The sequence below is a fragment of the Schistocerca nitens genome, chromosome 8, assembly GCF_023898315.1.
Source record: "Schistocerca nitens isolate TAMUIC-IGC-003100 chromosome 8, iqSchNite1.1, whole genome shotgun sequence".
Lineage (NCBI taxonomy): Eukaryota > Metazoa > Arthropoda > Insecta > Orthoptera > Acrididae > Schistocerca > Schistocerca nitens.
In genome coordinates this window covers 28,706,429-28,919,412 of record NC_064621.1, presented here as the reverse complement: position 1 = coordinate 28,919,412, position 212,984 = coordinate 28,706,429, and the positions used below count along the sequence as shown (strand labels likewise).

The 212,984-nt window shown below is 44.4% G+C and overlaps 1 protein-coding gene and 1 non-coding gene across 2 annotated transcripts; both read left to right on the top strand.

Moving 5' to 3' along the window:
• The first annotated feature begins 43,453 nt into the window (after positions 1-43,453).
• Positions 43,454-196,156, top strand: LOC126199030 (uncharacterized). The gene is made up of 5 exons (XM_049935731.1): positions 43,454-43,595; positions 74,960-75,117; positions 94,160-94,340; positions 174,385-174,532; positions 195,971-196,156. Exons 1-5 carry the CDS (start codon positions 43,474-43,476, stop codon positions 196,061-196,063), a joined length of 702 nt encoding a protein of 233 aa, XP_049791688.1. The 5' UTR covers positions 43,454-43,473; the 3' UTR covers positions 196,064-196,156.
• On the top strand, positions 161,958-162,032 carry Trnas-uga (transfer RNA serine (anticodon UGA)). The gene has a single exon. It is a non-coding gene; the product is annotated as a tRNA-Ser (tRNA).
• Positions 196,157-212,984: the final 16,828 nt, after the last annotated feature.

Sequence of the window (212,984 nt, the reverse complement as noted above, 5' to 3'; positions counted from 1 at the left end):
GATGTTCCATCTCTGTAGCGGGAACATCCTTCACAATAGATGTTGCTATACTTCGTTGTGGTTGTCCACATTTCTTTTATTTTATAAAGGTTGAGGAGGAGAGGAGAAAGACAACATTCCTGCCTTTACTCCCAGAAGTCCTCTCTTAGTCTTCCATTCTAATTGTTTCTTCATGTTTCCCATATATTGGTCATGATCTGTCTACCTCTACAGCGTATATCTATTTCTCTGAGAATGTCAAACATATATCCCTCCCACCTTGTTTCTTCGCATATATTCCAAACTCCTGGTCAACTAAGACTCTAAAACTTGATACCGTCTGCCCTCCAAATCGACACTCATTTCTTCTGATATCACATCAGGTGACAGATTTTTTACCTTCCAAAAGGCCCCCAATGTTCTCTTGCAGCCTGCCATCTCTCTCCTCTGCGTTTAACAACGGAATTCCGCTTGCACTATTCTTGGCGCATTTGTTTTTGCTTTTGCTGAAAGTTCTTTTGACTGTAGTATGCCATGAATCACTCCTTCCGACGATCATTTCTCATTACACTTGTTCCCATTTTTCCTGCAGCCGCTTCGCTTCTAGTACCTTCCACTTTCTACAGATTGCCTTGCTCAGTTGTGTATATTGCCGTACTCTTCTTTTCCTGGACCTTTTATATTTCCTTCATTTTTCGCGGTTATCTTTCTTATACTAATATTTTATATCCAACTTCCGTAATAACTCATTTTAGGATTATCCATTCCTCCTCCAGTAAACTACCAACTGTAATATTCGATATGCAGCTTCAGAGAACTTCAAATGCAAAACACCATTTCTCAGTATTTCAGTGTTCCATTTTCCTTCTCCTTGACTCTTCTGTGTGAGTGTTACTGTCCAATACCTGCTTTTGAAATCTCTGCCTCACCATTACGCAATCCAGTTGGTATCTCCCCGTGTCTCCAGACCTTTCCGAAGTATACCTCCTCCCTTTACAATGTTTGTATTTGCTATTATCAGCTGAAAATCCTTGCAGAATTCAAAAGACTTTTTCTTCCCTCATTCCTATTGTGGTGTCCGTATTCTCCAGCACTCTGCCGTTCATTCGCTCCCCTTCTATAGCATTTCAATCCTCCGAGGTTATTAGATTTTTACCTACCTTAAGATACTGAATTCCGTTTCAATTCCCTCATATAATCTCTCAATTTCTTTATTGTCTGCATGTGGCGTCGACATGTATATCTCTAATATCTTTTTTAGGAAGTGTATCGCCAGTTGTATTTAGCTGGATGAGATTGATACGTAAAGGAATTTTAGTTTGCGAGTCGTTATTCATTGTACTCCTGTTTCCAAAATCGTTAAAGACTTTTCTAGGATAATACTGAAGAATTACGAAGAATATACTCACTCTTGTTTTAATATCACCAAATTCAGACATTTCGCCTAAGAAACAAATTTTTGATTTCTGTTATTCATATATACATATATGTAAAAGATTGCAATGAAAAACATATTTATAGAGAACTTTAAGATCAGAAAAAACAATAGGAACTGACAAACGCCATGAGGCCTCTACTGGTCGCACAGAACTTCCTGAACTTTCAAAATGTTAGTAACCGCTAAAAGGAATACATAAAAGAGATACCATTCCAAAAAAAAAAAAATGAGACATTCACAAATGAAGATGGAATGAGCTGAGCTCTAAAGGCTCACAGGCTGCGATAACTTGAGTAATGAATAACGTTGAAGAGAAAACAATAAAGAAGGAAATTTTTTAAGGCAGCAGAATAAATTACAACCTCAATACACATCAAGAGTATGCAGTTAAGAGCAAATGAAAAAATTCTCCACCAAACGAAAATTTAAGAGTGTGTTATTCGCGGCTATAAACCTGCAGTACATATTATTGCAGTATATTTGTTCTAGAAACCTACGCTCTTGGAACTTTAACAATCAACCACATCGTGATGCAAAACGTCTCTCTTGCAGCGACTGCCACTGGAATTAGTCGATCATCTCTGTGACACTGTCGTGCTTACTAGATATACCCGTAACGAGACGCGTCTCTCTTCTATAGATCTTCCCTGTTTCATATGTCAGTCGCATCTGGTACAGATACCATACTGACGAATAGTATTCAGGTATTGGTCGTACGAGTGTTTACTTCCTTTGTTGATGGACGACATTTCCTGAGGATTCTTCCAATGAATACCAGGCTGGCATCTGCCTTACTCGCGATCAATTTTATACGATCGCTCCATTCCAAATCGCTCTGTATATATTGTCACACTCCGGGTCGTTGTTACCTTCAAAGTGACCATGTCACCTCTTCACATCTCGTCAAATATACAGGGTGTTCGGAAATATCCGTTACAAACTTCTAGGTCTTGTGGAGGGTTTGTTGTTGTTGTGGTCTTCAGACCTGAGACTGGTTTGATGCAGCTCTCCATCCTACTCTATCCTGCGCAAGCTTCTTCATCTCCCAGTACCTACTGCAGCCTACATCCTTCTGAATCTTTTTAGTGTATTCATCTCTTCGTCTCCCTCTACGATTTTTACCCTCCACGCTGCCCTCCAATGCTAAATTGGTGATCCCTTGATGCCTCAGAACATGTCCTACCAACCGATCCCTTCTTCTGGTCAAGTTGTACCACAAACTCGTCTTCTCCCCAATCCTATTCAATACTTCCTCATTAGTTACGTGATCTACCCATCTAATCTTCAGCATTCTTCTGTAGCACCAAATTTCAAAGGCTTATATTCTCTTCTTGTCCAAACTATTTGTCATCTATGTTTCACTTCCATACATGGCTACACTCCATACAAATACTTTCAGAAACGACTTCCTGACATTTAAATCTATACTCGATGTTAACAAATTTCTCTTCTTCAGAAACGCTTTCCTTGCTATTGCCAGTCTACATTTTATATCCTCTCTACTTCGACCGTCATCATTTACTTTGCTCCCCAAATAGCAAAACACCTTTACTACTTTAAGTGTCTCATTTCCTAATCTAATTCCCTCAGCATCGTCCGACTTAATTCGACTACAATGGGTAGTGAGTACATAATACTTTGAATAGGAACCTATGATCGGAAACGGGGATGTTTTCCTTTGAGATATTTAACTCGTCCACTTCTCCTTGAGGAACTGAAGTAGTGCCACGGTAAAGTACAGTTATTAGGTAACAATTGGTAAGGAAATATAACGAAACATCCATTTGCTTGTATTAAAACTTAAACATTACTGGTCTACATTACTCTGCAATGAAGAGCCAAAGAAACTGGTACACCTACCTAATTCCTATAGGGCCCCCGCGAGCGAGCAGAAGTGCCGCAGCATGACGTGGCATGGGCTCGACTAATATCTAACGTTGTGCTGGAGGGAACTGACGCCATGAATCCTGCAGGACTGTCCATAAATCCGTAAGAGTACGAGAGGGTAGAGATCTCTTCTGAACAGCACGTTGCAAAGCACCTCAAATATGCTCAATACTGTTCATGTCTGGGGAGTTTTGTGGCCAGCGGAAGTGCTTCAGCTCATAAGAGTGTTTCTGGAGCCAATCTGTAGCAATTCTGGATGTTTGGGGTGTCGCATTGGCCTGCAGGAATTGTCCAAGTCCGTCGGAATGCGCAAGGGACATGAATGGATGCAGATGATCAGACAGGATGCTTACGTGTTACCTGTCAGAGTCGTATCTAGACGTATCAGGGGTCCCATACCACTTCAACTGCACACGCCCCACACCATTACAGAGCCTCCACCAACTTGAACATTCCCCTGTTGACATGCAGGGTCCATTGCTTCATTAGGTTGTCTCGAAGCCGTGCACGTCCATCCGCTCGATGCAATTTGAAACGACACTCGTGCGACCAGGCAACATTTATCCAGTCATCAACAGTTCAAGGTCGGTGTTGTCGAGCCCAGGCGAGGCGTAAAGCTTTGTGTCGTGCAGTCATCAAGTATACGCGAGTGGGCTTTCGGCTCCGAAAGCCCATATCGAGGATGTTTCGTTGAATGGTTCACCTGCTGACACTTTTTGATGGCCCAGCATTGAAATCTGCAGCAATTTGCGACAGGGTTGCAGTTCCGTCCGTTGAACGGTTCTCTTCAGTCATCGTTGGTCCCATTCTTGCAGGATCTTTTTCCGGCCGCAGCGATGGCGGAGATTTGATGTTTTACCGGATTCCTGATATTCACGGTACACTCGTCAAATTGTCGTATGGGAAAATGCCCACTTCATCACTACCTGGACACTCTGTGTCCCATCGGTCGTTCGCCGACTGTAACACCACGTTGAAACTCGCTTAAATCTTGGTAACCTGCCAGTGTAGCAGCAGTAACCGGTCTAACAACTGCGCCAGACACACGTTGTCTTATATAGGCGTTGCCGACAGCAGTGTCGCATTCTGCCTACGTATCTCTGTATTTCAATATGCATGACTATGCCAGTTTCTTTGGCGCTTCAGCGTAAAATCAAAAAGAACCCATATTACCGTATGTACAGAACAGCAGTGATGCTTTACAATGCACCTCAGACATCGTACGTACGAAGCGTGTTCTGGTACACACTATCCATCCCACTTGGTGTCTCTTCAGTTTCTAGTGCAGCGACCAGAAATCGTGCCATCAGGTCTTCCTCTGTCTCTACAGGAGTCTCGTAAATTAAACTTTGCGTACGACCTCACAAGTAGTAGTCCACAGGAGTTAAATCCGGCGATCGGTGCGGCCAAGCGGTTGCACCGCCTCCGCGTGTCCATCTTTCGCTGTATCATCTGTTGAGCTGTCTTCAAACCAGTGAGGTGGTACACCGGCATCCTGAAACCACATTTCCTGACGGACATTCAGTGGCATAGCTTCCAACAATGGGTCCAATACACGCTATCCCGAGACTTTTACCGTCAGCAGTCGTGGACGGTGGACGCGTTACACATCGGAAATGAAACCATTGTAGAACTGAAATGTTATGTTTCCGAACATTGGTACTATTCTGAATGTTATGTACTCACTCCCTCTACAAGTCCTAGAAGTTTGTAACGGGAATTTCCGAAAACGCCGTATTCGGAAGATAGTACAGTGTGGAAGTGAAACAATATCAGTGGGAAAGTTGGAGAAGTACAAAGTACGAGAAATATAGCGGTGCTGAGGGACAGTTAAAATTAACATACAATAGATTATGAAGGAAGACAGGGGACGTAAGGAGTCGGCTGAACGCTTGTAATAGGAAGCAAAATGTAGTGGAGTGAATTGCTTTTGCTAAAGGCGCTTCGATTAAATCTGAAGAACTACGTAATTAAAAAAAGAAGTTGCGGGATTCGTTTTGAATTACACAGTTAAATCTGGCGATGTAGTTGACCCATGCTCACTCTGAACTATGCGTTTCCTTGAACTTGGCTGTCTATCTGTGTTTGGTTTCCCGCCGTTGTTGTGGTTATGCCGTGGTTCTTTCTCTGTGTTTATTGTTGTTGCGTTGCCTTTTCATTTAGTGTTATTTCGGCCAACATAAAGGTTTAAGCTATTTTTTGAATTTTTGGAAAATCAACTGTGGGCCTTCAGCCACTTAAAGCCTAATTCTTAAAATGTCCGCTTAAGCGAAAGCATTGCGGCCTTCTGCCTTAAAAGATTATGGTAATATATTTTAAAATTTTGAAATTTAATTGTGGCTGTCAGTCATTGGTATTGCACCTTGCTTATGTTTGTTCTATCCACTTTTACCTTGAGGCTTTCAGCCTAGCTGTGATGTATACATACATATTTCAATTGTTTTATTTTCAATTTTAACTGCGTGTCTTCAGTCACTTGAAATGTATCTTGTTGGTTTTTAAGATTTCATGTTTGGAGGCCTTCAGCTGTGAAAGAATTGGATTTTGAAACTCGTAGTTGTAAAGGTTCGGCTATGTGCCGTTTGGCTTTAACTGTGTTATTAAATTACAATAAATTATAATTTTGAAGTGAAACTGACCGCCACCTTATTTGGCCCTTTCCACAATCCTAAGCACCTGTTCTACCCTGCGGGTTTAGTATCAGTAGTAAGCATTAGACGATGAACCCTGTGTATGCATTTGCTACACTGGTGAACTCCACATTACTAACAGAGTTGGCTGCTATAAGAACTTGAAGATGAGAGATTAGTACAGGATAATAACAAAAGGAATACCGCATTAAATTAATTTAATGACACTAGAGAAGGAAATGCACCACTTTGTGTCTTTTACCGGTTTTTACACGCCATTCATTTAGTAATTTTTAGTAATTTAACTGGGAAAAACCAATAATTTACCTGACGGTATTTGATAATGAGGAGGTCTCTGTATTCCTCCTGCTTAGCCTGGTTGATGTGATGTCTTGTTGCAGAAGCTACGTTATGTGCCTCCCGTAACTGTCGGTTTCATCTCTTTTTTCGAGAACTTTCTTGTCACTTTGTGGTGTGCCACACATTCCTCTGGTGTGTGCAGAGCTGTCCAATATGAAATCCAATGTATGCTACTAATTGCTACATCATTCCCCGCAAATCACTATTCAAGCCTGTTATGAGACCGTGTTTCGTAATGGACACAACATAAGCAAATTCACAAGATTGAAATTAGACGTCCACCTAATTGATCTTAAAGGTATGCGTGATCATTACTTGCAGTAGTGTAGAAACGCACTCGCATGTTATTGGGGAGTAAGGAAATGTTTTAGAAGCAAACTGGACGACGCGGCCGGTGAACCGAACGCTGGGTTGGCCAGGCGCCCCGTTGTGCTTCTTCTGAGGAGGGACCACGAGGCGTGGCAGACATGCAGTGGACGAGGGCTTCTTCCGACGCTCTGTGGCGGCGCAGTGTCAATTCCGCAGCAGGGACAGCTTCCTGTAGCGTCCACTTGCGAGCGAGTTGTATAAGGTGAACTGCGGAGGAAGCTTAGCAGTGCAGATCCATATCGGGCATGTGAACTAAAAGCGCTAAGTCATTGAAAACGGTAGAACGCCGCTAAATGTGAGGCTCTTACACAAAAAACTTCGTTTAGGAACAGAAGAAAGACGGATGTAGGTTCATCTGGTGCTTCTCCCAGAGTGACGGAGCACAGCGGTGCTGAAAGGAAGTCCCTTCTTGGCTGAAGGGACACGAAGAAAGACATTGTACCTACGAAGCATGTTGTGGTACACTCTCCCCATCCCACCTGGTGTCTCCTCAGTTTCCAGTGCAGCGGCCAGAAGTCGTGCCAGCAGATATTCCTCTGTTAGGAAGAATTTCACTGGTTAATCAGGTTAAACATAGCTCAGGGAAGGGGATCTACTCTCTCAGAGGCCAAACTCAGCGGTCGGAGCTCGCAAAAAGCAGAATCCGATCAATCAGGTCCAACTTGTAACGAAGAACACAGTAAAGTGAGGCTTCCTTCACGGACACCACCACACAGTAAATGTACAAATCATCCTACTCTTCTCTCCTCTGGTCTCCTCTCAAGCTTCCCTGCAGGACTTAGTTCTCCACCACAGATCTCTAACCTATGAAGGCAACTTAGAAGGTAGAAAGCTACTACTTACGGAGATTTACGTAGCAGTATTTCTTTACACAACAGCTACAGTATGATGACCCCTAACCGCTTCTGGTGAGAGAAAATCGAATCAGTACACAATTTTTAAAATGTTAGAGCTTCGCTCTAACGATTTATCTTGCAAGTCATGAAATGTTTCGTGGCGAAGCACTCCTGTCTGATCACCTGCATCGATTCATGTCCATTGTGCACTCCGACGGCCTTGGGCAATTCCAGCAGGACAATGCGACACCCCACACATCCAGAATTGCTATAGAGTGGCTCCAGGAACAATCTTCTAAGTTGAAACAGTTCCGCTGGCCACCAGACTCCCCAGACATGAACATCACTGAGCATATCTTTGATGCCTTGCAACGTGATGCTCAGAACAGATCTCCACCCGCTCGTACTCTTACTGATTTATGGACGGCCCTGCAGGATTCGTGGTGTCAGTTCCCTCCAGCACCACTTCAGACATTAGTCGAGTGCCATGTCGTGATGCGACACTTCTGCGTGCTCGCGGGGGCCCTACACAATATTAGGCGGGGGTACCAGTTTCCTTGGCTCTTCATTGTAACTGTGAACTGTCTATTTTGAAAATTTGCGGTAAGATACTATGGGACAAAACTGCTGAGGTCATTGTCTCCTAAGCTTACACACTACTTAATCTAACTTAAACTAACTTATGCTAAAGACAACACACACACACATCCATGCCCGAGAGGACTCGAACCTCCGAGGGGGGGGGGGGGGGAGCCGCGCGAACCGTGACAAGGCGCCTTCAGACCACGTGCCTACCTCGCGCGGCTGAACTGTCTCGATGATAAATAAAGCTAATGAGTAATATATCCAGTTTTATTCAGTTTCACATTCCCCATAAGTAAACCATCCACAGCTTCCCCAACACACTAGTGAACACAAACATAACACGATGCCAGGTCAGATCTGTGGATCCCTTTGATAAAACTATTTGTTTATTTATTGCTTTTTTATTGTTTATCTTTGGTTAACGTCATGTTCAAAACCACTAATATTCACCAGCCAGAATGTTGAACGTAAATAATTAGTTTGTAACGAACTTATTGTCACTTGATAAAAAATAACTGAATGCTGAAGATGGACGTCACTTCACAATTTCGAGTGTTAGGAGAACTCGCAAACTGCACGTCACGTTTCGGGAAATATACTCACGTTTATGTTCTTCAGCATCTGCACGTCCTCCTTGTACTTGTGGTACGAGTCACAGGCGACATCCCCCGTCATCCCCAGTGTGTATTCCGGGTAGTTGTGGAACAAGTAGTCCTGGATGCTTTCACCCTTACCTAGAGAGACATACAAATCACACTTCTGAAACCTGCAGAAGGCAGCCAGGTCGTTATCACAAATAATGGACTAAACAGTGATGGTGGTGTAAACATTGTGTCTTAGGTGACCGAGTACAGGGCTTGTTCGTGTTGGTTTGCTGCTGCTGCTGCAAGACACATCTCACTCACCATCTTCGTCCCAGCCTCCTTCTATCTGATAGGCAGCCGTGGCAGCGCCCAACAAGAACCCGTCAGGGAATCTGTTAGTGGCGCTCTGTGCTGAACCAGTGGTCAACACCGCCGAGACTGCGATTACCAGAGCCAACATTTTCCTTGCCAGTGACCGTATGCGACTTGCTAACAAATATATATTCCTTGTTTGTAATTTATTTTTGTGGGCATTTTACACAAAAACACTCCAGAAACTGTTATCTGTTGTTGTCGAGTACTCGCCAGAGTAGAGAGACTGATTAGACGGTTTACAAGGGCCTATGGACAGCCGCACTTATGAGAGAGAAGAAGATGTTATCAATACAGACGGTGTTTATCTGCTGGAAGTTGTTCATGTGGAGTAACCATTTCCTGCTTGTTTTCTCTAAGTCATTTTGATAAGCTGACCAACAGTGTTCATCTAAGGTTACCTTCCTTCTTATAAGTGCTTCAATACGACACTACATCACAGATAGCAAGAACTGTTTGCGATTTAATTTATTTCGCACATGTAAATGTTCATGCTCGATATGAGGTGTTCTTGTATCACGATAACTTAGTATCTCCGCCAGCCATCTTAAAAGAGATGACCACCGATCGATTTTATCTTGATCTGAAGGACCTGTAGAAGATGGACAACTCTATCGTAGGAATAACTTGTTTCTGTTGCTAAGCTCTTATGTCACCACTAAAACTCTCTCGGCACCCTGCAGAACCAAATTTTGGAACCACTTAACCAGCCTGTGATCTTCAAATGCGTAACTATGCCTTCATGTCCAAATAACGAGCACAACTTGTAGACCCTTGTTTGATGCCTTCACGACGGAAATATGCCCTGTCACACGACGAAAGAGGAATTGAAAGATACGTACTGTATCCTTCCATCTGTGGAGCACAGAAAGGTTTGAGCAAGCGCATCGTGGTTCTAATTAGATGTTGATGTGACATTGGAAGGTCAGATGTTTGGTAAGGTCTCTCCAACCATTTTAGGTGACCATTTTCTGTGTACATTTTTATTTACTTGTTGCCTTCAGAGATGAGCCACTGATCCAGCTTCATACTACAAATTGTAGTGAGTAACACTTATTTTAACAAATAAAAGACGTATTCAGGTTCTCTCTCTCTCTCTCTCTCTCTCTCTCTCTCTCTCTCTCTCTCTCTCTCTCACACACACACACACACACACACATATGAGAGAATATTTACATTGCTTGCAAACTTATTAATTAAATTATAAGGTGTCTAGCCGCTACATATAGTGACACATCATTCGTTGTAAGTAGTGATTTATTCTGGAGGGAAGTCGTTGTCCACGAAGCACTAAGCACGGTAGTAAAATGGTTGTCGCGTGGTTGCAGAGAGAGCAGCCGAAACTGATGTGATCGATGTCCCCATCCGGGCCATAGTCACGTAGGGGTCAGCCAGTCAGTTGTAGCCGGTAGGGGTGCAGTCGGAGCCTTCCGTAGTTGAGGCCCACAGAAGAGACAGAGCAGAGACACAGCAGGGGCTCTGATTGTCACCGCATACTGTGACGTGTCAGTGGTTGAGGTGGCCAAGAAAGACAGACAGGCATCTACAAAAAGGTAACACATTAATAAGTTTATTTACAACACGTATATTTAAAAACTGAAATTGACACTACTTTGACTGGTCTTCTGTGGCGCTGAGTCAAATACAATTGAGGATAATGTTCTTGTACAAACAGCCTGTCTTGAATGGTGATACAGTCAGGCAAGTCACTGAGAAGTACGTGCTACATTGACGAATTTCCCCAGTGCAGTTTTCCATACTAAGGTTAACGCAAGTCTTAAGATCCACCGAGTCTTATTTCGCTTTTACTTATTTGTGGGATATTTTCTGTACAGCCTTCTGAAGAAGAGCATAAGGTGCCTGATGCCGGTTAAACGAATAATTTTTTGTGCAATTGGTCGCTGATTATTTAAACAAATTAAAATACATTTGCTGATGATGGGCAAAATACCAAGCTTCCAAGATGACGGAGAAGATGTTGAAGGTGACTCACGTCCAGGACGACCTTCAACATCAAAAACGGGTGAAATTATTGAGAAGGTAGATAATCTGATTCAGTCTGGGTGCGACTGCTACGGTCGCAGGTTCGAATCCTGCCTCGGGCATGGATGTGTGTCATGTCCTCAGGTTAGTTAGGTTTAAGTAGTTCTAAGTTCTAGGGGACTGATGACCACAGATGTTAAGTCCCATAGTGCTCAGAGCCATTTGAACCAATTTTTTGATTCAGTCTGGCCGTCGGTTTAGTATGCGATAAATCGGTGTATCTGTAGGAGCTGACAAAGAATGTGCAAAGCAATTTTTACGTTGTCAATTTTACATGAGAAAAGTGTATTCAAAACTGGTGCCGAAAATTCTTACGATGGAACAAAAAGAAGCTCGTGAAAGTGTTTGTAGTGACCCTTTGAATGTCACTGAAAATGATGGTAGTGTCTTGGAGAGAGTGATAACGTGTCACTGTCTTGGTCTTTCACTTGTGATCCAGAAACTAAGCCCCAGACCATGTATGAGAAGGTCTCAGATTCACCGAGAGCGAAAAAAATCTCGGATTAGCAAATCAAGATTCAAAACAAAGACGATTGTTTTCTACTTAGATATTCATGGAACTGTGTGTCCTCACTCGGTCCCTGCAGGTCAAACTATTAATCAACATTACGACTTTGATTTTCTTGCTCAACTCCGTGAGAAAATAAAAGACGACGACCCGAGTTGTGGAAGAGCAAGTCATGGCTTGTGCATTAAGAGAACGCAGCGGCTGATGTGCAGTGTCTGTTAAGAGGTTTACAGCCAAGTGCATCGTCCCATTGTTAGTCCACCCGCCTTACTCGCCTGACCTAGCACCATGTGACTTTTATCTATTCCCCAAGGCCAAATCTGCATTAAAAGGAATAAAATTTCAGTCCGCTGAAGCAGTGTAGGAAAAAGCAGCATGCTTCATCAAGGAGCTCGGAGAGAAAGACTCACAGCACTGTTTCCGTCAGTGGAAATTTCGCATGGAGCGCTGTAGGGATAGAGGATTGAGTGTAACAATAATTGACTTGTTTGTTGGAGCCCGCCACGAATTTGTCTCCTACGTTTTTCAGATAAAATGTTTATCATAGCAGTAGCCCCGTTATTTTGTAGCCACCCGTCGTACGCATCGCGCCACCTGTCGGAGACAGCGGTGATGAGGAGGGGTGATCTCGTTGGCTGTGCGCTGGAAAGAGGTTAAATGTGCCAGCTGTCTCCTGCTGTCTCCTGCGCTCCGGGTGCGGCCGACGAAGGCGCTGTCGATGCTCCGATGCTACTCGCCAAAACTGCGCAGCGTCGTCGCATAGTGATGGCAGATGACGCCAACTATCCCGCGTTCCGACTTTCGTTTTGCGGATCAACGAGAACACCTGCCGCAAAACTGGAGGTACGATGTCTGTCCAAACACGTACCTGGGAGCAGAAATGGTGCTGCTGAGGACACAACTGCACGACTGATGCAGGCTCGATGTCCGCGACTGCCGTCGCTGCGAATGGGGACGGGTGCAGCGTCTGTGGCAGTGGCTACGGAGGCAGCAGCAGCTGGGATAGGTCTCCATGGCAGAGTTGGAATATCCACGCACCCAGAAGTTAGGCATTGGCAAGGGATGTTCGGGGCCAGCAGGCTGGGTTGCACGCAGTGGGACTGAAAATCTATGGCAGGATCACTGTGATCAAGGAAACGAAGTTTATTTTGGTGCCATCGATGTGTACCCAACGTGTCGTTCATGGTATAATGAGCAGAGTTGTAAAACTACCATAGGCTTCTGTATACTAACGTAAGTAAGCGTAGACCATGGTAGTTCTCCTAGTACCTCTGGTCAGTTGAGGTCGTACCCGCATCACGTATACACTGGGTGTGTTGCATACCTATTGGGCATTACCTCATAACTATCGCTTTCTCTCCATTAGTGGTTCGGCTAGCTGGTTTCTGTTGCAGTTTGCGTTGTCGCCAGATTTATGCAAAATGGCGGATCCAAGATGCCGGCCATAGATGTGCGTATGTTGCACTGTCATCAAGGTGGGAAGTTAAAATTTTGGCGGGAAATAGGACAACTGGCGTACCTCCGCAAACCTAACTCCCCTCACCGCTCCTCTCCTATGATGTCTCCCAATCCCCCAACATAAGCTGGCCCATGAAGATGGCGGTCTGTCTGTGCTAAGCCACAGGAGAGGAAGGACGTAAAGTATTTATTTATTTTGGCAGGAAATGTGTTCTCGATGGTGTTATCCTGCTGGTGGATTGTCCTCCACACTACACTGCCCCCACTCTCACTATCCACCACTCTCCGCCACCCAATTTTTCCGATCGCGGGTGTGTATGTTCGCCCCGTTGTTTGAAGACGGACTGCTCTAGTCCATAATACCGCCGCCAGAGGTTGCTCGAAACAGTCCTACAACCACTCCCACTTTCTGCAACACTCCCCCTACCCCCCGCACTTTTCAGACTGTCCGTCACTTCCTACAGTCGTACAAATTACGAGAATTTCAGAAGAAAACTATTTTTGTACGGATAAGAAAAACATGCATCAGTCATATTGCTCTGACAAACATCGAAAACAGTGGTCTACAGGCCTCGAAATACAAAAACTATTGACAAAGACACTCAGTCAATTACAGTGCTCTGTAATTTCGAGTAAAACTTGAATTTTTCGACTGAACCCGGTCTCCAACCAGGATATATCACCACAAACGATTGTACTATCATGCCATATCGCTATGTCACTGTGCTATACACAATACACATCCTACACCATAAAAAATCACCACTTTCACATCTCGCATATAGCTATCAACTTCCAGGCACTCCTACATATACATCAAAGACACGCCGATCCCAAAAACAGAAGTACATGCGCTGTATATAGTCGCAGTGATAGATATCCCCCGCAAGGTCGGTCGGTCGATGATCCACCATGGCCAACGGTCATGAGGCAACCGTTCCCCTCAGCGCTGGCCTGATGCGTGATTGAGGTGCCTTCCGTGCACAACGGCCACTGGTGTACAAAGGTTGGGCTGGTTCCTCTGCCATAAATGCGTCCGCTAAAGGCATTGTTTTCGGCTTGGACTGTCTGCTGCCGTGGTTTCTGCAACGAGTTGCGACCACCTCCAGACTCTGCGATTACATGATTATATACTTTCTGAGCTCTGTCAGCGAGAAATGTTTCTTCAATTGCGAATTGATTTACTGATCCTTAAACACATATCAGCTGCAATATCTGACTATATTCGTGACATGTTTTTTTACTGAAATCGTCGTGTTGCATATGAGCATACTTTCTGACTCGCTATGAACGGCTTTGTGTGGTGGAGTTTGCCAATACTCAGAGCGAAAGTCGTGACAGAATTCAGTATGCAGTTGATGTTGTGTGTATGTGTGTGTGTGTGTGTGTGTGTGTGTGTGTGTGTGTGTGTGTGTGTGTATTTACGCCATAAATTTCGTGTACATGAACACTATACTTTTTCGTGAGACTTCGTAACTGTATCCCCTTTTCCATCTAGAATGTTAAAGCTTTGGCGGCATTCCCAACTTTTTACCCTGCTGGATGATACGAAATAACACAAGTTTTCCAACCACATTTTCATTTAGAATAGTGCGCTGTTATAAGCAAAGGAGGAACATGTCGTTATGTTCGGAAAAGAATGTCTTTTCATCATTTATTGATAACTGTGCTAATTACCGATGTATATTTCGGAACGTTTGGAGAGGTGTAAGAATTGAGGAGCAGTGTTTCACTGCACATCATAACTAACTTCCAGTATTGTTAAAAGCCGGCCGGTGTGGCCAACACATGGAATTTCTCATGAGAGTCCAATGGCTTTTACCTGATGCACAGTGTGGCCGAGCGGTTCTAGGCGATTCAGTCAGGAACCGCGCGACCACTACGATCGCAGGTTCGAATGCTGCCTCGGGCATGGATGTGTGTGATGTCCTTAGGTTGGTTAGGTTTAAATAGTTCTAAGTTCTAGGGGACTGATGACCTCAGATTTTAAGTCCCATAGTGCTCAGAGCCATTTGAACCATTTTTTATTGTTAAAAATCTCGCGCCATGCAAACATAGTTTTGATCTTCTACCTACACAGGGAGGAATAGGCAGCGTAATTAAATCACCTATTTACCAAATTGATAGATAGTATTAAAATTGATATTTATAGCTCTTCTGGGCTGCTATTTGAATACCTTAAGAGACTTCATATGTCACTGTCATGAGCAAAAAATGAGTTTAATATTCTAGTCCTGTGATGCAAGCTCATAATAACACATTCCTATTTTTTTTTCACTGGATGAGACAATACTTAGAGGAAATACTCTGAAGAGCCAAATAAACTGGTATAGGCAAACGTATTCAAGTACAGAGGTATGTAAACAGGCAGAATACGGCACTGCGGTCGGCAACGCCTATATAACACAACAAGTGCCTGGCGCAGTTGTTAGATCAGTTACTGCTGCTACACTGGCAGGTTACCAAAATTTATGTGAGTTTGAACGTGGTGTTATAGTGGACGCACGAGCGATGGGACACAGCATCTCCGAGGTAGCGATGAAATGGGGATTTTCCCGTACGTCCATTTCACGAGTGTACCGTGAATATCAGAAATACGGCAAAACCTGACATCTTCTATATCGCTACGGCCGGAAAAAGATCCTCCAAGAATGCGACCAACAACGACAGAAGTGCGACTCTTTCGCAAACGTATCATCGATATGGGCCTTCGGAGCCGAAGGCCCATTCGTGTACCCTTGATGACTGCACGACACAAAGCTTTACATCTTTCCTGGACCTGTCAACACCGACAATGGACTGTTGATGACTGTAAACATGTTGCCTGGTCGGACGAGTCTGGTTTTAAATTATATCGAGCGGATGGGCGTGTACGGGTATAGAGAAAACCTCATGAATCCATGGACCCTGCATGTCAACAGGGGACTGTTCAAGCTGATGGAGGCTTTGTAATGATGTGGGGCGTGTGCAGTTGGAGTGATATGGGGCCCCTGAATAGATACGACTCTGACAGGTGACAGCCGGCCGAAGTGGCCGTGCGGTTAAAGGCGCTGCAGTCTGGAACCGCAAGACCGCTACGGTCGCAGGTTCGAATCCTGCCTCGGGCATGGACGTTTGTGATGTCCTTAGGTTAGTTAGGTTTAACTAGTTCTAAGTTCTAGGGGACTAATGACCTCAGCAGTTGAGTCCCATAGTGCTCAGAGCCATTTTGAGAGGTGACACGTACGTAAGCATTCTGCCTGATCTCCTGCATCCATTCATGTCCGTTCTGCACTCCGACCACCTTGGGCAATTCCAGCAGGACAATGCGATACCCCACACCCCCAGAAATGATACCGAACACTCTTCGGACTTTAAACACTTCCGATGGCCACCAAACTCCCCTGACATGAACATTATTGAGCATATCTGGGATGCCTTGTAAGGTGCTGTTCAGAAGAGATCTCCACCTTTCGTACTCTTACGAGTTTATGGACAGCCCTGCAGAAGTCATGGTGTCAGTACCCTCCAGCACTACTTCAGACATTAGTCGAGTCCTCGCCACGTCGTGTTGCGGCACTTCCGCGTGTTCGCTGGGGCACTACGCGGTGTTAGGCAGGTGTACCAGTTTCTTTCGCTCTTCAGTGTGTATAGTCTATCACATACTGTCGTACGTGATTTTCACGATTTTTTCGTGATGTTAAAAAGTGTGTTTGCTCAGTCGCTTCGAACATGAGGTGGGGATATACATTTCAGAACGGGTGGTCAGTAGACAGGTATTTTGCTATTGCTCACATGGCAGACATGATTCGGTTTGCAGAAAGCATTTCCCTTCAGTGCCCAGGAATGTCTCTGAAGTCTGAATGCTTAAAGTTTCGCAGGATATTATAGGTAGGATTTTTGTTTACGAACAACTGTTTGGTTCCAATGGCCGCACACCACACACACAGCTAGAAATACGCTATTGTTATACAGCAGTGCCAGCTTCTGTTTGCTTTTATCCATCTATATACGTGAGATTAAGTGCTTATTTCTGTTCATACCCTGCAGAATGGGCCATGTCACCGGAGAAAAGAGCACAGTGGTTAGGGGAGGGGAGGGGAGGGAGAGAGCAGGACGAGAGGTTCCCTCTCTTAGGACCCTCTACCGGTCGAGTTATGAACTTACTTAATTAGTCTTCTGACGCCTAGGTAAACACATGCAGCTGCCTCCACTGTTTTAGCTGAAGGCTTTTTTTTATTACAGTGATTTTTCATGATTTTTTTTAAGTTATGGTCGATTTCAGGTATTAGCAGTGTATATAATGATCTGGATAGTTTCTAACGACAGTTTAGAGTGATCGTTGTTTTAGAAGATCTTTGTGGTGTATTTTCCGTCAGTTGTGGCACAGTGATCTGTGTGTTTCGAGCAGCAAGGTTGTTTGCCTTCTCGGTTATAAGATCCGTAATTTTAGAGCTTCTCGAAGGCTATATTGTAAAGTAACTCTCCGCGAGTCTTCTAGGACAGCGGAATAGGACGAAGTCGTCAGAGAGGTTACAGAACCAGGACTGCAGAGTGTTTGGTGGAATAGGTGGGCGGTGTTTTCGAAGTTTTTCATCGCTAGCATTGCGGTACAGAGGTGAAGTTTTTGATGGCTGGTAATGGGGACTAACTAACTGTGAGCTCACGCTCTGTACGTGTCTGTGCAGTTAGCCAGCTGTGGGCGTCACTCACACAGCGGTTCAGGCCACACTCGTCAGCGGGCCTGGCAGCTCCATACACGTTCGCTACGCAACCTTTGCGCAAGATCTGAAAGCACTTTTACGAAGGATTTTTGAGTGAACTCCATCGTCAAACTCATGTGGATTAGGTCATTCAGCAATGCAGTGTTCCCGTCAATCTTTTTGAAAGTGACATTGTGAACATGTCTCACGTGATACTAAATCCACTGAGTGACGTACCACAAAGGTTTCCGGTGGGTATAGATTTGAAGGTATCTGCATTGAGAAGCGTCAAAAAGAAGCCTTGAGCAGTCTAACACAGTGGCTGAAGGACTGTGTAGGATGGGATAGCCTGTGAGAATCATCAAAGAGATACTTCAGCCAGTCTAACACACTAGCTTAAGGTATGTAGAAAATTCTTCTGGAAAACCTTAACACAAAATAACACTTGTTTAACGTGTAATACAAAATCTGACGAACGGGAATATACACAGGAGACTATATTTCAGTGCTAAAAGTTTCCCACAAGTATGAGTATGAGGAAGGACTACAGATATCAGCAGTGAGAGGCCCTAAAGATTACTTTTGATTAGCCTAATGTATTTTTTTTTTTCCACACGAGCCTGATTTAACTTAGCTGAGAACCACTTTCAGACAGTGCCGGTACATCCAGAATGTTTGAAAGCATATCATTGCTACTGTTCATTTCTTCATCTGTTATCAATGGCCAGATATTTCGGTTTTGTTCCGGTGGGGGGAGGCGGTTCCGGGGGAGGGGTCATTCTTTCCAACAAATACGTGTAACGGCTTGCAGGAAGTTCAAGTTCTTGAGTCTTTTGTCCATTTGTGACTGATTACTGCAGACTATAAACAGAAGCCTCTTCTTCGACTGCGAGGTGGCATGATCCGTGACATCAAACTTCTCTGACAAGACTGTAGTGAGACAAGTCATTACAAGTGTTTGTGTGTCATTGATCCAGCAAGTCTGAAATTCCAGAAGCCCTTTTTTCGACTGTGACGTATACTGGTATTCTACACACTCTATTTGCCTGAAAGACCGTGGACTGCGATGTGCTGTTAGCATCGAGATGGTGAAACACAGATGGAAGAGACGTTTGCTGGTCCTGTAGGCATGAGGAACACATATTATTACCAGTATTAAAACCTTAGTTGACTTTGTAAAGTATGATCTGGAATCTGTTATATCGTTGACATCGGTATACGAGTGAAACTACCAGTTTCCTCTATTGTCGAGTTTCCAAGTAAAAGTCTTTGCAGACAAGATAAGTTTCTAGTTAGTGGTTTGTAGCACATCTCATATAATAACTTCTTTGAATTTTGGCTCGCTAAAGAAACAATTTCCGGGGAGGGTGATACAAAAACAGTTTAAAAAAAAACAATAAAACCATATGTATTTAATCTATTGTAATGATTTCACATATGAATTCAACATTGCTCTGCTTCTCAGTGGGCGCTAAACACAACTTTGGTAACTCGTCCGATTGTTGTGTTTGCAAGGGCGATTCTGGGCCGTGAACTACTGGATCTGCAAAATAATAATATGAGATTAGCTGTATGGATCACACACACACACACACACACATAAGCTGCATATTCCGCTACGAATTTTGCTCTGAGTATTAGCAAACTGCACCACAGATAGCCGTTTATAGCAAGTCAGGCAGTATCACATTTACCACTAATCTCATGTGCAGTGGTCAGTTGCTTGTTACTAGCCAATACTGCATGTACGGCGTAAAACAGAGAGCACACAGAATCAGGAAAGATCGCTTGAGTGAAACACAGCACACATGTTAACAAGTAAAGCAACTTCATATGTCTCTAACAACAGTAACACAGTGGGTAAGGTTATCGATATCTATAAAATATTCATCAAATAGATCAACAGCAATGTAATTTTTTGTCGTTGATGTTGTTATTCTCAACTCTTTGTCTCTAACAAATGAACTAACATAACCACTTGATACCTTTAGGAATCAAGCACTGTCGACATAAATGTAAACGGTACTATTGTATAACTTAATTGAAATTTCTTGACTGAAAGCTGTGTAGTCAATCGATACAGGCATTATCATATAGGAAAAATAACGTATCAATGTAACTATACAAGCATAATTAACAGATCGAGTCAAAGCTTAATAACCCGTTAGATAGCTCTTCCTGTTACCCGTAATACGTGAAATCTGTAGTTCCATCTTCGAAATTTCTTTGGACTTTCCATCACTGTCAGCTGTGAATCAGCTCAGTAGAGAGATGACAACAGCGGAGCTAACTAGAAACATTTTGCGGTGTGTTTGGTGATAACGCCGTAGGACATAGCGAGGTAAGAAAGTGGTTTTCTCGTTTTTGCATTACTGACTCGCCAGATTTTGATTAAGATCGTTTAACGCATTAACCTACATCCATACACGTCAGGGTACTCGAGAGCTAAGACGTGTAATAAACTATGATCATTGAACTATCCTGCCACATTTGAATGCGATGGGGGATTCAAAAATCGGGTTTATAGTTATACTGCTCTAAGTCAAAATAACTAAGTGAGCAGCTAGTTATATATGCATTACTGATTTACTGATTGTGAGTATTCAAACCTTAGTGACCTTTGTAAAGTATGATCTGGAATCAGTTACAGCATTGACATTGTTATTCATTAAAAAATACGAGTAGAACTACCAGTTTCCTCTATTTTCGAGTGTCCACATAAAAATCTTTACAGACGAGATAAGTCTCATTATTTTGCGGCACGTCCCACGTAATAATCTCCTTAAACCTCCTCATTTTCAGAATTTTGCTGTGAAGGTGATTGTTAGCATACTGCTATGCAGTCGGTATCGAGAACAGTTGTGTAAATGGTATGATATTCCGGCAAACCATGTGAAAACACATGAACTTTTGAAAATTTTCATATTCTATATGATGATTTCAGTAAAAAAAAATGTCACGAATATAGTCTGTTTGACTTCTATAGTCGGAATTGCAGCTGGTATCTGTTTAGGGGTCAGGAAATTAATTCGCAATTGATAAAACATTTCTCACTGATGTAGCTCATAAAGTAAATGGTTCAAATGGCTCTGAGCACTATGGGACTCAACTGCTGAGGTCATTAGTCGCCTATAACTTAGAACTAGTTAAACCTAACTAACCTAAGGACATCACAAACATCCATGCCCGAGGCAGGATTCGAACCTGCGACCGTAGCGGTCTTGCGGTTCCAGACTGCAGCGCCTTTAACCGCACGGCCACTTCGGCCGGCCATAAAGTAAATATTCATGTAATCACAGAGTCTGAAGGTAGTCGCAACTCGTTGCAGAAACACGGCATCAAACAGTCCAAGCCGAAAACAATGCCGCTAGCGGACGCATTTGTGCCGGAGCAACCAGCCCAATCTTTGTACACCAGTTCGGAGAGTGGGTCTCTGCCCACAGAAGGCACCCCCATCACATGGAACCTCTCCTGGGAGTCCAGTGGCGTCTATCTGAAGGACCACTGCCCATCTCCTGTAACCCTCGCACCCTCACATGGACGATTCGACACAGAAACAGCGTCGCTATTGAACTCTACAGGTTCTATGCAAACTTCTCACCGCGCGGATCATCTCCTGTTATTCCAGCAGCTTGTATCAGATCGACCACTACCCGTTTACTATAACCTTTCCACTCTCACACTGATGACGCGAAATAGAAATTGCGTCGCAATTGAAAACCACAAGCTCAGTGCCGACTTCTCTTCAAGACACTACCGCGGCTACGGTCACCAAATGGAGCCTCTCCTGGCAGTGCAGTACATCATACCCGATGCGCCACTGCCACTTCTACTGTAACCCTCGCACCATCACATCGTAGTTGCGACACAGATATTGTGACGCGATTCAATTCTACAGGCTCTTTTCTGACTCCTCTCCAAGAGACTAACGCGGCTACAGTCATTGCATGGACCCTCTCCTGGGAGTCCAGTAGCTTATACCCGATGCAACACTCCCCGTTTACTATAACCCTCGCACCCTCACTTTGATGATGCGACACAGAAATTGCGTCGCGATTGTATGCTAGAGGCGCCATACCGACTTCTCTCCAAGAGACTAATGCGGCTATGGTCACCACATGGAATCTTTCCTGGGAGCCCAGTACCTTGTATATGGATCACTTCCAGTTTACTGTAACTCTCACTCCCTCCCACTGACGATGCGACACAGAAATTGCGTTACAATTGAAAGCTACAGGCTCCATACAGAATTCTCGCCACGGAGCTACGGTCACCATTTGGAACCTTCCCTGGGAGTCCAACACCTTGTATATGGACCACTTCCCGTTCACTGTAAACCTCGCAACCTCACAGTGACGACGCCACACAGAAATTGCATCGCGACTGAATGCTACAGGCGCCATTCCGACTTCTCCCAAGAGAATATCGCAGCCACGGCGATGGAACCTATCTGGGATTCCAGTAGCTTGTATCCGATGGACCACTGCCAAGATACTGTAATGCTTGCACCCTCGCATTGAGGATGCGACACAGAAATTGCATTGCGATTGAAAACTGCAGCTCCATGGCAACTTATCTCCAGTAGACTAACACGGCAATGGTCACTGCATGGAACCTCTCCTTGTACCCGATCCTCTACTTCCCCTATGCTTTAACCCTCGCACCTTCACACTGACGATGGAACAAAGAAATTGCATCGCACTTGAAAACTACAGGCTGCATTCCGACATCTCTCCAAGAGACTATTGCGAATACAATCAACACATGGAACTTCTCATGAGAGTCCAATGGCTTTTACCTGATGCACAGTGTGGCCGAGCGGTTCTAGGCGCTTCAGTCTGGAACCGCGCGACCGCTACGGTCTCAGGTTCTAATCCTGCCTCGGGCATGGATGTGTGTGATGTCCTTAGGTTAGTTAGGTTTAAGTAGTTCTAAGTTCTAGGGGACTGATGACCTCAGAAGTTAAGTCCCATAATGCTCAGAGCAATTTGAACCATTTACCTGATGCACCACTTCCCATTTACTGTAACCCACGCGCCCTCACATTGACGATGCGACAGTGAAATTATATCGTGATAGAAAACTACTGGGTCCCCTCCGCCTCCTCTCCAAGAGACTAATGCAGCTGTCGTCACCACATGGAACCTCTTCTGGTAGTATCTTATACCCTATACACCACTTCCCATTGACTGTAACCCTCGAACCCTCACATCGAGGATGCAACTTAGAAATTGCGTCATGATTCAATACTACAGGGTCCATGCTAAATACTCTCAGGGACATTAATGCGGCAACAGTCACCAAATGAAACCTTTCCTGCGAGTCCAATAGATTGTACCAGATGCACGATGCCCATTTACTGTAACCCCACAGGCTCCGTGCCGATTTCTCACCAAAACATTAACGCGCCTATGGTCACCACATGGGACCTTTCCTGGGAGTGCATTAGCTTAGTCACCACATGAGACCTCTCGTGGGAGTTCATTAGCTTATAAAGGATGCACCACTGTCCATTTACTGTAGCCCCCACACACTCACATATATGATACAACACAGATTTTGCATCTCGATTTAAAACTACAAGATCCATTCAGACTTATCTCCAACAGGCTAATGTGGGTACAGTCACCTCTAGGAACCTCTCCTGGACGTCCAGTAACTTGTATCCGATGCGCCACTGACCCTTGCACCCTCATATTGACATAGTGATACAGAAATTGTGTCACGACTGAATACTACAGGCTCCATGCCGACTTCTCTCCACGGCTCTATCATGCACAGTCATCGCATGGAACCCCTCATGGGAGTCCAGTAGCCTCATTCCAATGGACCACTGCACGATTACTGTAACCCTCGCACCCTCACATTGATGATGCGACACAGAAATTGGGTCGCAATTGAGTACTACAGGGTCAACGCCGTCTTCTCGCCAAGAGACCAACGCAGCTTCCGTCACCACATGGAACTACTCCTGGGAGTCCAGTATCCTATTTCCTATGCACCACTGCACATTTCTGTAACCCTTGCTCCCTCACATTGAGGATGTGACTTGGAAATTGCGTCACAATTCAGTACTACAGATTCCATGCCGAATTCTCTCCAAGACACTAATGCGGTAATGGTCGCCGTATATAACCTCTCTTGGGAGTCCAATACCTTGTATCCAATGCACCACTATCTGTTTACTTTAACCCTCGCGTCTTCACATTGATGATGCTACACAGAAATTGCTTTGCAACTGAAAACTACAGGCTTCATGCAGACTTCTCTCCAAGAGACTAACTGCATGGAATCTGTCCTGCAAATTCAGCAGTTAAAACCTGATGCACCTCCTGCCCTTTTACTAAAACCCTCGCATCCTCACATTGACGATATGACACAACAATTGTCACCATTGAATACCATATGGTCCATGCAAACTCCTCTCCATGAAACTAACGTGGCTACAGTCACCCCATGGTAATTATCCTTGGTGTCGAGCACCTTGTATCCAATGCAGCACTGCAGTTTACTGTATTCCCCTCACCCTCACACTGGGGATGCGACACAGAAATTGCATGGCAATTGAATAGTACAGGCTCCATGCCGACTTATCACCAAGAGGCTAATGCAACTACAGTCACCGCATGGAGGGTCTCCTGGGAGTCCAGTAGCTTATACCCGACACATTACTTACCTTTACTGTAACCCTCGCACCCTCACATTGACGATGCGGCACAGAAATTGCGTCGCAACTGAATACTTTTTTTGGTCATCAGTCTACTGACTGGTTTGATGCGGCCCGCCACGAATTCCTTTCCTGTGCTAACCTCTTCATCTCAGAGTAGCACTTGCAACCTACGTCCTCAATTATTTGCTTGAAGTATTCAATCTCTGTCTTCCTCTTTTTGCCCTCTACAGCTCCCTCTAGTACCATGGAAGTCATTCCGTCATCTCTTAGCAGATGTCCTATCATCCTGTCCCTTCTCCTTATCAGTGTTATCCACATATTCCTTCCCTCTCCGATTCTGCGTAGAACCTCCTCATTCCTTACCTTATCAGTCCACCTAATTTTCAAAATTCGTCTATAGCACCACATCTCAAATGCTTCGATTCTCTTCTATTCCGGTTTTCCCACAGTCCATGTTTCACTACCATACAAGGCTGTACTCCAGACGTACATCCTCAGACATTTCTTCCTCAAATTAAGGCCGGTATTTGATATTAGTAGACTTCTCCTAGCCAGAAATACCTTTTTTGCCATAGCGAGTCTGCTTTTGATGTCCTCCTTGCTCCGTCCGTCATTGGTTATTTTACTGCCTAGGTAGCAGAATTCCTTAACTTCATTGACTTCGTGACCATCAATCCTGATGTTAAGTTTCTCGCTGTTCGCATTTCTACTACTTCTCATTATCTTCGTCTTTCTCAGATTTACTCTCAAACCATACTGTGTACTCATTAGACTGTTCATTCCGTTCAGCAGATCATTTAATTCTTCTTCACTTTCACTCAGGATAGCAATGTCATCAGCGAATCGTATCGTTGATATCCTTTCACCTTGTATTTTAATTCCACTCCTGAACCTTTCTTTTATTTCCATCATTGCTTCCTCGATGTACAGATTGAAAGTAGGGGCGAGAGGCTACAGCCTTGTCATACACCCTTCTTAATACGAGCACTTCGTTCTTGATCGTCCACTCTTATTACTCCCTCTTGGTTGTTGTTCATATTGTATACGACCCGTCTCTCCCTATAGCTTACCCCTACTTTTTTCAGAATCTTGAACAGCTTGCACCATTTTATATTGTCGAACGCTTTTTCCAGGTCGACAAATTCTATGAAAGTGTCTTGATTTTTCTTTAGCCTTCCATTATTAGCCGTAACGTCAGAATTGCCTCTCTCGTCCCTTTACTTTTCCTAAAGTCAAACTGATCGTCAGCTAGCGCATTCTCAATTTTCTTTTCCATTTTTCTGTATATTATTCTTGTAAACAGCTTCGATGCATGAGCTGTTAAGCTGATTGTGCGATAATTCTCGCACTTGTCAGCTCTTGCCGTCTTTGGAATTGTGTGGATGATGCTTTTCCGAAAGTCAGATGGTATGTCGCCAGACTCATATATTCTACACACCAACGTGAATAGTCGTTTTGTTGCCACTTCCCCAAATGATTTTAGAAATTCTGATGGAATGTTATCTATCCCTTCTGCCTTATTTGACCGTAAGTCCTCCAAATCTCTTTTAAATTCCGATTCTAATACTGGATCCCCTATCTCTTCTAAATCGACTCCTGTTTCTTCTTCTATCACATCAGACAAATCTTCCCCCTCATAGAGGCTTTCAGTGTATTCTTTCCACCTATCTGCTCTCTCCTCTGCATTTAACAGTGGAATTCCCGTTGCACTCTTAAAGTTACCACCGTTGCTTTTAATGTCACCAAAGGTTGTTTTGACTTTCCTGTATGCTGAGTCTGTCCTTCCGACAATCATATCTTTTTCGATGTCTTCACATTTTTCCTGCAGCCATTTCGTCTTAGCTTCCATGCACTTCCTATTTATTTCATTCCTCAGCGACTTGTATTTTTGTATTCCTGATTTTCCAGGAACATGTTTGTACTTCCTCCTTTCATCAATCAACTGAAGTATTTCTTCTGTTACCCATAGTTTCTTCGCAGCTACCTTCTTTGTACCTATGTTTTCCTTCCCAACTTCTGTGATGGCCCTTTTTAGAGATGTCCATTCCTCTTCAGCTGTACTGCCTACTGCGCTATTCCTTATTGCTGTATCTATAGCGTTACAGAACTTCAAACGTATCTCGTCATTCCTTAGTACTTCCGTATCCCACTTCTTTGGGTATTGATTCTTCCTGACTAATGTCTTGAACTTCAGCCTACTCTTCATCACTACTATATTGTGATCTGAGTCTATATCTGCTCCTGGGTACGCCTTACAGTCCAGTATCTGATTTCGGAATCTCTGTCTGACCATGATGTAATCTAATTGAAATCTTCCCGTATCTCCCGGCCTTTTCCAAGTATACCTCCTCCTCTTGTGATTCTTCAAAAGGGTATTCGCTATTACTTGCTGAAACTTGTTACAGAACTCAATTAGTCTTTCTCCTCTTTCATTCCTTGTCCCAAGCCCATATTCTCCTGTAACCTTTTCTTCTACTCCTTCCCCTACAACTGCATTCCAGTCGCCCATGACTATTAGATTTTTGTCCCCCTTTACATACTGTATTACCCTTTCAATATCCTCATACACTTTCTCTATCTGTTCATCTTCAGCTTGCGACGTCGGCATGTATGCCTGAATTATCGTTGTCGGTGTTGGTCTGCTGTCGATTCTGATTAGAACAACCCGGTCACTGAACTGTTCACAGTAACACACCCTCTGCCCTACCTTCCTATTCATAACGAACTTTCTGCTGCTGTTGATATTACCCGATACTCATCTGACCAGAAATCCTTGTCTTCTTTCCACTTCGCTTCACTGACCCCTACTATATCTAGATTGAGCCTTTGCATTTCCCTTTTCAGAATTTCCAGTTTCCCTACCACGTTCAAGCTTCTGACATTCCACGCCCCGATTCGTAGATCGTTTTCCTTTCGTTGATTATTCAATCTTCTTCAGTCTTGACTGAATACTACAAACTTCTCTCCAAGAGAATAACGCGGCTATGGTCACAACATGTAACATGTCCTGGGAGTCCAGTACCTTACACCCGATGCACCACTGCTCGTTTACTATAACCCTCGAACCCTCACATTGACAATGCGATGCAGAAGTTGCGATTGGATACTTCAGCCTCCATGCAGACTTCTCTCCAAGAGATTAACGTGGCCATGTTTACCTCATAGAATCTCTCCTGGAACTCGTGTAGCTTATACCCAACGCAGCACTAGCCGTTTACTGTATCCCTCGCACCCTTATTTTGACGATGTGACACAGAAATTGCGTAGCGATTGAATACCACATACTCCTTGCTGTCTTCTCTCCAAGAGACTAACGTGGCTGCGCACACCAAATGTATTTTGTCCTGGGAGTGTAGTAGCTTGTATCCAAAGGACCACTGCCCATTTACTGTAACCCTCGCACCCTTACATTGCGATACGACACAGAAATTTCGTCGCGATTGAAAACTAAAGGCTCCATGCCGACTTCTATCCATGTGATGGATAGCCTGTAGTATTCAATCGAGATGCAATTTCTGTATCACATGTTCAATGCGAGGGGGCGAGGGCTCCCGTAAACAGGCAGTGGGGCATCAGGTATGAGCTGCTAAACTCCCAGGAGAGGTTCCATGTTGTGGCATTGCCCATCTACATCTACATCCATACTCCACAAGCCACGTGACGGTGTGTGGCGGAGGGTACTTTGAGTAACTCTAAGCTCAGATTGGAATGTATACCGCAGAGACAGGCTGGACTGTGAAGGGGGAGGCATGTTTATAGCGATAAAAAGTGCAATAGTATCAAAGGAAATTGACGGAGATCCAAATGTGAAATAATTTGGGTGAAGGTCACGGTTAAAGCAGGCTCAAACATGGTAATTGGATGTCTCTATAGGCCTCCTAGCTCAGCAGCTGTTGTGGCAGAGCACCTGAAGGAAAATTTGGAAAATATTTTGAGTAGATTTCCCGACCATGTTATAGTTCTGGGCGGAGATTTTAATTTGCCGGATATAGACTGGGAGACTCAAACGTTTATAACGGGTGGCAGGTACAAAGAATCCAGTGACATTTTTTTTAAGTGCATTATCTGAAAACTACCTTGAGCAGTTAAACAGAGAACCGACTCGGATGATAACATATTAGACCTTCTGGTGACAAATAGACCCGAACTATTTGAAACAGTTAACGCAGAGCAGGGAATCAGCGATCATAAAGCGGTTACTGCATCGATGATTTCAGCCGTAAATAAAAATATTAAAAATTTAGGAAGACTTTTCTGTTTAGCAAAAGTGACAAAAAGCAGATCTCCGAGTACTTGACGGCTCAACACAAAAGTTTTGTCTCAAGTACAGATAGTGTTGAGGATCAGTGGACAAAGCTCGAAACCATCGTACAATATGCATTAGATGAGTATGTGCCAAGAAAGATCGTAAGAGATGGAAATGAGCCACCGTGGTACAACAACCGAGTTAGAAAACTGCTGCGGAAGCAAAGGGAACTTCACAGCAAACATAAACATAGCCAAAGCCTTGCAGACAAACAAAAATAACGCGAAGCGAAATGTAGTGTGAGGAGGGCTATGCGAGAGGCGTTCAATGAATTCGAAAGTAAAGTTCTATGTTCTGACTTGGCAGAAAATCCTAAGAAATTTTGGTCTTATGTCAAAGCGGTAGGTGGATCAACATAAAATGTCCAGACACTCTGTGACCAAAATAGTACTGAAACAGAGGATGACAGACTAAAGGCCGAATTACTAAATGTCTTTTTCCAAAGCTGTTTCACAGAGGAAGACTGCACTGTAGTTCCTTCTCTAGATTGTCGCACAGATGACATAATGGTAGATGTCGAAATAGACGACAGAGGTATAGAGAAACAATTAAAATCGCTCAAAAGAGGAAAGGCCGCTGGACCTGACGGGATACCAGTTCGATTTTACACAGAGTACGCGAAGGAGCCTGCCCCCTTCTTGCAGCGGTGTACCGTAGGTATCTAGAAGAGCGTAGCGTTCCAAAGGATTGGATAAGGGCACAGGTCATCCCCGTTTTCAAGAAGGAACGTCGAACAGATGTGCAGAACTATAGACCTATATCTCTAACGTTGATCAGTTGTATAATTTTGGAACACGTATTATGTTCGAGTATAATGACTTTTCTGGAGACTAGAAATCTACTGTGTAGGAATCAGCATGGGTTTCGAAAAAGACGATCGTGTGAAACCCAGCTCGCGCTATTCGTCCACGAGACTCAGAGGGCCATAGACACGGGTTCCCAGGTAGATGCCGTGTTTCTTGACTTCCGCAAGGCGTTCGATACAGTTCCCCACAGTCGTTTAATGAACAAAGTAAGAGCATATGGACTATCAGACCAATTGTGTGATTGGACTGAAGAGTTCCTAGATAACAGAACGCAGCATGTCATTCTCAATGGAGAGAAGTCTTCCGAAATAAGAGTGATTTCAGGTGTGCCGCAGGGGAGTGTCGTAGGACCGTTGTTATTCGCAATATACATAAATGACCTTGTGGATATCATCGGAAGTTCACTGAGGCTTTTTGCGGATGATGCTGTGGTATATCGAGAGGTTGTAACAATGGAAAATTGTACGAAAATGCAGGAGGATCTGCAACGAATTGACGCATGGTGCAGGGAATGGCAATTGAATCTCAATGTAGACAAGTGTAATGTGCTGCGAATACAAAGAAAGATAGTTCCCTTATCATTTAGCTGCAATATAGCAGGTCAGCTACTGGAAGCAGTTAATTCCGTGAATTATCTGGGAGTAGGTATTAGGAGTGATTTAAAATGGAATGATCATATAAAATTGATCGTCGGTAAAGCGGATGCCAGATTGAGATTCATTGGAAGAATCCTAAGGAAATGCAATCCGAAAACAAAGGAAGGAGGTTACAGTACGCTTGTTCGTCCACTGCTTGAATACTGCTCAACGATGCGGGATCCGTACCAGATAGGGTTGGTAGAAGAGATAGAGAAGATCCAATGGAGAGCAGCGCGCTTCGTTACAGGATCATTTAGTAATAGCGAAAGCTTTACGGAGATGATAGATAAACTCCAGTGGAAGTCTCTGCAGGAGAGACGCTCAGTAGCTCAGTACGGGCTTTTGTTGAAGTATCGAGAACATACCTTCACCGAGGAGTCAAGCAGTATATTGCTCCCCCCCCCCCCCCAACGTATACCTCGCGAAGAGACCATGACAGTAAAATCAGAGGCATACTTTCTTTCCCCGAACAATACGAGACTGGAATAGAGGAGAGAACCGATAGTGGTACTCAAAGTACCCTCCGCCACACACCGTCAGGTGGCTTGAGGAGTATGGATGTAGATGTAGATGGGTAATGTCACAACATGGAACCTCTCCTGGGAGTTTAGCAGCTCATACCTGATGCTCCACTGCCTATTTACGGTAGCATCCTCACATTGACGATGCGACACAGAGATTGCGTCGTGATTGTGAACTACAGGCTCCACGCTGACATCTCTCCAAGAGACTAACGCGACTGTTGTCACTGCATGGAACCTCTCCTGAAACAGTGCCCATTTGCTGTAACACTCACATCCTCACATTCACGATGTGACACAGAAATTGCGTTGCGATTGAATACTACAGGCTCCATGACCACTTTTCTCCAGGTGACTGACACAGCTACGGTCACTGCATGGACCCTTTCTTGTGTGTCCAGTAGCTTGTATTCGATGCACTAATTCCCATTTGCTGTAACCCTCTTACCCCCATATTGACTATGGGAGACAGAAATTGCTTTGCGATTGAATACTAAGGACTCCATGCCGACTTCTCTCCAAGAGACAAAAGTGGCTACAGTCACCGCATGGTACCCCCACTGGAATTCGACTAGCTTTTATCCGATGCATCACTTCCCATTTACTGTAGCCCTCGCACCCTCACACTGATGATGCGACAGAGAATTTGTATCGCGATTGAAAACTACAGGCTTCACCCTGACTTCTCTCCAAGGTCAATGGTCACCACATGGACCTCTCCTGGGAGTCCAGTAGCTTATTCCAGATGCATCACTGCCCGTTTACTGTAAGCCTCGCACCCTCACATTGACGATGCAACACATAAATTGTGCCGTGATTGAATACAACAGAGTCGATACCGACATCTCTCCAAGAGACTGACACGGCTACGGTCACCGCATGGAACCTCTCGTGGGACTCCAGTGGCTTATACCCGATGTACCACTGCTCATTTACTGTAACGCTTGCACCCTCACATTCACGATGTGACACAGAAATCGCATTGCGATTTATTACTACAGGCTCCATGAAGACTTCTCTCCAAGTGACTGACGTGGCTACCGTCACCACATGGAAGCTTTCCTGGAGTCCAATAGCTTGTATCTGATGCACCACTGTCCGTTTACTGCAACCCTCGCACTCTCACATGTCCAGGTTGGTGCCACCCAAATTTCTCCCCATATCAAGGAGAATGGAGTCCCACGGACTCTGTATTAAGTGTATTTCTATTTTTAGTGGCCATTAACGTCAGATCGCTCTACGCTGCTACAGCTCTAAAGAGCCCTTCCTCAATCCCGCCTCGATTATGGGTGTCTGGTTTGTGGTTCGGTGGCACCCTCAGCGTTGCGTTTACTCGTCCCGGTGCACCACTGTGTCGTTCGGAGCTTTTAAAACGAGTCCGGTAACCAGCGTCCTGGTGGAGGCCTGAGTTCCTCCTTTGCAGATCTGACGTGCACAACTGCTTGCGAGTTATGTTATAACATTCGTATTTCTCCTGAGCATCCGAATTACCGTCTGCTTTGCCCACTCACGACAGTTCATCTCCCGCATTGGCCGCCCAGGTCAGGGCTAACGATTGAGGTTCGCATCTGATCCCTTCGGTCTGAATTGGAGTCCTTCCCTTTTCTGCCTCCACTTGAGGTCCGTTCACGTACACCTCCATGGTGTAAACCTAGGCCGAAGCTTCGCCTGGACCTTTCGCATGCCCCTAAGGACTCCGTTAGTCCCGCCGCTCTCCGCTGTCACTTCCTCTCGATTCTTGACCTGTCCCGGGGCTCTGAAGTGGTTTATACCGATGGCTCGATGGCTGATGGTACTGTTGGCTTCGCCTATATCTACAGAGGGCATATTGAACAGCAATCCTTGACCTATGGCTGCAGTGTATTCACTGCAGAGCTTGTGGCCATATCTCGTTCACTGCAGTACATCCATTCATGTTTTGGTGAGTCGTTTCTTCTGACTCCCTGAGTGCTTACAAGCTATCGACCAGTGCTACCTTCCTTATCCTTTGGTAGCGACCATCCAGGAGTCCATCTATGCCCTGGAGAGGTCCAGTCGTTGTGTTTGTCTGGACCCCTGGTCACGTCAGAATCCAAGGAAATGCACTTGCCGACGGGCTGCCCAAACAGGCTACAGGGGAACCGCTTGTGGAGTTCGGCGTCCCCGTAACTGACCTGCGTCCGTTATTACGCCGCAACGTTTTTCAGCTTTGGGAGGCGGAATGGCATAATCTCAGTCCCCACAACAGCCTGCCAGCCATTAAGAGGACTACGAACTTGCGGAAGTCCTCGATGAGGGCCTCTCGCAGGGACTCCGTGGTTCTCTGCTAGTTCCGCACTGCCCATGCCTGGGCGACCCACGGCTACCTCCTGCGCCGTGAAGACCCACTTCATTGTCGGTGCGGCGCCCGGTTGACAGTGGCCCATATTCTTCTGCTCTGTCCTTCTTTAGCTGCCCTGCGGCTTCATCTTCGGTTGCCGGACTCGTTATCATTGATTTTAGCAGACAACGCCTCATCGGCTGATTTGGTTTTACGTTTTATCATTCGATGTAAGTTTTAGCGCATGTCCTTTGTCCCTCTGTGTCCCCTACCCTAGAGTTTTCAGGGTGGAGGTTTAATGTGTTGCAGACTCCTTTCCATTCTCATGGTCAGCCAGCCATGGTAATCTGCTTTCTTGTTTTTAATCTCTTCTACCTGTTTCTTGCGTCTCTCTGTGGTTTTCTTGTCCTATTTTGTCCATTATAGTTTTTATTGTCCTTATGTCGTTCTTCTTCTTTTTCCTTTCTCCTATTATTGTGCAGTATGTCTCCTTTGCTTTCTTCTTTCTCTTGTGTAATTGTTTTACTGGGAACAAGGGACCGATAACCTAGCAGTTTGGTCCCTCCCCCGCCCCCCTCCCCCGCTTTTAAAACAACCAACCAACCAACCGCGAGCCACCGGTGAAGCTATATTTCAACCTCCCACCAAAAAAATGGCGGCACTGTGCCAGTGGGTTGCTGTCCTACTATTACTAGCCATCCTTATGTCCCTCCCAGCAGCTATTCACTTGCAGATAGGAGCCTTCTCCTCTGTACTTCAGTGATGGCTTGCTGCTCTATTGTTATCAGCCATCCTTTGCTGTACTAATGTTACTATCCTAATGTTAGTACCCTCCTCACAGCTATTCACATGTATATTAACAGGAGGCTACTACGCTTCACTTCAGTGATTGTTTGCTGTCTTATTATTAGCCATCCTTCCCACATAGTGCTATTGGCTAGACTGGCTGGAGCAACTCTAGTTGATTGGCTCTGAGCACTATGGGACTTAACATCTAAGGTCATCAGTCCGCTAGAACTTAGAACTACTTAAACCTAACTAACCTAAGGACATCACACACATCCATTCCCGAGGCAGGATTCGAACCTGCGACGGTAGCGGTCACGCGATTCCAGACTGTAGCGCCTAGAACCGCTCGGCCACTCCGGCCGGCTCTAGTTGATTAATAGCGAAAATATTCCCTCTACACCCAGCACTTATTGACGAGAGTGGCTAGAGCTGACGCCTGTTGCACAGTGGTAGAGGCAGGTTGACTACTAATTTCAAAGGATAGCTGATCTGGTAGGGCAGCAAGGGTGAGACCAACAATAGAACAATCTCGCACACAAGATCTTACCATTCCATAGTCAGAGAATCGAGTGCGACCGATATGAACGTCATAGAACTCACTAACGAAGTGCTCTAAGCTAAAGGGGGTGGATTATTTATGTCGTTGAGGATAGGCTCCGTTCTGTGACGTCATTTGTAACTATCGAATGGGCTCTACTCTTCCACAGGCTCAGAGGTCTTCAGTGCGCTACCTTTGCGTAATGAATTTTTACAGTGTGTTTACTGCGTAGTCAAACATCTGCTGGGTGATGTTGCGACCTATCTAGAGTCTCTTACATAATGTTATGAAGGTAACAAAGGTAGTTCTGTCTGTCTGCTGTTCCAACCATATTTTGCTGAAATCGCTCACAGTCTCGGTCACAAGTATCGAGGTTGATGTCTTCCTCACCAAGTATCGTCCTTGAAATGTTTACATTCCCCGGCTACTGATACTTCTGAGGAATTGAGTAATGCTGTGTGTTGTGACAGAAAATCTTACTTTCCCGTTACCTTAACAATTTCTTACATAACAGTACCCTCCACTTTAACAAAATTCGTCCCAAATCTTATCCTTTCGTTTCTTTACGCGCAAAAATAATTTTATCCTAGTTCATCATAATTATTCTAACTTGTTGGTTTTAACATTATTCTCTAAAATCTCTGACTCGCTAGTACGAATCCATTCTTAAGGAATTTCGTGGACGGTTGTTCACTTTTCACGATTTATTCTCTTTCTTAGGCAAAAGTTGTTGCTGTTGTGGTCTTCAGTCCTGAGACTGGTTTGAAGCAGCTCTCCATGCTACTCTATCCTGTGCAAGCTTCTTCATCTTCCAGTACCTAATGCAACCGACATCCTTCTGAATCTGCTTGGTGTATTCATCTCTTGGTCTCGCTCTACGATTTTTACCCTCCACGCTGCCCTCCAATACTAAATTGGTGATCCCTTGATGCCTCAGAACATGTCCTACCAACCGATCCCGTCTTCTTGTCAAGTTGTCCCACTAACTTCTCTTCTCCCCAATCCTATTCAACACCTCCTCATTAGTTATGTAATCCACCCATCTTATCTTCAGCATTCTTCTGTAGCACCACATTTCGAAAGCTTCTATTCTCTTCTTGTCTAAACTGTTTATCGTGCATGTTTCACTTCCTTACATGGCTACACTCCATACAAACACTTTCAGAAACGACTTCCTAACACTCAAATCAATAATTTAATAAATTTCTCTTCTTCAGAAACGCTTTCCTTCCCATTGCCAGTCTACATTTTATATCCTCTCTACTTCGACCATCATCAGTTATTTTGCTCCCCAAATAGCAAAACTCCTTTACTACTTTAAGTGTCTCATTTCCTAATCTAATTCCCTGAACATCACCCGACTTAATACGACTCCATTCAATTATTCTCGTTTTGCTTTTGTTGATGTTCATCTTATATCCTCCCTTCAAGACACCATCCATTCCGTTCAACTGCTCTTCCAAGTCCTTTGCTGTCTCTGACAGATTTACAATGTCATCGGCGAACCTCAAAGTTTTTACTTCTTCTCCATGGATTTTAATACCTACTCCTAATTTTTCTTTTGTTTCCTTTACTGCCTGCTCAATATACAGATTGAATAACATTGGGGAGAGGCTACAACCCTGTCTCACTCCCTTCCCAACCACTGCTTCCCTTTCATGTCCCTCGACTCTTATAACTGCCATTTGGTTTCTGTACAAATTGTAAATAGCCTTTCGCTCCCTGTATTTTACCCCTGCCACCTTCAGAATCTGAAAGAGAGTATTCCAGTCAACATTGTCAAAAGCTTTCTCTAAGTCTACGAATGCTAGAAACGTAGGTTTGCCTTTCCTTAATCTAGCTTCTAAGATAAGCCGTAGGGTCAGTATTGCCTCACGTGTTCCAATATTTCTACGGAATCCAAACCGATCTTCCCCAAGGTCGGCTTCTACTAGTTTTTCCATTCGTCTGTAATGAATCCGCGTTAGTATTTTGCAGCCGTGACTTATTAAACTGATAGTTCGGTAATTTTCACATCTGTCAACACCTGCTATCTTTGGGATTGGTATTATTATATTGTTCTTGAAGTCTGAGGGTATTTCGCCTGTCTCATACATCTTGCTCACCAGATGGTAGAGTTTTGTCAGGACTGGCTCTCCCAAGGCCGTCACTAGTTCTAATGGAATGTTGTCTACTCCCGGGGCCTTGTTTCGACTCAGGTCTTTCAGTGCTCTGTCGAACTCTTCACGCAGTATCATATCTCCCATTTCATCTTCATCTACATCCTATTCCTTTTCCATAATATTGTCCTCAAGTACATCGCCCTTGTATAGACCCTCTATATACTCCTTCCACCTTTCTCCTTTCCCTTCTTTGCTTAGAACTGGGTTTCCATCTGAGCTCTTGATATTCATGCAAGTGGTTCTCTTTTCTCCAAAGGTCTCTTTAATTTTCCTGTAGGCAGTATCTATCTTACCCCTAGTGAGATAAGCCTCTACATCCTTACATTTATCCTCTAGCCATCCCTGCTTAGCCATTTTGAACTTCCTGTCCATATCATTTTTAGACGATTGTATTCCTTTTTGCCTGCTTCATTTACTGCATTTTTATATTTTCTCCTTTCATCTATTAAATTCAATATTTCTTCTGTTACCCAAGGATTTCTACTAGCCCTCGTCTTTTTACCTACTTGATCGTCTGCTGCCTTCACTACTTCATCCCTCAAAGCTACCCATTCTTCTTCTACTGTATTTCTTGCCCCCATTCCTGCCATTTGTTCCCCTACGCTCTCTCTGAAACTCTGTACAACCTCGTTTAGTCAGTTTATCAAGGTCCCATCTCCTTAAATTCCCACATTTTTGCGGTTTCTTCAGTTTTAATCTACAGTTCATAGCCAATAGATTGTGGTCAGAGTCCACATCTGCCCCTGGAAATGTCTTAGAATTTAAAACCTGGTTCCTAAATCTCTGTCTTACCATTATATAATCTATCTGATACCTTTTAGTATCGCCAGGGTTCTTCCATGTATACAACCTTCTTTCATGATTCTTGAACCAAGTGTTAGCTATGATTAAGTTATGCTCTGCACAAAATTCTACCAGGCGGCTTCCTCTTTCATTTCTTACCCCCAATCCATATTCACCTACTACGTTTCCTTCTCTCCCTTTTCCTACTACCGAATTCCAGTCACCCATGACTATTAAATTTTCGGCTCCCTTCACTATCTGAATAATTTATTTTATTTCATCATACATTTCTTCACTTTCTTCGTCTTCTGCGGATCTAGTTGGCATATAAACTTGTACTACTGTAGTAGGCGTGGGCTTTGTGTCTATCTTGGCCACAATAATGCGTTCACTATGCTGTTTGTAGTAGCTTACCCGCATTCCTATTTTTTTATTCATTATTAAACCTACTCCTGCTTTACCCCTATTTGACTTTGTATTTATAACCCTGTAGTCACCTGACCAAAAGTCTTGTTCCTCCTTCCACCGAACTTCACTAATTCCCACTATATCTAACTTTAACCTATCCATTTCCCTTTTCAAATTTTCTAACCTACCTGCCCGATTAAGGGATCTGACATTCCACGCTCCGATCCGTAGAACGCCAGTTTTCTTTCTCCTGATAACGACATCCTCTTGAGTAGTCCCCGCCCGGAGATCCGAATGGGGGACTATTTTACCTCCGGAATATTTTACCCAAGAGGACGCCATCATCATTAACCCTACAGTAAAGCTGCATGCCCTCGGGAAAAATTACGGCTGTAGTTTCCCCTTGCTTTCAATCGTTCGCAGTACCAGCACAGCAAGGCCGTTTTGGTTAGTGTTACAAGGCCAGATCAGTCAATCATCCAGACTGTTGCCCCTGCAACTACTGAAAAGGCTGCTGCCCCCTTCAGGAACCACGCGTTTGTCTGACCTCTCAACAGATACCCCTCCGTTGTGGTTGCACCTACGGTACGGCTATCTGTATCGCTGAGGCACGCAAACCTACCCACCAACGGCAAGGTCCATGGTTCATGGGGGGGGGGGGGGGAGACAAAAGTAGACTGCACAAATAAAAGCTAGTACCATCGTAACACTAGTGGTTGATACACTGATTGTAATGATATTTTGTTCACGCTTCTCTTGATATTCCCGCACATGCTGTGACATTTTTATCGACCGAAATTTGTCCTTTTTCTGCAGTGACTAATTCATCCATTTCCCACAGTAAAATGGGATCCAAGTCATTAGCCACGAAAGTTAGGTTTTGCATGGGTAACACGCTAAAACTTTTCTCTGGCCGGTACAACATTGGTAGAGTTCCCGTACTTACAGTATCTGTAATCGAAGCAGAAAAGTGAAACTTTGATCCGTTTACTACTAACTCGCTTTGTTTCAACACTAATTATGTCGTTCCCGTAAATGTCTTATTCTTGTGACAATTCACTATTACTGGTTGTGGCGCAGACATTTGTTTGCACTCGTACCCATTTGGCGATAATTTTCCTTCTAATCGGATACCGATGATCGTGAAACATTGGTAAAGATAATGTGCTGTTTTTGTGTTCCTTGGCATTTCTTGTACTATCCCTATTGTACTATGAAAAATCTGCGTTCGTTATTTGCCGTCCCTAATATCATTTTTAATAAGTTTCCACCAGCATCTTACCAACCACTTTTCTTTCATACTAGCGTTTCTGGAATTATGTCTGTCATCTGTTGTAACTGGGCCCTAAGTTTTTCATTGGAAAACTCCAATTCTTTGTATTCGTTCTGTACAACCAGTTAGCATTCCCCTTTTCTCCGCTTCCGTAGAACCATTTATGAACACATGTTTTTGTAAATGTCAGATTTCATTTTTTACCTGAGTAAGTTTTTGTGACCACTCGTGGGTCAGGAGAAGTACATCTGTTTGTAGTGAGAATAAGATTCTGTTTTCTAACAGCTGGATTTTAATCACCTCTGCTGAACCAGAGCATCATACCAGTGGTAATATATTGCGAAGTCATCTTCGACATCACTTAGGAAAAAAGAATAACCATCGATCCCCTACCTTGCAGGAAAAAAAGCGTATCTCACACAAAACTACAATAGTAAACTAAAAAAAAATCAAATTTAATGTAACAATTAAACACAATACACTACTATTTTATCACCTATCGCTAGACCTAAGCTCGTAAGGTACGTTCATAACTTTAGATAACAGTATTGGGAACAGCAGTCAGCAAAGGAAAATTAGAAATAACAGTCTTGATCGCACAGTCGTTTATTAGAAATATTAACCGTTTCGGCCTCTAGTAGCAGGACATCGTCAGGTAATGCACCATCCGGATGACGACGATGACGCTTGGAGCAGCTGTGCTGACCCTCGTCGCAAAAAAAGTGTTAAAATGTCTGTACAGTTTAGTCGAACCGCTGCTAGATGATGTGGCGTCAGACCTAATGTCTCTTACATAAGAGAGTGACAAAAGCGAGTTGCATCTGTGCTGCTCTCGCCATTTTCTGCTGAGTTCGCTCGAAGTCGCTCACGTAAGTGTCGAAGTTGCTGTCTTCTGACCGAGTAACGGTGTTGGAATGTTTACGATTCCCGACAGTTGATGCTTCCGCATGACTGAGTAACGCCGACAGCGCGGACTTTGAAAGTTTTACTTTCCCGTTTCCTCACCAATTTGTTGCGTAACAGTTTGATGTTGACTGCTCAGATAATTTGCACTTGCTAAGGAGAAAGACTGTCCTCCATTTGTAACCTTCCTTCTAACATTAGAACTGACATCCCGTTACTGTTTTCAGTTTCATCACTGAATCCCTCTTCTGCGTTAACTGAATTGAAAAGTTTGAATAAAGTTCGTCGTTCATGGGACAGGACTACCCTATCCAAGTCAAGGTCAAGGTAAAGGTTCTTTGTGGTTCACGTGCGCATCACGACCCTTGCAGCGTCACACACTGGAGCTTGATGAGTACCTCGACAGAGGCCTTACACTCGCTAAACGAACCAGTGACACAGAAAATTTTCTGTCTCTCTTATTAATCCTTTCTGATGAGTAGTGTTGCCACATCCAAACAGCAGAAAATAGGGACTTAGTGGCTGGGACTTTAATAAAACGACGAGACAGAGACCTAAAAGTTGGGACTAAAAAAAGATACACTTAAATTGTCAAATGTTACGTAAGTATATCCTCAGAAACTGCTACACCTGCCTAATATTGTGTAGGGCCCCCGCGAACACGCATAATTGTCACAGCACGACGCGGCGTGGACTCGATTAATGTCTGAAGTAGTGCTGGAGGGAACTAACACAGTGATTCCTGCAGGGCTGTCCACAAATCCGTAAGAGTACGAGGGGATGGAGATCTCTTGTGGACATCACGTTATAAGGCATCCCTGATATGCTCAATAATGATAATGTTTGGGACTTTTGTGGCCAGCGGAAGCGTTTAAACTCAGAAGAATGTTCCCTAAGCGACTCTGTAGCAATTCTGGACGTGTGGATTGTAGCATTGCCCTGCTGGAATTGCCCAAGTCCGTCGGAATGCACAATGGACATGAATGGATGCAGGTGATCAGACAGGATGCTTACGTACCTTTCACCTGTCAGAGTCGTAACTAGACGTACCAGGGGCCCCATATCACTCCAACTACACACACCCCACCCCATTACAGAGCCTCCACCGTTTTGGACAGTCCCCTGCTGAGACGCAGGGTCCATGATGGATTAATGAGGCTGTCTCCCTACCCGTACACGTCCATCAACTCGATTCAATTTGAAACGAGAGTCGTCCGACCAGGCAACATATTTCCAGGCATCAACAGTCCAATGTCAGAGTTGGCGGGCCCAACCGAGGTGCAAAGCCTTGTGTCGCACAGTCATCAAGGGTACACGAGTGGGCCTTCGGTTCCGATAGCCCATATCGAGGATGTTCCGTTGAGTGGTTCGCACGCTGACACTTGTTGATGGCCCAGCATTGAATCTGCAGCAATTTGCGGAAAGGTTGGACTTCTGTTACGTTGAACGATTCTCTTCTGTCGTCGTTGGTCCCGTTCATGCTGGACCTTTTTCTGATGTTTTAGCGGATTCCTGATATTAATGGTACGCCCGTGAAATGGTCGTACGGGAAAATCCCCACTTCATCGCTACCTCGGAGATGCTGTGTCCCATGGTTTGTGCGCTGGCTGTAACACCACGTTCGAACTCGCCTAAATCTTGATAACTTGCCATTGTAGCAGCAGTAACCGATCTGAAACCTGCGCCAGACACTTATGGTCTTATATAGGCGTTGCCGACAGCAGCGTCGTATTCTGCCTGGTTACATTGTATTTCAATACGCATGCCTATACCAATTTCTTTGGCGCTTCAGTGTATATGATGTCCACTAGTAGGTGTTGGGATACTTCTAAAGCTTAAAACTCTGTGTAGGAACTCTGCGCAGTAATTACGGTGGCAGCTTGAAGTGACAAACTATAAACAACAGACGTGCATTCGATCAGTCAGTAGTGAGCAGGCACTGAAAAGTAGTGGTCGTGATTGAAATCATGTGTTAAAGACACTCTCCAGAATATTTTGAGGAATACAGAAGTCTGTGTAAGATTTTCCCCGCCCACCTTGACTCGGGAACAAAAATAAAGATACGTGTTCGCAAGCTGAAATGCAAAATGACACAACTCTTTTATGTAAGAAATCATCACGGCTGGAGAGACTGTGTTATCAATACGAAACAGCCACAAAACGACACAGTGCAGTAATTCAGATGAAAGATCAGCGCATTTTGAAGACATAGCTGGCAGTGAGAAGTGCGATTTAAGCAAGATCACAAATGAGGACATCCTGACAGCATCACGGGGCTGTATGGACATTCTGTGCGCTGTGCTCAAGTGGGAGGAGACTACGTTGAACACCTGAAGCAGTAAAACCGCCATCTTAATTTCTCTATTTTTTTATTATCCGCTCTCGAAACTTTCTCGGATGATGGGGTATGTCAAAAAAATAGTGGTGCGTGTTATGTCATTTTGAAGCGTTATGCAGCATTCAGTAAAAGTTACTTGGTCTGCCGTAATAATGTGTGCGACGGGCGTTCATAAAGTAATTCAACGCATTTTTTCATCCTCCTATCTCGATAGAGCTGCGGAATTTGTTGTGGAGTATCACGGAACATTCCCGCTTCAGCCCCTACAGTTTCATGAATTTCCGGTGGCGGCGCTATGTGTAGCGTTCAAAATGGCATGTGAAACGGTGTTGCGTTCCAAGCAGAGAGCTGTCATTGAGTTTATTTTCGTGGAAAACCAGGGCATGGCACATATTCATAGGCCCTTGTAGAATGTCTACAGAGCTGTGGTAATGAACAAAATCACGGTGAGCCTTTCGGCGAGGCGTCTGTCATCGTCGCAACAACGTCACGCTGATCTGTCCATCTCCCGCGTGCCCGCCGCCTGCACACAGATGTGATTCCTGCAATGTCGGAATACGCGAACACTCTCGTTCGAGATGATCGACGGTTCACAGTCAAAAACCTCGCTGCTCAATTGGACGTCTCCGTTGCTAGCGCTAACACACTCGTCCACCAACTGGTGTACTCAAAGGTGTGTTCTACCCTCAGGAAACTGAAGAAATACTTCAGCGTGTTCGTCGCGACAAAAATGCAAACTTCTCCTTCGTGACAAAACAACTCCTCACAGAAGCATTCGCATACGAGAGGAGCTCACAAAACTTCACTGGGTTGTTCTTCCTCATCCGTCCCACAGCCCAGATCTCGCAGCTTCTAGCTTGTATCTGTTTCGCCCAATGAAGAAGCAGTACGTGGACGACGCAGGAAGACGTTGGCTCCGAAGTCGACCGGTAGAATGCTACCCCGTCGGCATACAAACCCTCCCAGTGGGTGGTGTAAGGTCGTTGCAGTGAGTGGAGATTATGTGGAAAAATATGGTTATATATAGCCAAAAGAGCAGGGAATAATATGGTGAATAAGAATCCTGAATAAAACCAACCTGCTTTCAGAAAAAATGTCTGGCATTGTTTATTCAACAAGCCTCGTAAATTATGCTTTGGAGTTCCGTCGCACGTGGACAAAACAGACGACCCTGGCTGAGTGTGTCGACGAGTCGAAGGTGTGAGCGGATTACTCGAGGCAGCCTGCGGCCGCAGACGCGCAGCTGCTGCCCGCCAGTGGGTAATCCTCTGGTCTCCGGACGCTGGCGGCGTGGGGCGCGCCACTGCGATGGCGGCGACGCGAGGACCAGCATCTCTGGTGGCGGCTGTGGCGCTGCTGCAGGCGGCGGCGGTCTGCGCGCACGGCCGGGGCCTCTGGCAGCAGGCGTTCGCACCGGTCGATGCCCTGTGGTGAGTCCCTGCCAGGTGTCTCCAGATGTCCCGATTTGTACGTGTGATGTGGCGCGTTCTGCGAAAGCCTTATGCGGTACCCCTACTCTCGGGGACTCGTAACAGTTCTAAACACACTTGTATGCAACACTTCACAACTAAACCAACTCTCGTGTTTCTGGCCGTCCGAGGGTGGCCGAGCGGTTCAAGGCGCTTCAGTCTGGAACCGCGCGACCGCTACGGTTGCAGGTTCGGACCCTGCCGGGCATGCATTTGTGTGATGTCCTTAGGTTAGTTAGGTTTAAGTAGTTCTAAGTTCTAGGGGTCTGACTCAGATGTTAAGTCCCACAGTGCTCAGAGCCATTTGAATAATTTTTTATGTGTTTCTGCCAAGTAACAATGAAACTTGGACCATAAATATCAAGAGCCGCTACAGTATAACTCGGAAGGCAACTGAAAGAAATACGCAATGCAACGAACAGAAATGACTCTTTTGTTCAAAGACAACAATTTCACTCAATTCAATGCATTTTACGATCGTCTGCTGAGCATTACAAAAGGTTGCACACGGTGCTTATAAGGGTTTGTGATCACCACGGACGACAATGCAAGCTCTGAACGTGCTCCCCTGCTGCTGACAAAGATTAGTAAGCAGTTCTTGTGGTAGGGCGCTCCGTTCCTTCACCAGCTATTGCATGGTCGTTGGAGCACGTGGACGCGATGTACACTATAGGCCATTAAAATTGCTACACCACGAAGACGACGTGCTAGAGACGCGAAATTCAACCGACAGGAAGAAGATGCTGTGATATGCAAATGATCAGCTTTTCAGAGCATTCACACAAGGTTGCCGCCGGTGGCGACACCTACAACGTGCTGACATGAGGAAAGTTTACAACTGATTTCTCATACACAAAGAGCAGTTGACCGGCGTTGCCTGGTGAATCGTTGTCGTGATGCCTCGTGGAAGGAGAAGAAATGCGTACCATCACGTTTCCGACTTTGATAAAGGTCGGATTGCAGCCTATCGCGATTGCGGTTTATCGTATCGCGACATTGCTGCTCGCGTTGGTCGAGATCCAATGACTGTTAGCAGAATATGGAATCGGTGGGTTCAGGAGGGTAATACGGAACGCCGTGCTGGATCCCAACGGCCTCGTATCACTAGCAGTCGAGATGAAAGGCATCTTATCCGCATGGCTGTAACGGATCGTGCAGCCACGTCTCGATCCCTGAGTCAGCAGATGGGGACGTTACAAGACAACAACCAACAGCAGGAACAGTTCGACGACGACGTTTGCAGCAGCACGGACGGACAATCAGCTCGGAGACCATGGCTGCGGTTACCCTTGTTGCTGCATCACATACAGGAGCGCCAGCGATAGTGTACTCAACGACGAACCTGGGTGCACGAATGGCTAAACGTCATTTTTTCGGATGAATCCAGGTTCTCTTTACAGCATCATTATGGTAGCATCCGTGTTTGGCGACATCGCGGTGAACGCACTTTGGAAGCGTGTATTCGTCATCGCCATATTAGCGTATCACCCGACGTGATGGTATGGGATGACATTGGTTACATTTCAGATGTGTTACGATCCGTGGCTCTACCCTTCATTCGATCCCTGCGAAACACTACATTTTGCAGTATAATGCACGACCGAACATTGCAGGTCCTGTACGGGCGTTTCTGGATACAGAAAATGTTCGCTTGCTGCCCTGGCCAGCACATTCCCCAGATCTGCCACCAATTGAAAACGTCTGGTCAATGGTGGCCGAGCAACTGGCCCGTCACAATACGCCAGTCACTACTCTTGGTGAACTGTGGTATCGTGTTGAAGCTGCATGGGCAGCTGTACCTGTACACGCCATCCAAGCTCTGTTTGACTCAATCCCCAGGCGTATCAAGGCCGTTATTACGGCCAGAGATTGTTGTTCTGGGTACTGATTTCTCAGGATCTATGCACCCAAATTGCGTGAAAATGTAGTCATATGTCAGTTCTAGTATAATATATATGTCCAATGAATACCCGTTTATCATCTGCATTTCTTCTTGGTGTAGCAATTTTAATGACCAGTAGCGTAGTACGTCCGCTCAACGCATCCCACACGTGTTCGATTGAGTTTAAGTCGGATAATCGGCAGGCCAGTCCATTCGTCGACAATTCTCTCCGTGCAAGAACTCCTCCGCCTGCGTTCTTCGACTCGGTCGCGCATTGCTGGGTCGCATGCATCCCTGGAAACACGGTCAGTGCGAAGGAGTACAGCGTGACAGTGACGTCGATAGGTGAGTGTAGGTGTTCAAGAATTTGGGCGTCAGTACGCCCAGGCAACAATATGCGTCAGCACACCGTAACATCTGGACCACCACAACGATCCTGTCGGCAATGTTCCTGGCTTCGTCACGTGTTCCCATCTCTCTCCATATGATGGTACGTCCAGCATTGTCGAACATCGTCGTTTCGGTGGTCCAGGTGTAATAGTGTGAGTAGACGTAATGCTGCACGGGTGTATTGACCTCCAAATCTTACAGCACGCTGCACTCATCGGCCAACGTTGTTGTGACGCAGTACTCTTTCTCCACGTGCGTCTTTTCACATGTGGTTTCGTCCCTGTTTTATGGGCGAAATTCTTGACCCCATCGAACAGTGCTGGTGGAGGAACTGCCGGAACGCGAGGATTTTCGTCAAATGGACAGCCCGTTTCCTCGAGGTAAATGCCATGGAGCACGTGAGGGGTGCGTTGAGTAGACGAACTACATCGCAAACACATGCGTCAACGACCAGGCAACAGCTGTCTGCCGTGTTGGTGGAGGACTGTAGCGTCCTGCCCCAAGAACTTCTTACCAACGTTGTGGCCAGGATGGGACCACACTGTAGAGCGTGGATTGTCGTCCGTGCTTATCGCACACCCTATTAAGAACCATATCCTGCCTTCTGTAATGTCCAGGAGACCATTACGACTAGCAGTGAGTTGAGTGCAGTTACTGTCTTTGAATAAAAGGGCCATTCTTGTTCGTCTCTTTGCGTATTTCTCTCGATTAACTTCTGCACTACATTGTAGCAGTTCTTCCTGTGTATGGCCCAAGTTTCACCGAGCTGTGTTACATGACAGTGATACAGCACGCAAACATACATGAAAGTTCCTAGATGACTTCTTTGAACGCGTCAGTGGCGGTAACCAGTGAAGCGCGTTCATTGAAACATCGGACAGGAGTGCGAATGTAGCATGCGATTGAATTCAGTCACGTAAGTCAAAATCAATTTTATTACACAAGCCATCAAAGACAACATATGACTCTTCTCGTATATGAAATCAGGACGAGGCATTTCCTTAATAATCAGTAACATTTACTTCAGTACCCGCAAAATATTGATTGGAGCTCCATCGGCCGTCTTATCAATAATTACCCCCAAAAAACTATACAAGTAAGAATATCAGGCCACACACCACAGAATATATATAACATATAAAGAAACTATTAACCACTATACTTCTTCGTGTCCAGTACAGCGATATACAGGGTGTCCCATTTATCTTGACCACCTTAAATAACTGTTTGTCCAGGTGCAAATCACAAAATGTTTCAAGCAAATGTTCCTTAACCGTCAGGGGGACATCAATCAGCATGATTCCCTTCGTTGTAGCTTTGCTTTTTACAAAAATATTAACATCGGTATGACTTTTTTAAATGCCACCCTGTATCTTTTATTCGGTAATTCATTTCCTCTCCTAAAGACCTATTCAAAAATGTAACACAACGCTATTAATTACATAACACAACATTGACGCTGACGCTCCCATGGCTTAGTGCACGTTTTCGGGGTAATGGAACACATCCACGAGCTGACGTTGACAGAGGAGAAATGTAAACATAAGTAGAATGCACACCCGTCATTCCGTCAACCATCGTCAGTTGAAAAGTTGTGTGAATAGAAAGTACACCAACGAAGAGAAGGTGGAAATGATACTCTATCTATGGGGAATGTAAGGTAGCAGAACAGTAATTGCAATACTGTTTTCCTATGTACACGTACATTTAGTACAGTAGTTTAGTCCTTTTAAATACTGTTGTGTAGAGTAGGCATACAATAAAGGCTGTTCTTCCTACAAACTGCATCGACATACCGTTTCTTTTATTATTGTTGTTGTTGAAGGTAGGGAAATGCTACGCAGGCAGCGGAACTGTACGGAGAGCGATATCCTAGCAAGAAGAACCACCTTCCCGACGGATGTTTTCCCGTCTTGTTGCGAGGCTTCAAGAAACGGGAAGTTTCAACTCACGTCAACGCAATCGTCGTACCACTCGCACAGACGAAGCTGTCGAAGTTATTGTTCTCGCTTCTGTTGCTATGAATCCACATGTGAGCACACGACAGCTTGAACACGAGATTGGCATTCCTAGAACCAGTGTACATCGTATTCTTACACGTCACCGGTTCCATCCTTAGAATGTACATCTACATCAAGAATTGCATGGGAATGACTTCCAGAATCGTGTACAGTTCTGTCAGTGGGCACAGCAGCAAATCCTCGCCAACCTGAACTTCTACTCCAATGTTCTGTTTACCGATGAATGTTCCTTCTCGAACAAAGGAGAGGTAAATACAAGGAACATGCGTTATTGGTCCAGCGACAACCCACGATGGCTTAGACAGGTGGCACATCAGCGTCAATGGAGAGTTAACGTCCGGTGTGAGTTGCGTGGTACTACAATTATTGGCCCTTATTTCATCAATGGTAGTCTAAACGGAACACCGTATGCCAACTTCCTCAGACGAATTCTTCCTCCTCTTTTGGAAGAAGTGCCGCTAAGAACCAGAATGCTTATGTTGTATCAACACGATGGATGTCCAGCACATAATGCCTCGCGTGCACGTCGTGTTCTGAACCGAAGGTATCCTGGCAGATGGAAGATGGATTGGTAGAGGAGGAACAGTTAGGTGGCCTGCTAGGTCGCCTCATTTAAATCCACTGGACTTTTTTCTTTGGGGATGCATTAAAAACGTTCTCTGTCGCGATATTCCAACTCCAGAGGACATGTAGGAACGTATCGCGCTTGCTTGTAATTCTCTTCAGCAGGCAACACTGGAAGCAGTAAATAATTCTTTCATTCAACGAGTGCACCAGTGGATCGGTGTCCAGTGTCCCCACTTTGAGAACCTTTAAATGTTCTACTCCTGGGAAATGGTACAGGAGGGTCAAAGTCAGTTTTTTGTTATGTTTTTACTTGGTTTTCATTTGTTTTCTGACAACTCCAGCAAATGGACGAGTTTGTGATCCCGGGCTCAAAGTCAATGTTGTGTTATGTAATTAATAACGTTGTGTTTCAGTGCATGGTACACTGTGATACATTTCTGAATAGGTCTTCAGAAGAAGAAATGAAATACCGAATAAAAAATACATGGTGCCGTTTAAAAAAGTCATACCGTTGTTCATATCTATGTAAAAAACAAAGCTACAACGAAGGGAATCATGCTGACTGATTGAAACATTTTGTAATTTGCGTCTGGACAAACAGTTATTTAGGGTGGTCAAGATAAATGGGACACCCTTTACAAAAACAGATAAGACATGATACGTATCTGGAAGCTACAAGAGGCATATTTTGACTTTAAACTGAACCAACACAGTACGTAAGGAACAAATACCTTACAGGCATATTATGTTAACATACTCCAAACAGTCAGGAACAGGATTCCACAGAGACGTAACAATCCACACCTTAGTATATGCTAGTACACAAAAACAAATATGAGTAACGGTTCCTTCCCCTTCCTTTTTGTAGGTTTGGATCACAAAGGGCAGTATTAGACACCGTGACGCACAACGCATGAACGCAGGCGTTACTATAAACAGTGACAGGGCACGAAGCTAGTTTGTGAATGCTAGTTAGTATCAACATCCACACGCGACAGGGTCTTACAATAAGGCAAACAGAACTTTATTCTTGTTCGTTAATAATAGCCCTCTCAAAACCACTCTGCCGTGGCAGACGTAATTCAACGTCCACAAGAAATAAATCGGTCATCCGTAAGCGGCGCGTTGCAGACGAATGAACAGAATACGGGCCGAACACAGTACCTCAGCTACACTGCATCATCCAGAAGCAATCTTCACGTCCACGGCGATACACGGCATACCAGTAAATCCTCTATATGACGAGCCATGGAGTCGTGGTCATCAGATGCATTAAAGCGGCAGATCAACGCACGCTGATACTGTACGCTTCGGAAACGCTCAGCTATGTGGCTTCCATTGTGATATTATTTCTCGGTGCTATTTTCTAAAAAGTGTTTCAAATCGACTCACACCTTAGGCCTTTGACTGCGTACCACTTCTCTTGGCGTGCCGATTACTACTTCCACCAGTAACACTCCGCCCCCGATGCCTTAAATAATACGACTCCAATGAATGAAAAGTCGCATCCTCGGAACTATGTGTCATACTGTGATATAATTTTGCAGGCTCGTTCAGTGCAATATGTTGATAGTATCTGCAAACTGTGTTGCGAATAGAGTCGGTAGTAAAGAAGTAATAAATTAAAACTTTATGACTCATGCTGCAGATTTACTGCGTGAACAATGGAAATAGGGTAAGCGGAAAAAATTTCTTCCGTCATTTTGTGCGAGCTGTTTGCGAGGAAAAGTTTCGTGTAGGTTTGCAATAATGTGTTAGGGCGTTTGTTGCAAATCGCTAAACGATCTCATTCTTAAACACAGGTTGTATTCACTCTCAGCTATCGGTTCGTCGTAAACTACAAAACTCACAGCATATAAACAGTTTCTCTCAGTAATAACTGTCTTCTTGTCCTAAACCTTTAACATAAAATAAAACATCTTCCCGAGTATATCACGACAGCATTTTAAATTCGGTCAATAAATATATGAAATACTAAGAACAAAATTTTAGCTGTCCCTGGCCGCTGGACAGGCAACCTGCTACTGGGTGCGTAAATCATGAACCATGAACTGGGACAGTGGTTTAGTAGTGTGCATTCCATGCCCGGGTCTGCCCCTTACACCTCCAACTTATTCGTTTCGAGCTTTCGTTTGTGGTGACAAACGGAACGCGGAAGCCAGCCGATTTTCAGATGTCGCACGACGCAAGTCTACGTTCTCAATTCATTCAGTCAGTGCAGATACGAGTGGTAAATAATTTACATAATATAAATCTCTTTTTAAACACAGTAAATACAAGCAATTTGAATGACGCTACATGCCAGCTTTACGTAATTACGCTAAGACGACTAACCATCGGGATCTTTTACGTTTCAAAGTTCCATTATCGTTCTTAAGATACAAAAAGCATAGATTTCTGTATTGTACCAGTGTTACTTTGTAATTACCTCTTTAATGTGCGTTTCTTTCTGTTAAGATTCTCTTGTAGACGACGTAATGTCTAATACATATCAGGAACACTAATACAAAATACGGTTTCACTTTTTTTTTGAAAAACATTGCAGGCTTTGTTCATACTGCACATGTAGGAAGATGCATGTAAGAATGAATACCCTGGTCTGTGAAGAATTAGAACGATAAAAGGCATCAACTTTCGATGTATTATCGTTTCGGCGATCTATTATGTTTCCACAAATTTGGAAACAGGCACGAATTCTGCTAACTACGCACTGTGTAGCCGTGACAGTGTCTGCTACGAGAACGGAAATGCAGCTAAGGACGATGACACGCGTGAATTCCGACTGCGCAATCAGTAATAAAAATACTCCTATGTAATTCGGAATTGATGATTACATGTTACGAGAGGCGGGCCGCCATCTTAAAAGGAGGCGCGCAGTGTTGTGTTGTCAGTAGAGAGGCAATGACAGCACAGTGGGTCGATCAGGAAAACTCAGTGACTCCGAACGTGGACTAGTCACTGGACCGCACCTGAGCAACAAATCCCTCAGAGACGTTACAACACTTACCCAAATGGACTGTTGACTATGTGGTTCCGAAGCGAAAATGCGACAGAACAGCCTCAGACAAATGAAGACCGGACAGGCAGTGTCCGTCGAGCGACGCGAAGGGTGGTTGTAAAACATCACATGCAGTCAGTTCCAAACTGCCACCAACATTGCATCCATCATAGTGACTGCTCTTATGGAGTGAAGAAGAACGGGCTACAGTGGTCGAGCACCTCTTCATAAGCCACACATTACTGAAGACAGTATTAAGTGACGCATGAGATGGAGTAAGGAGCGACGCCTCTGGCCAGAGGGTGACTGGACTTGAGTGATATGGAGTGAGGAATCGCGCTAGACCCTGTGGCAGTCTGATGGAAGGGTTCCAGTTCGGCGAATACCAGGAGAAGTATATGTTTTAGTCTACGGTCGCTATTTACGAGGGTTGGAACTTAAATAGTGGCAACTATTTATTCACAACCGATACTAAAGAGTTACATGTTTGCACCTGTTACTGTCCTTCAACGTAGTCACCAGCGTTGTGTAGAACCCGTTGTCAGCGATGTGGAAAACGTAGCACACGGTTAGCAGAGCCTGTTCTGTTGATGGTGCGAATGGAGCGGTCTACTGCCTGTCGAGTCTCTGTAACAGTTCTGAAGCGAATGCCACGAAGTGGTTCCTTCATCTTCCGAATCAAATCAAAGTAACAAGGACTTAAGTCCTGGGGTATGGTGGATGGTACAGTACTTCCCAGTCCCATCGACCGAACAGAGCAGCCACAGTTTGCGCTATATGCGCCCGCACATTGTCGTGCAAAATGATGGGTGGGTCGCGTAGAACGTGTCGGCGCTTCTTTCGCAAAGCTGGCCACAGGTAATGCTCCAAAAACGAACAGTAATACTGTGCATTGATGGTCTGCCGTGGAGGAACGTAACCCGCCCTCCTCTTTTAGCCATTTTTTCCTAGCCTGCTCTGTTTCTCTTCGCAGTTCATTATTTAACCTTCGGTACATCTTTCTTGCACCTTCAGTGTTCTTGTTTGTAAATTTTCTTCTAAACTCCATCTTGGAAATCATTTCTTGTTTGACCCTTGGTTTTTTTGCTCTTTTCCGTTTTACATATCCTATATTTTGCTGTCCTGCTTTAATGATTCCTTCTTTCAGCATATTCCAGTACTCGATGAAATTATCAGGTTGTTCTTTGTCTCGTAGTGTGTTTAGAAACTCAAGTGACAGCATTTCTTTGTTGGATCTTATCTTCTCTAGATCCCACTTCTTCACCATGGTCCCCTTCTTCAGTTTTTCATTCTTATTTCTATTTCTGCCATAAGTAAGATGTGGTCGCTATTAATATCTGCACCTGGTAATGTGTGCACCTTCTTGATTTCATTCCTGTATCTTTCTTCTGCCAGTATAAAATCGATTTGGCTTCTGTATTTATCCCCTGGTGATTTCCATGTGTAGAGCCTCCTTGAACCATGTCTTTGCCGCTATCAGCTGCCTTTCCCTGCAGAAGTCAATTTAGCCATCCACCTCCATCACTTCTCTTTCCAAGACTATGACTGCCTACTATGTTTCCATCTTTCCCTTTTTCCACAATGGCGTTCCAGTCTCCCATTACTATTTTGCAACATTTTTTATTTTAGTCCATTATTCTCTCTGTTACATTGTACGTTTCCTCTACAATTTGGTCATCATGTTCTGAAGTTGGCATATACAACTGGACAATCAGTAAATCTTTTTGTGCTCCTTTCAGCCTTACACCAATAACCCGGTCATTTGCATAGTCCACATATTGCACACATTTAGTCAATTCCTTTGTCATACTCATTCCTGGCCCATTCATTCCTTTTACTTTTCCTCCTAAGTAGTACAATACATATTCATCTGACTATAACACTCCACATCCATTCCATCTTACCTGAGCAAATCCTACGATGTACATATGATCCTTTTCCATCTCTCTTTTAAGGTTTTCTAGTTTTCCTGCTAGTAGCATAGTTCTAACATTCCAGGTACCAATTCTCGTTTTGATTTTTTGCCTCCTTTCAAGTTGTCCCCGCCGGAGATCAGAATGGGGGCTATTTTACCTACGGATACTGATTAAACGTGAGAGGAACCCATTTTTGTGCATAATATGGAGACTGCATTATGCAGGGAAGATAATCTGCGGTGGTATTCTGTTGCCATCCGTAGTTCTGGAGGCCACCCCTAACATTGGATAGAGACGCTTTTCGCAGCCGCCTGCTCCGGGACAGACGCTGCTTGAGAAGTACAGGTTGGAAAATGAAAGAACCCTAGCCCTCGAAACCTAATAGAGTCCGGGTCGGAAAAGAACAAGAGCTGGCGGAGTGTCGCCCGAAAGCAAAGATAAAAGTGAGAAGCCTGGCATACGTAAATGGAAGCAATGCTAGGACTCGGCTCGGGCCCCGTGGTTGCCAGCTACGTGCTCACTAGGTGTGAGTCCCTGGGCAGAAAAAAAGAAACTGGTACACCTGCCTAATAACGTGTAGGGACCCTGTGAGCACGCAGAAGTGTCGCAACACGACGGGGCATGCACTCGGCTAATGTCGTAGTGCTGGATGGAACTGACTGCATGGATCCTCTAGGGCTCACCATAAATCCGTAAGACTGATATGCTCAATAATGTTCATGTCTGGGAAGTTTGGTGGCCAGCGGACGTGTTTAAACTCAGAATTCTGGACGTCTGGGGTGTCGCATTGTGCTGCTGGAATTGCCCAAGTCTATCGCAATGCACAACGGACATGAATGGGTGCAGGTGATCAGACAGGATGCTTACGTACGTGTCATCTGTGTATCTATACGTATCATGGGTCCACATCACTCCAACTGCGCACCCCCCACACTATTTCGGAGCCTCCACCGGCTTAAACAGTCCCCTGCTGATATGCAGGGTCCATGTATTCATGAGGTTGTCTGCATACACATACATGTCCATCCGCTCGATACAATTTGAAATGAGATTCGTCCGACCAGGCAACATGTTTGCAGTCATCAACAGTCCAACGTCGGTGTGACGGTCCCAGACGAGGCGTAAAGCTTTGTGTCGTGCAGTCATTAAGGGTACACGAGTGGCCCTTGAGCTGAGAAAGCCCATATCGACGATTTTTCTTTTAATGGTTTGCAACCTGACATTGTTTTATGTCCCAGCATTGAAATCTGCAGCAATTTTCGGAAAGGTTGCATTTCTGACACGTTGAACGATTCTCTTCAGTCCTCGTTCATTTCGTTCTTGCAGGATCTTTTTCCGGCCGCAGCGGTGTCGGAGATTTGATGTTTTATCGGATTCCTGATATGCTTCACTTTTGAAATGGTCGTACAGGAAAATCCCCACTTCATCGGTACCTCGGACATGCTGTGTCCGATCGCTCGTGCGCTGACTGCTTATACCAGTTTCTTTGGCGCTTCAGTGCATGTAATTGAATTTTTTGACCATAGCATGGCCTGAAGATGGTACTGTGTACCGAAACCGGTAGTCGGCAAAATAAATAAATTGCGACTATAGACTAAAACATATACTTTTGTACTTTCAACATTGCAGCACAGTCAGCACTCGTGATAATCTAATATATAAGAAACTATCAGCCTCGACTGCGGTAATGAAACCAACCTTTTCCTAGGTTTCAGCCCAAATAATTGAGCCTTCTTCAGAAGATATACCTGAATTTATAATTTGTCTAAGAGGGCATGTCTTAGTTTTATTTCTAAACCATGCCCTCTTAGACAAATTGTAGATTCAGGTATATCTTCTGAAGAAGGCTCAATCATTTGGGCTGAAACCTAGGAAATGGTTGGTTTCATTACCGCAATCGAGGCTGATAGTTTCTTGTATATTAAAACACACACGTTTCCAGTATTGCATTGGCCCCTGTTCCACCGACAGTATGTCGGGAATAAGGGATATCTGGAGAATGCTACCAGCCATCACGTGTAGTGCTAACAGTGAAGTACGAAACAGATGGTGTTAACTATGGGGGGCGTTCCCTTTTGTTGCCCTCAACAGTAAATGCCCAATGGTATGACAACATTTTACAGAGTTGTGTACTGCGTACTGTAAGGGATCGATCGGTTTGGAGAGTATGATTGTATCAGCGTGACGATGCACCGTGTCGTAAGGCAGTGCCTGAGAGTCAATGGTATGTGGACAACAGCGTTCCTGAAATAGACTGGCCTGCCCAGAGTCCCGACCTGAACCCTATGAAACACCTCTGGGTTGAGTTAGAACTACCACGTCGCTTCAGTCCCCGGCTTCCAATATGACTACATTCTTTGGTTTCGGCTCTTGAGGGAGAATGGGCTGCCATTCCTCCAGAGAAACTCAGACACGTCACTGGAAGTGTTACCAGCAAAGTTCAGGCCGTCTCATGAACGCGCTATATTAATGGACCCGTAATATGTGTCCCGGTACCTTGGTCAGGTAGTAATTACACCACTGTATCAGCTTTTTTCATAACTTATTACAAGGAAATACTTACCGAATGATTTCTTAAACCTCCAGCCCCTAAGTCCCGATTTTCTAGAATTGATAAGTTCCTGTGGGACCAAACAGCTGAGGTCATCGGTCCCTAGATTTACACACTACATAAACTAACTTTCACTAATTTAAGCCAAGGACAACATACACACCTATGCCCGAGGGAGGACCCGAATCTCAGACGGGGGGAGCAGCGCGCCAGAGACCGCACTGAGCGATTTTCTATAAGTTAGATACGGAACTACTAGTCCCTTGTCACAGTGTTGCATTTTCAGCAACGAAATTCCGCCAACTTTCATGTTTGCCATAAATTTTGACACAAAGTCTACGATTTCCACCGTAAGTCTACTTTGTGCTGTGGCCTCTGTGTTGACTTCTGGCACGTTACCTCTAGGCAACGGATCCGGTAGCGAGACATTGGCCCGTCCGGTTTCATTGTTCTAAAAGCATTTTTATGTGCCATATCTGTTACTGTAGTTAGTTGTTTAATAAATGCTTTCTTTCTCATATGAAGAAGCTCACCGTTATTCATTGCGCGCCATTTTTCACGTTGCAAGATTTTGAAAGAAATTTTCGCTAAAAATATCTGATTTTTTAAAACATGTGATACGGTAACAGCTTCGTAACGAACACCTTACCTTATATTTTGCCATGGTCATTCTGAAATTTCAAGATAAGCCTTCAGTCAGGCACACGCACTTAACTGGCGAATGTGGTACTGAAAAAATGTGATTGTGTGTAACTTAATCATTTGTTACGTTTTGTGTCGTACATTCCAGCGTTGGAATTGTAGCTGAAGTTTCGAAAAAGTTTTTAAACAGTATTCATGAGTAAGTGGATCTGATGTAAAAGCGCTTGTGTTGTACGACACGCTATCGCAGCGTCACCGGCAGAACAGCTGTTTCTCTCGGCTCTCCATAGCCATTTGGGTGTAGCGACAGCCGCAGCTCGGCACTCCACGAAGGTGGATCACAAGTATTTACGTGACTGGAGTACTTTTTATCGACTACATCAGGGTCAGAGAATGCATTACGTCCATACGATTAATCAAAAAGGACAAACGTTGGAAAAATGGTTATATAATCACTGGAATGTATACAGAAACGTGTATGTTTCGAAGGACATATTGCGAGAAACAAGTAGAACGATTTCTTCAAAAAATGTTTTTGGAAAATCTTAATAGAGGGCCCCCGGATCTAGACCCAATTCCTTAATGTTATTCATCACAAATTAATTTTTTTCACAGCTAAGAATTGTTGAGAACCTTGCAACAACCTAATAAAAGCGCTCAGTGACATGCTGTATGATGCATTTATTATGGAGGTGCACTGCCGTTTCAGACTTATCACAAACCATACACTTCTCCTTTGAACCTTCTCAGAGTTATTCTAGAACCAAGCGTATTGTACGTCAGTTCTTCTGCTAACAAGCTGCTCTTCCTAAGAATCTTTCTAGTTAGTCGCAGCGTCTAACAGGGCTTGTCCACAAAGAATTTCAGACTGCTACGATGATAAGAGGCACCTCTGGATAGGAGCAAAGTAATACGATAACAATAAATTGCAGGTAACTGATCTGGTAGACGTGTGTATAAAACGAGATCGGCACCATTCCGACGCCAGAGAAATCCTACCTCTTCCAGAAATTTCGACTGTACCTTGTGCTTGGGTTGTGTGTACTACTGCTCCAGACACTTATGGCTTAGTAGTTATCGAAAGCTAATCAGAATACAAGTTATTAAGTGTCATTTGCATACTTAGACACATCCGGATTGTCGGTCCAGCCACAGCTGCGTGCCAGTTCAGAGAGATTACTGCGGACCGAGTGCCGTGTTACGGCTAGACAACTCTAGCTGTATAGTCTGCGTTCTCAGGACAGAAGTGAGTGCGCTACGTATTAGACTGGCGCATAATTTCGTAGCGGTTTTGTTTAGCATGTTGCTATTCCAGTTGCTATGGGTTTATTTATAGGCTGCCACTTTTTATTTGCAGTTCACTGTTGCTGTGTGGCAGCACATATTGTCATTTGTTATCTGGAGATAGTGAGTGTAGCTGTGGACGTTAGAAAATGGAGTACCAAGTGGAGAAATCCCAACGTTTCCGACATAATGAAAGCAGTGGGGATAGCAACAAACATTTGCGTCTCGTATGAGGATGGTGCAATTGGACAGAGCGTGGCAACAATATCGTTTTGTCATTTTAAGCAGGATCGTTTTGACATTAGTGACTCACCACATTCACAAAGACCTTCGCGGTTTGATGAAGATCATTTAAACGCATTAATCTACAATGATCCACGTGAGTATTCCAGGCGTGGCAAATGTGGTGAACTGTAAAGATTCCATCATGCGACACTTGCATGCATTGGGGAGGTTTAAAAATTCGGGTGTATACGTAACGCATGCTCTAAGCCAAACTCACAGAAATCAGCAGGTGGCCAAATGTGGACCTCTGCTTGCTTGTCATCAGTTGCCTCGTCAACAACGCCGACCCTTTCCGTTCTGCATCGTTACTGGCTGCGGGAAATGCTGTCTTCATGCTAACATAAGGAAAAGAAAGGAATGGTTGAATCCAAACAAAGCAGCAACTCCCCGTACAAAGACCTGTGCGCAACCACAAAAGATAACGTTATGCATCTGGTGGAACAACGACGGCGTGCTGCACTACGAATAACTTCCCCCGAGTTGTAACCATCGTTGCTGACATTTACTGTCAACCAATGAGAGATCTTGCAGACGCAGTGCAAGAACAACGATCAGGGAGGCTGTGTGAAGTGATGCTACTGCACAATAACACCCGCCCACATTCTGCTAGACTGACAAAAAACACTATACGGGAGCTGGGTTGGGAAATAATCCCGCAGCCATCATATTCACCTGATCTTGTGCCCTCAGATTTGCCCCTTTTGCGCTCGAAGAGTCCTCAAGGGACTTCCTCTACTGATGAAAACTACGTGGAATCGAGTGGTTACCGGAGCTTTGGCAAACTGTTGTAAATAGTGAAGGAGAATACATTATTCATGACCAAATTCTCCGATATGTGAGTCTGTGGTATTTATTATGGAAAAACGCTACGAACATATGCACCAGCTCAACACGATCAGCTTTCTTGAGATTACGGACGCAGAGCTGTTCAAAAAATGGTTCAAATGGCTCTGAGCGCTAAGGGACTTAACATGTGAGGTCATCAGTCCCCTAGAACTTAGAACTACTTAAACCTAACTAAAATAAGGACATCTCACAGATCCATGCCCGAGGCAGGATTCGAACCTGCGACCGTAGCAGTCGCGCAGTTCCAGACTGTAGCGCCTAGAACCGCTCGGCCACTCCGGCCGGCTAGAGCTCTTACCAGGTGAAAATAAATATTCAGCATGAAACTTCCTGGCAGATTAAAACTGTGTGCCGGACCGAGACTCAAACTCGGAACCTTTGCCTTTCGCGGGCAAGTGCTCTCTACTGAGCTACCCAAGCACGACTCACGCCCCGTCCTCACAGCTTTACTTCTGCCAGTATCTCCAAACTTTACAGAAGCTCTCCTGTGAACCATGCAGAACTAAGCACTCCCGAAAGAAAGGACATTGCGGAGACATGGCTTAGCCACAGCCTTAGGGATGTTTCCAGAATGAGATTTTCACTCTACAGCAAAGTATGCACTGATAGGAAACTTCCTGGCAGATTAAAACTGTGTGCCGGACCGAGACTCGAACTCGGGATCTTTGCCTTTCGCGGGCAAGTGCTCTACCAACTAAGCTACCCAAGCACTACTCACGCCCCGTCCTCACAGCTTTACTTCTGCCAGTATCTCGTCTCCTACCTTGAGAGCACTTGCCCGCGAAAGGCAAAGGTTCCGAGTTCGAGTCTCGGTCCAGCACACAGTTTTAATCTGCCAGGAAGTGTGGTGTCACAGCCAGACACCACACGTCCTAGGTGGTAGCTTAAATCGGCCGCGGTCCTGTAGTACATGTCGGACCCGCGTGTCGCCACTGTGTGATCGCAAACCTAGCGCCACCACAAGGCAGGTCTCGAGAGACTGACTCGAACTCACCCCAGTTGTACGGACGAACTAGCAAGGCGCCATTAGCCTTACAGTGATTGTAATTAGAGTCTCACTTGTGTTCACCATAGAGATGTACAAGAAGACATTAAAGATAAGTATATGAGAATCTCCGTTCTTTTCTTCATAGCATTAATTACGTATCCTGTTCTAGTACTTCACGCCCGTCTGCGTTAGTCTCGCGTGCTTTTAAGCCGCCTCTATTTACAAGGTGTTGGCCCAGCTGCCGACACATCAGGAAGTTTCATATCAGCGCACACTCCGCTGCAGAGTGAAAATCTCATTCTGGAGATATTCAGCATGTTGGCTGCATTTCATATGCAACAATAAATGACCCAATATGCACCAAATGGAAACTTATAGTAAACTATTTTGCACTGCAAACTATTCAAATATTGTGAGCTGTCATTTAATTTCGGAAAATCATAGTAACTATGGCCATTAACGAAAAGATGGGTATTTCTCCATGAAGCTGATAGATAAGGGTATAAGACGTGAAGGAGTATTTTATTTTTTCACTGAATAGTTTGTTTAACATCGTTTGGGCAGGACTGCAGAGCAACCGGCGCGCGTGCTCTGCCACTGCCACTGTCGCTGTGTGTAGTGAGTTAGCCGCCGACCGTGTCGCAGCGGGCGGAGAACGCTTCGTTCACTCCAACTAGGCGGCCGCCGCCTGTCCGCAGCTGATGCGCCGCCACTGTGTGCGGCTCTAGCCCATTACATGGACACCAGAGTACCACAGTTTCTTTAGAGAACCGAAATCCCATGCATAAAACAAAGCCAAACGTCCAATTACTTTACAAATGAGTTACTATTTTAAATATTTGACGTTAAGCATATAAGAGAGGAAAAGTTTAAAAAAGCTTTGAAATTATGCTTAATGTTTGTTGGAAGTCGCTAAGTACTCTCATAATGAAATATTGGATGAATATAGTCTGGGAAATTTGCATCCCTTTTATGTAAAAACATGTTTTTCACGCATATGAACGTATACGATGTCAAATCTCCCGAATTATCTGCCATGCAACGATATAATTTTGCAAGAACATTCGGTGGTATATGTGGATATTGTTCGCAAACTGCGTTGTGACAGAGTCGGTAGTAAAGAAATGACAGATAAAACCGTCAACTTTCTTTCTTTTGCTTGTGCCTCTTTCCCACAGTGACGCAGGGTCGGCACGGTTAATCGGATGTGGCAAGGTTAATGGAAGGGGTGGCCGGACGCCCTTCCTGCTGCCACCACGCTGTACCCCCCGGGACGGAACTAGTGTACCCCAACAGTCTGTGATTAGTGTAATCCGTGGAGTAGTGTTCAGACGTCTGCGAGCCGTGTAACTGAGGGGAGACGTGGGGACCAGCTCGGTATTCACCTAGTGGCATGTGGAATACCGCCTAGAAACTACATCCAGGCTGGCCGGCACACCGGCCTCCGTCGTTAAGCCGCCGGGCGTATTCGAACCGGAGCCGGCGCGCCTACCCGAGCCCGAGAAGCAGCGCATGAGCGCTCTCGGCTAACCTGGTGGGTAGATAAAAACGTGAACTATGGTTCTGAAATTTCACTGCATGAACAATGCACGTGAAATCAGTGATACAAACTATTTTTCCTTTCATTATTTTATGGGGAGTGCCAGCGAGGAACAGTCGGGAAAAGAATTGAAATTGTACGTAATTTTTGTTGGAAGTTGCTAAGTGGTCTCATTCTCAAATACTAGATGAATAAGCCATGCATATTTGTGCGCCATCAGTTAAACTGCATTGACACAAAAACACAGTTTCTACTGTAATATTTGCCTCATTGTGTTAAACTTTTAAGGAAAGAGTGTACCTTTCGATGAGCAAATTATGTCAGGATTTTAAATTTTTGAATTTGCTCAATAATTACTCGAAAAACTGAAAATCGAATTTTTGTTGTTATGCAGCTACTCATGGTGGTCGAATAAGTGCTATAACTATCGTATAACAGCGAAACTTGGTAGTTATGCGAATGTGTTAATGTGGAATCAGTTTATTCTGCAAAAAAAATTATTTGTAATTTTGGACAGCAGGTGCAAATCTGTTGCTGTGGATGCAAGAAAGACATGTAGGAATGTTTCCATATGTAATGGGTTAGGAACAGGCGGTGCACAGAAAAGGTCAAACTGTAAGATGGCAAGAACTATGCCCCGTACATGAAGTCGTTAAAGATCACATAACTCACGTTGAGCGAACAGTAGGGCTGAACAAAATGACTGACAAGGCACAATGCATCTTGTAGAGGGTATAGTATGGACGTATTGGAATAATTAATGTCGAATGATGGTTTTAAAGTAATTCACACGACATGAAAACTTTGTGGAAACGAGTCGATTTACTGGATGCTAGTTTACCCCAGGGAAGTATTTAGAGTTCACCGTGGCCGGCTGGGGAACACCGAAGGGAAGTGACAATAGGCAGCTTAGGGCGGCTCAAGCTCCGAGAAAGCGGTAATGCGGCGCGGCCTCCAGCCGCCTTAAGATGAGTGGCCACATGGGTGATTCACCCCAACCCTATGCTGATGTACCGGGAAACAGATGGAGAACCTGTACGCTTGTTGATAAATGTCAGTGTTCCCGTTTTCTGTGAACATGCGAGAAAGCCGTGCAAAGCTACAGTGGAGCAGTCAACACAGGTCAAAATATGCGTGTTCATGACTGTAGCAACTTCATGCTGAATTCACGGTCCGCAGAGTCTGAAGCAAATCAAGTGAAGAGCGACAGAATGAAATACGCCGGCCTCCGATGGGAACGTAGGAGCAAGGAATTTGAAGTACTCTCCTGGGAGTCAGAATTCCAGAAAACTTGGTGTTGTGCAGACGCTAACGTTGATGGGTGGCCTGGGAGGAGCTAAAAATAGAAGAAGTTGAGAGGGAGGGAAATTTGTTCACCTCCAGGGCAGGCATTGGTCGGCACTGGGAAGTGACGCATAATTAACATGACTTGCACTGCAATTGACGTAAGTGATTTTGCTGGAGGGGAAACCGAGGCGAAGAGCGGACTGGGGGAAGTCCCCGTAGAGGTCTTCCGTTCCCAGCTTGCCTAGAGTGCGGACGTGGCGTTCTTTACTCAGCTTGCCTGAGAAAGAGTGAGCATCTCTGCAGTTTAGCACTTAGCAAATGGAACGATTGAGCTTGGAGATAGAACTTTTTGGTTCAGCTATGTACTGAGCAAGATAGCTAGGAGTGAATAGACGAGTGCAGCCTTGCAGCACCACGAGGTCGGCCGACGTCCACACAACGCCGCCGCTCCGCCATGTTGTATTCGGTGATATTGCGCCCGCTCCGGCCACTGATTAATTTGTTGGATCAGGTCGGCAAAGTTTCCTTGAGGATTTCATGGGCCGTGTATTGTAGAATTCTTCTCGCACTTCGCATTACGCCTGGGTCAGTCGATAGGAATTACTTTTGAGTTGTCGCGCTTTACTCCACGCAAACGCAATTTATTACCACTGCCTGACAGGAGAGTCTTGTAATGTGATTATTGAAGGTCGGGAGTTAAGAAATAAATTTGTGCTAATCGACTGCATCTGTTTTCAGTCAAGTAGTTGAAATCCCAAGTCACTTTCTTAATTAATTTTATGTTCAACATTCGCATCTGGTGTTCAATAGATGAATATAACATCAATGTGCGCCCCTTTTTAATTAAAAGTGATCAATTCTGAATAAATTAATGTCAACACTGCCACCGCAGTTCAATTAGGAGACACAGGGCCATATTACTTTTTTGCATTATCCGATATTGCGGCAGTTTTGCACTCTCTGTTGATCTGTTAGTCAATTAGTTGGGGTGAACACACGCCAAAACCAGCTAAGTGACGGGTGTGGTGTTACAAAACAAGTGAGAAACGCATAATATTGATTTTATTATTAACTGACGCTTACAAAATTCGTTCAGTGTGAGCACTGGGGTCGTCGATGAGATGCTGTACAGCGCCAGATCTGCACCTGGCGGCCAAAAGTGGAACTAGTTTTTTTCTAGCGGAAGTCGATTCCAAATTAAGGTAATAGCATACCTACTAAGTTTCGTTGCCGTACGATAATTACAGCCCACACAGTTTCTCTATCAGAGCTGCACTTTAATTATAACCACCTGGTAGATTCTGCCTGTGAGGCACAGATCTACAGTTGTTCTTGGGGAGTGGGGGATAGGGGACTGTGAAACCCTATTTCACAGCTATTGTCTCCCCCCCCCCCCCAAAAAAAAATTCTGTCCCTCCCATTTTTTATGTACAGGGTCCAGCAAAGAGTCGTTCCGTTTTTAGAGAGGCTGTTGTGTGAGTTGTGGTGGGGTTACTGATGTGGAGGGGATATCGATCGATAGCAGTATAATGAAATGAAATGATCGTATGGCATTGTTGGCCTGGAGGTCACATCCGGGTTCGGCCGCCAAACGCAAGTCTTACTGCAGTCGGCGCCACATTGGGCGACTTGAGACCAATAGACAACGCAACACCCAGTCCACGAGAAGTGAAAATTTCCAACCCGACCAGGAATCGAACCCGGGCCCAGTGCATGGGAGACAAGTACACTACCAACCTGCTAAGCAGGCGGACGATCGATAGCCATCAATGTGCCATTTTCATAAGGCGTATTGGCTTAGCTAGGTAAGCATCAAGTGTTTGTTTGTGGAAAAGTATATTCACAATGATGGTTCTGTCATCAATACTCAGCGAGCATTTCGCATTTAGTTCGAACTTGGTCGGCATGGTTTTGTTCCTGATAAAAAAATAAAGAAAAATCTATCCGAGTTTGAGTACACAACTTTAAAGAGTCAGGTTATGCAGCGAAAAGAAAATCTACTGGCGTACCTCGGATGACAACGAGGTCAGAAACTGTGGCATGTGTGAGAGTGCCAGTCCAGCAATCAGTCCAGCATTCAGCAACTAAACATGCAGCTGCGCTGTGATTGGCTGATGGGACAATTTGCGCACATGCACCCCTACAAAATGACGGTACCGAAGAATGAAGTGAAAAGCATTTTGAAATTCGCAGAGCTGTGTGTGAGGAAAGTCTTCAGAATATGGTCCCAAGCGTTGTGAGAAGGCCCACTTCGCCTTGTCAGACACTGTAAATAAACGAAACTTCCGCTACTGGGCAGCGGAGAACCTTCAGAAATTCACCACAAACCACTTCACAGCCATCGTGTGACAGTTTGGTGTGCCGTTGCTGAATGAGGTGTGTGAGGTCCTAATTTTTTCGAAGAAAATAGCGTAACGGTAACAGTTAATTCAAAATGCTAGTGCACATGACAGAAACCTCAGTTAAACCACTTTGTCTGGGGTCCATGAAGAGGAAGAAATCTGGTTCCGACAATACGGAGAATCAGCTCACACCTGTCTAGAAATTTTATGAAAGTTGTTCCTGATCGTCTTCGTTCTTCGCGAGGACATATCGCCTGCCCCACAAGGTGGCCCGATTTATCATCTTGTGATTTTTTATCTTTGGAGACAGTTAATGACTCGAGTGTACAAACATCATCCCACAACCCTGCAAGCACGTAAGCAGCCAGTCACCCAGGAAGAGGCTGCCATTCCACTGGAAATGTCACAAAGAACAGTGGACAAATTCCGGAAAATGGTTCCATCAATCTGGCATCTATTGAGAACGCCATTTACTGGACATACTCTTTAAAACCAACTAATGCAAATTTGCATAGCATTCGCAGTCCACAAGTGAAAGTATTTTCTCTGTACCTTTTGTTTGTAACTACCCTTCGAAATGAGGGAGGCCTTTTTGCCAGAATCTGTATTATAAAACCTAATGTTTTGCAAATAATAACAATAAAATAATAAAATATTTAACATAATAATAACTTGTTTAAATTAGAGTTTAGCGTATCATTTTACCATAACTTGGAAGAAACTGCAAATCACAATAATGTATCATTTTAGAAAGAAAATGGGGAAACTCATGTGTACGCAATTGATGTAAGAACAGTAATAACAAACTTCCACAACTCTGACAGTGTTGTAATTTGTACGACATAATACCGAAGAGCGTGCTCGCCGCGATTGTGAACACAGGCCTGTGAAGTGCGTATATGGGTACGTGACTGTGTGGGATGCTGTTTTTGGCCGTTTTCGTTTCCTTTCAGGAAATTCAGTCTTTCTGTTATTCTTTTTTGAGTGGACGATCTTTCCATTTCTGTCTTGCTTTGTCCAAATTCCTGTGCTTTACTGGTAGTACCTGTGGATTCAGGAACTGCGTCGGATTTGTTGTTGACAGCGGATAGAATGCACTCAGCCTGTAGTATCGTGTCCAATCGTCTAATACAGGGCGCCTAGGAAGCTGTTTTCTCGGGTCCCTAGACAACAATTCAAGCAAATCATATTAATGGACTTAACTTTGCATATTCACAAAGGAGTGTCAGAAACAAATGGTGACATGCAATTAATCAATGTCCTTCGGTATATCCAATTTCAATGTAAACAAAATAATACAGTTCATAAGTCACTGCTATAGCGTTTGTATGACGGCTCTTGTTCCACTGTCGCGGCTAGGCGGAGCGGCGCTTATATTCTCTTGGCATAGATGCCGCTCCTGTCGTGGCAGCGTCGTAGTCAACATACTACTGGCCGACGTCGTCTCACAGCCTTCTCTGCTCCTCCGTTCTTCATCGTCGTACCGGCGCTTGCCGATACGCCGCAACACAGCCTGTGGGTGGGGCGGCATTTGCTGGCTGGAGCGTGGTGTGCGGCTGCTCAGACAACGAGTTCATTCATGTGGGCCAGCCCTCAGGCTGTGTGTGTGTGTGCTAAACACAGCTTGTGATTTTCGAGAACTGCTTACCGGTTTCGAGACTATGTCATCTTTTTCCGGCTACAGCGATGTCGGAGATTTCATGTTTTACCGGATTCCTGATATTCACGGCACAGTCGTGAAATGGTCGTATGGGAAAATCCCCACTTCATCGCTACCTCGGAGATGCTGGGTCCCTTCGCTCGTGCGCCGACTATAACACCACGTTCAAACTCACTTAAATCTTGATAACCTGCCATTGTAGTAGCCATAACCGATCTAACAACTGCGCCAGGCACTTGTTGCCTTAGATAGGCATTGCCGAGCGCAGCGCTGTATTCGGCATGTTTACATATCTCTGTATTTGAATATGCATGCCTAAAACAGTTTCTTTGGCGCTTCAATGTATATACAACCGGAAGTGTCAAGAAGGACTTTACTTTGACTTATTCATTTAACGTACAGACACGATATTGGTGCAATTTATATAGCAAAATACATCAAAAATTTTATCTTATACCTAAAAAGGCTCACTGTTGACTTCGAATAGTTATGCAGACCACACTCCATCTGAAGCCGATTTCTTGCTAAACTCGCTTCTTCAACTGGAAGACAGATTCTAGCTCTCGACTCTGGAAAGGAAACCGGCAAGGTAGGAACTGGTTCACCTCGGGTCATCCACTTACCTCGAAAGCAGACTGGTGTGTCAGCACAGCATGGAATTCAACTTTTACACAACGACACAGGTTCAGGACTACAGGCTGCGAGTTGGCAGGACTGGACCAAGTGAAACATCAGACAATCGCCATCGACAGTCGCACTGAACATTTATTTGGCACATTTAAACCACACAAATAACAAATAAAACCATCAAAACATTTTTTAAATTACCATTTAGGTGAGAGCAAGTGACTTCAGAATTTAAACATTCATAAACCACGGCGCTTATGTCCTATTACACATTTAGTGAAATGAGTTAAAATTATTTATTCAATAACTATGATCAACCTGAAGAACAATTTTCTAAAATTTAATGAGGAAATGTAGTATTTCGTTACTGTAGTGATTGGTATTACGAAAGTAATTCAGAGTACAGGCAACAACAAACCAGATACCATGGCACACAACCACGTTACTTAAATGGCAGGCACCCTACAGTGTACGATATAAAATTTCACATGACTAATTAAATTTGTGATTAAAACAGAATTAATTGCCATATCCACATACTGTCACTTAAGGAATTCTTGTACTTTCATTAATAGAATCAGTTTCGAACTATTTAAACACACAATAACAACTGGCCTCTCAGTAACTTGTAAGAATTTGTGAAACTACTCATTTAGAATTAGACACGTGTCTCTTGGACACACTAGCACTTTAGATAGAAACGTAAAAGTAATATTATTGCAATTTGCAGCAAAATATCCATGGAAAATTTTATCTATGTATATGTACAGCAATTGGCCAGCTTAACTCCGTTGTGTCATATAAATACAATAATCAGGCGGCACTTAGACAAGGACCAGCCAAACTGTTTTCATTGGCAATTAACACTGACAGTAGCAATCTACAAACAGAATGTATCAGCACTCCAGCCCTAGTAGATGCTGATCATAGAGGACAGACTCAGTAGGTGTAGCAATGAAGTCAACAGCACTGAACCCAGTAGTTGATTCCGGCCACAATTTACAGCACAAGCAAGGCCCTTACCCTCTTGCTTATTCGACGAAGCCAGCCGCCACAGATCCCGGTGGCAGAAGACATGCAGAAAGCGAAATACACCAACGGCTTCCCAGTAACGTGACTGCTCCCACGCCGGCGATATTTGCTACGACGCCGTCACCCGGGTAAACAGCCCATTTTAGATGCGCTTTTCCTGCTGCCTCGCACGGCGCCTGTACTGTCCGCCCGTCTTCCCAAACGACGTTACTGCTAGGCGTCCCAAAGCAAAAATCTTCCCTGCTTGCTTGAGCTTACCCCTCGCTCCCCGATCGGCCCGGTGGATGGCGCCACCGCGCGCTCTGCGCACACCACTGGAAAGATGACCCATACCGGCACTAGGAATATCGCTGATCGAGCCACACTGCTTACAGATATTTAGGAAATTCCGGAGGGGTAGTGTGGCGATGCGCCATTTTGCAAGAATTGTAGGCTGCTTTATTGGTCATCAACTGTAATCTGGGGGATTAAAAAGTTTTCCAGCATACCTGTGTACACTATTCCGGAGCGTTTACTCTTGGAAAAAGAATGGTCTGTAGACTGAGTCATGTGCAGCTCGCGTTGATGCCGTTCATAGCTTGGCATCTTGTAATAGCGATAGTGGCGTCTCGTTTTCTTGGTGTGTTCACTGGCGCCACTACGTTTGCTCGCCTTATCTGTCCGTGAGTGGCAGCAGCCGCGCTTATCGATAGCGTGTAGTGTGGTACCATCTTTGGAGCTGCCTCTAGTATTTCCGGGTCGTCGTGTGTCGAGCGAGTTGAGTTGGGATGGAGCAGTAGTGAGGTCCGGACAGCCAGTACTCGCCTGACTGCTGGCGACACACATGCTCTGTCCGACAGAAGGATGTGGTCACGACCATGTCAAGGACCGGACTCAGCGAGTTTTAGTTGAATGGACCGTGATATTCGAGCAGTGCAACTTTCACTTGTGTGTGTGTGTGTGTGTGTGTGTGTGTGTGTGTGTGTGTGTGTGTGTCTGCATGTCGAAGTGACCTCATGGCAATAAGTTGTCAGTCGACGATTCATACTGGGATCTCTCCCGTGCCTGACTTGAGTGGGGATGACCACTGGTTGGTCGTTCGGTCGGTCGTCACAGCGGACGACGTTAATTTGGTCTTCAGACCGCTTCTGGCTTCTATGTGTTTGTGCCGACTAATAATCCGTCCGTGTTGTTTCACAGTGACTGGTTTTAGTATTGTGCGTTGTTGGTGGAATTGTTTTCCCGGATCCATGTATATCTTGTGGTTTTGAATGAGCAGTTATTTTAATGCAGTCTACGTACTGGATTTAGTGGAGGGGTTGCGAACGGAGATCTGTTCGGTTGGGGCGCAGCAGTGAGCAGGCGCGTGCAGCACGAGGGCAAGCCAGGGCCGCTGGCCACTGCCGGATCGCGGAGGGGTAGCTGCGAGAGCGACGACTTCGTTGCACACCGAACCCTGGACGTTTAAGATGGCTGAAGAGATAACTGCTAATGCAACCTCGACTATCCTGAGATCTCGCGTTTGGTCGGAGGTTTGTTGCTCCCAGGGCCGCTGAGCCTGGCGGCAACGAGTGAAGTGTTTCGAGGCGGTAAAATATTGCAGCCGTCTTTCTGTATTTGTTATTCATCATTGAATTTAGTATTATTTTTATTAGTGAAGTGTAACCAACGGTATTTCCGCCTTGTGGCCGCTAATGCCCCATTTACCTTATTTTTCCGGCAGTGTTCCTTTCCTCGTCGTGTTGATGCTGTCCCACACGGCGTGTAGTTCGACGCCTCTTGTATTGTACTGTGCACATTTTTTGTGGGAGGTCTGCCTTGGTTCTAGTGTTTCCTTCGGCCTTGGGTGTTTTCTGAAGACGTAGTGCTGTCTGTCTCTTCACTCTTGCCTAAAAATATTCCATCGTTGTACTGGTGATCGGACGTTAGGCGGATTGGTTAGTCGGTCGGCCAGCGCTTAAGTTGCCCCTAGTTTGAGTTGCCATCCTGTTACGTGAGTACAACTCTTGGCTGCCTGTCTCACCTTACATTATGTTTGGCCGACCCTTGGAACGCTTGCTGAGAACCGCTTGTCCTGATTCCTTAGAATATGATGTTTGTTTTAAGGATATTTGTGATTTTCTAATTACTGTTGGTGTGGCCTCCAGCCGAATAACAATTTCACTTCTTTTATAATAAGGTCTTCAGAGGTGTTACAGTTGTTTTGGTTCAAATTGTTCAAATGGCTCTGAGGACTATGGGACTCAACTGCTGTGGTCATCAGTCCCCTAGAACTTTGAACTACTTAAACCTAACTAACCTAAGGACATCACACACACCCATGCCGGAGGCAGGATTCGAACCTGCGACCGTAGCAGCAGCGCGGCTCCGGACTAGAGCGCCTAGAACCACACGGCCACCGCGGCCGGCTACAGTTGTTTTAAAACGAAGTATTTATGTTAATATGTGCTATATGCAATTGTTCTTCTGACTTCTAATTTAGGCCTTCAGCTGTTTGTTGTTTGGGGTTATTGTTGATGGCCTTCGGCCCTAAAGTTGTGGAATTTTGTGATAAGACCTTCAGCCGTCATACAGTCAATAGTGTTTTTTTAAGTGATTGTTTTAAAATTATAATTTCTTTAAATAAAGTTTACATATTTGTTGTGTAACCGAGAGTAACTGATTACGGCCTCATCCACAATCGTAACCTTATGCTGCCCGATCCTGAGAAACCAGTTCTCATAAACTTTGGTCCTGCTCGATGCACAATACATATTCAGTTTTGGATTATCACGTTCATGTTCCAGATATTTTTGTGGAGTCTCACTGTCCCAAATTGTACAATTGTACTTTTTTAACTTTACCACTTAAGTGGAAAGTCAGCTCATCACAAAAGATAATCTTTCCAATGAAATCATCGTCTTCGTCCAATCGGTGTAACATTGCTTTACAAAAGTCCTTGCAAACAATCCTGTCAGTGTCTTTTTAGTTCTTGTAGCACTGTAAAGTTGTATGGTTCGAGATGCAATCGTTTTATAACAGATACTAAACAGTCATATGTGTGACGTCCATCTCTTGAGAAGCATACCAGGTGGATTCTTTTCTCACTTGATCTACGACACTGAAAGACACATAGGTAATGACCTTAAGATTTGTTATGTCTTGCTGAACATCCGGTTTCAACAAAATACTTACGCGACTCGTTAATAGTATGCCTGCTGGGAGGATCTTTACCACGTTTTGTACGAAAAATACGTTGCACAGTTGTCGCACACTCCGACTCTTCACGCGAAAACACACAGCGACCGCGCCCGGGGCCGGTAAAGGCTTTTTTTGCGATTGCCGCTAGCGCTTGCAGTGGAGCGATTCTCTACCAGCGTCACTGTGCAATATGAGCCAAAACTTGATCTATTTTCCTTTGAGACGACATCGCGACGAAGTCTGTATGAATACAAGTTTAAAAATTCACATAAAGTCCTTTTTGAGATATACACGAGGGGGCGTTCAATAAGTAATGCACTGAAAGTATCTCCTTTCAATGATACGGCCTTGCGCCACCTCAGTGGGAGGGCCTGTATATGCACGGGGTAACACTCTACTGGTCGATGTCGGAACCAACGCCTTGCTGCATCAATAACCTCTGCATCACTGACATACCACTTCCAGTGGAGTGCATCCTCCATTGGGCGAAACAGATGGATGCCCAACGGGCACACACGCCTTTGATTACGCAACTGGTGGACGAGCATGGCGCCACAAGCAGCAGACGTCCATTTCAGCAGTGGGTTGTTTCATTGTGATCCGTCGATCACCTCGAACGAGAGTGTCCTCACGTCCCAACATTGCAGGATTCACAGCTGTGTGCAGCCGGCCGACACGTAGGAGACAGAACGACCACCTCACTCAACCACTCAAGCTGCTTTCTTTCACAGCCAAGTCTCCGTAGACATTCTGCAAGCGCCTACGAATATTTGCGATGCTCTGGTTTTCTGCCAAAAGGAACTCGATGACAGCTCCCTACTTGGAACTGACCTCACTTACAAGCCCCATTTTGGCGGCTACGTTGTACGTAGGCTGTTTATGTGTTTGTATGTTGGCAGCGCTACGTAGCGCTCTACATTAGTAACTCTGGCAGCGCTGTGCGCACTCCGTGGCTGGTCGGACTAGCAGTTGGAAGTGAAGTCAGCGATGATGGCAGTTGGAAGTTAATCGCCAGCAGGATGGAAATTGGAGGTGAACAGCCAGTAGTGGTTGAGGTTGGATGTGATTAGTCAGCAGTGAGGCTGGTTAGTGGTTAATAATTAGCAGTGTTGGAGGTTTGCAGTATCAGCGCGAGCGGACGATCTGGACGTGTCCGACTTGGAGATTAAATATTACTCATGATTATATAATTTTTGGAACTGGATGTCACGGACGATTATATGTTTTTATAACTGGATACCACATTATTGAGGTAAAAATACATTGTTTGCTTGGCAACAAAATCTTTCCTTTCCTAACCATATGCCTATCAGTAGTTAGAGCCTTCAATAGTTAGAATCTTTTACTGAGCTGGCTGTATTGGTGCTTGCTGTATCACTGTACTTCGTATAATGACATTTTTTTGTGAGGTAAGTGTCTTAGGAAACGTATAGGTTATTGTTAGGATTTCTTCTTATTCAGGGCCATTCTTTTGAGTTAATTTGAAAACGGTCAGATCGCGTTACTGTTGAATATTGTGAGTAATTAATGAATACCAAAAGTTTGAGTTCTGTTTGTCAGGGCAATTTCTGTAGGTCAGATTTGAAATGATAAAGACCAGCAAAGAGACAGTACGTCGGTTTCACTCAGAAATATAAGTAGAAAATTTATATAAAGACGTTTCAGCGCGTGGCGCCGCCATATACTGCAACACCATGAAACTAAAGGAGCTGAAGTGCGAATATTCGACGATGTCCCTTAACAAATACCGCATTTTTTTTCAACTAAAATTGGCCTAGATAAAAGTGTTGCCTTACTTATTCAACGTCAATTTTATATATAAAAACTATAGTACTGGGTTGAGGAGATGCGTTTGGATCTTTGCTGGCCACAAAGTGACTTGTGTGTTCGTAATGGCATACCATTCAAATGATGCAGAGAACTAACAGCAGTCCGACAGTGGTTGCTTCCATAGCTCTAAATCCGTCGGCACACGGACCGCGCATCCGAACGTTGAGCGTTGAACGTGCCGAGTTTCTGACGTCATACCGTGGAATAGCACGTTCGGGGGTCTTTCCGAAAGTGCAGAGCAATATCTGGCATATCAGATATTCTGAGCGTGCGTCTGAGCGTTGACCAATGAGATGGCACAACGCCACCTACGTCACACGCACGCCGTCTCCCTTCAGTACAGAGTTGTGAGGCGCCATATTGGCGTTCATTTCAAGCCTATATGTATATATGCCGTTTCTGAGCACCAGCAAATTAAGAATACTGGAAAACCCGTTGTTAACTGTGTGATTCGTTCCAATAAAATAATGAGAAACATCATACTCGTGGCAAAACAATTGTTGTAACTTGCGTATTATGAGAGTAGGCTATTTGAAGGCAGCGACACACTGAAGATCCACCCAAAACGCATTGTTCTTGGTACAATTTGTATTACTTAAATTTCAATTTGTAAGATGTCTACGATTAAGGTTTTCAGCAAGGGCTAAGATAATGTGATTAGATGCACTGTGTGTGTGTGTGTGTGTGTTGTTGGTTTAGCGTAATGCGTAGCATCACTGGTCCATAATAAGAATGGCATTGACGGCGGTGGTTGGCACCTTGACACTCCCAATTTTTTTCTTAACATTCGCGTTTTTATTAGGTTCTGACACTTTATTATTAGTTTAATATAAGTATATACTGTAATATTTGATATTATGTAAATATAAGTTCCTTTTTTGAGGGGTTACTTTGTTCGATTGGCTTAATCTACAGGACAGCTTGTGCTACTTGTATAAAGATATTTTGCTCCTTTTTCTTTTACGCTTCGTGATTCACATGTTGCAAAGATTCTGCTACTGGGTAGGAACAGTTATCAAGTTAGACTGACCTTGTGATTTTACTAAAATGTGGGAATGATGAGATAATGTTTATCTTATGCGGAGAAGCATTCCAAATTTGTAGCGCACTGTTTGTAATGGAACTTTTATGAGCCTCTGTCCTTATTGACTGGACATGGTACTTTCCTTTTCGTGGACGAAGGAGGAAATGTGCGTTTTAATAGAGCTAACGTGGAAATTTTACGCTCGCCCGTTGAGTGTGATTTACGAACTAGAAGCATCCCTCAACTGCCGCTGGAGTGCGTTGCGATCGCGTTTACCACTTTGTGGCCCACGTACCGCATGCACAAGTCGCATCGTTCCTGAGCGTTCAGCAGCACGTTCAACTTGGCACGCTCAACATTAACGTTAGACAGCAGGGTCCGTGTGCCGACGGCCTTACGCTACCATAGAGATACGGTGAAGTTGTGGCGCTGACGACTTTTTCGTTTCTCGCAGGCCGGAGTACCGCAGGGCGCCGGCGGCCCAGCGCGCGCCCCCCGAGGAGCCCTCCTCCAGGGACCTCACCGTGGGGCTGGCCGTCGGCGTCGGCGACACCGACGGCGACGGCGACGGCGCCGCCTCCCCGGGCTCCGCTCCAGACTGGCCGACCCGACGTGAGTCCCGACACACGCTCAGCTGAGACACGGAATGACCTCCTCCGTGCCACCCGGCTTCGAACATCCATCATGCGAAACCCAACTTGCGCTTCTGTCTCATGACATTCTGAAAGTCACGGTCCAATGCTGTAGCGCAGATGCAGTATTTCTCGTGTTCTGAAAAGCACTTGACTCGCTACCACGCCAATGTTTACTGCCAAAAGTTGGATAATATGGGGTATCAAAGAAAATTTGACTGGATTCGAGACTTTTCGGTAGGGGTTGGGGGGGGGGGGGGCGGGGGGAGGGGGACACGTCGGATCATCTCGAATGGAAAGAAGTAACCTCAGGTATGCCGCACGAATATGTGTTAGCACCATTGATGTTCACGACTCAATTAATAATAATCACAGACTTTGCGCATAGGCCGCAGGTGTTTGTAATGAAGTTCTGCTTGAGAAAAGTTGCACACATATCCAGTTAGATCTTGATAATAGTTCAAAGTGTGTGCAAATATCGGCAGCATGCTTTAAATGTCGATAAATGTAAAATAATGAACTTCACCAAAGAAAAAAGTAGTATCCTATGAATACAAGTTCTATGAGTTAGAACAGTTGTCAACTCATGCAAATACCTGTAGGCATGTGAATTGGAACGATCAAACAGCCCCAGTTGTTGAGGCAGGTGTAGACTTTGGTTCATTGTCAGAATACTGGGAAAATGCAGTCAGTCTACAAAGGTGCTTACAAATAATTTGTGCGCCCAATCTTAGAATATTACATGAGTGTGTTAGACATATATGAAATATGGCTAAGAGAGTATATTATACACATACAAAAAAAGGGCGATATCAACGGTCTAATCACAGGGGAGGGCCACGAAAATGTTGAAAAATCTCAATTGGCAGGCTCTTTAAAATAGAAGCCAAACATGCCGCGAAACCGTGCTTTACAAGTTTACACAATTAGTATAAAGTGAATAGTCCTGAAATACAGGGTAGGTAGAAGTTACGCAACCCTAAATAAAAAAGTATGGTGAGAAACTGAGTTACACACCGGTGGCGATATTTGTGTAGTATGTTGACATCGGATAGCACTGTGGGAGATTCAAAACACGTGATATCAAAGCAGCTTCTCTCCCGTTTGATGTCACTGCAGAGTTAGTTGTGCCCGCATCTCGTGGTCGTGCGGTAGCGTTCTCGCTTCCCACGCCCGGGTTCCCGGGTTCGATTCCCGGCGGGGTCAGGGATTTTCTCTGCCTCGTGATGGCTGGGTGTTGTGTGCTGTCCTTAGGTTAGTTAGGTTTAAGTAGTTCTAAGTTCTAGGGGACTTATGACCACAGCAGTTGAGTCCCATAGTGCTCAGAGCCATTTGAACCATTTTTTTAGAGTTAGTTGTGAGCGAACAGGCCGGCCGCGGTGGCCGAGAAGTTCTAGGCGCTACAGTCTGGAACCGCGCGACCGCTACGGTCGCAGGTTCGAATCCTGCCTTGGACATGGGTGTGTGTGATGTCCTTAGGTTAGTCAGGTTTAAGTAGTTCTAAGTTCTAGGGGACTGATGACCTTAGAAGTTAAGTCCCATAGTGCTCAGAGCCATTTTTTGAGCGAACAAATGTCCGTTTTTTTCACAGGGTGAATGTGTGTTCATTCTTGAAAGTTACTTCAAATCGCATTCTTTCCTAAAATGTGAGGAAGACTTCACGGTGGCTTTTCCTGACACTAAGCTGCCTAAAAAATCAAGTTTCACTCGTAGTCTCTCAAAAAATGGTTCACATGGCTCTAAGAACCATGGGACTTAACATCTGAGGTCATCAGTCCCCTAGACTCAGAACTACTTAAACGTAACTAACCTAAGGACATCACACACATCCATGCCAGTGGCAGGATTCGAACCTGCGACCGTAGCGGCCGCGCGGTTCCGGACTGAAGCGCCTACAACCGCTCGGTCACAGCGGCCGGCAAAAGAATGTGGAATTTTGTGTTAAGGATACCTCATTGGAAAATACCCGCGCACCTTTGCTGCGTTCACCAAGGTAGTCGACACGAAAACTGTGTCAGCAGACTGGAATGTCATACGGCAGTTTTCACATAAACACAAAGAAGCTGAAATTTCGTCCGTATCGCAGTCACGTTGTGCACGAACTTTCAGAATCCGATGGAACAAAAAGATTCCATTACTGTCACCGCTTTTTGCATTTTATTCGCAAAAGTATTTTGTTTCTACTCTGATGAAGCGTGGTTTCATCTTTGTGGCTATGAAGACAGCCAGAACGACAGATGTTGAAGTTCAGGTATCCATAAGACCCTATTACTGTCACAGAATTGTGGAGTTTGGTGTGCAGTTTCGCGCAAAAGAAATGTAGACCCAACTTTTCCTCGGAAACAATAAAAGCAGAACGTTACCAGACATGGCGCAACTCGTAGCATCTTCAGAGGCAGACGAGCGACACTGCTGGCTGCGGCAAGATGCACACACAGTGAACAGCTCCGTGACAGCAACGTGTGAACTGTCTGTGAGGCACGTCGTTTCACGTGACCTGTAAGGGGTTGCGGGGGGGGGGGGGGGGGGAGGGGACAGCTGAAGGATGACGTCTAAAAGAAGAACGCACGCTGCATACGCGCTTGGAGCGGTAAGAAAGCCTAGCTCGGGATCCCTCTTTGCCAAGCCCTTCACAGTGGTTTGTAGAATGTGTACGTAGTCATCGAAGACCTGCGATATGTGTGTCAAACGCGATCATGCAAAGTCTTTAATGACGACAGAGCACTTTCAAACTAAAACCCCTTTCACACGAGACTCAGTGGACTACTCGTGGCAACTGGGACTACATCACAATGAATGTTCCTGTAAAATGTCGTATGATATATAATGTCCCCATTGCTGAGAAATGAAAGGATAGGGAAGAAGTGTCATCCAGACATTTCAAAATATTTTTCTCGAGAAAATATATACTTACGAGGGTCATTCAATAATTAAAGAGACAAATTGGGCTGGGGGAAAAAACTGTTAGTAGGGCAGCTTTGGTACTTTTATGGCTTTCAGTTCGCGTCCCTGGGATGAGCCCTGATCAGTTGATGTATCAACAGTTTAGTTTACAAACTCAAAAATACGTTACACGATGGCGCGTCCGCTTGAAACGTCCACATCAGTTGAACAACGTTGTGTTATTCATTTTTTATTCGCTGAAGGCGAGAAACCAGTGAATATATACTGCAGAATGTCTTAAGTTTATGGTGAAAGTTGTATGAATCGTGCAAATTTTTACAAGTGGGTAGAGCAGTTCAAAAATGATCGCGACTCAGTGACTGACGAACACCGTTTTCGACGACCAGCTGCAGTTTCAACTCCGTCACTAGAAAGTCGAATTCATGACGTTATTCGTGCCGACCACCGTGTGACTGTGGAAATGATAGTTGATAAGGTTCAAGTTAGTACTGGTACAGTTCATAACATTATCTGTAAGAAGCTCAAGTACTGCAAAACATGTACAAGATGGATCCCAAAGGAGTTGGCGCGGCTACACAAGGAAACAAGGTTGAGAGTGTGCACTTCCTCAACAAAATTTTAACTTGTGATGAAACTTGGGTTCACTATTATGAGTTAGAATCTTAAAGACAAAGCATGGAGTGGAAACACACTAACTCACCTGTCAAGAAAAAATTCAAAACCCAAACATCAGCAGGAAAAGTCATGTTGACGGTATTTCGAGATGCTGAAGGTCCAGTTTTTACATCTACATCTACGCCTACATTTATACTCCGCAAGCCACCCAACGGTGTGTGGCGGAGGGCACTTTACGTGCCACTGTCATTACCTCCCTTTTTCTATTCCAGTCGCGTGTGGTTCGCGGGAAGAACGACTGTCTGAAAGCCTCCGTGCGCGCTCGAATCTCTCTAGTTTTACATTCGTGATCTCCTCGGGAGGTATAAGTAAGGGGAAGCAATATATTCGATACCTCATCCAGAAACGCACTCTCTCGAAACCTGGCGAGCAAGCTACACCGCGATGCAGAGCGCCTCTCTTGCAGAGTCTGCCACTTGAGTTTGTTAAACATCTCCGTAACGCTATCACGGTTACCAAATAACCCTGTGACGAAACGCGCCGCTCTTCTTTGGATCTTCTCTATCTCCTACGTCAACCCGATCTCGTACGCATCCCACACTGATGAGCAATACTCTAGGTCGAACGAGTGTTTTGTAAGCCACCTCCTTTGTTGATGGACTAAATTTTCTAAGCACTCTCCCAATGAATCTCAACCTGGTACCCGCCTTACCAACAATTAATTTTATATGATCATTCCACTTCAAATCGTTCCGTACGCATACTCCCAGATATTTTACAGAAGTAACTGCTACCAGTGTTTGTTCCGCTATCATATAATCACACAATAAAGGATCCTTCTTTCTATGTATTCGCAATACATTACATTTGTCTATGTTGAGGGTCAGTTGACACTCCCTGCACCAAGTGCCTATCCGCTGTAGATCTTCCTGCATTTCGCTACAATTTTCTAATGCTGCAACTTCTCTGTATACTACAGCATCATCCGCGAAAAGCCGCATGGAACTTCCGACACTATCTACTAGATCATTTATACATATTGTGAAAAGCAATGGTCCCATAACACTCCCCTGTGGCACGCCAGAGGTTACCTTAACGTCTGTAGACGTGTCTCCATTGATAACAACGTGCTGTGTTCTGTTTGCTAAAAACTCTTCAATCCAGCCACGCAGCTGGTCTGATATTCGGTAGGCTCTTACTTTGTTTGTCAGGCGACAGTGCGGAACTGTATCGAACGCCTTCCGGAAGTGAAGGAAAATGGCATCTACCTGGGAGTCTGTATCTAATATTTTCTGGGTCTCATGAACAAATAAAGCGAGTTGGGTCTCACACGATTGCTGTTTCCGGAATCCGTGTTGATTCCTACAGAGTAGATTCTGAGTTTCCAGATATGACATGATATGCGAGCAAAAAATTCTACATCAGATCGATGTCAGAGATATAGGTCTATAGTCTTACGCATCTGCTCGACGACCCTTCTTGAAAACTGGAACTACCTGCGCTCTTCTCCAATCATTTGGAACCTTCCGTTCCTCTAGAGACTTGCGGTACACTGCTGTTAGAAGGGGGGCAAGTTCTTTCGCGTACTCTGTGTAGAATCGAATTGGTATCCCGTCAGGTCCAGTGGACTTTCCTCTGTTGAGTGATTCCAGTTGCTTTTCTACTCCTTGGACACTTATTTCGATGTCAGCCATTTTTTCGTTTGTGCGAGGATTTAGAGAAGGAACTGCAGTGCGGTCTTCCTCTGTGAAACAGCTTTGAAAAAAGGTGTTTAGAATTCCAGCTTTAGGTGTGTCATCCTCTGTTTCAATGCCGTCATCATCCCGGAGTGTCTGGATATGCTGTAAGACCAGAACTTCCTAGGATTTTCTGTCAAGTCGGTACATAGAATTTTACTTTCGAATTCACTGAACGCTTCACGCATAGCCCTCCTTACGCTAACTTTGACATCATTTAGCTTTGTCTGAGAGGTTTTGGCTGCGTTTAAACTTGGAGTGAAGCTCTCTTTGCTTTCGCAGTAGTTTCCTAACTTTGTTGTTGAACCACGGTGGGTTTTTCACGTCCCTCACAGTTTTACTCGGCACGTACCTGTCTAAAACGCATTTTACGATTGCCTTAGTGGTTATCTCGAAGAGCAGCGTACAATGAACAGCCAGTACTACTCGGATTTGCTTTTAAACGAGGTAAAGCCAGGAATGAGAGAGAGAGAGACGTCGTAGATCTTAGAGGAGAGGTGTGATTCTCCTGCAAGACAATGCAGATCATAATATTGCTCAACGAACCCGTGAAACAGTCGACAAAATGGTCTGGGAGCTACTGCCTCATCCCCCTTACTGTCCTGATTTAGCAACTAGTGATTTCCATTTGTTTGCTGCACTAAAAGAGGCATTACATGGGAAGGTTTAAGTAGTTCTAAGTTCTAGGGGACTGATGACTTTAGAAGTTAAGTCCCATAGTGCTCAGAGCCATTTGAACCAGGAATGACACGTGGTTCGGATGCCAAGTTAAACAATATGCCCACTTTCCCCCGTAACATTGCTAGGGTAGGTTAGAGAGACACATGTTGCCGAGTGGCACAACAACCGTGTCAGAGCTACCGGTAACTTGCGTCGCAGCAGTTCGTTCAGCTCCAGCTACATCAGAGGCAGTTATTCACGACACTGCGGGCCACGTGGAACACAGCGCACGAATGGAAAAGACCGATCCAGAAGGATAGAATAGTTTCAGATCGTCTTCGTGAAAAACAACGAGGCAGCAGTGCAAATATGGCGCAGAGCAGCGCGAACAACAACGATATGACCGTAGCTCCAAATAATGAACGGAAGTCCGCACAAGACATTGAATCACCGACGGCAATCAACAGAAAGTTCCACCAAAGGAAACGAAAAGCGCAGGACTGCCCATCACGGAACTGAAAAAATAACGCACAACCTGACAGAAAAGGTGTAGAAGGGACGACAGAAACTACGTGACACGCCACGGAAGGCCAGGAAGAAAATCAACGAACGTCGACGATATCACGGATGGCAGAACTGTCAGACAGTGTAACAGGAAAATTGGAGGAATCCACAAAACATCATTTGCTATTGTTGTTGTGGTCTTCAGTCCTGAGACTGGTTTGATGCAGCTCCCCATGCTACTCTATCCTGTGCAAGCTGCTTCATCTCCCAGTACCTACTGTAGCCTACATCCTTCTGAATCTGCTTAGTGTATTCATCTCTTGGTCTCCCTCTACGATTTTTACCCTCCACGCTGCCCTCCAATACTAAATTCGTGATCCCTTGATGCCTCAAAACATGTCCTACCAACCGATCCCTTCTTCTGGTCAAGTCGTGCCACAAACTTCTCCCCATTTCTATTCAATACCTCCTCACTAGTTATGTGATCTACCCATCTAATCTTCAGAATTCTTCTGTAGCACCACATTTCGAAAGCTTCTATTCTCTTCTTGTCCAAACTATTTATCGTCCATGTTTCACTTCCATACATGGCTACACTCCATACAAATACTCTCAGAAATCACACTTAAATCTATACTCGATGTTAACAAATTTCTCTTCTTCTGAAACGTTTTCCTTGCCATTGCCAGTCTACATTTTATATCCTCTCTACTTCGACCATCATTAGTTATTTTGCTCCCGAAATAGCAAAACTCCTTTACTACTTTAAGTGTCTCATTCTCTAATCCAATTCCCTCAGCATCACCCGAGTTAACTCGACTACATTCCATTATCCTCGTTTTGCTTTTGTTGATGTTCATCTTATATCCTCCTTTCAAGACACTGTCCATTCCGTTCAACTGCTCTTCCCAGTCCTTTGCTGTCTCTGACAGAATTACAATGTCATCGGCGAACCTTAGAGTTTTTATTTCTTCTCCATGGATTTTAATACCTACTTCGAATTTTCTTTTGTTTCCTTTACTGCTTGCTCAATTTACAGATTGAATAACATCGGGGAGAGGCTACAACCCTGTCACACTCCCTTCCCAACCACTGCTTCCCTTTCGTGTTCCTCGATTCTTATAACTGCCATCTGGTTTCTGTACAAATTGTAAATAGCCTTTCGTTCCCTGTATTTTACCCCTGCCACCTTCAGAATTTGAAAGAGAGTATTCCAGTCAACATTGTCAAAAGCTTTCTCTAAGTCCACAAATGCTAGAAACGTAGGTTTGCCTTTGCTTAATCTTTCTTCTAAGATAAAGCGTAAGGTCAGTATTGCCTCACGTGTTCCAACATTTCTACGGAATCCAAACTGATCTTCCGCGAGGTCCGCTTCTACCAGTTTTTCCATTCGTCTGTAAAGAATTCGCGTTAATATTTTGCAGCTGCTTTCTTTGGGATTGGTATTATTATATTCTTCTTGAAGTCTGAGGGTATTTTGCTCACCAGACGGTAGAGTTTTGTCATGACTGGCTCTCCCAAGGCTGTCAGTAGTTCTAATGGAATGTTGTCTACTCCGGGGGTCTTGTTTCGATTTAGGTCTTTCAGTGCTCTGTCAAACTCTTCACGCAGTATCTCCCATTTCATCTTCATCTTCATCCTCTTCCATTTCCATAATATTGCCATGAAGTACCTCGCCCTTGTATGGACGCTCTATATACTCCTTCCACCTTTCTGCTTTCCCTTCTTTGCTTAGAACTGGGTTTCCATCTGAGCTCTTGATATTCATACAAATGGTTCTCTTTTCTCCAAAGGTCTCTTTAATTTTCCTGTAGGCAGTATCTCTCTTACCCGTATTGAGATAAGCCTCTACATCCTTACATTTTTCCTCTAGCCATGCCTGCTTAGCCATTTTGCACTTCCTGTCGATCTCATCTTTGAGACGTTTGTATTCCTTTTTGCCTGCTTCATTTACTCCTTTCATCAATTAAATTCAATATTTCTTCTGTCACCCAAGGATTTCCACTAGCGCTCGTCTTTTTACCTACTTGAGCCTCTGCAGCCTTCACTACTTCATCCCTCAGAGCTACCCATTCTTCTTCTACTGTATTTCTTTCCCCCATTCTTGTCAATTGTTCCCTTATGCTCTCGCTGAAACTCTCTACAACCTCTGGTTTAGTCAGTTTATCCAGGTCCCATCTCCTTAAATTCCCACATTTTTGGAGTTTCTTCAGTTTAAATTTACAGTTCATAACCAATAGATTGTGGTCAGAGTCCACATCTGCCCCTGGAAATGTCTTACAATTTAAAACCTGGTTCCTAAATCACTGTCTTATCTTTATATAATCTCTCTGAAACCTGTTAGTATCTCCAGACTTCTTCAATGTGTACATCCTTCTTCTATGATTCTTGAACCATGTGTTAGCTATGATTAAGTTATGCTCTGTGCAAAATTCTACCAGGCGGCTTCCTCTTTCATTTCTTACCCCCAATCCATATTCATCTACTACGTTTCCTTTTCTTCCTTTTCCTACTATCGAATTCCAGTCACCCATGACTATTAAATTTTCGTCTCCCTTCACTATCTGAATAATTTCTTTTATCTCATCATACATTTCTTCAATCTCTTCGTCATCTGGAGAGCTAGTTGGCATATAAACTTGTACTACTGTAGTAGGCGTGGGCTTCGTGTCTATCTTGGCCACAATAATGCGTTCACTATACTGTTTGTAGTAGCTTACCCGCACTCCTATGTTTTTATTCATTATTAAACCTACTCCTGCATTACCCCTATTTGATTTTGTATTTATAACCCTGTATTCACCTGACCAAAAGTCTTGTTCCTTCTGCCACCGAACTTCGCTAATTCCCACTATATCTAACTTTAACCTATCCATTTCCCTTTTTAAATTTCCTAACCTACCTGCCCGATTAAGGGATCTGACATTCCATGCTCCGATCCGTAGAACGCCAGTTTTTTTTCTCCTGATAACGACGTCGTCTAGAGTAGTCCCCGCCCGGAGATCCGAATGGGGGAGTATTTTACCTCCGGAATATTTTACCCAGGAGGACGCCATCATCATTTAACCATACAGTCAAGCTGCATGCCCTCGGGAAAAATTACGGCTATAGTTTCCTCTTGCTTTCAGCCGTTCGCAGTACCAGCACAGCAAGGCCGTTTTGGTTAGTGTTACAAGGCCAGATCAGTCAATAATCCAGACTGTTGCCCCCGCAACTGCTGAAAAGGCTGCTGCCCCTCTTCAGGAACCACATGTTTGTCTGGCCTCTCAACAGATACCTCTCCGTTGTATTTGCACCTACGATACGGCTATCTGTATCGCTGAGGCACGCAAGCCTCCCCACCAACGGCAAGGTACATGGTTCGTTGGGGGCGGGGGAGGGGGGGGGGGTTTGGGGGGGGGGGGGGTAAAACATCATAATAAGGTGCAGCAAACACGAATAACCAACTTACGGACGCATCGAAGGGGAAAAAAGGAACACGGAAAACCAAAAATTCGCAAGCATGGGCGGATGATAAAGAAGAAGGCGTTCATGACCAAGAAATGGCGGCAACTCCTGAAGAAAAGGCATGAAGAATCGGAGAAAAAATGACTCAACCAAACACGAGAGGTAGACAGTGAACCCACCGTCTCTGGAGACAGGATTTCTAACGAACCCCATAGCAATGAATCACCTACTGTCGGCGGCGGAGTGACAGCCGTAGTGATAATCTCACGCCTAATAGTATGGACGTGTCTTAAGCATAACCGGGCAACACGTATTGGCATGAAGAAATGGAAGAGTGTAATCCACTGGCAGCATACGTTAGCGGACGTGATACGAGCGTCTTTCAACAAGTAATCCCCCTCATTAAAAAAAAGTTATTAATATACATAGACAAACGTCATTGTTGGTGCCTCACATTTGATGTTTGTTCTGTGCGTTGGTGAAGTTTCGAACCCTTCTGGCAGATGGTAGAACCGTAGTACAAGGTCAAAATGGCGTCTACGTACGGCTCACGTTACAAGTAGCGTGCTGTTATTGAATTCTCGTGTGCAGAATAAGAAACCGTGGTGAACATCCATAAACGTTTGTGTGCAATGTATGGTGACGCTGCGGTTGATAGGAGTACAGTTTGGCGATGGGTAAAGAAAGTTACAGCCTCAGGAAATGCGGAAACAGAGCTCGATGATCAGCCACGCTAGGGACGTCCTGTCACAGCCGCTGCTCCAGCCAAGCTGAATCGTGACACCGTTATTCGTGCCGAACGGCCCATCATAACTCGACAATTGGCTGTACAGTTGTCGGTAAGCATTGGAAGTGCCTCTGCAATGATCGAGACTCTCGGATATGCAAATAGGTGCTCACGATGGGTTACACGAACGATCACAATGGACTACAAGATTCAAAAAAATGCCATTTCATCTGAATTGTTGGAGCGTTTTGAGATCGACGGAGAGGTCTCTCTGTCACGGATCATTACGGGGGACGAAAGCTGGGTGCACCACTTTGCGCCAGAAACAAAAAGGCATTCCATGGAATGACATCATCCTCATTCACCACAAAAGAAACCCTCTGCTGAAAAAGTCATGGTGACATTCTTCTGGGATTGTGATGGCGTCATTCTCGTGGATGTGATGCCAAGAGGGTCAACTACCAATTCAGAGGCATACGTTAAGACTCTGAATAAACTAAAGAACCGTTTCCGACGTGTTCGATCGGACAAGAATCCAGCAGAAATCTTGCTCCAACACGATAATGCACAGCCACACACAAGTCTGAGAACCCGGGACCAAATCGCCAAATTGGGTTGGACATCATTGCCTCATCCACCCTGCAGTCCAGACCTGGCGCCCTCGGACTTCCATCACTTTGGGCCGCTTAAAGATTCTCTACGGGGAACACACTTTGAAGATGACCACAGTGTCAGTCATGCAGTGAAAACATGGCTACGCCTACGGGACAAGAGCTTTTACCAGCAGGGAATTGATGCTCCTCCAAAACGTTGGCGAACGGTTATTTGCTGAGAAAAGAAATGTGGGGCATTACTTATTGAACAACCCTCGTACAATTGAGCTCGTTGGGGTTTATGTAGACATGGAAGATGACTTTTATTAACCCACAGCTGTGGCTCGAAGATTGACCGAAATGAATACTAGGACTATTTACAATCATACAGCATAGCTACTGTTAAAATAGCTGCTGCTACAAGAATGTCAACTAGATTTTATAAATGCACTCAAGATAGACATACTCCTTTTGGAAGAAGTGCATACAGACAGTGGAACATATTGTGGCGTACAATGCTATCGTCAACAGAGGACCTGAAAGCGGAACCGCTACATTTTCAAAGACGGAATTATACCTAGAGGTGTTAAAAAGTTAGCGAGTGGACGAGGAACTTGTGTTGAAACACCTCATTAATATCTATGCACGACCTGGTTCGCATGCCACACTGGATAGAACTACTTTCTGTCAGGAAAGCATAGTTGAGTTAATCAACCCCGCGTAAGTGAACACCATCCTTCCTGGTGATTTCAACTTCCTTTCCGCCGCCGACCAAACACCCAATCCTAACATATGCCTGGAAATGAGAGACTTAGTGGAAGGGCTGCGCCTCATGGACAACTGGCACAGCCATCCAAGAGGGAATCCTGGGTTCACTTATATCGCTAGCCATTCCATGAGTAGGACAGACGGAATCTACGACTCTAGTAGATTGAAGAACAGTGTAGCTAGCACCGAAACTTATCCAGTCACTTACTCTGACCATTTGGCAGTTGTGGCTAAGCACGCCAAAGCAAAGGGCATTTAGGGAAGAGGTATTTGGAAATTCAGTACGTCACATGTGGTGGACGCTGAGCTTGAGCACGAGTTTAAGCGAAGTTGGGAAATTTGCCTAAGGAACAATCGACGCTACACAACTAAGCTGGAATGGTGGGTAGCACACGCAAAACCTAAAATACGATCTTTACTAAAAAGCTTAGCTTTTGAAAAGAAACTGTGGGGATGGCATACAATTCAATTCTACTTCCAGTATCTAAGAGAACTACGCACAGACACCGCCAGTATGCCACTGATGAAGGCCAAAATAATCGCTCTGAAACGCCAGCAAGTTCAGGGATCGAGAAACAGCGCTTTTCCACCTTCTGGACGAATTCAAGAGAGATCGCCGTCTCCACATAAGCTCTCTCCGAAATGGTTATGGAAGATAACTCACCTGCCAATAGGACGTCATAAAGTTTGCACATGCTTATTTCACAGCACTGACGACGACACAAGTATGGCATTTTTAAGCTGCATTGAACCAACTGTGATGTAAGCTGAGTATGCAGAACTGGGAATTCAACTTACTGAAGAGGAACTGTTCGAAGCGTTGAAAGGAAGCCCACGGAAAAAATTCCCTGGACCCGACGGGTTTCCAGTAGAGTCTTACTTAAAGTACTGGAATTTAATCGGCAATTCGTTGTCCGCTGTGCTCGACGAAATACATACATCTGCCTAACAGGGCTTATAGTGGTGCTTCCTAAACTGGGCTGCGCTAGTGATTTGCAGAACATGCGTCCTGCGTCGCTTCTAAACGCTGACTACACGCTGGTTACTAGGGTACAGGTCGTTCGATTGAACGCAACTGCTGGTCGTCTTATCGTCCAGTATCAGACGTGTGCCGTCCCCAGGCGGACAATACAGCGAGCTCTGGAGGAACACCGGGATGTGACGGCTGTCGTTTCGGCATCCAACTGCAGAGTCGCCGTCGTGTCGTCAGCCACGGACAAAGCTTCTTGGAACCGCGTGACCGCTACGGTCGCAGGTTTGAATCCCGCCTCGGGCATGAATGTGTGTGATGTCCTTGGGTTAGTTAGGTTTAAGTAGTTCTAAGTTCTAGGGGACTGATGACCTCAGATGCTAAGTCCCGTAGTCCTCAGAGCCATTTGAACCATATGAACAAAGCTTCTCACAGAGTCCATCATAGCTACCTCATACACGTCGTGTCGAAAATGGAAATGAGGCTATTTTTTGTAAATATTATCTGGAGGCTAAACGCGTGCGTAATTTCAAAATTCTTGTAAATGCATAATGTACAGTGAGAATCCCAACTCTAGGGACGATACGACGAGGTTGTGCCCTCTCGATGCTGCTGTACTCGATATCAATCGAGGCTATTCTATGATAATTATTTGTCAGGCTTCCTGGAACTGAAAGTGGAGGCTACAAATATTTATGTAGATATCACCTGGTAGTGCACATGACTGATTCAACCGATCTCATGAAAATAGAGGACGTGATTCAAGCTTATAGTTACTGTTCTGAAGTTAAAATCAGAATCGGTAAATCTAGCATTTTGCTGTTAGGCAGAGGGATAGGATTCGTTGAAACCGGTCCAGTAGAGCAAGCAGATAACATCAAACTTCTGGGGATACAGTGTAGCAAATGTCTTACGAAGATAGAAGCCTGGAATTTGAAAATGAAGCTCAACAGCCTCCAAGCGGTATTAAGAGAGAATTCTCTAGATATAATACAAAAAAATTACTCTGATAAATCTTGCCGTAATTTCTAAGGTGTACCACGTTGAAAGTATTTTCCCTCCCCTCCAACAACGAAGCAAATACCGTCCTCACTGGCGGAATGTTACGTGATGCCACGTACGTATACGTTTGTGACTATTACAGTGCCACCTATCACAAAGCGAAAAAAGTGGTCCAACTAAAACATTCATATTTCTTTACGTTGTTGCTGTTGTTTTGGTCTTCAGTCCTGAGACTGGTTTGATGCAGCTCTCCATGCTACTCTATCCTGTGCAAGCTTCTTCATCTCCCAGTACTTACTGCAACCTACATCCTTCTGAAAGTGCTTAGTGTATTCATCTCTTGGTCTCCCTCTACGATTTTTACCCTCTACGCTGCCCTCCAATGCTAAATTTGTGATCCCTTGATACCTCAGAACGTAACCTACCAACCGGTCCCTTCTTCTTGTCAAGTTGTGCCACAAACTCCTCTTCTCCCCTATTCTATTCAATACCTCCTCATTAGTTACGTAATCTACACATCTAATCTTCAGTATTCTTCTGTAGCACCACATTTCGAAAGCTTCTATACTCTTCTTGTCCAAACTATTTATCGTCCATGTTTCACTTCCATACATGGCTACACTCCATACAAATACTTTCAGAAACGACTTCCTGACACTTAAATCTATACTCGATGTTAACAAATTCCTCTTCTTCAGAAACGCTTTCCTTACCATTCCCAGTCTACATGTTATATCCTCTCTACTTCGACCATCGTCACTTATTTTGCTCCCCAAATAGAAAACTCCTTTACTACTTTAAGTGTCTCATTTCCTAATCTAATTCCCTCAGCATCACCCGACTTAATTCGGCTACATTCCATTCTCCTCGTTTTGCTTTTGTTGATGTTCATCTTATATCCTCCTTTCAAGACACTGTCCATTCCCTTCAACTGCTCTGCCAAGTCCTTTGCTGTCTCTGACAGAATTACAATGTCATCGGCGAACCTTAGAGTTTTTATTTCTTCTCCATGGATTTTAATACCTACTCCGAATTTTTCTTTTGTTTCCTTTACTGCTTGCTCAATATACAGATTGAATAACATCGGGGAGAGGCTACAACCCTGTCACACTCCCTTCCCAACCACTGCTTCCCTTTCGTGTCCCTCGATTCTTATAACTGCCATCTGGTTTCTGTACAAATTGTAAATAGCCTTTCGCTCCCTGTATTTTACCCCTGCCACCTTCAGAATTTGAAAGAGAGAATTCCAGTCAACATTGTCAAAAGCTTTCTCTAAGTCCACAAATGCTAGAAACGTAGGTTTGCCTTTGCTTAATCTTTCTTCTAAGATAAGGCGTAAGGTCAGTATTGCCTCACGTGTTCCAACATTTCTACGGAATCCAAACTGATCTTCCGCGTGGTCGGCTTCTACCAGTTTTTCCATTCGTCTGTAAAGAATTCGCGTTAATATTTTGCAGCTGTGACTTATTAAACTGATAGTTCGGTAATTTTCACATCTGTCAACACCTGCTTTCTTTGGGATTGGAATTATTATATTCTTCTTGAAGTCTGAGGATATTTCGCCGGTTTCATACATCTTGCTCACCGGATGGTAGAGTTTTGTCATGACTGGCTCTCCCAAGGCTGTCAGTAGTTCTAATGGAATGTTGTCTACTCCCGGGGTCTTGTTTCGATTTAAGTCTTTCAGTGCTCTGTCAAACTCTTCACGCAGTATCGTATCTCCCATTTAATCTTCATCTTCATCCTCTTCCATTTCCATAATATTACCCTCAAGTACTTCGCCCTTGTATAGACCCTGTATATACTGCTTCCACCTTTCTGCTTTCCCTTCTTTGCTTAGAACTGGGTTTCCATCTGAGCTCTTGATATTCATACAAGTGGTTCTCTTTTCTCCAAAGGTCTCTCTAATTTTCCTGTAGGCAGTATCTATCTTACCCCTAGTGAGATAAGCCTCTACATCCTTACATTTGTCCTCTAGCCATCCCTGCACTTTCTGTCGATCTCATTTTTGAGACGTTTGTATTCCTTTTTGCCTGCGTCATTTACTGCATTTTTATATTTTCACCTTTCATCAATTAAATTCAATATTTCGTCTGTTACCCAAGGATTTCTACCAGTCCTCGTCTTTTTACCTACATGATCGTCTGCTGCCTTCACTATTTAATCTCTCAAAGCTACCCATTCTCCTTCTAATGTATTTCTTTCCCCCATTCCTGTCAAATGTTGCCTTATGCTCTCCCTGAAACTCTCTACAACCTCTGGTTTAGTCAGTTTATCAAGGTCCCATGTCCTTAAATTCCAACCTTTTTGCAGTTTCTTCAGTTTTAATCTACAGTTCATAACCAATAGATTGTGGTCAGAGTCCACATCTGCCCCTAGAAATGTCTTACAATTTAAAACCTGGTTCCTAAATCGCTGTCTTACCATTATATGATCTATCTGATACCTTCTAGTATCTCCTGGATTCTTCCATGTATTCTTTACGTACTGCACGAATGTGTAATAAAAAATGGAGGTTCCTGTTTTAAAAAAACCGCAGTTGATATCCGCTTGATCTATGGCTGCGCCATCTACCGGGCCATCCATAGCGCCATCTGGTTTCCCCCTTCAAGCTAGACAAGTTTCGTTCTTTGTAGTTTTTTCGTTTGACGCTTATTTCGTGAGATATTTGGCCCAGTCACGATGAATGGACCACCCTATATAAATTACACTCATATTTTGAAAATAATAATTAATAATAATTGTGAAGTCTTAAATAGATACTCAAATATCTTTTTCTGATTTTTATTTTCAATCATATTCACAATGATACCGTGTATATTTGGCATTTTTCATGCACATTAGCATCTGACTCCCACTTTTTTCAATTTTTATACAAAATTGTAATTTAAGTGTGTGAATGCTAATTACTCAATCTTTTTAGATCACAGAACAATAACTATCACTATATTAAACATTATCTGTACTTAATAAAACATATATTTTCTGTTTTTTCCGACATTCTCAATATAGCTACCTATAATTTTTATTACTTTATAATGATGTCTCTTTGGACGTGCAAAAAGCAGTCCCTGTTAAGTGATACAGACCACAACGATTTCTCAACCAATTCTTAGTGAGTTTGAGTGTTGAGAAAGATTTTTCTGCTGTTGCAGTTGACACGGGAGAGAAGAAAGGGTCAACATCAAAGATCTAATTGTTGGAAAAATTTCTGGGGTGCAAAACTGCAAACACTCAGTTGTGCAGTCGGGAAGAATTGTTTTGTTTGCGTCTTCTGCTCTCCATTTTGTAAGCATTCTAACAATAGTAGCAATGACAACAATGGGACCAAAGCAGGCAGTGCCCTAAGGGACGCGAGGCGCGCGTGCTGCTGTGGCAGGTCGGAAAGCCCTGCTGCTGCTGACATCTGGCGTCCACAGTTGTTGCAGGAGAGGGACACGTAGTACACTCTCCTGGGCCCACAAAGTAAGGAGGCTTGGGGAATACTCAATTAAATGAACAAATCCGCTGACCAAGACCCCAAAATTCGAGTGCTTAACTGCGGCGCAGATTACTAAAATTGCTATTTGATTTACATTTAGCCATCCGAGGTGGCCGGGCGGTTCTAGGCGCTACAGTCTGGAGCCGCGCGACCGCTACGGTCGCAGGTTCGAATCCTGCCTCGGGCATGGATGTGTTTGATGTCCTTAGGTTGGTTAGGTTTAAGTAGTTCTAAGTTCTAGGGGACTGATGACCTTAGAAGTTAAGTCCTATAGTGCTCAGAGTCAATTTTTAAAATTTTAATTTAGTTTCAATTCTCGGTGGCGGGGGGGAGGGAGGTCGCCCCCTCCGACCCCCTTTAATCCGCCCTTGGATTCAAATACGATATTCTTAGTTGATGGTGAAAAAGAATTAGTCAAAGCCGTTTTGTGTGTAGTCAACAACGCATGTGTAGGCTTCAACTCCCAACTAGCACAGAAATTTCCAATTTTCGTCGCGTTATTTCCGGTTTAGCTACATGCATATTTCGTTGTCGATGAAATAAAGCGATATTTAACGCCTGTTCGTGGTTAGAAGGCAACGACGATACGTGCCATGTTCAAATCTGGAAAAGGCAAAAGTTTTCCATCTCGATATTTCAGTTTGTCATCTCGCTACTGGTGAAACTTTTTGGTAGCTAACATTTGATTGTGCTAGGTTAACAGTAGGGTTATGTGCTGGGTTGAAATCCCAGTATAACACAAAATTTTATGCTGTGTCTTTTCAAGTTTAGACCAGAGCACATTTGTTATTTGTGATTGATATAATTTTTAAGATTTTTCGTGATTAGTTAATAGGAACAATAGTTTCTGGACTGGTCTTGCGGGTCCCAGTCCAGTACAAAAATGTTCATAATCTAATTTCAAGTTTGAAGTTTGCTTTCTGAAATGTGATTTAGTGTAATTCGAGTACAGAACCGTAATGTGTGTGTCATCTCTAGTAACATGTTTTCTGATATTTGAATTATCGTGATATTAATATGAATCTGGATTAACAGCCATACGGAGTGGTTACCTCTTGTGGCCTATTGCAGCAATCGTTTTGTATAGTCAAACGACTATACGGTAAAGAGTGCAGAGAACCTGAAAGAGTGTTACGTTACGTGGCTTGGATACAAATCTGTCGAAACACAGTTAAGGTCGTTGGGATACTTTTGAGTATGATAGTATATCAATTTCCACAACACAAGAACTGTTTATGTAACAGCAGAAGCATAAGTGTCCTTACGATATGTATCCTTGTAACAGTGACATGCATGACAGTTGTAAATTGTTCTTCTGTATGACATTACTCCCGAATACCGATGTGGGTAATAAAAGTTTCAAATGCAGCTCATTGTGTCAGAAGATGTCCGTTAATAAAGAGTTCTGTGTGTATTATTTTAACGTTGATACACCAACCAATTCCTTTGTAAGCGCCTCTGTTCCGATACATCTGCCTTTTGCACGTGAAATAACTTTTGCTTCAAACAAAAGTAACGATGTATTTGCCGCTTCCTTACCAACGCGCCGTTATAGAACACAGTTATTGCGTCAAAACGTCGGACTCTTTGACACGGAGCTGTTTCCTTTGTCCAGCGTACAGTGGAATGACACCCGACGGCGCCACATTCAGAATGCGGGTGGCGCCCAGCGCTGAGGACGCAGCGGCCGCCTACCAGTGGCCGGCGCTGCAGGTGCTGCCACCTGTCGGTCCCGCGTGGTACCAGCTGGCGGCGCCCGCCGCTCCAACTGGCCTCGAGCCATATCAGACGTACAGGTATTTATTTCTAGCCGCACAGAAGGTGACTTTAGCTTTCCTGTTTGTATTGCGAAATGTTGTCTAACACAATGTTCTGTCTGTGGATTTCCTTCAAAATGGCTTGCTCAAAACGAATCATTGCGATCTTATTGTCATAGATTTTACGATGGGTAAACGAGCTAAAGCAATGCGTGTTTGACAGGCAATTAAAATAACTAAATGATTTCGACAACATCCGTAAATAAAGTCAGAGATTCTCTTTCTACAGAGCAGTACACGAAGCAGTGATATACTTTGGTTTTAGAAAGTGACCAACAAGAGTCACTCCAGTCTTTATGTTCTTAATAAGTTGGAATCGGCTTCTCGCATTCTTCACGGTGTGTTTTTACCGGTCATGAGTCACTGTGAATTTTAGAAAAATGACTGCATTAATAAACGTCGAAATGTACTCAAAAGCTTTTTTACGCTAACGTAAAACAGAAGGACGCCAGGAGTAACACTGAGAGGAAAAAAACCTTGAAAAACGAAGACGTGCAGAACATTCTTTGAAATACTGTAATGAACTCCATAGTCTAACGTAAGGTGTCAATTATCCCTGTGAAAGCGACCGAGAATGCCTTATACAATTAGGTGAAACTTATTTGGTTCAAAATGGTAAAAAATCAGTTGCAAAAGACGAGTAACTGTTATTCTCAGACACAAGATAAACGGCACGAATCGAAGCACGAAGAGTAAATCATTAGCCTGAACCCAGTTTCACGTCAGCTCCGTAGCGTAACGATCAGTTTTTAGCCGCGCGGGATTAGACGAGCGGTCTTGGGCGCTGCAGTCATGGACTGTGCAACTGGTCCCGGCGGAGGTTCGAGTCCTCTCTCGGGCATGGGTGTGTGTGTTTGTCCTTAGGATACTTTAGGTTAAGTAGTGTGTAAGCTTAGGGGCTGATGACCTTAGCAGTTAAGTCCCATAAGATTTCATCACATTTCCACGGTCAGTTTTGTCAGAGTTCCACTTTACGCCTCCCTAACGTATTTTACTGCGATAGAAGAGTCCACAGGTGTATTACCAGTGCTGGGAGAGTAATGGACAAAGCACAGTACTCATAAACGCACTGAAGACGGCTAATACAATATATGATTGGTTAAAAACAGTAATACAAATCGAGATGCAGTTGACGAGTAATTATTATTCTCGTACTGGTATTAAAGGTAAATAACACTGAAGTATGGGTTGCTTGAGGCTTTCCCGACTGACCAGTTGTAGAAATGGTTTTCTGGCGAGACGTCGGATGTCGGGAAATTCCCACAATATTTCATAGGCGTAACACACTGCTGAGCTGCATGACTTTTCCACAAGTCTAAGCAGAAAACGCGAGGGCGCAAACGCGCAAGACTCAGTGACCAGTAGCGAAGGTTTCCTGATCCGTAGCGAGAAGGGCAGCTACGTCACCTGTCGGACAATGAACCAAATGGTTCGGTGCAGGTGCAAAGGCCGTCCTAAATAGTGTTCAGTGCAGTCGGCCGCCCCAGCGCCCTCTCTCGGGAGCCTCCTGCCATTCAATGAATACATGTGTCTGCGCTGGCGCGTGTTCATCCTCGTCGATTCATCCGAATATCTACGTCGCCAACAAAGCGTCATCCCTTGTTATAATCAGCAATTCTTCTTTGTGGTCGTTGCGATTTTAACTCGGCTACCGCGAGATCCCATGCTGTGCAAAGTTGGGATCCTCCCTCTCTGTTCAGAAGATTTGTCTGGCTCCGAATTTCGGTGCCTTCTTTAATTATGTTGTCCCAGTACTAAGACATCCACGATAGAATTTTGGTATTTTAGTAGTCCACGTTGTGCCCCGTACTGAGACGGTACAAGGCCACTGCAGATTTCTGTGGCTGGTCCAGACGTGTGTGTCGTCGATGTTCGACGCATCTGTGTTACTCGGTGGGATACGTTTGCCCTGTGTACGACTTCCCGCATCTACAGGGAATCTTCTCAAACCGAGATTGCCTTTCACCGAACTCAGAAGTGCTCTGAGTTACACAGGCGGACAGAAGAAGTATTGAACTTCGCTTTCTCGAGTAATCTTACTATTTCCGAGGAAACGCAGCCGACGTATGTCAAGACGACCATTGCTCTTTCACTTGTTTGCAGCTTCTCATGTTGTATAACAGGCGCTGGTCGTTAGGCACAGCGAATCTCCGGTTCGGAATATCCATTTTTCAGGAATACGGTACGGAGGTGGCGTTGCTCATGAGATAAACTGTTTGAATGTGACGCGGCTGGTGCTCTGTCGGTGAACGCCCTGAGCGTCCTACTCCTTTGCGACCGATGGTGACAGCTGGTGGCTTCTAAAGTTTAAGTCCATGTGTATAGGTTTACGGCACACACCGTCATACTGCTACTGGCCGCCGAATTTGGAGGCTTCACATCTGCGCGTATCCTACTTAGACTGTGTGGGTCGCTCCTCCTTTTTATTAAGCCAACTCTGGTGTTTTTGGGTTAGTAGGCAATTGGACTTGATGATTATGGCAGCGAGGAGGGCGAGCTTACAACTGAGGTACACGTGTCAGCTCGACAAAGAACCGTGTGTTCTGACGCGTGCCTTGTCTGCGACTCCAGTAATTCTGATCATATTTCCCACAAAAATACTATCATTATTACGATAAAGTTAAATGAAGTTCACGATTATATGACAACATTCGATTTATTATACTTTAAACACAAGCAACACACTCGCTCTGCAACCGCAATCACGCGGTTAAAACCGTGTGAATCGAGTTTGCCACTGCTGGTTCGTGTTTTACGGTCGGTTTTAATTCAGGAGTTACTCGCTGGCTCTCTTAATACCCCCAGTTCTTTAATTCAAGAAATCTTATATACGATCGCTGTCGACGCGCACACTTGCTACCGTCTTTTAGTGAAAGCTCCGGAAGGACTTCGGGCGCCAAGCAGCACCATTTTAATGCAATGGGATTCCCCCGCCAACGACGCCAACTCCCTGGATCAAAGACGCATAAAGGCAGATTCGATGTGTTCGGGACAGGGCTATATTTGTATCCTTACAACTGGCTTAAATTGGAGGCTACAGCCATAGATAGCTCAGCAGGCAATATATTCTTATTGTTTATAGTACCTATTACTGTATAATTTTAATTGGCTAGTACTTAAAGAAAAAGTTTCCAGCTAATTCATAAAATACTACTTACTGACTAAAACAAACCTGGTGTAGAGTATGAAACCGGAATTTGGCTGCAATAATTACTCGTCTGTTGTTTGACTGTGATAAACAATATTTTATTCAAAGTAATCTCCATTGCTATTTATACATTTCTTCCACATGTCCGGCAGGCTATGAATGGCACACCAAAAAGCAGTTCTTCTTTTGAAGCGAACCAGTCATCCAGCCATTTTCGTACATTTTCATACTGACTGAACTATTGTGCAGCGAGAGCATGTCGCCGGCCGAAGTGGCCGTGCGGTTAAAGTCGCTGCAGTCTGGAACCGCAAGACCGCTACGGTCGCGGGTTCGAATCCTGCCTCGGGCATGGATGTTTGTGATGTCCTTAGGTTAGTTAGGTTTAACTAGTTCTAAGTTCTAGGGGACTAATGACCTCAGCAGTTGAGTCCCGTAGTGCTCAGAGCCATTTGAGCCATTTTCGAGAGCATGTCCCATTGACGCAAACAGATGATAATCGGACGAAGCCAAGTCTGGAGAATAAGCCGCATGCCCTAGCTACAACTGAACTACTCGATCGTTTCTCTGCTGTGTGTGACGGGGCGTTATAATGGAGCAATGTGACTTTGTGTTGCCTATTCCCTTATTGCAGTCCTTTTTCACACAATCCTCGATTTAAGTCGGTCAGTTGCTGTTGGTAGCGATCAGTCTTAACGGTTTCACCAGGTTTTATCGGCTCATAGTAGATGACAACCTTCTGATCCCACCAAATACAGAGCATTGTCTTCTTTCCAAAGCGATTTGGTCTTGCACTGGATGTCGATGGTTTGCCTGGATTCACCCATGATTTACAACATTTAGGATTCTCAAAATATATCCATTTTTCATCACTTGCCACTATTCGATGGAGAAACGACTTTCTTTTGTATCTGGCGAGCAGCATTTGACAACTGGTCTTTCGATTTGCTTGCTGTCTTTCATTCAGTTCATGTGGAACCCATCTCCCACTCTCTGCACCTTTCGCATAGCTTTCAATGGAAGAGAAACGGCTTTTGCGTCACATTCAATTGATCAGCGAGTTCCCGTTGAATTTGAAAATCATCTTCATCCAATGAGGCCTGCAATTCGTTGTCTTCGAACTTTTTCAGTGGTTTCCCGCGCTCGTCGCTTGTTACATCAAAATCGCCACTTCTGAATTGTTTGGACCACTCGAAACACTGTGTTTTCCCTAAGAGCATGTTCGCCGAAATCTTCGAAAAGCATTCGATGCGATTCTGCAGCAGTTTTCTTCAAATGATAACAGAAAGCCAGTTCCGTTCGCAAATCGTAGTTCGTAGGCACAAAACTAGACATGTTTACGACTTTGAAACAGATACCGATGTATGGAACTTGGTTTACTGTGTGCTGACATTCGTCGTCAGCCGTTACAGGAAGCAGATGGCGCTGCATACGCGGTCTTACGGGCTTTACTCTGACGGCTGGCACCATCTATACGGAGTTTCCTGTTTTATACTACTACGCCTGGTACTAGTTAAGTTACTAATTCCTAATTAAGATCTAAGTCCGTTACTAATTATACTTTACTTCAAAATAAGTAACTCATGGTTTACGGCCTCTGGCACTAGCGCGGTGTTACTGGAATCTAGAAGACCTCGATAGCCCAGAGTGTTCAAATCTCGTATCTTGTGCAGTTCCCTCTGATCTGCGACGCCTTCTCACAGCTCTGCTTCACGCCGCGATCAGTACCAGTACGTCCTCCGACTCTCAACCTGCCGTCGTGGCTCCAGTAAGGACATCAGCCGCAACAACGGCGAGTGTCTCTGGCTCGCGGTACAGCAAGGTGTCGCGGGCAACCACTCTGGAGTCCACGGAAATTGCAATCCTTGGCACCACCCTATCGCTTATTACCCCGCCATAAGCAGCTCGATACATGTCTGTCATCGTGCCTCTTAGGGTCATTTCAAGCTCGGTCCGGGCGCGCAATGCTACTTTACGACGAAAGGCTGCCCGCCAATTGCTGAACACCACAGCGTCGTAATTCGAACATTCGACCACTATCATCTGACACGTAACACTGAACACATGCCAGTAAGGTAGCGTTTCCGTGCAAATTTATACAGGGTGTAAAAAAAGAAGGTGTTGCCAAACTTTCAGGAAACAATCCTCACATGTAGACGAAAAAAATAAGCTAATTGACACAGGTCTGGGAACGCTTTATTTCGATGTTAGAGCTCAGTTTCTACAACTCTTCGGCGCATCACTCACGGGAGACACGCAGGAAAGAACGTATCAGCACAGTATGAAACACGTGGGTGTTTGGAGCAAGGACGAGGACACCTCAACTGGGGAAAGAATGTCTTCGTGCAGCTAACAACCCTAGAGTCGGCGTAAACTATTAGCTCCAACAAGTAAAGTCGACCTGTTGTATCCACACCATGTACAGCATATGCAGGCACTATCAGCACCTTATATTCCGGCACCGGCAGGCTTCTGCGACTGCTTAATGCGTAAATCATTCAGTGACTCCCGTAGAAGAATACTGTCCAATGACAGAAAACATTCTGGTCGTATGTAAAGGCTATTCGTGGCCCAAAGTTCGTGTCTAGTCAATCGGGAATGAGACAGGAACTGAAACTGAGGGTAGCAAAGCAAAAGCTGGAATGATTTACTCCGTTTTCAAATGTCCTTTACAAAGAAAAACCTAGAAGAATGGCGCCAACGTAATTCTCGTAGCACAGAAAAGATGAGTGAAACAGACACTAGTGTTAGTGGTGTTGGTAAACCGCTGAAATCGTTAAAATTGTACATAACTCCACAGCCCGATAAAATCACTATAGGATGGTGTACTGAATTTCTAGCTGAGTTATCCCGTCTTGTGACTACAATCCATCCTAGATACCTCGAACAAAACACCGTGCCCAGTACTTGGAAGAAAGCACAGGTCACACCCGTTTACAAATTGTGTAGTGGACGTCATTCACAATGCTGCCGCCCAATATCCTTGATATCGATTTGCTGTAGAATCTTAGAACGTAATCTGAGCTCAAACATAATAAGGTATCTGTAATGGAATGATCTCATCCATGCCAACCAGCGGGGATTCCGGAAACATCGATCGTGTGAAACACAACTCACACTTTTGTAACATGATATACTGTAATCCTTAGACCAAGGCAGTCAGGTAGATGCAGTATTTCTCGATTTGCGAAAAGCATTTCACTTAGCGCCATACCTACGATCATATGGTCTGTCAAGTGAAATTTGTGACCGGATTGAGGATTTCTTGGTAGGGAGGATGCATCAGGTTATCTTAGGTTGAGAGGTATCGTGAGACTTCGGGTGTGCCGCAGGGACCTGCGTTTGGACCCCTATTGTTCATGTTGTATATTAATGACCTTGCGGACAATATTAATAGTAATCTCAGAGTTTCTGATGATGATGCACTTGTCTGTAATGAAGTACTGTCCGGAAGAACCTGCGTAAATATTTAGTCAGGTCTCGGTAAGATTTCAAAGTGGGGCAAAGACTGGCAACTTGGTTTAAATTTGTTCAGAGATGTAAAATTGCGCATTTCACAAAACGAAAAAAACGGAGTGTCGTATGACTATAATATGAGTGAGTCACCGTTGGACTCAGCCAACTCTTACACATGCCTGGGTGTAATACTCTGTGAGGACGTGAAATGGAATGGTTATATAGGCTCAGTAGTGAGTAAAACGGGGAAACGGGTGATAGACTTCGGTTTGTTAGCAGAGTACTGGGGAAGTGTAATAAGTCTACAAAGGAGATCGCTACTGTGTCACAGAGATGATGAAGAGACTTAACTGGCAGACTGTTGAAGACAGATCTGAACTATCGCGAGAAAACCTACTTACAAAGTTTCAAGAACCAGCTTTAATTGATGACTCATGGAATATACCACAACCGCCTACCTTTGGCTCACATAGGCACCGTGACGACAAGAAGAGATTAATTACAGCACGCTCAGAGGCACTTAAACAATCATTCTTCCCGCACTCCATATGTGAAGGGAACGAGAAGAAGCCGTAATAACTAGTACAACTCTGCCATGCACTTCACAGTTGTTTGCACTATGTAGATGTAGATGTGGAAGTACATTTAACAATATAAACCCTCACTTTAGAGAAAATGTGCTACTCAATGATGTGGCTGCGTTTCAACGATATCAGGTTGAAAGTTTTACCAATCAGCACGTGTGGGCTGTCGAGAATCTTCGCGAAGTTATGCAACCACGTCAACAACACTGATTTTCTGTCAACGTTAGGGCCGGTATTATTGGTGATTGTTTGTTAGGACCCAATGTTCTTCCACCCACTCACACCGGAGAAACTTACCATGCTTTCTTAGATAATACTCTTCCTGTTCTGTTAGGACACGTGCCTAAGCGAGTGCGCCATAACGTGTACCTTGTGCTCGATGGAGCTCCTCCTAATTTCAGTGTTAATGTTCGTAGACTTATAAATAGCGGATTTCGTGACAGGCGGATTGGCAGAGGTGGACCAATTCCTTGCCCTCCACCCTCTCCGGATCTAAACCCACTAGACTGTTGTTTATTGGGGCATTTGAAAACCCTTGTGTGTGGAACTCCGGTAGGAGATGTACATTTTGTTTAGGAAAGTGTTTCATACTGTGATGATACCTTCTGTTTTGCATATTTCCCACGATTAACGTGTTGCTGAGTTGTAGAAAGTTAGATCTAACCTGGAAAATAAATAGTTTCAGGGTCCATGTCCATATAACATATTTTCTTCCTCTACATGTGAGGAATGTTTCCTGAAAACGCGCCATATCTTTCTGTTACACCCTGTAGTCAGTAACAATCTTTTTCTCATTTCGAGACATACATTTCTATATTTTTACACATCGGAGCATCTCTTACACGAAAGCGGTGCAAGAGTAATGCTCGATAACAATACTTGTAGGCAAGTTGCAAATAATCACCTTTAAGAAAAGTAAATGGTCATACCAACAACTGACGCAAGACATGGACAGGAGTCAGTAAACAGGGTAGAGTGCTCCTAATTTTTGGGTGTCTATACTGATGAAAATTTAAACTGGAGGAAGATATTCAGTGACAAAATATAGATATACAGTGACAGGTAGCAAAACAAGTCTTGAATCGATTCCTTCTGTAGCACTTCCTCTATTCCATAGACCAGTGGTCGGAAAACGCATTACTCAGGAGAGCCATACATCAATAGTACAACGATTGAAATTTCTTTTGAGAGTCAAAATCTTGAAATATAAACTACATAGGTAAGTACGCTGTTATTAAGTTAGTTAGGGTATTTCCAAACTGGCTCTCGTAAAAACCTTCTCAATCTGATTAAAGTACATTCACTGAGGTCGACCCCTTCCAGTTTTCCCATCCACACGCTCCTTGTGTACTTGTTTCGTCTACCTCCTTTCGTTCAGCCTCTCTGTATGTTCAAGCAGTCTCGACCTACCTTTCTCAATACTGGACATTACATCTCTTTTCAGTACACAGTGATTCCTAAAATTAACTTTAAAGTTTTAAGTCTTAGTTAAACTTTAGGTACGTTGAATAAAGCTTGATATTATCCCATTTTACTCTCGATAAGGTTTATACTTGAACATGACTGTTTTTTGTAAACCCGAATAAGGAAAGAGCAGCAAACGCTAGTTTTTAGATGATTATGAGTCAGAAATGGTAGCCCATGCCTTAAAAATCAACGTATATTTACTTCAGAGCGATCGCCTAAAGATACAAACACCACGTATGTAGAAATAGAATTTAAAAAAACCAGTCACATCTACCAGTATTTTTTTCCATTGCCCAAGCTTATATTTCTTTGCCCCTATCACCGCCTCTTTCATTTATTATCGACTCACAGTTATTGTTAAATCGCTTTCCAAATGATCCCTTATTATTCAATTATTAACATAATTACCTTCTTCTTTCGCCAGATCGCACGCTTTTTTCCACACTTGACGAGAAGCAGTTCCACACTATCCAACAGAATTGATGCTCTCTTCCACTGCTTCATACTGCGTGAGCTTCAGTTCGTTAAAAATTATCTCACGCTCCCGACTCACAAGCATTATCCGTCCCCCACTTTAGAAGAAATTGTCACAAGCGGAAAATGCGGTGCGGGTCGTAGCGAGTGGAAGTGGTCTGAGCAGTCTAAAATCCCGCGTAAAGCAAATTTTTCAAGATAGACTCACCCAGGCAGAAAATCGACTTTTGCGCCTGGGCCACGGGGTTTCACTCGCACAGTATGAGGTATTTTGTGGAAGAGCCACTCAGGGCGCCAAAGAGGCGCATATGTCTCGCGGGCCGCCTTTTGCCGATCACTGACATAGGCGAACTTTTATTTAAAAAGAGGAATTTGGCGAAGAGCTTGCGAATAGTTTTCGCATCGGGTCCATTTGGAGCATTAAATCGTGTTTAAAAAACCACCTTGTTGGCGTAGGACGGTCTTCGAACCTCTGGTATTCCATTACCAGAAAAACATGTTCAACGGCGAAACTGATCGCTCTGAGCTGTAGCGTACTATTTATAGACAGCACGTATTGCGATTATAGCGCCGTCTGTTAGCAACTTTTCGATCTATTTCGAAATTTTCCTATAACTTCTGTATAAAATTGTTAACGGCTTTCACAATAAACATACTGTTTGCTGCATTCGTCTATCGATCTTCGGTTTCTAGATATTTAAATTTTAAATGTGGAACTCCTTCGCTGGACACCCTGTATGATGATTTTTATTCCACTTCGACAAAAAAAAAATATCGTTTAAGTGTTGCATGTAACTGACTGATTAACTAACTATCTAGCTAAGTAACCGCACTTTCCATGTTTTGCGTCATCCGATCCGATCGAAGTTTACGGTTTTATATTGAAAAGAATCTAATAGTGCTTCCACCCTCAAGCAAATGACTTTATAATCGCGAGCTGCTACATTTTTTTAGTTTGTTTTACATAGTTGGCCACTATATCATACTACGTGAATCTTGTTGACGTCAGACAAACACGTGGAGAAGATTTCTCTGACAACATTCCGTTATCTGCTCCTTCATTATCAGTCCGCCTTGACAACTGGCACACGTTACATCACAGTGAACAGCAGACTTCCCGTTAGCCCTGTCTGGGTTAAACCGATACGCGCCCAGATTAATCGATTAAATACGAGCGATATCTCCTTTCAGAAATCCAGAAAAATTAAATAGCCTGATAAAAAGGAAGTGAACGTGAACGACGCCTGTACATCACTATACATTCTTGAGCTCTGATGGGGAAGAAATGCGCAAACGTTCGCGAAAAAATGCACTACCAAGACCCACGTTACCGAAATTTTTGTAACACAGATTAGTTGCGTGATAATACATACATTTTATTACGTGATCTCCGGATTACAGTCTGCAGCTCATGGTCTCACGATCGCGTTCTCGCTTCCCGAGCACACGGTCCCGGGTTCGATTCCTGGTGTGGTCAGGCATTTTCCCCTGCCTCGAGATGACTGGGTGTTTGTGTTGTCCTCATCATTTCATCATCTTTCATGATAGTGGCGAGATTGGACTAAACAAATGTTGAGACTTTGTACGGGCGCTTATAACCGCGCATTGAGCGCCTCACAAACCAAACATCATCATCATCATCATCATCGAGATTATAGTCCAGTGATTTTTAAATTTTCGCATGATATGAAACGAACTCCTGATTGTGTTGACAGGAGATCGAAGGTGGTTATGTTCCAGGCGAATTTCTGCACAGGAGGCTTCCGGTTATACTGTAATAGTTCCATCGTGCTGTTGCAGATACTATGATAATATATGTATTAAAGTACGCGCTGGGGACAAAAATACAGAAACGGCAATAATCTGCAAAAAAGTCATGGAGGTTTATCGCACTGTGAAAAAAATGTATATGGATTACGGCGTTATTAAAGTGCAACTCGGAACAGAAGAATAGGTAAAACAAATAAAAATATCGTTCAGGTTTCTCAGAAATTGTTTACTTCGCTGTCGACGCACAGAGACTTCAGGCAAAGTAGATTTCTTGTAATTATTGAAGTCTGTCAATGCGTTCATGACAGAAACATATCTTCACTTCTGGCCGAAAATTTTGAATGTTTTTCTCAATATGTACTGTCGGTAAAAAGAAGGTTTATTGGGATTTAACGTCGCGTCGACGATAAAGTCATCAGAAACGAAACACAACCTCGTATTGGTTAAGGGTATCGATACTTCCAAAGAAGCCATCTCGACATTTGGCGTAAGCGACGTGGGGAAATGGCGAAAACCCTAAATCTGGACGGGGATCTGAACCGGTGTGCTCCCGTTTGCTCGTCCACTCACTGCCTTACCATTGCATTTCCTGTTGTCGGTACGTGCGGCAGTCATTTGCGATTTTCCTCAATCCTCCGGCTGAATAGCGTCACAGCTGCCGCGTCCATGAAGCGTACCAGGTTCAAATGGTTCAAATGGCTCTGAGCACTATGGGACTCAACTGCTGAGGTCATTAGTCCCCTAGAACTTAGAACTAGTTAAACCTAACTAACCTAAGGACATCACACACATCCATGCCCGAGGCAGGATTCGAACCTGCGACCGTAGCGGTCTCGCGGTTCCAGACTGCAGCGCCAGAACCGCGCGGCCACTTCGGCCGGCGAAAGCGTACCAGGAAACTCCCGCCTGCTGTCTGCAGACAAAGCGAAGCGCGTGGCACAAGAAACGAACACTCAGCTGCTCGAATCGTACCCTACCCGCGCCATCTACAAAACATGGGTGTCCCAAAATTATACTGACCGCAGGCGTTCCTAAACTGAGTATTTTGAGATAAGGGAACAGTTGTCGGCAATGAATACTTCAGGAGATCTGGGATCAATAATTAGCAATGCGTGTTCGGGGAAAGTTCCTGTAAGCTGCTTATATCTGATAGCAAACGACTGTCTGCATCATTACCACTGGTGGCGCTACTTTGCAAGACAATATATCATCGTCAGCGCTGCGTCCACACTTCACCGAATCTATCTTCTCTTACGGGACTGTTAACATTGTTAATAGGTTGATGCAGTTTATGATCTTTTCGGTCTCGACTTCTATTCTCAAGAGGTTGTTATAATGGGCTCCTGGGATTTCAATTTGTTCTTCTTGGTTGCCGGTAGAGTGGTCTTACTGCCTTTCATGTAGGGGTTACGCCAACACCGCCTAGATTAAGACACCTGCTCGGAGGAGCCCACCTACCAAGGATGAGTCATACAACACTTGCCCCCCAAGACCAGTTGAAACGTCCCCTGTAGAAAAATTATACAAGACTGTGCTTAAACTGATACACAATATTTTTTTAGCGCAACGCAATCTGACTTTCAAAAATCCCTACAAAAGAAAGGCCCTGACTAACATTAAACTATACCTTTCACAAATCACTTACCTCACAAAAATCTTCGCTACTCAAGCTACTGCAATACAGCGAGCGCCACTACTGCCAGCTAAATAAAAGATTCAAAGTACTGAAGGCACTAACTACTGATAGGCATAGTTAGCAAATGAAAGATTTTGATAGAGAACAACCAATGTATTTACCTCAATAGTCATAATATATATAGCAGTTCATGACAAATTTCAAAACTCCGCCATCTCTCTCCCCACATCCACCACTGCTGGCGGCTCACCTCCAACTGCGCAACGCTACGCGCTGTTCACATCCAGCTGCCGCTGCCCAACACTACAATGGCGAGTATTACAACAATGCAAAGCAGCCACAGACTGCACACAGCACAGCCAGTGATTTTCATACAGAGGTGACGTTACCAATAAAAAAACCTAAACAGCCTACTTACATAGCCCCCATGCTCCCCACAAAAAATTTTACAAATTGTTTTGGGCACTGGGCAATACATATTTGTTAAAATTTTCATAATCGTAATTACAATAACAAAGAAATCAAATGCACACACTTATTGATACAATGTTGGTCAAAAGCTAAAATTTTCTCACAGTCCATTAAGATAGTTCTGATCATTCATCATAATAGTAATTACAGTTTTTTTTTCCACAAAGTCTCATTAGTAAAAGAAATTGCACACAGAAGTAGTGGATTTCCATGCAGTCTTGAAGAAGTAGTGTTGTCCTTCCAACGGAAAGACAGTGCTGACTCTTGACATGCTGACAGGTAATGGGCCACAACAGAGCAAACCCACAGCAGAGTCAGTCGAAGTTTTGAAGAGTATTGGTAGGTAGGTCATCACAGAGCAGACCCACTGTAGTCCTGGTAGAGATTACGGTATTGGTGGGCCACCAGAGGCGCAGACCCACTGCAGTCCTTGTAGAAATAATGGTACTGGTGAGTCATCAAAGATGCAGACCCACTGTAGTCCTTGTAGAGACGGCCAGCAGCCATCTGTTGCAAATGTGCAGGTGCACAATCACCATCGAAGAGTCTTGAGGACAATATAGCAAGTCCATAAACCACCACTTGTTCACTCACAAAGTTTTTTTTTTAATTGTCCTTAGAACCAGCAATGCTGTTATCCAGTCCCTTGCTGAATTATTAACACACATGCAAACACTAACAGTCCCTACTTCTCACATATTGTCCATATACTATGACCGACAGAAACGTGTGCAGTGAAATGTAACTTACAAGTTAATAATATGATGAACTGGTGTCAATTACAATTTTATAACATACGATTACAATTGCAAAGGTGCAAAATACATCATTAAAAACATAATAATACAGATAACATTTGTAGTAATAGGGGCTTTACAAAAGAATAGAAATAACATATACATCAGTGTTACAGGAATTATGACATGAGTACATACATAAAAGATCAGAATAACTTTCGAAACATCAACTTCACACATGAGCATTAAAACAAAACAGAATAAATAATGTCTAAACACCTTTATGAAGAACGTAACATAGTATTTGAAAAATTCTACAACATAAATCTTATTAGCTAAACACATAAAGACAGGAAAAACACAAATACACAAGAGTACACAAACACATACCAGAATAACACAGGGGGAAAGGACAGGGTTTGTTTTACTGCAGTATTTTGCAAACAAAACTTTCTTTACTTCTTGGAGATCTCCCTTCATTCATCATTATTCCCAAAAAGTCCTATCTATACCTGCTTTCTGTATTCTATTCATATTTCTTTCAAAATAATTATTTTTCAGTGTACAATACTCATTTTGGCCCAAATCTTTTTATATAACTACTCAATGCATTTTTTCCCTATTGTCCATAGTCAGTTTCTTATGTAGTCTACCCCCTCTTAAGCTAACTTAAATCTACTGAGCTCAGATGCTAAACTAAGGGACGAGGCAATGCAGCAGCGCAAAACAATTAATACAAATAGCAATGAAAAAAAATGGAAATTGTCAAAGCAAGCAGCAATATTACAACTAATATAAGGCAATGAGCAGCAAACAAGAAAAATAAATGCGTAGTAAAACTGGCTTAACAGCGTAATACAAAGTCAAATTCCGTAACATTATGCCTGGCAATCAGCAGCAGCAAATGATACAACTAGTACCTAAACATGACAAAGCTCAAGCAGAGAAGATAGCACACTAAAGATAACAATGCAGACAAGGGAAATGTATATTCACATCTTAATGTCTATGTAATTAAAGTGGTGCACCACAACAACTTATTGTAAAAAAAATATTACCATGTACTTGAAAAGAAAATTATGTGTGCAGTTACTGTTACTAGTCCCTTCTTATTGTTCTTTCCTTTCCAAGTGCTCCTTTTTTTAAGAATGTGGATTACAAAATTATTATTTAATAGATCTGTTGACAGAAAGTGTTCACATTAGCAAATGCATTTTATTTTATAAAAGCAATGCTGCAACACAGCTGGAAACTAGATATCAAATGAAATAAGCAACTATAAAAAGCAAAGCATAAAAATATCATTCAATAGTCATGTGACATTTCATAAGTTAGTAGAAATTCTCTCAACTCTCGTAGAAAGACGCTTGTCATAATCAGGTGTGCAGATGTAAAAATATTTCTCGTCATTTCATTAGGCATTTCAGTAAATATCATAAATTAAGAGCTCCACAGTGTAATCATATGTTTTCAAGTTCGACCGTGTCGTTTTTGCGATGCTTTCTACAAAGGAATGTCAGAAGCGAGGTTAATGGCCTCTTTTTTTCTCCACCTAATGGCTTTTTCTCCGGGCGGCTGTCGCCCAGCTGGGTGCCCACGACGCATTACGTGCAGGTGGTCACTTAACTTTCTTACCGAAATATTTACGACACCAGTTTCCGCTACAGTGACAGTCTCATATAAAAAATTTCACAGGTCAAGAATTTGCATTACAAATGTGTAGAAACAAAATCCTGTAAATATAACAGCGTCCAAAAAAGTTTCGCCAGCATTGTGATACATTCACGCATATACACACATTTCATAACTCTTAAAGTATGATTCTTGGTTTCCAACAACCTTTTTCACAAACCAGAGTCCCTAAACACTACTCATTATTCCTTACCTTATTCGTCAACACTTCTTCAATATTTTATGATAACAGATACGTAGCATACTCAAATAAATCATATAGCATCAGCTTATTGATCATAAACATACCTCAGCAGCATAATACACATCGTCGTCGTAAAAATAACATCATAACACCTCAGTCAAATCTCAAAAACGTCGTAGCTTTCTGCAATAATGTCAAAACTCAAAAAAAATTCTCTTCTCATTTCAATAGTGTCATCTACCTCAAACGTACTTTAAAAATCATGATCCCACACCAAATACATCATTCAAAGCTCTCATAGCATCACAATAGTTCCGAAAAATTATGAACAGTTCACAAAGTACAGGCAAAATACAATTTCATCAGTGTGAAGTTATCCAACTGTGTAATTGCGTAAGCATGAGTCTCTGATGTAGTAAAAAAAATGTTTGTCTCTCTCAGTTAAATGATCAGATAGCTGTGTAATTTATGTGTTAGAGAAATATGGTACCGAAGTGTAAAGTTGTATAAGCAAATACCATATTAGCTAGGGCTCCTTGTGCTTGCCAAACACATGGTACACAAAGTAGGCGTGTACACCCCTGACAATATTTTTAGCGCAACGCAATCTGACTTTCAAAAATCCCTACAAAAGAAAGGCCCTGACTAACATTAAACTATACCTTTCACAAATCACTTACCTCACAAAAATCTTCGCTACTCAAGCTACTGCAATACAGCGAGCGCCACTACTGCCAGCTAAATAAAAGATTCAAAGTACTGAAGGCACTAACTACTGATAGGCATAGTTAGCAAATGAAAGATTTTGATAGAGAACAACCAATGTATTTACCTCAATAGTCATAATATATATAGCAGTTCATGACAAATTTCAAAACTCCGCCATCTCTCTCCCCACATCCACCACTGCTGGCAGCTCACCTCCAACTGTGCAACGCTACGCGCTGTTCACATCCAGCTGCCGCTGCCCAACACTACAATGGCGAGTATTACAACAATGCAAAGCAGCCACAGACTGCACACAGCACAGCCAGTGATTTTCATACAGAGGTGACGTTACCAATAAAAAAACCTAAACAGCCTACTTACACAGTCTCTACTGGTAGCTAGTTCTAGAAAGGCTTTTTATGGTTAAATATTATATTTCCAGTGATACACGCACTATTTTCATAAAATCAGACTTATATCAAGTATTTAATACACTGAACGTTCCTATTTTGACACTGGGTATCCAGAACTTGTTAAATGACAGATGGCTTAATTACGCCTATACATATGTTTCCAACTACACACAAGTTAGCATGATATTAAAAGTTAATGAATCTATTGTAAGTAATAATTTTGTCAGTCATAATAGTTATAAGAAATATGGAGTAGTAAAGAATAAAAACATTGTTACAACTTACACGTGCAGTATTTATTGTAATCACATTCATCACACAAATTCAGCACACTGTATACAACTAAAGTTCAGTTCAGGCTTCACTTACTTTTACTAGGTATATTTTTGTTTCTAGGGACAACACGCTTCACGACGCTTTGATTTTTCTTTTTAGTACAATTATTAAGATGTACTTTGGCTGAAATCCGTATTACTTTTTTGTAAACGTGTTGAGCGCTGTGACTACTACACTATCTTTCCCAAATCAGTTGATTCATTTGATTCATTAAAACAGATTTTCAAGCCAGGTTTGAACCCAGTTCTCCTTGATTTAGTTCTCTTTGATTATCACACAGTGACAACCGCACTGATAACTTGAGAGCAAGGAGTGAGTAGTTTCCCTCTCTTCACATTCTGTACTAGGGAATACATTGCTTGATCATCTAAAATGTCATCTAGCACCAGAATATCTTTAGGAAACTCAAGTATGCGATTGCTGCTTATGTACGAACAGGGAATTATTCATTGGAATTTTCAACAATTTCTGGTGAATTAATTTCTGTTTTATCATATAGCGAAGGACTCTCAGTATTTTTTACATCTGAGAAAAGATCCCACGTGGATTTGCAACGACCTCGCTGAAAACTGTTGATTTTAAGTGTGCCACACTGCAAGTGAAGCTCCTTCTTTGCCTCATACACCTACCTGATACATTTTGTTGACATCCATGTAACTGGCTATGCTGTCCAATCGCTCTTGTAGCAATTCAGTTCGAAACTTTCCAGGTAAAAAAATACCAAAATACAGCCCCGCCTCCAATCACTAGGCGACAAGAGGGAAATTTCTACTGTTTCTGTCTTCCTTTCAACTGCGATTTGAGAACTTCGCCGTTACTCTGCTGATCCACTGATTCAGCACCTGCAGCTTGGGTGACATATAATAAACCCCGCATTTATAGTGCTCTAAGTCAGAACCGGTACAATATCTTTGAACACGCTATGGGGAGCACACCTAAGCACACAGTGATACGCTCTTGTTCAACGTCAGGCTTCACTTGCACGGCGAGAAAACAACTAAACTGGGACAGGAAATTAATATATTGTAACAAAAATCGTCAGGCAAGTGTTGCATGAACAACCCTACAACAAATTGGTATTTAACGTCATTTAAGTTCTGAAAATTCAACGATAACATAATGAAGCAATCGCGAAAAATCAAGATCCTTACATAAGAGTTTATCCAGAGCAGTGGACACATTTCACACACGGTGTTCAGTTTCAATCTTCCATTACAAAACTTAATAGTGACGATAATGATAATAATAATAATAATAATAATAATACAATACTGCCAATACAGTAATACAATAAATGCTAAGTCTCGTGTAAATTTAAGATTATGCTTCAAGCATGTAACTTCATTCTACAGTACAATCAAAAGGAACTTTCATGATTTACCTTTTTTATCTTGCTGATGGTTAAATTTTTCCTTGGGATAGCCCATTTACATTTCTCTAATAATTGTTCTTTTGGAAATGAAAAATCTTACACTTTCGATCATGTCGGATAATTTCATTTACACCCATTTCACACATCTCTAGTACATTACGTCTGTTACTAACACAAATTTGAACTGTACAGCACTTACATAACATTAAAAACATTCTTAAAGAGTCACATTGTGCAACATTTACGTATTCCTAAGCTCAACACGATGCTACGCCATACTATTTGTATCCTGTTGTTGTGACTACACTTGGTATACGCATCGTGTTATTAGCAGGCAGCGCAATGGCCTTCTTAATCTAGGTGGCGTTGCAAAGATCGCCTATTGCGGTCTGTTTCTTCATCCCGCTGTCAGAGGCTGTGTATTACGGAATTACAGAAGACATTAACTTTACTCCGTTCATTTCGGCGGAATCGACGTACTACTGGTGCTTCCTCAGTCACCTGTCATAGATAGAAGGCTGGAAAGTTTGTTGATACATGGAATAATCGTCACAGTGGCTTGATTCGAAGGTTGTGTACTTTGTCAAAGTCTTTCCTTCACCAGTCCAGACAGTGCCCCGACCACACTCAGTGGTCAGCAGTGATTCTTCATCAGTTAGCGGGCAAAGGGCGCCCAGGTTTTTGGGAGATGTTCTTTCGTATTTCGTCTACATCCCGTCACCAAGTCCCGTAGATCTAATATCACTCGGCGCACTTGGTCAGCATTGTCCATTCAATGGGTCTGCCAAATTCTCATATATCTTCGCTCTCTTGAGTTCGTTTCTTTAAGAGCACGACTGCCTGACTGCTCAAGCGCCAGTCATTTGCACACTTCAATTGTAAGCTTCTTGTAAACGACTAATTACAGCTGTTGAGTATCTTCTGCTAATTAGGCTGGTATTATGAGGCCGGGAATGTAGGCCACTCGTCTATCGATCTCTGGGCGAGAAGATCACTGTTTGCAGTTTGTACTGCGAGTGTACGCCAATTGAGGTACTTGTAGTTCTCCAGAAGTTTCACTAATGGACTTGGCATTTCTTAGCTACAGAGTTTATAAAGAAGTGTGGCGCTAGACGTTACATTAATATCAGACACCTTGGTTGCAAACTGTTGTCATTTACTGAACACTGGCGTGGCTTCCTCAACGGCTCACAGGAGCCGCACCACTGTAGAATGTCACACGTGCGACCCAAACTTATCGTCCGGTAGGATGCCACCCTGAGTCAACCTGTGCTCAGTACTTCGCCCAGAGTTGGTTGTAAGTCGACTGACGTTGTGGGTCTTTAGATCCACGCAGATTTTCCCCACTTTGCTATAGCATCCTACCACACTGTCGGTTAAGTCCTCTGGAGCAGCGTTTGTTTGAACGCCTGATAGTCTACACAGCAGCAGTTTCAAGATCTTCTCATTAAAGTAAGCCAGAAGCCTCTTTTTTCGGTACATTCTTGATGCATTTTTGCACTTCGTCTTCTGTGATATTTGCTGACTCGTGGTCATCTCCAAGCTCAGCAGCTGAGCACACACAGAGTGGTTCTTAAAGTTCCACAGGTGCGAGATGCCATGGCTTTTATATGAGTTGAAAGCAGAGCTCAAAAATTTATGCCAGTCCAATAGTTGTGTTCTCCAGTGTGTACACAAGTCCGCCGGAAGCGGTGAGTGGTGACGGTCTCGATTTCTTCTCTGTGGAATGATGTATTACTCTCTATGCTGATGCACCTGGTTGCAGTGAGGCGACGTTTTCTGACCACCATGTGTTAACAGTAAGCCACAATGGCTGCTTTTGTCTGGTGTTTTAGGTGATTCACACCAGTACTAGTTGTTCCAGGCCTTGTGAGATGCCATTCTGCTGAATCTCTCATGAGTTCCAAGATTTTCAGGGAAGTACAGGGTGTCCCACTCAAACCTCCCTGATTTCAAAGACCCAGGAAAAAGAACACATCGTAGAGCATCTCAAAGAATTTATTTATTTATCATCAATACACCTCTACATATGAACCATTTCTAGCACGAAGAATATCGCGTCTATATTCAATTTCTTGCCAAGTCCTTTGTAACATTTCCTCTGTTATTGTTGCAATCGCATTAGTGATACGATGTCGCAACTTAGGAATATCATCCACTTTATGTAAGTCTGCAGCATTTCGTGGCCGTTGTCACTGAAGTTAAAATCTGCTGGGTTATTAGGCCGCGTTATGTTTCTTGAACACTCTAGCAGTAGTGGACCCCAAAAGATCCTGAGGAAGATCCCAGCAGAGGGGTCGAAACGTCGAACATTTTAGAAGAAACATGACGCGGCCTAATAACCCAGAAGATTTTAACTTCATCATCCACTTTGGTCGCATACACACGGTCCTTCACGAATCCCCACATGAAGAAACCAAGCGGCGTAATGTCTGGTGAACGTGGTGGCCAGGCAATGGGTCCTCCGCGTCCGAGCCAACTACTGGGAAATTTCCTATCCAGGAACTTGCGAACAGCCGTTGACCAATGCGGCAGAGCTCCATCTTGTTGAAAAATGATGTTGGGTTGCAAGTCTTGTATCTGAGGGCACACAAACTGCTCCAACATGTCCAGATACACTGTCCCATTCACTATTTGCTCCGCAAAGAAGAATGGTCCAACAAACCTGTCGCGTATTACCCCGTACCAGAAGTTTAGTTTAGGGCTATCACGAACATGTTCAATGAGAACTTTGCGAAACCCAAATCTAAACATTATGCCTATTAAACCTTGCTGATAGATGAAAGGTTGATTCATCTGAGAATAAACATCTTTGCAGGAAGCTGGTATCCATATCAATACGCTGCAGCATATCTGCAGCAAATTGTTGTTGGCGTGGTTTGTCGTTCGGCGTCAGATGTTGCAGAATTTGCACTTTGTAAGCACACATACGAAGACGCTAGTGAACGCAATGTTGATCGAGGTACATCAGGTTGCCTAGATGCTTGACGAATTGACTTACGTGGGCTTCTGACTAATTGACTTACGTGGGTTTCTGAGAAACGTTTGTCTGACGTCGTCCACTGTCTCCTCTGAATCTTCGTAACGAGCACCGCCAGAATGTTTCAGAGCACTTCCTGTTGCCAGAAACTTCCTATACTATTGTTCAAATGGCTCTGAGCACTATGCGACTTAACTTCTCACGTCATCAGTCGCCTAGAACTTAGAACTAATTAAACCTAACTAACCAAAGGACATCACACACATCCATGCCCGAGGCAGGATTCGGACCTGCGACCGTAGCGGTCGCTCGGCTCCAGACTGTAGCGCCTAGAACCGCACGGCCACACCGGTCGGCCCTATACTATTCCTTAATTGTTTTCATATCAGGTAGATCACATTCATAAACGCGACGATAATTTCTTTGCACAGTAATTGGCGATTTTGTTTCTGCAAACCACACTACTGCTTGTGCGCGCTGCTGTGGAGTCGCCATTTTCACTTAATGCGACTATGCTGCACTCTGGCGACGATACTTGCCACTTCTGACGCGAGAATATAAATTATTTGAGATGCTCTACGATGTAGTGCATTTTTCATTGTCGTATCTACTGTGGTTTTTCTCTCCTGGGTCCTTGAAATCAGGGAGGTTTGAGTGGGACACCCTGTAGTTCTAGACGACTGCTGTTCTTAGGGTGTTGTCCGTGGTGTGGCACCTTTCATTGCAGCTCTGAGGTGGCTGATGGCTTCATCAGTGTTGGAGCTGTCGTCGGCTGGCAGTTGTGCTGTTTGATGAGTTGCGTCCTCATTATACGGTTCCCGGTTAACTTTTTTTAGTATGAAGCCGTTCCGGAAAGATAGTCGGTGGTCTATTGAAAGCGTACGCCACTGGGAGGTGCTCAGAAGAAAGTGCGCTGATAAACTCAGCGGAAACAAAGCCGGGAATTCGTTTGAATATGCCGATGTCCAGCAACAAGTGCCTGTTTACACGTTCGTTAAAGCGACCAACGAAGCGCGTCCTAAAACGAATGGGAAAGGTTCTGTGTGTGTTTACACAGGCCAAAGGGCGTGACACAAATGGTTCAAATGGCTCTGAGCACTATGGGACTTAACATCTGTGGTCATCAGTCCCCTAGAACTTAGAACTACTTAAACCTAACTAACCTAAGGACAATACACACATCCATGCCCGTGGCAGGATTCGAACCTGCGACCGTAGCGGTCGCGCGGTTCCAGACTGTAGAGCCAGAACCGCTCGGCCACCAGCGGCCGGCGGGCGTGACACAGAGGAAGCTATCATGGCTTTCAGTGCTATAAGATGAAATCAGAAATTTTTGGTTTCACTGCGGTCACTGCGTCATGTACTGTCGCTGTGAATAACACGAAAGAGAAGAAAACGGTTATTATCGATGAAGAAATGGACGAGGAGACGGGAGTGGAGTGAAAACTTGCCATTTCTTCGGAAATAACTGTAGAGCAGAAATACTCTTTTAGAAATTAATGTAGAATGAGCAAATGTAACTATCGATTTGTGCTGGACCGCGTGCAACAGAACTGACGAAGTTGGATGTAGTGATTAGAAAAGCACTTATCTCTTCAGAGAAGTTATCGGCTATTCTAAGATTCTTCGCCAAAGGTGAATCTAGGTCCGCAAAAGTCACTAAACATTTGTTGCGGAAACATCGTTAGTGCCAGCACGTATTTTGGTATAGGTCTCAATGATGTTTCTTTATAGGTAGTACTGTGAACACACAGTATTTTTGTTTTTAATTTCCTCCACTGTTGCGTGCGATCTACACTCTTGAAGCGTACAGCATTTTTCGTTTAATAATGTATCACGTTCGTCCCTGTTGTGATAATCTTTATTTTCGATTTAAAAAAGACATGCGATTACTTCATATTTTTCAATTAAAACACTCGTGTGTGCTTTGCACCAAGTTCTTTCTTCTCGAAATGACTTTTGTGAGCGCGCCGCTGAAGCAGTGAAGTGCACAGCTGCAGACGACTTTACAGCTCGAAAGCACACCTGCGCGTCAACTCTTTAGCTTTTATCGGCAGCAATGGTGTAACATTGTGTGCTCTCTCATGCACGAATATAGACTTGCCTTCGGTTCTGTGCAACATTCGGCAGCAGAGTGGAGGTGTCTAGTTAAGACAGTCTGCTCAACTCCAGGGACTCTTGTTGTGTTCTAAAAGGAAAGCGTAATCGGGTGCCTGTGTGCTGGCTGGCTGTTAGGTTCCTTTGGTGCGCGGACTCGTGCCTCTACACGAGGCAGCTGGCTATACTGCTAGTGATTTGCATTCAGATCAGCAGCTGTGACGCACTTCCCGCTGTTACTGAGCAGGCTGTTTGCCTCTTTCGCGGTAGCTTGTGCTTTATGTGGTTTGTACGCAGAAAGGCAGACCAGTTCCTTGTCTCTTCTCCACGGCGACGATTGTGATCTCCATATTGCTCAGTGGTCTTGTTGGCTTTTAATAATGTCGGAGCGAGTTGCTGTTCCACAGGTCGCTGTTAGTCGATCTGTTCGGTAACAGATCTAGTCGCCATCGTTTGCCCGCAGTGTGTTTCAAGTGAGATTCAAATACAGGATGGAGATCAACGTTCCTTCTTGTAGGAACTGTCGGAAATCTAAGAGAGAGTTACATATGCTGTATGTATTCGTAGTCACTACGACAATACCTTGAGTGCTTCTGTTCTTGGCCACGGTGATCTCGCCGTTTGGCCTGTAGGGTGGAGCTCGTCATCGGTGCTGCCCGAATGTCGGAAGCGAATGTTTTTGCAGAGTTGTTTAGTAGTGCAGTCTGTAAGTTCACTGACCTGTCAATCGTGTTACTCGGTGGTCTCATTCTGCTTCTTCTCCTTCTCCTTCTCCCTGTCCCTCTCCCTCTCCCTCTCCCTCTTTTTCTTCTTCTTCTTCTAAAAGTTAATTTTTCGGTTACAAGCACCTTAAGTGATTTATAAATAACTGTACACAACATCATCGGAGTAGATTTTCAAGTTAATGCATACTTATCATCACGGTCCGTTACGATGATGATCAGCTGTGTAGTAATGTTCACACTTTTCACGCAACACATCTGTGAACTCAAAAGGAATTCAAGAAGTCTAACAACATTTAACAAGTGGCAATAATACTTCATCTACACACAATAACTGTTCCATACAAATGGCTTTGTGCACATACTTCAGCCATATCTCGGAGTGACCACCCGAAATTGAACTTCATATGACTGGGAGCTGAACACAGGTTGACTGCTTCAGGATGTCAGAATGAATTTTTACTCTGCAGCAGAGAGTGCACTGATTTGAAACTTGCTGACAGATGAAAACTGTGTGCCGAGGCGGGACTCGAATGTGGGACCTTTGCTTTCACAGATAAGACGTTAGAGCACCTTTCCACGGAAGGAAAAGGCCGCAGATTCGAGTCCCGCTCCAGAACACAGTTTTCATCTGCCAGCAAGTATCAAATTTGCTTCAACGTTGTTCGATGATCACGTGGAATAATACTAATTGACGCTCAACTTCACATTTTGATCATTGAGCGCAGACTGAAAATCATTTATTACATTTCAAGCAGTAACATAATAGACAGAAAAAGTAGAACTCATATACATAAATTAGTAAGAGAAGTTATATTGATTACAGACTGGATTAAGGACCATAAATTGATACAAAAAGTGGTACTATTTCATGATGCGGATGTTTCAGCATGCACAAGGATTTTAAAAAAAATGGTTCAAATGGCTCTGAGCACTATGGGACTCAACATCTTAGGTCATAAGTCCCCTAGAACTTAGAACTACTTAAACCTAACTAACCTAAGGACATCACACACACCCATGCCCGAGGCAGGATTCGAACCTGCGACCGTAGCAGTCCCGCGGTGCCGGACTGCAGCGCCAGAACCGCTAGACTAGGATTTAAAAAAGTCCACCAAGTTTGTCATGGGACCTCAAATTTTCTAATTTCGTAGTTAAACACTTGAAAAGTTTAAAAACTGACAATTCTGAATAAAGATAACTTTTAATTTATACAGTTTTGAAAAGAAAATAACATGTTCTTCAGAAATACCGGAAGACATCATAAAGTAATTACTAGCGGTTGCGAATTTTGAAGTGGACGTGGCCAATTGTGAATTCTCATTATATCTTTAAATGAAATATATACGATGTTGTTATAGGAATTCTGTAAAGTTCAAAAATAAAGCACAGAAAATAATTTGTAGATCTCGTAGTGCTTACTACGCCGTGCTGATCCAGGCTTACGCATTGCTTTAAAACTTGGCTGTTACTCTGCGTTTGGTTTCCCACGGTTATTGCGGTTATGCCGTGGTTCTTCCTCCTTCTACGTGTGGCAGCGGCGGCGTACATCGATATTTGCACCGTATACCATCTTTGGTCTGGTGCTTATAGTTCCGGCTTGGCGGTGTGCAGCCAGTCGGTCGGTTGGAGCGGATCAGCAAGCACGTCTCTGCGCGGCGCAGTCGGCTGGGCCCGCTGTCGGTATCTACGCAGTGTCGGAGCGTCTGGGGGCAGTTCTGAGTGGTACGGGGTTCGTGCCTCACCGACCCAGGACACGAAAGTTGAGCGGTGATTTAATTACCGAAGCCACGTCTGTTCGCGTTGTCCCCTCGGTTGGTGGTTCGCTGTTGGCGGTATTCCTCGGAGCAACAGCGAATGCTCGAGTTGGTGAAGATTTAGCCGGCGTGTGGTCGAAAAAATGGTTCAAATGGCTCTGAGCACTATGCGACTTAACTTCTGAGGTCATTAGTCGCCTAGAACTTAGAACTAATTAAACCTAACTAACCTAAGGACATCACACACATCAATGCCCGAGGCAGGATTCGAACCGGCGACCGTAGCGGTCGCGCGGTTCCAGACTGTAGCGCCTAGAACCGCACGGCCACACCGGCCGGCTGCGCGTGGTCGAATTAACTATATTTGTCAGTTTGAAATTCAAGTGCACCAGCCGAATTTTCTGCGTTCCGTTAGTGTTCCACTTACCTGCCCTGGTTGCTGACGTAAATTCAGGCAGTGTTCTTTCCTCACCTGTTGTCACTGTCCAACATGGTGTGTAGTTTTTGACATCTTAATATATTTTTGGCTGTGGGCGGCTATGCCTACAAAGTTTTCGCTTTGGAATTCTTGTATACTGGTCGGCGGTTAGCAAGTCGTCTTATCGGTGGGTCCCTGACTGTCTCTTGGTTGTGTTGCCGGCGGATCGAGTGTAGTTGGGCCGACTTCTTGTCTCACCTAAGTGAATGTTAAGATTACAAGGGCAGACCGAGCCCCTGGAAACTGCTGAGCGCCATTGCCTATACTACCTTCTTATTAGCGGCCGGCCGCGGTGGCCGAGCGGTTCTAGGGGCTTCAGTCCGGAACCGCGCGACTGCTACGGTCGCAGGTTCGAATCCTGCCTCGGGCATGGATGTGTGTGATGTCCTTAGGTTAGTTAGGTTTAAGTAGTTCTAAGTTCTAGGGGACTGATGACCTCAGATGTTAAGTCCCATAGTGCTGAAAGCCATTTGAACCATTTTCTTACTATCGTTTAATTGTTTATTTTTAATGGCTCATAGCCGATGGTTGGAATTTGTATGCTTGTAATTGCGTTTTTAAAAACAAAGGCCTTCAGCCGTTTTACAAGTATGTTTTTCTAAATTGGGCAAGTCTTACGTTGTCTGAAGATAGAGCTTGGGCATTCTGCCTGTTGAAAATTTATTGTATTGTTTTTAAAAGCATCGCCCTTCAGCTGCTTTAAGTTTTAAGGATCTTGCTTATCAATTATTACCTTTTGGAAGATAAAACTGTGGGCTTTCTGCCTGTTGAAAATTTATTGTAGTGTATTCTTTTTACAAGCATCGCCCTTCAGCCACTTTAAGTTTTAAGGTTCTTATTTATCAAGTATTACATTCTTTCAAGATAAAGCTGTGGGCCTTTTGCCTGTTGAAAACTTATTGTAGTTGTGTTGTTCTTAAAAAGATGGGCCTTCAGCCGCTTTAATACACTCCTGGAAATGGAAAAAAGAACACATTGACACCGGTGTGTCAGACCCACCATACTTGCTCCGGACACTGCGAGAGGGCTGTACAAGCAATGATCACACGCACGGCACAGCGGACACACCAGGAACCGCGGTGTTGGCCGTCGAATGGCGCTAGCTGCGCAGCATTTGTGCACCGCCGCCGTCAGTGTCAGCCAGTTTGCCGTGGCATACGGAGCTCCATCGCAGTCTTTAACACTGGTAGCATGCCGCGACAGCGTGGACGTGAACCGTATGTGCAGTTGACGGACTTTGAGCGAGGGCGTATAGTGGGCATGCGGGAGGCCGGGTGGACGTACCGCCGAATTGCTCAACACGTGGGGCGTGAGGTCTCCACAGTACATCGATGTTGTCGCCAGTGGTCGGCGGAAGGTGCACGTGCCCGTCGACCTGGGACCGGACCGCAGCGACGCACGGATGCACGCCAAGACCGTAGGATCCTACGCAGTGCCGTAGGGGACCGCACCGCCACTTCCCAGCAAATTAGGGACACTGTTGCTCCTGGGGTATCGGCGAGGACCATTCGCAACCGTCTCCATGAAGCTGGGCTACGGTCCCGCACACCGTTAGGCCGTCTTCCGCTCACGCCCCAACATCGTGCAGCCCGCCTCCAGTGGTGTCGCGACAGGCGTGAATGGAGGGACGAATGGAGACGTGTCGTCTTCAGCGATGACAGTCGCTTCTGTCTTGGTGCCAATGATGGTCGTATGCGTGTTTGGCGCCGTGCAGGTGAGCGCCACAATCAGGACTGCATACGACCGAGGCACACAGGGCCAACACCCGGCATCATGGTGTGGGGAGCGATCTCCTACACTGGCCGTACACCACTGGTGATCGTCGAGGGGACACTGAATAGTGCACGGTACATCCAAACCGTCATCGAACCCATCGTTCTACCATTCCTAGACCGGCAAGGGAACTTGCTGTTCCAACAGGACAATGCACGTCCGCATGTATCCCGTGCCACCCAACGTGCTCTAGAAGGTGTAAGTCAACTACCCTGGCCAGCAAGATCTCCGGATCTGTCCCCCATTGAGCATGTTTGGGACTGGATGAAGCGTCGTCTCACGCGGTCTGCACGTCCAGCACGAACGCTGGTCCAACTGAGGCGCCAGGTGGAAATGGCATGGCAAGCCGTTCCACAGGACTACATCCAGCATCTCTACGATCGTCTCCATGGGAGAATAGCAGCCTGCATTGCTGCGAAAGGTGGATATACACTGTACTAGTGCCGACATTGTGCATGCTCTGTTGCCTGTGTCTATGTGCCTGTGGTTCTGTCAGTGTGATCATGTGATGTATCTGACCCCAGGAATGTGACAATAAAGTTTCCCCTTCCTGGGACAATGAATTCACGGTGTTCTTATTTCAATTTCCAGGAGTGTATTTTGGATTCTCACTTATCAGGTCTTACATCACTTGGGCTTAGACACTATTTAAGGTTTGGCCTTTCACCTTGGAAAATTGGTTGCAGTTGTTTTTAACAAAGGCCTTCAACTGTTTCAAGTAAGGTTTCTTATTGCTCATAAATCTTGGGCCTTCTGCCTATTGAAAGGTTATTTTAGTTGTGTTGTTTTAAATTTGTGGCCCTTCAGCGAATTTTAAAAACTTAATCTGTCTGACTAGTCAAGTCTTACATCGCTTGGCTTTAAATACTGTTTAAGGTTAAAGCCTAGAACCTTCTGTCTCAATAATAATAATAATAGCAGTTGTATTTAATTCATGGGCCTTCAGCCGTTTTAAAGACCCTTTCTGTCGATTGTCAAGATTAGAAGTTGCGCTGCAATGTTTGGACAACTAAATAAAGTGTTATGTTTGGAGTGTAACTGACAGCCGCTCATTCTGGCCCCCTTCCACAGTTCCTACTACTTGTCCTGTCCTGTGGGTTTAGCAGGGCGTCTCACTTACTATACGCTTTACATACGGAACGGAGAGAAGCAAAGCAAAAATTATGTTTAAGTTAAGAATGGAATTATAGTAAGTGGGGATATTCCATGTTGCTACGTTTCACGTCGCCTTCTGAAGGGAGACTGTAAGCGCTTGCAGCAGAGTGGAAAGTTCGTTGCTGGTCTCCCTTCGGCAGTGCTGGAGCGTAGTCGTGCTGTCTCGATGGTCTAGTTGGGTCCGCCTCCTTTTTCTTTTCTGCGGTCGACCTCGGCGCCGCTAGTGCTTCCTCCTTCCGCGAGAGATGCAAGCAGTCGGGGCCGCACTCTTTCCGTGTTCTGTTGTATTGTTACCTTGAAACTTCCCGGCAGATTAAAACTGTGTGCCGGACCGAGAGTCGAACTCGGGACCTTTGCCTTTCGTGGGCAAGTGCTCTACCAACTGAGCTACCCAAGCACGACTCACGACCCGTCCTCACAGCTTTACTTCTGCCAGTACCTCGTCTCCTACATTTCAAACTTTACAGAAGCTCTCCTGCGGTAGCTCAGTTGGTACAGCACTTGCCGCGAAAGGCAAAGGTCCCGAGTTCGAGTCTCGGTCCAGCACATAGTTTTAATCTGCCAGGAAGTTTCATAACAGCGCACACTCCGCTGCAGAGTGAAAATCTCATTCTGGTATTGTTACCTTGTTAATGCTGTTATCTTCAGTGGCGGGCGCGCTTCGCTGGGCGACTACGTATCACCAGGAGGCTTTTTCCCTAGCGGGCAGCAATGCGCTTTGTCTTATTTTCGCGTTGAAGCTAGCAGTCCCTGAAGCTAGCACTGTGTTGTTTACTATAGTTGAAACATTTGGCACAGCCGACTTCAGGCTGTTGGCTCTGCCTACTATCGTGATTCCCACCGCACTAGACAAACCTCGGTGGAAACCCGCAGTGTTGGGTACTATATTGTCTAACCTCTGACATCAGAAACACAGTTGGGCACTTCTGCTATTGAGTAATTTTAGTATTTTCACCACGAATGAAGACAACCGAGTCAGCTGAGAATTCTTCCTCTGTCCTCGAGTGTCGTCCAGTATGACGATGAGCAGCTGGATTTATCGCTGGCATGAGTACCAACCGTTCTTTTTATGCCGACATCTACATCGTACTCCGCAAGCCACCTAACGGCATGTTGTGGAGGATACTTCTAGTACACTGTTCCACTCGCTAATGGTGCTTGGGAAGAATGATTGTCAGTAAACCTCAGTATTAGCTCTAATTACTCGAATTTTCTCGTCATGGGCATCTCGCGAGATGTATGTGGGAGGAAGTAACATGTTGGCCGAATCTTCACGGAAAATGCTCTCTCTACAATTCTAAAATAAACCACTCTGTGATGCACAACTCCACTCTTGTACCGTCTGCCACTGGACTTTGTAACTGCTTCTACAGATTCGACTTTGGCGACATCAGTATTGGTGTTCTATACACTGGCTATCCATTAACACACGATAATTTAAAAAAATCACAACTTCGAAAGTATCAGAGACAAAGTATCGTGGTTTGTCGTAAAACTTTTCATAAAGCATCCCTCATAGTTTTCTCTTCTGTTACGTTAGAGTTTCAATGTATGCTCCACTCGTCATTCGTAGAACATGAAAGCTAGATTTAGAGTCCTGCCCATGTATGGAGCAGGATTGCAGCATCACCAGTTATGTTTGCTTCGTTGATTGGTACAAGAAGGGTGGCAATACCAAGGACTGGTGTTGCGTACCTGACATCCTTGACGTAAACCCAGTGAAAGAAGCGTGACGGGGTGGAATCGGGAGAGCGAGAGGATCATCAAGACCCATCCATCTCTCATGAAGTCCGTGATTCGGCGCACCCTGCACATTCAAACTCCAGCAGTGCATCATCATGCTGGAAGATGATGGACGGCTTCAGCTCTTCGATCTGTCGCTGTTCTAGAGTATACAGACAAACACTTCCCTTTATGGTTCTCTTTGCGAAGAAAAATGGACCTATTATGCTGCGTGCATTAGGTTGGTTCAAATGGCTCTGAGCACTATGGGACTTAACATCTATGGTCAACAGTCCCTTCGAACTTAGAACTACTTAAACCTAACTAACCTAAGGACAGCACACAACACCCAGTCATCACGAGGCAGAGAAAATCCCTGACCCAGCCGGGAATCGAACCCGGGAACCCGGGCGCGGGAAGCGAGAGCATTAAGATTAGGGATATCACAGATGTGTTCATGGGTGTTGTATAGATTCTCCGAATCACATGACCAGAGATGGTGAACGGTCCTTAATCGTTGTTTCATCGGCGCTTTCTCAGACAGTCGCTGTCAGCATCTATGAACATCAGCATGAAAGATGCGAATGTACACCAGAAGACGATCGTTTGGCTTCAGTGCTTGGACAATATGCACTGCTTACGCAAAAAGGCGTAATCGGTTATGTAACGCTTTATGAACCGTTCATCTTACTTCCTGCAATTCGTGTGATGCAAGACGAATAGACTCCTGGGGGCTGCGTTGAAATGCAGCTTACGTCCCGTGTACACGTGCTAGAGACACAGGTGACGTGCACTTCGAGGAAGTCCATCGGCACTGCCCGTCTCTTTAAGGTTTTTGAACCACCCCATTATGCTTGTTTATGCCGGTTGTGCGCTCCGATACTAGCGTGGGTAATTCCGCAGTGCCGTTGCCATAGATTTACATTCTGCATGCCGGATGACAAGCTCGCCCTCTCCTGTCCTGCCGCCTGTGTGATGCACTCCCAGTCAAAAGTGCAACAAAGGAAAAAACCTTACACAGCTGCTAAAAGTTTCACAACAAACTACGATTCTCTACTTGTAATAGTTTACAAGTTACGATTTTTTAAAAATTATAGCAGGAATTTATGGACGCCATCTACAACAACTTTAATGAATTTCGATTTGATCTCCGAGTCCATAAGCTTGGCAAAGAACAACAGTTCTGGCGAGGTCGCGTTTCAGCCTGTCCTCTCGAACATCCGTGCGGATGAATTCTTGCGCGCATTTAATCTTCACCCTGCTTTGAAGCTGGAGCTAGTCTGCTTGAACCGTATGTACCGGGTGGGTACAATTAAGGTCTAGCTACTCATTGAGGTCGACTGTGGCCTGTAATTATCGTAAGGCAGCGAGATTCGGCAGACATGCTAATGCATTAATGCGGAACATATTTATGCTGAGAAAAAATTAGTTCCTATTTTGGCCATCAGTTCAAATCTGGCAATGCACACCATGTCGTCGACGTTTCTTGTTCTTATGTTAAACAAACTGTGTAAGCAGTGGTAATTAATAAAATCTACATTATGCCTTTCTCGCTTGTCTGATCTTTCCTGGTCGCGTCTTGCTCCTATACGTCTCCTTTGCATTCGCAGCGCCAAATTGACACCTGTGGCCAAAATTGGAACTACGTTTTTTCAGCGTAAATCGGTTCCGCATCAACGCATTAGAATAGCAAACAAGTTTCGCTGCCATACGACAACTGCAGCCCACACTTAACCTATGTGAGTAGCTGTATAACTACGCAGTATATTGGTAACAGGTTTTGTGGTCGCCATTGCTCTCTGTCTTGTGATGGCATATGTCACTGTGTTAGGTCCCCTGTTGGCTCAGTATCCTGTACAGGGAAGCTGTTCCTCGTCTGTGTACGTACTCGTGGCTCTTATCCCAGTAGCTCGATTTTCTTCTTCCCATACACTCTCACGAAGCCATCTTCAGATAAAGTAAGTTTGTATGGCATGATTAGCTGTGAGTCCCGCAGGAGGGATGTTTAGCAGCCTGTTTTACAAGTTCTTTCAATTTCACGCCACTTTGGCGAGTTGCGCGACCTCAACCTGCCCCAGTATTCCTACTGGGGAGACGGCACCTACAGTTTAACGTGGAATCTAAACCACTTGTCATTCCTGGCATGTCTTCACATCATAGAAGACTGAAGATTCCGGCACCAGACCGGGATTCGAGGCCACGACCTTATGGTTTCCAATATAAATATGGATCTACGAAGATCATGGTCTCCAGGCTTGCACTTTTCCGTAAGAACACCAAGCCCGATACCTTCAGCTGAAGCATTCGAAAGCTGCTGTACAGTAGCAGGATCAGAGGTCAGAGTTCGTTTCCGTGTTCCGTGCCTCTATTGGCGTATGTCTGTTTCAATTACCGTGTCGTTTCTTTCGGTGTCTTCGAAGACTGCTCATAGACGTTTATGAAGCGAATGTGGAAGGCAGTCGACACGTCCACTTTGTCGCTGGGGCAAAAATTACAAAAAAATGGCTCTGAGCACTATGGGACTCAACTGCTGAGGTCATTAGTCCCCTAGAACTTAGAACTAGTTAAACCTAACTAACCTAAGGACATCACAAACATCCATGCCCGAGGCAGGATTCGAACCTGCGACCGTAGCAGGACTGAAGCGCCTAGAACCGCACAGCGGCCGGCGAAGACTGTGAGGCAGCCATTGCGCCCACACTTCGCGAAATTTCAGTCTGTCTTCAATGATAGCGTGAAGAAACTCTAAGCTCAATCAGACATCTGCAACTATGGCTACTACCGTAACCCGCCGGTCTTGAATAATGATGGCGTACACCTGCTGGAAAATGGCATCGGTGATGCTGTGTGGCGTTCCAGGCCGTGCATCATCGGCCAACGTCATCTGTTCTTTCCTGAACCGCTTGTACCATGCCTCGAAACTTGCAACGGACATGCAATGTGCTCCATACACTTGTCATTCTTGGATGAATTTCCGTTCCCCACACATCTCCCGCTGTCAGGAAACGCACTATAGCCCTCTACTCTTCTTCTGAAGCTTCTGTCTCCCTGTTTTCCACCAATACTGACAATGGGAAGCCACGACGTTGGGATCACGAATTTACTTCAAACTTTGTACACATCTAGGAGGCCATTCAAACAACATAATGTGCAGGTAGTAAGGTGGACTTCTCTGGCAATTCCGAGAAAACTGCGAGAGGTTTTACGCGTCTATTATGTAAGTGATGTATTTGTGGAAAGGGTTGGGCTCGACGAAGTCGTTGCGGTCAAGTTGGCTGTTGAGGGGAAGCTTCCCCACGTTGACTGGCGTGCTGTTTGGCGATCGGTGTGCCGTCCTTATCTTACTGCGTGGAATCTTACTGTCAATGGGAAGCAAGTACGCCGATTATGCCTTCACAGGATTCACCTTGCAGACACCCCGTTCTGGGTCGACTCTGATGTTATGGACACAGACCAGCACCGCCTTGTGTGCAGATGGGCGAGGTCTGGTTCTTGCTGCGACAGGTGCTGTTCCTACCTGTGTGGTGTCACCGCCAGACACCACACTTGCTAGGTGGTAGCCTTTAAATCGGCCGCGGTCCGTTAGTATACGTCGGACCCGCGTGTCGCCACAATCAGTGATTGCAGACCGAGCGCCGCCACACAGCAGGTCTAGAGAGACTTTCTAGCACTCGCCCCAGTTGTACAGCCGACTTTGCTAGCGATGGTTCACTGACAAATTACGCTCTCATTTGCCGAGACGATAGTTAGCATAGCCTTCAGCTACGTCATTTGCTACGACCTAGCAAGGCGCCATTACCAGTTACTATTGATGCTGTAAAACATGTACCGTCAAGAGCGATGTTCACCAATTGTGGATTAAAGTTAAGTATTCCAGCAGCTACGTACGTTATTGGCTATATTAATTACCTTGTCCTGTTCCAGACCTCACGCCAGCCTGCGTGAGCTTAAACGCGTGCCAATCGGCTTTCTCATAGTGGCTTGGCTGTCTTGCCAAGCCACAACAACCTGTACGAATCCTCATCAGATACCTACTCAACTGCTGTTTCCGGACGCGGGATGCTTCCCGTAAGCGGAGACGAACTCTATGAGGTGGGTTTGTGGACACGCAGCACACTACTTGTTTGCTGATGGTGAGAAATGTGTCCTTGACTTTTGGCAGTTCCTTAGTGAACACCACTGTGCAGTTGTCCGCAATCCAAAATACAGACAATTTTTCTCCAGTTTCCTATGCAGTGTCTTCCTTAACCCACCCCAGAGATGGTGTTCCTGTCACGAAGAATTGATCCCCGCCTCTCCCACACATAGAACCGATATATTCACTGGTAATCGGAATGTCCTTAGTCTGAAGTCATGCTGCGCCCTCCTGGTCGCGTGACGCCGGTTTCCTGAAGTTCTCGGTGGTATTAACGACAAAGATAAATAAACAAAAATAAAAATAAATAAACGATGTTCGTTGTACCTCTCCTCCACGTTCCCTACGCTTTCTTTGGTTCCTGGAGGGTGGGAACGGGACATCGTGGCTAGGCCTCGGTTGTTGCGACCCCCGCCCATTTTACCCCCATTCCTCCCTTTGGGCGCCGGGAAGGTACCTTAAAAAAATGGAGATAGCTTTCGTGCCCAGCAAACGGGTCAAGGACGAGGCAACGGTTCGAACCCCGCCAACATCTGTTTTGTAAATGTAAATGTTTTTCATCACTGGTCACATTTAATTTATATGATATTTGAGAGGTAATAAAATGAACGACGCGCATTTTCATGAATTTGTAGTGAATTTCGTCTGTTATTTCACGATTTACTAATTTCAGTTAAATTTTCAAGGACGAGGGACAGATTTGGAAAGACCAAGTCATACCTCGATAAATAATGATGCGAATGACGTTATTCACGATCAGTAATATTGTAAGTCACAATGTGCCAAACTACAAAAGTAATGTCCAATTACATGTTGGATGTGCTCACGACATCACACGTTGCAGCATGGTATTTGTGATACAGATGTGAAACTTCATGCAAAACCTCTCAAATGTCATATAAATTAAATAATATGGCTAGTGATGACAAAAATAGATAAATAATTAAGTTTCAGCGGGAGTTGAACCTTCGCCTCATACACGTTTGTCTTATGCATCTCGAACGCTAATTACTAGACCACAACAAACTCCAAGGTCCGGCACCTACGCACAGATACATGTGCCCTATATCAGACGCCTAAAACGTCTCTTGCGATTTTCTCGGAACTGCCAGAGAAGTGTACCTTGTATTGTGTTGTACGAGGGTGAGTCAAATGAAATTTGTAATAAGAAATCGAAATTTCGCGCCGTTATCCTGTAAGTTGGTAAGCGTGCTACAAACAGCGTGCAGAATGGAGTGTAGGTGGCAGCTTAGTGCAGAAGCACACATACCGTCGCATTATCAGTATAATGATGGCCGCCACACTTGCGACTTGCACCGGGGAGGAACAGCGTTCTGTTATTCGGTTTTTGCGTAGTGAAGGTGTGAAACATATCGAAATTCATCGACGAATGAGGGTTCAGTACGGTGATGCGTGTTTATTACAGCAGCAAGTCTACGAATGGAGTAGGAAGTTCGCAAATGGTGTGACTTCAGTGGAAGATGCTCCTCGTGCAGGTCAGCCACAACGAGTTGTGACTCCACGGAACATTGCAGCAGTTGAAGCGATAGTGAAGGAAAACCGCCTAGTGACACTGAATGACACTCAGCATGTTTACAGATTAGTCATGGGTCAGCACACCACATTGTGCATGATGTGCTCCAGTTTCACAAAATGTCTGTAAGATTGGTGCCACGGCAGCTGACTCCTGAAATGAGAGAACGACGTGTTGATGCTTGTGAAGAACTTTTTCGGCCCTTTGAACGAGAAGGTGATGGCTTCCTTGCAAGAATCGTTACTGGGGACGAAACATGGGTTCACTTCCACCAACCAGAAACGAAGAGAGCCAGCAAGGAATGGCGCCATTCCTCATCACCAAAACCGAAGAAGTTTCGAACAGAACCATCATCAGGGAAGGTAATGCTGACTCTCTTTTGGGACGAAAAAGGCGTCATTTTGGAGTATTACATGCCTAGAGGGACCACTGTCACCAGTGCATCATACACAGATCTCCTAGAAAAATCATCTGCTGCCTACAATCAAATCAAAGCGACGTGGATTGCAGTCAGCAGGTGTCCTTTTGCAACATGGCAGTGCAAGGCCCCACACTGCCCGTACAACAATTGCAACAATCACAGACATGCATTTTGAGTGTCTTCCTCATCCACCATACTCACCAGACCTTGCGCCAAGTGATTTCCATATGTTTGGACCACGGGACGCAATGGGAGGAAATAAGTTCCGTTCTGATGAAGAGGTACGCCACACAGTGCATGATTGGTTGTGTGGACTACCAAAAGAATTTTTTTCTAAAGGAGTTTATGCACTTTGTAAGCGCTGGAGGACTTGCATTGAGCGTGGGGGAGATTATGTTGAAAAGTGATACAGCTTTGTACCACTTGTGCACAATAAGTAATATTAAAACAAATATTTGAAGTTTTCATTTTACTCACCCTCGTATTGTACTGAACTGGGGACCTAGAAACGACGGAGAGGCTTCATCTCCTCCGTAGCCCTCAGTGGTTCACAACCCCACAACAGGCTACAGCAGTCCACTCATCCTACCGCCGTCCCACACCTACCGCCGTCCGGTCCCCAGTGGACCATCCACCCCCGAGAACGTCTCATAACCGACGAGTGTAAACCCAAATGTTTGCGTGGTAGAGTAATTATGGTGTAGGCGTATATGGAGACAGTGTTTGTGCAGCAATCGCCGACATATTGTACTGAGGCTGAATAAGGGCACCCAGCCCGCATTCGCCGAGGCAGATGGAAAACTGCCTTAAAAACCATCCACAGGCTGGCCGCCACACCGGACCTCGACACTAATCCGCCGGGCGGACTCGTGCCGGGGACCGGCACGCCTTCCCGCTCGGGAAGCAGCGCGTTAGACCGCGTTAGACCGCGCGGCTAGCGGGCGAGCTATAGTCTACCCTTCTACTTTGCACATTACGTTGTTTCAATGGCCTACTGAAGGTGTACAAAGTCCGAAGTACATTTGTGAGCCCAACACCGTGGCCTCCCCTTGTGAGTGCAGTGGGCGGTCGACGCGTGCCCGTGCCCGCTCTGTCGTCACGTGGCGCATACCACGCTAGCGGCGATTGGTTCAAATGGCTCTGAGCACTATGGGACTTAACTTCTAAGGTCATCAGTCCCCTAGAACCTAGAAATACTTAAACCTAACTAACCTAAGGACCGTTGCGGTCGTGCGGTTCCAGACTGTAGCGCCTAGAACCGCTCGGCCACCCCGGCCGGCTAGCGGCGATTCCGAGACCTCGGCGCTCTTATCGGGACCGCACCTTCTTCCGCAGGCAATATTACGAGGGTTTCAGCGGCTCCACCCAGCAGGTGCTACCGTAACGCAGTCGTCCGACTTTCGTCACACTGTACCTGGACAGCGTCTCAGAAATGATCTGCAGTCCGCATAATAAGAACCAAGCCGGACACTGTACAAGTGATTTTGCACACTATTCACTGAATTTAGGACTACATGAGTGCCCTGCAGGTGAACGTTGAAATACAGGGTAGTCAAAAACAGTATGAAAAGTTTGAAGTGTTTTGCAGGGTACGTTGTGCTGAGAGATAACCGTTAAAAAAAAGTTAGATACTTTGCCCCGTGTCAGAGTTAACTGGCACTGAAGGTAACCAGCCAGGCCGCTGGGTGCGTCTCGCCCGAGACGATGTCGCCAAAGGTGGTGTTATTCGTTTGTTTCCTGCGCCCTGCTCGAGAGTGGAACGGTAGAGAAATAAGAGTGTAAGTGGTGCGATCGAGCTTCTTCCAGGCTGTTAGGTGTGAATTGCAGAGTATTCATGTAGATGTCGATGGACTTTTGCTAATCTGTGTTTCCATTTTATTTTTGCCGTAACTGTTGCCCAATCCTGTTTGGCCTGTGACTAATCTGTATATCTGCTGCTTGCAAGGAAGTAATCTCTTAAGAGCAACTATTTCGGTGGTAGGGATTTCTCCTACCACATTTATACAGGGTGTTACAAAAAGGTACGGCCAAACTTTCAGGAAACATTCCTCACACACAAAGAAAGAAAATATGTTATGTGGACTGTAACCTCCCCACAGAAATTTCAATGACAATATTTATTAGTAATGGAGCCAGAGCTAAGTGTAAGCTCCCCGCAGTTAAATTTAAACACAATGACAATTAGATAAAATTTAGCTATCTGACCCAAGTACAAGTTCTCCACAAAAATGTAAGTCAAATTAATGATAATGAAATCTCAGTCACAATGAAAATGCAAATAGACCGAAATGTCAGTCTTTGGCCCTGTGCAAGAATCAGAATAAATTTCTTACCTTAGTATAACTGCATGTGAAATATCTGCTCTTATTCTGCGCCACAGCTTGGAGGAAATGCATCGCAATAATTAAATTTTTTTTTTTGAAGTAAATTGAAACTTTTGTTTGAAGGAAATGGAAGGAAATCGAATGATTGTTTTGTTAGAAATTGCTTTGAAATAAAAATTATTATTGGGGGCGATTCTTACACAAATTACAGTTAATTTACATCATTAGCTGAGCGCAATGCTGCTTAATAATATACCTTGTCCTGAATCTCGACCATTGCGGTGCCGACGCCCGCCGACTGCTCTGGGCTACCACTACTGACAGACTGCTCTTCGCTACTACTACCGACAGACTCCTGTTCGCAACTGTACTGCTACAGCGCTATCGCGCTACTGCACGCAACAGAGCTGAACATGCTCTCTGGTCAGAGATTTTTACCATGCCTCACCATCGCTGCCATCGAGTACATACGCCTTTCAGGACATGTGTCCGGAAACGCTTACTTTCCATGTTAGAGCTCATTTTATTACTTCTCTTCAAATCACATTAATCATGGAATGGAAACACACAGCAACAGAACGTACCAGCGTGACTTCAAACACTTTGTTACAGGAAATGTTCAAAATGTCCTCCGTTAGCGAGGATACATGCATCCACCCTCCGTCGCAAGGAATCCCTCATGCGCTGATGCAGCCCTGGAGAATGGTGTATTCTATCACAGGCGTCCACAAAACGAGAACGAAGAGTCTCTACATTTGGTACCGGGGATGCGTAGACAAGAGCTTTCAAATCCCCCCATAAATGAAAGTCAAGAGGGCTGAGCAGGAGAGCGTGGAGGCCATGGAATTGGTCCGCCTCTACCAATCCATCGTTCACCGAATCTGTTGTTGAGAAGCATACGAATACTTAGACTGAAATGTGCAGGAGCTCCATCGTGCATGAACCACATGTTGTGTCGTACTTGTAAAGGCACATGTTCTAGCAGCACAGGTAGAGTATCCCGTATTAAATCATGATAACGTGCTCCACTGAGCGTAGGTGGACGAAACTAAAATGAGCTCTAACATGGAAATTAAGCGTTTCCGGACACATGTCCACATAACATCTTTTCTACCTACATCTACATTTATACTCTGCAAGCCACCCAACGGTGTGTGGCGGAGGGCACTTTACGTGCCACTGTCATTACCTCCCTTTCCTGTTCCAGTCGCGTATGGTTCGCGGGAAGAACGACTGTCTGAAAGCCTCCGTGCGCGCTCTAATCTATCTAACTTTACATTCGTGATCTCCTCGGGAGGTATAAGTAGGGGGAAGCAATATATTCGATACCTCATCCAGAAACGCACCCTCTCGAAACCTGGCGAGCAAGCTACACCGCGATGCAGAGCGCCTCTCTTGCAGAGTCTGCCACTTGAGTTCGTTAAACATCTCCGTAACGCTATCACGGCTACCAAATAACCCTGTGACGAAACGCGCCGCTCTTCTTTGGATCTTCTCTGTCTCCTCCGTCAACCCGAGCTGCTACGGATCCCACACTGATGAGCAATACTCAAGTATAGGTCGAACGAGTGTTTTGTAAGCCACCTCCTTTGTTGATCATTTTCTAAGGACTCTCCCAATGAATCTCAACCTGGTACCCGCCTTATCAACAATTAATTTTATATGATCATTCCACTTCAAATCGTTCCGCACGCATACTCCCAGATATTTTACAGAAGTAACTGCTACCAGTGTTTGCTCCGCTATCATATAACCATACAATAAAGGATCCTTCTTTCTATGCATTCGCAATACATTACATTTGTCTATGTTAAGGGACAGTTGCCACTCCCTGCACCAAGTGCCTATCCACTGCAGATCTTCCTACATTTCGCTACAATTTTCTAATGCTGCAACTTCTCTGTATACTACAGCATCATCCGCGAAAAGCCGCATGGAACTTCCGACACTATCTACTAGGTCATTTATATATATTGTGAAAAGCAATGGTCCCATAACACTCCCCTGTGGTACGCCAGAGGTTACTTTAACGTCTGTAGACGTCTCTCCATTGATAACAACATGCTGTGTTCTGTTTGCTAAAAAGTCTTCAATCCAGTCACACAGCTGGTCTGATATTCCGTAGGCTCTTACTTTGTTTATCAGGCGACAGTGCGGAACTGTATCGAACGCCTTCCGGAAGTCAAGAAAAATAGCATCTACCTGGGCTGTATCTAATATTTTCTGGGTCTCATGAACAAATAAAGCGAGTTGGGTCTCACACGATCGCTGTTTCCGGAATCCATGTTGATTCCTACATAGTAGATTCTGGGTTTCCAAAAACGATATGATACTCGAGCAAAAAACATGTTCTAAAATTCTACAACAGATCGACGTGAGAGATATAGGTCTATAGTTTTGCGCATCTGCTCGACGACCCTTCTTGAAGACTGGGACTACCTGTGCTCTTTTCCAATCATTTGCAACCTTCCGTTCCTCTAGAGACTTGCGGTACACGGCTGTTAGAAGGGGGGCAAGTTCTTTATTTGTGTGTGAGGAATGTTTCCTGAAAGTTTGGCCGTACCTTTTTGTAACACCCTGTATGTCTGCCGCCAAGTACATTTGGTGAATACGATACAAAACTGCCTGAGCAACAAGGACACAGCTGTCATAAACAACGAGAAAGAAGAATGAGGCCAAAAGATTTTGTCGTTGCTGTGCACCAGTGCCGAACTTGATTCATTCGTATTGCTCACGAATGAAGCCTCTTTGAGCGCACATTTCTTTTTTTTTTTCAGTTGCCGTAACAGTGATGCAATGAGTCAGATCAGCAGCAACGATCGTTCGTCAGCTTGTGGGCTGGATTCGTGTAAGATGCACATTTCGAATTGTACGCGGAAGTTTGGGTTCGTTCGAGGTGTGGTGCCAAACTTGGCGCTCCTCCCGTTGTCCGCGAAATGACGCTTCGACGCGATGGTGCACCATCCCACTTAAAATTGCGTGATTGCGCTAAATCGATTAAGACAAATGCCGGGATGGTTCCTTCGAAACGGTGATGCCGCTTTCCTTCTCCATCCTTCCCTAATCAGAGCTTGTGCTCCGTTTCTAATGACCTCACTGTTGATGAGTCGTTAAACACCAATCTCGTCCTCCTCCTGCTCTAGGGCAACGTGGCGTCCTGAGTATGGAAACCAACTGGAGCTGGTCGGAGGAACCGGTCGGAGGGCGCTCAGCTGGCTGCCTCGTGGCAGAACAGGCACCGGGAGAGCCGCAGAATTTGGAGGGGAGCTGTGATGCGTGCGGGCGTCACTGTGAAGAGATGCCATGAGCTTCGGTTCTTACTATAAGCGGCAATGTACCAATGAAAAACTACATACTTAGTTCTGTATCTCAACTTCACACTTTATAATCTCTACCAGATGTTGACCCTAAAGGACTCGTACACATTGCATCATGATCACTTTTTAATATCATACATCGTCCCGATTTATTGTGTTTACTGTTTTTGATAACATAAAGATAGAAAGTCATATCGAATAGGCACGATGAAGAAGGGCTTTTAAAATAGGGTTACAATCGTGATCCAGTAACGTAGAGTTCGAAGTTCACGTAACGTCCGACGCTGAATTGTCTTCCCTATCATTTGTATTTCAAATTCTTCACGGCGAAAAAGAAAATGAGAAGGTATTTCGTTCAGTAAGGTCATTTTCTTACTTTTTTATACTGGCAGTAGATGTTTCTCCTAGCTAGATGCTCTTGAAGTAATGTAACGTGTTCCACGTGTTGAAAGCTTAGCACAAATTTATTTCGTAGTCGCCTTTTGATTACATATTACATAGAATAAAGGCTTCCGATACGGTGATTGATGACTGAGGTAACTCGTTTGTCCCATCATAATTTTGTACTTACTTTCACTCCAGATCTTTTACGAAATTTCGCCGTAAGAGAGTCGCCTTGTAATTATTATTGAGCTTTTCGTTGGCTTTGAACTTGCTAGGAAATACAAACGTATAGAAAATGGCTGTCCTGTGCGGTAGTGTCACACACTGGTGACGTTTGTGGGATTAAGTAAAGTACTGAAATCTCCTCTGCAGTATACTGAGCATCGTCTATCCTGGCAGCACACTTATACTGAAATTTATCTTTAATGGTGCTCAGTCACCTACCTCACTAAGAGGACCAATTTTTTAGAACAGGCTGTACAAGAAGACACACATTTATTGCGATTTCTTAAAATACATACAACGAGGGGACATGAAAAAATTAGTTACACACTGCTATGACTTGTATTGAGTGCTGTACTATTCCTAAAAGTGGTACAGATTGAGCTTATTATTTTTCAAGTAAGTCACCGAGCCTCATTATTCGACGGTCGGAATGTTCTAGCAGTAGTTCAGAACCTCGACGTTAGAAATTCGCTACCTGATCAAACAGCCGTTCGACAACCGCTGTATGAACGTCCTCGGCGTTGGAAAATCCCTTTTCCCCCAAGATGTTCTTAGAGCTTGCCGAAGAGGTGGAAATGTCATAATGCAAGATCTGGACTTCCCAATCAGCCGTCACCCACGTCTCTGCGATCTTGGACAAACTGCTGGAAGCGTTTGACTTCGGCTGCACGCGACATTGCGTTTGGTCCACATGCCGCCAGAATTTCACGGTCACTCTTTGCGCAGTTTGGACACTTTGCCCACAAGAATCATCATGTCCTGCGTGCTCTACAACTTCGGAGTCCGCTTCCACCATTTCAGTCGCACACTGATGCCCTTGCTGTCCATACGGAAGGTGACCTTTGTCTACAGGAAATCCAGAACGTGTACTCTTTCCTGCCAATGCGCCGGTCTTCTTGTGTAATGGTTTTAGCGTTGGAGTACAAGTATAACTTATTTTCTGAAGCCGCTACGTATATAACCAGGACTTTAAAAAAATGAAAACTTAAAAATGAACTGAGAAACTGGAAGAGTTTAATTTAACCTTGTTTGATTAGGAAGGAAAAAATGAAGATCGTATAGAACGTGTAAGATGCCACCACCAGCGCCATTCCAGATGCAAGGGCCCCGGTAGTACACATCGAGTCGCTCGCCCTTGCATCGTACACTGGTCTCTAATGGTCGCACCGAGCGGGGTAGCGCACATTGGACTCGCATTCAGGAGGACGACGGTTCAAACTCGCATCCGGCCATCCTGATTTGGGTTTTCCGTGATTTCCCCAAAATCGCTTAAGGTAAATGCCGGAATGGTTCCTTAGAAAGGTCACGACCGCTTTCCTACTTCATCCTTCCCTAATCTGAGCTTGTGCTCCAATGACCTAGTCGTCGACGGGACGTTAAACTCAAATCTCCTCCGCCCCCTCTAATGCTAGTGTTTCACTGTCTGAAGGAAAGCATGTCAGAAATAACTTGGACTCGCTGCCTTTAGTCTGCCTACTACGCTACTCTAGTCTGTTCCAATTTGTATACTATTTTCTTGCAATGTAATTTGAATCCTAGTATCGTTACAGCGCGGGAAGTCCGCGCCGAGAATCACGGTTGGGATGGGGGGCTGTATCTTGGTGCTCGGTTCGTATTTGAGCTGCGAACATGGGGTGAAACGTTTTTGGTTTAACTCGGACCAGCGGCCATTTGTATAGCCACTCGAACATCTGCCTTCCTGTAGACGTATTACAGAATATTAAGCAAGGTTTGAACGACGAACCGGAGCTGGCGCCCAGGCAAATTGTGCGAATCGATTAATTCCTTTTGCAAAAGATTTCAATTTGTCAGAAGTTAATGGTCAGCTAATGCCACTATTTGCATCTGCACCGTTCGGATTATACGTGCAAAAACATTCACCCTTAAATAACTCCCGACTGGAGCGAGAATGATGGTTCAAATTTGATCCACCGGCGTATCGGACCGTCACTGAAAAAAACTTTTAATCGTTTGAAAAAATATTACTTGTTTGGATTTCGTGTGGGTTCTTCTGGGAGGTTTTCTAAGCGCGCCACTCGTATACTTGAAACTTTGCACGGAGGCAGATAAATGGGTACAGTCAAAACGAAATTTTTTTGTCCAATAATCGTTCTACGCTGTTGGTTTAAAGTCGAGCTAAATATAGGACATAAAATACGTTCGTACGTGAATTTAATGCGCGGAAATGGTTTAAGGTGAATCAAATAAATAAAAAATTCATTCTTATGATAAAATTGAAAACTCGCTTTCAAAAATGTAGCCTCACTCGAATTTTACGCGCAAAAAAAGGTTTTTGAGAGTTTTTTTACAGGCGCCACCTGTATTTTAAGCTTGTACGAATCAGTTGAAATTTTGTAAGGAAAAGACAAATACATTAATTAATGGTTATCCTGCTTTGTGAAAGCTTTATCAGTTGCAATGGTTCGAAAGACAGTAAAAAAACCTATACCGGTTCAATCGTTGTTCGAGTCAACAATAATGTACATCGGGTTGTCAAGCTACGTCGGCCTAATGTCAAGAGTAAAAGTTGGGACCCAGAATGAAAAACAATCTTATCGTAGCATAAAAAAGGCGAATAGGCGAATATGTGCTGCAGAGAATCAGGGACGTAAAAGAGGGGAAGTAGCTTTTGAACGTTGCACCTTCAAAGGCATTTAAATCAAAACATCTTGACATATTCGCGTTTTTTGAAGTTAACCCTACCCCCCAGCGCAGTGACCTATCTTAGACCCGCTCCCTTTTATATATATGTAAGAACAAATAGACAAAAATTTATGTGCTTCTTTATCCTGGAGCGGGGATGCATACATCCTAAACAGTAACGACACGTCCTATCATGTTGTACGACCAGAGGAGATGTACTAAATACTCCAGAATTCGAATCCAGAACAGCTGCCGACATGAGTAACTTAGAAGTAGATATCCTCGAAGTAGTGACACAACTTATATCACTTAATAAAAGCAAGTCTTCCGGTCCCGACGGTATACCAATTAGGTTCCTTTCAGAGTATGCTGATGCAATAGCCCCACACTTAAAAAACATATACAACCGCTCGTCCGACGATAGATTCGTACCCAAAGACCGGAAGTTGCACAGATCACATCAATATTCAAAAGAGGCAGTAGGAGTAATTCACTAAATTAGAAGCCCGTATGATTCACGTCGATATTCAGGAGGATTTTGGGACATATATTGTGTTCGAACATTATGAATTACCTCGAAGAGAACGTTGTACTTACTCACAGTCAACACCGATTTAGAAAACACCGTTCATGCGAAACACAACTGGCTCTTTACTCTCACGAAGTGTTGAGTGCTGTTGACAAGGGATTTCAGATGGATTCCGTATTTCTAGATTTCTAGATGGCTTGTGATACCGTATCTTACAAGCGGATTGTAATCAGATTGCGTGCTTATGGAACATCGTCTCAGTTACGTGACTGGATTCGTGTGAGAGAGGTCATAGTTCGTAGTACTTGACGGAAACTAATCCACTAAAACAGAAGTGATTTCTGGGGTTTCCTGAGCTAGTGGTGTAGGCCTCTGCTGTTCCTTATCAATATAAACGATTTACGAGACAACCTGAGCAGCCGTCTTAGGTTGTTGCCAGATGATGGTGTCGTTTATCGTCTAGTAAAATCATCAGAAGGTCAAAACGAATTGCAAAACGATTTGGGAAAGATGTCTGTGTGGTGCGAAAATTGGCGATTGACCCTAAGTAATGAAAAGTGTGAGGCCATCGAAATGAGTACTAAAAGAAATCCGTTACACGATAAATCAGTCAAACCTAAGGGCCATAAGTTCAAATAAATACCTAGGAATTAGAATTAAAAACAAATTAAATTGGAAAGAACACATAGAAAATGTTCTGGGGAAGGTGAACCAAAGACTGCGTTCTTAGAAGGTGCAGCAGATCTTCTGAAGAGACTGCCCACACTACGTTTGTCCGTCCTGTTTTGGAGTATTCTTGCGTAGTGTGGGATCCTTACCAGACAGGATTAACGGAGTAGATCGAGAAAGTTCAAAGAAGAGCAGCACGTCTTGTGCTGTCGAGAAACACGGAGAGTGTGTCTCGTACATGATAATGGCTCAGGGGTGGATATAATTAAAACAAAGGCGTTTCTCGTTGGGGCGGGTTCTTGTCACGAAATTTCAATTACAAACTTTCGCCTCCGAATGTGAAAATATTTTGTTGATACCGACCTACATAGGGAGAAACGATCATCGTAATAAAATAAGGGAAATCAGAGCTCGCACGGAAAGTTACATAGGTGTACGTTTCCTCCACGTGCCGTTCGGGAGTGTGTAACATCGAAAATGCAGATAGAATGCCTTCTGCACCATCCAAAATTTTTCCCCTTTAATATCCGTTGATAACTTGTACTGTACTTCTAATTCTGAATCTGTAAGCTCAATTACAGAAACCTTATTTAATATTTGATGAATGTAATAGTGTGTTTATTTGTGAATGTGTATGATTGATTGTAATTATAATGTAAATATTGTAAATCGCTGGGTTGTAGCCAAGGGAACTTTATTTAAGTGTATCGATAGCAGTGACGAAATGGTGGTAGCTGTGCCATTGTTTATCTTTGCGTATGGAGAGTCTTTGTCGCGCTGCAAGTAGAGAGGAAGCAGAGCCGCTTGAGTGAGAAAAAGAGTGCGAAAGTGTTTGTTGGGCACTCCCTCAGACGCTGTGTGTAGCTACGATCGCTCCAGTGTAGGCATACCTAATTCGTTGGCGAGCGGGTATTGAGAGCACGGAAGGAGTGAACAGGCGGAGGAAGCTGCAGTTCTGTCCCATAATTATCCGTGGCTCTGGAGCAACTACAATATCGTAAGACCGTTAACTAATATTGGACAGGCATTACCCAGAGGCATTTCTTTCACAAGCTTTAATAATTTTCTTCAACAGTAACCTGCAACAGTTAACTCTCATAGGGCACGTTGTCATTGTCCTCAGACATTATTACCAAGCAGAATCCCTTTCCTATCCATGCAATCACTGAGTGTCGTAAAAACATTTACGGCCAGTTTCGTCTGTTTACTGATGACCAGTTTCAGTCTAAATTTTGCTGCATCAGTAACTGTTCTTGTACTGCATGACAGAGGCTTAACTAATTTGCAATTTTGAGTATTAACTTCACTCACTTAAAGTAAAATTTCATTGTAAAACTAATAACTAAAGATACAGCACAAATTAAGAGTGCACAATTTCATTTATTCGTATTTATCTTACCGAGTGACTTCTGCTAGCTTCGTACGTGCCTTATTGTTATGTTAAAAGTAAATCAGTTGCTCATTTGCTTAAAAGTAAATTCATTCAGTCTTTTAATAATCAAAAGGAAGTTGCTTGCCTTTTTCCAAATAGCGCATTACGTTATGCTGAGGTTACTGAATGTTGGTTTTTACAAAACAAAGTTTCAGTTACAGTCAGTCATTTATTTAACCAGAAACTTCATTTAACTTTACTTTCTAAATTTAGTGTTTCAGAATAAGTAACAGCAAACTTAGTGCTTTCTAATTCATTTATTTTCTCGTCTACTGTTGTGTTACCACCGCAGCGATTATTTGTTTAATTTTATTTGCCATTACCTTTCTTGAGATACTGGAGATTCATTGTTAATCAGTATTTTTTGCATTATCTGTATTTTTGTATTAATATTATTTGGTACCCACCCCCCTCCTCCTCCCTGTGTGGTTGGTGAGCGACTGCACTACATTCCACCCATTTCAAAATTATTACATTGTCAGTATTTAGGCTTAGAATAGATTCCTCCTTCAGAAGCGTCTGTCGTACACTTTCCTCCCACTGCTCGGTATTATTTTCCTTCGGTAACTCACTGTAAAATTTCATTAGGGACACACGATCACAGTCAATTGTCTCGCAATCCAGTAGGCGGATTAGGAAGAGGGGGGGTGTTACAAGTGGAATAATAGAGAATTATTGTGAAGTTGGTTCGATGAGCCCTGTGTCAGACACGTAACTGTGATTTGTAGAATCGCCATATAGCTGTAGATGCAGATGACAAATACTATGTTGGATGAGATGATGGCACGTCATGGTACATGACATGACATCTATCATGTTACTTTACTTGATGCAATGATCTAGCTGACACACGTTTTACATTTACATCTAGTCCGCGGTTGTCACTTCTTCATTTCTGTCTGCGGGAAATTATCCGTAACTCCGCCAGTTACGAAAGTGATACAGAGTGTTCTAATTGGTTCAAATGGCTCTAAGCTAGGGTGTCCAAATTATTTTCGGTGAAAACCGGGACACATTCACCCGGGTGCCAATGGTCGCCTCATTCCACATGTACCCAGGTTTCTTAATTTTAAATATTAATGTTTTGTTGATACATTTTGTTAACCCGATTATTATAACTAATAAGAGGATACAAAAGATTGATATAATCTAGATTATCTGTATTATTAATGACATTTAATAAACGTATACAGCAATAAAGTCATGCATTACGATTTTACAAAATTTTACAGCCATTCAACTTTTTATCAGTTAATATTAACATGAGCTTTAATATTACTGAGCACTTGTAGATGGAATTGACTGTCCTTGGAGAAAAGGGTATTTTTCACTGCCTCCAGCCTTCTTGATCATGTCTTTGTTCCTTGAGACACAGTGATAAAACTCGGCACAATCCATTTTGTAGTTGTACAGGATCTGCAGGATTGCTTCAAGAGAGTCCACCTCCATTCTATTTCTTTCATCAGTCCACTGGATAGTCATGAACGAAAATATTCTTTCCTCATTGGCATTATGGGCTGGGATTGCAAATAAATACCTTGCAATTATTACCGACTCAGAGTAATGCTGAAGACAGTCACAGCTTTTAAAAAACTTACCCACTTCTCATCACATTCCAATGGTGTTTTTCTTTTTTTTCCATCATTCCACTTGTGAAGACTTTCTTCAACAAAATTTGTCAGTATGCCGAACTGATAAAAGAGAATGGAATCATCGATTTCAATCTCTTTACTCTTCAAATAAGAAACTGTCTCTTCAACACTATCCCATTTTGGCACTCTCTTCAGTAACATCCAATCAAACACCGGCGATGAGGGTAAATATGAGGCGCTCCACTTGCTGAGATATTCTACACAAGTGTCATAAAACTTGTTAACTTCTTCTCTAAAACTCCCTTCCGCTGCTTCTGATACGTCTGCTCTTTTAAGGACAGATTTAACATTAAAAGAAATGAACTGCTGTTCTCTCCTCTTAGTAACAGTTTCCAGAGTATTTTTCAAAACATCATTTACCTCTATTACACTTTTCGTGCTTCCCTCAATTTCCTTTATCCCATGCTGCAAAGTGCTAAACTGACTGTGAATGAACCATAAGTAGGCTTCACTTAAAGGGTTACTGAGAAACTGAACCAATATTTTGAGGGCTTTGTCTTCATTTAGGAAAAAATCTTTTAACAATTCAAACAGGCGGATTACTCTTTCAACTGCTGGAAACAGTAATAACCACCGAGTTTTCGAGTGACACATTACATTCATAAATTCAGTTCCCACATAATCACAGAACTCCTTAAGCCTCTCTGTTCTAAGAGTATATATGTAAAAGTGTGAGTATACATTCATGACGATAGTTTCAATATCACAGCTTAAACTGTCAGCAGATGTCTGCACGCTATTGTGTAAAACATGTGCAGGGCACCATATGCCTTCAATGTTTTCATGCAATGTTGGCTTTAATTTGGTAAATACGTTGCATTTGCCTTGTCTTTTTAAACCACCAAAGTTTATGTTGGTGTTGTTTCCACAAAATGCCACACATTTATTTTTCTCAAGATCAAACATTTCGATAGTATTCATACAAAATCTTGAAATTTCGTCAAAAGTTTGGTCTGAATTCCCTGATTAATATCGAAAAACTGAACAACAAACGGAAATGTTTTAGTGGCCTTATGATTGCTGGCATCAGTGGATATCCCGTAGAAAGAAGACTTTTTGATGTATTCAAGGCTTTCCTTTACACACTGGGGAGCAATAACTCCTTTCACTAAGGCTGACACTTTAGTTCTTGCTGAACTAAACTTTTTTGCAATGGAAGAATCATCAAACATAATGCTGTTAAGCTTATTAGTACAATCACTAGATCTATAAGTTTGGTGATGTTTTACCGTGTGGTAGGCTAGTGTGAGCGCGGCTGCTCGAACTTTCGTCTCTTCACTTGACTGATGTTTCACAAAATAATTTTGTAGAGTTTTACTGCAGCTCGGTGCACAGTATCTGTTAATGTGTTTCTTTGACCTAATGTGATCAACTTTGTCGGAACGTCCACCATGACTTATACTAATAAATCAGTTACATACGGAACACTCTGCTTCGTAATCAAAACGACCTTTCTTAATGAAATTCCATTCCTTGGAATAACAGTCACTGAACTTGCAGGCACGTTTCGGCATTGCGTTTCACTATTGCAGTTCGTCTGACAAAACGTCAACTACTACACTGTTCTGACAATGAGTGTGTAAGTGGCGCGACAATCGGACGGTTTCATAGCTCTATTACAATAATACAACTTGTTGGCCAAAGTACCGCTCAAAGTAAACTATTGCCTGAGTGTATCAATACTGATACTGTGATTAGTAGTATGGGACAATGGAGGTTTTAGACAAATAAGCTAAAATATATTAATTTCTTGTGTTTTATTTCCTTTAATATAGCGAAATCCCAAAAATTCGAGAAAGTTTCACGAAATGTATTTAAAAACTGAATTCCGGGCCTTTTGAGCGTCCCGAAACAAATTTTCGGGACACCGGAACACGGGGATGAAAACCGGGACAATACTGGTTTTCCGGGACGTTTGGTCACCCTACTCTAAGCAATATGGTACTTAACATCTGAGGTCATCAGTTTCCTAGATTTAGAACTACGTAAACCTGACTAACCTAAACACATCACACACGTCAATGTCCGAGGCAGGATTCGAACCTGCGACCGTAGCAGCCGCGTGGTTCCGGACTGTAGCGCCTAGAACCGCTCGTCCTCCGCGACCGGCACCGTGTGTTCCACTGCATCGTTCATTGTTTGTGAATTGTCAGAGTCCGTGTTTTCGTTCTGTTCTGTGCCGGGTACGTTGTGAGTCCTTGCAGTAACAAAAGAAATGCATAAGTTATCGCTTCAGTGCAGAGGGTTAACTAGAAGGAAGGAAGCGTTATCGCGTGACCGTGACACACGCCGCCAACTCGGACGCCCTGTTCGCAGCTTGCAGCGTCACAGTAAAGTGAGACGGAGACCCATTAGCGCCAGCTGGTCGCACCCAATTGAGGCGACGTATGGCGCGCGGCGCGTCCATGCGTGACAACAGCGGAGTGTTCTTTCTTGCCTGAAGGCATTCCACGCGTCACTCATTCACTCCGCTTCTGCCGTACGCTTGCAGAAGTGACTTGCATTAAAATTATTGTGCATAGCTCGTGCCACAGGCCATCTGTATTACAATGTGCGTCTAAAATGTTGTGCAACATACACCATCATTCGCTACCTCCAAATCGTTTTAGCATCCCTCAAGTTGGATTTGATCTAAACCTTGGTGACTAATAACCATTAACTTGGTTCTTTTTCATGTTTATCTCTAGACCCAAACTTAAGCTAATAGTTTTTGTTGTGGATTGGCAGGAGCCAACCCACGGAGTTTGGAGGAAGCCGAAAGGCACGCGTATAAGCTCACGCAGGCTGGCGTGAGGTCTGGAACAGGACAAAGAATTTAGACTTCAGAAAAAAGGTGGTACTTGGTGGAATACTTAACTTTAATCCATTAATGTTGAACGTAGCTCTTGTCTGTACATTATTTACAATATCAATAGTAACTGAATAATGGCGCCTTGCTAGGTCGTAGCAAATGACGTAGCTGAAGGCTATGCTATCGTGTCGGCAAATGAAAGCGTATTTTGTCAGTGAACCATCGCTAGCAAAGTCGGTTGTACAACTAGGAATTCTCTCTAGACCTGCCGTGTGGCGGCGCTCGGTTTGCAATCACTGATAGTGGCGACACGCGGGTCCGACGTATACTACCGGACCGCGGCCGATTTAAAGGCTACCATCTAGCAAGTGTGGTGTCTGGCGGTGACACCACATTCCTCCCCCGCAAATCGGCGTACGGTTGTGTTATAAGGCTTCCGCCCGCCGTGGGGAGGACCCCATGCTGACGTATGCGACGAGGTGGGGAGCCTAACAACAGGCGAGGCTGTGCCACCCGCACCCTGCCATTCGGTCCGAGGAGAGCTAGGAAACGCCTGAAAACCTACTCCAGAGTGCACGCCAACATGCGGTGTATGCGCCCGTAGAGAGACAGGAGGGGCAGAAGGGTCGACCTCCATCGGGCCGGGGCACCCGACGGGCGAAGACGACATATGGTCCGGATCGGGCAAGAGTTCCATGTCGGAGGACAACTGCTCACGGGAAGCGAACGGCGGCGTGTGACCCAGGGAGGCGCCCGGCGGCTGCAGCGAAGCGTCCACTGCGGGCGTCGCCGGCGGGAGAACAGGCGGCGGCGGCGGCGCGTCGCCATGGGGCAAAATGGAAGGCAGCGTCGGTAACACCTGGGGCTGAGGCGAGCCAGTAGATGGGTCCCCAGGGCGCTGACCGGACGGCCCCTTCGCTGAAAGCAGACGGGGAGCGGCAAAACCCGTGCGACGACAGAGGCGCAGCTGATTGAGATGCCGACGCACCTCACCAGAGGCCCCCAAAACCAGATACAGACCGCGTCCGAGGCAGCGAAGAATGCGCCCTTCGAGCCAACGCCGTGAACCTCGATAGTGGCGATAGTAGACAACGTCGCCTGGAGCAAAAGCAGGTGTCTGCCGCTGCACAGGAACCTGATGCAGCGGATGTAGCAAAGACATAAAAGTTCGATGAGGACGACCGTGGAGCAACTCAGCCGGCGAGCGACCATCTCGGGGCTGAGAGCGATACGAGGACAAAAAGAGCAATAACGCGTCCTCCCGAGAATGCGACTCTTACAACTTCAACATCTGGGACTTGAAAGTCCTGACCAATCGTTTAGCGGCACCGTTTGACTGAGGGGAAAACGGCGCGGATGTCAGATGTTGAATACCATTGGCCTTGCAGAATGACTGAAATTCTGCGGACATGAATTGTGGGCCATTGTCGGAAACAATAGTCTGTGGCAGACCTTCAATGCAAAAGATAGCAGATAACGCTTGGATGGTGGCAGATGACGTAGTGGAAGACATCCGGACAACAAAAGGAAAATTACTGAATGAACCGACCAGAACCAACCATCGAGCATTCCAGAATGGACCAGCAAAATCGATGTGTAAGCGTTGACAAGGAGAAGTGGCTTTTGGCCATGCAAAGAATTTCCGCGGTGGTGCGGATTGTTGTTCGGCACACGCCACGCAAGAAGAGCACATATTCGTAATCGCAGCATCGATTCCGAACCAAGTACAGTCCTGACGAGCAAGTTGTTTCGTTCTCACTATACCCCAATGTCCTTGATGGAGAAGCCGTAAGACAGAGGACTGTAACGAACGTGGCACCACGACCCTGAATTATCATTATCAAAACGCAACAGCAAAACACCACGTCGAACAAAAAGTCTCTCCTTGTGAGCAAAAAATCGGCGAACAAACGGATCCCCGATCCGTGACTTTGACAAGGGCCATTGCGTGGCAACAAAACGCAGAACGGTAGCAAGGACAAGGTCGGCAGCTGTGGCTGTAGCTACACGACGAAAATCAATCGGAAACGATTCTACCACGTCATCGGTTTCCGCATCAATGAACATGCAAGCAAGTTCGGAAGAATCGAATGCTCTATCCTCAGCAACAGGCAAACGGGACAACGCATCGGCGTTTCCGTGCTTAGCAGTGGACCGATACAAGATATCGTTGCGGTACTGCGAGAGGAAAATAGACCAGCGAATGAATTTCTGCGCTGTAAGCGGAGGTACAGGTTTGTTCGGATGAAAAAGCGATGTCAAAGGTTTGTGGTCTGTGATGATGGTAAAGTGACGACCATACAAGAAATCATGAAACTTAGGAACACCAAATACGAGAGCCAATGCTCCTTTCTCGATCTGTGAATAATTTCTTTGCGCAGACGAGAGAAATTTGGACGCAAAGGCAATAGGGCGATCGTGCGATCCATCTTTGTGCGCAAGCACAGCATCGATCCCGAAATCCGATGCATCCACCATCAACAAAAGGGGCTTCTGGGGATCGAACGGCGTAAGGCAAGTATTGGAAAGCAACGCCGATTTCAACTGGCGAAAGGCGCGTTCGCAGTCCGTCGTCCAGACGAACGGAACACCTGTACGGCGTAAGCGATGAAGTGGAGCTGAAATGGAAGAGGCGTGCGGCACATATTTGTTATAATAATTAATTTTTCCCAGCACACTCTGTAGCTGCTTCAAATTCTGCGACGAAGGCAAGTCTTGTATGGCACGGAGGTGCTCGGGACTGGGATGTATACCTTGGGCATTGAGTACATGTCCCAGGTAGGGTAAGTCACGAGCAAAAAACACACATTTGTCCTTCCGCAAGCGAAGACCATTTTGTCGCAAGACCTGAGATAATGTTCTGAGATTGGCTAAATGTTCTTCTTCCGTCTGCCCAGAGAGCACTATATCGTCCAGATAGTTTGCTGCAGTAGGGATCGACGCACAAACAGTTTGCAGATATTGCTGAAACAATGCAGGGGCGGATGCACACCCGAATGGCAGTCGTTTGAATCGATACAAACCAAGATGCGTGTTAACCACCAAAACGCGCTGGGAGTCTTCGTCCACCGGTATTTGCAAGTACGCATCTGCTAGGTCCAACTTCGAAAAATATTTACCCGGGCACAGTTTGTCAAAAAGATCTTCCGGGTGGGGTAAAGGAAAAGTTGCAATCACTAGTTGTGGATTCACTGTTGCCTTGAAGTCCACACAAAGTCTCAATTTTCCGGAAGGTTTTGGCAAAATTACTAATGGTGATGCCCAGAGAGAAGCCTGCACACGTTCAATCACACCTTGTGATTCCAAATCGTTTAATGTTCTTGCGACCTTATCACGCAATGCGTGGGGAACATTGCGCGCTCTGAAAAATTTCGGTTGCCGTTTACTTTCAGTTCCAAATGTGCTTTATAGTTCTTAGCGCAACCAAGGCCCGGTGCAAAAATGTCTGCAAACTCTTCACATAGACGAGAAACACTGTCTGAAGGCACAGTCTGGTTCACTGATAGGACCTGATTTACTATAGACAAGTTAAACTGAAATATATCAGAACCAAACAACCAAACAAGTTCACTGCAGAAGAAGAACGAAGGACGTACAATGACACAAGTTTTGTTTGTCCCTTGTATGTTGCAAGAAGGCTGCACTGTCCTAACACAGGGATTGCTTGTCCTGAATAGCTATTTAACTTAACATTTGCAGCACGCAACGGTGGTGTGCCCAGCTGTTTGTACGTGTCTTGATTGATCAGTGAAACTGCAGCTCCAGTATCGAGCTGGAATGGTATCACTTTGCCGTTAATGTCCAAGTCTACAAAAAGTTTATTGTCCTGCTGACGACAAGAGCGACTGTCTCGTGCAACGTGAACTGACACTGGTCGATGTCGACGCACACTATTCGTGGGACGAACACAGTCACTGTTAGAGACAGTGGCACTGGGCGGAGTGGAATGAACTACATGAATTTCCATAGGCGAACGTTCACGAGCCTGAGTATTCTTGGTTCGATTCCGGCGCGAAGCAAAGGGCCTGAAATGGTTGTGAGTGTCCGATCTGAGCTTTTTCTGGCAAACACTCTGAACATGTCCTTTTTTATTACAGAAAAAACAAATAGCTTGGCGTGATGGGCAATTCTCACGCGAACGTCGAGTAGCACACCACGGGCATGATTTTAGCACTGCATTTGCTTGCCTGCGCGGCACACATGGCTGAGAGCCTGGCGGCCGTTGCGCGGCCGGGCACGAGGGCTGTTTACTGCTCCGTGCAGCTCGCCCGGCGGGCCGGTTAACGTGACACACGGCTGGTGAAGTTTCAAATGATTCCTGAGCAAAGTCAAGTGTGTCCTGCCGATCCAATATGTCCATCACTTGTTGAAGGGAGGGATTGACTAGTTTCAAAATCTGTTCCCTTATACGAACATCAGAAACGTTCTGTGCAATTGCATTACGTACCATAGTATCTGAATAAGGGAGTCCACATTTACTCAAAAGCACAATCCCTAGTAAGGCCTTGCAAGGTTGCAACCCACTCCCGATTAGTTTGACTGGCCGTACGTTTTGTACGAAAGAAGGTATACCATTTGGCAACTACATTAACTGATTGTTTGAAATATGCATCTAATGGAGACAAAATTTCGTCGTAGGACAGACTTGCTACGTCGAGTCGGGGAAATAATTTGACTATCACACGGTACGTGTGCACCCCTACAGAGGAAAGGAGAAAAGGCTGCCGCTCATTACCTTGAATTCTGTAGGTGGCGAGATGGAATCCAAATTGGCGTGACCACTCCGTCCAGCTTTCCAGTGCAGCATCAAAAGGACAAGATGGTGCAACTGCATGTTGTGGCTGCGCTAGCGGTGGAGCGGCGGCTGCCGCATCGTTTTGCATTGCACGTTGACCCTGGACGAGCTGTCCAAGGGCATCCAGTAAGGCCTGCGTCTGTAAGCGATAAAATTCGGACAGTACATCTGGAGATTGTGGCGAAGCCATGACACAAGTAAATCAGGGCAATATCGATAAGAACGCGGAAAACCTCGTCGCCGAAATGTTGTGGATTGGCAGGAGCCAACCCACGGAGTTTGGAGGAAGCCGAAAGGCATGCGTTTAAGCTCGCGCAGGCTGGCCTGAGGTCTGGAACAGGACAAAGAATTTAGACTTCAGAAAAAAGGTGGTACTTGGTGGAATACTTAACTTTAATCCATTAATGTTGAACGTAGCTCTTGTCTGTACATTATTTACAATACCAATAGTAACTGAATAATGGCGCCTTGCTAGGTCGTAGCAAATGACGTAGCTGAAGGCTATGCTAACTATCGTGTCGGCAAATGAAAGCGTATTTTGTCAGTGAACCATCGCTAGCAAAGTCGGTTGTACAACTGGGGCGAGTGCTAGGAAGTCTCTCTTGACCTGCCGTGTGGCGGCGCTCGGTCTGCAATCACTGATAGTGGCGACACGCGGGTCCGACGTATACTAACGGACCGCGGCCGATTTAAAGGCTACCACCTAGCAAGTGTGGTGTCTGGCGGTGACACCACAGTTTTCACTCTGAAGAGCAGATCCCTAAGTTCTTCCTCACTGAAGGTTTCTTGAAATTACTGCAGTGGGGGTGGATCATCTGCAAAGCGTGAATTGTTGATTTTCCTGTCGTCGATCGAAATTCCATCATTCTAGCAATCCAGTGCTTCCCTAATGACATAATCTGCATAGATGTTATAGAGCTGAGGCGCCATGTGCAACCTCGCCCATCTTCATCTGTCACATCGAAAAGCTCAGAGTATTCGCCATCCACCTTTATCGTTGCAGTATGACTGTTATAAAGACCTGTCAGTAATGATACTAGGTTGCTTGGAACAGCAAACTCATTGTGCACGTGCCTCAACTTGTCCCACATGACCACATCAAATGTCTTTTTGTAATCCAGGAAACAAATTAATGTGAGGACATAGAACTCACGATATTGTTTAATTATATGCCTCAAACTCAAAATTCCAATTTTCTTTCAACGTAATTTAATGAGTTCCGTGAGTCCTTGGACCAAAGAGTCGAAAACACCTGATACTAAGAGGCATATCGATTAGAAGTAGACCTAAATATTAAAGAAGTAGATCAGTCTGCTGTCTGAATCGCCAGTGGCCAAAACTGAAGGTGATCGCCCGTCTAGTTGTAACTGGCATCCAGTCTGGTATTGGACTTACCAGTTCTCGGACGAATTGCTTTCAAATGTTACATTCAAAATTGTGCTTCAACATTGTGGTAGTGGTATGTATCCACCACCAGTTCACGAATTAAAGTTTCCGAAGCAGTTCGTTGTTCTAAAAACACTATAAAGCAATTTGAATCGTATTTTGAAGGTGGTATGACAGGTGCTGCAGCCATATCTTATCATGAAATGGCTGTCACTGTGTAACGCCCAAAAATTCACTTGTCCGTTAATTTACGTATCTATACGAACGATGGCGTCATCGAACCTATGGGACGCGAGACATGAGTGATGTTATCGGCGTTTCGAAGCAAGAGATTGTTACCCAGAACAAAGGTATATAATTCTGTCAAAGAACAACCTACTCTGTGCGTTATAATAACACTTTTTATGCAAACAGTGTTTATGGCTGGTTTGGTTGATGAAATGTTTTTTATTGATAAAAGAACAATAAAAAACTGCGAAAACACCTAAAACATTTGTGGGGATGGTGTGAGGATTGGTGTTTAGCATATCGCCCCCAAACACAGGGGCATAACACGAATAACTACTGTGAATCCTTAACACGAACTTTTAAATAAGTGGACTTTATCGCGAAGACGTTGGACGTATACCACAAGAAAAGGTTTATTCGGTTTGCCAATGGGAGAGAGAGAAATCTTACGTTATAATGTGAAAAATTTTGCCAAGCAATTAGCAATATTGAAGATATTGTAGACGTGGATGACAGTACTTATTTAGTCTTAGAGAAGACTAAACCGTACGTTGTGAAATGGAGACGTGTGATTGTCCAAGTGGAGCTGGGGCCGATTGTGCAAACATCTCTGTCCTGTAGAAAAAGAACTTGCGACTGTGCTTGCCACAAGTAATTTTGATTGTGAACAATTTGCAAAATACGCTCTGGGTGACCAATATTCCCCATCATTAATGTTATGGGTGACTCAAGTGCAGATAATTAAAGCAGCCAAAGTGACTCTGTTACATCAGATGAAGTACGAGAACCATTTAAACTTCCAACAAACGGAGAAGAAAGCAGCAAAACTATCAGTAATGAAAACTTTGACAATGCTGTTGAAAATATGAAAGCTCAGTGGCAACGAATTACTGATATCTTCGAAAGGAATTCAGATGCTGGACATACAAAAATTCTCAGCGAGTTTGGATCTGATTTGTCAAACCTACAGACTGTATCAAGTATTATACCATTTATTGTCGAAAAATAACCGGCGATGTTCTCGAAAAATCAATGAACAACGTACATCGATCTCCGCAAAGAAAGGTGTCTTCCACCGCGCGGCAACGGAAGGATTCAGTCAGGACGTTTCGTTATTTCTAAAAATGTCATCTTCAGAAGTACTGGGCCCTAAAAATGTAAGCCTACATAAATTCAGCGTGGAGAAGCTTGAGTTCTCTTTACAAAGCACCACTGTTGCAAATGCAGTAGAAAGAAGAGCAAATATAAGCTAAAATAACGCCACTGAAAACAAAGACTTGCGCTTAACACTACGAAAGCTTAAGCGATAAGGAAAACTGGAAAGCAGTGGACACTATATACAAGCGTCTTTCTGGTGTTAATTTTACATTAAAGCAATATGACAATCTCTTACAGAAGGCCAATAACAAATATAATAATTTTAGTGGTATACATTTTATACATAGAGCTATCTGTAAAACATCTATGTAGCAGAGTGATACTGCACGAAACTTAACGTGCAGAAGATATAAAAAATTGTTTGTGTTACAAAAAGGTGGAGGAAAGACTAAAATAGATGAAATTACATCACAAAATAGAAAATGAGAGCCTTCTGCTTGACTGTACCAATATCAATTTTTGGAACAAAAGTTGCCGGAACATTTGTTGAAAAGGCCACGAAGAACGAAACCCAGTGATATGAGATGTTAGTAGCTCAGTAGTAAAGAAGAAATATTTTGAGGAGAACGGGACATTCATCGATGTTAGCGGAAATCGGTGGACACGTATTATTTGACCGTGAGCAACGGTTTTTCACCCTCTTCAGATTTATACAGTTGCTGATCCGTAGCCATGTTTAAGATTTTCTTTATAAATACATTTTTATTTTTATATGTAAGTACTTACGTTGCCCTACAAACTGTACGAATCTTTGAACGTAGTTTCATTTCCATCCTATTTAACAAAAATACTTAAAGAGTTTCTGTTTCAATGCCCACTTTTCACACACGAAACATGCCCCGAAATAAACACGAGTGTGTATAACTCAGTCGGTGCGCTTGGTGATTATAAATCCTATCAGCATTGGACGACGAGCGCCATAAATTCAACACAATCTTATAAAGGGAATTAGTGTTGCAAACCTAAGCGTGTTTCAGCACGCCGCTGCCTCCTATTGTATACGGAAAAGGAAATATGCTGCCGGATGGCAGAGTTTGTTTCGCATGGCCTCCACTTTCACTCAGTCTGATGTTATGCGATTTTTACCTTTAGGGATTCACAAAGGAACGTGCGTATATGCCTCCACCACCAGCTGATCTCGCTGACTTAAGAAACGGGGTTGAAGCAGTTGCTGCAACGATTACTCGAGACATGACTCGATCCGTGTCATGTGACAAGTGGTGCTCGCATTGAACACTTGTAAACAAATCTTTTTGAGTTGCTCTTTCATGTAATGTATTATTTATAATTGTAAGTCGAATGTAATCAATGGTTCAGAGTCTTAAAACCACGATAATAATTCAGAAACGCCCAGTATTTCATCGAAACTGCTAGTGGTGGTGGTAGCAGCCGTCGTCCTTGCTGCAAGAGGACTGGTAAATACTCCTGCCACAGCGTCGAAATTTGTGTCAGGAGCAGGAATTACGCATACGTGGAGAGGCACGCACAGTTGGATGTAAGTACAGTCCATAGCCTCCCCTGCTGGGAACCGAAGACAGGCCTATCGCACGTGCGTAGTGGCCAATGGCTGTGCTGTGCTTAGGAACTGAATAATTCTGCAGTCCGCTGAATGTATCCTCCAGGGCTGTCCATAAATCCGCAAGTGTACAAGAGGGTAGAGAGCTGTTCTGAACAGCACGTTGCATCGCATCCAAGATATTCTCAATAATGTTTATGTCTGGGGAGTTCGGCGGTCAGGGGAAGAGTTTAAACTCAGAAGAGTATTCCTGGAGCCACTCTGTAGTAATTATGGACGTGTGAGGTGTCGCTTTGTTCTGCTGCAATTCCCCAAAAGTCCGTCGGAATTCACAATGGATATGTCATAGTCGTATCCAGACATATGACTGCAACCGCACACGCTCCACACTATTACACAGCCTCCACCAGTTTGAACAGTCGTCTGCTGGCATGCAGGGTCCGTGGATTCATGAGGTTGTCTCCATACCCGTACGCACCCATCTGCTGGATACAATTTGAAACGAGACTTATCCGACCAGGCAACATGTTTCCAGTCATCAACAGTCCAATGTCGGTGTGACAGTCCAAGGCGAGCCGTAAAGCTTTGTGTGGCGCTGTCATCAAGGGTACACGAATGGGCTTCGGCTCCGAAAGCCCATATCAATGATGTTTCGTTGAATGGTTCGCACGTTGACACTTGTTGTTGGCCCAGCATTGAAATCTGCTGCAATTTGCGGAAGAGTTCCACTTCTGTCACGTTGGATGATTCTCTTCAGTCGTCGTTTGTTCCGTTCTTGCAGGATGTTTTTCCGGCCGCAGCGATGTCGGAAATTTGATGTTTCAGCGATTTCCTGATATTCATGGTACACTTGTGAAATGGTCGTACGGGAAAATCTTCACTTCATCGCTACCTCGGAGATACTGTGTCCCATCGCTCGTGCGTCGACCATAACATCGCGTTCAGACTCACTTAAATCTTGATAACCTGCCACTGCAGTAGCAGCAACCAATCTAACAACTGCGGCAGACACTTGTCTTATGTAGACGTTGGCGAGCGCAGCGCCGTATTCTGCCTCTTTGCATATCTCTGTATTTGAATAACCATGCCTATACCAGTTTCTTTAGGTGTATGATAACTAACTAACTAACTCCGTCCCAACAGGCCTTGGAAGGTCCAAGGGTACCGACCGGCTGCCGTGTCATCCTTAGTCCACAGGCGTCACTGGATGCGGACATGGAGGTGCATGTGGTCAGCACACCACTCTCCCGACCGTATGTCAGTTTACGAGACCGGAGTCGTTACTCCTCTGTCAAGTAGCTCCTCAGTTTGCCTCACAAGGGCTGAGTGCACCCCGCTTGCCAATAACTGTCGGCACACCGGATGGTCACCCATCCAAGTGCTAGCCCAGCACTTAACTTAGGGGATCTGGCGGGAACCGGTGTTACCACTGCGGCAAGGCCATTGGCCTTAGTGTATGATAAATTTCATAATCTACTGTGGAAGCAAACTGTAGCAGCTGGATTTGGACGTAAATACTCAAATAAACAACAGTCCATATTTTTCAAGTTTCAAACACGAACGAGCGCCCTACATTCGCGATGACATACGGACCCCCTTAAGATACTGCAGATGACCCCACTTATTTTTCCACTTCTGGAGCGTGTTTTATGTTTTCTTGGCGATGCACTTATGTATTTTTCAGCGCGGTACTTTCTTGAGCGGCGGCCAGAGAACTTGCGACGACGGCGCAAAGTACGCCATCCCGTCGGGTCAACTCGCCGGCAATCAGCAATGGCAGTCTGACCCGCCTATTGAGCAGGTCGGCGGTCGCACACACACACACACACACGCACACACAGCACACAGCAGCTGCACTCTCGTACCGTGCTGGCTGCAGCTCTGTCCTCCCCTCCCCCAGCTCTGCGCAGTCTCGTTCTGCCAGCGAAAGCACTTCCATCTTGCGTCTCACAATATGACCGGAACAGATCAACGAAGAATTTAGTTCGTTGCGACTAACTTTTGTCGGTATATATTAAACCCGTAAATAGCCGACAATCGAACTCCCGTATATAAAAGAGCTACAGACTCTGGACTACTTTACAAATGAACTTTAAGTTGCTGAATATTTGACGTTATCGAGAAAAGGTTTAGAAAACCGTTCGTGATCAAATACAGCAGCGCAACCTGTAGGCTTGGCTATCATTTGCATTTATGTTCAAGAAAAACTCGCGCAGTTTCCATATTTTTTTCCAACGCTTGTATATCCTAAAAAATGATATAATTCTGTGGTTACAGTGACTGGTATATGTGTATATTGTCTGCAAAATACGTTGTGAGTACAGTTAGTAGTAAATAGATAATAAATTAAAACGTCTTGGGTGATGCTATACTTCTACTCCATTAACAGTGAAAATGTAGTAAGAGAGAAACTTTTATCATCATTTTGGTAGCGGGTGCGGGGTATGACAGCGAGGAAAAGTTTCAGAATGGTGTGAAAGTACGCGTAAAGTACGTTACAAGAGACTATTTGCTCTCATTTTCAAATCCTGGATGAATATGGTTTGGATATTTGCGCGTGGTGACTTATACCGCCTCAAGACACATACACAGTTTATAATTCTAATATTTATCTTACTGTGTTTGACCTTTCACATAAAATTATAGTTCTTAATAAGTAGATTACGTCAGAATTCTAATGAACAAAAATTTAATAGCCAACATCACATTCAATTCTATTTATTCATGATGAAGGGTTTCAGATTGTCATCTTCTGATCTTTAAAAAGTTGTTGTTCTGCGTCCTGTTCCATTACGATCGTAACACACATGCAATCACATTTCCCATACATTAGTTGAAAATAAAATCAGTTTTGTCAGGAATAAACACAATACAGTTAAAAAGCACATTGTGTAGCTAGGGATGTCCGCACACATATCGTTCCAAATGGTTCAAATGGCTCTGAGCACTATGGGACTTAACATCTGAGGTCATCAGTCCCCTAGAACTTGGAACTGCTTAAACATAACTAACCTAAGGACATCGCACACATCGATGCCCGTGGCAGGATTCGAACCTGCAACCGTAGCGGTCCCGCGATTCCAGACTGAAGCGCCGAGAACCGCTCGGCCACACCGGCCGGCTCCATATCGTTCCACTGAAGCTTGTTGGATGTTTAGTCGCGTAACAGTGCACATATGTGTACATGTTTACATTTTCATGACTAGCTAAATACACCATTATTTAACTCGTCGTGTAAACTTAAACAAGTGCACATGGAAATGAGCGTACGGCATTGTGGGCCGGGAGTCTCCCGTTCGGAGTTCGGCCGCTGAGGGCAAGTACTTATTGCATTCGACGCCACACTGGGCGACTTGCGCGTCGGAGATGGGGATGAAATGATGATGAGGACAACAGAACACCCCGAGCGGAAAAAAATCTCCTGCTCCAGCCGGGAACCGAACCCAGGCCCCTTAGCGTGGCATTACGCCACGCTGACCACTCAGCTAACGGGGGCGGACAACGAGTGCACAAATGTGCCCTGTTACTCAATTCAACATCTGAGAGTGCAGTGAAGTGGGCTGTGTTGATGGCTCTTCACAACCGTAGTGGTGGGATTCTCAGTCTACATCAGCATATGAAGATATGCTACACAAGCCGCTGCACAGTGCATGGCGGAGGGTACCTCGTACCACTCTTATCGATTTTTTGTCCTTTTCCCCTCGTGTACTGAAAAAATTTCTCCGAGCACTATGGGACTTAACATCTATGGTCATCAGTCCCCTAGATCGTAGAACTACTTAAACCTAACTAACCTGAGGACATCACACAACACCCAGTCATCATCGTGTACTGAGCGACGAGAAAGTGACTATCTGTTGTATACCCTCTTCCACGCCCTATTATGATCACACACACTTCTTCCAATACAGATTCTCTAAACTTACCCTATAGGATTTCGCGAGAACTCTTCTTCCAAGGATTTCCAGTTAGATTCTCCAATCGTTTCCGTTACAATTACATGTGGGCCACAACACCCTGTTACTATCTCAGCGGCGCATCTCCAAATTCGTTCGATGTCTGTCTTCATGCCTATTCAGGAAAGACTCGAGACACTGGAATAGCACACTAGAACTATCCGCACTAGCATCTTGTACGTGACTGCCCGTGCAGATGCGCTGCACTTTCGCAAAACACTACCAACCAATGTGTGTCTTGTATCCGCATTCCCTTATACTGAAATAGCGAAGTTGCAGAGGTCACACCAATGCTCAAGAAATGAAACAGGAGTAATCTGCTAAATATGATTTTGGAACATATGTTGCGTTCGATCATTATGAATTGCCTCGAAGAAAACGATTGTTAACACATAGTCAATTCGGATTCAGAAAATATTGTTCTGGTGAAACACGATTAGCTCTTTATTCATATGAAGTAATGAGTCCTTTCGACAGGGAATCTCAGATTGATTCTATATTTCTAGAAGCCTTTTGATATCATTGGTCACAATCGGCTTGATATAAAATTTCGTGCCTATGGAATACTGGCTCAGTTGTGCAACTGGATTCGTGATTTCCTGTTCAGAAAGATCACAGTCCACCGTAACTGACGGAAAGTCACGCGTAGAACAGAAGTGATATCTGGCATTCCACAGAAACAGTTATGTGACCTCTACTCTTCCGAATACAAATTTAATGATTTAGGAGACATTCTGAGCAGTCGCCTTACACTGCTTGCAGACGCTGCTGCCATTAACCTCTCGTAAAATCATTAAAAAAACAAAATCAACCGGAAAACGATTTAGTGCAAAAAGTTGCAATTGACTCTAAATAATAAGAAGGTTGAGATCATCAAATGGAATGCATTAAATTTCGTTTATACGATGAATCGCACAAATCTGAAGGCTGTCAGTTCAACTAACTACCTAGGTATAACAATTACGAACAACTTAAATTGGAACAATCACATAGAAAATGAAACTTCCTGGCAGATTACAACTGTGTGCCCGACCGAGACTCGAACTCGGGACCTTTGCCTTTCGCGGGCAAGTGCTCTACCAACTGAGCTACCGAAGCACGACTCACGCCCGGTACTCACAGCTTTACTTCTGCCAGTACCTCGTCTCCCACCTTCCAAACTTTACAGAAGCTCTCCAGCGCACACTCCGCTGCAGAGTGAAAATCTCATTCTGGAAACATCCCCCAGGCTGTGGCTAAGCCATGTCTCCGCAATATCCTTTCTTTCAGGAGTGCTAGTTCTGCATGGTTCGCAGGAGAGCTTCTGTAAAGTTTGGAAGGTGGGAGACGAGGTACTGGCAGAAGTAAAGCTGTGAGTACCGGGCGTGAGCCGTGCTTCGGTAGCTCAGTTGGTAGAGCACTTGCCCGTGAAAGGCAAAGGTCCCGAGTTCGAGTCTCGGTCGGGCACACAGTTTTAATCTGCCAGGAAGTTTCATATCAGCGCACACTCCGCTGCAGAGTGAAAATCTCATTCTGGGCACATAGAAAATGTTGTTAAGGCACACCAGAGTCTGCGTTTATTGGCAGAACACAAAGAAGATGCAACAAATTCACTAGAGAGACTGCCTGCCATACGCTTGTCTGTTCTCTGCTAGAATGCTTATGTATACTACGGGGTCGTTATCAGATAGGCTTGATGGAGGATGAGCTGGTCGCTGTGGCCGAGCGGCTCTAGGCGTTTCAGGCTGGAACCGCGCGACCGCTACGGTCGCAGGTTCGAATCCTGCCTCGGGCATGGAAGTGTGTGCTGTCCTTAGGTTAGTTAGGTTTCAGTAGTTCTAAGGTCTAGGGGACTGATGACCTCAGATGTTAAGTCCCATAGTGCTTAGAGCCATTTGAACCATTTGATGGAGGATGACGAAAAAGTTCAGAGAAGGGCGGCTCGTTGTCTACAAGCGCGGAATAGGGGGAGTGGGGGGGGGGGGGGGGAGAATATCACGGATGTTATACGCGAGTTGGGATGTCAGTTATTACAAAAGAGACGTTTTTTTAGTTGTGGCGAGATCTTCTCACGAAATTTCAGTTAGTCCGAATGCGAAAGTAATCTGTTGACGTCTACCTACATTGGTAGAAATGATCATCGCAATAAAATAAAGAGAAATTAGAGCTCGCATGCAAAGATGTGTGTATTTTTCCCGCGTGTGCTTTTCGAGAGTGGAACAGTGGAGAAGCAGTGTGCAAGTGGATCGATGAACCCTCTGCTAGGCACTTTAATGTGCATTGCAGAGTAGTAATGTGGATGTGGACGTAGATGTCGCGTGATCGTCCCATTTCATATCAAATGTTTTTTATTCCAGTCTTTGATCACAATATAAAGCCCTTCGACGATGACCGGTTTCAATCAGTAATGACCATCTTCATATCTGTTCTGCACCACGTCCTAATGTGATAAGGCCGTAATGGCATCGTCAAAACATATAAATACACTCAGCAAGTCTTCTTCACGTAGAATTAAAATATGGTGTAAAATAGGCGACATCGTCCACGCAGTCATTTTGCAACAAAGCATTACAAAGCATACTCATATTCATATCGTTTCTTAGTAGTCCCACTAATTATTTATGTAGTGTGGCTTGCGCAAAACTTGTAATTAGATACTGCCAGATTATTGCTCTTTATTATAGGCATTATCTTACATTTGTTCACATTTAAACGCGGTTGCTATTCATAAAATCGTCCAATGATCACACTTTCCTTTAGGCAACAGCGTCGTCAGCGAACATTCCACGTCAAAGGTACCAATATTAAAAAGTGTCCCCACTCGAGCGCCTCCAAATCTAATGATTTCTGATGTGAATGTCCTACATGGTCTTTTATTGTTATATACAAAATTTCAGACCAGTATCTTCAGTGGTTGGATTCTTAGGGAATTTTAAAGAGAGGCTACTCACCTCCGCATCATGTACGAAGGTGCAAATGTGCTAACTTTGCTAGGCTTTTTTAAAAGTTCTAGAAAGCATTTGGTCATTTGCTTTAATATACATAGACAACTTTTTATGCTGAATCACACCATGGCAAAAATTAGGGATTTAGTCATATCTAAATATAGATACAAGCCTCTAAAGTGGCTAAAAAATTTGTCACGCTATTCTGAGGTCTATGGTTTGACCGACCACTGCTACTTTTCGTATGACCCAATCACGCCACAACTTTAGATGGCTATTCCTATCTATGAAGTCTATATATCAATCAAATTTAATTAGCACTGGGTGCCCAGATGATAACATATGCATCTGCAAAGTTGGCCAAAATTTTCTAATTGCATATTTTAGGGTATTTTTGGGGGGGCAATATCTCAACTGTCTTCTTCAATCCTTTTTTTTTCTTACCACAGATGGATAGAATATCCTTTAAGATTTCAAACCTATACTGTTTACTTTCTGGATCTTGCATATTGATGAGTAAGAATACCTACCAAAATTAGGGAAAATGGATTACTGATAAATACAAAAATTAATACAATTTGAAGTTGTAAATCAAAAAATGTGTAATTGAAGTGTCTTTTAAAAGTATGAAATTTTTCTGCGGTTTAGGAAAAGTACCTACGCTAATAAGTGTTTTACATTATTTTAGAGTGTAGAATACAAGTATAATAAAACCTCAGAAAGTGCTATGAAGAATATAAAATCTAAGAGCATAACGGAATGCTGTGTTGCTTTACAAGGTTTTAACCCTAGAGTGCATTGTCACACGGTTTCCTTTGCTATTTTAAAACAGCGATAGTGTTTTAAGACTCTACGCTTACAGTAGTGATATACATTGCTGCATCACCACTTTCAATTGCTGCTTTCATTATTGGTAATTTTCACATTGTCAGTCTTCTGTGCATTGATACTGTACGATCTTAAGTGTTGCGTACTGAGTGTTTAAATAATAGTAATCATTGTTGTAGCTGAAGGTAAGCACTAAAACAACATGTTTTGATAGCCTAATTTGTATATTTTATATAAAAACAACAGTGAATATTGTCTGAAGTCATCACCATTCTATTGTGGCAAAAGAGAAATACAATCAGTTAAGGAAATGTGATTCAGCACACCTGATAATGGCAACAAGGTCGATTGCCGAAATATTGTGTCCTTTGTACACTCACACCAGGCTGTTCGCCCGAGATTTATTTCGTCAGTTAAGGAAATGTCGCCAATTGACAAGGAGCTTCTTCAGTGGAGTTCTGGGCTTGGTTTTACTGAAGATGCCCTTACCTTAAAGAAACGTTCATTGCTTATTGTAAGCAATATGGAAATGAACTAAGCTTCTCAAAATTTTGTGAACTAAGGCCGAAATGGTGTAGTACAGCTGTTGCTTCTGGGTCACATTCAGTATGTGTATGTGCAATTCATCAAAATGTCAAATTAATGTTGGCTTCAGCAACGTCCATTCAAGATGACTACAAGGATTTGATGAAAAAAAAAACTGTATGCAGTTTGGAATCAAATAACTGTATGTTTCGACATTGTGAGGAATGTCCAGGAAAATGGGACTAGAGGCTTTCCTTGAAGACTCTTTTAAAAACTGTGACCCTGAAGAAACAATGGAATACAAGCAATGGTGCCATGCTGGCAGACACACATTGGAGACTTGCCAGAGAACTGAAGAAGATTTCGTGGAGGCATTGAGTTAGAAAATTGCTGGTTTAAGAAGACATCACTTTGTGTCAGAACACCAAAGTTTATATCTTACGCAGCTAAAAAGAAATCTTGCAGAAAAAGAAGTAAATATATTGATAGATTTAGCTGAGAATTATTCATTTGTTGTTCAGGATGCTGTGCAAGGATTCTATTGAGAGAACAGTCAGACCACATTTCATCCATCTGATATCTATTTTGATGGCAAAGAATGCCAGAATATTAGCATTCGTATGATCAGCGTCTGTTCTGTCATAATAGCATTGCTGTCCATGCCTTTCAAATAAAGTTGATAGCATATTTAAAGACCAAGAATGAAAACATTATGATCATTCATTGCTTTAGTGGTGATTTAGGTGCTCAATCTAAGAATTTCAAAAATTTCATCAGTTTATGCCTGCACGAAAGGGATTTTGGCATCACTGCCAAAATGGAATTTTTTTGAACAAATCATAGTAAATTACCTTGTGACGGCATTGGGGGAACAGAAAAAGGACTTGCAGCCTGTGCTAGTCTGCAGAGGGCCTTAGATAACCAAAAACTAACTCCATATGATTCATTCAAATTCTGTGATGCGTGTATTCCAGGAGTAAAGCTTTTTTATGTACCAAAAGAAGAAATTGAAAAAATCCACCTAGATCAAGAAACAAGGTTTACCATGGGACATGCAGTATCTGGAACAAGAGAAAAACAATTAATTGCAATCAGCACTGAGTAAGCAGAGTTTCCAATGATGCTACAGCACTCACAGTTAGCGCCTTCAAAGCAGATGAAGAAATTCCAAGTTTGAAGAAATTCCAAGTTTACAACCAGGCCAGTATGTTACTTGTATGTATGGCAATTTTGGGTGGGTTGGAAACATGTGAAGTTTCACATGAACAACAAGATGTCCTTATCAGCTTTATGTACCTACACAGTCATGTTCGTTCCTTCCACTGGCCAACTGCTAAAGATACCTGCTGGATTCATGAGCAACATATCTTCATGACTTTAGAAGCCTCATCAACATCACCACCAGGAAGACAATAGTTATCCACAATCTGTCATTGACAAAATGCTAGAAGTGCTTAACCAAAAATGGAACTGACTCTTTAGTATTTTTGTTCTGCAAACTTTCTGTGTTTTGTATACTTGTTTTTACGTCATTTGTTAAATTAATGTTTGAAACTGACATATACACTTGAATAAAAATAATTAATTATGGGACTTAACGAGCAAAATATTTGACTTTTCAATCTTCTCGAAGTGCTAAAGTAATAACTTTTTAATCGTATTCTTAATCGTCAAACTGAAAGATCCTGAAATCAGACAATATTTCTTTGAAAACTTAAAGCACGCTTTTCCAGCTGTAGCAAGAGAAAGAGGATTGAAGAAGACACAGTTGAGATATTGCCCCCCCCCCCCAAAAAAAATACCCTAAAATTTGCAATTATAACATTTTGACCAACTTCGCAGATGCATATCTTTCATCTGGGCATCCAATCTTAACTAAAGTTTGTCGAGGCATCATAGATATGAATAACCCTCTCAAGCCCTCTGAAGCCATGGATCTCAGAATAGCGTGACGAATATTTTAGCCACTTTAGAGGCTTGTATCTGTATTTAGGTAAGGCTAAATTGCTAAATTTTGCCACGGTGCGATTCAGCATGAGAAGTTGTCTGTGTATATTAAAGCAAATGAACAAATGTTTGCCGGCCGGTGTGGCCGAGCGGTTCTAGGCGCTTCAACCTGGAACCGCGCGACCGCTACGGTCGCAGGTTCGAATCCTTCCTCGGGCATGGATGTCTGTGATGTCCTTAGGTTGGTTAGGTTTAAGTAGTTCTAAGTTCTAGGGGACTGATGACCTCAGATGTTAAGTCCCATAGTGCTCAAAGCCATTTTTGAACCAAATGTTTGCTAGAACTTTTAAAAAAGCCTAACAAAGTTAGCTCATTTGCACCTTCGTACATGATGCGAAGGTGAGTAGTGTCCCTTGAAAATCCCTAAGAATTCAACCACTGAAGATACTAAACTTAAATTTGGTATGTAGCCACCAAGGACCATATAGAACCTCCACATTAAATTTCATTAGATTTGGAGATAGTCGAGTGGTGAAATGAGCCATTTACATAGTTGTTTAATAAAGTGTTTAGACGTACTGAGAACATTAGAGACCCTACTACGTTTTGCTGGCACATCCGACGATACTTACGTTTGTCTGGAACTTAAGCCGTCAAGTATAGTGTTCTTGGTTCTATCAGTCAAATATTCATTGAGCTAATCAGATATCTGCGAAGACACTTCCTACAGTCGTATCTTGATTAGTAGGCGTTGATGCGGTACAGTGCGCAACGCCGCACGGAAATCCAGGAAAACTCAATCTATCTTTTCGCCTGCATCTACGTATTTTTTGCGAGATGTCGTATATGAGTAAAGCTAGCTGTTTCACATGAATGGTTTTGTTTGAATCCATACTGACTGCGTAACAGTGGCCCGCAGATCAGTATTGCGACTGTTCAGCATTCCGTTTCTGGTGAAGTCCTCGTCATCCGAAAGACGACCGTGAGCATTAACCTGCGGACCTAACGTACCACAGAACAACAACACTCAATGGGTCTCTATGACGCTACGTCTCGAGTCAGCAGGATTGAAATACCACAGTTTCTGTATTTTGATCAACATCGATTTATGGAGCAACCAAGCGAGTGTTAAATGAGAACTCCCCACACATTCGAGCGAGTTCTGTCTCTCCTGTGCACTTGGCCCGATACAACCCGGAATACAGACGTCTAACGAGTAAGATATACAGAGCAAAGCGGCTGAGCAGGAATGACTGAAAGACAAATGTAGGACTACCGAAGCATGTACAACTAGGGGAAAGATAGGTACAATTTACACAAAAAGTAAATAGTTCTTTGGATGGTTCAAATGGCTCTGAGCACTATGGGACTTAACAGCTATGGTCATCAGTCCCCTAGAACTTAGAACTACTTAAACCTAACTATCCTAAGGACATCACACAACACCCAGTCATCACGAGGCAGAGAAAATTCCTGACCCCGCCGGGAATCGAACCCGGGACCCCGTGCTCGGGAAGCGAGAACGCTACCGCGAGACCACGAGCTGCGGACAGTTCTTTGGAAACAGAGAAGCAGCTCTATCAATATAAAGAGCGCAGATGGAAAACCAGTACCAAGCAAAGAAGTGAAAGCTGATACGTGGACGGAATATACAGAGAATCTATATAAGAGAAACAAACTTCAGGACAATGTTATAGAATGAGAACAGAAAGGACGCAAGATAAGATGGGAGACACGATATTGTGAGAAGAATATGACAGAGTACTAAACGATCTAAGTGCGAACAAGGCCTCTGAAATACACGACACTCACTCGGAATTACTGACATACTTGAGAGAGCCGGCCGTGACACAATTATTCCACCTAGTGCACAAATACCTGAGACGTGCGAAATACCCTCAGACCTCAAGAAGAATGCCATAATTCCCATCCCAAAGAAGGAAGTTGCTGTCAGGTGTGAATACTACTGAACAAACTGTTTAATAAGCCATCGTTGCAAAATATTGACAAGAACCATTTACAGAAGAATGGACAATCTGGTGGAAGAGATCTCAGGGAAATTCAGAGTGGATTCCGGATCAATGTAGGAACACGCGAGACAATACTTACCCTACAACGTACCCTAGAAGGATTGGTTGAAGAGGGGCACATGTGTGTTTATAGCATTTGTAGATACAGTCACAAGTTTTGACAATGTTGAGAACACACTTTGAAATTCTGAAGGTAGCAGCGATAAAATACATGGATCAAAAGGTTACTTAAAACTTGTACAGAAACCAGACTGCAGTGGTAAGAGGCGAAGGACATAAAAGGGGAAATGTAGATGAGAAGGGAGTGAGACGGGGCCGTAACCTACCCATATGTTATTCATTCTGTACAATGAGCAAGCAGCAAAGGAAGCTAAGGAGAAATTTAGAAAGAGAATTAAAATTCAGAGAGAAGAAACAAAAAGATTGCGCTTTGCCTACGAGATCGTTATTCTGTCAAAGATGGCAAAGAATTTGGAAGAACATGCGGCGTTTATGGCACGTAGCTGCCCACATTTATTCCTTTTTTTATGCACAGTATAGGAAGACTTTGTTATGGGAGGTTAGACACTAGGTAGGATCATAATGGCACACTCATCGAACGAGGCGCCAGATAGTCACATAGCGTGAGAACAGACGGGCGAACGAGAGCTGTATCGTACTCGAGCAGGAAAAAATGTTCAAATGTGTGTGAAGGGACCAGCCGCACAGTCCATGACTGCAGCGCCTCAGACTGCTCGGCTAATCCCGCGCGGCTTGAAGTGCTGGATCATCCTCCATATAGTCCCGATCTTGCCCCTTCTGATTATCACTTCTTTGGTCCACTCAAACAGGCATTAAGAAGCCGTCGATTTGCCTCGGACGAAGCACTGAAAGAAGCGGTGCATTCCTGGCTCGCAGCTCAACCGAGAACCTTCTTTTATGAGGGCATTAGGAAGCTTGTACAACGATGAACCAAATGCGTTGAAACGCAAGGAGACTGTGTCGAAAAATGATGTTCTTGTAAGTTTCGTATTTGATTACAATAAAATTTTATAGCTACTTTGCGGAGAATAATTGACTTACCCTCGTACTTCCGAATCCGTCGTTTCCTGACCGATATTCCCTATCTCGCAAAGCTAGGGCTGCTCCTCTCCATCATCCTTGCACGTCTTTATCATCAACATAGAAAAATCCATACTTGTGCATTGTTATATAATACTTGGAATACATACAACCATAATAACAGTTGGGAGGCAAAACTGTAGAAACATATTGTTCAAGGTCAAGGTATACTATGTAGTAACTACACAATGCAAATTGTTTTGAGAAACATTTACTGGTGACAGTGGCTCGAACATTAGACTTGTTATTGTCTGTATACTTGCAGTAACTCAACATGTCCCTATACGTCGACGGAATATAGTCTGCGATAAACAAAGGGTTCTTCTTGGCTGGAAGGTAATTCTCAGGTTCGCACTTCCTTCCTATGTCAGAACAGATATTCCTTGCTTCTCCTAACTAATTACAGACAAATACCATCTCAGCTGCTCAAAAAAGGCATCTGAAATACTGAATATAACATTACACGTAATATGGTTCAGGAGATTGTCGTCATAAACATTAGATGCGCTAAAAGCTAGCTTCTGCTTAAAATGGAGTTCAAGTTACCCTGATTATAGTAGTATAGAATTTGATGATGACAGCACTTACCAGTTTAACGAAGGTTATAAATAATTTCAAATCCTTACGAAACTTTTTCCCACTGACACCCCGTGCAAAATAATAAAAAGGAAAAAAGTTTACTGCTCATCACATTTTTCGCTGTTCATGGATTAAAAATTCAACATCAGGCACAATGTTATAATTTATTACTTCTTTATTAGTAATTCTATTCGTTTCATATTTTCCACACAATTTCCGTGTGTACCATTGAATGTACCTGCAGAATTATATCACTGTACGACACATATTTAAGGAGGTATGACGTCATAAACATTGAGACGAGTGAAAAACTAGCTTTTGCTTGCAAAGTAGGGCAAAGTACACTCGTCGAGTATTTCAGAGTGACAACACTTAGCGACTTCCAACAAACTTTGAACATAATTTGAAACATTTTCTGAACTTTTTCCCCACTATATGACTGACGTCAAATACTTATCACATTAACTTATAAATAAGGTAATCAGATGTTTGAAGTTGTTTCATACATGGGAGGTGGATTCTTTCGGCAATCGCAGGTTTACCGGTTACGCCTGTAACAAAAAAATGGTTCAAATGGCTCTGAGCACTATGGGACTCAACTGCTGAGGTCATTAGTCCCCTAGAACTTAGAACTAGTTAAACCTAACTAACCTAAGGACATCACAAACATCCATGTCCGAGGCAGGATTCGAACCTGCGACCGTAGCGGCCTTGCGGTTCCAGACTGCAGCGCCTTTAACCGCACGGCCACTTCGGCCGGCACGCCTGTAACAGCACCCAGTACCCAGGCCCCACGGACCAACAGCGTAGGTGGCAAGCTGTAGCAGCGTTCCTGGAAGCTCGAGTCTCACAAGCTCACACATGAAGTTAGAAATTATGGAGAAACTTCAGTATTTAATGTGTAAAAATTTGGACATCAGTTTTTGTGTGTTGCGAGGGTGGCCGAGTGATGTTAAATAGACGATAACACATAGGCACGGGGGTATTTTTCCATCATTTTTGTGAGGCGATATCTGGTTGCATTAAAAAGTTACTAATATCGGCAAGACGGCGACATCCTTTAAAAGCAAATACTTATCTGAAGCTGTTGCCAAAAAAAAGAGCCACTTTGCTTGGTTGTTTTATATGTACGCAGAGTTTTCAAATAATATCTAAGGCGAACTGTGGTTCTCATATTATGGACCTCCATGAGGAAACGAACAGTGATAGCTACAGTGGGCCCCCAGGGCAGATAGACCGACAGCTTAGGCGGCATTCTGTTCCTGGATGCTGAAGACTCAGAAATTTGGGGAAGAATGCCGGCTTCCTACGAAGAAACTGCTTGAGCATCTGGTTGCTGGCTGTTCGCGACAACTTGATTAATAAATGTTATTACTATAACTTATGGCCACCGGCTAACGACAAAGCCACATATGCTGTCGCTCAGGTAAAGCTAAATGTTATGTTTCTATTGGATGAGTATTTGGTAGAATCTCTCTCTCGCAGGCCTTCGTCGTCTTGTGTATTTAAACACTGATAGTCTGTGATTTTCTACTGTTTACCGAGCAGGAACCGTTAGTCCAGTAATTTGCAAAGTCGAGCAGTTTAAGCACGCTTTGCCACTCATTTCACTGCTGAAATAGTAGTGGCTTATTGTGTCTGTAATTGAGGACTTTATTAAATATATACTACCGTATCTGGTCAAACGTGTCCGGACACTTATTGGTGGACATTAATATGGGGAGTGTCCACCCTTTGCTTTTGTGACGGCCTGAAGTCTGCTGCAGACACTTTCAGTGACCTGCCTGAAGGCCTATGGAGAAATCGCAGCCCATTCTTTCACGAGAGCCGAATCCGAGGAGGGCAGTCACGTAGGACCCTGGGGTCTGGAAGGACACCGACGTCTAACTCATCCCAAAGGTGTTCCACACCTTTCAGGATGGGACTCTAGACAAATCCAGTCTATTTCAGGAAAGCTGTTGTCCATAAACGATTGCCTCACAGACTCTGCTTTCCAACAGGCTGCGGTGTCGTGCTGACACAATCGACCACCGTCTCTTGACTGTTCCCCTACTCTACGCAGGACAGAGTGACGTAAGAAGTGTTCATTTTCTCCCTCATTTAGCATTTTGTTAAGCACATGTGGTGTCACAAGGCTTAGGCCTGTCCCACCCCTCATTAAAGCGACCAAGACTTATACGAATAATTGTAAGAACAGTTACTATTATTATGTTCTTTAAGTTTGTTTTTGGGTTTTCAGAAACACTGTGGGAAGAAAGTTTATTTATGTTGCAGATAACGTGGAAGACGTTGTCCAATGATGACCACGAAAGTTCGATGTAGCGGCAAGTGGGCAAGGAATAAAACGAATGCTGCAAACTACCGCGAGCCATGGAAGAGCCTGGGCCACGAGGGCGTCGAGCTTCCTAGGTCGTTGTTGGACAGAGGAAGAGAGATTCTGCTTTCTCTTGGTAAACAGATCGATCGAGTCTTGAAAGGTTCATGTAAAACCTATAGGCGGATGACACATTAGGTGGGACCCGATGCCTGTAATACTCCCACAGTTATTAAAAAGTTTGTTAAACGGCGAAACCAATAGTTCATCATTTATACAGATAAAAAGTAGTAAAGATATAGGAAAGGAAGAGTTGCGGCGTCAGAACGAAACGTGATACATCGCTCAGCAACGAAGAAGGACGTAAACCGCGGGCGTTACGTGGTGAAAACAAATTAACAAAATCGTAAGTCTATAACTAAGCATAAAGCCACGTAACACTGCACACAGTAAGAGGCCTATATCCTAACCACGAGAACCACCCCTATATTGTAACAGCACCTCATCTGCCCTTCACTGCTGGCACTACACGTGATGGCAGATAGCTTTCTCCAGGCATCCACGAAACCCAAACCGTTCTATAGGACTGCCACAGGGTAAAGTGCGATCCATCACTGTTGCTCTCTATACCAGTTCAAGCATCGTCTTAGCACAGAAATGTGTGGCTCATGAGGACCTGCCAGACCATTGTACCCCATTCTGTGTAACTTATTACGCACAGTAATTGTACAATCTGGAGCGCTGGCAGTACTTTGCAACTCACGAGTGATTCGTTCGGCTCACTTCATTCGATTTTTTACAGCCCCCCCCCCCCCCCCAGCAATGATCGGCTCTCCTCGACCGCTGTTGCTTGAGGTCTGTGTGGCATAGCTTTGACCGTGATTGTTCCTTCGCGTTTTCCCTTCACAATCACATAACGAGTAATCAACTTGTGCAGCTCTAGAAGGGTTGCAGTACCATTGATGGATTTGTTACTCGGGTGTCTTCTAGTGTCTAGTCCACGCTCGAAAGGCAAACCTATTGTGTTGCTACTGCTTATCCAGTGGCTGTCTCCTTTCATACTGACAGGCCCCTCTCGTGACATCTGGTGGTCAAATCCCCATTATCTACGAGCGCCCAGATACTCTTGATCACATAGCACGTCTGTAGAGCTCTATGCAGACGGGTCCTTAATTTTCACTAGTAGTTTAATCTCAATCACAGTGATTAAGCGAACTACTAGTGTTAATTAGTACTGCTACAAGTACGGTAGGAAGCTGATACCTACGTCACAGTCGCGACAGGAAGTTGTAAGCAGGGTGCTCATTTAACGAGATCGGACAGCAAGTATAAACTTTCCCAGCACCCTATAAGAAAGTTCATGATGCCACTGTGACTCCCGTCTCAATCTCCCCATGTCCTCTGAGTTTTCCAGCAATGGAACAGTCGACCTGAAAGAGTGCCTCCGGATAAGAAAGTCGATAGACGCTGCTGAAAGTTAACTCGTTGCTGGTGACAGTGGAACAGGTCGTTTGCCGTACTGATGGCAGCTCCCCCGCCGGCATGTTGCAGGTGGTACAGGCCGCCCCCGCCGCCGCCAGAGGAGGCAGTGGAGGCGTCGCAGGTGGTGGGCGGGCGCCCCCTCAGCCTGGCGGGGCCCTACGGCGACCGCCGCGTCGGGGCCTTCCGCCTGCGGGCCGACCGCGGCTACCAGCTCACGGTGAGACACACAAACCCCGCCACAGCCGCACCCAGCTACTGCACTGCTGGCCAGCAAAACTGCGACACGGTGAAGGCACCTTGCAACAAACGCCAAATTTGCATCTGGAAACTATACTTTATTATTCATTCACTACTAAGACTAATCATAGTCTTATTACTCAAGCAAATAAATCTATTATTTATAAATCAGATCTATTCAGCTAGAAACATAAAATCTGAAATTAAATTCATAATATTGACATAATATGTGACAATGTTTACAATTTCACCGCAATCGCACAAACCAGGTGGAAGTAATGCCAATTACATTCTATATGTAAGGAAAGTTCACGCAGCGGGTTCCTCATTCAGAAGCTGCATTTCAGTGTTGGTTGTTTCTGAGGAGATTGTCTTACGCCTTGTGTAAGAATACACACATGCACTGATGTGCTGGTGAGTTACAGCTCCTCTCCCCGGTGCAGCTCTCTTTGGTTGGGGTCTCTGACTGTCCTGATGATATGGAATCGAGCGGTAATGGAAGACCATACTCAGTGTCATTCAGGACATCAATCACCCCCACGACAAGCAACTGAGAGGACGGACACAAGGGGACTGTACGAACTTTCCTTCACTGATTTGATTCATATCGACAGGTTATCTAGGGCACGTCTACAATTTCAAGAAACACTCTAAGACAAAAAAAAAAAAGACACAGCACGAAGGAAATATCCGAATGAGATGGAAATCGGTAGATCTGACGTTGATTTGCAGACCAACATGTGATTACGATTTCAGAAATACTGGATAATTTATTCAAGAGAAAGAGCCTGACAAATTGAGCGAGTCAGTAACATGTTCGTCCACCTCTGGCCCTTATGAAAGCACTTGTTCGCCCTGGAACTCATTGGCACAGTTGTTGCATGACGTCTTGACGGATATCGCGTCAGATTCTGTCCAATTGGCGCCTTATACCGTCAAAATCCCGAGCTGGATGGAGGGCCACCTCAATTGGGGAGAGATCCGACGACCTCACTGACCAAAGATGGGTTTGGAAAGCACGAAGACAAGCGGTAGAAATTATTGCCCTCCACAGGCGGGCGTTATTTTGCTGAAGTGTAAGCGCTGGATAGCTTGTCATGATTAGCAACGAAACGTCCCTTACTGCTGTGCTGTAGGGGTGCCGCAGATGACTGCCAAATGGGTCCTGCTATGTAATAAAATGGCTCCACAGACCAGCACTCCTGATTGTCGGGCCGCATGGCGAGCGACAGTCGGGTTGGTACGCCACTACTGCCTGTGGCGTCTCCAGACACGATTTCGTTGCTCATTGGTGCTCAACCCGGAGCGGCGCTCTTGACTGAAGACAAATCCACTGCAGTCAATGACATTCTAGGTTGAAGAGGTGTCTGGAGTCTTCCCGGACAGAAGCGATATACCAACACAGCTGTCGTCCGCCATGCGGCCTGACAACCAGAAGTTATGGTCTGTGGTGTCATTTCGTTTCATAGAAAGATAACCCGTGGTCCAGGAATATCACTGATGTTCTTTGTACCACCGCTTCTGGTTCCCTATGCTTTTGTGTCCTGGGCAGAGGGAATGGGAGATGGTGGCCAGGCTTCAGGTTGTGACCCCTGCTCACTTTACCCCTATCCCTCACTTTCGGCGCCAGGAAGGGAACATTCCTTAAAAAAAAAAAAAATAAATAAATAAATGAAGTAAGGCAACCGCTCCCTTTAAGTGTGAAATTAGGGTTCAAGTAAAAGAAAAAAGGCCGTAGCGTTTTCATTAGTAATCAAAACGTCCTCTGTCCCGGTTGCGAAACACACTACTGCCTCAATTTTGGATAAAAATCATCAACACTGGCGGCGAGACTTCCTGCATATTAAGTCACCCTCATTCATCCAATTACCTCGTCAAAGAGGGCGCAGGAGCGGATAGAGTTTCAGGGCACTCTCTTGCCTTTGGGGTGGGAGACTACCCCCAAAAGCGGAAGAATCAGCAATGATCAACACCATGAGGATGCAAAAGGCAATTGAAACCACTGCAATGTGTATTCACAGGACTTGTCGCCTGTAATTGAGAAAGTGTCATGATGATCTTTCCATTGGCAAAAAATTCCGGAATACTTCCTCGTTCAGACCTCTGGGAGGGGACTCCGGGAGGGGGAGGTGACCATGAGAAAAAGATCGAATAACCAACGAAAGGATAACGTCCTACGAGTCGGGGCATGGAATGTCAGAAGCTTGAACATGGTAGGGAAGCTAGAAAATCTGGAAAGAGAAATGTTAAGGCTCAATCTAAATATAGTGGGGGTCAGTGAAGTGAAATCAAAAGAAGACAAAGATTTCTGGGCAGATAAATATAGGGTAATACAAACAGCAGCAGAAAAAAGTATAACGGGAGAAAGATTCGTTATGAATTGGAAGGCAGAGCAGGGAGTGTTACTGTGAACAGTTCGGTGATAGGGTTGTTCTTGTCAGAATCGACAGCAAACCAACATCGACAACGATAGTTCAGGTATACCTGCCGACGTCGCAAGCTGAAGATGAAGAGATAGAGAAAGTACACTCCTGGAAATGGAAAAAAGAACACATTGACACCGGTGTGTCAGACCCACCATACTTGCTCCGGACACTGCGAGAGGGCTGTACAAGCAATGATCACACGCACGGCACAGCGGACACACCAGGAACCGCGGTGTTGGCCGTCGAATGGCGCTAGCTGCGCAGCATTTGTGCACCGCCGCCGTCAGTGTCAGCCAGTTTGCCGTGGCATACGGAGCTCCATCGCAGTCTTTAACACTGGTAGCATGCCGCGACAGCGTGGACGTGAACCGTATGTGCAGTTGACGGACTTTGAGCGAGGGCGTATAGTGGGCATGCGGGAGGCCGGGTGGACGTACCGCCGAATTGCTCAACACGTGGGGCGTGAGGTCTCCACAGTACATCGATGTTGCCGCCAGTGGTCGGCGGAAGGTGCACGTGCCCGTCGACCTGGGACCGGACCGCAGCGACACACGGATGCACGCCAAGACCGTAGGATCCTACGCAGTGCCGTAGGGGACCGCACCGCCACTTCCCAGCAAATTAGGGACACTGTTGCTCCTGGGGTATCGGCGAGGACCATTCGCAACCGTCTCCATGAAGCTGGGCTACGGTCCCGCGCACCGTTAGGCCGTCTTCCGCTCACGCCCCAACATCGTGCAGCCCGCCTCCAGTGGTGTCGCGACAGGCGTGAATGGAGGGACGAATGGAGACGTGTCGTCTTCAGCGATGAGAGTCGCTTCTGCCTTGGTGCCAATGATGGTCGTATGCGTGTTTGGCGCCGTGCAGGTGAGCGCCACAATCAGGACTGCATACGACCGAGGCACACAGGGCCAACACCCGGCATCATGGTGTAGGGAGCGATCTCCTACACTGGCCGTACACCACTGGTGATCGTCGAGGGGACACTGAATAGTGCACGGTACATCCAAACCGTCATCGAACCCATCGTTCTACCATTCCTAGACCGGCAAGGGAACTTGCTGTTCCAACAGGACAATGCACGTCCGCATGTATCCCGTGCCACCCAACGTGCTCTAGAAGGTGTAAGTCAACTACCCTGGCCAGCAAGATCTGCGGATCTGTCCCCCATTGAGCATGTTTGGGACTGGATGAAGCGTCGTCTCACGCGGTCTGCACGTCCAGCACGAACGCTGGTCCAACTGAGGCGCCAGGTGGAAATGGCATGGCAAGCCGTTCCACAGGACTACATCCAGCATCTCTACGATCGTCTCCATGGGAGAATAGCAGCCTGCATTGCTGCGAAAGGTGGATATACACTGTACTAGTGCCGACATTGTGCATGCTCTGTTGCCTGTGTCTATGTGCCTGTGGTTCTGTCAGTGTGATCATGTGATGTATCTGACCCCAGGAATGTGTCAATAAAGTTTCCCCTTCCTGGGACAATGAATTCATGGTGTTCTTATTTCAATTTCCAGGAGTGTATATGAGGATACTGAAAGGATAATCCTTTACGTAAAGGCAGACGAAAATCTAATAGTCACGGATGCCTGGATTGCAGTTGTAGGGGAAGGAGCAGAAGAAAAGGTTACAGGGGAATATGGGCTTGGGACAAGGAATGAGAGAGGGACTAATTGAGTTCTGTAACAAATTTCAGCTAGTAATAGCGAATACTCTGATCCAGAATCACGAGAGGACGTGGTACACTTGGAAAAGGCAGGGAGATAAGGGATTATTTCAGTTAGATTACATCATGGTGGCCGGCCGGTGTGGCCGAGCGGTTCTAGGTGCTACAGTCTGGAACCGCGCGACCGCTACGGTCGCAGGTTCGAATCCTGCCTCGGGCATGTATGTGGGTGATGTCCTTTAGTTAGGTTAAGTAGTTCTAAGTTCTAGGGGACTGATGACCTCAGATGTTAAGTCCCATAGTGCTCAGAGCCATTTGAACCATTCTGAATCATGGTCAGACAGAGATTCCGAAATCAGATACTGGACTCTGAGGCGTATCCAGGATCAGATATACTACGATTTCAGTGTAGTAATGATGAAGAATAGGCTGAAGAGTTTACGAAACTACTCAGAAAGAATCCGAATGTTCAGAAGTGGGATAGAGAACTACTAAGAAATGAAGAGATACGTTTGAAGTTCTCCGTGGCTATAGACAATGCGATAATGAGTAGCTCAGATTTTTTTCTTTTTCTTTTAGGTGATCTCATTCTGTTCCATATTGCTCGTGGTGGGCGTCCGATGACACCAGTTCGGGTTCTTCGTTGATGGTTCACTCAGTTTTTTTTTTTTATTACAGAGGGTAGATAACACTCTGACCAAACACGCTGAGCTACCTTGCCGGCTCAGTAGGCAGTACAGTTGAAGAAAGTGTGTGTGTGTGAATTCCTAAGGAAACATACTGCTGAGGTCGTCGGTCCCTAGACTTACACACTACTTAATTTAACTTACGCTAAGAACAACACTCTCATCCATGGCCAAGGGAGGACTCGAACCTCCGGCGGGAGGGGCCGCGCAGTCTATAACATGGCACCTAAGACCGCGCGGCCACTCCGCACGGCACAGTTGAAGGGGAAAGGACATCTCTAAAGACGGCAGTCACAAAAGTTAAAAAGAAAACCGTAGGTACAAGGAAAACAATTGCGAAGAAAACATGGACAATATATGAAATGCTTCAGGTGATCGACGAAAGTTGGAAGTACAAAAATGTTCAGGGAAATTCAGGAGTACACAAATACAAGTTACTTAGGAACCAAATAAATAAGAAGTGCAAGGAAGCTAAGATAAAGAGTGCGCATGAAAATGCGAAGAAATCGAAAAAGAAATGGTTGTCGGAAGGACGGATTCAGCATATAGGAAAGTCAAAACAGCCTTCGGTGAAATTAAAACCAAGGGCAATGACATTAAGAGTTCAGTGGGAACTCCAGTGTTAAATGCGGGAGACAGAGAGCGGAGAGGTGGAAAGGGCGGGAAGACTTGCCTGATTACCTGATAGAAGAAGAAACAGGAGCTGACAGGGAAGAGATAAGGGATCCAGTAATAGAATCATAATTTAAAAGAGCTTTGGAAGACTTAAAATCCAGTAAGGCACAGTGTATAAGTTGTACCCGTGGTCTAGGGGTGGCGTCTTTGATTCATAATCAAAACGTCTTCGGTCCCGGATTCGATCCCCGCCACTGCCTAAATTTTGATAAAATATCAGCATTGGCGGCCGAAGACTTCCGGCGTAAGAAGTCAGCCTCATTCTGCCAACGCCCTTGACAAAGAGGGCGGAGGAGCGGATAGAGGTTCAGGGCACTCTCTTGTCCTAGGGGTGGGAAATTGCCCCAAAAGGCGGAAGATTCAGCAATGGTCAACGACATGAGGATGCAGAAGGCAATGGAAACCACTGCATTAAAGACACGTAACGTGTATCCACAGGACATGTGGACTGTATTTGAAGAAGTGTCATGATGATTTCTCCATTGGCAAAAATTTCCGGAATAGTCCCCCATTCGGATCTCCGGGAGGGGACTGCCAAGGGGGAGGTTACCACGAGAAAAAGATTGAATAATCAACGAAAGGATAACGTTCTACGAGTTGGGGCGTGGAATGTCAGAAGCTTGAACGTGGTAGGGAAACTTTTCTTTTTCTGGTCATCAGTCTACTGACTGGTTTGATGCGGCCCGCCACGAATTCCTTTCCTCTGCTAACCTCTTCATCTCAGAGTAGCACTTGCAACCTATGTCCTCAATTATTTGCTTGACGTATTCCAATCTCTGTCTTCCTCTACAGTTTTTGCCCTCTACAGCTCCCTCTAGTACCATGGAAGTCATTCCCTCATGTCTTAGCAGATGTCCTATCATCCTGTCCCTTCCCCTTATCAGTGTTTTCCACATATTCCTTTTCTCTCCGATTCTGCGTAGAACCTCCTCATTCCTTACCTTATCAGTCCACCTAATTTTCAACATTCGTCTATAGCACCACATCTCAAATACTTCGATTCTCTTCTGTTCCGGTTTTCCCACAGTCCATGTTTCACTACTATACAATGCTGTACTCCAGACGTACATCCTCAGAAATTTCTTCCTCAAATTAAGGCCGGTATTTGATATTAGTAGACTTCTCTTGGCCAGAAATGCCTTTTTTGCCATAGCGAGTCTGCTTTTGATGTCCTCCTTGCTCCGTCCGTCATTGGTTATTTTACTGCCTACGTAGCAGAATTTCTTAACTTCATTGACTTCGTGACCATCAATCCTGATGTTAAGTTTCTCACTGTTCTCATTTCTACTACTTCTCATTATCTTCGTCTTTCTCCGATTTACTCTCCAACCATACTGTGTACTCATTAGACTGTTCATTCCGTTCAGCAGATCATTTAATTCTTCTTCACTTTCACTCAGGATAGCAATGTCATCAGCGAATCGTATCATTGATATCCTTTCACCTTGTATTTTAATTCCACTCCTGAACCTTTCTTTTATTTCCATCATTGCTTCCTCGATGTGCAGATTGAAGAGTAGGGGCGAAAGGCTACAGCCTTGTCTTACACCCTTCTTAATACGAGCACTTCGTTTTTGATCGTCCACTCTTATTATTCTCTCTTGGTTGTTGTACATATTGTATATGACCCGTCTCTCCCTATAGCTTACCCCAACTTTTTTCAGAATCTAGAGCAGCTTGCACCATTTTATATTGTCGAACGCTTTTTCCAGGTCGACAAATCCTATGAAAGTGTCTTGATTTTTCTTTAGCCTTGCTTCCATTATTAGCCGTAACGTCAGAATTGCCTCTCTCGTCCCTTTACTTTTCCTAAAGCCAAACTAATCGTCACCTAGCGCATTCTCAATTTTCTTTTCCATTCTTCTGTATATTATTCTTGTAAGCAGCTTCGATTCATGAGCTGTTACGCTGATTGTGCGTAAGGCGTAACCGGGAGCAGATATACACTCAGATCACAATATAGTAGTGATGAAGAGTAGGCTGAAGTTCAAGACATTAGTCAGGAAGAATCAATACGCAAAGAAGTGGGATACGGAAGTACTAAGGAATGACGAGATACGTTTGAAGTTCTCTAACGCTATAGATACAGCAATAAGGAATAGCGCAGTAGGCAGTATAGATGAAGAGGAATGGACATCTCTAAAAAGGGCCATCACAGAAGTTGGGAAGGAAAACATAGGTACAAAGAAGGTAGCTACGTAGAAACCATGGGTAACAGAAGAAATACTTCAGTCGATTGATGAAAGGAGGAAGTACAAACATGTTCCGGGAAAATCAGGAATACAGAATTACAAGTCGCTGAGGAATGAAATAAATAGGAAGTGCAGGGAAGCTAAGACGAGATGGCTGCAGGAAAAATGTGAAGACATCGAAAAAGATATGATTGTCGGAAGGACAGACTCAGCATACAGGAAAGTCAAAACAACCTTTAGTGACATTAAAAGCAACGGTGGTAACATTAAGAGAGCAACGGGAATTCCACTGTTAAATGCAGAGGAGAGAGCAGATAGGTGGAAAGAATACATTGAAAGTCTCTATGAGGGGGAAGATTTGTCTGATGTGATAGAAGAAGAAACAGGAGTCGATCTAGAAGAGATACGGGATCTAGTATTAGAATCGGAATTTAAAAGAGCTTTGGAGGACTTACGGTCAAATAAGGCAGAAGGGATAGATAACATTTCATCACAATTTCTAAAATCATTGGGGGAAGTGACAACAAAACGACTATTCACGTTGGTGTGTAGAATATATGAGTCTGGCGATGTACCATCTGACTTTCGGAAAAGCATCGTCCACACAATTCCGAAGACGGCAAGAGCTGACACGTGCGAGAATTATCGCACAATCAGCTTAACAGCTCATGCATCGAAGCTGCTTACAGGAATAATATACAGAAGAATGGAAAAGAAAATTGAGAATGCGCTAGGTGACGATTAGTTTGGCTTTAGGAAAAGTAAAGGGACGAGAGAGGCAATTCTGACGTTACGGCTAATAATGGAAGCAAGGCTAAAGACAATATAAAATGGTGCAAGCTGCTCGAGATTCTGAAAAAAGTTGGGGTAAGCTATAGGGAGAGACGGGTCATATACAATATGTACAACAACCAAGAGTGGACGATCAAGAACGAAGTGCTCGTATTAAGAAGGGTGTAAGACAAGGCTGTAGCCTTTCGCCCCTACTCTTCAATCTGCACATCGAGGAAGCAATGATGGAAATAAAAGAAAGGTTCAGGAGTGGAATTAAAATACAAGGTGAAAGGATATCAATGATACGATTCGCTGATGACATTGCTATCCTGAGTGAAAGTGAAGAAGAATTAAATGGTCTGCTGACCGGAATGAACAGTCTAATGAGTACAGAGTATGGTTTGAGAGTAAATCGGAGAAAGACGAAGGTAATGAGAAGTAGTAGAAATGAGAACAGCGAGAAACTTAACATCAGGATTGATGGTCACGAAGTCAATTAAGTTAAGGAATTCTGCTACGTAGGCAGTAAAATAACCAATGACGGACGGAGCAAGGAGGACATCAAAAGCATACTCGCTATTTCAAAAAAGGCATTTCTGGCCAAGAGAAGTCTACTAATATCAAATACCGGCCTTAATTTGAGGAAGAAATTTCTGAGGATGTACGTCTGGAGTACAGGATTGTATGGTAGTGAAACATGGACTGTGGGAAAACCGGAACAGAAGAGAATCGAAGCATTTGAGATGTGGTGCTATAGACGAATGTTGAAAATTAGGTGGACTGATAAGGTAAGGAATGAGGAGGTTCTACGCAGAATCGGAGAGAAAAGGAATATGTGGAAAACACTGATAAGGGGAAGGGACAGGATGATAGGACATCTGCTAAGACATGAGGGAATGACTTCCATGGTACTAGAGGGAGCTGTAGAGGGCAAAAACTGTAGAGGAAGACAGAGATTGGAATACGTCAAGCAAATAATTGAGGACATAGGTTGCAAGTGCTACTCTGAGATGAAGAGGTTAGCACAGGAAAGGAATTCGTGGCGGGCCGCATCAAACCAGTCAGTAGACTGATGACCAAAAAAAAAATAGCTAACATTCCTCCGGAATTTCTAAAATCATTGGGGGAAGTGGCAACAAAATGGCTATTCACGTTGGTGTGTAGAATGTATGAGGTGGGCAATATACCATCAGACTTCGGAAGAACATCATCCGCACACTTCCGAAGACTGCAAGAGCCGACAAGAGCGAAAACTATCATAAAATCAGCTTAACAGCTCTTGCTGACAAGAAATATACCGAAGAATGGAAAAGAAAATTGAGGATCTGTTAGATGATGATCACTTTGGTTTTAGGAAAGTACTGTGTCTAGGAATCCTGCGTACTCGGTTCGCTAGACAAACAATCAAACAAATCGTATTAATGAGTTTTATTACAAAAAGACAATTACAGATACCTGACTTTGGAAATTACACAGATGTGTCTGAAGCAAAAGCGACTTACGAAATAATCAATCTTTGCAGTGACTGCTGATCTCTAACTGATAAGCCTGTCCTGAGCTGCAGACGAAGCGCCTAACGTTGACGCTGCTACCCAAGTGGCTCAACATTGAAGCTACCATCCAAGTGGGCCGTCACCATACGGGCACGGCGCATATGTCCTCTTCACGTAGGGGCTGATGCTGTCGCGTTGTCGTCCTGGAAGGGGGTCGGTCAGTGTGCGATTGGCTGACTTCTTCTCACAGCCTTCTCTTCCCTGTCGTTCCCGACTCGCGTGCCGGCGCTTGACTTTAATCCGTAACAGAAAGGTAAAGGCGTCAGAGAGACAGTTCTTACGTTCTAGAAAAAGCGTTAGTCAATGTGAGATGGTGCAATGTGTTCGAAATTCTGAGAAAAATAATGGTAGTCTATATGAAAAGGCGGGTAACATACAATTCTTTACAAGAACCAAGAGGAAATAATAAGAGTGGGAGACGTCAGGAGTGGAATTACAATTCAAAATAAAATGACACCAATGATGCGATTCGCTGTTGACATTGCTATTCTGAGTGAAAGCGAAGAACTACAGGATGGGCTGAATGGAATGAGCAGCTTAACGGTTACAGAGAATGAGAAGTAGCAGAAATCAGAACAGCGTGAAACTTAACATCAGGATTGATGATCATGAAGTTAAGGAATTGTGCTACCTAGGCAGTAGAATAATCCACGGCGGATGCAACAAGGAGGACATATAAAACAAACTGACAGTAGCTTAAAGAGCATTCCTGGCCATGAGAAGTCTACTAGTATCACACATACGTCTTAATTTGAGGAAGAAATTTCTGAGAATCTACGCTTGGAGCACAGCACTGTATAGCAGTGAAACACGAGCTGTGGGAAAACCTTAACAGAAGAGAACCGAAGAATTTGAGACGTGGCGCTGCAGAAGAATGTTGAAAATTAGGCGGAATGATAAGGTGGGGAGGTTCTCCAGAGAGTCGGCGAGGAAAGGAATGTGTGGAAAACACTGACAAGAAGAGGGGACGGGATGGCAGGGCATCTGTTAAGGCATCACGGAGTAAGTTCTATGATGCTAGAAGGAGCTGCAGAGGGTATAAACTGTAGAGGAAGATAGAGTTTAGAATACATCGAGCAAATAACTGAGGATGTAGTTGCAATTGCTGCTGTGAAATGGAGAGGTTGGCACAGGAGAGGACTTTGTGGCGGCCCCCAGGTGAGAAAACTGGGGACAGAGAAATAGCAGGTCCCCTCTGGTTGTCATCCGCGTCATCCTCACAGCACAGCCTGGACGATGCTATCCGCCCCGTTTTGTTGCAAGCCATCCTGGGCTGACATTTCAGCAAGATAACGCCCGCCCGGACACGGCAAGTGTTTCTACTGCCTGTTTCCGTGCTTGCTAAACTCTTCCTTGGCCAGCAGAGTCGCTGAGTCTCTCCCGAACTCAGTACGTTAGCAGAATAATGGGCAGGGCCCTCGAATCAGCTCGGAATTTTGACGCCAGTTGGACAGAATTTGACACGATATCTCCGAGGAGCATATCCAATAACTCTATAAAACAATGACAAACCAAACAAGTGCTTGCATAAGGGTCCTGAGGTGAACCAACGCGATTACCGACTTGTTCAGTTTGCTAAGCTCTGTCTCTTGAATAAATTATGCTATTTTTCTTAAATTGTAATCATTTGTTTGTCTGTACGTGTACGTATCTGCTGATTTCCGTCCCATTGGGATAATTCCTTCGTTGCATGTCGGCTTTTTTATTTTTTTAAGAGTGTGTATAAACAGGGAGACTTAACTGTCAACCCTTTTACAGAAGATAGAGTTTGAAGATATTAGGCCTGCTTATAATACTTTACACGGTCGATAGCAGTCATGACGTCCGCAATTGAGCGCCTAAGCAGTTAGTTTCATACGGCCGATGACCCTGGATCGCATCTGGGTAGCGGTATTCCCACGTTATCCTACCAGTGTGCAGTATTAAAGTAATCCGTCTGAACTTATTCCTCTGGAGCTTGTAAATAACTATACAAAATTGAGTGTGCATCATAGAGAGATAGCTTTCAGAGAAGACTGCATAAAAATTCAATCAATCGTGCACCATCAGTCATCTGTACCAATATTCTATTATATGCTTGGATATGCATGCTACGCCCCTAAACTGAGCGATGACCTAAACCGTTTATGAATGTAAACCATGTTTGTTTTGCAATAGACACATTGAAAAAACGAAACAGATGCAAGAAATCGGCCTTCGTCGCACGTGCTGTAATTCGCAACAATTATTGTGTTTCTACGATCAGTATAATCTTGATTCGTGCAGTGTTTTATAGCATACATATTATACTCGTCACTAATGTACATGCAATAATACGAATGAAATGATTTGTTTGGACGTTCTGGTGCGCTTTTTTTTGTTTTCGAACGTCCTTACAAAAAAGACTTTCCCCTTTTCTCATGATAAATATCGCACCATGTAAATAATAAGTAAATCATCAGTAAACACTTCCTGGCTAAGTTGCCGTGGTCGATCTGTAGAACTTCTTCTCCCTGACGTTTCGTTCTCAACTACGGAGAACATCTTCCGAGATCAGTCGTCGACTCACCTCGGAAGATGTTCTCCGTAGTTGAGAACGAAACGTCAGGGAGAAGTTCTACAGATCGACCACGGCAACTTAGCCCGGAAGTGTTTACTGATGAAGACGCCGGCCGTGAAAGCCTACATGGAATGAATAAGTAAATCATCAAATATTGATACACTACTGGCCATTAGAATTGCTACACCAAGAAGAAATGCAGATGATAAACGGGTATTCATTGGCCAAATATACACTCCTGGAAATTGAAATAAGAACACCGTGAATTCATTGTCCCAGGAAGGGGAAACTTTATTGACACATTCCTGGGGTCAGATACATCACATGATCACACTGACAGAACCACAGGCACATAGACACAGGCAACAGAGCATGCACAATGTCGGCACTAGTACAGTGTATATCCACCTTTCACAGCAATGCAGGCTGCTATTCTCCCATGGAGACGATCGTAGAGATGCTGGATGTAGTCCTGTGGAACGGCTTGCCATGCCATTTCCACCTGGCGCCTCAGTTGGACCAGCGTTCGTGCTGGACGTGCAGACCGCGTGAGACGACGCTTCATCCAGTCCCAAACATGCTCAATGGGGGACAGATCCGGAGATCTTGCTGGCCAGGGTAGTTGACTTACACCTTCTAGAGCACGTTGGGTGACACGGGATACATGCGGACGTGCATTGTCCTGTTGGAACAGCAAGTTCCCTTGCCGGTCTAGGAATGGTAGAACGATGGGTTCGATGACGGTTTGGATGTACCGTGCACTATTCAGTGTCCCCTCGACGATCAACAGTGGTGTACGGCCAGTGTAGGAGATCGCTCCCCACACCATGATGCTGGGTGTTGGCCCTGTGTGCCTCGGTCGTATGCAGTCCTGATTGTGGCGCTCACCTGCACGGCGCCAAACACGCATACGACCATCATTGGCACCAAGGCAGAAGCGACTCTCATCGCTGAAGACGACACGTCTCCATTCGTCCCTCCATTCACGCCTGTCGCGACACCACTGGAGGCGGGCTGCACGATGTTGGGGCGTGAGCGGAAGACGGCCTAACGGTGTGCGGGACCGTAGCCCAGCTTCATGGAGACGGTTGCGAATGGTCCTCGCCGATACCCCAGGAGCAACAGTGTCCCTAATTTGCTGGGAAGTGGCGGTGCGGTCCCCTACGGCACTGCGTAGGATCCTACGGTCTTGGCGTGCATCCGTGCGTCGCTGCGGTCCGGTCCCAGGTCGACGGGCACGTGCACCTTCCGCCGACCACTGGCGACAACATCGATGTACTGTGGAGACCTCACGCCCCACGTGTTGAGCAATTCGGCGGTACGTCCACCCGGCCTCCCGCATGCCCACTACACGCCCTCGCTCAAAGTCCGTCAACTGCACATACGGTTCACGTCCACGCTGTCACGGCATGCTACCAGTGTTAAAGACTGCGATGGAGCTCCGTATGCCACGGCAAACTGGCTGACACTGACGGCGGCGGTGCACAAATGCTGCGCAGCTAGCGCCATTCGACGGCCAACACCGCGGTTCCTGGTGTGTCCGCTGTGCCATGCGTGTGATCATTGCTTGTACAGCCCTCTCGCAGTGTCCGGAGCAAGTATGGTGGGTCTGACACACCGGTGTCAATGTGTTCTTTTTTCCATTTCCAGGAGTGTATTATACTAGAACTGACATGTGATTACATTTTCACGCAATTTGGAAGCAAAGATCCTGAGAAATCGGTACCCAGAACAACCGTCTCTGGCCGTAATAACGGCCTCGATACGCCTGGGCATTGAGTCAAACAGAGCTTGGATGGCGTGTACAGGTACAGCTGCCCATGCAGTTTCAACACGATACCACAGTTCATCAAGAGTAGTGACTGGCGTATTGTGACGAGCCAGTTACTCGGCCACCATTGACCAGACGTTTTCAATTGGTGAGGAATCTGGAGAATGTGCTGGCCAGGGCAGCGGTCGAACATTTTCTGTATCCAGAAAGGCCCGTACAGGACCTGCAACATGCGGTCGTGCATTATCCTGCTGAAATGTAGCGTTTCGCAGGGATCGAATGAAGGGTAGAGCCACGGGTCGTAACACATCTGAAATGTAACGTCCACTGGTCAAAGTGCCGTAAATGCGAACAAGAGGTGACGTGTAACCAGTGGCACCCCATACCATCACGCCAGGTGATACGCCAGTATGGGGATGACGAATACACGCTTCCAGTGTATTGTGTAATGATGTTGTAAAAAGAACCTGGATTCATCCGAAAAAATGACGTTTTGCCATTCGTGTACCCAGGTTCGGCGTTGAGTACACCATCGCAGGTGGTCCTGTCTGTGATGCAGCGTCAAGAGTAACCGCAGCCGTGGTCTCCGAGCTGATAGTCCATGCTGCTGCGAACGTAGTCGAACTGTTCGTGTAGATGGTTGATGTCTTGCAAACGTCCCCATTTGTTGAGTCAGGGATCGAGACTTGGCTGCACGATCCTGTATAGCCATGCGGATAAGATATATCTCGACTGCTAGTGATACGAGGCCATTGGGATCCAGGACGGCGTTCCGTATTACCCTCCTGAACCCACCGATTCCATATTCTGCTAACAGTCATTGGATCTCGACCAACGCGAGCAGCAATGTCGCGATACGATAAACCTCAATCGCGATAGGCTACAATCCGACCTTTATCAAAGTCGGAAACGTGATGGTACGCATTTCTCCTCCTTACAAGAGGCATCACAACAACGTTTCACCAGGCAACGCCGGTCAACTGCTGTTTGTGTATGAGAAATCCGTTGGAATCTTTCCTCATGTCAGCACGTTGTAGGTGTCGCCACCGGCGCCAAGCGTGTGTGAATGCTCTGAAAAGCTAATCATTTGCATATCACAACATCTTCTTCGTGTCCGTTAAATTTCGCGTCTCTAGCACGTCATCTTCGTGGTGTAGCGATTTTAATGGCCAGCAGTGTAATTTACACGGTCATATTGAATCTGTTGTTCTGGGAATGAAAAAAAAAGGACCTGTCGCGATAAGCGACCTCGGACTGCTTGAATATTTGCGACCATTCAGAGCATATAAGCACGCCTAAAATTTTCACACTCGATCTCGAAAACGGCTATGAGTTGTGTGTACCTGTTTACCTATGCTGAAGTCGTAGTCGCACCCTACGCACCCCGTCAGTACGAATCACATCGGTGAGGGGAGGTTCGCACGCCCCTCTATCAGCAGCGCATGTTTTTACAGCCGCGTAGCGTACGTCTGGTCAGGAAACGGTTTGTCTGCAGTAAGGCGAGCTCCCGCGACCTGGAACACAGCTGTCTGTCCGCACGAAGACCGCTGCCGCGGCTTTCCCGGACACGACAGCGAAGGGGTCGGCACGCCGGCGAGCGGTTCTAGGCGCTACAGTCTGGAACCGCGCGACCGCTACGGTCGCAGGTTCGAATCCTGCCTCGGGCATGGATGTGTTTGCTGTCCTTAGGTTAGTTAGGTTTAAGTAGTTCTAAGTTCTAGGGGACTGATGACCTCAGATGTTAAGTCCCATAGTGCTCAGAGCCATTTGAACCTTTTTTTTTTTTCTTTGCACGCCGGCAGAGATAAGGTACGGCCAGCGACAACACTGGACAGATGCCATTCAAAACTGATCGTCAGAGGGGATGAGCACATGCCGTGATGCTGCGGGCTGCACTCAGTACACAACACGAGCGTTCTCGCTTCCCGCGCCCGGGTTCCCGGGTTCGATTCCCGGCGGGGTTAGGGATTTTCTCTGCCTCGTGATGACTGGGTGTTGTGTGATGTCCTTAGGTTAGTTAGATTTAAGTAGTTCTAGGGGACTGATGCCCATAGATGTTAAGCCCCATAGTGCTCAGAGCCATTTGAACCATTTTGAACAACACGAGCACATCTGACTCGCGCTGTCGGTTATTTGGACAGCAGCCGTTACATTTCTGACGGCTTAAGGGAGAACGACAGGGTGACGGATGAAAATATTGCTCAAATTCAGGATTTTTTTTCTCTGTACTTGGAATGTAGTAGACGAATGTGGTTTGCTGCAACGAATAAAGCAAGCGTTGAAAATGTTATTGGTATTTTTTATTGAAAAATCTTCAGTGTGTAATCGGGATTTTTCCCGTGGCATCTCTGTAAGGAGGTAGATCGACGGTTGTTGCTGTAACTCCAGTTGTGGTTATCTGAAACACGAAATTAACATATGAGCCTGATCCTTAAAGATGTAATTTGAGTTTATGTTAGGGATTTAAAAAAAAAAAAAAAAAAAAAAGGATGTTGGCGTAGTTATAGATACCTGAAAAAAACAGCCATTTTTGGACCCCCTCTTTTGGCCGGAAAAAATACTAACATCAACAGAAAAAAATTGGCCAGAGAACTGAAGAGAATTCAATGTGCTTCAAGGGAGACTATAAGTCATTAAAATCGGATGGAAATTGTGGCTTGTGCGATGACAACCATGCTGAAAAACGTGATTTTGAGAAAAACGCGTTTGATGTTTGACAGGTATTATCTAAAAAAAAAAAAGGTTCAAAGCTTGAAACTTACGTCATATCGACGGTTGTCGCTGTAACTCCGGTTGTGGTCGTCTGAGACATGAAATTTACACATGAGCCTGATCGTTACAGATGTAACGATCGGCCAGGCTAGTGGATGGCCGCGTTCTGCTACTCTCACCTGATACGCCCACATTTTGGTCCTGAAAGCCCTTTTCGTCGCTGAGCGACGCATTTCACCGCCGATTTTGATTGGAAGTACATTTGCCACGTTTATTAATGAAGTACGGCCTAAATTGAATGGATATACAGCCAATTTGAAGCAATGTTGACAGTTTCGCTTCAGCTGGATGTAATTTTTCGAGCGTATCTCCAAATGAGACTATTGAAACTTTCGTTCACATTTTGAGTAAAACCTTTCAAACAACGCTCCAACAAATCAGGGTTACTCAAATCGGTAAAAAGGGGGGTGATGGCGTGAGCGCGGAACGGGTTCTGTAACGCCGAGACGTGCCGTGCATGTTTGCCTTCAAACGCTCGTTCTTCAATGTATATACATTCGAATTCCCTAAAAAAAATTCGAGTTTTTTCGACTGTCACCCTTTCGTTTGCCCTTAACGCTGGTGGCTACCTTCAACGTCTGTATGACGTCTTCTTTTAACTAGATAACGTAAGACCAAATGTTGCCCAGCTGTATTAGAGCAAGTATTGCTGCCAGAAGAGGCAGCTCCATGTACTAAATTTCGCACTCTGAACGTCCTCAAATCAGCTACAATTTTGTCATCTAATCTTTCTAATGTAGTACATACAGTCTTTCTTTCGCTTACGCCATAGTCCCTCAGCGATCGCAGGGCCGGCCTGGTTACAACGGATTTGGCAGTGTTAGTGTTAGGGATGGCCGGATGCCCTTCCTGCCGCCACCCCGTACCCCCCAGGACGGAATCAGTGTACCCCAACTGTCTGCGTCTAGTGTAAATCGTGAAATAGTGCGGACGTGTTTCAAATGTCTGCGACGCGTGTAACTGAGGCGGAACGTGGGGACCAGCACGGTATTCACCTAGCGGGATGTGGAAAACCGCCTGAAAACCACATCCATGCTGGCCAGCACACCGGCCCTCGTCGTTAATCCGCCGGGCGGGTCAATCCGGGGCCGGCGCGCCTACCCAGGAAGAAGCGCATTAGCGCGCTCGGCTACCCTGGCGGGTTGATGTAGTATTTACAGTGCCAGATCAAAAACGTTAATCACCCAGGATGAATGCTCAAGGAAGTGAATCACCCAGAAGAAATTGTCAGACGTCAATGTAACTGTGCACACGTTGGTTTAGGCTCACATGTAAATGCGTAAGCTGCAATTCCCTGTGAGCGGTAGAACGGCCACCAGAGAACATTGTTTGTTTTTATTGCTACCAGGCTTGGTAGGATACATAAAGGGCACGGACAGCGTCAGATGTAGAGTAATTGCTGTGAACTACATGTAGATGCCGCATACTCGCGTAAGCCAGCGTTACCAGTACCTACAGGGTTTTGGAAGGGCCTCGTTGCAGGTCTCCAGTAGACCGTCTGACAGAACTGTGCAATACCCCGACTGGTGGGCCATTCAGACGTGGCGGTCGCCCGACATTGGACTTTGGACTGCGTGCGAACTCGATTGCAGGAATCAAGGTTCCGCTCGACCGAGTCTGACCACAAGGCAGGATCGCAGCACTGTGCACTGAGGCCGCCATAAACCTTTCACATCTGCGCCTACCATCCGACAAGTGACGAACTTTCTGCAACATTCTGTGTCACCCGTACTATTGGTCGGAGACTAGCAGCAACTGGGCCTTGCGTGGGCTGCCGTTAACACAACAACGCAAACAACCGCGTTTGAAGTAGCGCTGTTACCGGGGTTAACAGATTGCTGATGAACGGTGCCACATTGTGTTGGACGACGAGTCACGGTTCTGCACTGGCCCAACTGGCGGTCGGCCTGGAGTATGGTGGTGGCCTGGGAACAGTTCCATTCTTCCAACGTTTTGGAGAGGCGCACCAGTGGCGTCACGATGTGGGAAGCCATCACGGCTGCTAGTTATTGATGGAGTTCTGATGGCACAACGAAATGTCACGCACATCCTGTGTCCTCTTGAGTTCTTCCACGCAAAGCGCATATATCTTAACTGTCCGTGTGATGTTAAGGTACTACTGTGGCCAGCAACATCCCCAGATCTGTGCCGAATAGCACGCGTCGAACCAACTCGGCCGTGAGCTCCATCCGATCGCCACTATCAGGACATCAAGGACCAGCCGAAACAGGTGTGGACCAGCTTGCTTCAGGAGAGGATAGAACGGCTTTACGGCACTCTTCCTAACTGAGTCAGAGCATGTATCCTGGCCACAGGGGGTGCAACGTCATACTGGTAAGTGGCCTCATTCTGTAGAGTTCTCTATAAATTTGACTCGATTTTGTAATGACCGAAGTAACATCACTTATTCCGTCATACGCTGAGGTTTTATTTCGTTTCCCCCTCGCCTTCTGGGGGCTTCAGTTCTATTGTCACGCAGTGTATACAGGGTGTTACAAAAAGGTACGGCCAAACTTTCAGGAAACATTCCTCACACACAAATAAAGAAAGGATGTTATGTGGACATGTGTCCGGAAACGCTTAATTTCCATGTTAGAGCTCATTTTAGTTTCGTCAGTATGTACTGTACTTCCTCGATTCACCGCCAGTTGGCCCAATTGAAGGAAGGTAATATTGACTTCGGTGCGCCGGCCGAAGTGGCCGTGCGGTTCTAGGCGCTGCAGTCTGGAACCGGGAGACCGCTACGGTCGCAGGTTCGAATCCTGCCTCGGGCATGGATGTGTGTGATGTCCTTAGGTTAGTTAGGTTTAATTAGTTCTAAGTTCTAGGGGACTAATGACCTCAGACCTATAGTGCGCAGAGCCATTTGAACCATTTGACTTCGGTGCTTGTGTTGACATGCGACTCATTGCTCTACAGTACTAGCATCAAGCACATCAGTACGTACCATCAACAGGTTAGTGTTCATCACGAACGTGGTTTTGCAGTCAGTGCAATGTTTACAAATGCGGAGTTGGCAGATGCCCATTTGATGTATGGATTAGCACGGGGCAATAGCCGTGGCGCGGTAGTTTGTATCGAGACAGATTTCCAGAACGAAGCTGTCCCGACAGAAAGACGTTCGAAGTAATTGATCGGCGTCTTAGGGAGCACGGGACATTCCAGCCTATAACTCGCGACTGGGGAAGACCTAGAACGACGAGGACACCTGCAATGGACGAGGCAATTCTTCGTGCAGTTGACAATAACCCTAATGTCAGCGTCAGAGAAGTTGCTGCTGTACAAGGTAACGTTGACCACATCACTGTATGGAGAGTGCTACTGGAGAACCAGTTGTTTCCGTACCAAGTACAGCGTGTGCAGGCACTATCAGCAGCTGATTGGCCTCCACGGGTACACTTGTGCGAATGGTTCATCCAACAATGTGTCAATCCTCATTTCAGTGCAAATGTGCTCTTTACGGATGAGGCTTCATTCCAACGTGATCAAATTGTAAATTTTCACAATCAACATGTGTGGGCTGACGAGAATCCGCACGCAATTGTGCAATCACGTCATCAACACAGATTTCCTGTGAACGTTTGGGCAGGCATTGTTGGTGATGATTGGGCTCCATGTTCTTCCACCTACGCTCCATGGAGCACGTTATCAGTATTTCATACGGGATACTCTACTTGTGCTGCTAGAACATGTGCCTTTACAAGTACAACATAACATGTGGTTTATGCACGATGGAGCTCCTGCACATTTCAGTCGAAGTGTTCGTACGCTTCTCAACAAGAGATTCGGTGACCGATGTATCGGTACCAAATGTAGAGACTCTTCGTGCTCGTATTGTGGACGGCTGTGATACAATACGCCATTCTCCAGGGCTGCATCAGCGCATCATGGATTCCATGCGACGGAGGGTGGATGCATGTATCCTCGCTAACGGAGGACATTTTGAACATTTCCTGTAACAAAGTGTTTGAAGTCACGCTAGTACGTTCTGTTGCTGTGTGTTTCCATTCCGTGATTAATGTGATTTGAAGATAAGTAATAAAATGAGCGCTAACATGGAAAGTAAGCGTTTCCGGACACATGTCCACATAACATATTTGCTTTCTTTGTGTGTGAGGAATGTTTCCTGAAAGTTTGGCCGTACCTTTTTGTAACATCCTGTATGTAATAATTAAAATTTTATCTGCTGTTTCTTTTTGTTTTGCCGTTACAGTGGCCAGCAGTGTAGATAGTCTGGTTCTAGTATCATTGCGGCAGCTAGTGCCTGCGCCGGCAGCTGGGACTTCGGCGTGTCTTTGCCTCGCGCTGCGCGGCTGGCCCATTACTGCGCTGACCTTGTACCGCCGTCCCGTCTTTGTTCGCAGATGGACATTCCTCCGGCAGCGCCTCCGGGCTCGCGTGCGGACGGCGTCCTCGTCATGGAGATGAAGGCCAATCTGTACAGGCCGGTCGTCTGAACGGGCCGCTGCTTCTCTCAGCACCCCATCGCCGTAACAGGATGGCGTATTTCTGTATTATGGATAAATATATTAAAATCGTAGCATTACGTATTTATTCGTTTCATTTTTCCATTAGGTACACCCATGAACAAGAAATATGTGTACATAAGTGGTGTGATAATGGTTTCTATCTCTGCCACCGAGGTCACTAAAGTGCGATAGTGCTAAACTTGCTGGTTCAGATCCTGGTGACGAGACAGATTTTTGCTGCGCTATACGCGGCACCTGCATCTCAGTTTGCCACAGTAATGTCTGCGTGCCGCTCAATGCAGACATTGTGCCGTGTGCGGCTTCTACCGCGGTTTTGAAAGCGTGGCCCCATCTTACACTGTCACGCCGGAGCAGGCTGGTATGCTTAAGGTCCACTTCACAGTTTAAATATTTCATGACGGATGGATTATGTATCCAGTTACCTTGTTTATTTTACATTATATGTCGTTTTATGACTGGTGGGTCACGTATCGAGCTACTTTTACACAATCTGATGATATCCCATAAGGGTGAAACGCGTCATTCACATTAAATAATTTCGCCAGCGATACTGATTTTGTTCTGAAAAACTTTTAAACTGCATGCCACGATGTAATGGGAAAATTTTTACTTGTTTCACCTTTTTTTCCTTCTGTCTCATGAACAGCAGCATCAAGAGAACAAGAATACGCTCCACACACACACATGACAATCATCTACCGTAAACAGTTACCTTTCTACATGTCTTTAAATACTCCACAAACCACTGTAGAGCGTCTCGTTACTTGGTACCAATATTAGCGATTTCACCTGCTCTTCCATTAGCCTATTGAGCCTCTGTAAACGTTGTAATCTTTCTTACTTTATCCTCATGATCCCAAGGCGTGATGTACACAGAGATTTGAAAGAGCAAGGTCCGCATATCGTCCAACACGAAGGCGATTGCACAACGACAATGGCGCATTCTGAGAAGAGTGTGTGCTCCCACCTTGCTGCGCAGTTCTACGGAATCTGGGAACGTAGTCCAGAGTACGATTCCTGTGGGCAAAACGTCTAAATTTCTGAATATATGAAGCAACTGCAATGTCACGGCAGGCTGTAGTGAAATGATGCCAACGATTTGACCAAAGCCGCACAGACATCTGTAGGTGACGCTGATCGGGAAGTCCACATCTTACGTCATACGATTTCCATCTTTTGAGGAAGCTGAAAGAGGGGGAGGGGGCACGAAGAGAACAGATTTTCCAGCAGTGATTCAGAAGCGGTTTTTGAATGGCTTCGTGACCAAGCAGCGGATTTTTGTCGTCGACGAATCGAATGATTGGTAGAACGGTTGTTTACAGAGACTCGGTGACGATGTTGAAAAGTAGTGTCATGTGTCTGTGTCACTTTGAAGTGCAGTGCAGCAAATCAGTATAAGTTACTTGCAGTGTGATAATAATTTGGAACTTATTTTATGAAAACCTGTCGTGTATGCCAGTGTACGCGCACTAATCTCTCTTCCCCTCTTCTCGTCGTCTCAATGCGAGGCAACACTACGGTGGCAGTAAAAATGTCGCGTAGTTCTTCAAATTTAATGGCTTCGCGACGACAACGCCACCTCCTTCCAAAGATAGTTTTGCCGGGATATTTGTCTTAACCTGATTAAAGTGGATGTACTTTGGGAAACAGAAAACGGGACACCTCTCTTAAACTCAAAAAAAGTGAAAGATATAAGCAAGTTGCCCTTAAGTGGGGAGTTAGCGAACCGCTGCTGCCAGCCGCCCACTATAGGAGAGAAGTGACTTACACAAGCAGGCCCTCTGCCTAGGAGCCTCAAATAACAGCTGCCCTTCAACCAGTGAGTCAAGCTGTGTTCGAGGGGGAAAATGTGGCCGCTGTTTCCGTATTAGGGCAACAACACACCAAAAATACTTCGCCACAGTGGAATAACAAAAATCGAAAACGGGCGATAATGTAAAGTGTGTCTTGAAAATCATGTGAACAGCGGTCTGATGATGAACTTGCCAGTTCTAAACCGGTAACGACGCTATTTACCTAAATAAATTGCAGTATTAATAGTGGCTGGTTGCTGTTTTCTCCTTTGTAAGAATTAACCTACATTAAAGAAAGGGTAGGAGAAGAGTTGCGGCGTCTCTACGTTACAGTTTTAAGAGAGTAGAGGATGTAGCTGAATAAATGCAAAGGTGCATTTGCACAGTTGTAGTTTCGTCGCTCAACTGCACTCGGAAGTACTTAAATTCACAGTGCGGAAATTAAAATTTTTTTGGGTAACTTGTAGACCTCACTGCATTTTTCCAATCCTTTTCAAAACTAAAACAGCGGACAGACAAACCAGCAGACAGGCAGAACTTTACAGTTTACAGTGTGGTTGTCTAGAAGCAGTGCAGACTGTTACCTCTTACCCCAACAGTACGCAATTTAGAACTGTCACTATTCCTTTATTGTTAGTATTATCGCACTCACATTAGTGGACTCGCTCACACGGTAGATACTCAACATTGCAAACTTATGAGCACTCCACTCGAAGTTCGTTCGTGGTGCCTAATGTGAGTAGCAGGCGGCTCTCTTTACAAGCTGACCAGTTAGCTGCTGAGCTGAACCGCTGCCTGACGCACGCTCTCATTTGACTGACGGATCGCTTTAGCTAACTGCAGCTGGCCCGCATTCCCCTGCGTGGAAGACCCAAAGCTACATTCAACTGATTTAGTAAAGTGAATAAATCACAGCCAGTATTACATACAATCAACTTCATAAAACCAAAGAAACAACATTATAATAACAATAATCGTGACAACACAATAACTCATCCAGCTACATTTTTGCAATAAGAAACACAAAATTTAAATGTTTAAATTTGTTGAAATTCAGAGTTTTAGGAAACTCTGAACTGGCCGAAAAATCAAAATTGGTCAAACAAAGCACTATCGCCTACTGATAATCCTTTACCTTGCAGAAATACTACTACCCTTGTCACTCCATTCGGAACAGGCTCTCAGTCAAGCAACGTCCATTTGAAAATGAAGAGACAAGTTCGTTTACCATTTTTTTTAAATAATCCGCGCATGTTTCGTAAAGGTGTTCAATATCACAATGAAATTTCTGACTATCTCTAGCTGATGCAAACTTCATTTTCTGCATTATAGACGGTACTTTGAATGGTACAAGTTTTTCTTCTTTACGCCGTCCTATCACTTCGACAGCATCTTCCAAAATCGCAGCTACTTCTATAATACTACTATCCGCTTTCTCGAGTTTAAGTATTTGTCTATGAAACACAGTCATCTGACTGCGAAAACGTCAGTCAGCGGATGTGAAAGAGTTGTCAGAAATCTGAGTGCCTTATCTTTTGACGAGAAGAATGACTTTAGAGCATCACATTCTCTTTATTGCAACAAACAAAGATAATCGCCTTGTCTTCATCTCTGACAACAATGCATGACAATCTGTGTCAACAAACTTACAAAATTCTTTTAGGCGCACCCCTCGAACCGTGTATAAGGAGAAATAACTGAAAAATTTATTTACAAATCTTTCCACATCAACTCTCTTCACGTCAGCGACTGCCTTCGCAGCATCATGTGATATGTGAGCGGGGCATCCAACTCCTGCAAGATTTTCTTCACTTCACTTTTCCATTTCGCGATCTCATTGTTTGTACCAGCTCGTACTCCTCCAAAATTAGTACTGGCAGTCATAGGAAAATACTATGCACTTATTTTTTTATCAATTTTGTTTTCCTCTAAGGCAGTGACGTAAAACGTACTTATTACAAAGGCAGTTTCATGTGGGAAAGAAGTTAAGTACTTTCATTCGAAAGCCATTTTTCGGTGTAAAATACTGAACAATTAATGGAAATATTTTCTCGGCTTTGTGATTACTAGCATCTGCAGCTATAACAAAATAACGAACCTTTGAAAGATCAATCCTTGCATATTTGATGATAGTGTCGGACGCTAATACCGATTTCACTATTGCTGTTGCCCTTTTCCTGCCCAACTCACCATTTTTGTTGTTTCGGAATCATTAAAAGGTTTAGAGCTTAACTTAGAAGTATAGTCCACTGATTTCAAAGACATATTATGTTTAACGGTGTGACAGCTTGTTGGTAATTCCGCTGCTGGTACTAATTTGCCCGGTTTAAATGAATTTGAAAAAAGCTGTCCTTTTTTTAAGTACTTGCACCGTGTTTGATTTATTTATGTTTTACGCTAGCTAAATGATTCTTAATATCTGGTCTTCCCCCATGTGCAATGAAAACTAAACACTTACAAATTACACATTCTACTTCATAGTGATTTCTCCATCGTTTTATGGACAAGCATTCTTCTGAATATTTTTCTTGGAATGAACACTTCTTCTTTGCTACTCTGAGTTCACTTGAATCAATCAAACCCTTTAGTAACATCTTCAACGTTTTGTGGTCCTGTCCTCCTCAGTTGCGCGTAATACTACGGTACATTGATAATTTTCACTTATGGACCGTCTGACAGCAACTGAATAAAACACAATTTTAGTGCCATACGCGTTTCGCCTTTATTTTCTGCAAGGCATCATCAGTGGCAGGTTGCATAGATAGTTTCTTACATATTACGCTCCTGTTGCATTTTTGGTGTTGTTCTTCTTCCTATGAGCGCCAATTTGCTGTTTTTTCCGCATTCCACAGCACTATGCACTGAGCGCTTGTTTTAATAAAACAAGCGCTCAGTGCATAGCGCTGTGGAATGCGGAAAAAACAGCAAATTGGCGCTCATAGGAAGAAGAACATTAAAACAAGCGCTCAGTGCATAGTGCTGTGGAATGCGGAAAAAACAGCAAATTGGCGCTCATAGGAAGAAGAACAACACCAAAAATGCAACAGGAGCGTAATATGTAAGAAACTATCTATGCAACCTGCCACTGATGATGCCTTGCAGAAAATAAAGGCGAAACGCGTATGGCACTAAAATTGTGTTTTATTCAGTTGCTGTCAGACAGTCCATAAGTGAAAATTATCAATATACCTTTAGTAACAAATTAATTGTGATACGACTCAGACCGAGAAACAGAGAACCATGATGCTTCAGAGCTTAAACTGAACCAGGATAAGGGACAATACCGGGAAGTCAGCAGCGCTGCCGCGCAAAAATACTTCCTGACGAAGTCACTCAGCTGCAATAATAAAAACTTTCGTTATTTAGCTCAACAGATGGAGTTGAAAATTTTGGAGCAAACAAGAGATCGTATGGGAATATTTCTCTGCATCCGAAATCCGGGGCGAACTTCCGATCCGAACATATCTTCTGGGACACCGATTTTCTTAATCTGAAACCGGAATCGTCCTGGAAAACTGTGGCATGGGGCAACCATATCCAGAGAGTCCCATTATAGTTACCCCAGCATTTCTGTTACACTTTCGTATAGCCTATACCGACCAGCTACAATCACTGCTCTGCGTCTCTGAATTATTGTGATGTCACCTGTCATATAGTTTGTGAATGGAACTCCATCGACTGTTTGTATTTCGATTTTTATTTCCGATACATATTGCAAAGTGAAAGATCAATTATCATGGCTTCGAATGGACTTGTATACTTTCTCATGATGTGGTGAAGCAGTCGTACCTAATGGCGGTTATGTTGTGGTATAAACAATAAAAAGAACATAAGATAGCTAGTAAAAAAGCTAACTAAAGCGCTGTAAAACACCGACATGCTGCGAGAATCTGCTTCACTGGTCATCCAAGGTGAAATTCATTTAAGATGTTTGGTTTTCACTGCACACATTTAATAGAGAATAGAAATACCAAGAGACTGAAACTAAACATGTCATGTGATAAAAGAAGTTAGTTTAAAGCAATTGAATCTATACATAAGATTCATTGGAGAAACAAGAATACTATCAAAGACTATAATTTTCTTGCTACTTCCAGCATCCTAATCAGAACAGGTACCGGATGTTTTTCAGTTTCTTACACAGTTCTTTATGACGAGTTTTTATAAAAGGAAAGAAAAAGATAAGACCAAATAAGAACGTACGAAAGATTGGATACTTTAAACCAAAATTTCTTGAAAGTATTCAGAACTACAGAGTATTCGTTTTCTGTATCACGTACCATTTGTGGTGCGATTGCGCGATTTTGTGCCTCAAAATTTCTAAATATTGTAGGATAACTTTTAATGTACTTGTGATTGCTGTGTCTGAACATTTGACAGGTAACCGTTTTTTTTTTTTTTTTTTTTTTTTGTTTTTCATCCATATGAGTTCGCAGTCGTAATCATTTCTGACCTCGTAGGTTTGTTTTTGTTGTAAACACTCACCTGCTGGAGTGTGTAATCATCTTTCTGGTATACGTTCCACTTGTTTCCGAAAATTTTCCAACTCTCTGATTCGGGTTAAAATTTGTTTTCAGTCCCAGGGATCACGTAGGAGCGACTGTTTTCTACGAGACTTGAGTTTTGTGAAGTAGCTAACAGCTACTATTTTCAGATTCTGCCTCTGAGCATTGGTTGTCAGACGTGATGAAGTAATTTGATTATCCAATGTTTGTTTTTCTACAGTGGATCTCGGAGTTTCACTTAAGTTAAACATCCTCATGTGCATGCTCCATGTACTCTAATCACTGGAGTGGCCCTTTCCGGTGCATAGTGCACTCCAGAGCTATCTACGACGACTTTACAAGTCTCCGCCCGTAGAACAAGTCGAGGCTGTTCACAGAATCTGGTTTAGACCTTCGACTCAGCTCCCGACCAGAGGTCCCGGACCTGTCATCGGAATAGTGTTGAAAATCGAAGGCTGTGCAGAGACCCAGTTAATGAGTCTCGACCGCTTCCTGCAGTCTCCGGTGAAAACAGCCGTCTTTGTTGACGATATGAGAGCCGAGCTGCAGTTGACGGCTGCCCATGCTCTGGGTACACTCCTGTGATGGCATCTCCCACGTGGCAGACAATTCAAATGGCTCTGAGCACTATGGGACTTAACATCTGTGGTCATCAGTCCCCTAGAACTTAGAACTACTTCAACCTAACTAACCTAAGGACATCACACACATCCATGCCCGAGGCAGGATTCGAACCTGCGACCGTAGCAGTCGCGCGGTTCCGGACTGCGCGCCTAGAACCGCTAGACCACCGCGGCTTATGCGGCAGACAATTCTTCAAGGGATACACACTTGACGCACATTTGATTTGTTCCTCTCCCATGACGATACTTCCCTAAAAAAGCCAATAATTGCCTGTAGCATAGTCAGCGAAAGATGATCCACGACACCTAACAGCAGTGTTGCCGGTTGTAACTGCGAAGCGCGAACGGCTCCAGGTGAAAACAGTCGTCGTCTGCAGAGCTGTTCCAACATTGAGGTGTTGCAGTAGAAAAGGAAGGAAGGTTGGGATTTAACGTCCCTTCGACATTGAGATCGTCAGAGACGGAGCACAAACTCGGATTGTTTCAACGATGGGGAAGAAAATTGGCCGTGCTCTTTCAAAGGAACCAAACTACCATCTGCCTGGTGCGATTTAGGGAAATCACGAGAAACGTTAATCTGGATGGCTGGGTGCAGACTGGAACCATCGTCCTCCCGACACCAAGTCCAGTGTGCTGACCATTGCCGTGGTCACCTCGCTCGGTGCGTTGCCATGGAGGCACTGGTCAGCCAGAATATTATGACCACCGACCTGCTACCGATACAGACCCATCCAGGCTCTAGCTGCCTCACCTGGGGAGGAATGACAGCCAGTCAGACACACGCACCGTGCACGTAGTATCAGTGTGCGAGCTGCCCGTGTGTAGAATGCTGAAGGTGCGTTATCTGAGTGAGTTTGACCGAGGTCAGATCGTGACGGCTCGAAGGCTCGGCACGAGCATTTCGGAAACTGCACGACTTGTCGGGTGTTCGAGGAGGGCCGTGGTGAGTGTCTTCAACATGTGGCGGAAACAATGTGTAGACTTGGTGGGGTCGGACGGCCATGCCTCATTACAGATGCCAGAGGTCTTAGGCTGAGCAGACTGGTAAAACAGGACAGGCAGCGAACTGTGCTGGAAGTAACCTCATACTCTAATGCTGGGCAGGCTACAAGTGTGCCTGAACACAAAGTGCACCAAACACTCCTAACGGTGGGCGTCCTCAGCCGACGATCCATGCATGTTCCAATGTCAACACCGCGACATCGACAAGTACGACTGAAATGAGCACGTGACCATCGGCACTGGACCTTGACGTAGTGGCAGAGCATTGGACGGTCTGATGGATCCCGATACCTTCATGCCGATGGGAGAGCGCGAATCCTTCATCTTCCACAGGAACAGCTAGCTCCTCGACACCTGTACTGCGGGGCGAAGACACGCTGGCGACGGCCAACTTCCACGTGGGCATCCACGGGTCCAGTGTAGCTAGCGCAAGGCACCACGACGGCCAAGAAATGTCGTACACCGCTTGTATGTCACGTACACCCCGTCGTGACGATCATGTTTCTCGACGACAGTGGCATTTTTCACAAGGCCTCGAATGTCATGGAGTGGTTCGGGAACACAGTGGCGAATTCCAGTTGATGTGCTGACCCTCCAACTCGCCATATCTGAACCCGATCGAACACATCTGAGATGTGTTTTAACCTGGCGTCAGAGCTCATCGCCCTCCTCCCCCGAATTTAGGGGAATTTGGTGGCTCGTGTGGGTTAATGCCGTGCCAACTCCCTCCAGCGGCCTACCAAGGCCTCATTATTTCCAAGACGCGACGCCGCTGTGCTCCGGCTATTAGGTGCGAGGTCGTAATGTTCTGGCTGATCAGTGTACAAAAGCCACGCCGAGCCCGCTCCAACTGTCAGGGACCTTCTTTCGCCGACTCTACTGAAACAGAGAATTGCCTGCAACTGTCAGGCCCTAGATACATCACTAGTAGTTCAGAAGGGAACCATGTCAGCGCGAAGATACGATTATGTGGACGAACGTACACCTAGGGTTCTCTCGTTGTCTGTATACTTTGTTAGGTCACAGCTTAAACACTGATGCATTTTCATGTTTAGCATTCGGTTTGCTGCAACGTGCTGTAGTCACCAGTCCAAAGACGAGTTTTGTGCTGTCTACGTTGTGCAAATCTCTCCATATCTGCATAAATACTGTAAAATGTTGTGCTTGCCTACTGTATGCAAGCCTTCGTCTTCTTAGAATTTTTGCTTTCCACAATTCTCTCCATTGCTAAATGAAGTATACCTTGATATCCCTAGTTGTCTTCTATCAAGCTAGCTCTTTTTTTAATTGTATCACAGTCCTCTTTACTCCTCAGTTCAATTCAGCACCTATCCGTTAGTTTCTTCGATCTACCCACATAATGTTCAATGTTCTTCTGCAGCACCACATTTCGAACATTTCACTGTCCATCGGCCACGTTTCACTGCATTCCAAGCTACACTCCAAATAAATTACTTCCAGAAAAGTGTTACCAAACCTTAAATTTATAATCGATATTGTCCAATTCTTCGTTTTCAGGCAAGATTTTCTGTGTATTGCATTTTATATTCTCTTTACTTTTGCCGTCGTCACTTACTTTGATGCGCAAATAGTAAAATTTTTCCACTACTTTCCTAATTTCCTCCAATAGTTAGCCTAATCTTGTAACCTCCCCGCAAAATTAATAAAAAGGTCAATGTTAATGAAAATGTGCCAAATGTTGTCTTCCCACAAAACTGAATAATTAAAATGAGCCAACCGTAACCTCGTTGCAAAATTAAAGAATAATAATTGCCCAAATGTAAACTCCCCACAAACATTAACTAATGAAGATTGCTCATTAAACCCACAACAATATAAATTAAATAATGAAGCATCAACTGAATGTAATATGTGAACAGCAATAATTTAACCTGATAAATCTTATAAGGGCAGCAACGCTGACCTTCGGCCCTGTGAAATAATTAAACCTGAATAGAGAAACCAAAATTCTTACCTCAGTAAAACTGCATCAATATCTGCTCTTATTTTATGGCACAGCTCCGTGCAATGCTGGCCCATGTTTAATTTTAATTCTTGGAGAGAATGCATAGGAAGTATTACTTGACTTGAAATGAATCTTTTTGTTTAAAAACAGTTACTTTATAAGAAAATTATTATTGGGGCAATTCTTGAACAAATTAATTACAATTAACATATGTCATTAGCTGAGCGCAATGCTGCTTCATTACCTTCTAAAACAATATACCTCGTCCTGAATCGTGACCAGAGATGGAAGGAGAGCACGCCGCCGACGCATGCCGACGCCCGCTCAGTACAACCGTCCACTCGCTACAACTACTGCCGACTGACAACTACTGCAGACAGAGTGCAACTCGCAACTGAACACTCGTTCTGCCGACTCCACACACACAACTGAACTCTCGCGCGGTCAAGCGCAGACTAGCAACGATAAATAACTCTCTGGTCAGAGATTCTGTCATGCCTCGCCATCGCTGGTACTGAATACATATGAGACGTACGCGTTTCAATCTTCTTATCATGTACTTTAATTGCTTTATTAATTAGCTCCTACTTTCTATGCATGCTTTTCAAATTTTGTTTCATGGACTTTGTTGTTGCTCATCGTTACTATTGCTTTGACTACGATGGCGATGGCGGCATTATTGTCATCAATTACACTTCCCGGCATTAGGATGATTATGCAGCACGTGTTCTTGATACAAACATCTGCTCATCTGTTCCTGAGTTAGTATTCGCGTCAATATGTGCCACTCATCTGCCGGGCGGTTGCTGCGAATTGCTATCGCTTCTTTGTCATACCCCGATATGCACCGGAATTTAAAAACTTGATCCCGAACAGTTGATACACAGACAGCAATTCAACCATCTCCAGCTTTGAATTAATAAAACCGAGAGATATTAAAAGGCTGCAACAAATAATGAAATTATTGTATGTAACAGTTATCGAAAGCAATGGTTCTATCAGCTCAGCGTTATCTTCAAGCAACGACTAGTTCCAGGAACAGTCCCTTGCTACAGTGACTGAAGAGTTATTAATTGCCGCAACTAAATAACTAATTATTCAAACTGATTGAGGCGGCGAAGAGGTTATGACACAGCGCATTCGCGAGGGCGGCAGCTACGATGTTGTAAGTCGAGTTCCAGCGAGTAACTTTATCTGACACTGTTGTTATACACTTTAAACTTGACAGACCTGAAGATGCTCATTTCTGATGAGCACGACAAGTTAAAAAAACCGCATACGCGTCTGTGGTTTATCTGCACGACACTTACAGAAAATTGTAATACTAATAACTAAAACTGCAGATTTTTCCAATAAACCGTAATCATCCCACGATTTGTCTGAATTTCCTGAAGACTATGTCAGTTTCATCTTTCATTTCTCTTTAAACAACATGCAGAAAGCCCTTGTAGTTACCGTGACGCGGTGCTCCTATGGATTTTTCATTTTAAAGAGCATATAAACGTGACTACAGCTTACATTTTATGTTTGCACGCCATAATTTTCGTTCTATTACGCTTTTGACGGATGGTAAGTGCAACGTTTATTGTAATGGCAAAAAGATTTGTTTTATAATTACGTTTTAACTAATTTTAGTTTTTTTACTTTACTTTTACTGTGAAACGTTGCTTCTTGCCAAATTTTGAGATTCCATTTCAATGGAAAGTACCCTGAAGATTTCGATGACTGAGTTTTAGGGTATCAAAATATATTACATTAATGGCCGTATCTTTTGACTGAAGTGATTTCGTAGCTTACATCTACACCTCATCTACATGACTACTCTGCAATTCACATTTAAGTGCTTGGCAGAGGGTCCATCGAACCACAATCATACTATCTCTCTACCATTCCACTCCCCAACAGCGCGCGGGAAAAACGAACACTTAAACCTTTCTGTTCGAACTCTGATTTCTCTTATTTTATTCTGATGATCATTCCTACCTATGTAGGTTGGGCTCAACAAAATATTTTCGCATTCGGAAGAGAAAGTTGGTGACTGAAATTTCGTAAATAGATCTCGCCGAGACGAAAAACGTCTTTGCTTTAATCGCTTCCATCCCAATTCGCGTATCATATCTGCCACACTATCTCCCCTATTACGTGATAATACAAAACGAGTTGCCCTTTTTTGTACCCTTTCGATGTCCTCCGTCAGTCCCACCTGGTAAGAATCCCACACCGCGCAGCAATATTCTAACAGAGGACGAACGAGTGTAGTGTAAGCTGTCTCTTTAGTGGACTTGTCGCATCTTCTAAGTGTCCTGCCAATGAAGCGCAACTTTTGGCTCGCCTTCCCCACAATATTATCTAAGTGGTCTTTCTAACTGAAGTTGTTCGTAATTTTAGCACCCAGGTACTTAGTTGAATTGACAGCCTTGAGAATTGTACTATTTATCGAGTAATCGAATTCCAACGGATTTCTTTTGGAACTCATGTGGATCACCTCACACTTTTCGTTATTTAGCGTCAACTACCACCTGCCACACCATACAGCAATCTTTTCTAAATCGCTTTGCAACTGATACTGGTCTTCGGATGACCTTACTAGACGGTAAATTACAGCAACATCTGCGAACAACTTACGAGAACTGCTCAGATTGTCACCCAGGTCATTTATATAGATCAGGAACAGCAGAGGTCCCAGGACGCTTCCCTGGGGAACACCTGATATCACTGCAGTTTTACTCGATGATTTGCCCTCTATAACTACGAATTGCGACCTTCCTGACAGGAAATCACGAATCCAGTCGCACAACTGAGACGATATCCCATAGGCCCGCAGCTTGATTAGAAGTCGCTTGTGAGGAACGGTGTCAAAAGCTTTCCGGAAATCTAGAAATATGGAATCAACTTGAGATCCCCTGTCGATAGCGGCCATTACTTCGTGCGAATAAAGAGCTAGCTGCGTTGCACAAGAACGATGTTTTCTGAAACCATGCTGATTACGTATCAATAGATCGTTCCCTTCGAGGTGATTCATAATGTTTGAATACAGTATATGCTCCAAAACCCTACTGCAAACCGACGTCAATGATATAGGTCTGTAGTTCGATGGATTACTCCTACTACCCTTCTTAAACACTGGTGCGACCTGCGCAGTTTTCCAATCTGTAGGTACAGATCTATCGGTGAGCGAACGGTTGTATATGATTGCTAAGTAGGGAGCTATTGTATCAGAGTAATCTGAAAGGAACCTAATCGGTATATAATCTGGACCTGAAGACTTGCCCGTATCAAGCGATTTGAGTTGCTTCGCAACCCCTGAGGTATCTACTTCTAAGAAACTCATGCTAGCAGCTGTTCGTGTTTCAAATTCTGGAATATTCCATTCGTCTTCTCTGGTGAAGGAATTTCGGAAAACTGCGTTCAATAACTCCGCTTTAGCGGTACAGTCGTCGGTAACAGTACCATCGGCACTGCGCAGCGAAGGTATTGACTGCGTCTTGCCGCTTGTGTACTTTGCATACGACCAGAATTTCTTCGGATTTTCTACCAAATTTCGAGACAATGTTTCGTTGTGGAACCTATTAAAGGCATCTCGCACTGAGTCCGTGCCAAATTTCGCGCGTCTGTAAATTTTAGCCGATCTTCGGGATTTCGCGTTCTTCTGAACTTCGCATGCTTTTTCCGTTGCCTCTGCAACAGCGTTCGGACCTGTTTTGTGTACCATGGGGGATCAGTTCCATCTCTCACCAATTTATGACGTATGAATCTCTCAATTGCTGTTGCTACTATATCTTTGAATTTGAGCCACATCTCGTCTACATTTGCATAGTCAGTTCGGAAGGAATGGAAATTGTCTCTTAGGAAGGCTTCTAGTGATACTTTATCCGCTTTTTTAAATAAAATTATTTCGCGTTTGTTTCTGGTGGATTTGGAAGAAACGGTATTGAGCCTACCTACAACGACCTTGTGATCACTAATCCCTGTATCAGTCATGATGCTCTCTATTAGCTCTGGATTGTTTGTGGCTAAGAGATCAAGTGTGTTTTCGCAACCATTTACAATTCGCGTGGGTTCGTGGACTAACTGCTCGAAATAATTTTCGGAGAAAGCATTTAGGACAATATCGGAAGATGTTTTCTGCCTACCACCGGTTTTGAACAAGTATTTTTGCCAACATATCGAGGGAAGGTTGAAGTGCCCACCAACTATAACCGTATGAGTGGGGTATTTATTTGTTACGAGACTCAAATTTTCTCTGAACTGTTCAGCAACTATATCATCGGAGTCTGGGGTTCGCTAGAAGGAGCCAGTTACTAACTTAATTCGGCTGTTAAGTATAACCTCCACCCATACCAATTCGCACGGAGTATCTACTTCGACTTCACTACAAGATGAACCACTACTGACAGACACAAACACTTCACCACCAATTCTGCCTAATCTATCTTTCCTGAACACCGTCTGAGACTTCGTTAAAATTCCTGCAGAACTTATTTCAGGCTTTAGCCAGCTTTCTGTACCTATAACGATTTCAGCGTCTGTGCTTTCTATTAGCGCTTGAAGCTCAGGGACTTTCCCAGCACAACTACAACAATTTACAACCACTATTCCGACTGTTCTTTGATCCAAGCACGTCCTGTATTTGCCATGCACCCTTTGAGATTGCAGCCCACCCCGTACTTTCCCGATGCCTTCTAACCTAAAAAACCGCCCAGTCCACGCCACACAGCCTCCGCTACCCGTTTAGCCGCCAGCTGAGTGTAGTGAACTCCTGACCTATTCAGCGGAACCCGAAACCCCACCACCCTATGGCGCAAGTCCAGGATTCTGCAGCCAACACGGTCGCAAAACCCTCTGAGCCTCTCAGACCCTCCATCCAGCTCTGCTCCAAAGATCCGCAGTCGATTCTGTCAACGATGCTGCAGATGGTGAGCTCTGCCTTCATCTCGTAAGCAAGACCGGCAGCCTTCACCAAATCAGATAGCCGCTGGAATCCAGAAAGAATTTCCTGAGATCCAAAGCGATACACGTCATTAGTGCCGACATGTGCCACCACCTGTAGCTGGCTGCACCCTGTGCTCTTCATGGCATCCGGAAGGACCCTTTCCACATCAGGAATGACTCCACCCGGAATGCACACGGAGTGCACACTGGATTTCTTCTCCTCCTTAGCCGCCATATCCCTAAGGGGCGCCATTACGCGCCTAACATTGGAGCTCCCAACTACCAATAAGCCCATCCTCTGTGATTGCCCGGACCTTGAAGGCCGAGAATCATCCTCTGAAACAGGGCAGGCAGCTGCATCTGGCTCAGCCAGAGACAGTGCAGGAAACTTGTTTGTCAGACGCACTGTGGAGGCTTTCTGATCAGCCTACATCTACATCTACATTTATACTCCGCAAGCCACCCAACGGTGTGTGGCGGAGGGCACTTTACGTGCCACTGTCATTACCTCCCTTTTCTGTTCCAGTCGCGTATGGTTCGCGGGAAGAACGACTGTCTGAAAGCCTAGGTGCGCGCTCGAATCTCTCTAATTTTACATTCGTGATCTCCTCGGGAGGTAGAAGTAGGGGGAAGCAATATATTCGATACCTCATCAAGAAACGCACCCTCTCGAAACCTGGCGAGCAAGCTACACCGCGATGCGGAGCGCCTCTCTTGCATAGTCTGCCACTTGAGTTTGCTAAACATCTCCGTAACGCTATCACGGTTATCAAATAATCCTGTGACGAAACGCGCCGCCCTTCTTTGGATCTTCTCTATCTCCTCCGTCAACCCGATCTGGTACGGATCCCACACTGTTGAGCAATACTCAAGTATAGGTCGAACGAGTGTTTTGTAAGCCACCTCCTTTGTTGATGGACTACATTTTCTAAGGACTCTCCCAATGAATCTCAACCTGGTACCCGCCTTACCAACAATTAATTTTATATGATCATTCCACTTCAAATCGTTCCGCACGCATACTCCCAGATATTTTACAGAAGTAACTGCTACCAGTGTTTGTTCCGCTATCATATAATTTGTAAGTAGGCTGTTTATGTTTTCTTATTGGCAACGTTACGTAGCGCTCTGTACGAAAATCACTGGCTGTGCTGTGTGCAGTCTGTGGCTAGTTTGCATTGTAAGTCTGCCATTGTAGTGTTGGGCAGCTGGCTGTTAACAGCGCGTAGCGTTGCGCAGTTGGAGGTGAGCCGCCAGCAGTGGTGGATGTGGGGAGAGAGATGGCGGAGTTTGGAAATTTGTAAGACTGGATGTCATGATCTGTTATGTATATTATGATTTTTCAACACTATTAAGGTAAATACATTGTTTGTTCTCTACTAAAGTCTTTCATTTCCTAACTATGCCTATCAGTAGTTAGTGCCTTCCGTAGTTTGAGTCTTTTATTTAGCTGGCAGTAGTGGCGCTCGCTGTTTTGCAGTAGTTCGAGTAACGAAGATTTTTGGTGAGGTAAGTGATTTGTGAAAGGTATAGGTTAATGTTAGTCAGGGCCATTCTTTTGTAGGGATTTTTGAAAGTCAGATTGCGTTGCGCTAAAAATATTGTGTGTCAGGTTAAGCACAGTCCTGTATAACTGTTTAAAGGGGACGTTTCATATGTCGACCCTTAGCCGAGGATACCCCACTGGAATCTTCTGATTTTTTTCTTGTAGTTTGTGTAATTAGTGTAGCTATTGTTTATTGCTAGCGCGTAATTGTAGAGAGAATCTCCTTTGTAGCTGCAGTCTTTCATTGTTGTACAGTAAAACAGTTGTGGCATGCATGTAGATTTGCACCAAGTATTTCGGAGCTGCGCTTGCAATTAACTACATATTATCTTCAGTGCTATGTTAATGTGTTCTCTTATTTTTGCTCTTCAAATTGTGCTTTTCTGTGTTATCGTGTGAAATATTGTGACAATAATGGCGTGTGAAAAAACATAACACTAGGTTTCAAAGTAAACAGAGAAATAATAGTGACGACGAGCGTAGCTTATCAGCACCACTGTGTAGTGAATTAACAGACATTC

What these genes read in the sequence shown, in the direction of transcription:
- LOC126199030 (XM_049935731.1), top strand. Translation starts at nt 43,474, where the DNA reads ATGGCGGCGACGCGAGGACCAGCATCTCTGGTGGCGGCTGTGGCGCTG. An exon ending in GCACCGGTCGATGCCCTGTG is followed by an intron (nt 43,596 to 74,959) that starts GTGAGTCCCTGC and finishes CGTTTCTCGCAG; the next exon opens with GCCGGAGTACCGCAGGGCGC. An exon ending in TCCAGACTGGCCGACCCGAC is followed by an intron (nt 75,118 to 94,159) that starts GTGAGTCCCGAC and finishes TCCTTTGTCCAG; the next exon opens with CGTACAGTGGAATGACACCC.